Source organism: Podarcis liolepis (assembly GCF_965112155.1).
Source record: "Podarcis liolepis genome assembly, chromosome: 4".
In the NCBI taxonomy this organism is placed as follows: Eukaryota; Metazoa; Chordata; class Lepidosauria; order Squamata; family Lacertidae; genus Podarcis; species Podarcis liolepis.
This window is the reverse complement of record NC_139558.1, coordinates 102,660,337-102,906,356: the sequence shown is the minus strand read 5'-3', so window position 1 is coordinate 102,906,356 and position 246,020 is coordinate 102,660,337. Positions and strand designations below refer to the sequence as shown.

The window sequence follows — 246,020 nt, the reverse complement described above, 5'->3', positions numbered from 1 at the left end:
GGTCATCTAGTCCAGCCCCCTGCAATGCAGGAATCATTTGCCCAACGTGGGGCTTGAACCCACAACCTTGAGATTTAAGAGTCTCGTGCTCTACTGACTGAGCTATATGGCCTTCAGCTGGACGCAACAGGACCTTACGCTTTCATGATGGTTATGCTCTAGCTCCTCAATCAGAAGCGTCACTTACTACCACTTGCTGGGAGAATCATAGTGTGGGAATGTTGAAGGTGGCAGGAGAGGATATATTGATTATTAATATCCTTCCTAACTTGCGCTAGCAAGTTTCATTCCCCCTTTTTTACGGAGTGGAAACTGGTTGCAAACTCATGTGAGTTTCTGAAGTCAATAAGCAATTCAATCTGGCTTGTCCAGATTGAAATGTGTTCTAATATGTTCCTGGTAAGATCCCTTGAATCCCTCCTAAAAGAAGAAAGACACCACAGTCTTACTCATAAGTAACAAAAAGTACAGTGGTACCTCGGGTTACAGACGCTTCAGGTTACAGACTCCGCTGACCCAGAAATATTACCTTGGGTTAAGAACTTTCCTTCAGGATGAGAACAGAAATTGTGCTCTGGCAGCACGGCAGCAGCGGGAGGCCCCATTAGCTAAAGTGGTGCTTCAGGTTAAGAACAGTTTCAGGTTAAGAACGGACCTCCGGAACGAATTAAGTACTTAACCTGAGGTACCGCTGGAGTTTTACTAAGGATCTTTTACTAAGGATCAGGCAGAGCACAGAGTGATCCCTGAAGGCAGGCTTTAGGCTTAAAGTTACAAACATGTACAAACAGGTTTACCCCATATGGGAGATTACCTGGGGGACTGCTTGGCTGGCAGCCAGCAGTTCAGTCCAGGAAGTTCGCAGGATGAAAAGGAAAGAAACTTGCTGAAACGGGGCCAGTCCACTGTCCCTCAGACCTTGTGGGGGGCCGGACTATATTTTGAAGGAAAAAGAATGAACGGATTCCTGTGCCCCCCAAAAATAACCCAGAGATGCAGTTTAAATAAAAGCACACATTCTACTCATGTAAAAACACGCTGATTCCCGGACCATCTGCAGGCCGGATTCAGAAGGCGATTGGGCCAGATCCGGCCTCTAGGCCTTAGTTTGCCTACCCATGGACTAGAGCTTTTGTTAGGTCAGGTAAGGTCAAGCCCACCTACTGGTCACATGTAAGGAAGGATGCCCCAGGCCAGGAGAAACAGGAAGTTCGACTTGCTGGACCAAACTTTCCCTTTGCATGTCCACTCTAGCAAAACAAGGGCTGTTGTACTCCCAGTGGATTACATCCCACACACAGAACTGTAGAGCTGGAAGGCAATATGGCTGGGCGATATATCCATAACAAGTTTCATAATTTTTGACCTGGCATTATATTGCGAATCATGATGTGTTTGCGTGCGCAAAAATCACAATGTGGCAAAAAAACAGCCAGCCAGCCAGCCTCTACATAAAGGTAAAGGGTAAAGGGACCCCTGACCATTAGGTCCAGTCGCAGACAACTCTGGGGTTGTGGCGCTCATCTCTCTCTATTGGCCGAGGGAGCCGGCGTACAGCTTCCGAGTCATGTGGCCAGCAGGACTAAGCCGCTTCTGGCGAACCAGAGCAGTACACGGAAATGCCGTTTACCTTCCCGCCGGAGCGGTACCTATTTATCTACTTGCACTTTGACGTGCTTTCGAACTGCAGGAGCAGGGACCAAGCAACGGGAGCTCACCCCGTTGCGGGGATTCGAACCGCCGACCTTCTGATCGGCAAGCCCTAGGTTCTGCGGTTTAGACCACAGCGCCACCCGCGTCCCTTAGCCTCTACATAGCTCCACCCTTATTTCAGACATCGTGACACATCAGTGTATTCCGATGTTTAGCTGGTGATATATCGCAAGGCTGAAAACCAGATATCAGCCAGCCCTAGAAAGGACCCCAGGGGTCATAAAGTCCAACCCCCTGAAATGTAGGGAGAGAGCTACTTTCCTTCCACATGGTGCCCGGGGGCTTCCCAGAAGAGGCCCTTGTGGCAGAGGCAGACCTAGGGGTTTCAAATTTCTGCACCACCATTTGCCTAGCCAAAACTCGGCACCTCCCCACCTCTCTTGCTTCATTCTGAATAATACTCACAGCATCCCCTGCGGCGCCCCCTAGGCTCCATGCCCAGTGTGACGGAACCAGTCACGCTCCCCTAAATCCTCCTTTTACTGATGGAAATGGGGACGCTGAACCAGATAGACCCCCTTGGGTCTCATCCAGCGCTCTGGTTGTTGGCACAGTCCAGCGGCCCGCAGTTTTCAGAGGAGTCGCTCTGCCAGTCTGCTGGGCCTTACGGCGTCCTGAAGACTTCCTGCTATAATTGTCACCTAGCCTCTGCAGTGAGTGCCAAAAGACTGGATTTTTGTGGAGTGCCGAACGACCACCAAGCTGATGCTGTACACCTGAGATTCCAGGTTGATTGTGCACATTCGGAAACGAAAGTTTCCTTTGGTTTCGCGGATGGCACAGTTTGCTTTCACCAGCCGGCGAGGCCTTTGTGCCCCTTTCTTCCAGACGACTGCAGTCTAAAACAGGCTGATGAGCAAAACCCAAACTCACCTTGACCTGCCGTGTCTCTGCTGCCCTAACACACACACACACACACACACACACAACCCCTTAGGTTGGCTGTGCAGGGCGGATCTTTTGCCAGAGGTTCATTTGCAACCTCCGAGGCTGCTCCTTCCACCTGATGTCACCTACGACCGGCTGGCCGGCTGCTTTTTTTTCCACTCTAGGTAAGGAAAATCCATCGGTGGCTGTCAAAGAAAAGACAGTCTGAGTTGCACAGGGCAGAGTTTACACGCACTGGACCTTCCACAGGCAAAAAGGGTTCCTCTGGATTTCCTCATCTGCCTTCTCCTCGCTGACTCGCGCAGCCATGCTCTCCGGGTGACTTAAAGCCCTCCTTCCAGCCGCTTCCGAGATTCGCCACCTCCCACCCCCCAGGTTCACCTTGGCGAGGGTGAAGATGCCTCCGAATCCTTGGACGGGCACCTTCCTCCTGTCTGCCTCTTTGCTGGGTCTCCTCTTGGCGCCAGGTAAGACTTTCAAAAGGCTTTGCACCTCTCCTTTATGGTGCCTTGATTTCTTCTTTGCTTCTTATTAGCGGAAAGGGGCCGCGCAAATGCGGTGCAAGGAAATTATTTTGCTTTCCCTCTCTCTCTGACGCTTGCTCGAAGGACTTTTGCTCGTAAGCAAAAGGCTGCTCCCTCCTGGAATTTTGCAAGCCTTCAGTCAAGCAGCTGCCCCCCTGTCCCCCCCTCCCGGGCCAGCTGCAGATTCTAAGGTTTTGCATTTGACCTCCCACCTGGGAGAGAATTCTACCTGCTCCTCCTCAGGACCCGTGCGTTTGTCTTTGCCATTCGTTTCATACTTGGGAAAAGAGTTGTTTTCACGGCGGGGAGGTTTGTCCTAACAGCTCCATAGAAACTTGGCCCCGGAGAGTCTGCGTCCTGGAGCTGCCATCAGCTAAATTGCAATTCAATCGCCCTCTTGCGAGGAAATGCAGGCCAGGCTGCGCTTTGGAAATGCAGCTGGTTAGGGACTGGAAATGTGTGTGTCTTGATCTGTAAGCGAACCTTGCAAGATGTCAATAGACGCGCCTGCCAGGGAAATGGGACACCCGTCATTAAACTTTCAAACCGAGGAAAGGACGGATCTTGCAACATCCCCTGCCTGTTAGGAGCTTAAAAAACGGAGGAAGAGACAGGTGCTGACAGGGGAGAGCCGGTGGGGTCCAGGTAATGAAGGTGGCTCCATCTGGCGAAGAGAGAGAAGGTCTGGGTTCAAATCCTACCTTCGCTAAGGAGCCTTGGGCAAATTTAGCTGCAATTTCTGTATTGCAGGGAGTTGGACTAGATGACTCCTGCGTCCCCCCCAATGCTACCTTTCAATGATTCTAAATCACTCTCCCAGCCTCGGTTTCCCTGCTTGTAAAATGGATAGAGAGGCGTAACTGTCCTTTTAAAAGTGGCACGATGGGCACTTTAGGCTAGCTCCACTGTGTTGGAAGGAGGCAGAGCATGCCTTCTGTGGGTGAGAGGCAGCGGGGTGTAGTGGTTAGAGTGTTGGACTAGGCCCTGGGTTCAAATCCCCACACTGGGCCACAAACCTCTCTGGGTGTGACCCTGGGCCAGCCCCTCTCCCTCTCAGCCTAGTCTACCTCTCAGGGTCATTGCTGGGGTTAAACGAGGACAGGGAGAAAACCATGTTCACCACCTTGAATTCCTGGGAGGAAGAGGTGGAATATAAATGATAATAATAATAATAATAATAATAATAATAATAATAATAATAATACTGACTGCTGACTGGGGCTACTTCTGGCTACCCTTGGCTGACCTCTTGGCTGCAGCACAGGAAGGAAGACAGCCTCTCTGCACATGTTGTGGAACGAACGCCGTGTTCACAGGGCTTCCATGTGGGGAGTCTGTCTTTGCACCAATGTGCAGTGCCTTAACCCTGCAAGGCACCGTGGAGGGGCGCTTGCAACTGCTCAGAAGAATCCCCTCGGACAAACGGCCCTTTCGGACCCTCTCCTCTGCGGGATTCTGCCCGGGGACAGGGCTGCGAATGTGACCCCCGTGCTTGGTGAGCGGAAGAAATCCAGAGCAGGTGGCCTGCGGAGGCTTGCCGCACTGGGCCTGAGTGTGTGGAGGGTGTGTATGTGTGTCCCCATTGGCCCTGGAGAGGGACAAGACCCTAGCGATCCCAAACCCCCCTCCCTCCAATGGCAAGCCTGTGTCCGACTCTGGAGGGCTGCCCCATGGAAGATGGAGCCAGTTTGTTTTCTGATGGACTCAAAGAAAGGAGATCCTGGCTAAACACCAAGAAGAACTTTCTGGTGGCAAGAGCTGTTCCACAGTGCAATGGACTCCCTTGGAAGGTGGCAGGCTCTCCTTCCTTGGGGGTTTTTAAGCAGAGGATGGGGGGGGATTTGTCACATGAAAATTGTCCATGGGGAGAGGACCATTTTTCTCCCTTTCTTGTAGCGTAGAACTCGTGGGTGTCCAATGAAGCTCAACATGGGAAGATTCAGGACCGATAAAAAGCAAGTCCTTCTTCCGGCAGCACAGAGTTAATCTGTGGAACTCCCTCCTGTTGCAGGAATTTATGTATAGGTTGGGGGGTTGCCCCTCCAGCAGATATCATGCACATGCAGCCCACTACCAAAACCAGCACCATCTTTTGTGATTTGTCCCCACAAAACACTTCATCACAGTTTCTTCCTATCTATTCAAAGGGCCTTTGCTGCACAATACCAAATGTAAGAATTCACTGATCAATGTATCCATGTACTGGCTCACTGGGAAAACTTCAGAAATGCATATAGACATGTGAGCTCAGCTACTCAGCAGCCCCTCTGCCTGAGGGATAATTCCTGGCATCCTGATACCTGAGTGCCGGGCAGGTGGCCATTCCAGAAATAACAAACCCAGATGAAGACAAAAGGGTGTGATGAACTTGGCTGGGAAACAGGGAAATGTAAATATCTCTTTTGTTACACTTGATGGGTGTTTGGTGGAGGGCAAGGGGAACCATGGGGCAGGGTCCAGGATGCTCAGATCACTGCCACCAGACCTCCCCTTTCATGATGTAACCATGATGTATGACTGATGTAGTTTGGGGGTGTGTAATATGGGGATTAAAGGTAAAGGGACCCCTGACCATTAGGTCCAGTCGCGGCCGACTCTGGGGTTGCGGCGCTCATCTTGCTTTATTGGCAGAGGGAGCTGGCATACAGCTTCCGGGTCATGTGGCCGGCATGACTAAGCCGCTTCTGGCGAACCAGAGCAGCACACAGAAATGCCGTTTACCTTCCCGCCAGAGTGGTACCTATTTATCTACTTGCACTTTGACGTGCTTTCAAACTGCTAGGTGGGCAGGAGCAGGGACCGAGCGACAGGAGCTCACCCCGTCACGGGGATTCGAACCGCGACCTTCTGATCGGCAAGCCCTAGGCTCTGTGGTTTAACCCACAGCACCACCCGCATCCCTAACATGGGGATTAGCAGCTAATAAAAGATTGGGGGCTCTTTTGTTCGGGGCTTCCATCTTGTTCCACCTGGTGGCAGGTGGGAGTCCTGTTGCGACAGTCTTCAATCAAGACCAAGCCTACTGGCTGCTGTTTTGCTCTGGTATTCCTGCCTGGTGTCCTTGTTTTTTTGTCCAAGGGAGCCCTCAGATTTCTCTGTTAACACTCCCACAGGAGGCAGCGATGGCCATCAACGGAGAGGCAGCTTTTGGCACCCCCACCCCCAAAACCACAGTCCAAAAGAATTTACTGTGCTGTGAAATATGCTTCCAGCAGGGATGTAGCAAGCACCGTCCCTTTCAAGTTCATCAGTTTTGTTGAGTGAAATAATTGAAATAGCTCAGTTGGGATAGCTCAGCTGGTAGAGCAGGAGACTCTTAAGCTCAGGGTTGGGGGTTCGAGCCCCAGGTTGGGCATGTTGGAGGGGTTGGACTAAATGATCCTTGTGCAAATTTAACATATAGAATAAGAGAACAAGGAAAATGTACGTTTAAAGAAGAATGGGAAACGTTCACTGAATATATGGGTGGAAATTGTGTTTATTTAAAAGCGCTGGTAGCACTAAGATAAATTCAACAGTATAAATATGTTTTGATGGATGTAACAATGGATTACTGAATGGTTTAGTTCATCTAATATATGCAGGGATGTGTGGTATGCAAAATGAACCCCCAAAAGAGAAGATGGGAAGTCATTGATTTAAGGTTGTTTAAATTAATATTTTGAAATGTAATTAGAAAAGTTAATAAAAATTATATATTAGGACTACAGGTGAAACTCAAAAAATTAGAATATTGTGGAAACGTTCATTTATTTCAGTAATTCAACCTAAAAAGTGAAACTAATATATGAGATAGACTCATGTCATGCAAAGCGAGATCTGCTTCTACTTCTCAGAGGTCCAGTCTTGCTCTATTTGAAATCCTTGTTTTGCTGATTTCATATAATATTCTAATTTTCTGAGATTGTTAATTTGGGGTTTTCATCAGCTGCACGCCGTGATCATTACAATTATAACAAATCAAAGCTTGACATATCTCACTTTGCATGTCTTGAGTCTATCTCATATATTAGTTTCACCTTTTAAGTTGAATTACTGAAATAAATGAACTTTTCCATGATATTCTAATTTTCTGAGTTTCACCCGTAGATGACCCTTGTTGTCCCTTCCAACTCTACGAATCTGTGAAATAGTTTTAACTGGATTTTCAACACATGTGCAACTAAATTGCTGCTGCTTTGAAGTTTATTGTCTTCCTATCTTCCTTAGTGGGTTGTGCAAGCTGTCATTCTGCTTTTCATAGGGTAGAGAAGGGGGCACAGGCATTTATGGAACCGAGGTTTTGGTGGCCTTTAAATATTTTGGAAACAGCTGACACGGACCTTTCCTTTGTTCTCTCTCTCCCCCCTCCACCCTGCCCCACAACTTGGCCTCCTTTTCCCCCAGGCTGCTCAGGGGCTCAGGGCAAGTTTGCCTATAAGCTGCTCAACGACCTGTTTGCCAACTACTCCAACGCGCTGCGTCCGGCAGAAGATACTGACCGAGCTCTCAATGTCACGCTGCAGGTCACCCTGTCCCAGATCATCGACATGGTGAGTCCTTTGGTGCTTGGAGGGCAGGTGGAAGAGGCTTCAAATGCAGCCGAGGGTCAGAGCACTCTTGTCGGAAGAGGCTGGACGGCTATGGATAGATCCACTGTGTCTTGCGCCCCATTGCATGGGGTTTTGGTCTTGGTTGGCTAGGCCAGGGCCCTGTTTTGCCGAAGTGCTTTGAGTTCTCTTTTCCCAACTGGAGACTTTCATTCGCTATTTGCTTAAAGGGGAAAGGGACCCCCGGCCATTAGGTCCAGTCATGGATGACTCTGGGGTTGCGGCACTCATCTTGCTTTTTGATCATCTAATAAGTCTTCATGCAATCTCCATCTAAATGAAATATGACTTTCTTTTTGCATTTCAGGGAGGTAAGCAAATGACTGGGATGTGGATGGCTCTGTGGGTTAAACCACAGTGCCTAGGACTTGCCGATCAGAAGGTCGGCGGTTCGAATCCCCGCAAGGGGGTGAGCTCCCGTTGCTCGGTCCCAGTTCCTGCCAACTACCAGTTCAAAAGCACATCAAAGTTCAAGCAGATAAGCAGGTACCACTCTGGCGGGAAGGTAAACGGCGTTTCCGTGCGCTTCTCTGGTTCACCAGAAACGGCTTAGTCATGCTGGCCACATGACCTGGAAGCTGTACGCCAGCTCCCTCGGCCAATAAAGCAAGGTGAGCGCCACAACCCCAGAGTCGTTGGCGACTGGACCTAATGGTCAGGGGTCCCTTTACCTTTACTTTTAACATACAATGAGCATAACATACAACAATACAAACAACCAAATAAAAGACTTCCTTTATCCTGTATCTGACCTCCTTATTTACTTCCTATAAATGTTTCCTTTATGAATAATTATTAAGAATTTTCTAATTATAACTTAAATATCCACAAAGTCTCCTGAAGACATTAATCGAAACAAGTCCAGGTATGTATTTTAGGGCACTGTTTTGTGAAGTGTTCCCTGCATTTCCCCCCTGCTTTTTGAAGCTCTTGTCTGGTGTGATCTCTCATCGCCTCTGTTAATCTAGCCAGTTCAATATACCGTACTCAATAACAGTTTGTCTTGCCATTCCTTTTCTGTTGGCACAGTTTCTTTTTTCCAGTTTTTAGCAATTAGGATTAGAAACCACTTTCTAACAGGCTGGGCAATGGCACTTGGTCTATTCCTTCCTCGCCTCTAAAGAAAAAAAAGGAGGTATTGCAAAGGGTGTGTGTGTGTGTGTGTGTGTGTGTGTGTGTGTGTCAAAGCCGATTTCCCCCAGATTCCCCATCCGATGCCCCGCTCTGCAAGAAAAGCAGAGCATAAGGTGTGCTCCTTGCACCCTGTATCTGAGGTTGTTTTCCCTCTTGCCTTGCAGGATGAGAGGAATCAAATCTTGACGGCTTACCTGTGGATCCGGCAGGTGTGGGTGGACGCCTACCTGAGCTGGGAGAAGGAGGCTTACGATGGCATTGACACCATACGGATCCCAAGCAGCTACGTCTGGAGGCCGGACATCGTTCTGTATAACAAGTAGGTTTCACAGTGGCGCTACAGCCCTTCCCTTTAAAAGATGTTCTGCGAAGGTGTTTTTTGATGAACCAAGTGGAAGACTATGAGTCACGGGAGCAGGGAGAGAAAGTGTCTGGATTCAGCAGTGCTTTAAGTTTGTTTTTGGTTTTTAGTCTGCTAATGTTCTTCATATTGTTTTGTGGATTATGGGTCCTGTGACGCTCCGCAAATTTTATAAAATGGCTTCTTGTGGTTATGCTATTTAATCCATTTTATAAGTTGTTTTGCTAATGATTTATAGAAGGTGGTTATTTTATTGTTGATTTGTTCATTATTTTATTTATGTTGCAAGTGGCGCTGTGGTCTAAACCACTGAGCCTCTTGGGCTTGCCGATCAGAAGTTCAGCGGTTCGAATCCCCACGACGGGGTGAGCTCCCGTTGCTCGGTCCCTGCTCATGCCAACCTAGCAGTTTGAAAGCACGTCAGAGTGCAAGTAGATAAATAGGTACTGCTCCAGCAGGAAGGTAAACGGCATTTCTGTGCACTGCTCTGGTTCGCCAGAAGCGGCTTAGTCATGCTGGCCACATGACCCGGAAGCTGTACGCTGGCTCCCTCGGCCAGTAAAGCGAGATGAGTGCCGTAACCCCAGAGTCGTCTGCGACTGGACTTAACGGTCAGGGGTCCCTTTACCTTTACCTTTACTAAGTTACTATTTATTGTTTTTATATCATTTGTATTAAGTCCTAAACGATATTTCAAAGCATTTATCATTATACAGTTTTTTTAACATACAAAGTTTCTTATTGACTTTCCACCCCTCTTTTCCCTATGTTTGTTTTCTACACCTTTTTATTAGCTGTTTTACAACACATAAATTTTGATTATCTAAACCCCGCGACCATTATTTTTATAATTATTATAGTTCTAAAATAGTTATTAATAGTAGTTATTATTTATTGTATGTAAGCCGCTTTATGACTCACATGAGTGAAAAGCAGGGTAGGATTATAGTACAGTGGTACCCTGGTTTTTGAACGTCTCGAAAGACAGACATTTCGGTTTTCGAACACCGAAAACCCAGAAGTAATTGCTTCGGTTTTCGAATGCTTTTCGGAAGTCAAACGTGCCACACGGCTTCTGTATTGAGTTTTCTGGAAGTAAATGCTTCCGGAAGTAATTGCTTTGGTTTTCAGAAGTCCAACGTCTTCCGGAATGGATTACGTTCGAAAACCGAGATACCAGTGTAAATGAAATGAAATGGATGTTCTCCTGAAAACAGAGAGCTGCTTTCCTGACTTGGCACTGATGCTTCATCGGAAACTGCAACTATTGCAGAATGCGGAAGCTAGACTGGTGACTGGGAGTGGCCACCGAGACCCCGTAACACCGGTCCTGAAAGACCTTTATTGGCTCCCAGCACGTTTCCGAGCACAATTCAAAGTGTTGGTGCTGACCTTTAAAGCTCTAAACGGCCTCAGTCCTGTATGCCTGAAGGAGCGTCTCCATCCCATCGTCTAGCCCAGACATGAGGTCCGGCTCCGAGGGCCTTCTGGCGGTTCCCTCCCTGCAAGAAGTGAGGTTACAGGGAGCCAGGCAGAGGGCCTTCTCGGTAGTGGCGCCTGCCCTGTGGAACACCCTCCCATCAGATGTCAAGAAAATAAACAACTATCTGACTTTAAAAAGACATCTGAAGGCAGCCCTGTTTAGGGAAGTTTTTAATGTTTAATGCTGCCAGGCCTACCTCACAGGGGTGTTGTGGGGATTAGATGGGGGGGGCAGTAGAACCATGTAAGTCACTTCAAGCTTCAGGGAGAAAAAGCCGGGATATGAATGCAATAAGCAAGCAATTCTTCGGCGCTCACATTAGGGGAACTGTGTGCCAGACATGTAAACAAGGAATCTTTGCAGGACAGGATTTCCCTCCTGCTTAACCATGGGGGTGGGTGGACAAAATCTGGGCCTCGCAATGGGAAAACTTGGAGGCGCCATGTTGCATGTTTTTGGTGAGGAGGAAGAGAAGTGGTAGAAATTTGGATCAGGAGAGCTGGAATGTGGGGAATTACCATGTTTTTCCGTCTATAAGACGCCCCCCATGTATAAGACACCCCCTATTTTGTGTTTTTAATACAGTGGTATCTCGGGTTACATACGTTTCAGGTTACATACTCTGCTAACCCAGAAATAGTGCTTCAGGTTAAGAACTTTGCTTCAGGATGAGAACAGAAGTGGTGCTCCAGCGGCGCGGCGGCAGCAGGAGGCCCCATTAGCTAAAGTGGTGCTTCAGGTTAAGAACAGTTTCAGGTTAAGAACAGACCTCCGGAACGAATTAAGTACTTAACCCGAGGTACCACTGTATTCTGTTGGGAGCCTCCCAGAGTGGCTGGGGAAACCCAGCCAGATGGGTGGAGTATAAATAATAACAATAATAATTATTTCTCTCCTTTCCCCTCCTGCAGCGCCGATGACCAGTTCACGGGCTCGATGGAGACCAACGTGGTGATCCACTCGGACGGCCAGATCATGTGGGACTCTCCGGCCATCACCAAGAGCTCCTGCAAGGTGGACGTCTCCTACTTCCCCTTTGACGGCCAGCAGTGCCGACTGACCTTTGGCTCCTGGACCTACAACGGCAACCAGATTGACATCCTGAACAAACAGGAGACGGGGGACCTGACGGACTTTGTGGAGAACGTGGAGTGGGAAGTTCTGGGGATGCCAGCCAAGCGCAGCGTGGTCACCTACGGGTGTTGCTCGGAGCCCTACCCGGACGTCACCTACACGCTGCACCTCAAGAGGAGAGCTTCCTTCTACATCTTCAACCTGCTTCTCCCCTGTATCATGATCTCTTTCCTGGCCCCGCTGGGCTTCTACCTCCCGGCCGACTCGGGGGAGAAGGTGTCCCTGGGGGTGACCGTCCTCCTGGCACTGACCGTCTTCCAGCTGCTGGTGGCCGAGAGCATGCCCCCCTCGGAGAACGTGCCCCTCATCGGTGAGTAGTCCCTGGGGGGAGAAGGTGAGGATTGCGGCGTCTCTGGGCCCAGCCCAGAAACAAGGAAACTGAAAAAAGGGATATTGCGTGTTTGGGGTTGACATCTGCAGGATCTGATCTCTTTCCGCAGGGCCTGGAAGACAGAGTTGTTCCGCCTGGCCTTTGGATTGGAATCAACTTGATTCCCTCCCCCTCTTTCCCTTTCTCCTTCTCTGATGGAACTCCTATTTGGGGACTTACCTGGCTTTTTTCTGGCCCACGTAGGACTGGTCTGGATAGTTGGCCTTGGTGAAGATTTGACGTTTTCATCCCCAAAAAAGTTTTTGATTTGAGCTTCTACTGAAATGAGGCTGCATTTTAATGTTGTATTTTAATTTTGTTTTTAAGTTGTATTTTAATGAATTGTTTTTATACCTGGTGTTAGCCGCCCTGAGCCTGGTCTTGGCTGGGGAGGGCAGGTTTTTTTTAAAAAAATTTAATAATTTTTTAAAATTTAATAAATTTACAGTGGTACCTTGGGTTATATACGCTTCAGGTTACATACGCTTCAGGTTACAGATGCTTCAGGTTACAGACACTTCAGGTTACAGACTCCGCTTAACCCAGAAATAGTACCTCGGGTTAAGAACTTTGCTTCAGGATGAGAACAGAAATCGTGCTCTGGTGGCGCAGCAGCAGCAGCAGGAGGCCACGTTAGCTAAAGTGGTGCTTCAGGTTAAGAAAAGTTTCAGGTTAAGAACGGACCTCCGGAACGAATTAAGTACTTAACCCGAGGTACCACTGTAATAGTTTTTAAAATTTTAATATTTTTTAAAATAATAATAATAATAATAATAATAATAATAATAATAATAATTATATTTGATGTTTTATTGTGTTTTTAATATTCAGTTGGGAGGTGCCCAGAGTGGCTGGGGAAACCCAGCAGGATGGGTGGGGTATAAATAAATAAATAAATAAATAAATAAATAAATAAATAAATAAATAAATAAATTAATAATAATAATAATAATAATATATTAATAATACCTGCGAAGGTCTCCTGTTGCCTTCCCCAGCCTGGTGCTCCCTCTATTTCAGGCTCCTGGCGGGGACTGATGGGAGTTGTAGTCCAGCCCCCCGGATTGGTGTGATGGCCGCTCTCAGGTGCTAAAGGAGCGTCTCCTCTTGTTCGTCCGCCCCCCGCTCCCCGACCCCTCCACTTGCAGGCAAATACTACATCGCCACCATGACCATGATCACGGCCTCGACCGCCTTGACCATCTTCATCATGAACATCCACCACTGCGGCCCTGGAGCCAAACCCGTCCCCAGGTGGGCCAAAAAGCTCATCCTGCAATACATGGCCCGCATCTTCTTCGTCTACGAAGTGGGGGAGAGCTGCAAGAGCCCCCGGCCGGACCCGGAGCCCGCCCCCAAAGCCCGCGTGGCCAATGGCGGGGGCCCCACGCGGGGGGTGGGCAGGGGGAGATCCCCCGGTGAGGAAGCGCCGCCCCGCCGGTCTCCTTCGCAGGGGCCCAGCAGCCCCTCGGAGCAGCCCGGCTGGGGCGAGGGCAGCCAGTACGTGGACCTGGAGGGCGGGGAGGGCGAGTCTGCGGATCAGGCCCCCTGCGCCAAGAGCCGCTGCCTCTGCCACCACCACAGCATCCTCAGGAACGTGGAGTACATTGCCAACTGCTTCCGGGACCAGAAGGCGGCTTCCAGGCGGACCGGGGAGTGGAAGAAGATCGCCAAGGTGATGGACCGCTTCTTCATGTGGGTCTTCTTCGCCATGGTATTCATCATGAGCGTCCTCATCATGGGCCAAGCCATCTGAGATGCCCCAGAGGAGCAGGAAGCATGCCAGCAGAGCCTCCTTCCTGCTCCTCAGCCGGGTGCTGCGATATCATCACCACCACCATCATTTTTTGGAAGGAGAACTTGCCCTGCAAAAAGTGGGTCACGCAGGGCTGGCAGACGGTGCTGGCAGAAGGTCCAATCTGCTGGCAGGACTAGGGCATTTCTGATGGGCACCCAGGGAAGTGTGAGCTGGACAGGTGAGCCCCAAGACCCCTTGGGATGCCATAGGTGGTGCTGGGGTGCAGCTCTTGGACCATGGGGGTGGGCAACAGCATGTCCAGGGGCTCTGGGGGTCCCTTCCAACTCTACAGTTCTGTGTCGAGCCAGGAATTGGATACTACGGACATGGCCGCTGCTTCTGCATCCACCACCACACCCATCTAGCGGATGAGCGATATAGTCTTTGGCTGCTGCACACAAACAGCTGCCCCACAACCCTTCATTCATCTCAGTATTGTCTACACTGACGGGCAGCAGCTGGCCAGGGTTTCAGGCAAGGGAGTCTTTTCCAACCCTCTCTGGAAGACGCCTTTGGGGAATGAATGTGGGACCTTCTACACGCGAGGCCTCCTGGTCTACGGCTCTGTCCACACTGCATCTTAATGTGGATTATGAACCCCTCGTGCTTCCTTTAATTCCTCCTTGGACGCAAGCAGCAGTCTCTTCCGTCTACTGCCATTGCACACTTTCTCCTCTCAGAATCCCGAGGTTCCCTATTGCTTTGAAAATCCAAACAGGAGAGCGCCATTAATGGCATTGGTGCATTTGTGATTATGCAAACACTTGCACTGTAGGGGGTTGGTCTAGATGACCCTTCGCCCCTTCCAGCCCTATAATTCTGTTGTTGTTGTTGTTTAGTCATTTAGTCGTGTCTGACTCTTCGTGACCCCCTGGACCAGAGCACGCCAGGCACTCCTGTCTTCCACTGCCTCCTGCAGTTTGGTCAGATTCATGTTTGTAGCTTCGAGAACACTCTCCCACCATCTCATCCTCTGTCGTCCCCTTCTCCTTGGGCCCTCCATCTTTCCCAACATCAGGGTCTTTTCCAGGGAGTCTTCTCTTCTCATGAGGTGGCCAAAGTATTGGAGCCTCAGCTTCAGGATCTGTCCTTCCAGTGAGCACTCAGGGCTGATTTCCTTAAGAATGGAGAGGTTTGATCTTCTTGCAGTCCATGGGACTCTCAAGAGTCTCCTCCAGCACCAGAATTCAAAAGCACCTATAATTCTAGGATGATGCAAATGCAGAGTTTTAGTGCCCAGGGCAGCACTGAGTTCGGCCTTCTGCAAATCCCATTTAACAGCCCTGCTCCCACTCCAAAACCAACCAGCCAACCAACCCAACAAGCCCTAACGTGTTTCTAGCCCTCCTGGAGACCAGCTTGATGAAGCCGGGCTGATGCAGGACACAAAGGCTTCTGTGTTTGTGGAACAGAAGCAGAATGCCCTGAGGTCGAGGGTCAGCTGTCCTGCCTCCTGCATGGCTTTGGGCCCTTCCTCCGTGGCCAGCAGAACAGAACATGTACAGCTATATCCAAAACCATATTGGTTGTAACAACAACAACAACAACAACAACAACAACAACAACAACAACAACAACAACAACTTATTATTTATACCCTGCCCATCTGGCTGGGTTCCCCAGAGAGAGCCAGTGTGGTGCAGTGGTTAAGAGCGGTGGACTCGTAATCTTGGGAACCGGGTTCGCATCTCCGCTCCTCCACATGCAGCTGCTGGGTGACCTTGGGCCAGTCACACTTCTTAGAAGTCTCTCAGCCCCACTCACCTCACAGAGTGTTTGTTGTGGGGGAGGAAGGGAAAGGAGAATGTTAGCCGCTTTGAGACTCCTTCGGGTAGTGAGAAAGCGGGATATCAAATCCAAATTCCTCCTCCTCCTCCTCCTCCTCCTCCTCCTCCTCTTCTTCTTCTTCTTCTTCTTCTTCTTCCCCAGTCACTCTGGGCGGCTCCCAACATAATATTAAATACACAATAAAACATCAAACATTGAAAACCTCCCTAAACAGGGCTTCCCTCAGATGTCTTCTAAAAGCCAGATAGTTGTTTATTTCCTTGACATCTGATGGGAGGGCGTTCCACCGGGTGGGCGCCGCCACCAAGAAGGCCCTCTGCCTGTTGTCAAGTGATTTACCTAAGTCATGCCGACCAGAGATTTCAGCTTCAGAATCTGGCTCCCCACCCCCCACACCTTCGTGCAGAATCCACAAGGAGTTCATTCCCTCCTTTAGCAATACTGAGGGGAGTGTGGATCTTTGCTTAAGCACAATAGGGAGAAACTGGCAGGTGTAAAGAAGCCCCAAAGCTTTCAGAAGTTCAAAATGATTTAGGGACAAAAAACCTTGGCATTGAAAGTAACATAGTTGTTGTTTAGTCGTTTAGTCGTCTCCGACTCTTCGTGACCCCCTGGACCAGAGCACACCAGGCACTCCTGTCTTCCACTGCCTCCCGCAGTTTGGTCAAACTCATGCTGGTAGCTTTGAGAACACTGTCCAACCATCTCGTCCTCTGTCGTTCCCTTCTCCTTGTGCCCTCCATCTTTCCCAACATCAGGGTCTTTTCCAGGGAGTCTTCTCTTCTCATGAGGTGGCCAAAGTCTTGGAGCCTCAGCTTCAGGATCTGTCCTTCCAGTGAGCACTCAGGGCTGATTTCCTTCAGAATGGAGAGGTTTGATCTTCTTGCAGTCCATGGGACTCTCAAGAGTCTCTTCCAGCACCAGAATTCAAAAGCATCCATTCTTCGGCGATCAGCCTTCTTTGTGGTCCTGCTCTCACTTCCATACATCACTACTGGGAAAACCAGAGCTTTAACTATATGGACCTTTGTTGGCAAGGTGATGTCTCTGCTTTTTAAGAGTGCTTTAAATGTGTGCATGTTTCCCAAGGGGACTTTCTTCTCTGTCCTTCTTGTCACATTTCATCGCTTGCCCGAATCCTGAAATGCCAATTATCACTCTCGCTTTGGTTACGCTTGCTTGCTTCGACCTTGTGCAACCCGCCGACGAGATCTTAATTTGGGGATAGACTTGCTCGTTTGCAGGCTTGAGAGCACCCCACCTTCAAGCCAAATGTTCGGGTGTGTTTCCGCGACTTTTTTCTTGTGCTACATTTTCAACCGTCCTCTTCATTCCTCCCCAAACTTCCAAGGCAATCTCAGTCTAGACGAGGTCGGGCGCCAGAATCCCTGTGCTTGAACAAGTCTCTGGCGGGCCAAGGAAGCTCACAGCTGACCCCACTGGCCCCTGGGAGAAGCCAATCCCATGCACGTTCCTCCAATGGTGCAAAAAATGGACAATGTGCCTTTGCAGTGGGAAAGGACACTATCCTGTAGATTCTGAGCTTTGGTTCGAATGAGCTGGGCAAGGGGTAAAATGAATTAGTTCGGAAGCCCGTGGATTTTAATAAAGGTCAAAGCCATCAGGGGAGTCAGCACTGTGGGGGGGGCAGCTGTGGGAGGGGGGCCACAGACCCTTTTGCTTCGTTGATCCACTGATCCTGAAACGGGATGAGGGTGTTCTCAGCTTCCTTCCCCCTGAGACATCTTCGTGCTCCACCTGCAGATTCTCAACAGGGAACTCGAAACAGATGTGGAAATGATAATAAAGTCCTCAAAAAGCCAACCGTTTCTCTGCGTCTGCAAGGTTCTCTGTGGGGTTGTCTTGTCTTTTTGCCCATCTTCTGCCCCAGTGGCTTCCTTTTTCTTTTATTATATTTTATTTAACATAATTATTACAAGATACAAGCAAAATACATGCAAATACATACGTACATATATTTTTCAGATAGGCACACATATATTTAAAAAAGAAAAAAGAAAGAAAAAAGAAAAAGAAGAAATAAGAAGAAAAATTGGAAGAATTTCTTCCAAATTTATTCTACAAATATCTCAATGATAAGATTTCATTGACTGACTTCCATCGCTTACACTGCTCTTCCCATATACATTTTAAGCGAATTTGTATCTCTTATTCCGTATTTTCCCTATACAATCTCATACAAATATTCTAATCAATAAGTTTTCTAAATCTTTCATAAATCTATTACACTTAATCCTTGTCTACAGAAATATAAATATAAATGCCCCAGTGGCTTTCAAAGGGGTTTTGGGGGGGCTGGACTGCATGACCTTTGCGATCCCTTCCAACTCTGTAGTTCTGTGATTTAGCTCTGCTGCGCTGGGACCTGGCTAGCTACAAACGAACGGAGCAGAACCACGGGGCTGGATCTGCAATCCACACTGAGAGGCAGCGTGGTGCAGCGGTTAGAGATCAGGGTTCGAATCCCCAACTCAGCCACAAAGCTCATTGGCTGAGCCTGGGGGCCAGTCACTGGCTCTCAGCCAGACCTATCGTACAGGGGTGTTGTGGCGATTAGATGGGGGTAGGTGAACACGGTAGAACCATGTAAGTCACTTCAAGCTTCAGGGAGAAAAAGCTGGGATATAAATGCGATAAGCAAGCAATTCTTCGGTGCTCACATTAGGGGAACTGTGTGCCAGACATGTAAACAAGGAATCTTTGCAGGACAGGATTTTCCTCCTGCTAAACCATGTGGGGTGGGGTGGGGGACAAAATCTGGGCCTCGCAATGGGAAAACTTGGAGGCGCCATGTTGCATATTTGTGGGGAGGGGGAAGAGAAGTGGTAGAAATTTGGATCGGGAGAGCTGGAATGTGGGGAATTACCGTGTTTTTCCTCTAAAAGACGCCCCCATGTATAAGACGCCCCCAAATTTTGGACACTACTTTTTAGGGGGGGAAACCTAGTCTTATACATGGAAAAATGTGGCTTTCTGTTTATTTTTTCATCCCAATTACAGTGGTACCTTGGTTCTCAAACGCCTTGGTACTCAAACAACTTGGAACCCAAACACTGCAAACCCGGAAGTAAGTGTTCCTGCTTGCGAACTTTTTTCGGAAGCTGAACATGCTCTGTTTTGAGTGTTACACTTCAGATTTGAGTGCCACACTTTCGTTTTGAGTGTTCCGCTGAGGTCTGTCTGTTTTTGCTATTTATTTTTTGTTTTTGTTTTTGCAGCTCTTTTTGTTTTTGTGACTGTGTGGAACCCAGTTCAGCTACTGATTGATTGATTGATTGAGTGACTGCGATGCATTGTTGATTGCTTTCCTTTTATGCATCAATGGTCTCGTTAGATAGTAAAATTCATGTTAAAGCGCTGTTTTAGGGGTTGTTTTTAAAAGTCTGGAATGGATTAATCCATTTTGCATTACTTTTTATGGGGAAGCGTGCCTTGGTTTTGGAATGCTTTGGTTTTGGAACGGACTTCCAGAACAGATTAAGTTTGAGAACCAAGGTCCCACTGTAGTTGAAGGGTGATAACCTCCATCTGGGGTTTATGAGAAGTTGGGGGGCAGTACTTCTGGTGGGGGACACATCGTGCTCCTTCTCTGGTAGTTTGTATGCCTTTGGTCCCCATCTTCCTGCACTCCGATCTCACCTGTGGCTCCTGTCAGCAGGTGACAGTGGCCACACCCTGCGAAACGGCTTCCACTGGCCAGCTAAACCAGGCAAAGATAGCTAATGGGACTCAAACTTCCTCTGAATGCTGTCGATGGAGCAGGCAAGACCAAGAGTGGGTCCCGTGGTCAAGACGGTGGTTTCTGCATGTTCTGTAGAGGGAAGTGAGGGGCAGATAGGACTGGGATAAGCTGGGAAGGGAGTCCATAGGAGAAGGAAAACCCTGATCCTGAACCTTGCAGGACATCTGTAGGAATGATCGCTGGGTTGTGGAGCACACTCCCGCCCACGGGCAGCCTCAGCTGTCTGCACGCGTGACCTTGGGGTGCGAGGCACACTCCCCCTCACAGATAAAGCCACAGCCGTCTGAACATCTTGCCCTCTGTCTAACCTTTTGCGGTCTCAGTAGTCTGCTGTGCCCTGTCTGTGCCCTTTGTCTCTGAGACCTTTGTCTCCTTCGTCATACATTGTGCAAGGGGAAAATGACGCGGTGGAAACAGGTACCAAAATAACTATGTACCACCCCATGATCTCGGGATTGGAAGATGTGTAAAGGTCACAGCCCAAAATGTATCAGCCGGGGTTTGCATATTGTGCCAATAAAAGGAGCCTCTGCATAGCTAGCCGGCAGCTTGCTTGCAGCTTGCCTGTGCACAGCTCACCTGCATTACCAACTCCTGCCTCATACCCTTCACTTCACATCTTCGGAAGAAGATAAGGCTAAGGAGTAAAACCCAAAACAAATCTGGACTGCAGTCCCCTAAGATTCTTGGATGGCGCCTTCTACACCTCCTTCCGGCAACTCCTGCAGCCCAGCTGGTGCCAAACGTCTTGCTCTGCTTTTCCTTTGGACCACATCAGTGAGGCTGAGGGGGGGGGGTTGTCACCTGAGCAGCCCAGGGCACAGTGCTCAGGTCACTTCAGTGCTGCTAACGCAGCAAAAACACTGTGGGAGACAGGCACAACAGGCACCATAACTGTTATAAGAAAAACTGCTCCTTTCCCCTTATGGGGTACCCAAGAGCCCATATAGAGTCCTTATGTAGGTTCTCCATCGGTTGGAGAAAATAACAAAGGCCAACCAGAGAATATTGAGAAGCAAAGCAGCTAGTAAGCCTGATCTTTATTGAACTGTTGCAACAGGGTGCTCACACACACACACCCAAACACAGGAGGGAGGAGGGACCCAGAACAAAGGCGTGCAAGCCCTTATATAGACTTTTGCAGTTGCTCAAGACCCCCCCCCCCAATACATCATACATCACAGAAGGGGCGGTCTACTGCAGAAATCCTGTCTGGCAGGAAACCTGTTAGTGGGTTTACCTGGACAGCCTAGCCATTCTTTTGGGATGATAAATACTTAATTCCTACAGGCTCTCCCTATTCATACCCAAATGTGCCCTTAAGGTAGGATTTGTGAGTACAGAGACAATGGGGGTGGGGTGGGCTTTTCCCATTTCCATCCAAATTGCAGGGGAATATTTGAGGTCACTGAAAGAGTCAAAATGACTTTAGGATAAGGTTACCAAGTTTTTTTCCAATTACCGTATTTTTCGCTCTATAACACGCACCTGACCATAACACGCATGTAGTTTTTAGAGGAGGAAAATCCATAGGCATGCTACCTGTAGGCATTCCCTCCATAACACGCACAGACATTTCCCCTTACTTTCTAGGAGGAAAAAAGTGAGTGTTATGGTGCAAAAAATATGGTAATCCGGGGACACTTTTCAACTTCAATGGATTTTGTATAGGGACTGATTTGTAAATCTGGGGACGTCTGGTAACCTTACTTTAGGACTGTTTTCCTGTACTGTTTCAGACATGTGTTTTATATATTTATGTATGTGTTTGCCTGGTACATTTATGAACATATGATTTACATATATAGGAGACCTTAGAATTCCTATAGCAATAACCTTCTAACAGTCTGACTACAAAGGTGAACTCCGCCATTTTCTCCTAAGACAGAGAGATGCCAACAGGAAAATACATCTCCGGTCCTTACAGGAGAAGCCCTCTAATTCTTTTCACTGTGCCCGCAGTGGAGAGCAGCCCACAGCTGATGGGGTAGGGAGAAAACCCACACGTGATGCTTATCTTAGCATGCAGGTGGTCCCTGAGTCCTGTTTGCAGGTTTCCCACCGGGGCATCTGCTTGGCCACTGTGAGAACAGGACGCTGGACTGCCTCCTCCAGACGACTCTTCTTCGGCTCCCTGGTGCTTCCAAAATATTCCCAGATCTTTGAGAGGCTGAAAATGGGAAACTCAGTCATGGGGTATGCACGCAATGCAAGCTTTTTTTCTGTCTGTCGGACCACTCAGGGGAGCGAAAGATCTGAAAAGACCTTCAGGCAGAATCTGACTCATCATCCTTGCCTTGTTTCTGCTAAGTGCTGCAACTGACAGGAAGCATTGAAGAATCCCGAAATGTCAGCATCCACCTCCTTAACACGCACCTCCCTCCTGAAGGACTTTCTGTGCAGATATTTGTGAGCATGGGTTGTTTTCCTTATGGAAAGTGCAGTGTCATCTTCCAGAATATGTATCTGTAGCTGGACCATAAAGAAGGCTGATCGCCAAAGAATTGGTGCTTTTGAATTCTGGTGCTGAAGGAGACTTTTGAGAGTCCCATGGACTGCAAGAAGATCAAACCTCTCAATTCTGAAGGAAATCAGCCCTGAGTGCTCACTGGAAGGACAGATCCTGAAGCTGAGGCTCCAATACTTTGGCCACCTCAGGAGAAGAGAAGACTCCCTGGGAAAGACCTTATGCTGGGAAAGATGGAGGGCACAAGGAAAAGGGGATGACAGAGGACGAGATGGTGGGACAGTGTTCTCGAAGCTACCAGAATGAGTTTGACCAAACTGCAGGAGGCAGTGGAAAACAGGAGTGCCTGGCGTGCTCTGGTCCATGGGGTCACGAAGAGTCGGACACGACTAAATAACTAAACAACAACAATAAGCTGTTCATAGACTTCTACAGTAGAACGGTTTATGAGAAAGATAAAACATAGCATCAACTTTCCAAACATCTGGATAGTTTTGTCTAAACAAAAATGTTTTTAACAAGTGCTGAAAAACATTCTGTGAAAGAGCTTTCCTGATATCAATAGGCAGGGAGTTCCAGAGTTCAGGTGCCGCCACACTAAAAGGTTGAGCTCTTACAGATATGAAATGGGCATTATGTGGCACTTGTAGCAATGCCAGTCCACAGATTGAAGTGGGTGCATATGGGGTGGCGCTGTGGTCTAAACCACTGAACCTCTTGGGCTTGCTGTTCATAAGGTCGGCAGTTCGAATCCCCGCGACGGGATGAGCTCCCATTGCTCTGTCCCAGCTCCTGCCAACGTAGCGGTTCGAAAGCATGCCAGCACAAATAGATAAATAGGTACTGCTAAATGGCATTTCTGTGACCATTCTGGCTTCCATCACATTGCCCCATTGCACCAGAAGCGGTTTAGTCCTGCTGGCCACATGACCCGGAAAGCTGTCTGTGGACAAATGTCGGCTACCTTGGCCTGAAAGCGAGATGAGCGCCACAACCCCATAGTCGTCTTTGACTAGACTTAACCAGCCAGGGGTCCTTTACCTTTTTTTACCCTTATATGGGGTGGAATAATCACTATTTTGTGGGTTTCCCTAACGGTGCCCAAATGAACGGCACTTGTGGCATGTCCTGGTCGTGAAAGCAAGCAATTGCTTTCCCTCTCTGCTCCTTGTCCCTCTTGCCTGCCTGACCTGGAGGCTGCCCTCCGCATCCTCTCCCCTGCCTGGGTCCCTCCTTTTCCATCCTAATGGCCTTTTCCACTCGGCTGCCTTGCAGGCGCCGTAATCTCAGGCGACAGGACCGTCCTCAAGGACCTTGGAGGCAGCTGTGCATAAAGAGTGATTTGTCAAGAGGCAGCCGGGATCTTTCCAGGCCTTAGCATGAGCCTAGCTGCTCTCACTCAAGCCCCAAAGACTATCCATGGTTCGGTGGCAGGGGGCACGCTGTGATAAGAATTTTAAGGTCTTGGATATATTTAAAATGTTCATAAATGTACCAACCAAGCAGGTACACAGATCAGCACAGGAAGACCGACCTGAAATCATTTTTGATTCCCAAACTGACCCAATGTTTTCTCTGCAAGGAGGGAGGGGGTCAGGGAGCCTTCCCATTGTCTCAGGAATTGAGTAATCAGTGTGACAGACTATCAGGATAGGCAATCAGGAAAGGCAATCAGATAACCTGCAGACAGAGAAAACAACAACACCTTTTCTGTGATGTAGATATGATGTCACTACTGGGTTTTCCCAGTAGTGATGTATGGAAGTGAGAGCTGGACCATAAAGAAGGCTGATCGCGAAGTTCCACCATCCAAAGTACAGTGGTGCCTCACAAGACGAAAAGAATCCGTTCTGTGAGTCTCTTTGTCTAGCGTTTTTTTTGTCTTGCGAAGCAAGCCCATTGACGGATTAGCGGATTAGCACTATTAGCGCTATTAGCGGCTTTTAGCGGCTTATCTGCTGATCGGATCAGCTGATAAGCGGCTTAGCGGCTTAGGAAAGGGGGGGGAGGAAAAAAAACCAGCAGGAACTCGCAAGACATTGTCGTCTTGCGAAGCAAGCCCATAGGAAATTCGTTTTGCGAAGCACCTCCAAAACGGAAAACTCTTTCGTCTAGCGAGTTTTCCGTCTTGCGAGGCATTCGTCTTGCGGGGCACCACTGTACAATGGAACTTCCTTTGCATGTCTGGCCCCTTGGCTGGCCTGGTGATGGGATTAGGCTTTCTTTGGCCAACAATCAGCTCAGCAATTGTCTCCTCTGGGAACTTCCTGGGGTAGGAGGTGTGTATACATGTCTCCATGCTTGGGGAGGTGGCAGGGAAAAGAGTCGTTTTTCCAAGGGCAAAATAGTGTTGAAATGGAGGAAACTGGCAAAGGAGTTGATTTTATATGATTGTTAAAGCTAGGTAACTTCCCTGAGCTGTCAAGTCGAAAGGACACATTCAGGCATAATATTTGTAACATTTAACAACTTTAAAGATGTGCCCCCCCCCCCGTAATCTCCGTAACACTAACGAAGCAGGACATGAGCACAACCGATGCCTCCTGCCACGGTTCTTTTCCAGCAAGTGGCATCCAGAAACATGCCAGGAATGGGCACATTTAGCCATCACTGTGATTCGTAGCCTGGGCTGCCACATCCTCCATAAATGTGTCCTGTTCCCCTTCCGAAATTTCCTAAGCTGGTCAGGCATCCTGCAGCATCTTCCCAGCCCCATGGATGCTCCTGTCCTTGTCAGTCCTCTGGTGCTGCTACTTCTGCCCCAAAGAACACGAGACATTTTTTTATCCTTTTGGACAGTGGCATGCATTATTCAGTGCTGCTGAAGGGGCAGGGGGAGGGCAGGGAGGAAGGATCAGCCAGCTGGAAACATCCTTTGCTGGTAAGATACAGCTTGGGGCGGGGGAACAATCTAAGGCTGTGGGAAAGGGCACTGCAGATGCCAAGAAGGGCAGTGGCAGCACGAAGATGGTGTGTGCATTGACCTCAAGTGGGCTGACTGGGTCTGGAAACCAAGCCTGATGAGGAACGGTTGAAGGAGTTCAATACATACCTGTACATTTAAAGCACATCACCCCCCTCCACAAAAGGAATTCCAGGAACTATAGTTTACACTCTGAAGAGCTATAATTTGCAGGATCCTTAGAAAACAACAGTTCCCAGCATTCTTTTGTAGTAGTATGAGTTTGGGGTGTTAAACTGTGTACCAGACCCTTCTAATCCCTGGATCTAGCAAGTGGTATCAATAAACTAATCAAGCCTGGTTACTCTCCTGGTGAGGTGGTGGAGGATTGAGGGCCTCAGTGTGAGAGGGCAAATGGGTGGCACCCCCTCCATCAACAAAAAATGCCGGGACAAAGAGCAGAGTTTGGCCGTGATTTGACCTGGAAATAAAGCAGCAAACTGGGGAGAGAGCCAGAGCTACATTGGAAGAGCAATGTTTGGTTTCTGTTTGAATCCAAGACTGTGGCTCTGGGAGGACCAAGACCCTCTAGGGCTGCTAATGCTGTGAACCCTTCCGTCCCAGGCCCAGGTTGTAAATATGTGTAAGTAAACCATATTCCCTAAAGACACCGCAATCTCTGCTGTGCCTCGTTCCCAAAGGAAACATGAATCCTCCATATGCATCTGGAACCTCTGGAATCTCGCCAGGCTTGGTGACTGGGGTGGCAACAGGATTCCTTTGATGTCTGGAGTGTGTGCAGCCCTGCGACAACTAAATTGGCTCATCCTGGCCTCTTTGTGGGTTGTAATCCACTGGAGCAGTCAAGTACAACTGTCAGAGCTGCTCCCAGATCCTAGCTCACAGAGGATCACGCTAGCCAGCGATCATTAAGTAAAAGTCTTTATTGAGTTACAGTTTCCATTCTCACGCTGCTGCGTGCAACTCTACGTCTTATGCGTTAGATCGGCGAAGCTCCGTCTGAGTCTCCGCCCCTTGTACACCAACTTAATATCCTAGCCCTGCTCCACCTTTTCCGCCTGACTGTTCTCCTCTGGGTCCCTCTGCCCCCCGGGGTCTCTTCCTTCCGGGATTCTTCTTCTGACGCCGACCCCCCGGACCCTCCTGTCTCCTTGCGCCGGGCTTTAGGACCTGGCTCCCTTTCCGGGCTGCCTACTGCGTCACTTTCCTGTGCATTTGAACTTGGCACGCGCGCCCAACCTTCCACTTTCCGTCTGACCGTTTCTTCGCTCCCCGATGGAGGTGTGGCCACTCCTGACTCGTGCCCTCCCCCCTGTTGTGAGCTGCCAGCGCTTGATCCCTGGCGCCCTTCCTCTTCCCTGCTCTCTGGCGGTGACGCTGGTCCCGATTTCCAACTGCTCCCCTCTGAGTCCCCTCTGGCTCTATCTTCCTGGGGTGTCCCCCTAGGCTCCCCCCTTGCCCTGGCCACTGGTGCTCCTTTCTGTGAATCTTCTGATTCGCTGGAAAGACTCGGAGATCTCGGGTCGTCGTCATCACTCATCTTTTCTTCTGCCTCCTCCCCCTCGCTCTCTGTTTCCTCCCTTGCCCTTGCCTCTGCTCCTGAACCCCTGACAACAACATTTTCTGTTTGCCTAGAGTGAACATGCAGGGGAATGTTGGTCCAGCCAGTCGAACTTCCTGTTACACCCAACTGGAGCATCCTTCCTTTGCATGTGACTAGTAGTTGCATGTGACTAGTAGGTGAGCGTGACCTTTCCAGACCTGGTAAAAAGCCAAGTCAGGTAGCTACCTCCCTTCTTTTTAGACCTGCCTGCTTCACCTGGACTGCACTGCTGGCTCTCTTAGCCAGCAGTCCCTAGGTTATCTCCCATATGGGGTAAACCTATTTGTACATATTTGTAACCTTAAGCCTAAAGCCTGCCTTCAGGGATCAATCACACTGTGCTCTGCCTGATCGTGAGTGAAACTTTTTGTTACTTATAAGAGTTTTGTGTCTTTATTCTTTTAGGAGGGATCAAAGGGGTCTTACCAGGAATAACAGAACACATCTCAATCTGGGCAAGCCAGATCGAATTGCCTATTGCCTTAAGAGACTCACACGAGTCTGCAGCCAGCTTCCTGGTGTGTAATAGGGGAATGCAGTCTGCAGTATAAAGAAACTTGTTAGCGCGAGTTAGGAAGGATACTATTAATCAATATATCCTCTCCTGTTACCCACAACATTCCCACACTCTTTTCTCTTGTCCTACTGGCCTCCCGAGCCTGGCGGCTCCCATTTTAACTTTGTCACTTTCCTCCTGCATTTGTCGCCACCGTTCGCAGTCTCCCAACAGTTTTAGTCCAGCTGCTGAACCAGGTTCCGCCAACCTGCAAAACTCCGCCAAATGGTGACCCTCCCAGGGCAGGTGGGAAAGGCCTGCCAGGCAGGGAGCAGGTCCTGCAGGACTCCCAGCAAGAAAACCTGGGAGGTGAGTCTTGGGCAAAGAAGGGACAAGGGAGTTCCCTGTTTCCAAGGTGTGGGGCTTACCTGCTCTTTGATCGGGCCACAGGTAGGCCAACTCTGGCCGAGCGATGACATTCTGCAGAGGATGTTTCCCAAGGGGACTTTCTTCTCTGTCCTTCTTGTCACATTTCATCGCTTGCCCGAATCCTGAAATGCCAATTATCACTCTCGCTTTGGTTACGCTTGCTTGCTTCGACCTTGTGCAACCCGCCGACGAGATCTTAATTTGGGGATAGACTTGCTCGTTTGCAGGCTTGAGAGCACCCCACCTTCAAGCCAAATGTTCGGGTGTGTTTCCGCGACTTTTTTCTTGTGCTACATTTTCAACCGTCCTCTTCATTCCTCCCCAAACTTCCAAGGCAATCTCAGTCTAGACGAGGTCGGGTGCCAGAATCCCTGAGCTTGAACAAGTCTCTGGCGGGCCAAGGAAGCTCACAGCTGACCCCACTGGCCCCGGGGAGAAGCCGATCCCATGCACGTTCCTTCAATGGTGCAAAAAATGGACAAAGCGCCTTTGCAGTGGGAAAGGACACTACCGTGTGGATTCTGAGCTTTGGTTCGAATGAGCTGGGCAAGGGGTAAAAGGAATTAGTTCGGAAGCCCGTGGATTTTAATAAAGGTCAAAGCCATCAGGTGAGTCAGCCGGGGGGGCAGCTGTGGGAGGGGGGCCACAGACCCTTTTGCTTCGTTGATCCACTGATCCTGAAATGGGACGAGGGTGTTCTCAGCTTCCTTCCCCCTGAGACACCTTCGTGCTCCACCGGCAATTCTCAACAGGGAACTCGAAACAGATGTGGAAATGATAATAAAGTCCTCAAAAAGCCAACCGTTTCTCTGCGTCTGCAAGGTTCTCTGTGGGGTTGTCTTGTCTTTTTGCCCATCTTCTGCCCCAGTGGCTTCCTTTTTTCTTTTATTATATTTTATTTAACATAATTATTACAAGATACAAGCAAAATACATACAAATACATACGTACATATATTTTTCAGATAGGCACACATATATTTAAAAAAGAAAAAAGGAATAAAAAAGAAAAAAGAAATAAGAAGAAAAATTGGAAGAATTTCTTCCAAATTTATTCTACAAATATCTCAATGATAAGATTTCATTGATTGACTTCCATCGCTTACACTGAACTTCCCATATACATTTTAAGCGAATTTGTATCTGTTATTCCGTATTTTCCCTATACAATCTCATACAAATATTCTAATCAATAAGTTTTCTAAATCTTTCATAAATCTATTCTAAACACAACTAATACCTTACACTTAATCCTTGTCTACAGAAATATAAATATAAATGCCCCAGTGGCTTTCAAAGGGGTTTTGGGGGGGCTGGACTGCATGACCTTTGCGATCCCTTCCAACTCTGTAGTTCTGTGATTTAGCTCTGCTGCGCTGGGACCTGGCTAGCTACAAACGAACGGAGCAGAACCACGGGGCTGGATCTGCAATCCACACTGAGAGGCAGTGTGGTGCAGCGGTTAGAGATCAGGGTTCGAATCCCCAACTCAGCCACGAAGCTCATTGGCTGAGCCTGGGGGCCAACTCCTGCCTCATACCCTTCACTTCACATCTTCGGAAGAAGATAAGGCTAAGGAATAAAACCCAACACAAATCTGGACTGCAGTCCCCTAAGATTGTTGGATGGCGCCTTCTACACCTCCTTCTGGCAACTCCTGCAGCCCAGCTGCTGCCAAACGTCTTGCTCTGCTCTTCCTTTGGACCACATCAGTGAGGCTGAGAGGGGGGGGGGTCTTGTCACCTGAGCAGCCCAGGGCACAGTGCTCAGGTCACTTCAGTGCTGCTAACGCAGCAAAAACACTGTGGGAGACAGGCACAACAGGCACCATAACTGTTATAAGAAAAACTGCTCCTTTCCCCTTATGGGGTACCCAAGAGCCCATATAGAGTCCTTATGTAGGTTCTCCATCGGTTGGAGAAAATAACAGAGGCCAACCAGAGAATATTGAGAAGCAAAGCAGCTAGTAAGCCTGATCTTTATTGAACTGTTGCAACAGGGTGCTCCCCTCACACACCCAAACGCAGGAGGGAGGAGGGACCCAGAACAAAGGTGTGCAAGCCCTTATATAGACTTTTGAAATTGCTCAAGACCAGTGTTTCCCAACCTTTTTTGGGCAAAGGCACACTTGTTTCATGAAAAAAATCTCGAGGCACACCACCATTACAGCCCCGTGACGTCAGCGTGCAGCGTCACGCCGGGAGGGACATGAATTGCTAGCAAATTACATAATCACTTCCTTGAGGGCTGGCTCATCTTCTCAGAAGGCAGAACCCCATTAATTAACAGCACAGACTCACACCATAGCCAAGACGAGGGGGGAAAACCTCAGTCATGCACAGTCATGCACATGTGGGGGCTAAATGAGGACGAAGACCGGGCAGAGAGCAGGGTTCAAATCACCCCACCTGGCCAGGACAATCCCTGGGTGCTCCCTTGGGCCACTCGCCTGACCCACCTCGCAGGGCTGTTGTTGCGAGGATAACACGGGGAGAACCACGCACGCCCCCGGGAGCTCCTTGGAGGAGAAAGCGGGCGATGAATGCAATGCACGAAATATATGAGAGGCGACCAGGTTTTGCAGGTGAGGGGCCCCCGCCAGCCTCCGCTTCCAACACCCGGCGCAACGATGCCGAAGTTTCCCCCCGGGCTCGGCTCGGGGAGCAGCGCTGCTCCCCCCCGGCTCCCCTTCGCCCTCCCGGCTCTCTCTGCTGCCCACTGGGGACCCCCCTCACCTGCCAAGTCCGGAGCGCCGGTGGAAGTTGCATGCATGCATGCAGGGCGCCGCGTTGCCATTGCATTGCACTGCACTCCATGCAACGCCTGCACGCATGCATTGCCTTGCACGCACGCCAAGGGGTCTCCCCGCGGTCTGATGCGTCCCCTCCGGCGCGGATGCAGCATTGCAAAAATAACCCCCCCCCGACGCAGCCCTACCTGGGGGGCAGCCTCCGCCTCCGCCGCTCCGCCTCTGCGGGGATCCCCGGGCTCCATCCTGCCGCCCGATCTCCGCAGGGGCGCAGGCAGGCTGCGCGGGGTCTGCGCGGAAGAGCCCCTGGCCGCCCAGCCGCCGCCGCTGCGCTCATTCCATGGCCGGGAGAAGAGCGCTTCAAACAAAACGCCCGGCCCGCCAGGCCACACTGGGAAACGTAGTTTGCGCACCCCGCGCGGGCGCGGAGCCCAAGGGCGAGGGGACTATGGATCCTGGCAGCCCCCGCGCCGGGGATGGAGGGGGAGAGGCCGGGTGCAGGGATGGAGGGACGGGTGGGCGAGCGAGTGGCAGCCGCCAAGCCTTGGCCGAGAGCCAGGAAGGGCCTCCCTGGAGGAGGAGGAGGAGGGAGGCGCAGAGCAGGAGGGAGGGAGGGAACCCCAGGGGTCATCTAGTGACGGCGCCCCAATCAAAAATTTGACTTAAAAAAAAATATTTCGAATTTTTTAATTTTTCCCGCGGCACACCAGGCAACATCTCGCGGCACACTAGTGTGCCGCGGAACAGTGGTTGGGAAACACTGCTCAAGACCACCCCCCAATACATCATACATAAATCACAGAAGGGGCGGTCTACTGCAGAAATCCTGTCTGGCAGGAAACCTGTTAGTGGGTTTACCTGGACAGCCTAGCCATTCTTTTGTGATGATAAATACTTAATTCCTACAGGCTCTCCCTATTCATACCCAAATGTGCCCTTAAGGTAGGATTTGTGAGTACAGAGACAATGGGGGTGGGGTGGGCTTTTCCCATTTCCATCCAAATTGCAGGGGAATATTTGAGGTCACTGAAAGAGTCAAAATGACTTTAGGATAAGGTTACCAGGTTTTTTTCCAGTTAATCCGGGGACACTTTTCAACTTCAATGGATTTTGTATGGGGACTGATTTGTAAATCTGGGGACGTCTGGTAACCTTACTTTAGGACTGTTTTCCTGTATTGTTTCAGACATGTGTTTTATATATTTATGTATGTGTTTGCCTGGTACATTTATGAACATATGATTTACATATATATGAGACCTTAGAATTCCTATAGCAATAACCTTCTAACAGTCTGGCTTCCCCCTACAAAGGTGAACTCCGCCATTTTCTCCTAAGACAGAGAGATGCCAACAGGAAAATACGTCTCCGGTCCTTACAGGAGAAGCCCTCACTGTGCCCGCAGTGGAGAGCAGCCCACAGCTGATGGGGTAGGGAGAAAACCGACACGTGATGCTTATCTTAGCATGCATGTGGTCCCTGAGTCCTGTTTACAGTTTTCCCACCGGGGCATCTGGATGGCCAATGTGAGAACAGGCTGCTGGGCTGCCTCCTCCAGACGACTCTTCTTCGGCTCCCTGGTGCTTCCAAAATATTCCCAGATCTTTGAGAGGCTGAACATGGGAAACTCAGTCATGGGGCATGCACGCAATGCAAGCTTTTTTCTGTCTGTCGGACCACTCAGGGGAGCGAAAGATCTGAAAAGACCTTCAGGCAGAATCTGACTCATCATCCTTGCCTTGTTTCTGCTAAGTGCTGCAACTGACAGGAAGCATTGAAGAATCCCGAAATGTCAGCATCCACCTCCTTAACACGCACCTCCCTCCTGAAGGCCTTTCTGTGCAGATATTTGTGAGCATGGGTTGTTTTCCTTATGGAAAGTGCAGTGTCATCTTCCAGAATAATGTATCTGTAGCTGGACCATAAAGAAGGCTGATCGCCAAAGAATTGGTGCTTTTGAATTCTGGTGCTGAAGGAGACTCTTGAGAGTCCCATGGACTGCAAGAAGATCCAACCTCTCCATTCTGAAGGAAATCAGCCCTGAGTGCTCACTGGAAGGACAGATCGTGAAGCTGAGGCTCCAAGACTTTGGCCACCTCAGGAGAAGAGAAGACTCCCTGGGAAAGACGCTGATGCTGGGAAAGATGGAGGGCACAAGGAGAAGGGGACAACAGAGGACGAGATGGTGGGACAGTGTTCTCGAAGCTACCAGAATGAGTTTGACCAAACTGCGGGAGGCAGTGGAAAACAGGAGTGCCTGGTGTGCTCTGGTCCATGGGGTCACAAAGAGTCGGACACGACTAAATGACTAAACAACAACAATAAGCTGTTCATAGACTTCTACAGTAGAACGGTTTATGAGAAAGATAAAACATAGCATCAACTTTCCAAACATCTGGATAGTTTTGTCTAAACAAAAATGTTTTTAACAAGTGCCGAAAAACATTCTGTGAAAGAGCTTTCCTGATATCAATAGGCAAGGAGTTCCAGAGTTCAGGTGCCGCCACACTAAAAGGTTGAGCTCTTACAGATATGAAATGGGCATTATGTGGCACTTGTAGCAATGCCAGTCCACAGATTGAAGTGGGTGCATATGGGGTGGCGCTGTGGTCTAAACCACTGAACCTCTTGGGCTTGCTGTTCATAAGGTCGGCAGTTCGAATCCCTGCGACGGGATGAGCTCCCATTGCTCTGTCCCAGCTCCTGCCAACGTAGCAGTTCGAAAGCATGCCAGCACAAATAGATAAATAGGTACTGCTAAATGGCATTTCTGTGACCATTCTGGCTTCCATCACATTGCCCCATTGCACCAGAAGCGGTTTAGTCCTGCTGGCCACATGACCCGGAAAGCTGTCTGTGGACAAATGTCGGCTACCTTGGCCTGAAAGCGAGATGAGAGCCACAACCCCATAGTCGTCTTTGACTAGACTTAACGAGCCAGGGGTCCTTTACCTTTTTTACCCTTATATGGGGTGGAATAATCACTATTTTGTGGGTTTCCCTAACAGTGCCCAAATGAACGGCACTTGTGGCATGTCCTGGTAGTGAAAGCAAGCAATTGCTTTCCCTCTCTGCTCCTTGTCCCTCTTGCCTGCCTGACCTGGAGGCTGCCCTCCGCATCCTCTCCCCTGCCTGGGTCCCTCCTTTTCCATCCTAATGGCTTTTTCCACTCGGCTGCCTTGCAGGCGCCGTAATCTCAGGCGACAGGACCGTCCTCAAGGACCTTGGAGGCAGCTGTGCATAAAGAGTGATTTGTCAAGAGGCAGCCGGGATCTTTCCAGGCCTTAGCATGAGCCTAGCTGCTCTCACTCAAGCCCCAAAGACTATCCATGGTTCGGTGCAGGGGGCATGCTGTGATAAGAATTTTAAGGTCTTGGATATATTTAAAATGTTCTTAAATGTACCAACCAAGCAGGTACACAGATCAGCACAGGAAGACCGACCTGAAATCATTTTTGATTCCAAAACTGACCCAATGTTTTCTCTGCAAGGAGGGAGGGGGTCAGGGAGCCTTCCCATTGTCTCAGGAATAGTAATCAGCATTTTAATGCGTGACAGACTATCAGGATAGGCAATCAGGAAAGGCAATCAGATAACCTGCAGACAGAAAAAACAACAACACCTTTTCTGTGATGTAGATATGATGTCACTACTGGGTTTTCCCAGTAGCGATGTATGGAAGTGAGAGCTGGACCATAAAGAAGGCCGATCGCGAAGTTCCACCATCCAAAGTACAGTGGTGCCTCGCAAGACGAAAAGAATCCGTTCTGTGATTCTCTTCGTCTAGCGGTTTTTTCGTCTTGCGAAGCAAGCCCATTGACGGATTAGCGGATTAGCACTATTAGCGGCTTTTAGCGGCTTATCTGCTGATCGGATCAGCTGATAAGCGGCTTAGCAGCTTAGAAAAAGGGGGGGGAGGGGAAAAAACCCAGCAGGAACTCGCAAGACATTGTCGTCTTGCGAAGCAAGCCCATAGGAAATTCGTTTTGTGAAGCACCTCCAAAATGGAAAACTCTTTCGTCTAGCGAGTTTTCCGTCTTGCGAGGCATTCGTCTTGCGGGGCACCACTGTACAATGGAACTTCCTTTGCATGTCTGGCTCCTTGGCTGGTCTGGTGATGGGATTAGGCTTTCTTTGGCCAACAATCAGCTCAGCAATTGTCCCCTCTGGGAACTTCCTGGGGAAGGATACATGTCTCCATGCTTGGGGAGGTGGCAGGGAAAAGAGTCGTTTTTCCAAGGGCAAAATAGTGTTGAAATGGAGGAAACTGGCAAAGGAGTTGATTTTATATGATTGTTAAAGCTAGGTAACTTCCCTGAGCTGTCAAGTCGAAAGGACACATTCAGGCATAATATTTGTAACATTTAACAACTTTAAAGATGTGCCCCCCCCCGGTAATCTCCGTAACACTAACGAAGCAGGACATGAGCACAACCGATGCCTCCTGCCACGGTTCTTTTCCAGCAAGTGGCATCCAGAAACATGCCAGGAATGGGCACATTTAGCCATCACTGTGATTCGTAGCCTGGGCTGCCACATCCTCCATAAATGTGTCCTGTTCCCCTTCCGAAATTTCCTAAGCTGGTCAGGCATCCTGCCGCATCTTCCCAGCCCCATGGGTGCTCCTGTCCTTGTCAGTCCTCTGGTGCTGCCACTTCTGCCCCAAAAAACACGAGACATTTTTTATCCTTTTGGACAGTGGCATGCATTATTCAGTGCTGCTGAAGGGGCAGGGGGAGGGCAGGGAGGAAGGATCAGCCAGGTGGAAACATCCTTTGCTGGTAAGATACAGCTTGGGGCGGGGGAACAATCTAAGGCTGTGGGAAAGGGCACTGCAGATGCCAAGAAGGGCAGTGGCAGCATGAAGATGGTGTGTGCATTGACCTCAAGTGGGCTGACTGGGTCTGGAAACCAAGCCTGATGAGGAACGGTTGAAGGAGTTCAATACACACCTGTACATTTAAAGCACATCGCCCCCCTCCACAAAAGGAATTCCAGGAACTATAGTTTGCACTCTGAAGAGCTATAATTTGCAGGATCCTTAGAAAACAACAGTTCCCAGCATTCTTTTGTAGTAGTATGGGTTTGGGGTGTTAAACTGTGTACCAGACCCTTCTAATCCCTGGATCCAGCAAGTGGTATCAATAATCTAGTAATAATCAATAATCAAGTAATCAAGCCTGGTTACTCTCCTGGTGAGGTGGTGGAGGATTGAGGGCCTCAGTGTGAGAGGGCAAATGGGTGGCACCCCCTCCATCAACAGAAAATGCCGGGACAAAGAGCAGAGTTTGGCCGTGATTTGACCTGGAAATAAAGCAGCAAACTGGGGAGAGAGCCAGAGCTACATTGGAAGAGCAACGTTTGGTTTCTGTTTGAATCCAAGACTGTGGCTCTGGGAGGACCAAGACTCTCTAGGGCTGCTAATGCTGTGAACCCTTCCATCCCAGGCCCAGGTTGTAAATATGTGTAAGTAAACCATATTCCCTAAAGACACCGCAATCTCTGCTGTGCCTCGTTCCCAAAGGAAACATGAATCCTCCATAAGCATCTGGAACCTCTGGAATCTCGCCAGGCTTGGTGACTGGGGTGGCAACAGGATTCCTTTGATGTCTGGAGTGTGTGCAGCCCTGCGACAACTAAATTGGCTCATCCTGGCCTCTTTGTGGGTTATAATCCACTGGAGCAGTCAAGTACAACATTTCCTGTTTGCCTAGAGTGAACATGCATGGGGAATGTTGGTCCAGCCAGTCGAACTTCCTCTTACACCTGGCTGGAGCATCCGTCCTTTGCATGTGACTAGTAGTTGCATGTGACTAGTAGGTGAGCGTGACCTTTCCAGACCTGGTAAAAAGCCAAGTCAGGTAGCTACCTCCCTTCTTTTTAGACCTGCCTGCTTCACCTGGACTGCACTGCTGGCTCTCTTAGCCAGCAGTCCCTGGGTTATCTCCCATATGGGGTAAACCTATTTGTACATATTTGTAACCTTAAGCCTAAAGCCTGCCTTCAGGGATCAATCACACTGTGCTCTGCCTGATCGTGAGTGAAACTTTTTGTTACTTATGAATAAGAGTTTTGTGTCTTTATTCTTTTAGGAGGGATCAAAGGGGTCTTACCAGGAATAATAGAACACATCTCAATCTGGGCAAGCCAGATCGAATTGCCTATTGCCTTAAGAGACTCACACGAGTCTGCAGCCAGCTTCCTGGTGTGTAATAGGGGAATGCAGTCTGCAGTATAAAGAAACTTGTTAGCGTGAGTTAGGAAGGATACTATTAATCAATATATCCTCTCCTGTTACCCACAACATTCCCACACTCTTTTCTCTTGTCCTACTGGCCTCCCGAGCCTGGCGGCTCCCATTTTAACTTTGTCACTTTCCTCCTGCATTTGTCGCCACCGTTCGCAGTCTCCCAACAGTTTTAGTCCAGCTGCTGAACCAGGTTCCGCCAACCTGCAAAACTCCGCCAAATGGTGACCCTCCCAGGGCAGGTGGGAAAGGCCTGCCAGGCAGGGAGCAGGTCCTGCAGGACTCCCAGCAAGAAAACCTGGGAGGTAAGTCTTGGGCAAAGAAGGGACAAGGGAGTTCCCTGTTTCCAAGGTGTGGGGCTTACCTGCTCTTTGATCGGGCCACTGGTAGGCCAACTCTGGCCGAGCGATGACATTCTGCAGAGGAAAGAAAAATCTGGGTCAGATGACACTATGAAACCCACCTTGGATGGGTGCAAGAGAGCACAGAAGCAGCGCCAAGCCAGGAAGGACGGGTCTCCCTCTGTCTGGGGCCCAATCCCTTGCCCCAGAAGACCTCCCTTTGCCCCACAGCCTCCTGGGCAGAGGTGGAGGGGCAGCAGCAGGAAAGGGGGCAGGAAAAGCCTCTGGCCTCATCCTGGCACCCAGGAACATGCACTGCATCATCTGCGTTAAACATCACTCAGGGATGTGCTCTTGGGGGGGTGTGTGTGGAAGCAACCAGAAAAATGAATAGAAGAAGGCGAGTGTGATGGCTTGTGAATGCTCTCCGCAAGAAATGCCTCTGCTCACTCAGAGATACATATATACATCCTTTATTTTACATATGTACAAGCAGCACACATAATTATGCGTCCGAATCCTGTGAGTCAGATTCTCGGAGTGACTTACGTCCGCACCTTTTCCAGCAGAAGAGGCGAGGCATTCTCATTTGATGTCTCTGCCCCCTCCTCTTTAACCCTCTCCTTTCTGGGGCAGATGGAACTGGCACTGCCTCGTTATCCGTGCCAGAGCTTCCTGTGCGGCGTTGAGGCTCTGCTCCAACATCTGAGAGCCTTCCCTCCTCCTGAGTTTCCCTCCTTTCCTCCACTGTCACTTCCTGCCCCCCTTCCTCTGCTTATCTCTCCTCCTCCCCTGCGTTCTCCGTCAGTACCATGACATCACCCCCCCCTTCTAAGACCCCCCTCATCCGTGTCACTCTCGCTTTCTTCTGAGGATTGAAAACCGAATAAGTCTTCTTCTTCCTCATCAGTTTGCTCAAATATTTCTCTTAATTGCCAATTGTGGGGTCTAGGTTTATGGGGGTATCGTGTATGGAAATCCCTTTGCAATTCCAGCGCGTGAATGGGTAACAGGTATTCCTTATCTCCTTGCAACAGTTTCACCAATTCTCTCCATTCCACCTCCAATTTGCTTCATTGGTAAAGGACTTGGAAACCGCTTGGTCCCTGCCATAATGCCCTGAGGGAGGGATCACGTACACACAGGAAAGAACTTATTGATGCCAAATCACTGGCCAAGCTCTTTCCTCCAGGCCTGCCCAGGTGGCAGACTATGCAAAACAAGGTCCTATTGTTTTCTTGTTGTAGGTGCTTAGAATGTGCTTCTCAATGCATATCCTGTATTTGCATGTTCCCCCCCACATACCCCATATGTTAATAATGTATAACCCTCCCCTTTTCTGATGTAGTGATGATGTAGTAGTGATGTAGTGATGATGTTTTTCAAACTGTAGCTTGGGAGATGGTGGGAAGTTATAAAAGTCCTTGTCACCCCATCCTCAGGGTTCAATCTCCTTTTGAACCTGTTGCACAATAAACTCAGATCTTCAGCAATTTGCTCCAGTTGGTGGCTGGACTCCTTTGTTCTGCAGGGACCCACGGGCTCTGCCCGATGAGCTAGGTGGCTGAGCAGACTCACACCTAGATTTCCCGTAACATTTGGTGCCCAACCAACGTGGGGCTTGCGGTTCTCCTGTATGGCTTGTTAAAGTCGGAACTTAAGAGGTTAAGTTGTTCCCATGATGCCTCAACATTCTGACGTCAGCTTTGGAAGCTGGGAGGAGTTTTTCTGTCTGTTCCTCTCGGTTTTCGAGGGAGAAGGACGCAGTTTGTCATGGCTGCGAGAAGTCCTGGAGTTTTCTGAGAAATGATGCAATAAACAACTGTAAATGGACAATCTGGTGCTCTGTGTATTTGTCGGAAGCTACGTGACAGCTTTGCCGCTGTGTTTTACTCTGCTAGGCGTGACTGAACGGAGCAGAATGCGCAGCTGATGGGAAGCGCACCGGACCGCTGTAAAGAGCTAAGTTGGATCGTAAACCAATTAGCAGGTCACGCCCTACTCAATAAATCCACAGGTTATGGAGCCTTAATTACCGCTTGTAAAGCTGTCGCTGGAGGCTGCCGGAATGCTTTGAAGTCTGCGTTCTGGGGCAGTGGAGCTGACGGAAGCAGAGGCCTGTATCTGAGGCAAGCAAGCTGGCTGAAAGACGCTGTGCTGAATGCTGCGGTGCTGAGAGCAACAGGTAATCGTTTCTCCACGGAGAGGAGCCGGAAGAGCTGGTGATCTGTGAGTACAGCTTGGGGCACCTTGGGAGAACGGCAGACCATGGCAGAAGGCCACGATTCATATTCCGTCCCTTTCGAAAAATTGGACGGCAAAAATTGGCAAGAATACAGCAGGAGGCTGAAGGCATGGCTGGTGGCGAAGGGTCTTTGGGAGGCCGTGCAGGGACCCCCACTTCCTACACCAGGGGCTCAGGCTACAGCAGCTGAGATAGCAGATGCCCGTAGTTCTCAGAGGAGGAACCAGAGGGCCCTGGGTGCAATCGTGCTTAGCCTGGATGGCTCGCAGTTGCCTTTGGTTGAGGGACTGGAGAATGCATGTGACGCCTATCAAGCGTTGGAACGGGTGCACCACAGAACCACGGCTGGGGCAAAGATCCACACCACCAGACGCTTGTTTGAGATGAAGTTACGTCCTGGGGATAGCATCAGGAAGCATGTAACTGATATGCTGGCCGTGTTTAACCAGCTACGACTGTTACAAATCAACTTTCCAGAGGAGCAGAAAGTGTACATTTTGCTCAGCTCTCTGGACAAGAGTTATGACAATCTGTGTCTAACTCTGGAGTCTATGGATCCGCAACAGCTGACGCTGAATTACGTGGCGGGACGCTTGCAGGACGAAGAAGAAAAATGCCAGAAAGAGGGCAGGGCTGGCACCGGGAGCTCTGGGTGTAAGGGCGGAGCCAAGCCAGCGGAATGCATGGTCCAGGCTTTTTCTGTTCGTCGGTGCTACGTTTGTAATTCCACGGAACATCTGCATCATAATTGCCCCCCACCGGAGCAAGGAGGCAAGGCAGGATGTTGTCAAGGTCAACTCCCATGGGAACCAGCCGGGTTTCCATGGCAACCAGCCTGGAAGAACAGCCAGGCGTGGGACTGAGTCAGGTGGACGTGACAAACATCATGAGGAGACTTATCAAATAACAGCCAGTCTGGCATTGTTTGAGTACAGCTGTGAGAAAGGCTCTGAGTTTTGTTTTGTGATAGACTCTGCGGCTAATCACAATTTGATTCCAGAGACCCCTGCTGTCGAGATGTGGAATTGCAGGGCAGTTCCGGTCGGAAAAACTGTACTTTTTGCAAATGGACAGAAACGAAATGTAACTAACGTTGCAAATGTTTCTAATTCTGTTTTGCAGGAGCAGCTGGAGTGTTGTACCGTCCCAGGGATACATCACTGTCTTTTGTCTGTGCCTTATTTGTTAAAAAAGGGGTTTAAGGTTTGTTTTGAGGATGCTGTCTGCACAATCTCCAAAGGAGGGAGGATACTTGCCAAGGTTAAAAAGGGGCAAAATGATCTCTTCATTCTTAAAACGTCTCTGGAGGGTGAGGGGAAGGTTGAGAAAGCACAAGCACTGCGTGCTACAGTTCCCACTCATGTGTCATGTGCCCATGTTTGGCATGCTAGGACAGCTCATGGTTCTTTAGAAGAACTACAGACGCTGCCTGAGGTCGCCAAAGGTTGTCACATTGTAGAATGTGGATGTGCCATAGATTGTGAAGCATGCAGACAGGCAAAGGTAAAGGGGTGCAGTTACCCAAAGGTGGAGAGGGTGGCCACAAAACCCTTTGAACTGGTTCACATAGATCTGTTGGGTCCCGTAAAGGAACCAAGTCTGGGAGGGGCCAGGTTTCTGCTGACGATGCAGGATAGCTTTACGCAGAATACCTGGACTCATGGGCTCAAATCCAAGGAAGATGCAGCTCAGCTGATCAAAGGTTGGATTGAGGAGGTGGAACTAAGGTTCTCCACCAAGGTGCAAGCAGTCACCAGTGACAGAGGTGCTCAGTTTACAGGATCTGCGTTGCAGAAGTTCTTTCGCAAGAAAGGGATCCGTCACACAGTGACTTCACCCAATCAGAGGGGGGTGGCAGAGCTTCGATGTGAGGCTCTGGTTAAAACTGCAAAGGTGTTGCTGGAAGATTCTGGGTTGCCACCAAGGTTTTGGCTGGAGGCAATCAGGTATGTGGGCTTCACCTGGAATTGTACCTACAATTCAATGGTAGGTGACACACCATTTGGTTTGTTGCATGGCAGGAAACCCCAGATTCATTTTCTGCGCACGTTTGGTTCACATGCATCTGTGCCGGTGCCTAAGGTTTTGCAAGGGCCAGATGGATCCAAGTTCTGGAAAATGATCTTCTGTGGGTATGAGCCAGCAGCGCGTGCATGGAGGTTTGCGTTCCCATCAGGTGATCAGAGTAAGGTGCTGATCAGCAAACACGCTGAGTTCTACGAACAGGATGAAAGGTCAAAGACTCCTGTCAAGCGTGATGTTCTATCAGAATGTCTTTCTGATTCAGAACAGGAAGGTTCTGAGGAGGAGGAAGGAGAGACTGATGACGATCAGGTCACTGACCAAGGTCTGGAACAGGGTGGGGTATCTCCACAAGGTGTTAAAAGAGAGGTCAAGAGTGAGCCTAGTTCTCCAGTGAGTGTAATGGAGAGGATTCAAAGACGTTTTAAGTCAGAGGGGGAATCCCGTGATGCTGAGGACACACCTGCTGGTGGTGGTGAGTCAGGGGAAGCATCTGAGTTTGTGCCCAGGCGATCCAGTCGCACAACGAAGGGTATTCCACCTGAAAGGTATCAGGCCACAGGTGCGTGGGTAAGTTTTGCACAGTGTGAATCTGAGAGTTATGTGGATGTTCCACAGGTCTTGTCTTGTCAGAATGTGATGCAAGAGGGGGTGTTAAAGTCGGAACTTAAGAGGTTAAGTTGTTCCCATGATGCCTCAACATTCTGACGTCAGCTTTGGAAGCTGGGAGGAGTTTTTCTGTCTGTTCCTCTCGGTTTTCGAGGGAGAAGGACGCAGTTTGTCATGGCTGCGAGAAGTCCTGGAGTTTTCTGAGAAATGATGCAATAAACAACTGTAAATGGACAATCTGGTGCTCTGTGTATTTGTCGGAAGCTACGTGACAGCTTTGCCGCTGTGTTTTACTCTGCTAGGCGTGACTGAACGGAGCAGAATGCGCAGCTGATGGGAAGCGCGCCGGACCGCTGTAAAGAGCTAAGTTGGATCGTAAACCAATTAGCAGGTCACGCCCTACTCAATAAATCCACATGGCTGACTGGGCCCCCCAAAATCTTCAGCCAGCATGGGCCCTTTTGCCTGGGAAAATCCTTTTGGCCCCCCGGGCATCTTCAGGGGTAGTAATCAGCTAGCCTTGAGGGGCCCAGGCAGGGAGCAAGGGAAGATCCAGCTGGCTTATTCATCAATCCTGGAATCACAACAGAAGACATGTGAGTATAGGTTAAAATCCAGTGCACTGGTGGGAAGGGAGTGGTGATCTCCTGGCAACTGAATTCTCTGCTCTCTTACCTATCATTCTTCCTTACCTTTCTCTTGGTCTAGATTGTGAGAAAGACCTTGGACCACTGCTCAACTCGAGAAGGGAGTTCTGAGCTTAATCTCTTTATCTTAAAACCTCCAGCGAGCTGCACCAATTGAGAGCCCGAAAGTAAGACAGAGAGGACCAGCTTAAAAACCCACCTCACTGCAATGGGCATCTCATTGAAAGCAAGGGGTTGGAGCTCTTTTTCTGAACTTCCAGCCAGCCACCCCATTAGGAACCTGAAAATAAGACAAAGAGGACCAGCTCAAAAACCCACCTCTCTGCAAACAGGTGCCCTATTGAAAGCAAGGGACTGGAAGGGACCGTCTTTCTATCCTTACCCCAGCCGCACCAGTCGAGTCACGTAACACGTGTATTGTGTGTGAGCCCACTTCTGAAAACAAGGGGGGTATTCCAGATCAAAAAACTGGCATCACACTGCTCTGGCATCCAGTAGGGTCCCTTTCTTAAGTTTGCAATGATAGGTAGGTGTTATGTACTGAGTTGAATAGGATCCAAACTGAAGCAGTCTGATTGGTCCTAGAACAATAGGATCCAAAAGGCAGCCGTCTGATTGGTCCTAGAACAATAGGATTCAGAATGCAGCAGTCTGATTGGTCCTAGAACAATGCAGCAGTATGATTGGTTGGCAGGAACCACCCAATCATGCTCCAGATATAAGTGAATCCACAACCTGATTGGCTTACAGTAGAATTCCAGAATTAGCCAATCATGTGCAGCCCATTGTGTAAATAATGTATATAAAGCAGATACTTTGAGGGGACATTCATTCATTCCTCCTCACCACTATGAGCTGAATAAAGAGCATGAAATCACTTTGCGACTCTGAGTATATTTCACTGGCGACGAAGGTGGGATTCCGCTGAGCTGACTGCCACACACAGCACCGCAGCACCGCCACCTGCCGCACCGCTGCCTCGCACCGTGTATCCAGGCTTCAGCTCCAGGACACAAGGAAATTGGGACAGTATACGGGCCCCCTCATTGCTCTACAGCTTGACCCCGCAGTACGACTGGTCAGGCTCAAGGCCCGCCGGGTCCCGTTCGCCCTGAAACGCCGTATAGACGAGGAATTGGACCGGCTTGTGGAGCAAGGAGTGCTGGAGCCGGTGCCTAATGCCCCCTGGAAAACCCCAATCGTCACACCCGTCAAGCCTAATGGTTCGGTCCGCATCTGCGCAGACTACAAATGTACCATAAACAAGGCCCTCACGGCTCATGCATACCCAGTGCCAGTGGTCAGCCATGGCCTGGCCACCCTGGCTGGGTCGAAAATTTTTGGCAAGCTGGACTTGGCCCAAGCATATCAACAGCTGCCAGTAGATGAGGCCACAGCAGGGGCACAGACGATTGTGACGCACAGAGGAGCGTTCAGGGTAAAGCGGCTGCAATTCGGTGTCAGCGTGGCACCAGGCATATTCCAGAATCTAATGGACTCGCTCCTTAAAGGGATTCCTGGCATCACCCCCTTCTTCAATGATGTGTTGATTGCCGGGCCCACACCAGAGGAGTTTGAGGACCGCCTTCGCACCGTTTCCAGACTGCGGGACTCAAGGTGAAGCGGGAAAAATGTCTACTAGGAGTGCCTCAGGTGGACTTTCTGGGATTTATGGTGGACGCAGAAGGGGTCCACCCGACTGGGGACAAGGTACGGGCCATTTGTGATGCCCCAGCGCCCAAGAGCAAGACTGAACTTCAGGCCTTCTTGGGACTATTAAACTTTTACCATTCCTTCCTTCCCCACAAGGCGGCGGTAGCGGAGCCCCTACACAGACTCCTGGACAAGCGGGCCCCTTGGGTGTGGGGCCAGCGCCAGGAGGCTGCATTCCAGGCAGTCAAGGACTTGCTTGTCTCAAACTCGGTCTTGGCACACTTCGATGAGAGGCTGCCGGTGGTGCTAGCATGCGACGCCTCGCCCTATGGCATTGGCGCTGTCCTGGGGCACCAACTCCCGGATGGAAGAGAGGTACCGGTAGCATACTTTTCCCAGACACTCAACGCAACCGAGCGGAACTACTCGCAAATAGACAAGGAGGGTCTGGCAATCGTGAAGGGAGTAAAAAAATTCCATGATTTCTTGTATGGGCGGCCCTTCACTGTGGTGACTGACCACAAGCCGTTGCTTGGCTTGTTTGCCCCCGAAAAGCAGACCCCCCAAGTGCTGTCTCCTCGCATCCTCAGGTGGTCAATTTTCCTTGCCAGCTACCAGTATGCACTGATTCACCGCCCGGGGAAGGCAATGGGCCATCCGGACGCCCTCAGCAGGCTACCACTACCGGAAACAGGCCCCGACCCAGCACCTGCACAAGAGGTTATGAGCCTGGAGCTGCTTCCCGACCGCCCCATTCAGGCACAAGAAGTTGCACACCATTCCAAGAAAGATAGGGTCATCTCCCGGGTCCTGGACTGGGTGTGGAGGGGATGGCCCAGCAGCAGCCCTGGGCCAGAATTCACTGGCTACACAACCCGCAAACATGAACTGTCGGCCCACAAGGGGTGCCTGTTATGGGGAAGCAGGGTCGTTGTTCCCCAGCCCCTCCGCAAAAGGGTCCGCACAGCCCTACACGAGACACACCCAGGGGTAGTAAGAATGAAGGCCCTGGCCAGGAGTTATGTGTGGTGGCCGGGGATTGACGGAGAGATAGAGGCCTGGGTCAAACACTGCCAGGCCTGCCAAGAATCCCGCCCAGATCCCCCAAGGGCCCCAGTCCAGTCCTGGGAGTCCACCCGAGCACCATGGTCACGCTTGCATGTGGACTTCGCTGGCCCCTTTCAGGGGAAAACATTCTTCATAGTGGTGGACTCCTACACCAAATGGCTGGAAGTCGCACTGGTACCATCCACTTCTACATCCGCAGCCATCCGGGTACTACACAGGCTGTTTGCAACCCACGGGCTCCCTGACACTCTCGTCTCAGACAATGGGACTGCATTTATGTCAGGAGAATTCCAAACCTTCACAGCGCAGAATGGTTGAAGTGCCGATCAAACTTCAGTTTTGCGCTCTATTAATTCCAATTAGCAGTACTGGGGATGGTTCAGATTCTGGGGCAGTGATTTTGGCCAGCAGAGGGTGTCACAGGGCCAGCCTACTTTCCCTTTAAAGGAAACTTGGGTCTCCAGCTGTTTTTGGACTACAACTCCCATCATCCCTAACTAGCAGGACCAATGGGAAGGGATGATGGGAACTGTAGTCCAGGAGCTGCTGGGGACCCAAGTTTGGGAAAGCCTGCTTCAAAGCAACTTTTCCATTTTGCCCACAAAGATGGGACCTGTCCATGTTTGTATCTTTTTGTACGTTGTTTTTCCTCATGACTTTTGTGCGTTTATTTTTTATTTTTTAAGAGGGCAAATTGAAAGCGAAATTGTATGGCAAGTTGCAGAAGAATAAAAGGTTGTGTTTGAAAAAACCCCACCAGAAACTGGGGGGTGGCATCCTTAAATATTTTATTGGGGGTGGGGCAAAGGCCCCTAGGCCTTTAAGAGTTGGTGCCTATTCCCTACACCCACAGGTCTCAGGAATGTTACAACACAAAAACACAAAACACCACGTTAAAAGTGCATTAGATGTCAATCAACCAAAGGCCTGCTTATAAAGGTGTGGATTTAAAGGTAAAGGTAAAGGGACCCCTGACCATTAGGTCCAGTCGTGACCGACTCTGGGGTTGCAAAGCTCATCTCACTTTATGAGATGTACAGCTTCCGGGTCATGTGGCCAGCAGCGCATGGAAACACCGTTTACCTTCCTGCCGGAGCGGTACCTATTTATCTACTTGCACTTTGGTGTGCTTTCGAACTGCTAGGTTGGCAGGAGCAGAGACCAAGTTACGGGAGCTCACCCCGTCACAGGTATTTGAACTGCCAACCTTCTGATCGGCAAGTCCTAGGCTCTATGGTTTAACCCTTTGCCCGGGTCCTAAAGCTGTATAATGGTTTTGCCGACCTTTGTATGGATTCTTTGATGGGAAGTTAGTTTGCTGCTCTGATTGAAGCTCTTTCCACATTCCACACACTGATAGAGATTCTCCCCTGTATGAATTCTTTGATGGAAAGTGATACTGTGGCTGTGACTGAAGCTCTTTCCACATTCAAAGGACTGATAGGGTTTTCCCCTGTATAATTTTTTTTTTAAAAAAATATTTTTTATTAAACAATTTCAGCATAACAATTTATCCACCCTCATAATCAATTACATTATTTCCCCCTCCCCCCCAACCCTCCCTCTCCCACCCACCATGGACTTCCCTCAGCTCCCCTCCCTGATTTCTTTGCATATATTGTTTTCTGCATGTTATAAAATTGTACATATCCTTGCCTTATCTATCATGTGTTCAACTAATAAATTTATGGATGTTTATTGAAAACCTGCCAAGGACTCCAGTTTATTTTGATGTCTTTTTAGATAGTTTGTAAAAAGTTCCCATTCTTCCTTGAAGTCACAGTTGTCCTTTTCAAACAGTTTATATGTCAATTTAGGCAATTCCACATAGGTCATCAATTTTTCTTGCCACTGTTCTTTCATTGGGATTTCCTCATTCTTCCATCCTTCTGTGAACAAGACTCTCGCCACTGTTTTAGCATACATAAATAAATTCTTTCTTTTCCTTGGCAGGTCTTGTCCTCCAATCCCTAACAAGAATATTTCTGGGTTTTTTTACATATGTCAATTTGAACATATTTTTCAATTCATTATATATCATTTCCCACAATTTTAAAACTTCTCTACATTCCCACCACATGTGATTATAAGTCCCTTCTTTTTCTTTATATTTCCAACATATATTTGACCCAGTTTTATACATTTTTGCTATCAGTACTGGTGTAATATACGAACTATACATCATTTTCATATAGTTTTCTTTCAAAAGAGAACAGTCTGTAAATTTCAAATCTACTTTCCACAATTTTTCCCAGTCCTCAAATTGTATGTTATGTCCTATATCTGGTGCCCATTTGATCATGACCGATTTTTCCCTCCTCATCTTTTGTTTCCTGTTCTAGCAAAATATTATACACTTTCTTCAGCTGCTTCACTTCTTCTATAACTCCCTTTTGAAATCTAGAAAATGTATAACTAAATGCTTTCTTATTATCTTCCTCATAGATTCCACGTAATTGTTTGTAGTGTAACCAACTCTGCAAATCTTTTATTTCCTCATAGTCTTTTAATTTCCATTTCGTTTCTTGATTCTTCAGCTAATCTCTGTATGTATGCCACATCCCTTTCTCTCTCTCCTGTATGAATTCTTTGATGGGAAGTGAGAGAGGAACTCTTAATGAAGCTCTTTCCACATTCCACACACTGATAGGGTTTCTCCCCTGTATGAATTCTTTGATGGAAAGTGAGAGAGGAGCTCTGACTGAAGCTCTTTCCACATTCCACACACTGATATGGTTTCTCCCCTGTATGAATTCTCTGATGCTTAGTGAGATCGGAGCTTTTTCTAAAGCTCTTTCCACATTCCCCACACTGATAGGGTTTCTCCCCTGTATGAATTCTTTGATGGGAAGTGAGAGAGGAGCTATCAGTGAAGCTCTTTCCACATTCCACGCACTGATAGGGTTTCTCCCCAGTATGAATTCTTTGATGGAAAGTAAGAGAGGAGCTCTGACTGAAGCTCTTTCCACATTCCACACACTGATAGGGTTTCTCCCCTGTATGAATTCTTTGATGGGAAGTGAGAGAGGAGCTATCAGTGAACCTCTTTCCACATTGCATGCACTGATAGGGTTTCTCCCCTGTATGAATTCTTTGATGGAAAGCAAGACTGTGGCTGTAAATGAAGCTCTTTCCACATTCCACACACTGATAGGGTTTCTCCCCTGTATGAACTTTTTGATGGGAAGTGAGTTTGGAATTATCAGTGAAGCTCTTTCCACATATCACACACTTATAGGGTTTCTCACCTTTATGAATTCTCTGATGCTTAGTGAGATCGGAGCTTTTTCTGAAGCTTTTTCCACATTCCCCACACTGATAGGGTTTCTCCCCTGTATGAATTCTTTGATGGGAAGTGAGAGAGGAGCTATCAGTGAAGCTCTTTCCACATTCCACACACTGATATGGTTTCTCCCCTGTATGAATTCTTTGATGGAAAGTGAGAGAGGAGCTCTGATTGAAGCTCTTTCCACATTCCCCACACTGATAGGGTTTCTCCCCTGTATGAATTCTCTGATGCTTGGTGAGATCAGAGCTCATCCTGAAGCTCTTTCCACATTCCCCACACTGATATGGTTTCTCCCCTGTATGAATTCTTTGATGTGAAGTGAGAGAGGAGTTATGAGTGTAGCTCTTTCCACATTCCACACACTGATAGGGTTTCTCCCCTGTATGAATTCTGTGATGGGAAGTGAGGGAGGAGCTATCTGTAAAGCTCTTTCCACATTCCATGCACTGATAGGGTTTCTCCCCTTTGTGAATTCTTTGATGGGAAGTGAGATGGGCACTCTGACTGAAGGTCTTTCCACATTCCACACACTGATAGGGTTTCTCCCCTGTATGAATTCTGTGATGGGAAGTGAGATCAGAGCTCTTCCTAAAGCTCTTTCCACATTCCACACACTGATAGGGTTTCTCCCCTGTATGAATTGTTTGATGGAAAGTGAGACTGTGGCTGTGACTGAAGCTCTTTCCACATTCCACACACTGATAGGGTTTCTCCCCTGTATGAACTCTTTGATGGGAAGTGAGTTTAGAACTATCAGTGAAGCTTTTTCCACAATCCACACACTTATAGGGTTTCTCCCCTGTATGAATTCTTTGATGGGAAATAAGATGGGAGCTCTGACTGAAGCTTTTTCCACATTCCACACACTGATAGGGTTTCTCCCCTGTATGAATTCTTTGGTGGGTGGTGAGATCGGAGCTCCTCCTGAATCTCTTTCCACATTCCACACACTGATAGGGCTTCTCCCCTGTATGAATTATTTGATCGGAAGTGAGATTGGAACTCTGAGGGAAGCTCTTTCCACATTCCATGCACTGATAGAGTTTCTTTCCAATGAAATTTTGTTCATGGGAAGTGGATTGGGAGCTCTGACTGCAGCTTTCTCCATACTCCAAATTTTTATGTGGCTTCTCCTCTCTGGGGATTTTGTTGTGGTCACCTTTGTTCTCGATTTCCAATTCATCACAATCTGCAATGGAAACAAAAATGGATTAGAGCCTCAGGAACAAATGGAGAAGAACTGAAGGTAATTGGGTGTGTGTTCATTACCTGTGTTGTTTGTTTATTATAAGATTCTGATGAGGTGTTGAATTTTGCTTTATTTGATATACAGTAGTGGTCAAAATTGTGGAAGCCTTTTAGAAAAAAGTGTATTTCAGAGGTTTGATGGCTCAAAACACCACTTCTTTTGGTTACAGATAGGTAGCCGTGTTGGTCTGCCATAGTCAAAATAAAAAAATTCCTTCCAGTAGCACCTTAAAGACCAACTAAGTTAGTTCTTGGTATGAGCTTTCGTGTGCATGCACACTTCTTCAGATGTTTCAGTGTATCTGAAGAAGTGTGCACTTCTTTGGGGATATCATAAAGTTATATATCAATGGAAAGATAATTTAATCAAGAAAGCAATCCAACAAAGTTTCTTCAATTACCTGTATTTTATCAAACGTTATAGCCAAATAACCAGAAAAAGGAGGCACCACTTGCTTAGGCTGACATTTTCAGTGTGTTATGTGATTGCTATCAAGTTAGTTGGTTTTTTGTGTTCTTTCATTTAGTGAGGTTGTAAAACATAATAAAATTATAGAAATGGCACAAAGCGTTGACTGGTCACCCAGAAAGCAATGTAAGATTGTACTATTAAGTGAACAAGGCTACAGTTATGAAGAAATTAGATGAAAAGATTAGGAAAAACTTAACCAAAGCTGGCCTTTCTGTATTTTTGAAGAGGTATAAGGATACTCAGTCACTAGAAAATCAGACTGGTTAAGGCAGGAAAGGGTCACAAAGGCAAGTGACGATCGAAGAATGGAGAGACTGTCCCTACATGACAGAAGAAAATCATCTGGGTGTATACAAGATGACATGGCGCAATGTAATGTGAAGTTAAGTGCAAGGACTGGTCTAAATGTTAGAATTATAAGGAAAAAGCCATTGTAATCTCTTAAGCAAAAGTTGAAAAGATTAAACCCGTGTTAACTGGACAGTGGAACAATGGGACAGTGTTATTTGGAGCGATGAGACCCAAATCTCCTTGTTTGGTAGTGATGGCATGAAACATGCAAGGAGAAGAATCAGAGAACATTTACATCCTACTTGCATTACACCGACCGTGAAACACCCAGAAACAGTAGATCCTTGACTTACGTACGGCTCTACTTTTGTACCATTCCAGTTATGACCTTCATTTGGTGCTTCGACTTATGAACTTTCCTCTAGAGACAGAGGTCTTGCCAGCAGCCCGGAGCTCGCCCAGCCGGCTGCAGGGCAGTGATGGAGCCTTTGCCGCTGGGGAGAGGCCTTCAGTTTACTGGAACTCTCCCCGCCAGCTGCAGAGCAGCACTGAGGCCTCTGCTGCCGGGGAGAGGGCCCCATCCCACCCTCGAATCTGTGGAAGAGGTGCTGCCTGCAAGAGGCATAGCAGGGCGCACTGCAGCCCCAAACCCTGCCGAGGAACCAACCTGAGGAAGTCTAGAGAAGAACCTGGCCTGGCAAGAAAAAAGCATGACCCTGGCCAAAGTGAATCAGCTCTTTACTGACCGTTGCTCTACCACCAGCTTATAGCCAGATAAGCCCACCCATCCACAGTGCACGTAAGGGGGAAAAAAGTTTATTTTTTTCATCAACAATGCTGTCTTATTTATTTTATTGTACAGTACACTGATTATTGCCTTCATTTTATGGATCTATGGTCTTGTTAGAGAGTAAAATCCATGTTAAATTGCTGTTTTGGGGCTGTTATTCATTGTCTAGAATGGATCAATTCACTTTTCCATTACTTTCTCTTGAAAAGGGTGCCTCTACTTATGTACGTTTCTAGTTATGATCGGACCTCCGGAATGGATTATGGTTGTAAGTTAAGCTTCCACTGTAGTGTGATGATCTGGGGTTGTATGGCAGCAAAAGTGTGGGCAGAATTTGAATCATTAATAGGAATGTAAATGCCCCCAAATATATAAATGAAATACTTGAGCCCAAACTGAAGCGTTCCACAAGTGATCTTTTCCCAGATACTGAAGCATTTCTATATATATTTATACAAATCTTTCTTTCTTTCTTTCCTCTTTCAACAGGATTCAGCTCCATGTCGTTGCTGTGTGCAAAAGCTGCTTTAAAGATAATCCTATTGCACTGCTGGAATGGCTTGGGAATAGCCCAAACATTAACCCAATCAGAAATCTATGGCGCCAACTGTGGTGTTTGTACTGAGCCCCCAGTCACCTCACGGACTATTGACCCGTACTCCACTAATCCGCTGCCACCAACCAGTTGGCCAGTTAAAGCAAAATGGAATCCAGCATAGATGGGAATTTCCAGAAGGATTTCCTTCTATTACAAAGACAAGAGGTTCAAACTAAGTAGCCTTCAGGATCTGGAAAAATTCTCCAGAAGATATGATAAAGAGTTGGGAAAAGTGGAGAAGGTAAGACCAGGACAAGACCAGTCTGAAGAGGAGAAAGGGAGAGGGGAAGAAGAGGAAGAGGAAGAGGAGGATAATAATAACAAGGACCCCCAAGTTTGATAGTAGACTTAAACAAACCAGAAAAAGGCTCTGAAAATACTTTCATGGAATGTGAATGGACTTAAAAATAAAAATAGAAGGCAGGCACAAAATCAAACCTGTCTTGATTAAACGGAATTTAGATATAACCTGTTTACAGGAAACACATGTCGCAAGGAAACATAAGAGGATTTTAAGAACTAAAAGATTGGGGAAAGACTTTATTGCCTCAGACACAAACAAGAAAAGAGGGGTTGTATTGTATATAAAGGAGAAATATGACCCAAAATTATTTTATAAAGATGAGGAGGGGAAAGTGCTGATACTGCAAATTACGTTCCAGGGGGGAAAGGTAATCATGTGGGAATCTACGCACCTAATGACAAAAAAGCCGACTTTTATTCGAAGCTCAATGAAACATTATCAGAATTTTTGGATCAGAGAGTGATAGTAATGGGGGATTTCAACAGTGTGGTTATTCCAGATTTGGATAGATCAACGAAAAGGTGAGACACAAATGAAGGGAAACTACCAAAAACATACAGTGGTGCCCCGCAAGACGAACGCCTCGCAAGACGGAAAACCCGCTAGACGAAAGGGTTTTCCGTTTTGGAGGCGCTTCGCAAGACGAAGTTCCCTATGGGCTTGCTTCGCAAGAAGAAAGCCCATATGGAAATCTCCGGGACAGCGGGGAAGCGCAGCGCGTCTTCCCCACTGTCCTCGGACCTCCTCCGAAGCCGGGCGGCGGGGCGGGAACACCTTTGGAGGTATTAAACAAGAATTTGAGAGAAGTGTCAGAAATCAGAGGTATTAAGGTGGGATCGAAAGTGTTTAAAGTAAAAGCGTTTGCTGATGATTTAGTTTTAACATTAGAAGACCCAAAGAACAGTGTACAGTGTACAAAAAGCCCTAGAGAGAATGGAGGAATTTGGAAAAGTTGCGGGATTCAAACTCAATAGAAATAAGACCAAAATGCTTTTAAAAAATATGAATAAAGAAGAGACAGAGGAATTGCAACACAGGACAGGAATTATGGTGGTTAAGAAAGTGAAATACCTTGGAATTTGGTTGACAACAGGGGAAAAAATTGTATAAAGATAATTATGAAACCACATGGAGAGAGATTAAGAAGGATTTAGAAATTTGGAACAGTTTGAAATTATCCTTTTTGGGCAGAATATCGGTGATTAAGATGAACGTTTTACCTAGAATGTTATTCTTATTCCAAACAATTCCATTGATTAAAAGGACAGGACAATGTAGAGAATGGCAAAAAATAGTGTCAAGATTTGTCTGGCAGGGAAAGAAGCCGAGGATCAAAATGAAAATGTTGATACATGAAAAAGAAAGAGGTGGATTTGCCTTACCAGGTATGAATCTCTATTATGAAGCATCCTGTCTCATATTGTTAAAGGAATGGATAACATTGGAAAATACGGACCTATTGGATTTAGAAGGTCATGACAACAGGTACGGGTGGCACTCGTACCTGCGGTATGATATTTTTTAAACCACGTGATCAGAAGGTCAATTTATGAAGTATGGGAAAGAAACAAATATTTATTGGAAAGGAAAACTCCATGGTGGATATCGCCAATAGCGGTACTGACAGTTAAAAAAGTAAATATGGAAGGAAGGTGAGCCACCTATGAGGAAATTATTAGAAAAATGGAACAAGGGTTAAAACTTAAACCATAAGAGTAAAGAGAGGGCATGTTTACAGGTTGGTTGCAATACCATCAGGTGAATGATATATTGAGTGAGGATAAAAGGAAAGCCGGGTTTAAGGATAAAAAAATCAAGATTTCAGTTAGAATTAGAGGAAGGCAGAGGTAGAATACTATCTAAGATATATGATTTGTTATTAGAATGGTTTCAAAAGTTGAAGAGGTGAAAGAAGCAATGATAAAATGGGATATAGATTTTAGGCATACTATTGAACTGGATGCATGGCTAAAATTATGGAACAAAAGTATGAAATTCACGGCGTGTACGGCTTTAAAAGAAAATTTAATGAAGATGATATATAGGTGGCATTTAACACCAGTAAAACTGGCGAAAATGTATAGGATGAGGGATAAGAAATGCTGGAAATGTAAAAAGGTGGATGGAGACTTCTATCATATGTGGTGGACTTGTGATAAAGTCAAGAATTTTTAGGAGTTGATCTATAATGAACTTAAGAAAGTACTTAAATATACCTTTCCCAAAAAACCAGAGGCTTTTTTGTTGGGTTTGATGGGGAAGGAGGTTAAGAAAACAGACGAAAGGCTATTTAAGTACGCCACAGCTGCGGCAAGGAATATATTGGCCCCAAACTGGAAATTACAATAAGTTCCCACCATTGTGGAGTAGCAGACGAAAATGATGAACTACACGGAATTAGCCAAACTGACTGGCAGGATTCGGGATCAGGACGATCAGAGATTTCAGGAAAGTTGGAGTAAATGTACTGTGTACTTAAAGGATAATTGTAAAAAATTTAAAAACCCTGGCAGGATTGAAATAACTCCTACAATGTATAAGACAGATACAAGGTTACAAATTAAAATACGCGACTGGAGAAAATAAGGGATACCTGCTGAAGGGAAGGAGGGAAGTCACAAGCTTGGCAGAGCTAAAAGTATATATGTGATTTAATGTATTGTAAAATGACGGTGTAAAGAAAACAATAAAAATTGATTGGTAAAAAAAAAAAAAAAGTTAATGTTCTTTTTATATGGGATCAGATTATAATTATTTATGTTTCATGTTTATATATATGTTGGAAGCCACCCAGAATGGCTGGAGGAACCCAGCCAGATGGGCAGGGTAGAAATAAAAAATTATTATTATTACTACAGTGGTACCTCCATTTAAGAACAGTCCTCTTCCGGAAAATGTTAAGTTTATTATTATTGTTGTTGTTGTTATGGGATGAATTTTGTTTGGCCCAGTCATGGCATCCCCTCCATCTCCAATGTCAGTCGTCTCTTTGGTCAATCCAAGACTGACAGGAGCAAAAACAGAAAACCTGAAGCTATTTATCTTTCTGAAGCTGACATTGAATATGGCCTGGGCAGTTCAGACCAGCCCAATCGTGGTAGAAAAAGGAATAATTTGAAGAAGATTGTTCAAAGAAAAAACTGTAATTTACTGTTTATTGTGGGGGTGTTAGGTTCCCAGGTGTTGCAGGGGGCGCTGTTGAGCTCTGTGAAAATATATGAGGTTGGTCACATAGAGGTATTTTTTGTATTTCCAGGCAGATATGACGATCACACAGGGAGCCTTACCAAGAGAGGCCACGATCCCACGATTCTCCTGCATGACGTCCTTATGCAGAGCTCTCTGGTCAGGATCCAGCAACGCCCACTCCTCGTCCGTGAAACGAACAGCGACATCTTCAAAGCACACTGGACCCTAAAAGAAAAAGGGAAAAGTCCTCCTCTGAGACAGCAGAAATATGATCTGCTCCACAATGCTCTGTTGTTTCCTTCCTGTTAATTGCGGTGTTGTTTCAATAGGATTGCTTTGCTGCACATTTTATTTATGGATGCTTATTTTATTCTGCATTTCAATTATGGGTATTCGTCTTTGTCCAAATAGGTGGTACTCCACCTTGTGTTTTCAGGCCACTATTTGTTCTCATTTGTCCCCTGCTTAGAAACAAATTTTTGCATTCAGTTATCAATCTAGAAATAAAATAAGCCTCTTTTGGTCTTGGATGATCTAGCAGAGATTCCTGCACTGCAGGGGGTCTCCTGGGTCTGAGAGACAAGCAGGGAGGGTGGCTTCTGGCAAAAGGAGAGGGAGCCCCCGGTGGTTCCTCCTTCTCTAGACTCACCTCAGCCTCTCGACCTTCCTCTCCCACTCGCCTCCTTCCTCTTCTGCCTCTGATTCTGCACTGCATTCTGCCACAGAGTCTCCCAGCTCACTAAGCCCTGTTTCCCCTTCAGCTTCTGACACCTCCTCTTCCCAGTCTTTTCCCTCTTCTTCCTCTGACCGCTCATCCTTCCTCCACCTCCACTCCTTCGGCTCTGAGCCATCTTCCCTTCCTGGTTCCCCGGCTGCTTCCTCCCACCATTCCTCTGTGCCCAACCAGTCCATGACATTGCTCCATCCCTCGGCCTCTGTCCCCACAAGGCAGCTTCCCCTGACCTGATCTGGTTCCACAGCCGCTGCTTCCCTTCTGCCCCCATGAAAAGGCGGATCAGGAGGTCTTGCCGGCATCCTTCTGCCACCTGCAAGAGAAAAAAGGTAAGCAGGATGCCAGGAGTGCCTGCTTCTCTCACAGGTGAAACAGGGTGTCAGAGCTGCTTGAAGATCCTAGCTCACAGAGGATCACGCTAGCCAGCGGTCATTAAGTAAAAGTCTTTATTGAATTACAGTTTCCATTCTCACGCTGCTGCGCGCAACTCTACGCCTAGTAGCTAGGTCGGCGAAGCTCCGTCTGAGTCTCCGCCCTGTGTGCACCAACTTAATATCCTAGCCTTGCTCCACCTTTTCCTCCTGACTGTCCTCCTCTGGGTCCCTCTACCCCCCGGGGCTTCTTCCTTCCGGGATTCTTCTGACGCTGACCCAGACCCTCCTGCCTCCTTGCGCCGGGCTTTAGGACCTGGCTCTCTTTCGGGGCTGCTTACTGCGCCGCCTTCCTCTGCATTTGAACTTGGCGCGCGCGCCCAACCTTCCACTTTCCTCTCAACCGTTTCTTCGCTCCCCGATGGAGGTGTGGCCATCCCCGACTCATGTCCTCCCTCCTGTGGAGGTGTGGCCACTCCTGACTCATGTCCTCCCTCCTGTGGTGAGCTGCCAGCGCTTCCCCCCTGGCTCCCTTCCTCTTCCCTGCTTCCTGGCGGTGACGCTGGTCCCGATTTCCAGCTGCTCCCCCCTGAGTCCTCTCTGGCTCTGTCTTCCTGGGGTGCCCCCCTAGACTCCCCCCTTGCCCTCGCCACTGGTGCTCCTTTCTGTGAATCCTCTGATTCACTGGAAAGACTAGGAGATCTCGGGTCGTCGTCGTCACTCATCTTTTCTTCTGCCTCCTCCCCTTCGCTCTCTGTTTCCTCCCTTGCCCGTGCTTCTGCTCCTAAACCCCTGACATCCATCCCCCCCTCGAAGCCCCCCATTCCCCCCTCCCCTCCTTCCGGTGCTGGAGCTGGGGGCTGCTGTTGCAAAGGGACGAACGTCGGGTATCGGTCGCTTCCCGTGGCAGGCCTCCATCTGAAGTCTCCCGGGTCTTCCTCCCCGCTCTCGTCGACGACAGTCACCTCCGCTTCCATCTCTGTGCCGCCGTGCTCGAAACCAGGGTCGTCCCCGAAAACGTCCATGTCCGTCTCTCCCTCACTTCCTCCTGTCGGTGTTGCTCGTCCTGGGCCTTCCAGCCACCGTCTGCGCCACTGCTCCTCTGGCCTATCGTCCCACCAATACGAGGGTTCTGATGCAGATCCCGAGGGTGACCCCTCCGGGGAACGGACGTCTTGTGTCGGGTCCTCGTCCGAGTCGAACCCCCGGAAAGTGCTGGCCGAAAGTGTGGGCGTGAAAAGCCAGTCGTCAAAATATTCTGCTGGCATAGGTCTATGGGGAAAGAGGGCATGAAACTCGTCTTTGAGGAGAGGTTCGTCCAAGGCGTAGCCCGGCACCCAGCTGTTCGCACTGGCCGGGGTGCCCTCCTTGGCGAGAAAGTATTCTACCCCCTCTTCCCCCCATCTGGAGTCCAAAATCTCAGTGACTTCGTTGATGCGCTCCTTCTGTGCCACTTCCGCGTGCCCTGTTCTGTCTCTGACCGGACTCGGCGCTGTTCCGGGTTCCTGGAACCTGTGCGGTGCCTTGTAGGGAGTGAGCACCGATCTGTGGAATACCGGATGCATTCTGGAACCCTCCGGAAGTGCCAGTCTGAAAGCTACCGGGTTGACCTGCTCTTCGACTTGGTAGGGCCCCAGTTGCTTATGCCCTAGTTTCTTCTTGGCCAACGACCTGGCCGGCACTGCGTGGGCTGCTAACCAAACCCAGTCTCCCACGTGGAGCTCTTCTCCAACCCTTCTGTGCTTGTCTGCTTGTACCTTGTATGCGTGCTTGGCCAGCTCCAGGTGGCGCCTCAGCTGATCGTGGACCTCCTGCAGCTCCGACGCGAACGCATCTGCTGTCTGCGGCTCCCCCTCCCCCATTCTTTCCAGTCCCGGGAAGGTTCTGGGGTGCCTCCCGTTGTTGGCGAAGAACGGCGTGACCCCCGTGGACATGTGCTTCGTGTTGTTGTAGGCGAACTCGGCAAGCGGTAGGTAATCCACCCACGTCGCAGGCTGTTGATTTGCATAACATCTCAGGTACTGCTGCATGATGGCATTGACCCGCTCCGCTTGCCCGTTGGTCTGCGGGTGTCTCGCCGACGCCAGGTTGATCTTGACGTTCAGGAAGCCCATCAGCTTCTGCCAGAAATTCGAGATGAACTGCCGCCCCCGGTCGGACAGAATAGACCGTGGCAGACCATGAACCTTGAACACGTGGTCTATGAACAGTTTGGCGGTTTGCTCCGCCGTGGCCACCTTCGCACACGGAATGAAATGCGCCATCTTGGAAAACAGGTCCACCACCACCAGCACTGCCGTCTTGCCCCTTGAGCTGGGCAGATCCGTGACAAAGTCCAGAGCCACACTTTCCCAAGGTTCGACCGGAGTTTGCAGCGGTTCCAACAGTCCGGCCGGCGGTTTGTGCACTGGTTTGGCCCTCTGGCAGGTGTTGCACCTCGCCACGTAGTCTGCGACCTCCCCTCTCATTCCAGGCCACCAGAAATCCCTGGCTACTAATTCCACCGTCTTCTCCTTGCCAAAGTGCCCGGCCGTGGGCGCGTCGTGCAGCTGCTGCAGCACCTTGGCTCGAAGTTCGTCTCCCGGCACGTAGATGGCCCCTTTTCGGATGAGCAATCCATCTCGTAGCCGGAAACCGTCGGCCGCTGCCTTGCCCCTTTGCACCTCTGCCATCTTTGCTTGTGCGAAGGAGTCCTCCTGCAACGCACGTCGCACCGCCTCTAGGTCCACGGTCGCCGCGGCGCACGCCCACACTGCTGGTGCGAAGATGTGCATGGCGGCCGCTGGCGTTGCGTCCTCCAGATACTGTGGCTTACGGGAGAGAGCGTCTGCCATGATGTTGGTGTCCCCCGGGACATACTCTATTCGGAAGTCGAAGTTTGCAAAGAACTCAGCCCAACGTATCTGCCTCTGGTTCAGGAACTGTGCCGTGCGCCAGTGCTCTAGATTCTTGTGGTCCGTGCAAACCTGCACCGTGTGCTTGGCGCCGATCAGAAAGTGCCTCCACGCCTTGAACGCTGCGTGAATGGCCAGCAACTCCCTGTCCCAGATGGTGTAGTTCTGTTCGGACTTGCTGAGCTTCCTGGAGTAAAACGCTCCCGGTCGCCACACCCCCTGCGGGTCTTTCTGCAACAGGACCGCCCCCACGGCTCTGTCCGAGGCGTCTGTCTCCACCCTCATCGGCTTGCTGGGGTTGACATGAAGCAGCTGCTCTTCCGACGCGAAGAGACGCTTGAGTGCCTGAAAGGACTGCTCCGCCTGCGCTGTCCAAACGAACTTCTTCTTCTTGGAGCTAAGCGTGTCAGTGATGGCCGCTGTCTGCATCGCGAAGCCCTTGATAAACTTGCGATAGAAGTTCGCAAAGCCGACAAACCGTTGGACCTCCTTCCGGTTGCGCGGACTCTTCCAATCCAACACCGCTCGAACCTTGGCGCTGTCCATGGCGAGCCCCTTGTCAGACAGCTTGTAGCCCAGAAAATCCACCTCCGGCACGTCAAATTGGCACTTCTCCAGCTTGGCGTAGAGCCTATGTTGCTTTAGCCTGCTCAGCACTTCCTTGACGTGTCCGTCATGCTCCTGCTGCGACTCCGAAAAGATCAGGATGTCATCTAAGAAACAGACGCACGTCTTGTAGAGAAGTCCCGCCAACACGTGATGCATAAACGCTTGAAAAACGTGGGAGCCATTTTGCAATCCAAAAGGCATAACTCTATATTCGTAGGTCCCCAGTGGCGTGAACATGGCTGTCTTCCACTCATCTCCTTCCCGCATGCGAATGAGGTTGTACGCCCCCCGCAGGTCCAACTTGGTGAACACTCTGCCCTTCCGTACCTTTGCGAGGAGGTCGTCAATACGGGGCATGGGGAAGTCCGATGGCCTAGTCAGACTGTTCAAAATCCTGTAATCCACTACCAGTCTTTTCTGGGGCGTGTCCCGCTTCTTAACAAAGAATACGGGACTGCCCCCCACTGCCCTCGACTCCCGGATGAAGCCGCGTTGCAAATTATGGTCAATGAACTCTTTGAGTTCCTGCAGTTCGTCCTCTGACATGGAATACAGTTTCCCTTTAGGCAGCGCCGCCCCCGGCAGCAGGTCAATTTTGCAGTCATATGGTCTGTGAGGGGGTAGCCTGTCTGCCTCCTTCTCGCAGAAAACTTCCAAAAATTCAGCGTACTTGTGTGGAATCGCTTGCAGCGTGCCTAGCAGCAGCTGTGACTCCTCTTCCTCTCCTTCCTGCCTGGGCACGATGCAGTGTTCAGCACAAAAGGAAGAGCCGAAGGTCAGCTGCCTCTGGTACCAAGCCATCGCTGGGCTGTGCTTGTCCAGCCAACTCATGCCCAATACAATGGGCGTGTCAGATAGTCGAGTGACGTTGAAGCTGATGATTTCTCTGTGATTCCCAAGTCGCATCACCATTGGTGGCGTCTGCTTCACCACTTGCCCCCCGAGCAGCTCCCTGCCATCCACCGTGACAACCTGCAGGGGCAGTGTGGCCGGCAGCAACTGCACAGCGTGCCTGTCGACAAAGTCCTGCCCTATAAAGTCCGCATTGCTGCCTGAGTCAATGGTGATTGGCACGTCCATGGTGATTCCATTGGGCAGTTGGAGAGACGCTGTGAGCCTCACTACTGGTTTGGGCGGGAGGGGGTTCACGGGCTGTAAAATCGCTGGGGACTGCGTCACTAACACGTCTGGCTGGGCCCCAGTGCCTCTTCCTCCAGCCAGACAGCCTCGTTTCCCTGCTGTGGTCCTCCTTGCTGTGTTGCTGCAGTCACCATTGCTGAGGCTGCAGTGAGCTTGTGGGGCCTCTGGGGACACTCTTTCGCCATATGCCCTGGCTCCTCACAGACGTAACACTTCCTGTTCCCTCTAGGAGGCTTCGCTTTCACTGCTGCTGGTGCTAGGGCTCTGGTTGCTGACTGAGCCCTTGCACCTCCCACCTCCATAGGTTCGGCTCCTCCTCCTGGCGGAGGCGTGGATTGCGCCCGCGCTGCTTCCCTGGGAAAGAAGGAGGGGCCCCCGGCTGGTTCGCGCCCTCCACGCCCTTCGTCCCTGTTCCACGGACGTCCTTCCAGCCTCACCCCCACTGCCAGTGCCCTCTGAACGACCTCCTGGGTGGTTCGGGGTCTCTCCCCCCTGGCGATCTCATCTTTAATCGAGTTATGCAGCCCCTCCCAAAAGAGGTCTCTTACAGGAGCCGAATCTCTGTCCCATTCCAGGGCACTGACCAAGGCGAAAAAGCGGGCATGGTACTGCCTGACGCTGGCCCTCCCTTGTCTCAGCCCATGCACCTCCTTCCGTGCAAGATCCACGTCAATACTTGATAAAAAACACCCATCCATTGCTTTAATAAAGGCATCTGCATTCTGTAGCGCCGGATCCTTATCTCTCCATAAATTGCGTAGCCATGCTCTCGCATCCCCATGCAGATGGGACATGATGAACCCCACTCTCTCTTGTTCATCTCTAAAGTCTTTATGCAGCAGTTGCAGTGCGCACAGTACGTCGGCTCTAAAGTTGGGATACTGTTGCAGGTTCCCATCGAAGTGAGAGACCAGCCCGCCTGTCCGTCTCGCCAACCCAATGCCCTCCTGCCGGGGTGTCTGCTTTGTCAGCACGTCTAACCTGACCTGGAGATCCCTGCAGGCTGCGGCTGCTTCCTCCTCCCTCTTCCTGGATGCTAGAGCCTCGGCGTTCAGTTGTGCCACCGCGTTTCTGAGTTCCTCTATCTGCTGCTCAGCCGTCATGTCGTCTGCCGTTCGTGAGCTTGCTAGTAGGCACCTGTGTCTCTCCCCTCCTCGAGGCTGTAGATGCCCACAAGTAGAGACGGAGCTTACTGTCAGAGCTGCTTGAAGATCCTAGCTCACAGAGGATCACGCTAGCCAGCGGTCATTAAGTAAAAGTCTTTATTGAATTACAGTTTCCATTCTCACGCTGCTGCGCGCAACTCTACGCCTAGTAGCTAGGTCGGCGAAGCTCCGTCTGAGTCTCCGCCCTGTGTGCACCAACTTAATATCCTAGCCTTGCTCCACCTTTTCCTCCTGACTGTCCTCCTCTGGGTCCCTCTACCCCCCGGGGCTTCTTCCTTCCGGGATTCTTCCGACGCTGACCCAGACCCTCCTGCCTCCTTGCGCCGGGCTTTAGGACCTGGCTCTCTTTCGGGGCTGCTTACTGCGCCGCCTTCCTCTGCATTTGAACTTGGCGCGCGCGCCCAACCTTCCACTTTCCTCTCAACCGTTTCTTCGCTCCCCGATGGAGGTGTGGCCATCCCCGACTCATGTCCTCCCTCCTGTGGAGGTGTGGCCACTCCTGACTCATGTCCTCCCTCCTGTGGTGAGCTGCCAGCGCTTCCCCCCTGGCTCCCTTCCTCTTCCCTGCTTCCTGGCGGTGACGCTGGTCCCGATTTCCAGCTGCTCCCCCCTGAGTCCTCTCTGGCTCTGTCTTCCTGGGGTGCCCCCCTAGACTCCCCCCTTGCCCTCGCCACTGGTGCTCCTTTCTGTGAATCCTCTGATTCACTGGAAAGACTAGGAGATCTCGGGTCGTCGTCGTCACTCATCTTTTCTTCTGCCTCCTCCCCTTCGCTCTCTGTTTCCTCCCTTGCCCGTGCTTCTGCTCCTAAACCCCTGACACAGGGCATCTCTAACTACAGGTGGGCCTTTGAGAAAGACTTACCTACTGAGAGTATTTGGACGTTTGTGACCATTTCATATGTTTGTTTGTGCAGAAATACATCTCCCCTCCTCTGGACCCTTGTTCCCAACTGTCTCCCCCCAAAACAAGATGAAAAGAACCCTCAGATGAGTTGGAAAACCAAGAGAATGAGACCAGTGGAGAAAAACCACCTTCCTCCTTACGCAGTGACCTCTCTCTGGTGTCCAACGGAGGCCTCTCTGCCTCACAGGAATCCAGGTCCATTTCTGCAAAGAGATCCTTTCCCTGAAAAAGAAACAAGGATTCAAAACAGAGAATGGGGAGAAATACTAGAAAGAGAATGACAAAGACTTGAAGGGTGCGAGATCTCATTCCACGGATGCTTTCCCGATGGGCCATCAGCAGACCATTATGGGATGTTCTCCGTCCTCTTTGGAGCCCCTTGGGAGTATCCAGAGGAAAGTCTCTCTCACCTGCTTTCTCTCCTCTGCCTGACTCAGGAGGAAACCTTCGGCCAGGGCCACCGCCTGGGAACTGGTCTCCGCTCCGCAGTCCCTCACCCAGCTCTCCATCTCCAGGGGAAGGACAGCCAGGAACTGCTCCAAGATCACCAGGTCCAGCATCTCAGCTTTCGTGTGCCTTTCTGGCTTCAGCCACAGATGGTCAAGGTGGTAGAGTCGGCTGCAAACCTCTCGGGGTCCTTTGGCCTCCTGGCAGCAGAACTGTCTCACCTGCTGGCTCTGCACCTCTGAGCGGAGGGTGTCCTCCTCACCCAGGATCTTCTGCACAGAGTTTTGCCAGAATCCCCCACTGCTCCCAGTTTGGTTGGCATGGCCTCTTCCTGTTCCAGGGCCAGCTGAGTCTTGCTCATCCATCTGTGCTCTCAGGAAGCCTCTGAGAGATCAGAAGGAACCCTTTGGTCTTCTGCCAAGTTCTGTCCGTCTAAATGAGAAGCTCTAGCAAATCCTACAAAGCAAATACATTGTTCTGTTACAGAATTTCTAGGACAGGAGGGGAAATGGTTCCCTGAGCAAGCATGGATGAGTCCTGCTCGGAACCAGGGCTGGACTGCACCAGATCCCAGACCATGAGCTATCTTTCTGAAAAGAAAGAGGAGGAAGAGGAGAAGAAATAAGTTTCTAGGCTTCAAGCAATGCAGAATGTGGAGGCAACGGAAGGGATTTCTGTCAGATTAATCAACCTGGTTTCTGCTGCCTTCCAGTCAATGAATGAAGTCAGAACCGAATGACAAGGGAGTCATTTGTATCTTGTGATAAATGGATGCTTTTCTCTAGTGGGGGTCCTCACCTGGGGGTCCTCTGGAGTTGCTCCCCCCACCCCCACCCCACCCCCACCCCACCCCCACTCCCTGCTTCTGTCTCCTTTTCTGCAATCTCTGCCGCTGTCCAGACAGATTCGTGGGGTGAGAGCTCTTTTTCTTTGCCCTGAGGGCCAGGAATGTATCTGGCCAACCCCCTGAGGGCCAGGTGGGTGGGGCCAAAGACATCTCCCTTGATTTTTTGTTGTTCTGTTAAATAGCTTAACACAAACTGGTTTGCAATGCAGCAGCCAGCCTCTTTATTCCTGGCCTCTCTTTCCTACTTTTCCTTCCTTCCTGCCCGTTGTTTTTTTTTTTTGTGGGGGGAGGGGGCTAGTCCATCTCCTCGTTCAGCTTTGGAAAACCATTTGCACATGTTTCCTCTGTTGTGCAATGACGCTGAGTGACGTCACACAGAGTTAAAGTCCCAGGGACTCCTTTGTTTAAAGAAGGGAGATTTCGTGGGAGTCAGGGATCCTCTGATCTGCAGGAAGGAGAGCGTGGCAGACCTGGCCCCTCCCTGGCAGGACCCTCTCCTCCCTGATTTGGGGTCCCCCCTGCAGGAGCAGATCAGCCCCCCCCCGCCTCCTCCCCTGCTGCAGCCCTGGGACCCCCCCCCCACCGTCTCCCCACTGCACCCTCTGGGGGGAGAGAGAGGAGACTCACCAGATGCAGCCCTTGCAGCAGAGACACCAAAGCAAGGAAAGGACTGGGGAAGGAGGGGCCTTGGCTCTGGAGGACCAGCCCCCCTCGCTTCCTGTCCTCTCTAGGAAGGCAGCTCACTTCCCTTTAACCCTTGCCAAGCCGAGTCCCTCCAGCTCAGCCCTCTCTCGCTTGGCAGATTCTCAGATTCGTATTATTTTTTATGCATTTAGGGGGGCATCTGCCAATGCCCAGATATCCTTTTGGGGGTGAAACCAGAGGAAGAGCTTGCAGGGAAAAGGGCTTTGCAGGAGGCAAGGAAGCTCCTCCTAGAATTCAGGAGTGGAGAGATAGGAGGGGATCCCAGGGTCATCTAGTCCAACCCCCAGCAATGCAGGAATCTCAGCTAAAGCATCCATGGCAGATGGCCATCCGATCTCTGCTTAGAAACCTCCAAGGAAGGAGAGTCCACCACCTCCCAAGGGAGACCTTTCCCCTGCCCAACTGCTCTTAGATGTCCCTCAAGGCAGCGGGTCCTGTGTTCTAGCCCTGCTGAAACCATTGCACTGGCTGTCAAGGAGGAACCATGCGAGGTTCAAAAGAAATAAATCCTATTTTCATCATAAATGAGTAATACGTTCTTATGCACGCTTATGCACACAACAAAAGTATGTCATTTCCCTTTCCAGAAATAATAATTACTATTGATCAGGTGAGTGTTCTCTTTCAAAAGCGGCTGGTGGAATCTCCACGCTTGCTAATAGCATAACATTGAAAGGCTAGTGAAATATGGGGAGCCCTAGAGCATCTGCTTGGCATGCAGAATGTCCCAGGGTCAACCCCTGACATCTCCTGCAAGGGCTGGGCGAAATCCCTGCCTGAAACTCTGGGGAGCTGCTGCCAGTCAGTGTAGACCAGGGGTCCTCAAACTATGTCCTGCGGGATGAATCCTGCCCTCCAGGGTCGTGAATCTGGCCTGCACAGCCATTTCAGAACCCGCCAAGTGTCCGAGGCTGAAAGCATCTCGCCGCCCACTCAGTCATTCCTCGCGCAGCACTGAAGTAAACGCCACTGGTGTTGTGGCAGCTCTACCAATGAAAGACCAGGGGGTTTCACCTGGGGACGGGGAAGTGTTGTCTTTTGGCTTGAAGAGTGAAGTTCAGATTGGTGGAGGAAGGCAGACTTGGGTCGATTTGGTTTCGTTACTTAGAAGTTTACTTTAAAGGTGGGAGAAGGAATTTAATCCTATTTCTGTAAGGGGCACAGGGGTCTTTCCACTCATGTGGTTTACATGCTCTGAAAGTTGGGATCCATTTTGTTATTTAAATTTTAAAAGGGTGGAGTGTTACCAGATATTGACCATCTTGTTAGCCTGGGGCAGGGGTCAGCAACCTTTTTCAGCCGTGAGTCAGTCCACTGTCCCTCAGACCATGTGTGTGTGGGGGGGTCAGACTATATTTTGTTGGGGGGGGTGAACCAATTCATATACCCCACAAATAATCCAGAGATGCATTTTAAATAAAAGGACACATTCTACTCATGTAAAAACTGATTCCCGAATCATCTGCAGGCCAGATTGAGAAGACGATTGGGCCACATCCCGTCCCCAGGCCTTAGTTTGCTTACCCCTGGCCTGGTGAGCCACATTCTGGTTGAAGGAAGCCAGGATTAGTCTGGGTGTCCCTCCCCTGCAGTAGGACTTGGAATCCAGGAGAAAACTCTTGGAATAGCCTTTCCAGGTGCTCAGGGACGGACTCACCTGTCCCCATGTCCTTCTCTTTGCAGATGTGCTGTGGTTGCACATCTCTCCCCCAGAGGTGAGTATTGGGGAGAACCATAGCAGGGACTCAGACCTGCCCTCCTTGCCTCCCACTCTCGGATGTGGAGAAGCCCTCCCTTTGTGAGGAACTGACAGACTTGACTTTTGCCTTTCAGCTTCTGGATGAAGATCAGCTGCTGGAGTCCCAAGTTGCGGGTGGCATTGGCTCAGGAAAACCAGGTCTTGACCCACACCGTTCATCAGCTAAGCAATGCAGCTACAGTGCTTCAGCAGCGTTTGGACGCCTTACCAGCTCCTGGTGCCGACGCCCCAGCTTCTGGCAAGTATCCAGTGGCCCTACCAGAGAAATTCATTAGGTCCCCGGCCAGCTTTCCCATGTTTCTTGCCGAAGCCAAGCTGTATATTCAGGGGTGAGCCCGGAATTTCCCTGATGACTGCACCAAGGTGCACTTCCTGATCAGCTTGCTGAAGGACCGGGTGGCCAAGTGGGCATTGCCGCTGCTCCGGCAAGACTCTCCCTTGCTGACAGACTATACAGGGTTTTGCAACCATCTGGAAACCGCGTTCGGCAACCCTTAGAAGGGGAGTCAAGCCAATCGGGCAATTCAGTGGTTGAAACAGGACAAGTCCACAGTGGCCACCTACGCCACAGAATTTTGGTTGTTGGCACAGGACTTGTTCTGGAATGACTGCAGTCTTCAGGACCAGTATCTCGAGAGGCTTTCAGATGAGATACTGGACCAGCTGGCCATGATGGATCGCCCCGCCACGCTGGATACCCTCATTCAACAGAGCCTGCTGATAGACGATCGGTTGGAGGACCGTCGCCAGGCTCCGGGCCGCCAGCACTCCCAGCTCCCAGCTCCAGTCCTTCCCAGCAGTTTCACGGTCACAGCCAAGTCGCTGGAGGAGCCAATGCAGCTTGGGGGAGCGCGGCCTCGCCTCTCCCCCTTGGAGAAGACTCGAAGTCTGGAGGGGAACATGTGTCTCTACTGCGGCGGGAGTGGACACTATGCCCAATCCTGTCCCGAGAAAACGCCGGCCACAGGGAAATGGCCAACCCCAGTAGCCGATGGCCCAGGCTACCTGGGGTCCCAGACATCGCATGATGGGCCCTCACCAGTGGAATTGCAACACCTCATGGTTCTGGTGGGTCTATACCCCCTCTGGCGGGCCCTGGATTCTCACCTACGCTCTGGTAGATTCAGGGGCAACCCGCTCCTATATGGACTCTGCCTTCACCGCCCATCATCAGGCGCCACTCCAGGACAAGCCAGAACCGGGACAGGTGGAGGAAATTGATGGACGGCTCCTGCGCTCGGGTGCCATTACTCAGGAGACTCAGCCCTTGGTCCTGTGTCACCAGCAGCACCGGGAGGTCGCACCTTGGACATTGCCACCATGCCCCGGTTTCCCCTGGTGCTAGGGATGGACTGGCTGGAGTCTCACAATGTTCAGATCGACTGGGTCAATCAGACTGTGCGCTTCCCAGACCTGTGTCCCCATGCTCGGTCTGAGATGCTAGTGGCTGCCCCCACGGGGGAAGCTGTGTCAACGCTCCCCGCTGTTTACCAGGACTACCAAGAAGTGTTTGAGGAACAGGGGCAGACCAGCTGCCGCCTCATTGGTCTTTTGACTGCGCCATAGACCTCCAGCCCAGAGTGACCCTGCCTGTGAGCCGCCTGTACTGTCTTACGGAGCCAGAGCGCTAAGCCTTGTAGGACTTCCGTTGCAAGAACCTGGAATGCTGGTTCATTTGGCCCTCTACCTCGCCCACCGCCGCTCCAGTACTCTTCATTAAGAAGTGTGGGGAGCTTCGTCCCTGCCATGATTACCAGGCCCTGGATAAGATTACCATCCCAGACCTGTATCCCTTGCCCCTTATTGCAGAGTTGCTGGAGAGGGTGCAAGGGGCGCAGATGTTCACCAGTCTGCACCTTCGGGGAGCCTACAATTTGATTCGGATCCAAGCCGGGGATGAGTGGAAGACAGCATTTGGGACACGGTATGGGGAGTTTGAATACCTGGTAATGCCTTTCGGGTTGTGCAATGCGCCTGCCGTGTTCCAACGGTATATCAACCACGTGTTCCAGGACTTGCTAGACAAGTACATGGTGGTGTACTTAGATGACATTCTGATTTACTCCCACGACCCAACTTGCCACCAGGGTCATGTCCGATCCATGTTGCAGTGCTTGCGAGAGCAACGCCTGTATGCTAAGCTCAGCAAGTGAAAGTTCCACAAGCGGTCAGTGGACTTCCTCGGTCACCAACTCTCCACCTGATGGGGTGCAGATGGATCCCGGGAAGGTGGCAGCAGTTCAGGAGTGGGCGGCACCCCGGAAGCGCAAGGACCTACAGCGGTTCCTGGGGTTCGCCAACTATTACTGGACCTCCATTGTGGACTATGTTCATCGCGCCACCCCACTGACCCGACTGCTGTGCCCCAAGACACCGTTCTCCTGGGACAAGGAGGCAGAGGTGGCGTTTCAGGGGTTGAAAGCCTGTCTCCAGAGGGCGCCGCTTTTACAGCATCCTAATCCCTCTCGTCCCTTCATGGTGGAGACCGACGCCTCCAGTACGGCTCTCGGTGCCGTCTTGTCCCAGTAGCACGGTCCTGATGCGGGGCTGTTACTCTGCGCCTACTATTCCTGCCAGCTTCTTCTGGCAGAGTGTAACTATACCGTGTGGGAGCGGGAACTACTGGCCATCAAGGTGGCCTTTGAGGTCTGGGGCCATCATCTTGAGGGGGCAAGACACCTGGTGGATGTGAGAACTGACCACCGGAACCTGGAGTACCTCCAGACTGGGTTGACCACTTGCCATTGGAGGAGTTAGCTTACAACAATGCGGTGAACACCTCCACCCAGCAGACCCTGTTCCAGGCCACTTACGGTTACCATTTGCATTTGTTCCCGGACATGCTGCCAGCATCTGCAGTCCCCATGGTGACTGATTGGCTCCAGGAGCTCCAGTCTCAGCACCAACTATTGATGGAGCAACTGCACCACGCCAAGGATGCCTACAAGGCCCAGGCCGACCGCCGTCACCAAGTGGGACCGGAACTCCACATCGGCGAGCCATGGGGCTATATAAATTCTAATTGGACTCCGTTGGAATTGGGCAAGTGTATCCGGGCTGCAATTAGCTTTTTGGTCCCTTAGGATGGCGCGTTGGAAGATGGCCGACAATAACATCTCTCTGACCCACACGAGGTAATTTAGGGGCTGCTATGGGAAGTAGGCAGCCTTCCCTTCCCCCCAGGATGTGGTGGGATCCTGTCTTGCCAGCGGTGTTCACAATGCACCCCCTGATCCGAGAGATGGGGGTGCCGTACACTTGGCATGAGCCCTCGGTGAAGTCAGCTCTTCCTGATGCCGATTCCAATTAGCGCGTGCTGGTTGCTTCAGCTCGGAATTATAATTGGAAACAGATGATTGGAAATGAGGCTGAAGCAAAAATATCAAGCAAAGCTCGACGATACGGCTGCTGAGTAATGGATCTCTGCGACCGGGAGCGACAGACGGATACGTAAATCTTTTGATGTGTCACCACCAAGAGACTGTATGTTTGGAATGAAGGGGGGGGTGGAGGAAAAACTCTTTTTTCTTCTTTATATGATGTGACAAAAATAACCCTCCACACCAGAAAGAAAAAAGATTGTCGCGTTTTTTAAGAATCATAAGCAGGATTCTAAGAACTGTGGGGGAATGTGGAATACAAAAGGAGAGAAGATTGGTGAACGGTGAGGAATTTTTATGACGCAGTTAAAAAATGGCGTCTCTCCAAGACAGGCTGCCGGAGAAAGAAAGACGGGGGGGGGGGGAGAGAGAATCAGGAATGTTGGAAAGAGAAGGAGTGATGGAATTGAAAGTTTGACCTGACAGAGCCCCCTGATCTACTTGATTTATTTGGCTAGCCTGGAAAAATAAAGGACAAACCGAAGATTAATTTCGTTTACGGAAGTGTCGAACAGAGGCTGTCCTGGGCTGATATAGCTTCTGAAGAGAACCCACACAGAGACGCCAGCTTTCAGTCTGCTTGTGAGAATCATCAGAGATCGCAAAGAAAGGAATGTACGACTACAACAAGATGGAGAAAAAAGTAATAAAGGACTATCCAGATTGAAGTGGATAGAACTGATTAATTAATGCAGTAAAATAAGTGATGTCTGGACTTATCCGGAATTTTGGACTCGTGCGGAGCTTGATATATGCGTACCTTCAAAAATTTAAAATTTGGCTGTATGATTTGGAACCAATGTGTTACCGGAAAAATCCGAGGGCTCCCTTAGACAAAAAGCAAAGACACCAACCAGAGTAAATTGAAGCAAATCAGCAGCCTGTAGGCTTGGTCTTTATTGAAGAAAGACTGTCGCAACAGGGTGCTCCCCTCACTAGTAGGTGAGAGGAAAGACCCAGAAAAATAGTGTGCAAGGTCTTATAAAAACTTTTGAAATTCCCCTCCTCTAGGTCAAGCCCACCCCCAGAAACATCATACATACATCACAGAAGGGGTGTAACCCAAGACCACCCCTCAGATACATCACACCTACATCACAGAAAGGAGGGGTTGAGGGAGGAGTTGTGGTGGTAACCTGAGTGTCCTGTCACCTGGCTGGTTCTTCCTTTCCCCCTGCCCATGAGTCACTTCCAGGAGACAAAGGGGAGTTGGCAGTTTCCTGCCCCCAGAGGCAAGATCTGATCATTGTCCTTTGTTTCAGTCCATGCTGAATCCACTCCCATATGCAAGTTCTTTGTGATCTTGATTGTCTTCTGTCTGGGATCATCAGGGTTGGCATAGCAACTGGGCAGGGCTCCTGTGGATGTGCTGGTATGGTGAAGGGATTATGGCTGACCAGAACCAAGCCACCCCCCTTTGATAGTCCTTGTCATATGGAGTAAAATAAAAATGGAACAGTGCAAATCTGATGTATGGTTGATTTTTCTATGAATTTATAACAGAAATGTGGCGTATGTAGTGTGTGAGTGTGAGTGTGTGTGTGTGTGTGTGTGTGTGTGTGTGTGTGAAGTTTGTACAAACAGAATGATTGAGGTGGGGGGGTTCCTGCTACAAATGTGATTTGAATAATGTGATGTGATCGCCCTGTTAATAAAAATTATTTTTTTAAAAAAAGATAACAGAGAGGGGGGGATTTTTGGCTTCAACTGCCAAAGGGTTTTCCCCCTCTTTTTGCTTGCTTGCTGGAAATAGGGTAAAGGCCGGTGGTGATTTCTTATGCACAGATATGGAAAAGCAGAACTAATCTTTACATGGACCTAGGAAGGGTTGTGCCCATGCTCATTGGTTTGATTTTGCTGCAGTATATGAATATGTAATTGTCAGAGCTGCCTCAGGTCCCAGCTCACAGAGGACCAACGCCAGTATCTCTTTATATACAAAAGTCTTTATTAAAGTTCATAATTAGTTTAACAACCGAGGCGTGCAGCTCTACATCTGAATCCCTAGACCGCCGAAGCTCCGTCTGAGTCCCCTCCCCCTGTACACCAGTTCAAGACTCTCGCCTTGCTCCACCTTTTCCTCTGTTCCTTTCTCCTCTGGGTCCTCCTGCCCGCCGGGGTCTCACCCTTCCTGGACTCTTCGGACGCGGATTCCTCTGACTCCTCCCCCTGCTTCCGGCGGGCTTTGGGACCTGGTTCCCAATCCGGATTTTCTGCTGTCCCGCGCTCCTGCACATTTGAACTTGGCGCGCGCGCCCAGCCTCCCACTCTCCTCCTAACGGCTACACTGCTCCTGTCACTGCTTCCCCCTTCGGGGATGCCAGCTGGGCTCGACTCCTCCTCCCTGCTTGCCGGAGGAGACGCTGACTCTGACCTATGGGACTCTTCCCCCCCACTACGCTCTGGTGGGGAAGCTGGCCCTGATTTCCAGCTACTGCTTTGGGAGTCTCCGCTGGCCCCCTGCTTCTGGCGTGTTCCCCCTGGGACCCCCCTTGCCCTGGCCATCGGCAGCCCCTTCTGGGAATCTTCTGATTCACTGGAGAGGCTTATGGAATCTCTCGGGTCGCTGTCATTCTGCCCTCCGCTGCCCTCAGATTCTTCCCCTTCGCTCTCCATTTCCTCTCTCCCCTGCGCCTCTGCTCCTGAGCCCCTGACAGTAATGTTTAATGCTGTTTGGAATAAGCTATATAAACCCAAAGCCCCCAGGGCTCATTGCCCAGTCACTGGAAACCATTCTACTGGGTCTTTATTGCTCAGCAATAAATTTTTACTTTCTTTTTCTCTATTTCTGTGTCTGTTGATTCTGTGTCTGTTGAGCATATCTTGAATGGGTAACAGGTATTCCTTATCTCCTTGCAACAGTTTCACTGATTCTCTCCATCCCACCTCCAATCTGCTTCATTGGTAAAGGACTTGGAAACTGCTTGGTCCCTGCCATAATCCCCCGAGGGAGGGATCACGTACAGACAGAAAAGAACTTATTGATGCCAAATCACTGGCCAAGCTCTTTCCTCCAGGCCTGCCCGGGTGGCAGACTATGCAAACCAAGGTCCTATTGTTTTCTTGTTGTAGGTGCTTTGAATGTGCTTTTCAATGCATATCCTGTATTTGCATGTTCCCCCCCCCCACATACCCCATATGTTAATCATGTATAACCCTCCCCTTTTCTGATGTAGTGATGATGTTTTTCAAACTGTAGCTTGGGAGATGGTGGGAAGTTATAAAAGTCCTTGTCACCCGATCCTCAGGGTTCAATCTCCTTTTGAACCTGTTGCGCAATAAACTCAGATCTTCAGCAATTTGCTCCGGTTGGTGGCTGGACTCCTTCTTTGTTCTGCAGGGACCCACGGGCTCTGCCCGATGAGCTAGGTGGCTGAGCAGACTCTCACCTAGATTTCCCGTAACATTTGGTGCCCAACCAACGTGGGGCTTGCGGTTCTCCTGTATGGCTGACTGGGGCCCCCAAAATCTTCAGCCAGCATGGGCCCCTTTGCCTGGGAAAATCCTTTTGGACCCCCGGCCATCTTCAGGGGTAGTAATCAGCTAGCCTTGAGGGGCCCAGCCAGGGAGCAAGGAAAGATCCAGCTGGCTTATTCATCAATCCTGGAATCACAACAGAAGATGTGTGAGTATAGGTTAAAATCCAGTGCACTGGTGGGAAAGGAGTGGTGATCTCCTGGCAACTGAATTCTCTGCTCTCTTATCTATCATTCTTCCTTACCTTTCTCTTGGTCTAGATTGTGAGAAAGACCTTGGACCACTGCTGAACTCGAGAAGGGAGTTCTGAGCTCTATCTCTTTATCTTAAAACCTCCAGCCAGCTGCACCAATTGAGAGCCCAAAAGTAAGACAGAGAGGACCAGCTTAAAAACCCACCTCACCGCAATGGGCTTCTCATTGAAAGCAAGGGGTTGGAGCTCTTTTTCTGAACTTCCAGCCAGCCACCCCATTAGGAACCTGAAAAAAAGACAGAGAGGACCGGCTCAAAAACCCACCTCTCTGCAAACAGGTGTCCTATTGAAAGCAAGGGACTGGAAGGGACCGTCTTTCTATCCTTACCCCAGCCGCACCAGTCGAGTCACGTAACACGTGTATTGGGTGTGAGCCTGCTTCTGAAAGCAAGGGGGGTGTTCCAGATCAAAAAACTCTATCCAGGGGTCGCCTGAGCTGGCATCACACTGCTCTGGCATCCAGTAGGGTCCCTTTCTTAAGTTTGCAATGATAGGTAGGGGAGCTCTGGGGGAAAAACCAGATAGCTCAGTACTCGGGAGAAACCTTGTGATATTGTTAGCTAATGGAGGATAGAAGAAACAGTAGGAAAAACCCTTATATACCTTAATTGAAACCCTTACCTACCCCTCTTTCTGTTGGAAATTCAAGCCCTTCTCATGAGAAGCTGGCAGCAGTCCAGGCACCCGGCTTGATTCCCTGTTGACCTCCCTGGCTGCATTCCCCAGCAGACGCAGGCAAGGTCTCAATCGGCGATTCTTCTCAAACGTGAGAAGAACACACCCCTCTTTCCTGCCTCCCCCAGGCAGGGGAAAGAGATAGACAGAAATGTATTTACATGCTTTTATTTCTGTCTTTGCAGTGTTACAAAAAACATGACTGCTCTCTTCAAATTCCAGCAGTGTTGTGACTAAAACTTCCTGTACATCCTGTACAGCTCATATTACACTGTGAGGTAATTCCGGTGCTGCGCACTGTGAAATGACTGCCCCTCTGTTCCCACAGCAGTCCCAACATTCCCATCATGTTTACACTTCAAGCTAGGACTTTGCAGCTGCATTGCTTCATTATCGTAACACTTTCCCCTTTTTCTATCTTAGACACACGTGAATTAAGAAATGGGTACCCAAGCTTCAAAACATGAGCGGGCTCCCTCTAGGAGGAAGGCTTCACAGAAGCCATCCCAATCCCAGAGGGACCCTGACTCCCCTCTTGAATTTGTACTAACATACTGGAAATCAATACCAGGACATAGACTACTGTCCTACTACTTCCTACATTTGGCTTTTAGCACAAGGACCCAAGCCTCACACCCAAAAACATGGAAGAAATGTACCTTCAATTTCTTACCATAGAACAAAAAAGAGGGTGTGTCACCTACAACGGAGTTGTAAGAACGATTCAGAGTGAAGTTCCCTGTTTTCCAAGCTTCCACCCAGAAGCGTTGTGGTAAGCCTGAATCAAAAAGCATTTCCTCCACCGCTTCCTGGAGCGTTCTGTTCTGCCTTTCTGCCACCCCATTCTCCTGTGGTGAGTGCGAAATTGTCAGCCTGTGACGTATCCCTTTCTGGCGAAAGTAATTCTGCAACGCAGACCCAGTGAACTCCCCACCACGGCCTGATTGAAAACTGCAGACCCTCAGTGAGAACTGGAGTTCCACTGTGGGGACCCACTCCCTCAGCATTGTGGCAGCCTCCCCTTTCCTTCAGAGGTATCACTCAGCTGTTTCTAGAGTAGTCATCTATCAGAGTCAAAGCATATTTAGACCCACCCAGACTTGCAACGGACATAGGGCCACAGATGTCTGCATGAACCAACTCAAAAGGTTTTGGGGTTATCCTGTCAGACCTTTTGTTAGAGGGGCTTTTTCCTCTGGTGGCAGATGACAGAAACTATGACACCACAAGACCAGTGTAAAACCAAATGAAATGTTTTATTACAAAACAACAAACAACAAAGCTTCTGGGTGTTTTTCCTTGCAGGCAAATTCAAACTGCCACGCCCTAGATGGTGTGATGTGGCATCCCTGTCAGTTCCCTTGGGACCTTTTCTTGCCTTCCCACACCAGGCCGTTCCCCTAATCTGGTTGCCCGGGGCAATGGCCTTGGAGGCATACTGAGCAGTTTCCTTGGGGCAATGTTTACACAGATGGGTCTCTGAGCCACAACGATAACAACGGCGTGTAACAACGGCATGTAGCAAAGTCCTTCACGGTGTCCTCTTTCACTGCCCCCCCACTCTTGGAAGCAGGACAGCTTCGGCCGGCTCACCCCCGTCTGCCAACATTCTCCCTCATTTCATAGTCAACCTGAGACAAACTGGAACGTTAACTGGGCTGGGGCATTGCTTCAAGAGTTAAGCACAAGTTCTCATACCTCTTGTCTAAAGGAGCTCAGAAGAATTTAGACTTTTAACTCCTCTGGAAAAACCACATTCAGCTGATATAATTTATTGAACACAGCTAGCATCTTTGTAATGCGTTCACAGATGCTGTCGCCAGGCCGTGGTTTCATCTCAAAAAGGCTTCTGGTGACCTGGATCTTGGCTCCCACTGTGGTTCGGTGGTGAACCCACTCCAGCGCCTGCCAAATCACCTGGGCATTCTCTAACCCTTCAACGTGGGGTAACTGTGAGGTGTCTATGCTCAGCACTAGCAATCCCATTGCTTTCTGGTCTTTCCTCAGCTCAGCAGCAGCTGCCACTATCGCAGGTGCAGCTGCACTGGCCGCTGCTGGGACCAGAGGAGCTTGAGTGCAGGCCCATAGACCCGTGGCTGTAAGCCAGGCCTTAGCTCTTCGGGACCATTCCTCCCATTTCTACCCATCAAGTCTCTCAAATGTGACAGCGTAGGACTCCTGGACTTCTTCCCCTGGGGCTAGCTTACTCATGCCTCACACTGCAGTAGCTCCTGCAGTAGCTCCTTCCCCAGCAAGTTCCACTACCCTCAGGCAGGTCCTCCAGCTGGACTTGCTTCACACACAGGCACAACCACGCAGCTGACTCCATAACCTGTGAGATTTAATGTCCGGCACACTTCCACTGCGACTCAGTGCTTTTCCCGGTGTCTAGCAGAGTTTGCGAACATCGGTGTGGCCTGTGTGGAGAAAGCTCAGGCATGCAGAAAAAGACTCCGTACGCAGCTTCTTTCTAATCTAAGAAGCTTTATCGTACAGCGGCAAAATAAATCAGCAATACGGGAGAAAGAGCTGACATGCTGTCTCTCCCCTGCACAGCAAAACAGAAAGTAAAGTATTTCACATAACAAAGCGTACAAATCCCCTATGTGAACACACCCCCAGCGACAGGACATAACTTCCTGAGCTATTAACCCTATAAGCTCTGGGTCTCCTCACACCCCCTTTTGTCCTGTATCACTGGGGTGAATGTAAGCACTACCACTTACCCCAAACCGAACCCTTCACAAAACTCCCCGTTTTTGGAAGCTCAAATGTTTAGTGAATCCATCTGCCAGATTCTTCTGGCTCAGACAGTACTTCAGCTTCACTAAGCTGTCTGAACACTCTGACATACATTTTGGAAACATATGTCCAAATGTCTGGTTCTGAACTTAAACAGAAAGTAAAGTAGTTCACATAACAAAGTGTACAAACCTCATATGTGAACACCCCCCCCCCCAGCGACAGGATGTAACTTCCCAAGCTATTAACCCTCTAAGCTCTGGGTCTCCTACAGTATGATGTATCTAGGGGGTGGTTTTGGGCTACACCCCTTCTGTGATGTACCTCATTCAGCCCACATTTTACCAGCTTCCTCATATAAATATCACAGAGGACTTTTCAAAAGCTTTATTGAAACAAAGTTTGTAACTCCATTCCCCCCCAAAAAAGGAGAACGTTAGAGGAGAGGTTTCAGATGGAGACAGGTTTAACATTGGTTAAAAAAGTGAAATGCCTGGGGGTAAATATGACTGCTAAGAATTTAAATTTATTTAAAGATAACTATGAGAAATGCTGGTTAGAGGTGAAAAAGGATCTTGAAATATGGTCAAATTTGAAGCTTTCCTTGCTTGGTCGAATTGCTGTTATAAAAATGAATGTATTGCCAAGAATGCTGTTTTTGTTTCAGTCACTGCAAATTTTGGACAAAATTAACTGTTTCAAGAAGTGGCAGAGTGACATATCTAGATTTGTCTGGCAGGGCAAGAAGCCCAGAATAAAATTTAAGACATTAACTGATGCAAAGGATAGAGGTGGATTTGCCCTGCCAGACCTTAAACTCTACTATGAATCAGCAGCATTTTGCTGGCTGAAAGAATGGCTGCTTCTTGAGAACACAGACATTTTGAATTTAGAAGGTTTTGATAATGTTTTTGGGTGGCATGCATATTTGTGGTATGACAAGGTTAAAGCACATAAGGCAATTAAAACCCATATTGTCAGAAGAGCATTGTTTAATGTCTGGACAAGATATAAAGACTTACTTGAAAATAAAACCCCAAGGTGGCTGTCACCTATGGAAGCGAAGGCTCTGAAAAAACTCAATATGGAGCCAATTGGCCAAAATATTGGGAGATTCTGGAACAGGAGGGTGATAAATTGAAATTGCAGAGTTTTGAGAAGCTTAAGGATAAAGTGCGAGACTGACTTTATAATTTTTAAATAAGGGAGGCTTACAATTTGGATAAAAAAATTGGCTTCCAGGCAGAAAAATCAAAATTGGAAACAGAGCTACTAGAACCCAAAACTAAGATACTATCAAGAATGTATAACTTGCTGTTGAAATGGAATACTGAGGATGAAACGGTAAAATCTGTTATGATAAAATGGGCACAAGATGTTGGACATAACATTATGTTTGCTGACTGGGAACAGTTGTGGACCACAGGTATGAAATTCACGGCATGTAATGCCTTAAGAGAGAATATTATGAAAATGATGTACAGGTGGTACATGACACCAGTCAAGCTTGCAAAAATCTATCATCTGCCCGATAATAAATGTTGGAAATGTAAAGAGACTGAAGGTACATTCTTTCACCTTTGGTGGACGTGCCCAAAGATTAAGGCTTTCTGGGAGATGATCTATAATGAAATGAAAAAGGTATTTAAATATACCTTTCTGAAGAAACCAGAGGCCTTTCTCCTGGGCATGGTCGGCCAATTGGTGCCAAAGAAGGATAGAACTTTCTTTACGTATGCTACAGCAGCAGCAAGAATACTCATCGCAAAGTATTGGAAGACACAAGACCTACCCACCTTGGAAGAATGGCAGATGAAAGTAATGGACTATATGGAATTGGCGGAAATGAATGGCAGAATCCGAGACCAGGGAGAGGAGTTGGTGGAAGAAGACTGGAAGAAATTTAAAGACTATTTACAGAAACACTATAAAATTATTGAATGTTAATGATGTTGAAATGAAATGAAGAGGTTTTAGCAATAAGGCAAAGGAATATGTAAAAATGGATTGATATTAGATGAAAATTTGAAGTTATAATATGTGAAGATAAAGAAATTAAGGGTAAATTAAGAGGGTATGGATTTGCTGAACTAATTATTAAATGGAATACAAAAAAGGGAGGTGTGAGGAAGTCATGAAAATAAGTAAATGAGTGGTAAGATAATAGAAAGAGGGATTTAGTTTTAACTACTTTTACTTTTCTTTGCTATTTTTATCTTGTACTTTCTGTATTATTTTTTTTACTATTTTTGTAATTTTTTTTCTTGTTGGAAAATTTAATAAATATCATTTCTTTTAAAAAAGGAGAAAAGGAGAGATTTCTCTCGCTTGTCTTGTTTTTGAGAAAGACATGCTTTCATCCTGTATGTCTGTAATGTAAAATTTTCAGATGAAGGGCAAATAATTTTTAAAAAGCATAAATGAGGATCTTGGCAAGCTGGAACATGTGCAAAGGAATGTGATTTATGTCTTTATTTAATTTGTAAACCACCTAAACCCAGTGGTGCCGACTTGAATAAAATATTGGTGGGGGGCCAGGTAAGTCCTGCCTTGCACTATCAATCACATGATGCATGCACACCATTTGAATGGCAATGCCTATAATGGCAGCAACTTTTTAAAAAAGTAATATTTTGCGCCCGTAGTTCAATTTCTCAGCAGCTCCCCTTGCCCCGGAGAACACTTTTAGCATTTCATCTCTTCTACCTGTGGCATTGTTCAGCAGTGGGGAAAGTGACCTCTTCACACCGGATGTCCATTTGGTATGGCCCTTTCCAGGTTTTTTCTTGCTCATTGTGTTTGTCTTTCATTTGTTCTCCTGTGTGTGTTGCCAGTAGAAGCCACAATTCTGTGGGTACTCTAGGTGGTGCAGAAAGCACCTAGAAGCTCCCTAGAGGTTGAAGTGCCGATCAAACTTCAGTTTTGTGCTCTATAAATTCCAATTAGGAGTACTGGGGGTGGTTCAGATTCTGGGGCAGTGCTTTTGGCCAGCAGAGGGTGTCACAGGGCCAGCCTACTTTCCCTTTAAAGCAAACTTGGGTCTCCAGCTGCTTTTGGACTACAACTCCCATCATCCCTAGCTAGCAGGACCAATGGGGAGGGATGATGGGAACCGTAGTCCGGGAGTTGCTGGGGAGCCAAGTTTGGGAAAGCCTACTTTAAAGCAACTTTTGTGTTTGGCCTGCAAAGATGGGACCTGTCCACATTTGTATTTTCTTGCATTTTGTTTTTCTCATGACCTTTGTGCAGTTTATAAAAATTTCTTAAAAGGGCAAATTGAAAGTGAAATTGTATGGCAAGCAGTGGAAGAAAAAAAGGTTGCATTTCAAAAAAAAAAACACAAAGAAAACCTGGGGGTGGCCTCCTCCAATATTTAAAAGGGGGGGACAAAGACCCCTTGGCATTTAGGAGTTGGCCGTATTCCCTACACCCACACGTCTCAGAATGCTTAGAACATAAAAACACAACATAATAACACAAAACATCACGTTAAAATGAAAATAGAATCATAGAATCATAGAATCATAGAGTTGGAAGAGACCACAAGGGCCATCAAGTCCAACCCCCTGCCAAGCAGGAAACACCATCAGAGCACTCCTGACATATGGTTGTCAAGCCTCTGCTTAAAGACCTCCAAAGTAGGAGACTCCACCACACTCCTTGGCAGCAAATTCCACTGTCGAACAGCTCTCACTGTCAGGAAGTTCTTCCTAATGTTTAGGTGGAATCTTCTTTCTTGTAGTTTGGATCCATTGCTCCGTGTCCGCTTCTCTGGAGCAGCAGAAAACAACCTTTCTCCCTCCTCTATGTGACATCCTTTTATATATTTGAACATGGCTATCATATCACCCCTTAACCTCCTCTTCTCCAGGCTAAACATGCCCAGCTCCCTTAGCCGGTCCTCATAAGGCATCGTTTCCAGGCCTTTGACCATTTTGGTTGCCCTCCTCTGGACACGTTCCAGTTTGTCGGTGTCCTTCTTGAATTGTGGTGCCCAGAACTGGTATTAGATGTTAATCCAGAAATAGTATTAGATGTTAATAAGAAAAAGGCCTGGTTAAAAAGGCGTGGATTAGCCTGGCTCCTAAAGCTGTATAATGGTTTTTCCGACCTTTGTATGGATTCTTTGATGGGAAGTGAGTTTAGAGCTAACAGTGAAGCTCTTTCCACATTCCACACACTGATAAGGTTTCTCCCGTGTATGAATTCTGTGATGGGAAGTGAGAGCGGACCTCTGATGGAAGCTCTTTCCACATTCCACACACTGATAGGGTTTCTCCCCTGTATGAATTCTTTGATGGGAAGTGAAATTGGAGCTCCTATTGAAGCTCTTTCCACATTCCACACACTGATAGGGTTTCTCCCCTGTATGAATTCTGTGATGGTAAGTGAGATCGGAGCTCTGACGGAAGCTCTTTCCACATTCCACACACTGATAGGGTTTCTCCCCTGTATGAATTCTTTGATGGGAAGTGAGATTGGAGCTCTGAGTGAAGCTCTTTCCACATTCCACACACTGATAGGGTTTCTCCCCTGTATGAATTCTTTGATGGGAAGTGAGATTGGAGCTCTGAGTGAAGCTCTTTCCACATTCCACACACTGATAGGGTTTCTCCCCTGTATGAATTCTGTGATGGTAAGTGAGAGAGGAGCTATCAGTGAAGCTCTTTCCACATTCCACACACTGATAGGGTTTCTCCTCTTTATGAATTTTTTGATGGGAAGTGAGATGGAACCTCTGACTGAAGCTCTTTCCACATTCCACACACTGATAGGGTTTCTCCCCTGTATGAATTTTTTGATGGGAAGTGAGAGCAGAGCTCTGACGGAAGCTCTTTCCACATTCCACACACTGATAGGGTTTCTCCCCTTTATGAATTCTGTGATGGTAAGTGAGATGGGCACTATTCCTGCAGCTCTTTCCACATTCCACACACTGATAGGGTTTCTCCCCTTTATGAATTCTCTGGTGCTTAGTGAGAAGGACACTCTGACTGAAGCTCTTTCCACATTCCACACACTGATAGGGTTTCTCCCCTGTATGAATTCTGTGATGGGAAGTGAGAGAGGAGCTCATCCTGAAGCTCTTTCCGCATTCCACACACTGATAGGGTTTCTCCCCCGTATGAATTCTGTGGTGGGAAGTGAGAGAGGAGCTCATCCTGAAGCTCTTTCCACATTCCACACACTGATAGGGTTTCTCCCCTTTATGAATTCTCTGGTGCTTAGTGAGAAGGACACTCTGACTGAAGCTCTTTCCACATTCCACACACTGATAGGGTTTCTCCCCTGTATGAATTCTGTGATGGGAAGTGAGAGAGGAGCTCATCCTGAAGCTCTTTCCGCATTCCACACACTGATAGGGTTTCTCCCCCGTATGAATTCTGTGGTGGGAAGTGAGAGAGGAGCTCATCCTGAAGCTCTTTCCACATTCCACACACTGATAGGGTTTCTCCCCTGTATGAATTCTGTGATGAGAAGCAAGAGAAGAGCTATGAGTGAAGCTCTTTCCACATTCCACACACTGATAGGGGTTCTCCCCTGTATGAATTCCATGATGGGAAGTGAGATGGGAGCTGTGACTGAAGCTCTTTCCACATTCCATGCACTGATACGGTTGCTCCCCTGTATGAATTCTGTGATGGGAAGTGAGAGAGGAGCTTTTCCTGAAGCTCTTACCACATTCCACACACTGATAGGGTTTCTCCCCTGTATGAATTCTGTGATGAGAAGCGAGAGAAGAGCTATGAGTGAAGCTCTTTCCACATTCCACACACTGATAGGGTTTCTCCCCTGTATGAATTCTGTGATGAGAAGCGAGAGAAGAGCTATGAGTGAAGCTCTTTCCACATTCCACACACTGATAGGGTTTCTCACCTGTATGAATTCTTTGATGGGAAGTGAGATGGGAGCTGTGACTGAAGCTCTTTCCACATTCCATGCACTGATAGGGTGTCTCCCCTGTATGAATTCTGTGATGGGAAGTGAGAGACGAGCTTTTTTTGAAGCTCTTTCCACATTCCACACACTGATAGGGTTTCTCCCCTGTATGAATTCTTTGATGGGAAGTGAGATTGGAGCTATGAGTGAAGCTCTTTCCACATTCCACACACTGATAGGGTTTCTCCCCTGTATGAATTCTTTGATGGTAAGTGAGAATGGAGCTCTTCCTGAAGCTCTTTCCACATTCCATGCACTGATAGACTTTCTTTCCAATGATATTTTGTTGATGGGAAGTAGAATGGGAGCTCTGACTACAGCTTTCTCCACACTCCAAATTTTTGTGTGGCTTCTCCTCTCTGGGGATTTTGTCGTGGTCACCTTTGTTCTCGATTTCCAATTCATCACCATCTGAAATGGAAACAAAAAGGGATTAGAGCCTCAGGAACAAATGGAGAAGATCTGAAGGGAGTTGGGTGTGTGTTCATTACCTGTGTTGTTTGTCATTAACCAACATATTTATTATGAGATTCTGATGTGTTGTTGAATGTTGCTTTGTTTGATATAAAGTAGTGGTCAAAATTGTGGAAGACTTTTGGGAAAAAGTGTAGTTCTTCTTTTGGAGTAATATTATAAATTTATATATCAATGGAAAGATGATTTCATCAAGAATGCAATCAAGAATGCAATCCAACAAAGTTTGTTCAATTACCTATATTTTATCAAACCTTATAGCCAAATAACCAGAAAAAGGAAACACAACTTGCTTAGGTTGACTTTTGTCAGTGTCTTATGTGATTGCTATCAAGTTGGTAATTTAGTGAGGTTGAAAAACATAATCAAATTAAAGAAATGGCTCAAAGAGTTGACTGGTCACCCAGAAAGTGATGTAAAATTGTACTATTAAGTGAACAAGGCTACAGTTATGAATAAATTAGATGAAAAATTGGGAAAAACTAAACCAAAGCTGGCAACTGAAGAATGGAGAGACTGTGCCTACAAGACAGAAGAAAATCATCTGGGTGTATACAAGATGACATGGCGCAATGTAATGTGAAGTTGAGTGCAAGTCTGGTCTAAATGTTAGAATTCTAAGGAAAAAACCATTGTTATCTCTCCAACAAAGGTGGAAAAGATGAAACCCATGTTAACTGTACAGCGGAACAATGGGACAGTGTTATTTGGAGCGATGAAACCCAAATCTCCTTGCTTGGTAGTGATGGCATGAAATACGCGAGGAGAAGAATCAGAGAAGATTTACATCCTACTTGCATTACACCGACTGTGAAACACCCAGACAGTGTGATGATCTGGGGTTGTATGGCAGCAAAAGGTGTGGGCAGAATTTGCGTCATTAATGGGAATATAAATGCGGGAAAATGCATAAACGAAATACATGAGCCCAAACTGAAGTGTTCCGCAGGTGATCTTTTCCCAGATACTGAACCATTTATATATATATATATATGTGTGTGTGTGTGTGTGTGTGTGTGTGTGTGTATATATATATATATATGCAGGTTTTGGTGTCTTCGGGTGTCTTCCCGTGTAAGAGTTGGGGTGTCTAGGCGACGTTTCGACGAGGTCTCACTCGTCATCTTCAGGCTGGTGCTTACGGCTTCTTGTTACTGGAACAGAGCAGGATCTCAGTGTTTGAGTTCCTATAAATACTGTTGAGGGGGTGTGGTGTATTCTGGGCAGAGAGGAAGTTCCCAGGATAGTGTGACTTTTCTTCTTTTGTTCCTTAATTACTTGAGGGATATCTTGAGTGATTTCTTGAGTGATATTCTGAGTACCACTTAGGAGGGTCATTAAGAGTGGATTAGTTGCTAAAGCTTTCGTGTCTTGACCTCTTGAACTTGTGAAGAGTTTTTCTGAGAAGATGGCTGTACTGCACTTAATTGTGCTCTGGCTTGGCTTCGTGTATAGGGGCGAGCTGTGGTTTTGTGCCCTGTGCCAGTCAGATCTGTGTAGGGATTGCAGGGGGGTGTAGCATCCGGAGGTGCCACTATGGTTTGGCTACTGGATGGTGTCTGTAATTTATCTGTGGAGAGGGTCTGGGTTTGGGTCTGGTGTGGTTGATTGGTGATGGTGTTCTGTGTGCCTCTGGTTCTGGTGTCGGTTTTTGTGGGGAGGGCTAATTTCCAGATGTCTGGCAGGCGGGACGTGTCGTCACGCTTGTTCATGTTGTGAGGGTGTTTCTCTATCTCGATGGCTTCCATGATTATTCTCTTGTGGTGATGTTCCATGTTAAAGAGCAATTTGGAATCTGCAAAATTAATTTCGTGTCCTGTTTCTTTCATGTGTTGGAAAAGAGAGGAAGTTTTTTCTTCTTTTTTGACGGCATTCTTGTGTTCTGCGATACGTGCATTTATTCGTCTGTTTGTTTGTCCAATGTACGTGGCTGGGCAGACTTTGCAGGGTATTTCATAGACCCCTTGGTTTTCCAACTGGATTTTATCTTTGGGGTTTCTGAGGATATTGGCTATTTTTTGGTTGGTGCAAAAGGCTGTTTTGATATTGTGTTTATGGAGGATTTTGCTAATTTTATCTGTAGTGCCCTTGATATAAGGAAGGAGGGCCATGCCATTGTTTTCTTCTGTGTCTTGGTTTTTGGGGGGTGTTTCTTTTTGGATTAGCTTCGTAACCCTGTTTTGCTGGTATCCATTGGCGATTAACACATTTGAGAGATTCTGTAACTCAGTTGTCAAGTGGTCTTTGTCAGCCAGGCGTTTGGTTCTGGAGATGAGAGTCTTGGCTACGGAGTTTATTTGTGCAGGGTGGTGGTGTGATTGTGCATGTAAGTAGCGGTTGGTGTGTGTTTTTTTCCGGTAGATGGTGTGTCCTAGGGAGCCATCAGGTTTTTTGTAGATTAGGACGTCAAGGAAGGGAAGTTGGTTGTTGGCTTCTATTTCCATAGTGAATTGTATTTTGGGGTGTAGGCTGTTGAGATGTGTGAGGAAGCTATCTAGTTTTTCTTTCCCGTGTGGCCAAATTACAAAGGTGTCGTCAACATATCTGAGCCAGAGTTTGGGTTTGTGTTCTGACTTGTCTAAAGCATTGGTTTCAAAGTGTTCCATGTACAGATTTGCGATGACCGGTGAGAGGGGTGATCCCATAGGTGCTCCTTCTATCTGTTTGTATCTTTGTCCATTGTGGATGAAGTACGTGTTGGTTAGGCAGTGGTTGGTCAGGTCCAGGATGTATTCGGGGGGATTGTATTTGTTTTGGATGGCTGTCAAGGCTTCATTAATGGGCACTTGTGTGAAGAGAGATACAACATCGAAGCTCACAAGTAGGTCATCGGGATGTAGGTTTTGCTTCTTTATTGTTTCTATGAACTGGAAGGAGTTAGTAACGTGTGAAGCGATGGATTCTGCATAGGGCTGAAGTTGCTTAGCGAGAAATTTAGCGAGATTTTGTAGAGGTGAGCCTATGGAGCTGACTATTGGTCTGAGTGGTGTTCCTTCTTTGTGTATCTTGGGGAGACCGTAGAGTTTGGGGCATCTGGATGATTTTTCTCTGGGGATGATTCTTAGCTGGATTTCTTCACTGATAGGAGAGGCTTTTATTTTGGATTTGGTGGTTTTTTCCAGATAGGTGGTGGGATCTGTTTTTATAGGTTGGTAGGTAGGGTCTTGGAGTAGATTTGATAGTTTTGCTTGGTAGTCCGATGTGTTCATCACAACAGTGGCATTACCTTTGTCTGCTGGGAGAATGATTATGTTGTTGTCTTTCCTCAGGTTGGTGAGTGCTTTCTGTTCTTCTTTGTGTAAATTGCTTTTGGGTGGTTTGCTGGAGCAGAGGATGTTGGTGACTTCAAGTCTGATTTTATTGGCTTCATCTGGGTTGATTTTGGTTAGGCTAGCTTCGACTCCGCATATGATGTTTTCCGTGGGGATGCGTCTCGGGGCGACTGCAAAGTTGAAACCTTTGGAGAGTACTTTGGTTTCAGTTGAGGTGAGGATCCTGTCTGATATGTTATGTACTGTTTGTTTCATGGGTTGTTGTGGAGGGTGGCTGGGCTTCTGGCGTTTCTCTAGTTTGTGGAGTTTGTTGGTGTGTCTGTCTGTCTTATGTGAGGTCTCAGTTTCAGCTCTCCAGACGGCTAGTTGTTTGCATTTGTCCCAGAGTGCAGGGTGGATTTTGTTACAGAGTTTGAGGTGAAGAGTGAGCAGATCTTTGTTGGTTTGGTTTAGTAGGTATCTTTTCTTATGTATTTCGTTTCTGATTAGGGATAGTTCAGTTCGTTTCAGGATCCTTTCGGTAGCTGGGGTTTTAGAGTGGAATTTCAGTTGGAAGCATGTGGGAATTAAGTTGTTGTCTCGGCAGTTGCGTAGGAACAAGAGATCACATAAGATGGTGGCTCTTCGGATTTCTAGTTTCTCGTAGGTTCTTGTCAGCTGGAAGGTTTCCTCCCCGTAGAGGTGAGATATTTGCTTTCGTAGATTTTCACGGGTACAGGAATGCAGGTTTTGGTGTCTTCGGGTGTCTTCCCGTGTAAGAGTTGGGGTGTCTAGGCGACGTTTCGACGAGGTCTCACTCGTCATCTTCAGGCTGGTGCTTACGGCTTCTTGTTACTGGAACAGAGCAGGATCTCAGTGTTTGAGTTCCTATAAATACTGTTGAGGGGGTGTGGTGTATTCTGGGCAGAGAGGAAGTTCCCAGGATAGTGTGACTTTTCTTCTTTTGTTCCTTAATTACTTGAGGGATATCTTGAGTGATTTCTTGAGTGATATTCTGAGTACCACTTAGGAGGGTCATTAAGAGTGGATTAGTTGCTAAAGCTTTCGTGTCTTGACCTCTTGAACTTGTGAAGAGTTTTTCTGAGAAGATGGCTGTACTGCACTTAATTGTGCTCTGGCTTGGCTTCGTGTATAGGGGCGAGCTGTGGTTTTGTGCCCTGTGCCAGTCAGATCTGTGTAGGGATTGCAGGGGGGTGTAGCATCCGGAGGTGCCACTATGGTTTGGCTACTGGATGGTGTCTGTAATTTATCTGTGGAGAGGGTCTGGGTTTGGGTCTGGTGTGGTTGATTGGTGATGGTGTTCTGTGTGCCTCTGGTTCTGGTGTCGGTTTTTGTGGGGAGGGCTAATTTCCAGATGTCTGGCAGGCGGGACGTGTCGTCACGCTTGTTCATGTTGTGAGGGTGTTTCTCTATCTCGATGGCTTCCATGATTATTCTCTTGTGGTGATGTTCCATGTTAAAGAGCAATTTGGAATCTGCAAAATTAATTTCGTGTCCTGTTTCTTTCATGTGTTGGAAAAGAGAGGAAGTTTTTTCTTCTTTTTTGACGGCATTCTTGTGTTCTGCGATACGTGCATTTATTCGTCTGTTTGTTTGTCCAATGTACGTGGCTGGGCAGACTTTGCAGGGTATTTCATAGACCCCTTGGTTTTCCAACTGGATTTTATCTTTGGGGTTTCTGAGGATATTGGCTATTTTTTGGTTGGTGCAAAAGGCTGTTTTGATATTGTGTTTATGGAGGATTTTGCTAATTTTATCTGTAGTGCCCTTGATATAAGGAAGGAGGGCCATGCCATTGTTTTCTTCTGTGTCTTGGTTTTTGGGGGGTGTTTCTTTTTGGATTAGCTTCGTAACCCTGTTTTGCTGGTATCCATTGGCGATTAACACATTTGAGAGATTCTGTAACTCAGTTGTCAAGTGGTCTTTGTCAGCCAGGCGTTTGGTTCTGGAGATGAGAGTCTTGGCTACGGAGTTTATTTGTGCAGGGTGGTGGTGTGATTGTGCATGTAAGTAGCGGTTGGTGTGTGTTTTTTTCCGGTAGATGGTGTGTCCTAGGGAGCCATCAGGTTTTTTGTAGATTAGGACGTCAAGGAAGGGAAGTTGGTTGTTGGCTTCTATTTCCATAGTGAATTGTATTTTGGGGTGTAGGCTGTTGAGATGTGTGAGGAAGCTATCTAGTTTTTCTTTCCCGTGTGGCCAAATTACAAAGGTGTCGTCAACATATCTGAGCCAGAGTTTGGGTTTGTGTTCTGACTTGTCTAAAGCATTGGTTTCAAAGTGTTCCATGTACAGATTTGCGATGACCGGTGAGAGGGGTGATCCCATAGGTGCTCCTTCTATCTGTTTGTATCTTTGTCCATTGTGGATGAAGTACGTGTTGGTTAGGCAGTGGTTGGTCAGGTCCAGGATGTATTCGGGGGGATTGTATTTGTTTTGGATGGCTGTCAAGGCTTCATTAATGGGCACTTGTGTGAAGAGAGATACAACATCGAAGCTCACAAGTAGGTCATCGGGATGTAGGTTTTGCTTCTTTATTGTTTCTATGAACTGGAAGGAGTTAGTAACGTGTGAAGCGATGGATTCTGCATAGGGCTGAAGTTGCTTAGCGAGAAATTTAGCGAGATTTTGTAGAGGTGAGCCTATGGAGCTGACTATTGGTCTGAGTGGTGTTCCTTCTTTGTGTATCTTGGGGAGACCGTAGAGTTTGGGGCATCTGGATGATTTTTCTCTGGGGATGATTCTTAGCTGGATTTCTTCACTGATAGGAGAGGCTTTTATTTTGGATTTGGTGGTTTTTTCCAGATAGGTGGTGGGATCTGTTTTTATAGGTTGGTAGGTAGGGTCTTGGAGTAGATTTGATAGTTTTGCTTGGTAGTCCGATGTGTTCATCACAACAGTGGCATTACCTTTGTCTGCTGGGAGAATGATTATGTTGTTGTCTTTCCTCAGGTTGGTGAGTGCTTTCTGTTCTTCTTTGTGTAAATTGCTTTTGGGTGGTTTGCTGGAGCAGAGGATGTTGGTGACTTCAAGTCTGATTTTATTGGCTTCATCTGGGTTGATTTTGGTTAGGCTAGCTTCGACTCCGCATATGATGTTTTCCGTGGGGATGCGTCTCGGGGCGACTGCAAAGTTGAAACCTTTGGAGAGTACTTTGGTTTCAGTTGAGGTGAGGATCCTGTCTGATATGTTATGTACTGTTTGTTTCATGGGTTGTTGTGGAGGGTGGCTGGGCTTCTGGCGAACTCAAACACTGAGATCCTGCTCTGTTCCAGTAACAAGAAGCCGTAAGCACCAGCCTGAAGATGACGAGTGAGACCTCGTCGAAACGTCGCCTAGACACCCCAACTCTTACACGGGAAGACACCCGAAGACACCAAAACCTGCATTCCTGTACCCGTGAAAATCTACGAAAGCAAATATCTCACCTCTACGGGGAGGAAACCTTCCAGCTGACAAGAACCTACGAGAAACTAGAAATCCGAAGAGCCACCATCTTATGTGATCTCTTGTTCCTACGCAACTGCCGAGACAACAACTTAATTCCCACATGCTTCCAACTGAAATTCCACTCTAAAACCCCAGCTACCGAAAGGATCCTGAAACGAACTGAACTATCCCTAATCAGAAACGAAATACATAAGAAAAGATACCTACTAAACCAAACCAACAAAGATCTGCTCACTCTTCACCTCAAACTCTGTAACAAAATCCACCCTGCACTCTGGGACAAATGCAAACAACTAGCCGTCTGGAGAGCTGAAACTGAGACCTCACATAAGACAGACAGACACACCAACAAACTCCACAAACTAGAGAAACGCCAGAAGCCCAGCCACCCTCCACAACAACCCATGAAACAAACAGTACATAACATATCAGACAGGATCCTCACCTCAACTGAAACCAAAGTACTCTCCAAAGGTTTCAACTTTGCAGTCGCCCCGAGACGCATCCCCACGGAAAACATCATATGCGGAGTCGAAGCTAGCCTAACCAAAATCAACCCAGATGAAGCCAATAAAATCAGACTTGAAGTCACCAACATCCTCTGCTCCAGCAAACCACCCAAAAGCAATTTACACAAAGAAGAACAGAAAGCACTCACCAACCTGAGGAAAGACAACAACATAATCATTCTCCCAGCAGACAAAGGTAATGCCACTGTTGTGATGAACACATCGGACTACCAAGCAAAACTATCAAATCTACTCCAAGACCCTACCTACCAACCTATAAAAACAGATCCCACCACCTATCTGGAAAAAACCACCAAATCCAAAATAAAAGCCTCTCCTATCAGTGAAGAAATCCAGCTAAGAATCATCCCCAGAGAAAAATCATCCAGATGCCCCAAACTCTACGGTCTCCCCAAGATACACAAAGAAGGAACACCACTCAGACCAATAGTCAGCTCCATAGGCTCACCTCTACAAAATCTCGCTAAATTTCTCGCTAAGCAACTTCAGCCCTATGCAGAATCCATCGCTTCACACGTTACTAACTCCTTCCAGTTCATAGAAACAATAAAGAAGCAAAACCTACATCCCGATGACCTACTTGTGAGCTTCGATGTTGTATCTCTCTTCACACAAGTGCCCATTAATGAAGCCTTGACAGCCATCCAAAACAAATACAATCCCCCCGAATACATCCTGGACCTGACCAACCACTGCCTAACCAACACGTACTTCATCCACAATGGACAAAGATACAAACAGATAGAAGGAGCACCTATGGGATCACCCCTCTCACCGGTCATCGCAAATCTGTACATGGAACACTTTGAAACCAATGCTTTAGACAAGTCAGAACACAAACCCAAACTCTGGCTCAGATATGTTGACGACACCTTTGTAATTTGGCCACACGGGAAAGAAAAACTAGATAGCTTCCTCACACATCTCAACAGCCTACACCCCAAAATACAATTCACTATGGAAATAGAAGCCAACAACCAACTTCCCTTCCTTGACGTCCTAATCTACAAAAAACCTGATGGCTCCCTAGGACACACCATCTACCGGAAAAAAACACACACCAACCGCTACTTACATGCACAATCACACCACCACCCTGCACAAATAAACTCCGTAGCCAAGACTCTCATCTCCAGAACCAAACGCCTGGCTGACAAAGACCACTTGACAACTGAGTTACAGAATCTCTCAAATGTGTTAATCGCCAATGGATACCAGCAAAACAGGGTTACGAAGCTAATCCAAAAAGAAACACCCCCCAAAAACCAAGACACAGAAGAAAACAATGGCATGGCCCTCCTTCCTTATATCAAGGGCACTACAGATAAAATTAGCAAAATCCTCCATAAACACAATATCAAAACAGCCTTTTGCACCAACCAAAAAATAGCCAATATCCTCAGAAACCCCAAAGATAAAATCCAGTTGGAAAACCAAGGGGTCTATGAAATACCCTGCAAAGTCTGCCCAGCCACGTACATTGGACAAACAAACAGACGAATAAATGCACGTATCGCAGAACACAAGAATGCCGTCAAAAAAGAAGAAAAAACTTCCTCTCTTTTCCAACACATGAAAGAAACAGGACACGAAATTAAACCCAAACCCAGACCCTCTCCACAGATAAATTACAGACACCATCCAGTAGCCAAACCATAGTGGCACCTCCGGATGCTGCACCCCCCTGCAATCCCTACACAGATCTGGCTGGCACAGGGCACAAAACCACAGCTCGCCCCTATACACGAAGCCAAGCCAGAGCACAACTAAGTGCAGTACAGCCATCTTCTCAGAAAAACTCTTCACAAGCTCAAGAGGTCAAGACACGAAAGCTTTAGCAACTAATCCACACTTAATGACCCACCTAAGTGGTACTCAGAATATCACTCAAGAAATCACTCAAGATATCCCTCAAGTAATTAAGGAACAAAAGAAGAAAAGGCACACTAACCTGGGAACTTCCTCTCTGCCCAGAACGTTGGAGGCTATACACCACACCCCCTCAACAGTATTTATAGGAACTCAAACACTGAGATCCTGCTCTGTTCCAGTAACAAGAAGCCGAAAGCACCAGCCTGAAGATGACGAGTGAGACCTCGTCGAAACGTCGCCTAGACACCCCAACTCTTACACGGGAAGACACCCGAAGACACCAAAACCTGCATATATATATATATATATATATATATATATATATTTGCTTTCGTAGATTTTCACGGGTACAGGAATGCAGGTTTTGGTGTCTTCGGGTGTCTTCCCGTGTAAGAGTTGGGGTGTCTAGGCGACGTTTCGACGAGGTCTCACTCGTCATCTTCAGGCTGGTGCTTACGGCTTCTTGTTACTGGAACAGAGCAGGATCTCAGTGTTTGAGTTCCTATAAATACTGTTGAGGGGGTGTGGTGTATTCTGGGCAGAGAGGAAGTTCCCAGGATAGTGTGACTTTTCTTCTTTTGTTCCTTAATTACTTGAGGGATATCTTGAGTGATTTCTTGAGTGATATTCTGAGTACCACTTAGGAGGGTCATTAAGAGTGGATTAGTTGCTAAAGCTTTCGTGTCTTGACCTCTTGAACTTGTGAAGAGTTTTTCTGAGAAGATGGCTGTACTGCACTTAGTTGTGCTCTGGCTTGGCTTCGTGTATAGGGGCGAGCTGTGGTTTTGTGCCCTGTGCCAGCCAGATCTGTGTAGGGATTGCAGGGGGGTGCAGCATCCGGAGGTGCCACTATGGTTTGGCTACTGGATGGTGTCTGTAATTTATCTGTGGAGAGGGTCTGGGTTTGGGTCTGGTGTGGTTGATTGGTGATGGCGTTCTGTGTGCCTCTGGTTCTGGTGTCTGTTTTTGTGGGGAGGGCTAATTTCCAGATGTCTGGCAGGCGGGACGTGTCGTCACGCTTGTTCATGTTGTGAGGGTGTTTCTCTATCTCGATGGCTTCCATGATTATTCTCTTGTGGTGATGTTCCATGTTAAAGAGCAATTTGGAATCTGCAAAATTAATTTCGTGTCCTGTTTCTTTCATGTGTTGGAAAAGAGAGGAAGTTTTTTCTTCTTTTTTGACGGCATTCTTGTGTTCTGCGATACGTGCATTTATTCGTCTGTTTGTTTGTCCAATGTACGTGGCTGGGCAGACTTTACACGAAGCCAAGCCAGAGCACAACTAAGTGCAGTACAGCCATCTTCTCAGAAAAACTCTTCACAAGCTCAAGAGGTCAAGACACGAAAGCTTTAGCAACTAATCCACACTTAATGACCCACCTAAGTGGTACTCAGAATATCACTCAAGAAATCACTCAAGATATCCCTCAAGTAATTAAGGAACAAAAGAAGAAAAGGCACACTAACCTGGAAACTTCCTCTCTGCCCAGAACGTTGGAGGCTATACACCACACCCCCTCAACAGTATTTATAGGAACTCAAACACTGAGATCCTGCTCTGTTCCAGTAACAAGAAGCCGAAAGCACCAGCCTGAAGATGACGAGTGAGACCTCGTCGAAACGTCGCCTAGACACCCCAACTCTTACACGGGAAGACACCCGAAGACACCAAAACCTGCATTCCTGTACCCGTGAAAATCTACGAAAGCAAATATATATATATATATATATTCTGCAGGTTTTGGTGTCTTCGGGTGTCTTCCCGTGTAAGAGTTGGGGTGTCTAGGCGACGTTTCGACGAGGTCTCACTCGTCATCTTCAGGCTGGTGCTTTCGGCTTCTTGTTACTGGAACAGAGCAGGATCTCAGTGTTTGAGTTCCTATAAATACTGTTGAGGGGGTGTGGTGTGTGGCCTCCAACGTTCTGGGCAGAGAGGAAGTCCCAGGTTAGTGTGCCTTTTCTTCTTTTGTTCCTTAATTACTTGAGGGATATCCTGAGTGATTTCTTGAGTGATATTCTGAGTACCACTTAGGTGGGTCATTAAGTGTGGATTAGTTGCTAAAGCTTTCGTGTCTTGACCTCTTGAGCTTGTGAAGAGTTTTTCTGAGAAGATGGCTGTACTGCACTTAGTTGTGCTCTGGCTTGGCTTCGTGTATAGGGGCGAGCTGTGGTTTTGTGCCCTGTGCCCGCCAGATCTGTGTCGGGACTGCAGGGGGGTGCAGCATCTGGAGGTGCCACCATGGTCTGGCTACTGGATGGTGTCTGCAATTTATCTGTGGAGAGGGTCTGGGTTTGGGTCTGGTGTGGTTGATTGGTGATGGCGTTCTGTGTGCCTCTGGTTCTGGTGTCGGTTTTTGTGGGGAGGGCTAATTTCCAGATGTCTGGCAGGCGGGACGTGTCGTCACGCTTGTTCATGTTGTGAGGGTGTTTCTCTATCTCGATGGCTTCCATGATTATTCTCTTGTGGTGATGTTCCATGTTAAAGAGCAATTTGGAATCTGCAAAATTAATTTCGTGTCCTGTTTCTTTCATGTGTTGGAAAAGAGAGGAAGTTTTTTCTTCTTTTTTGACGGCATTCTTGTGTTCTGCGATACGTGCATTTATTCGTCTGTTTGTTTGTCCAATGTACGTGGCTGGGCAGACTTTGCAGGGTATTTCATAGACCCCTTGGTTTTCCAACTGGATTTTATCTTTGGGGTTTCTGAGGATATTGGCTATTTTTTGGTTGGTGCAAAAGGCTGTTTTGATATTGTGTTTATGGAGGATTTTGCTAATTTTATCTGTAGTGCCCTTGATATAAGGAAGGAGGGCCATGCCGTTGTTTTCTTCTGTGTCTTGGTTTTTGGGGGGTGTTTCTTTTTGGATTAGCTTCGTAACCTTATTTTGCTGGTATCCATTGGCGATTAACACATTTGAGAGATTCTGTAACTCAGTTGTCAAGTGGTCTTTGTCAGCCAGGCGTTTGGTTCTGGAGATGAGAGTCTTGGCTACGGAGTTTATTTGTGCAGGGTGGTGGTGTGATTGTGCATGTAAGTAGCGGTTGGTGTGTGTTTTTTTCCGGTAGATGGTGTGTCCTAGGGAGCCATCAGGTTTTTTGTAGATTAGGACGTCAAGGAAGGGAAGTTGGTTGTTGGCTTCTATTTCCATAGTGAATTGTATTTTGGGGTGTAGGCTGTTGAGATGTGTGAGGAAGCTATCTAGTTTTTCTTTCCCGTGTGGCCAAATTACAAAGGTGTCGTCAACATATCTGAGCCAAAGTTTGGGTTTGTGTTCTGACTTGTCTAAAGCATTGGTTTCAAAGTGTTCCATGTACAAATTTGCGATGACCGGTGAGAGGGGTGATCCCATAGGTGCTCCTTCTATCTGTTTGTATCTTTGTCCGTTGTGGATGAAGTACGTGTTGGTTAGGCAGTGGTTGGTCAGGTCCAGGATGTATTCGGGGGGAATTGTATTTGTTTTGAATGGCTGTCAAGGCTTCATTAATAAACTTTGGCTCAGATATGTTGACGACACCTTTGTAATTTGGCCACACGGGAAAGAAAAACTAGATAGCTTCCTCACACATCTCAACAGCCTACACCCCAAAATACAATTCACTATGGAAATAGAAGCCAACAACCAACTTCCCTTCCTTGACGTCCTAATCTACAAAAAACCTGATGGCTCCCTAGGACACACCATCTACCGGAAAAAAACACACACCAACCGCTACTTACATGCACAATCACACCACCACCCTGCACAAATAAACTCCGTAGCCAAGACTCTCATCTCCAGAACCAAACGCCTGGCTGACAAAGACCACTTGACAACTGAGTTACAGAATCTCTCAAATGTGTTAATCGCCAATGGATACCAGCAAAATAAGGTTACGAAGCTAATCCAAAAAGAAACACCCCCCAAAAACCAAGACACAGAAGAAAACAACGGCATGGCCCTCCTTCCTTATATCAAGGGCACTACAGATAAAATTAGCAAAATCCTCCATAAACACAATATCAAAACAGCCTTTTGCACCAACCAAAAAATAGCCAATATCCTCAGAAACCCCAAAGATAAAATCCAGTTGGAAAACCAAGGGGTCTATGAAATACCCTGCAAAGTCTGCCCAGCCACGTACATTGGACAAACAAACAGACGAATAAATGCACGTATCGCAGAACACAAGAATGCCGTCAAAAAAGAAGAAAAAACTTCCTCTCTTTTCCAACACATGAAAGAAACAGGACACGAAATTAATTTTGCAGATTCCAAATTGCTCTTTAACATGGAACATCACCACAAGAGAATAATCATGGAAGCCATCGAGATAGAGAAACACCCTCACAACATGAACAAGCGTGACGACACGTCCCGCCTGCCAGACATCTGGAAATTAGCCCTCCCCACAAAAACCGACACCAGAACCAGAGGCACACAGAACGCCATCACCAATCAACCACACCAGACCCAAACCCAGACCCTCTCCACAGATAAATTGCAGACACCATCCAGTAGCCAGACCATGGTGGCACCTCCAGATGCTGCACCCCCCTGCAGTCCCGACACAGATCTGGCGGGCACAGGGCACAAAACCACAGCTCGCCCCTATACACGAAGCCAAGCCAGAGCACAACTAAGTGCAGTACAGCCATCTTCTCAGAAAAACTCTTCACAAGCTCAAGAGGTCAAGACACGAAAGCTTTAGCAACTAATCCACACTTAATGACCCACCTAAGTGGTACTCAGAATATCACTCAAGAAATCACTCAGGATATCCCTCAAGTAATTAAGGAACAAAAGAAGAAAAGGCACACTAACCTGGGACTTCCTCTCTGCCCAGAACGTTGGAGGCCACACACCACACCCCCTCAACAGTATTTATAGGAACTCAAACACTGAGATCCTGCTCTGTTCCAGTAACAAGAAGCCGAAAGCACCAGCCTGAAGATGACGAGTGAGACCTCGTCGAAACGTCGCCTAGACACCCCAACTCTTACACGGGAAGACACCCGAAGACACCAAAACCTGCATTCCTATACCCGTGAAAATCTACGAAAGCATATATATATTCTATTTCAACAGGATTCAGCTCCATGTCATGTTGCTGCTATGTGCAAAAGGTGCTTTCAAGATAATGATATATCACTGCTGGAATGGCCTGGGAATAGCCCACACTTCAACCCAATCAGAAATATATGGAGCCGACTAAAGAAACTTGTTATACAGAAGCAACCCAGCAATAAAGCTCTATTAACAGAGGCAATAATTCAGTCTTGGTTTCCCATTATTACAGCTGCAGAACTAAAGACTTGGTTCACTTCAAGTGAAGGCGTTGTAAGGCCGTAATTAAAGCTAAAGGTTACCAATGGTTACCAAAGGTTTCACGTTTTCACTTTATGACTGCTGTTCCAATAAATACTCCTTCATAAAAGTCATTGCATTACTTTCTTCATTAAATTATCTTTCCATTGCTATATAATTTTATGGTATTACTCCACACAAAAGTGGTGTTATGAGCCACCAAACCTCAGAAATACACCTTTCAAAATAGGTTTCCACAATTTTGGCCACTAGTAGAAGTTGTTCATTTTAAAGTTAATGTTCTTTATATATGGGATCAGATTATGTTTCATGATTATATGTGTGTTGGAAGCCGCCCAGAGTGGCTGGGGCAACCCAGCCGGATAGGCAGGGTAGAAATAAAAAATATTATTATTACTAAAGTGGTACCTTGATTTAAGAACCGTCCTCTTCTGGAAAAGATTAAGTTTGTAAACCGAGGTACCACTGTATCATCATCATCATCATCATCATCATCATCATGACTGCTGCTGTTGCTGCTTGCGTGAGTGCTGGGAAGACCGCTCCCTCTCCTGCCAACTCCATCTGGCCAAGGGGGCGGGGCCTGCACTCACTGCCACAGCTTGAGGGCCTCCATCAAGGCCTCCGGGACACGGCTGCTGTTGCTGCTGCTCGCGTGAGTGCTGGGAGGACCGCTCCCTCTCCAACCAACTTCATCTGGCCTAGGGGGTGGAGCCTGCACTCATCGCCACAGCTTAAGAGGCCTCCGGAACATTACTGCTGCTGCTGCTCTGGTGAGTGCTGGGAGGACCGCTCCCTCTCCTGCCAACTCCATCTGGCCTAGGGGGCAGGGCCTGCACTCACCACAGCATAAGAGGCCTGAGAGAGGCCTCCGGGACACTGCTGCTGCTGCTGCTTGTGTGAGTGCTGGGAAGACCGCTCCCTCTCCTGACAACACCATCTGGCCTAGGGGGCGGATCCTGCACTCACAGCCACAGCATAAGAGGCCTGAGAGAGGCCTCCGGGACACTGCTGCTGCTGCTGCTTGTGTGAGTGCTGGGAAGACCGCTCCCTCTCCTGCCAACACCATCTGGCCTAGGGGGCGGATCCTGCACTCACAGCCACAGCATAAGAGGCCTGAGAGAGGCCTCCAGGACACGGCTGCTGTTGCTGCCTGCGTGAGTGTTGGGAGGACCGCTCCCTCTCCTGCCAACTCCATCTGGCCTAGGGGGCAGGGCCTGCACTCACCACAGCATAAGAGGCCTGAGAGAGGCCTCCGGGACACTGCTGCTGCTGCTGCTTGTGTGAGTGCTGGGAAGACCGCTCCCTCTCCTGACAACACCATCTGGCCTAGGGGGCGGGTCCTGCACTCACAGCCACAGCATAAGAGGCCTGAGAGAGGCCTCCGGGACACTGCTGCTGCTGCTGCTTGTGTGAGTGCTGGGAAGACCGCTCCCTCTCCTGCCAACACCATCTGGCCTAGGGGGCGGATCCTGCACTCACAGCCACAGCATAAGAGGCCTGAGAGAGGCCTCCAGGACACGGCTGCTGTTGCTGCCTGCGTGAGTGTTGGGAGGACCGCTCCCTCTCCTGCCAACTCCATCTGGCCTAGGGGGCAGGGCCTGCACTCACCACAGCATAAGAGGCCTGAGAGAGGCCTCCGGGACACTGCTGCTGCTGCTGCTTGTGTGAGTGCTGGGAAGACCGCTCCCTCTCCTGACAACACCATCTGGCCTAGGGGGCGGATCCTGCACTCACAGCCACAGCATAAGAGGCCTGAGAGAGGCCTCCGGGACACTGCTGCTGCTGCTGCTTGTGTGAGTGCTGGGAAGACCGCTCCCTCTCCTGCCAACACCATCTGGCCTAGGGGGCGGATCCTGCACTCACAGCCACAGCATAAGAGGCCTGAGAGAGGCCTCCAGGACACGGCTGCTGTTGCTGCCTGCGTGAGTGTTGGGAGGACCGCTCCCTCTCCTGCCAACTCCATCTGGCCTAGGGGGCAGGGCCTGCACTCACCACAGCATAAGAGGCCTGAGAGAGGCCTCCGGGACACTGCTGCTGCTGCTGCTTGTGTGAGTGCTGGGAAGACCGCTCCCTCTCCTGACAACACCATCTGGCCTAGGGGGCGGATCCTGCACTCACAGCCACAGCATAAGAGGCCTGAGAGAGGCCTCCGGGACACTGCTGCTGCTGCTGCTTGTGTGAGTGCTGGGAAGACCGCTCCCTCTCCTGCCAACACCATCTGGCCTAGGGGGCGGATCCTGCACTCACAGCCACAGCATAAGAGGCCTGAGAGAGGCCTCCAGGACACGGCTGCTGTTGCTGCCTGCGTGAGTGTTGGGAGGACCACTCCCTCTCCTGCCAACTCCATCTGGCCTAGGGGGCAGGGCCTGCACTCACCACAGCATAAGAGGCCTGAGAGAGGCCTCCGGGACATTACTGCTGCTGCTGCTTGTGTGAGTGCTGGGAAGACCGCTCCCTCTCCTGCCAACACCATCTGGCCTAGGGGGCGGATCCTGCACTCACAGCCACAGCATAAGAGGCCTGAGAGAGGCCTCCGGGACACTGCTGCTGCTGCTGCTTGTGTGAGTGCTGGGAAGACCGCTCCCTCTCCTGCCAACACCATCTGGCCTAGGGGGCGGATCCTGCACTCACAGCCACAGCATAAGAGGCCTGAGAGAGGCCTCCAGGACACGGCTGCTGTTGCTGCCTGCGTGAGTGTTGGGAGGACCGCTCCCTCTCCTGCCAACTCCATCTGGCCTAGGGGGCAGGGCCTGCACTCACCACAGCATAAGAGGCCTGAGAGAGGCCTCCGGGACACTGCTGCTGCTGCTGCTTGTGTGAGTGCTGGGAAGACCGCTCCCTCTCCTGACAACACCATCTGGCCTAGGGGGCGGATCCTGCACTCACAGCCACAGCATAAGAGGCCTGAGAGAGGCCTCCGGGACACTGCTGCTGCTGCTGCTTGTGTGAGTGCTGGGAAGACCGCTCCCTCTCCTGCCAACACCATCTGGCCTAGGGGGCGGATCCTGCACTCACAGCCACAGCATAAGAGGCCTGAGAGAGGCCTCCAGGACACGGCTGCTGTTGCTGCCTGCGTGAGTGTTGGGAGGACCACTCCCTCTCCTGCCAACTCCATCTGGCCTAGGGGGCAGGGCCTGCACTCACCACAGCATAAGAGGCCTGAGAGAGGCCTCCGGGACATTACTGCTGCTGCTGCTTGTGTGAGTGCTGGGAAGACCGCTCCCTCTCCTGCCAACACCATCTGGCCTAGGGGGCGGATCCTGCACTCACAGCCACAGCATAAGAGGCCTGAGAGAGGCCTCCGGGACACTGCTGCTGCTGCTGCTTGTGTGAGTGCTGGGAAGACCGCTCCCTCTCCTGACAACACCATCTGGCCTAGGGGGCGGATCCTGCACTCACAGCCACAACATAAGAGGCCTGAGAGAGGCCTCCAGGACACGGCTGCTGTTGCTGCCTGCGTGAGTGTTGGGAGGACCGCTCCCTCTCCTGCCAACTCCATCTGGCCTAGGGGGCAGGGCCTGCACTCACCACAGCATAAGAGGCCTGAGAGAGGCCTCCGGGACATTACTGCTGCTGCTGCTTGTGTGAGTGCTGGGAAGACCGCTCCCTCTCCTGCCAACACCATCTGGCCTAGGGGGCAGATCCTGCACTCACAGCCACAACATAAGAGGCCTGAGAGAGGCCTCCAGGACACGGCTGCTGTTGCTGCCTGCGTGAGTGTTGGGAGGACCGCTCCCTCTCCTGCCAACTCCATCTGGCCTAGGGGGCAGGGCCTGCACTCACCACAGCATAAGAGGCCTGAGAGAGGCCTCCGGGACATTACTGCTGCTGCTGCTTGTGTGAGTGCTGGGAAGACCGCTCCCTCTCCTGCCAACACCATCTGGTCTAGGGGGCGGATCCTGCACTCACAGCCACAGCATAAGAGGCCTGAGAGAGGCCTCCAGGACACGGCTGCTGTTGCTGCCTGCGTGAGTGTTGGGAGGACCGCTCCCTCTCCTGCCAACTCCATCTGGCCTAGGGGGCAGGGCCTGCACTCACCACAGCATAAGAGGCCTGAGAGAGGCCTCCGGGACATTACTGCTGCTGCTGCTTGTGTGAGTGCTGGGAAGACCGCTCCCTCTCCTGACAACACCATCTGGCCTAGGGGGCGGATCCTGCACTCACAGCCACAGCATAAGAGGCCTGAGAGAGGCCTCCGGGACACTGCTGCTGCTGCTGCTTGTGTGAGTGCTGGGAAGACCGCTCCCTCTCCTGCCAACACCATCTGGCCTAGGGGGCAGATCCTGCACTCACAGCCACAACATAAGAGGCCTGAGAGAGGCCTCCAGGACACGGCTGCTGTTGCTGCCTGCGTGAGTGTTGGGAGGACCGCTCCCTCTCCTGCCAACTCCATCTGGCCTAGGGGGCAGGGCCTGCACTCACCACAGCATAAGAGGCCTGAGAGAGGCCTCCGGGACATTACTGCTGCTGCTGCTTGTGTGAGTGCTGGGAAGACCGCTCCCTCTCCTGCCAACACCATCTGGCCTAGGGGGCGGATCCTGCACTCACAGCCACAGCATAAGAGGCCTGAGAGAGGCCTCCAGGACACGGCTGCTGTTGCTGCCTGCGTGAGTGTTGGGAGGACCGCTCCCTCTCCTGCCAACTCCATCTGGCCTAGGGGGCAGGGCCTGCACTCACCACAGCATAAGAGGCCTGAGAGAGGCCTCCGGGACATTACTGCTGCTGCTGCTTGTGTGAGTGCTGGGAAGACCGCTCCCTCTCCTGCCAACACCATCTGGCCTAGGGGGCGGATCCTGCACTCACAGCCACAGCATAAGAGGCCTGAGAGAGGCCTCCGGGACACTGCTGCTGCTGCTGCTTGTGTGAGTGCTGGGAAGACCGCTCCCTCTCCTGACAACACCATCTGGCCTAGGGGGCGGATCCTGCACTCACAGCCACAACATAAGAGGCCTGAGAGAGGCCTCCAGGACACGGCTGCTGTTGCTGCCTGCGTGAGTGTTGGGAGGACCGCTCCCTCTCCTGCCAACTCCATCTGGCCTAGGGGGCAGGGCCTGCACTCACCACAGCATAAGAGGCCTGAGAGAGGCCTCCGGGACATTACTGCTGCTGCTGCTTGTGTGAGTGCTGGGAAGACCGCTCCCTCTCCTGCCAACACCATCTGGCCTAGGGGGCAGATCCTGCACTCACAGCCACAACATAAGAGGCCTGAGAGAGGCCTCCAGGACACGGCTGCTGTTGCTGCCTGCGTGAGTGTTGGGAGGACCGCTCCCTCTCCTGCCAACTCCATCTGGCCTAGGGGGCAGGGCCTGCACTCACCACAGCATAAGAGGCCTGAGAGAGGCCTCCGGGACATTACTGCTGCTGCTGCTTGTGTGAGTGCTGGGAAGACCGCTCCCTCTCCTGCCAACACCATCTGGCCTAGGGGGCGGATCCTGCACTCACAGCCACAGCATAAGAGGCCTGAGAGAGGCCTCCAGGACACGGCTGCTGTTGCTGCCTGCGTGAGTGTTGGGAGGACCGCTCCCTCTCCTGCCAACTCCATCTGGCCTAGGGGGCAGGGCCTGCACTCACCACAGCATAAGAGGCCTGAGAGAGGCCTCCGGGACATTACTGCTGCTGCTGCTTGTGTGAGTGCTGGGAAGACCGCTCCCTCTCCTGACAACACCATCTGGCCTAGGGGGCGGATCCTGCACTCACAGCCACAGCATAAGAGGCCTGAGAGAGGCCTCCGGGACACTGCTGCTGCTGCTGCTTGTGTGAGTGCTGGGAAGACCGCTCCCTCTCCTGCCAACACCATCTGGCCTAGGGGGCAGATCCTGCACTCACAGCCACAACATAAGAGGCCTGAGAGAGGCCTCCAGGACACGGCTGCTGTTGCTGCCTGCGTGAGTGTTGGGAGGACCGCTCCCTCTCCTGCCAACTCCATCTGGCCTAGGGGGCAGGGCCTGCACTCACCACAGCATAAGAGGCCTGAGAGAGGCCTCCGGGACATTACTGCTGCTGCTGCTTGTGTGAGTGCTGGGAAGACCGCTCCCTCTCCTGCCAACACCATCTGGCCTAGGGGGCGGATCCTGCACTCACAGCCACAGCATAAGAGGCCTGAGAGAGGCCTCCAGGACACGGCTGCTGTTGCTGCCTGCGTGAGTGTTGGGAGGACCGCTCCCTCTCCTGCCAACTCCATCTGGCCTAGGGGGCAGGGCCTGCACTCACCACAGCATAAGAGGCCTGAGAGAGGCCTCCGGGACATTACTGCTGCTGCTGCTTGTGTGAGTGCTGGGAAGACCGCTCCCTCTCCTGACAACACCATCTGGCCTAGGGGGCGGATCCTGCACTCACAGCCACAGCATAAGAGGCCTGAGAGAGGCCTCCGGGACACTGCTGCTGCTGCTGCTTGTGTGAGTGCTGGGAAGACCGCTCCCTCTCCTGCCAACACCATCTGGCCTAGGGGGCGGATCCTGCACTCACAGCCACAGCATAAGAGGCCTGAGAGAGGCCTCCAGGACACGGCTGCTGTTGCTGCCTGCGTGAGTGTTGGGAAGACCGCTCCCTCTCCTGACAACACCATCTGGCCTAGGGGGCGGATCCTGCACTCACAGCCACAGCATAAGAGGCCTGAGAGAGGCCTCCGGGACACTGCTGCTGCTGCTGCTTGTGTGAGTGCTGGGAAGACCGCTCCCTCTCCTGCCAACACCATCTGGCCTAGGGGGCGGATCCTGCACTCACAGCCACAGCATAAGAGGCCTGAGAGAGGCCTCCAGGACACGGCTGCTGCTGCTGCCTGCGTGAGTGTTGGGAGGACCGCTCCCTCTCCTGCCAACTCCATCTGGCCTAGGGGGTGGAGCCTGCACTTACCACTACAGTTTAGAGGCCTGAGCAGCTACCTGCAGCAAGGGACAAAATGGTTTTAAATGTTTTAAGCGCTTTTAATTTGCAGCACTTTAAATGGTGGTTGTTGTTTTTTATAATATTATATTATTTCATTATTTTATTTTTGCTTGGGGTGGGATAAGCATTTAGTCAGGGTGGGGAGTAGTTTAATTTGAGCGCTATTGTTTCTTGCTTTGGTTTTATTATTATCATTATTGTTGTTGTTGTTGTTTGTTGTTGTTGTTATTATTCTGTTAAGTTATTATATAGTTTGTATTTTGCTTTGTAAGGGGAAGGATCATGGCTGCCTGGGAGTGGGCCTCAGCCAATAGATTGGCTGGGGCAGGTTCCAAAGGGGGGGATGTATTAGGACACCCAATCTCAGTGATCATGGGCAGGAGGAGGAGTTATGCTAAGACCAGACCATGTCATTACCAAGGAGGCAGGTTTAGTCGTTGTTGGAGGACTATCCCTGCCTCCAGGTCTGGTCCTGACCGGAAGGATACAGTAATCAGCAAGGGATACCCACATGACCTGAAAGTGTTGCTGTGCAATGCCAGGTCAATGATGAATAAAACCTCTGCCATCCACGACCTGATTGTGGATGGCGGATTTGACCTGGCATGTGTGACAGAGACCTGGTTGGATGAAGCAGATGGGCCTGTCCTTGCCGCTGCTTGCCCACCAGGTTTCTCTTACGCACAGCAACCCAGGTCATGTGGGCGGGGAGGGGGGGTTGCAGTGAGTTTTAGGAAGTCATTAGTCTGCACCAGGCGTCCTATTGGGAAGACCCAGTTTTCTGAGTGCATGTTCTGGAAGTTGGGCAATAGGGGCAGTACAGGATTCCTACTGGTACACCGACCTCCCCGCTGCACCAAGGATTCCCTGCCCGAGCTGCTTCAGGTCGCGGCGGATGTTCTCCTGGAGACACCTAGTTTGGTTGTCCTAGGGGATTTTAACATCCATGCCGACACGACCTTACAAGGGGCCGCTCGGGACTTCGTGGAAAGCATGGCCTCCATGGGGCTGTCCCTGAATAAGTTTGGCCCAACTCATAGCCGCGGACATGCCTTAGACTTGGTGTTTACCTCTACGGGTGTTGGTGATCTGACATTAACTAAAAGCGAAACAAAAGAAGTGCCATGGTCAGATCACTTCCTGGTGCAACTGGACTTCTCCGCAACCCTTCCCCTCTACAGGGAGGTGGGACTTATTCGGATGGTCTGCCCCCACCACTGAATGGATCCAATTGGCTTCCAGAGAGTGGTAGGGGATGTTTTATCCCAAGTTAATGGCCTTTCAGCAGATTCCCTGGTGGCACGCTGGAATGCAGAGTTAACCAGGGCTATGGACTGTCTGGCTCCAAAGCGCTCTCTCCGATTGCATGGAGCCCGGACAGCCCCGTGGTTTCCCCCGGAGCTGAGGGTGATGAAACAATCGATGAGACGGCTAGAGCCCCGGTGGCGGAAAACTCATTGTGAATCAGACCGGACACGGGCTAGAGCTCAACGCCGAGCCTACCAAGTGGCAATGGCGACGGCGAAGAGGGTCTTCTTCGCCGCCTCCATTGCATCTGCAGAAAACAGCAGAAGGAGACTTTTTCAGGTGGTTCGGAATCTATCGGAACCACCTGCACCACCGGGGCCTGGTAGGGACCCCAAGATCTCCTGCAATGCTTTTGCAAAGTTTTTTGCAGATAAAGTCGCTCAGATTCAGAAGGAGGTAGACTCCACCGTGGGAGCAGGGCCAGGGCGGAAGAGTGCTAGAGTTCTGTCTGGTCCTGTTACATAGGATCAATTCCAATCTGTTACCTCCAAGGATGTGGACAGGCTGCTTGGACAGGTGAAACCGACCACCTGTCTCCTTGATCCTTGCCCATCCTGGCTTATAAAAGCTAGCCGGGAAGGGCTGGGCGATGGGTTCTGCGGGGTGGTGAATGCTTCCCTCTGTGAAGGAGCCTTCCCAGACCCGCTGAAAGAGGCGGTCATTAAACCACTTCTTAAAAAAACATTTTTAGACCCGGCCAATTTGGCCAACTATTGCCCAGTCTCAAATTAACCATTCTTGGGCAAGGTGATTGAGCGGGTGGTTGCTGAACAACTCCAAGCATGCCTGGAGGAAGCGGACCATTTGGATCCCTTCCAATCGGGATTCAGGCCTCACCATGGGACTGAAACTGCCTTGGTCGCGCTGGTTGATGATCTCCGGTGGGCTGGGGACAAAGGTGAGAGCTGTTTCCTAGTTCTGCTGGATCTCTCAGCGGCCTTTGACACCATCGACCATAACATCCTTCTGGACCGTCTAGAGGGGCTGGGAGCTGGGGGCACTGTCATACAGTGGTTCCGCTCCTTCCTCCTGGGCCATGTCCAGAAAGTGGTGGTGGGGGATGAGTGTTCAGACCCCTGGGCTCTCACTTGTGGGGTGCCTCAGGGTTCCATCCTCTCCCCCATGCTTTTTAATATCTATATGAAGCCGCTGGGAGAGATCATCAGGGGGTTTGGGCTGGGTGTTCATCAGTATGCAGATGACACCCAGCTCTACCTCTCCTTTAAATCAGAACCAGTGAAGGCGGTGAAGGTCCTGTGTGAGTGCCTGGAGGCGGTTGGAGGATGGATGGCGGCTAACAGATTGAGGTTGAATCCTGACAAGACAGAAGTACTGTTTTTGGGGGACAGGAGGCGGGCAGGTGTGGAGGATTCCCTGGTCTTGAATGGGGCAACTGTGCTCCTGAAGAACCAGGTGCGCAGCCTGGGAGTCATTTTGGACTCACAGCTGTCCATGGAGGTGCAGGTTAACTCTGTGTCCAGGGCAGCTGTCTTCCAGCTCCATCTGGTACGCAGGCTAAGACCCTACCTGCCCGCGAACTGTCTCGCCAGAGTGGTGCATGCTCTAGTTATCTCATGCTTGGACTACTGCAACGCGCTCTACGTGGGGCTACCTTTGAAGGTGACCCGGAAACTGCAATTAATCCAGAATGCGGCAGCTAGACTGGTGACTGGGAGTGGCCGCCGGGACCACATAACACCAGTTCTGAGAGATCTGCATTGGCTCCCAGTACGTTTCTGAGCACGATTCAACGTGTTGGTGCTGATCTTTAAAGCCCTAAACAGCCTCGGTCCAGTATACCTGAAGGAGCGTCTCCACCCCCATCGTTCAGCCCGGACACTGAGATCCAGCGCCGAGGGCCTTCTGGCGGTTCCCTCATTGCGAGAAGTGAGGCTACAGGGAACCAAACAGAGGGCCTTCTTGGTAGTGGCGCCCGCCCTGTGGAACGCCCTCCCATCAGATGTCAAAGAGATAAACAATTACCTGACATTCAGAAGACATCTTAAGACAGCCCTGTTCAGGGAAGTTTTTAATGTGTGATATTTTAGTGTATTTTTGGTTTCTATGGAAGCCGCCCAGAGTGGCTGGGGAAACTCAGCCAGATGGGCGGGGTATAAATAATAAATTATTATTATTATTATCCAATGTCAGTCGTCTCTTTGGTCAACCCAAGACTGACAGGAGCAAAAACAAAAACAGAAAACCTGAAGCTACTTATCTTTCCTAACAATTCTGAAGCTGACATTTAAGATGGCCTGGGCAGTTGAAAGCAGCCCAATCGTGGTAGAAAAAGGATTAATTTGAGGAAGATTGTTCAAAGAAAAAACTGTAAGTTACTGTTTATTGTGGGGGTGTTAGGTTCCCAGGTGTTATAGGGGCCACTATTGAGCTCTGTGAAAATATATGAGGTTGGTCCATAGACGTATTTTTTGAATTTCCAGGCAGATATGACGATCCCACAGGGAACCTTACCAAGAGAGGCCACGATCCCACAATTCTCCTCCATGACGTCCTTATGCAAAGCTCTCTGGTCAGGATCCAGCAACGCCCACTCCTCGTCCGTGAAACGAACAGCAACATCTTCAAAGCACACTGGACCCTAAAAGAAAAAGGGAAATGTCCTCCTCTGAGACAGCAGAAATATGATCTGCTACACAATGCTCTGTTGTTTCCTTCCTGTAAATTGCAGTGTTGTTTAAATAGGATTGCTTTGCTGCACATTTTATTTATGGATGCTTATTTTATTCTGCATTTTAATTATGGGTATTTGTCTTTGTGCAAATAGGTGGTACTCCACCTTGTGTTTTCCAAGTCATTCTGCCTACCCAAACATTATAGTTTCCTCAATGGACGGATCCACTTTCTCCTCTCCTCGTGAGCTATTCTGGGAAGGTTCCCTCCCAATGCCCTAGAGCCAAATTCAAGGGGTTCAGGGGGGCATGGAGAGGAGGAAGGGGAGGAATGGGGGACAGGCTGGTTAGGTGAACCCAGGCCACTATTTGTTCTTGTTTGTCAACTGCTTAGAAAACAATTTTAGCATTCAGTGATGAATAGACAATTAAAATAAGCCTATTTTCGTCTCCTGACTCTGAGAGACAAGCAGGGAAGGCGGCTTCTGGCAAAAGGAGAGGGAGCCACCGGTGGCTCCTCCTTCTTCTGACTCACCTCTGCCTCTCGACCTCCCTCCTCCCACTCGCCTCCTTCCTCTTCTGCCTCTGATTCTGTGCTGCATTCTGCCACAGAATCTCCCAGCTCACTAAGCCCTGTTTCCCCTTCAGCTTCTGACACCTCCTCTTCCCAGAATTCTCCCTCTTCTCTCTCTGACAGCCCAACCTTCCTCCACCTCCACTCCTTCGGCTCTGAGCCATCTTCCCTTCCTGGTTCCCTGGCTGCATCCTCCCACCATTCCTCTGTGCCCAACCAGTCCATGACATTCCTCCATCCCTCAGCCTCTGTCCCCACAAGGCAGCTTCCCCTGACCTGATCTGGTTCCAGAGCTGCTGCTTCCCTTCTGCCCCCATGAAAAGGCGGATCAGGAGGTCTTGCTGGCATCCTTCTGCCACCTGCAAGAGAAAAAAGGTAAGCAGGACGCCAGGAGTGCCTGCTTCTCTCACAGGTGAAACAGGGCATCTCTAACTACAGATGGGCCTTTGAGAAGGACTTACCTGCTGAGAGTATTTGGACGTTTGTGCCCATTTCGTATCTTTGTTGTGAAAAAATACATCTCCCCTCTTCTGGACCCTTGTTCCCAACTGTCTCCCCCCAAAACAAGATGAAAAGAACCCTCAGATGAGTTGGGAAACCAACAGAATGAGACCAAACAGAGAAAAGCTACCTTCCTCCTTACCCAGTGGCCTCTCTCTGGTGTCCAACGGAGGCCTCTCTGCCTCACAGGAATCCAGGTCCATTTCTGCAAAGAGATCCTTTCCCTGAGAAAGAAACAAGGATTCAAAACCGAGAATGGGGAGAAATACTAGAAAGAGAATGGCAAGACTTGAAGGGTGTTAGATCTCATTCCATGGATGCATTTCCCAGAAAAAGGATGGGCCATCAGCAGACCATTATGGGATGTTCTCTGTCCTGTTTGGAGCCCCTTGGGAGTATCCAGAGGAAAGTCTCTCTCACCTGTTTATTCTGTTCCTGCTTTCTCTCCTCTGCCTGACTCAGGAGAAAACCTTCAGCCAGGGCCACCGCCTGGGAACTGGTCTCCGCTCCACAGTCCCTCACCCAGCTCTCCATCTCCAGGGGAAGGACAGCCAGGAACTGCTCCAAGATCACCAGGTCCAGCATCTCAGCTTTCGTGTGCCTTTCTGGCTTCAGCCACTGATGGTCAAGGTGGTAGAGTCGGCTGCAAACCTCTCGGGGTCCTTTGGCCTCCTGGCAGCAGAACTGCCTCAACTGCTGGCTCTGCACCTCTGAGCGGAGGGTGTCCTCCTCACCCAGGATCTTCTGCACAGAGTTTTCCCAGAATCCCCCACTGCTCCCAGTTTGGTTGGCATGGCCTCTTCCTGCTCTAGGGCCAGCTGAGTCTCGCTCATCCATCTGTGCTCTGAGGAAGCCTCTGAGAGATCAGAAGAAACCCTTTGGTCTTCTGCGAAGTTCTGTCCGTCTAAATGAGAAGCTCTAGCAAATCCTACAAAGCAAATACATTGTTCTGTTACAAAATTTGTAGGACAGGGGGGAAAATGGTTCCCTGAGCAAGCATGGATGAGTCTTGCTGGGAACCAGGGCTGGACTGCACCACATCCCAGACCATGAGATATCTTTCTGAAAAGAAAGAGGAGGAGGAAGAGGAGAAGAAATAAGTCTCTAGCCTTCAAGCAATGCAGAATGTGGAGGCAACGGAAGGGATTTCTGTCAGATTAATCAACCTGGTTTCTGCTGCCTTCCAGTCAATGCATGAAGTCAGAACCGACTGATAAGGGAGTCATTTGTATCTTGTGATAAATGGATGCTTTTCTCTAGTGGGGGTCCTGACCTGGGGGTCCTCGGGAGTTGCTCCCCACCCCACCCCCACCCCACCTCCACTCCCTGCTTCTGTCTCCTTTTCTGCAATCTCTGCCGCTGTCCAGACAGATTCGTGGGGTGAGGTCTCTTTTTCTGTCTTCCGAGGGCCAGGAATGTATCTGGCCAACCCCCTGAGGGCCAAGTGGGCGGGGCCAAAGACATCTCCCCTGATTTTTTTGTTGTTCTATTAGATAGTCCACCTCCTCCTCCAGCTTTGCAAAACCATTTGCACGTTTCCTCTGTTGTGCAATGACGCTGAGCGATGTCACACAGAGTTAAAGTCCCAGGGACTCCTTTGTTTTAAAAAGGGAGATTTCGTGGGAGTCAGGGATCCTCTGCTCTGCAGGAAGGAGAGCGTGGCAGACCTGGCCCCTCCCTGGCAGGACCCTCTCCTCCCTGATTTGGGGTCCCACCCCCCACATGAGCAGATCCGGCCCTCCAAGCACCCCCCCTGCTGCAGCCCTGGGACCCCCCCCCCGTCTCCCCACTGCACCCTCTGGGGGGGAGAGAGGAGACTCACCAGATCCCAGGAGGGGCTGCGATTCGGCCCTTGAAGGAGAGACCCCAAAGCAAGGAAAGGACTGGGGAGGGAGGGGCCTTGGCTCTGGAGGACCTGGGCCCCCCCTGCTTCCTGGCCTCTCTAGGAAGGCAGCTCAGTTCCCTTTAACCCTTGCAGAGCTGCTTCCACTCAACTCATCTAAGAGCAGTTGGGCAGGGAAAGGTCTCCCTTGGGAGGTGGGGGACTCTCCTTCCTTGGAGGTTTCTAAGCAGAGATCGGACGGCTATCTGCCATGGATGCTTTAGCTGAGATTCCTGCCTTGCTGGGGTTGGACTAGATGACCCTGGGATCCCCTCCTATCTCTCCACTCCTGAATTCTAGGAGGAGCTTCCTTGCCTCCTGCAAAGCCCTTTTCCCTGCAAGCTCTTCCTCTGGTTTCTGGACAAGGGAGGGAAATGCTCAGAGTCCAGCCAAGAGCCTCACCCCCAAAAGGATATCTGGGCATTGGCGTAGCCGGGGGGGGGGGGGAGCAGCTGCCCCCTAAATGCATACAAAATAATAAGAATCTGAGAGAGGGCTGAGCGAGGGAGGACTCGGCTTGGCAAGGGTTAAAGGGAACAGAACTGCCTTCCTAGAGAGGACAGGAAGCAAGGGGGGGCAGGTCCTCCAGAGCCAAGGCCCCTCCCTCCCCAGTCCTTTCCTTGCTTTGGGGTCTCTCCTGCAAGGGCCGAATCGCAGCCCCCTCCCGGGATCTGGTGAGTCCATAGCTGTCAACTTTCAGATTTGAAAATAAGGGATCAGCAGCCTCACCTATCTACCAATCCGGGATAGGAGCAGGAAGCAGCGGGAAACGGCGCTGGAATAAGGTAATTTCCCGCAAAAAAAGGGAAGGTTGACAGCTAAGGGTGGGTCTCCTCTCTCCCCCCCAGAGGGTGCAGTGGGGAGACGGGGGTCCTCCTCATGTGGGGGGGACCCCAAGTCAGGGAGGAGAGGGTCCTGCCAGGGAGGGGCCAGGTCTGCCACGCTCTCCTTCCTGCAGATCAGAGGATCCCAAACTCATTTCACCCTCTGCCCCCCCTTCAGAAAAGATCTCTCTTCTTTAAACAAAGAAGTCCCTGGGACTTTAACTCTGTGTGACATCGCTCAGCCTCATTGCACAACAGAGGAAACATGTGCAAATGGTTTTCCAAAGCTGGACGGGGAGGTGGACTAGCCCCCCCCCCCACAAAAAAAACAACGGGGAGGGAGGAAGGAAAAGTAGGAAAGAGAGGCCAGGAATAAAGAGAGGGATCCCAGGCCATAGTCTGCCTGCTGCATTGGGGACCAGTTTCCCAGTCAGACAGCTCCCCATGGAGGCCACTGCAGCCATTCCCTCGCACCCAGAGCATGGCATCCCAGGACCACATCCTATTCCCAAAGGGATTGTTGCTGGCAAAGCAGGCCGAAATAGGCGCTGCTACTCACTGAGCCTCCAGGGACCTTTCCATCAGTGGCTGTATGTGCATTGTTAATAATAATAATAATAATAATAATAATAATAATAATAATAAAAGAATAAAAAATTACCCTCCTAAATTTCAAGGGAGATGTCTTTGGCCCTGCCCACTTGGCCCTCAGGGGGTTGGCCAGATACATACCTGGCCCTCAGAGCAAAGAAAAAGGGACCCCGCCCCAGAAGTCTATTCTGAGAGTGGCAGAGAGTCCAAGTGCAAGAAAAGGAGACAGAAGCAGCGGAGTGGGCGTAGGTGTGGGGGGCAACTCCTGAGGACCCCCACTAGAACCAAGCATCCATTTTTCACAAGATAGAAACGACTCCTTTGTCAGTAGGTTCCGATGTCATCAATTGACTGGAGGGATGGAGAAACGAGATTGATTCATCTCTCAGAAATCCCTTCAGTTGCCTCCACATTTTGCATTGCTAGAAGGCTAGAGATTTGTTTCTTCTCTTTCAAAAAGATAGCTCATGGTCTGGGATCTGGTGCAGTCCAGCCCTGGTTCCCAGCAAGACTCATCCATGCTTGCTCAGGGAACCATTTCCCCCCTGTCCTACAAATTCTGTAACAGAACAATGTATTTGCTTTGTAGGATTTGGTAGAGCTTCTCATTTAGACGGACAGAACTTGGCAGAAGACCAAAGGGTTCCTTCCGATCTCTCAGAGGCTTCCTGAGAGCACAGATGGATGAGCAAGACTCAGCTGGCCCTGGAACAGGAAGAGGCCATGCCAACCAAACTGGGAGCAGTGGGGGTTTCTGGGAAAACCCAGTGCAGAAGATCCTGGGTGAGGAGGACACCCTCCGCTCAGAGGTGCAGAGCCAGCAGCTGAGGCAGTTCTGCTGCCAGGAGGCCAAAGGACCCCGAGAGGTTTGCAGCCGACTCTACCACCTTGACCATCAGTGGCTGAAGCCAGAAAGGCACACGAAAGCTGAGATGCTGGACCTGGTGATCTTGGAGCAGTTCCTGGCTGTCCTTCCCCTGGAGATGGAGAGCTGGGTGAGGGACTGCGGAGCGGAGACCAGTTCCCAGGCAGTGGCCCTGGCTGAAGGTTTCCTCCTGAGTCAGGCAGAGGACAGAAAGCAGGTGAGAGAGACTTTCCTCTGGATACTCCCAAGGGGCTCCAAACAGGACAGAGAACATCCCATAATGGTCTGCTGATGGCCCATCCTTTTTCTGGGAAAGCATCCATGGAATGAGATCTCACATCCTTCAAGTCTTGCCATTCTCTTTCTAGTATTTCTCACCATTCTCTGTTTTGAATCCTTGTTTTTTTCCAGGGAAAGGATCTCTTTGCAGAAATGGACCTGGATTCCTGTGAGGCAGAGAGGCCTCCATTGGACACCAGAGAGAGGCCACTGGGTAAGGAGGAAGGTGGCTTTTCTCTGTTTGGTCTCATTCTGTTGGTTTCCCAACTCATCTGAGGGTTCTTTTCATCTTGTTTTGGGGGGAGACAGTTGGGAACAAGGGTCCAGAGGAGGGGAGATGTATTTCTGCACAACAAACATATGAAATGGGCACAAACCTCCAAATACTCTCAGTAGGTAAGTCCTTCTCAAAGGCCCATCTGTAGTTAGAGATGCCCTGTTTCACCTGTGAGAGAAGCAGGCACTCCTGGCGTCCTGCTTACCTTTTTTTCTCTTGCAGGTGGCAGAAGGATGCCGGCAAGACCTCCTGATCCGCCTTTTCATGGGGGCAAAAGGGAAGCAGCGGCTGTGGAACCAGATCAGGTCAGGGGAAGCTGCCTTGTGGGGACAGAGGCCGAGGGATGGAGCAATCTCATGGACTGGTTAGGCACAGAGGAGTGGTGGGAGGAAGCAGCCGGGGAACCAGGAAGGGAAGATGGCTCAGAGCCGAAGGAGTGGAGGTGGAGGAAGGATGAGCGGTCAGAGGGGCAAAAGGGAGAAGCCTGGGAAGAGGAGGTGTCAGAAGCTGAAGGGGCAACAGGGCTTAGTGAGCTGGGAGACTCTGTGGCAGAATGCAGTGCAGAATCAGAGGCAGAAGAGGAAGGAGGCGAGTGGGAGAGGAATGTTGAGAGGCTGAGGTGAGTCAGGAGAAGGAGGAGCCACCGGTGGCTCCCTCTCCTTTTGCCAGAAGCCACCCTCCCTGCTTGTCTCTGAGAGCCAGGAGACCCCCTGCATTGCAGGAATCTCTGCTAGATGGTCATTCAAAATAGGCTTATTTTATTTCTAGACTGATCACTGAAAGCAAAAATTTGTTTCTAAGCAGTGGACAAATGAGAACAAATAGTGGCCTGAAAACACAAGGTGGAGTACCACCTATTTGCACAAAGACGAATACCCATAATTAAAATGCAGAATAAAATAAGCATCCATAAATAAAATGTGCAGCAAAGCAATCCTATTGAAACAACACCACAATTTACAGGAAGGAAACAACAGAGCATTGTGGAGCAGATCATATTACTGCTGTCTCAGAGGAGGACTTTTCCCTTTTTCTTTTAGGGTCCAGTGTGCTTTGAAGATGTTGCTGTTCGTTTCACGGACGAGGAGTGGGCGTTGCTGGATCCTGACCAGAGAGCTCTGCATAAGGACGTCATGGAGGAGAATCGTGGGATCGTGGCCTCTCTTGGTAAGGCTCCCTGTGGGATCGTCATATCTGCCTGGAAATACAAAAAATACCTCTATGTGACCAATCTCATATATTTTCACAGAGCTCAACAGGGACCCCTATAACAGCTGGGAACCTAACACCCCCACAATAAACAGTAAATTACAGGGGGGTTTTTGAACAATTTTCTTCAAATTATTCCTTTTTCTACCATGATTGGGCTGGTCTGAACCGCCCAGGCCATATTCAATGTCAGCTTCAGAAAGATAAGTAGCACCAGGTTTTCTGTTTTTGCTCCTGTCAGTCTTGGATTGACCAAAGAGACGACTGACATTGGAGATGGAGGGGATGCCATGACTGGGCCAAACAAAATTCATCCCAGAGAAGAAGAGCTAGACTTATTGAATTTCAGGTAGAAGTTGCATTGGTGAAGATGATGATGATGATGATACAGTGGTACCTCAGTTTACAAACTTAATAATAATAATAGTAATAATAATAATATTAACAACAACAACAACAACAACAACAATAATAATAATACAACAATAATAATACAACAACAACAACAACAATAATAAGAAACTTAAAATTTTCCGGAAGAGGACTGTTCTTAAATGGAGGTACCACTGTAGTAATAATAATAATTTTTTATTTCTACCCTGCCCATCTGGCTGGGTTCCTCCAGCCATTCTGGGCGGCTTCCAACATATATATAAACATGAAACATAAATAATTATAATCTGATCCCATATAAAAAGAACATTAACTTTATTTTTATTTTTTTACCAATCAATTTTTATTGTTTTCTTTACACAGTCATTTTACAATACATTAAATCACATATATACTTTTAGCTCTGCCGAGCTTGCGACTTCCCTCCTTCCCTTCAGCAGGTATCCCTTATTTTCTCCAGTCGCATATTTTAATTTTTAACCTTGTATCTGTCTTATACATTGTAGGAGTTATTTCAATCCTGCCAGGGTTTTTAAATTTTTTACAATTATCCTTTAGGTACACAGTACATTTACTCCAACTTTCCTGAAATCTCTGATCTTCCTGATCCCGAATCCTGCCAGTCAGTTTGGCTAATTCCGTGTAGGTCATCATTTTCGTCTGCTACTCCACAATGGTGCGAACTTATTGTAATTTCCAGTTTGGGGCCAATATATTCCTTGCCGCAGCTGTGGCATACATAAATAGCCTTTGGTCTGTTTTCTTAACCTCCTTCCCCTTCAAACCCAACAAAAAAGCCTCTAGTTTTTTGGGAAAGGTATATTTAAGTACTTTCTTAAGTTCATTATAGATCAACTCCCAAAAATTCTTTACTTTATCACAAGTCCACCACATATGATAGAAGTCTCCATCCACCTTTTTTCATTTCCAGCATTTCTTATCCCTCATCCTATACATTTTCACCAATTTTACTGGTGTCAAATACCACCTATATATCATCCTCATTAAATTTTCTTTTAAAGCCGTACACGCCGTGAATTTCATACTTTTGTTCCGTAATTTTAGCCATGCATCCAGTTCAATAGTATGCCTAAAATCTATATCCCATTTTATCATTGCTTCTTTCACCTCTTCAACTTTTGAAACCATTCTAATAACAAATCATATATCTTAGATAGTATTCTACCTCTGCCTTCCTCTAATTCTAACTGAAATCTTGATTTTTTTATCCTTAAACCCGGCTTTCCTTTTATCCTCACTCAATATATCATTCACCTGATGGTATTGCAACCAACCTGTAAACATGCCCTCTCTTTACTCTTATGATTTAAGTTTTAACCCTTGTTCCATTTTTCTAATAATTTCCTCATAGGTGGCTCACCTTCCTTCCATATTTACTTTTTTAACTGTCAGTACCTCTATTGGTGATATCCACCATGGGGTTTTCCTTTCCAATAAATATTTGTTTCTTTCCCATACTTCATAAATTGACCTTCTGATCACATGGATTAAAAAACCTTTATGAACTTTTACCTTATCATACCACAGGTACGAGTGCCACCCCTACCTGTTGTCATGACCTTCTAAATCCAATAGGTCCGTATTTTCCAGTGTTATCCATTCCTTTAACAATACGAGACAGGATAATAGAGATTCATACCTGGTAAGGCAAATCCACCTCTTTCTTTTTCATCTATCAACATTTTCATTTTGATCCTCGGCTTCTTTCCCTGCCAGACAAATCTTGGCACTATTTTTTTGCCATTCTCTACATTGTCCTGTCCCTTTAATCAATGGAAATGTTTGGAATAAGAATAACATTCTAGGTAAAACGTTCATCTTAATCACCGATATTCTGCCCAAAAAGGATAATTTCAAACTGTTCCAAATTTCTAAATCCTTCTTAATCTCTCTCCATATGGTTTCATAATTATCTTTATACAATTTTCCCCCTGTTATCAACCAAATTCCAAGGTATCGTATTTTTTGCCCTATAGGACCCACTTTTTACCCTCCAAAAATGAAGGGGAAATCTGTGTGCGTCCTATGGGGTGAATGCAGGCTTTCGCTGAAGCTTGGAGAGCGAGAGGGGTCGGTGAGATGACTGGGGGCTCCATACGAACGCCACAGTTGGCGCCATAGATTTCTGATTGGGTTAATGTTTGGGCTATTCCCAAGCCATTCCAGCAGTGCAATACGATTATCTTTAAAGCACCTTTTGCACACAGCATGGAACATTCATGGAACTGAATCCTGTTGAAATAGGAAAGAAAGAAAGAAAGAAAGAAAGAAAGAAAGAAAGAAAGAAAGAAAGAAAGATTTGTATAAATAGAGACTTCCGGGTTAGCGCCATCGGCAATGGCGGAATTCCTCTGACTGGGAGGAATTTGCTTCGTGAAAATTTGGATCTGGCCGCCACGGCGAAGGCGGAGACCCACTATAAATCACAGGCAAGTGAAGCCTGTGAACGTGGGATTCGGCTGGCACCTTTTGCGCCTCCCTTACTCACGGGGAGACCCGGTTTGGGGGATCCGGAGCGACGCAGGGTGAGCGGCGCTGTGCTTCGAACCGACTGCTTTCTTCACGGAGCGAAGCTGTTGCCGGAGAGCGTTGACTTTTTCCTGTGGACAATTTGACTTTAAAGCAACTACCCGTGAGTAGAGTGAATAATTGGACTTTTAAAACGTTTTAATTTGGCATCGAACGGGGGAGGTTCAAAACAGGAAGTCCGCCTTCCCCTTTTGTAAATAGACTGAAGCAAAGAGGCTGCAAGCTAAAGTCTTGGAAAGCCTACTCTAAAGGACTAAATTTCCATCAGTAAAAAACATCTAACCCCCTTGGAAGCAGGAGAAGAGGGGGGAAGTGTTGGATCGTATATGCCTGCAGGAGAGAGTGAAGGAAGTTAGAACATCACCGCTCCGAACCTGGAAGCGGGCTGCCACTAAGATTGAGGATTGACGTGCTTTGAAATGTTTATTCACTGCAAATAGAACGTTCTTTGACAGTTTGCCAAATAAGAGAGATACATTGTTTTGACTGTCTCCGTCTGATTTTAAAAAGTAACTGTAGTGGTTGGGAGTTACTCGTGCGTAATCCTGCTCCGTTTGAGCTTCGGATTGCCTGGTTAAACCCTCCGGACTACGCAGCCCATTTTAGCGTGGCTGCTCTTAGTCACTCGTAGAATCTGTCTGTGGGCGTTTCTTAAAGCGTTGCCAACATAAGAGTTGTTTGACGCCCAATCTTCTCCTCCTCTCACTGCGCGGGAGTCTCCTGCGCAGGGTGGGCGTGGGCAGTGGGGTGCTGGGGCTCTCCTCGCTAATTTCCAATGAAGAGTCCTGGAGCCCCTGCACCTCCCTGTCCTGTTGCTCTCCCTGATCCCTGGTGTTACACTCATTCTCTTCCCCTTCTTCCCGGCTGAGTCTCCCTCTGGTGCTTGGACCTTCCCCTGCAGAATCAGAGACCCTCTCCTTCTCCCGTGCCTCTGATGGCAGTTCCCTGACATCCACCTCCCTCCCAGGGCCCCCTTCACTCCCCCTCCGACCTGGGGGCTCTACTGCCACCTCTTCTCTGGTCGGCGAGCCAAGGAAACCCCTGAAAGAGCTGTCCTCCTCGTCTGTGGATGTGAACACCTCTGCCCACCTGCCACGGTTCCCACCCAAGGAATAATCCTCCCAATCCGATTCTTCTTCGGATTCTGAAAACCCTTTGAAACTTTCTTCCTCCTCTGTGGTGCCGAACTGTTCTTCCCAGAACCGTTCTAAGGGCTTGGGTTTATCTGGGAATCGTCGGTGGAACTCTTCCACCATGTACTCATTGCCAACTGCCTCTGCGGGCACCCACGTGTTTTCCGACCAGGGCTCTCCTTCCCACGCCACCAAGTACTGCACCTGCCGCCCTCGCCACCTTGAGTCCACTATCTCTGCGGCCGCGCTGTGGTGTTCCCTCTCTTCTACCTGTGGTTGTGGCAAGACTTCTACCTCCCGCCCCTCGAATTCCCGCCCCTCTCTGTGTGGTGAGAGCAAGGACCTATGGAACACCGGATGTATTTTCATGTTGTTGGGCAACCTGAGCTTGAATGCCACTGGGTTTATCTGTTGTATGACTTCAAACGGGCCCAGTCTTCTGGGCTGCAACTTCTTGCACCCTCTCTTAAAGGGTAACCCTTGAGTGGACAACCACACGCGATCCCCCACTCTAATGGTTTCCCCTTCCCTGCGGTGTTTATCTGCTTGTTTCTTGTAACTGGCTTTGGCCCTTTCTAGGTTAGTCTTGAGCTGCTGATGTAACGCTTCCATTTCTTCCACAAACTGTTCAGCTGCAGGCACACTCCAGCTCTGTTCCTCATTACCCGGGAATGCCCTGGGATGACACCCATAATTGGCTAAGAAGGGGCTCATACCGGTGGACACATGTTCAGCATTATTGTACGCAAATTCTGCTAGCGCCAGTTTTTCTACCCAATCATTTTGCCTTTCGCTGACGTAGCAGCGTAAGTATTGCTGTAGTACACTGTTTGCCCTTTCCGCCTGCCCATTGGTTTCGGGGTGTCTCGCTGTCGAGAAGCTGACCTCGACTTGCAGTAGGCTCATGAGCTTCCTCCAGAACCGGGAAGTAAATTGCTTTCCGCGGTCCGATAAAACCCTCAAGGGGGCGCCATGCAGCCTAAAAATGTGTTCTACAAACAACCTTTCCGTTTCTTCCGCCGTCACGGCATGGGAACAGGCGATAAAGTGGCACATTTTGGTTAGCAAGTCGACCACTACCATGACTGCTGTTTTACCCCTCGATTTGGGCAAATCCGTCATGAAATCAATTGACACCACCTCCCAGGGTTTGTTTGGCGTGGGTAGGGGTTCCAGCAAACCTGCTGGCCTCGTGCGTTCCCCTTTGGCCCTCTGGCAGCGATCACACCCCCTTACATATTCACGTACATCTTCCCTCACCCGTGGCCACCAAAATTCTCGGGTCACCAGCATCATGGTTTTGTGTTGCCCAAAGTGCCCCGCTGTGGGGGTGTCATGAGTACCCTTCTCCTTAGAGCCTCCCCCGGTACATACATCGCCCCCCGGTAGTACAACACCCCGTCCTTCTCTTCAAACCCCTCTGGTGCTCCCCTCCCCGCTTGAAGTTCCCTGATTTTTGTCCGGGCCAATTCATCGTCCCAAGTGAGTCCTGCCAGTTCTCTCTTGCCCACTAGAGTACCCCCCCACACCCATCGGTCCTCCTTTATGACGTGGCGGGTCTCCGGCGGCCCCTCTCCTTCGAAGTACTCTGGTTTCCGTGAGAGAGCGTCTGCTCTCACGTTTTGCTCGCCGGGCACATACTGGATTTCAAAAGAAAACTTGGAAAACTCCTGCGCCCAGCGGATCTGTCTCTGGTTGAGCACCCGTGCTGTCCTCCAATATTCCAAGTTCTTATGATCTGTGCAGACCTGGATCTTATGCTGCGCCCCTATCAGCAAATGGCGCCACCGACGAAAGGCGGCGTAAATGGCTAGCAGTTCTCGGTCGTACACGGTGTAGTTTTGTTCCGACTTGCTCAGCTTCCTCGAGAAAAAGGCGCACGGTTTCCATTCTTGCTTGTTCAGTCCTGGCTGCAACAGAACCGCCCCTATGGCTCTGTCTGACGCGTCGGTCTCCACCCTCATTGGTTTCTCCAAATCCACATGTAGTAATTGTTCCTCCGACGCGAATGCCTTCTTCAATTTTTCAAAGGATTGCTGGGCTGCCTCTGTCCACACGAACTTCCTTTTACTACTGAGACAGTCCGTGATTGGGGCCGTCATGTGCGCAAAGTTTTTGATGAACTTCCGGTAGAAATTTCCAAAACCCATGAACCTCTGGACATCCTTTCGTGTCTTTGGGGTTTTCCACTCCAATACTGTTTGCACCTTGCTTGGGTCCATTGCTAAGCCTTTATCAGATAACTTGTACCCCAGGAACTCCACCTCTCGGGCATGAAACTGACATTTCTCTAGCTTGACCCACAACTGGTGTTTCTGCAAACGTTGTAGCACTTCCCTGACATCTCTCACATGTTGTTCCTCATTTTCCGAATAAATCAAGACGTCGTCGAGGAATGCCACACAGTTCTTGTAAAGCAGAGACCCCAACACGTGGTGCATAAAAGCTTGAAAACAGGCGGAGCCTGACTGTACTCCGAAAGGCATAACGAGATATTCAAAAGCTCCCAGGGGTGTGAACATGGTGGTCTTCCATTCATCCCCCTCTCTCATCCTGATCAAGTTGTAAGCCTTTGTCAGAATGTCATCAATTCTGGGCATCAGGAAAGTTACAGGTTCTGACACCAAATTTACGCCCCTGTAATCCACTACAAGCCTCGGTTTATCAGTGTCCTTTTTGTCCACGAAAAATACTGGACTGCCCCCCACTGCCTTGGACTCTCTTATAAACCCTCTCTTTAGGTTCTTGTCGATAAAGTCCCGTAGCTCCTTCATCTCTCTGTCAGACATGGCATACAGCTTACCCACCGGCAGCTGCGCCCCAGGGAGCAAATTGATCTGGCAATCGAACGGCCTGTGGGGGGGCAGTCTATCTGCCTCCCTTTCACTGAAAACCTCTTTCAGATCAGCATATTGCGGTGGCACCTCCCCTTTACCCTCCACTGCAGTGCTTGCCACTCTGGCTACGCTCATCCTTGGCGTTTCCCCTCCTAGGCAGTGCTGCAGGCAGTAGTCAGACCCAAAGCTGACGGTCCTCTGATGCCACGCCACCACCGGATCATGCTGTGCTAGCCAACTCATCCCCAATATTATTGGGGGGGCCCGCTAATGAGGCAACATGGAAAGCGATTGTCTCTGAGTGCCTAGACACTCTCATTCTCATCGGTGGGGTTTGGTGGGTAACTTCCCCCCCAATCAGCTCCCTCCCATCAATGGTGGTGACTTGCAGAGGTGCATCCAAAGGTAGTAGGTGAAGCTGATGCTCTAAGGCAAAGTCCCTGCTAAAAAAATTGCATGAGCTTCCTGAGTCCAGCATACCTTGAACCTTCACTGGGTGCCCATTTGGGAGCTCAAGCACCACCTCAATGGCAATCGCTGCTCTTGGGGAATCTGGTTTGGGCACATTCATTGGTTGTTGGCTCGGCTGCTGTGCCCGCTGATTGGCAGCCAAGCGCTTCCGTTTCCCTGCTCCGGGGTCTGGGGTTCCTCCTCCTCTCCCCTCACTGTCCCCACCATTGCTTGCCAGCCCTTTCTTTGTGGGCAGACTCTAGCAAAATGTCCTGGCTTTTGGCAAAGGAAACATTTCTTGGTCGTTTTTAGATCCTTTCCCTCCCTTTTGTGACTCTCTCTGGCGTTTGAAACTTCCTGGGCGCGCGCACTGCCTATTTCCATTGGCTCCGCCGGCGGGGAAGGCTGCCTAGGTATTCTAGGAATGCGGTAGTCATGACAACGCTGCTCTCTCCCTTCCCGCCTCTCTTGAGCCCGCGCTTCCTGTCGTACTCCTATCGCAAGGGCTGCCTTGGTCAGCTGGTCCATAGACTGTGGGCGGGGTGCGCGCAAAAGTTCATCCTTGACCGTTGGAGAAAGTCCCTCCTCAAATAGCATCTGAATGGGTTCTGCGTCCAGCTGCCACCCCAAACGATGAACAATCATGGCAAAACGTGACCAATAGTCTCTAACTGACCCTTCTCCCTGCTTACAGTTTAGCAGTTCCCGTTTGGTCACACTCTGCTGCACATCGCTACTGAACATAGCGTCCATCGCCTGAAAGAATTTCGATAGATCCTCCATGGCGTCATTCTGCGTCGCCATAAGCGGCTGAATCCACTCTCGCGCCCCGTCCTCCAAGTGCCCCACAATATAAGCAACTCGGGCTGCGTCATTTTCAAAATCATTTTTCTACAGCTTCAAGGCATATTCTATTTCTGTTCTAAATGCCCCATAATCTTGAGGCTTTCCCCCAAACTTGTGCACCAGTCCCGGTACCTTCCTCGCTAGGGGGGTGGGTTTCCCCTGAGCATCCAACGCCCGTCGTTCGTCCAGCCTCGCCGTCAGCATGGCTATGTGCTCTTCCAAATCGCGGTTTCTCTCCTCCAGCGATTGGCCTCCAGCCGCCCCTCCCGTGGCTCCAGCTCCTCCGGTCGTACTCATGATGCCCCCTTCTGCTTGTTGTGCACAAATAACCTTCAGGGACAGACAGATTGCTGTAGTGGTTGGGAGTTACTCGTGCGTAATCCTGCTCCGTTTGAGCTTCGGATTGACTGGTTAAACCCTCCGGACTACGCAGCCCATTTTAGCGTGGCTGCTCTTAGTCACTCGTAGAATCTGTCTGTGGGCGTTTCTTAAAGCATTGCCAACATAAGAGTTGTTTGACGCCCGATCTTCTCCTCCTCTCACTGCGCGGGAGTCTCCTGCGCAGGGTGGGCGTGGGCAGTGGGGTGCTGGGGCTCTCCTCGCTAATTTCCAATGAAGAGTCCTGGAGCCCCTGCACCTCCCTGTCCTGTTGCTCTCCCTGATCCCTGGTGTTACACTCTTCTCTTCCCCTTCTTCCCGGCTGAGTCTCCCTCTGGTGCTTGGACCTTCCCCTGCAGAATCAGAGACCCTCTCCTTCTCCCGTGCCTCTGATGGCAGTTCCCTGACAGTAACTGAAAACTCAAACTAACTAACTTTAATGCTTGAACTGCATCTTACTGCTTGAACTGCATTTAAAAGGGGACATTACGGACTGTTACAAATTGCAACTGTTTCCCTCTAGAGGAAGTTTTTGAAACTGTCACAGGAGCTGGATTAGGTAATTCCCAGCTGTAAGATAAAAACTGTGTGACTGTGGAACTGACCTTGAATTCTTTAAGTGTTATGGCAGATGGAAAGGGAAAGATAGACCAGTCAATCCCAGAAAAAACAACAAGGTCTGGGAAGTCTTGGCAGCAACCTAGGAGAGCCTCAACATCAGGTCCCCCTGCTTCCTCAGTGGCTGCATCAGTACATTCTAAAACAAGAGGAATGTCAACAGAAGAGGCATTAGCGGCTGCATTGGGTAAGATTAATGACGCATTGGAACATCTTAACAAGAAAGCAGACGCGACAAATGCGAAAGTGGATGCTGCAACTATTAAAATTGATTTAAATACAGAAAGTATAAATAATTTGGGACAAAAGGTGAATACTAATACAGAAACCATTCAGAAATTGATACAGGAATCTACTTTGATCCGACAGACCGCACAGGAAGCCAGGGAAAAAGTTGCTGTTGTAGAAGATAAAGTAACACAACTGGAGGCAGAGAGGGTCCCAGATCTACAGAGGCAACTTGGTGACCATAAGCTGACGCTTTCTATGATTGAGCTCAAAGAAAAACAGACAAATTTGAGGATTAGAGCTGTACCTGAACTGGAGAAGGACAGTTTGATAGAATTTCTCACGCATGAAAAATGAAACTATGAAAAACGTTGGATTGAAGTGAAAAAGGACTTAGAAATATGGTCAAATTTGAAGTTATCATTGCTAGGTCGAATTGCTGCGATAAAAATGAATGTATTGCCAAGGATGTTGTTTTTGTTTCAAAATCTGCAAATTATAGACAAGATGGACTGTTTCAAGAAGTGGTAGAGAAATATTTCCTGATTTGTCTGGCAGGGCAAGAAGCCTCGAATAAAATTTAAGATATTAACTGATGCTGGATTTGCCCTGCCAGACTTTAAACTTTACTATGAATCAGCTGCTTTTTGCTGGCTGAGAGAATGGCTGCTTCTTGAAAACACTGATGTGTTGGACTTAGAAGGTTTCAAGAATGTATTTGGTTGGCATGCATATCTGTGGTATGATAAGGTAAAAGCACATAAAGCGTTTACAAACCAAAAGGGGAAAAGAGAGGACCCAAATAATTATCGCCCAGTCAGTCTGACATCAATACCAGGGAAGATTCTGGAGCAGATCATTAAGCAAACAGTCTGTGAGCACCTAGAAAGGAATGCTGTGATCACCAATAGTCAGCATGGATTTCTGAAAAATAAGTCATGTCAGACTAACCTGATCTCGGTTTTTGACAGAATTACAAGCCTGGTAGATGAAGGGAACGCAGTAAATGTACCCTACCTTGATTTCAGCAAGGCATTTGACCAGGTGGCCCATGATATTCTTGTAAAGAAGCTGGTAAAATGCGGTCTTGACTATGCTACCACTCAGTGGATTTGTAACTGGCTGACTGACCGAACCCAAAGGGTGCTCATCAATGGTTCCTCTTCATCCTGGAGAAGAGTGACTAGTGGGGTGCCACAGGGTTCTGTCTTGGGCCCGGTCTTATTCAACATCTTTATCAACGACTTGGATGATGGACTCAAGGGCATCCTGATCAAATTTGCAGATGACACCAAACTGGGAGGGGTGGCTAACACCCCAGAGGACAGGATCACACTTCAAAACGACCTTGACAGATTAGAGAACTGGGCCAAAACAAACAAGATGAACTTTAACAGGGAGAAATGTAAAGTATTGCACTTGGGCAAAAAAAAATGAGAGGCACAAATACAAGATGGGGGACACCTGGCTTGAGAGCAGTACATGTGAAAAGGATCTAGGAGTCTTGGTTGACCACAAACTTGACATGAGCCAACAGTGTGACGCGGCAGCTAAAAAAGCCAATGCAATTCTGGGCTGCATCAATAGGAGTATAGCATCTAGATCAAGGGAAGTAATAGTGCCACTGTATTCTGCTCTGGTCAGACCTCACCTGGAGTACTGTGTCCAGTTCTGGGCACCACAGTTCAAGAAGGACACTGACAAACTGGAACGTGTCCAGAGGAGGGCAACCAAAATGGTCAAAGGCCTGGAAACGATGCCTTATGAGGAACGGCTAAGGGAGCTGGGCATGTTTAGCCTGGAGAAGAGGAGGTTAAGGGGTGATATGATAGCCATGTTCAAATATATAAAAGGATGTCACATAGAGGAGGGAGAAAGGTTGTTTTCTGCTGCTCCAGAGAAGCAGACACGGAGCAATGGAGCCAAACTACAAGAAAGAAGATTCCACCTAAACATTAGGAAGAACTTCCTGACAGTAAGAGCTGTTCGACAGTGGAATTTGCTGCCAAGGAGTGTGGTGGAGTCTCCTTTTTTGGAGGTCTTTAAGCAGAGGCTTGACAACCATATGTCAGGAGTGCTCTGATGGTGTTTCCTGCTTGGCAGGGGGTTGGACTCGATGGCCCTTGTGGTCTCTTCCAACTCTATGATTCTATGATTCTATAATCTGCTAGAAAATAAAACCCCAAGATGGTTGTCACCAATGGAAGCGAAGGCACAGAAAAAACTCAATATGGAGGCCAAATGGCCGAAATATTGGGAAATTTTGGAACAAGATGGAGACAGAGTAAAACTGCAGAGTTTTGAAAAATTAAAAAACAAAGTGCGAGATTGGCTCCATTATTATCAAATAATGGAGGCATATAATTTGGATACAAAAGTTGGCTTCCAGGTGGAAAAATCAAAATTGGAAACAGAATTGTTAGATCCCAAAATTAGGAATTTGTCAAGAATGTAGAACTTGCTGTTGAAATGGAACACTCAGGATGAAATGGTGAAATCAGTTATGATTAAATGGGCACAAGATGTTGGACATAACATTATGATGGCTGACTGGGAACAGTTATGGACCACAGGTATGAATTTTACGGCATGCAATGCCCTAAGAGAGAATTTAATGAAAATGATTTACAGGTGGTACATGACACCAGTCAAGCTTGCAAAAATTTACCATTTGCCCGAAAATAAATGTTGGAAATGTAATGAGATTGAAGGTACATTCTTTCACCTCTAGTGGACATGCCCAAGGATTAAGACATTCTGGGAGATGATTTATAATGAAATGAAAAAGGTATTTAAATATACCTTTCTGAAGAATCCAGAGGCCTTTCTCCTGGGCATAGTTGGCCAATTGGTGCCAAAGAAGGACAGAACTTTATGTATGCAACAACAGCAGCAAGAATACTCATTGCGAAGTATTGGAAGACACAAGATTTACCCACCCGGGAAGAATGGCAGATGAAGTTGATGGACTATATGGAATTGGCGGAAATGACTGGCAGAATCCGAGACCAGGGAGAAGAGTTGGTGGAAGAAGATTGGAAAAAATTTAAAGATTATTTACAGAAATATTGTAAAATTAATGAGATTTAGAAAAATGGTGGAATGAAGTTATAGGGCTTTGGCAGAAATGTTATAAGGAACTAGGTACAGATAGATTGTTAATGTATTAAAGGGAAAAAACAAGGTTAGAATATGTTAAGATTAATTACAGGACAGAAAACAGAGGAAGGTGGGAAGGAATTGCTGAAACAGTTAATTGAAGTGGAATACAAAAAGGGAGGCGTGAGGAAGTCAATGAAACAAGTGAATGAAGGTTAAGATTGGAAATATTGGATGTGTGTTTAATTGTTTTTGTTTTGTTTTGTTAACTCAATGTTTTATGTAGTGTTTTTGTTTTTGTATTATATTGATTTGTTTAATTCCTTTTTTTCTTTCTCTTTTTGTAATCTTTAAACTCTTAATAAATATTACTTTAAAAAAAAAAGATTTGTATAAATATATATAGAAATGCTTCAGTATCTGGGAAAAGATCACTTGTGGAACGCTTCAGTTTGGGCTCAACATTCCCATTAATGACGCAAATTCTGCCCACACCTTTTGCTGCCATACAACCCCAGATCATCACACTGTCTGGGTGTTTCACAGTCGGTGTAATGCAAGTAGGATGTAAATCTTCTCTGATTCTTCTCCTCTTGCCCAGTTAAAGAAACTTGCGTATTTCATGCCATCACTACCAAGCAAGGTAGTGTCCAATTGTTCCGCTGTCCAGTTAACATGGGTTTAATCTTTTCAACTTTTGCTTGAGCGATTACAATGGCTTTTTCCTTAGAATTCTAACATTTAGATCAGTCCTTGCACTCAACTTCCCATTACATTGCGCCATGTCATCTTTTATACACCCAGAAGATTTTCTTCTGTCATGTAGGCACAGTCTCTCCACTCGTCCATCATCACTTGCCTTTGTGCACCTTTTCCTGCCTTTACCAGTCAGATTTTGTAGTGACTGAGTCTCCTTATACCCCTTCAAAAATATAGAAAGTCCAGCTTTTTGTTTTGTTTTCCCCAATCTTTCATCTAATTTCTTCATAACTGTAGCTTTGTTCACTTAATATTAGAATCTTACATCACTTTCTGGGTGACCAGTCAACTCTTTGTGCCATTTCTATAATTTTATTATGTTTTACAACCTCACTAAATGAAAGAACACAAAAAACCAAACAACTTGATAGCAATCACATAACACACTGAAAAAAGTCAACCTAAGCAAGTTGTGCTTCCTTTTTTGGTTATTGGCTATAACGTTTGATAAAATACAGGTAATTGAACAAACTTTGTTGGATTACATTCTTGATTAAATTATCTTTCCATTGATATATAATTATATGACATTACTCCAAAAGAAGTGGTGTTTTGAGTCGTCAAACCTCTGAAATACACTTTTTTCCGGAAGTCGTCCACAATTTTGACCACGACTGTACAGTGGTACCCCGCAAGACGAATGCCTCACAAGACGGAAAACCCGCAAGACGAAAGGGTTTTCTGTTTTGGAGGCGCTTCGCAAGACGAATTTCCCTATGGGCTTGCATCGCAAGACGAAAGCCCATAGGGAAATGCTGGCGGTCGGGAGCAAAGACTTTCGCCCACAGCCGGCCTTCAGAAGAGGACCTCTTCTGAAGGCCGGCGGGGGGCAAAAGTCTTTGCTCCCCCCCCCCGCCTGCCTTCCCCCCGCCTGCCCCGGGCGATCTTAAAATGCTGGCGGGCGGGAGCCAAGCGTTCGCTGCCGACCCCCAGCATTTTAAAATCTCCCCGTGTCCCGGGGAAATTTTAAAATGCTGGGGGTCGGGAGCGAAGCGTTCGCTGCCGACCCCCAGCATTTTAAAATCTCCCCGTGTCCCGGGGAAATTTTAAAATGCTGGGGGTCGGGAGCGAAGCGTTCGCTGCCGACCCCCAGCATTTTAAAATCTCCCCCTGTCCCGGGGAGATTTTAAAATGCTGGGGGTCGGCAGCGAACGCTTCGCTCCCGACCCCCAGCATTTTAAAACGCTGTTCCGAAGCGGGGGGGCGGGAACACCTGCCCCAGCCGCCCCACTTCGGAACGCTGTTCCGAAGGGAGGGGGCGGAAACACCTGCCCCAGCCGCCGGGCTTCGTAGCGCTGCTGCGAAGCCGGGCGGGGGGGGCGGGAACACCTGCCCCAGCCACCCCGCTTCGGAACGCTGCTCCGAAGCCGGGCGGGGGGGCGGGAACACCTGCCCCAGCCGCCGGGCTTCGTAGCGCTGCTGCGAAGCCGGGCGGGGGGGGGCGGGAACACCTTTTGAAGGCGGGCGGGGGGCGAAAGTCTTTGTCCCCCCTGCCTGCCTTCCCAGGGGCTTTTAAATCGCCCCGGACAGCGGAGAAGTCCTCCGCTGTCCCGGGGCGATTTTAAAATGCCACCCGCCAGCATTTTAAGATCGCCCGGACTGCGGAGAAGTCCTCCGCTGTCCCAGGTTTTTTCAAAATGCTGGGGGTGGGAAGAAAAGCCCTTGTTCCCCCCCCCCAGCCTTCAGAAGAGGTCCGGGGACAGACTGTCCCCGGACCTGGTCTGAAGGCGGTTTCCCTAGGAACGCATTAATTGATTTTCAATGCATTCCTATGGGAAACCATGCATCGCAAGACGAAAAAACCGCAAGACGAAGAGACTTGCGGAATGAATTAATTTCGTCTTGCGAGGCACCACTGTATAACAAAGCAACATTCAACAACTCATCAGAATCTCATAATAAACAAACAACACAGGTAATGAACACACACCCAACTCCCTTCAGATCTTCTCCATTTGTTCCTGAGGCTCTAATCCCTTTTTGTTTCCATTGCAGATGGTGATGAATTGAAAATCGAGAACAAAGGTGACAACGACAAAATCCTCAGAGAGGAGAAGCCATGTGAAAATTTGGAGTGTGGGGAAACTTTCAGTCAGAGCTCCTTTTCGACTTCCTATCAACAAAATCTCCTTGGAAAGAAACTATATCAATGCATGGAATGTGGAAAGAGCTTCAGTCAGAGCTCCTCTCTCACTTCCCATCAAAGAATTCATACAGGGGAGAAACCTTTTCAGTGCTTTGAATGTGGAAAGAGCTTCATTCACAGCCACAGTCTCACTTCCCATCACAGAATTCATACAGGGGAGAGACCTTTTCAGTGCTTTGAATGTGGAAAGAACTTTAGTCACAGCCACAGTCTCACTTACCATCAAAGAACTCATACAGGGGAGAAACCTTATCAGTGTGTGGAATGTGGGAAAAGCTTAACTCATAGCTCCTCTCTCACTTCCCATCAAAGAATTCATACAGGGGAGAAACCCTATCAGTGTGTGGAATGTGGAAAGAGCTTCACTCATAGCTTCTCTCTCACTTCCCATCAAAGAATTCATACAGGGGAGAAACCCTATCAGTGTGTGGAATGTGGAAAGAGCTTCACTCACAGCCACAGTCTCACTTCCCATCAAATAATTCATACAGGGAAGAAACCCTATCAGTGTGTGGAATGTGGAAAGAGCTTCACTCACAGCCACAGTCTCACTTCCCATCAAAGAATTCATACAGGGGAGAAACCCTATCAATGTGTGGAATGTGGAAAGAGCTTCAGTCAGCATGCCCATCTCACTAAGCATCAGAGAATTCATACAGGGGAGAAACCCTATCAGTGTGTGGAATGTGGAAAGAGCTTCAGGCAGAGCGCCAATCTCACTTTCCATCAAAAAATTCATACAGGGGAGAAACCTTTTCAGTGCTTTGAATGTGGAAAGAGCTTTAGTCGCAGCCACAGTCTCACTTCCCATCAAAGAATTCATACAGGGGAGAAACCCTATCAGTGTGTGGAATGTGGAAAGAGCTTCAGTCAGAGTGCCCATCTCACTAAGCATCAGAGAATTCATACAGGGGAGAAACCCTATCAGTGCTTTGAATGTGGAAAGAGCTTCAGCCAGAGTGCCCTTCTCACTAAGCATCAGAGAATTCATACAGGGGAGAAACCCTATCAGTGTGTGGAATGTGGAAAGAGCTTCAGTCAGAGTGCCCATCTCACTAAGCATCAGAGAATTCATACAGGGGAGAAACCCTATCAGTGCTTTGAATGTGGAAAGAGCTTCAGTCAGAGTGCCCTTCTCACTAAGCATCAGAGAATTCATACAGGGGAGAAACCCTATCAGTGTGTGAAATGTGGAAAGAGCTTCAGGAAGAGCTCCAATCTCACTAAGCATCAGAGAATTCATACAGGGGAGAAATCCTATCAGTGTGTGGAATGTGGAAAGAGCTTCAATCAGAGGTCCTCTCACTTCCCATCAAAGAATTCATACAGGGGAGAAACGCTATCAGTGTGTGGAATGTGGAAAGAGCTTCAATCAGAGGTCCTCTCTCACTTCCCATCAAAGAATTCATACAGGGGAGAAACCCTACCAGTGTGTGGAATGTGGAAAGAGCTTCAGTCAGAGTGCCCATCTCACTAAGCATCAGAGAATTCATACAGGGGAGAAACCCTATCAGTGTGTGGAATGTGGAAAGAGCTTCAATCAGAGGTCCTCTCTCACTTCCCATCAAAGAATGCATACAGGGGAGAAACCCTATCAGTGTGTGGAATGTGGAAAGAGCTTCAGTCGGAGTGCCCATCTCACTAAGCATCAGAGAATTCATACAGGGGAGAAACCCTATCAGTGTGTGGAATTTGGAAAGAGCTTCAGTCAGAGTGTCCTTCTCACTAAGCATCAGAGAATTCATATAGGGGAGTAACCCTATCAGTGTGTGGAATGTGGAAAGTGCTTCAGTGAAAGCTCCTCTCTTTGTTTTCCCATCAGAGAATTCATACAGGTTAGAGAGAAAAAGGCGACGTGGCCTACATACATAGATTTGCTGAAGGGAAATGGTAATTAAAAGAATATGAGGAAATAAAAGATCATTTGCAGAGTTGGTTACACTACAGACAATTACATGAGCTGTACAAGGAAGATAATAAGAAAAGGTTTAGTTATACATTTTCTAGATTTCAACAGGAAATTATAGAAGAAGTGCAGGTGCTGAAGAAAGTGTATAGTATTTTCATAGAATCATAGAGTTGGAAGAGACCACAAGGGCCATCGAGTCCAACCCCCTGCCAAGCAGGAAACACCATCAGAGCACTCCTGACATATGGTTGTCAAGCCTCTGCTTAAAGACCTCCAAAGAAGGAGACGCCACCACACTCCTTGGTAGCAAATTCCACTGTCAAACAGCTCTTACTGTCAGGAAGTTCTTCCTAATGTTTAGGTGGAATCTTCTTTCTTCTAGTTAGGATCCATTGCTCCGTGTCCGCTTCTCTGGAGCAGCAGAAAACAACCTTTCTCCCTCCTCTATGTGACATCCTTTTATATATTTGAACATGGCTATCATATCACCCCTTAACCTCCTCTTCTCCAAGCTAAACATGCCCAGCTCCCTTAGCCGTTCCTCATAAGGCATCGTTTCCAGGCCTTTGACCATTTTGGTTGCCCTCCTCTGGACACGTTCCAGTTTGTCAGTGTCCTTCTTGAACTGTGGTGCCCAGAACTGGACACAGTACTCCAGGTGAGGTCTGACCAGAGCAGAATACAGTGGCGCTATTACTTCCCTTGATCTAGATGCTATACTCCTATTGATGCAGCCCAGAATTGCATTGGCTTTTTTAGCTGCCGCGTCACACTGTTGGCTCATGTCAAGTTTGTGGTCAACCAAGACTCCTAGATCCTTTTCACATGTACTGCTCTCAAGCCAGGTGTCCCCCATCTTGTATTTGTGCCTCTCATTTTTTTTGCCCAAGTGCAATACTTTACATTTCTCCCTGTTAAAATTCATCTTTGTTTTGGCCCAGTTCTCTAATCTGTCAAGGTCGTTTTGAAGTGTGATCCTGTCCTCTGGGGTGTTAGCCACCCCTCCCAGTTTGGTGTCATCTGCAAATTTGATCAGGATGCCCTTGAGTCCATCATCCAAGTCGTTGATAAAGATGTTGAATAAGACCGGGCCCAAGACAGAACCCTGTGGCACCCCACTAGTCACTCTTCTCCAGGATGAAGAGGAACCATTGATGAGCACCCTTTGGGTTCGGTCAGTCAGCCAGTTACAAATCCACTGAGTGGTAGCATAGTCAATTCCGCATTTTACCAGCTTCTTTACAAGAATATCATGGGGCACCTTGTCAAATGCCTTGCTGAAATCAAGGTAGGCTACATCCACTGCGTTCCCTTCATCTACCAGGCTTGTAATTCTGTCAAAAAACCGAGATCAGGTTAGTCTGACATGACTTATTTTTCAGAAATCCATGCTGACTATTGGTGATCACAGTATTCCTTTCTAGGTGCTCACAGACTGTTTGCTTAATGATCTGCTCCAGAATCTTCCCTGGTATTGATGTCAGACTGACTGGGCGGTAATTATTTGGGTCCTCTCTTTTCCCCTTTTTGAAAATAGGGACAACATTTGCCCTCCTCCAGTCTGCCGGGACTTCACCTCCTCTCCAGGAATTCTCAAAGATGACTGCCAGTGGTTCTGAGATCACATCTGCTCTTCTTTTAATACTCTTGGATGCAGTTCATCTGGCCCTGGAGACTTGAATACAGCTAAACTGGCCAAGTATTCTTGTACCATCTCCTTAGTTATTCTGGGCTGTGTTTCCTTATATCTTGTCCAGACATTCAACAATGCTTTTCTAACAATATGGTTTGTAAACACTTTATGTGCTTTTACCTTATCATACCACAGATATGCATGCCAACCAAATACATTGTTGAAACCTTCTAAGTCCAACACATCAGTGTTTTCATCATTTGCTTCAAATTCTTCAGGTCGGGCATTGTTTTCTTTATCGGAGAAGACTGAGGCAAAGAAGGCATTGAGGAGTTCAGCCCTTTCTGTGTCCCCTGTTTGCATTTCACCATCTTCTCCTCTGAGTGACCCCACTGTTTCTTTGTTCTTCCTTTTGCTACAAACATACCCATAAAAGCCTTTTTTGTTGCTTTTAACCTCTCTAGCAAGCCTGAGTTCATCCTGTGCTTTAGCTTTTCTGACTTTGTGTCTACACGTGCTGGCTATTTGTTTGAATTCCTCTTTGGTGGTTTCCCCCCTTTTCCATTTTTTGTACACATCCTTTTTTAATCTTAACTCAGTTAAAAGTTCTTTAGATAGCCACCCTGGCTTCTTTAAGCACCTTCTATGTTTCCGTCTCATTGGTATTGCCTGACGTTGTGCTTTTACTATCTCCCTCTTAACAAACTCCCAGCCATCATGAACTCCCTTTCCTTTTAGTATTACTGTCCATGGGATCTCACCCAGCACTTCCCTAAGTTTTATGAAGTCGGCTTTCTTAAAGTCAAGAAATTGAGTCCTAGTATGCTTGGCTGCTCCTTTCCGCTGTATAGTAAACTTCAGAAGAGCATGATCACTCGCGCCTAATGATCCTTCCACTTCTACCCCACTAACCAGGTCATCAACATTGGTTAGGACCAGATCTAAAATGGCTGTTCCTCTTGTTGCTTCTCCCACTTTCTGGACAATGAAGTTGTCTGCAAGGCCAGTGAGGAATCTGTTTGATCTTATGCTCTTGGCTGAGTTTGACATCCAGCAAATATCTGGGTAATTGAAGTCCCCCATTACTACTATCTCCCTTCCTTTTGCATGCTTGGCCATCTGTTCCAGGAAGGCATCATCTATGTGCTCCGTTTGGCTTGGGGATCTATAGTAAACTCCCACAATGAGGTCACTGTTATTCTTCTCTCCCTTAATTTTGACCCAAATGCTCTCACTTTGGCTTTGAGGTTCTAAATCTTGGATCTCTTCACAGGTATACACATCCCTGACATATAACGCCACTCTTCCTCCTTTCTTGTCTGGTCTGTTTCTCTGAAATAGATTGTATCCCTCCATTATTACATTCCAATCGTGAGACTTATCCCACCAGGTTTCAGTGATGCCTATTATGTCATATTTAGTTTGCTGTACCAAGAGCTCAAGCTCATCTTGTTTATTTCCCATGCTTTGTGCATTAGTGTACAGACATTGAAGCCCATTAATCATTCCCCCGTGTCTCTTATTTAAGGATTTTTTCCTCCCACCACTAGGTCTGCGTGCTGTTTGCTCCATTTGGTCTATGACATTTGGATGATCATCTTCATCAATTGATAGACTCCTACCTTAAGGAGCACTGTCTCCCTCCCCCACATTAGTCAGTTTAAAGCCCTCCTGATGAGGTTTCTGAGATTTTTGGCAAAAACATTCCTCCTAACCGTTGTGAGGTGCAGCCCATCGCTTGCCAGAAGTCCATCTTCAAGAAACTGCAGTCTGTGATCTAAGAATCCAAACCGTTCCTGTTTACACCATTTGTGAAGCCAGCTATTCACTTCCACTATTTTCCCCTCTCTCCCTGGGCCACGTCGTTCAACTGGGAGGACAGGGAAAAATTTTGCTAGAATGGGGAACAAAAGATGAGGTCGAATCGGTCATGATCAAATGAACACAAAATATAGGACATAACATACAATTTGAGGACTGGGAAAAATTGTGGAAAGTAAATTTGAAATTTACAGACTGTTATCTTTTGAAAGAAAACTACAGTGGTACCTCAGTTTACATACGCTTCAGGTTGCATACACTTCAGGGTACAGACTCCAGTAACCCAGAAATAGTACCTCAGGTTAAGAACTTTGCTTCAGGATCAGAACAGAAATTACGCTGAGGCGGCAGCAGGAGGCCCCATTAGCTAAAGTGGTGCTTCAGGTTAAGAACAGTTTCAGATTAAGAACGGATCTCTGGAATGAATTAAGTACTTAACCCGAGGTACCACTGTAGTTGGAAAATGTATAGATGGTATATTACACCAGTACAGAAAGCAAAAATATATAAAACCGAGTCAAACATATGATGGAAATGTAAAGAAAAAGAAGAGACTTTTAATCATAGCTGGTGGAAATGTAGAGAAGTTTAAAAATTGTGGGAAATGATATATAATGAATTGAAAAAAAATGTTCAAATTGACATTTGTAAAAAAAACCAGAAGCTGAATTCAGTGCATTGTCAGAGCTTTGTAGGGAACTAGAGTTATAAAGTGTTTGGTCCAAGAGATCTGTGTAGAGTGTTGCTTGCCCATCACCATTTGGGAAGACAATCAACCCTGTTTGAAGTTAGCAGAGTCTGGACAGTTTATGTCCAGAACCAAACATTTGGACATACGTTTCCAAAATGCATGTCAGAGTGTTCAGACAGGCTTAGTGAAGCTGAAGTACTGTCCGAGCCAGAAGAATCTGGCAATGGGTTCACTAAACCTTTGAGCTTCCAAAAACGGGGAGTTCTGTGAAGGGTTGGGTTTGGGGTAAGTGGTATTGCTTACATTCCCCCCAGCAGTACAGGATGAGAGGGGGTGTGAGGAGACCCAGAGCTTATAGGGTTAATAGCTCGGGAAGTTATATCCTGTCGCTGGGGGTGTGTTCACATACGGGGTTTGTACACTTTGTAATGTGAAATACTTTACTTTCTGTTTTGCTTTGAAGGGGAGAGACAGCATGTCAGCTCTTTCTCCCGGACTGCTGATTTATTTTGCCGCTGTACAATAAAGCTTCTTAGATTAGAAAGAAGCTGCGTACGGAGTCTTTCTCTGCATGCCTGAGCTTTCTCCACACAGGCCACATCGCTGTTCGCAAACTCTGCTAGATGACGGGGGGGGGGAGCACTGGTCACAGTGGAAGTTTGTTGTTTTTACCCTTTCTGCCAGGTTACCTGTTAATGGTCACTTGACTGGATGACCTGGGGAGGCTGGCCATTCTCTTGTAATGATAATACTTCATTCCTGAGCCAGGTCACAGGCTCACCCTATTCACACCTTAAATGTGCCCTTAAGGCAGGATTTGTGAGGACAGAGACAATGGGGAGGTTTCTAAATTTCCTTTGACCTTGTAGAGAAATATTTGAGGTGAGTGAAAGAGTCAAAACGGCTTTAGGACTTTTCTTCTGGGGACTTGATAGGAAGTCAAAACTGAAGAAAAGATTTTGTAAGATAAAAGGGGGAAAATATTTATTTTCATTATTATCACTATTTATTTTATTGTATTTTTTGTGTTTCTGCGGGAGTGTGTTTTGTATGGAATGTTTGGGAGGAAATAAGACAGTAAATAACAAATAACAAACAAAATATTGATGTATGTAATTTTTATTTCTCAATTATATTTTGTGGTAGTATGGTTGTAATGTTTTTTGTAACATAAAATCATTCAATAAAAATTATTTAAAAACAAACAAACAAATCGGTCAAAATGAATAAATATCAGCAGTAAGTATTGGAGATGCAGACAAAACGAGGGAGCCTTATTCCACATGTGAACATGTCCCCAAAGGGAAAATAAAATAAAATAAATGCTATTTATTTTAAAGAAAACCAAAGCTTTCCTATTTAACATTCTAACGATAAGCATCCCAAATGAAAATAAAAGAGTGTTTCTTTACACAACCACAACGGGTAGGATGTTAATAGCAAAATACTGGAAAATGAGTTAACATCAACAAGGTGAGTGGCAATTAAAGTTGTGCTAGTACCTTAAACTAGCCACAATGCCAAAACTTCCAAGAGACTGAGATCTATTCCCAGTAATAAAAATCCTGCCAGTGATCTACCCATTGCCTTGGAGTTCCCTAACCTATTGGTATTGGGGGACTTCAACATCCATGCTGATGCCACTCTCTCCTCACAGGCTCTGGACCTGGTGTCTTCCATGGCAACACTAGGGCTCTCCCAGTTTGTTTCAGGCCCCACACATCAAGCAGGCCACACGCTGGATTTGATCTTTGGCGTTGGTACAGATGTGGTCATGTCTCCTTCGATGAAGGTGCCATGGTCTGATCACTACTCTCTGAAAGCCAGGATTGATTTTCCACCCCCACCCTGCTTAGGTGGCGAGCCAATTTGGGCTTGCCCGCAGAGGCTGATTGACCCTGATAGATTCCGTCAGGCCTTGCGGGACCTTGCTCCCCCTGGCGACTCATTGACTGAGCTTGTTGAGGGCTGGAATATCCAGCTCCTAGCAGCCATCAATGAGATCGCACCTAGGCGCCCTCTGCGACCCCACAGAAACCGGGCTCCCTGGTTTACCTAGGAGCTTCGGAAAATGAAGCGGGACCTCAGATGGCTAGAGCGAGTATGGCGGGATGCCCGTGACGGAGCCTCAAGAACATCTTATAGGGTTTTTATGAAAACCTACGAGATGGCAGTGAAGGCCGCTAAGAAGTCCTACTTCTCGGCCTCCATTGCCTCCGCTAGCTCTCGCCTGGCGCAATTATTTAGTATAATTAGGTCTTTAACGTCCCCTGAAGGACAGCCAAATTTAAATAACAATCTGACACACAGCTGTGAGGCATTTGCGAGCTTTTTTGCAGAGAAGGTCCTGTTGCTCCGCCATGACCTCCCTGCCAATTTGGATACAATAAAGGAACTGGAGGCCCCTCGACTGTCCTCAGGTCCAGTATTGGACCACTTTGACTGGATATCCCCAGCCGATGTGGACAGACTCCTCCGAGCTGGAAAGCCCACCACCTGTCCTCTTGACCTGTGCCCGTCTTGGCTAATTAGAGCGTGTCCAGACGAGGTGCGGGCCCCCCTGGGGGATATCATCAATTTGTCCCTTGGCACCGGGATATTCCCAGGGGAACTGAAGGAGGCAGTGGTGCGCCTGCTCTTAAAGAAAACATCATTAGATCCCTTAGATCTATCCAATTACTGCCCGGTTTCGAATCTTCCATTCCTGGGTAAGGTGATTGAGAGAGGGGAGGGGCCACTAGGGGCGCATCAGAAGATGGCTGACAATAACATCTCTCCAACCCACACGAGGTAATTTGGAGGCTGTGATGGAAGTAAATAGCCTCCCTACCCCCCCAGGATTGTGGGGGGACTGCCCTTGCCTGCTGTGCCCTATACCACCCCTGAATTTGAGGGGATGGGGGCACTAGGTACAATGCCCTCCTGTGGGATTTCGGTGCTCCTGGACGCCGTCTCTGATCCGCACCACTAGCTGCAAGAACTTCAAAAGAAACAATTTGGATGAAGCGAATGCACATATTTCAAGGAAGAAGGGGGAGTAAAAAACTGCTAACAGAAGAGATCTCTGATAAAACAAGACGAGTCGGAGGAACAAGTATAAATCATGAGAAGATACGCCAAGACTCGGTATGGCAAAGGGACTGATGAGGGGGGGGGGAACCTTCCTTTCTTTTATGTGATTAAACAAGAATCCCCCCCCCCCACAAGTCAGAAATGTCGTGTTAAGGACTTAAGCTGTGGATTTAAGACTGTGAGGAGATAAACTTTTGAACCAAAGCATGTTTTAAGAAGAGCGTGGAATGTATAAGGGCTTTGGAATGACGCAGTTAAAAATGCCGTTGCCATATTGGGAAGTTCTGTCGGAGGACTTAAGTCTGAGAGGAGAAATAGAGAAATAGAGCTGTTTTTTTATTGTGGGTGAAACTCCTCAGTGGGACTTAAGAATGACAGTTCTGTAATTAATGATGGAAAGAGCGCTGTTATCTATGAAGGCGATGATATATGGAAACCATCTCGATTTGAGGATTGGAAGAACAGAAAAATTCACATAGGATTATTATTGGTGTTTATTGGCTTAAGAAGACTATCAGAAGAGATCATAAAGAAAAAAGAGAAAATATATGAACAAGATGTGATGCAGAAACAGCAAGATAAGACTGGATAGAATTATGAACTTTGTTTGGACTGATTTGGACATTAACGCAGTAGCAAGAAGATGATCAGAATCCCCCTTTGGATTCACCTGATCAATTTTAATAGTAACAACAACAACAACAACAACAACAACAACAACAACAACAACAACAACAACAATTTTTACCCCACCCATCTGGCTGGGTTTCCCAGCCACTCTGGGCGGCTTCCAATAAAATATTAAAATACAATATTCCATCAAATATTCAAAGCTTCCCTAAACATAATAACAACAACCATCCATTTTCAGTCCTTTGAATTAGCAATTAAGCATTTCTGGAAAGGGAAATGACACACTTTTGTATATTAGTATGAAAAGCATGCATAAGAAATTATTACTCATTTAATTTATTACTCATTATTACTCATTTTGGCAGGGGAAAGGTCTCCCTTGGGAGATGGTGGACTCTCCTTCCTTGGAGGTTTCTGAGCAGAGATCGGACGGCCATCTGCCATGGATGCTTTAGCTGAGATTCCTGCATTGCTGGGGGTTGTAATAATAATAATAATAATAATAATAATAATAATAATAATAATAATAATAATAATTATATTATTTATACCCCACCCATCTGGCTGGGTTTCCCCACCCACTCTGGGCGGCTTCCGATAAAACACTAAAATACAATAACCTATTAAACAGGGCTGCCTGTTTAGGGAACTAGACCCGGCCCCCTCTTGCTTCGGGTTGGACTAGATGACCCTGGGATCCCCTCCTATCTCTCCACTCCTGAATTCTAGGAGGAGCTTCCTTGCCTCCTGCAAAGCCCTTTTCCCTGCAAGCTCTTCCTCTGGTTTCTGGCCAAGGGAGGGAGATGCTCAGAGTCCAGCCAAGAGCCTCACCCCCAAAAGGGTATCTGGGCATTGGCGTAGCCGGGGGGGGGGAGCTGCCCCCCCGAAATCCATTAAAAATTATAAGAATCTGAGAGAGGGCTGAGCGAGGGAGGACTCGGCTTGGCAAGGGTTAAAGGGAACTGAGCTGCCTTCCTAGAGAGGACAGGAAACAAGGGGGGGCCAGGTCCTCCAGAGCCAAGGCCCCTCCCTCCCCAGTCCTTTCCTTGCTTTGGTGTCTCTCCTGCAAGTTCCGAATCGCAGCCCCCTCCCGGGATCTGGTGAGTCCATAGCTGCCAACTTTCAGATTTGAAAATAAGGGATCAGCAGCCTTGAAAATAAGGGATCAGCAGCCTCACCTATCTACCAATCCGGGATAGCAGCAGGAAGCAGCGGGAAACGGCGCTGGAATAAGGGAATTTCCCGCAAAAAAAGGGAAGGTTGACAGGTAAGGGTGAGTCTCCTCTCTCTCCCCCCAGAGGGTGCAGTGGGGAGACGGGGGTCCTCCTCATGTGGGGGGGGGGCCAAGTCAGGGAGGAGAGGGTCCTGCCAGGGAGGGGCCAGGTCTGCCACGCTCTCCTTCAGATCAGAGGATCCCTGACTCCCACGAAATCTCCCTTTTTAAAACGAAGGAGTCCCTGGGACTTTAACTCTGTGTGACATCGCTCAGCGTCATTGCACAACAAAGGAAACATGTGCAAATGGTTTTCCAAAGCTGGAGGAGGAGGTGGATTAGCCCCCCCCCCAAAAAAGCAACGGGGAGGAAGGAAGGAAAAGTAGGAGGGAGAGGCCAGGACTAAAGAGAGGGATCCCAGGCCATAGTCTGGCTGCTGCATTGCAAACCAGTTTGTTTTAAGCTATCTAACAGAACAACAAAAAATCAAGGGAGATGTCTTTGGCCCCACCCACTTGGCCCTCAGGGGGTTGGCCAGATACATTCCTGGCCCTCAGAAGAGAGAAAAAGAGACCTCACCCACGAATCTGTCTGGACAGCGGCAGAGATTGCAGAAAAGGAGACAGGAGTGGGGGTGGGGGGAGCAACTCCAGAGGACCCCCAGGTGAGGACCCCCACTAGAGAAAAGCATCCATTTATCACAAGATACAAATGACTCCCTTGTCATTCGGTTCTGACTTCTTGCATTGACTGGAAGGCAGCAGAAACCAGGTTGATTAATCTCACAGAAATCCCTTCTGTTGCCTCCACATTCTGCATTGCTAGAAGGCTAGAGACTTATTTCTTCTCCTCTTCCTCCACCTCTTCCTCTTTCTTTTCAAAAAGATATCTCATGGTCTGGGATGTGGTGCAGTCCAACCCAGGTTTGCAGCAAGACTCAGGGAACCATTCCCCCCCCCCCGTCCCCGTCCTACAAATTCTGTAACAGAACAATGTATTTGCTTTGTAGGATTTGCTAGAGCTTCTCATTTAGACGGGCAGAACTTGGCAGAAGACCAAAGGGTTCCTTCCGATCTCTCAGAGGCTTCCTGAGAGCACAGATGGATGAGCAAGACTCAGCTGGCCCTGGAACAGGAAGAGGCCATGCCAGCCAAACTGGGAGCAGGGAGGGATTCTGGGAAAACCCAGTGCAGAAGATCCTTTGTGAGGAGGACACCCTCCGCTCAGAGGTGCAGAGTCGGCAGGTGAGGCAGTTCTGCTGCCAGGAGGCCAAAGGACCCCGAGAGGTTTGCAGCCGACTCTACCACCTTGACCATCAGTGGCTGAAGCCAGAAAGGCACACGAAAGCTGAGATGCTGGACCTGGTGATCTTGGAGCAGTTCCTGGCTGTCCTTCCCCCGGAGATGGAGAGCTGGGTGAGGGACTGCGGAGCGGAGACCAGTTCCCAGGCGGTGGCCCTGGCTGAAGGTTTCCTCCTGAGTCAGGCAGAGGAGAGGAAGCAGGTGAGAGAGACTTTCCTCTGGATACTCCCAAGGGGCTCCCAACAGGACAGAGAACATCCCATAATGGTCTGCTGATGGCCCATCCTTTTTCTGGAAAGGCATCCATGGAATGAGATCTCGCACCCTTCAAGTCTTTGTCATTCTCTTTCTAGTATTTCTCCCCATTCTCTGTTTTGAATCCTTGTTTCTTTCTCAGGGAAAGGATCTCTTTGCAGAAATGGACCTGGATTCCTGTGAGGCAGAGAGGCCTCCGTTGGACACCAGAGAGAGGACACTGGGTAAGGAGGAAGGTGGTTTTTCTCCACTGGTCTCATTCTCTTGGTTTTCCAATTCATCTGAGGGTTCTTTTCATCTTCTTTTGGGGGGAGACAGTTGGGAACAAGGGTCCAGAAGAGGGGAGATGTATTTCTGCACAACTAACATATTAAATGGGCACAAACATTCAAATGCTCTCAGCAGGTAAATCTTTCTCAAAGGCCGATCTGTAGTTAGAGATGCCCTGTTTCACCTGTGAGAGAAGCAGGCACTCCTGGCGTCCTGTTTACCTTTTTTCTCGTGCAGGTGACAGAAGGATGCCGGCAAGACCTCCTGATCTGTCTTTTTATGGGGGCAGAAGGGAAGCAGCGGCTGTGGAACCAGATCAGGTCAGGGGAAGCTGCCTTGTGGGGACAGAGGCCGAGGGATGGAGCAATGTCATGGACTGGTTGGGCACAGAGGAATGGTGGGAGGAAACAGCCGGGGAACCAGGAAGGGAAGATGGCTCAGAGCCGAAGGAGTGGAGGTGGAGGAAGGATGAGCGGTCAGAGGGAGAAGAGGGAGAAGCCTGGGAAGAGGAGGTGTCAGAAGCTGAAGGGGAAATAGGGCTTAGTGAGCTGGGAGACTCTGTGGCAGAATGCAGTGCAGAATCAGAGGCAGAAGAGGAAGGAGGCGAGTGGGAGAGGAAGGTCGATAGGCTGAGGTGAGTCAGGAGAAGGAGGAGCCACCGGTGGCTCCCTCTCCTTTTGCCAGAAGCCACCCTCCCTGCTTGTCTCTCAGAGCCAGGAGACCCCCTGCATTGCAGGAATCTCTGCTAGATCATCCAAGACAAATGGCCATTCAAAATAGGCTTATTTTATTTCTAGATTGATCACTGAATGCTAAAATTGATTTCTAAGCAGTGGACAAATGAGAACAAATAGCGGCCTGGATTCACCTAACCAGCCCCATCGGCTGCAAAATGGGGCCTGCCTCCCATTCCTCCCCCTCCCCATTCGTCCATGAACCCCTCGAATTTGGCTCTAGTTCTTAGGAGGGAACAGCTCAGGAGGAGAGGAGAAAGTGGATCTTTCCATTGGGGAAACTGGAATGCTTGCCTAGGCAGAATGACTTGAATAACACAAGGTGGAGTACCACCTATTTGCACAAAAACGAATACCCATAATTTAAACTTAGAATAAAATAAGCATCCATAAATAAAATGTGCAGCAAAGCAATCCTATTGAAACAACACCGCAATTTACAGGAAGGAAACAACAGAGCATTGTGGAGCAGATCATATTTCTGCTGTCTCAGAGGAGGACATTTCCCTTTTTCTTTTAGGGTCCAGTGTGCTTTGAAGATGTCGCTGTTCATTTCACGGACGAGGAGTGGGCGTTGCTGGATCCTGACCAGAGAGCTCTGCATAAGGACGTCATGGAGGAGAATCGTGGGATCGTGGCCTCTCTTGGTAAGGCTCCCTGTGGGATCGTCATATCTGCCTGGAAATACAAAAAATACCTCTATGGACCAACCTCATATATTTCACAGAGCTCAACCGTGGCCCCTATAACATCCGGGAACCTAACACCCCCACAATAAAGAGTAACTAACAGTTTTCTCTTTGAACAATCTTCCTCAAATTATTCCTTTTTCTACCACGATTGGGCTGGTCTAAACTGCCCAGGCCATCTTAAATGTCAGCTTCAGAATTGTTAGGAAAGATAGTAGCTTCAGGTTTTCTGTTTTTGTTTTTGCTCCTGTCACTCTTGGGTTGACCAAAGAGATGACTGACATTGGAGATGGAGGGGATGCCATGACTGGGCCAAACAAAATTCATCCCAGAGAAGAAGAGCTAGACTTATTGAATTTCAGGTAGAAGTAGCAGTGGTGATGATGATGATGATGTTGATGATACAGTGGTACCTCGGTTTACAAACTTTCCGGAACAGGACTGTTCTTAAATCAAGGTACCACTGTAGTAATAATAATAATTTATATTTATACCCTGCCCATCTGCCCAGCCACTCTGGGCAGCTTCCAACACACATATAAACATGAAACATAAATAATAATAATAATCTGATCCCATATATAAAAAACATTAACTTTAAAATGAACAACTTATACTATTGGCCAAAATTGTGGAAACCTATTTTGAAAGGTGTATTTCTGAGGTTTGATGGCTCATAACACCACTTTTGTGTGGAGTAATACCATAAAATTATATAGCAATCGAAAGATAATTTAATGAAGAATATAATGCAATGAATTTTATGAAGGAGTATTTATTGGAACAGCAGTCATAAAGAAAAAACGTGAAACCTTTGGTAACCATTGGTAACCTTTAGCTTTAATTACGGCCTTACAATGCCTTCCCATGAAGTGAACCAAGTTTTTAGTTCTGCAGCTGTAATAATGGGAAACCAAGACTGAATTATTGCCTCTGTTAATTGGGCTTTATTGCTGGGTTGCTTCTGACTAACAAGTTTCTTTAGTCGGCTCCAAAGATTTCTGATTGGGTTAAAGTGTGGGCTATTCAGCATGGACTAAAGTGTGGGCTATTCAGGTTGCCATCAGTATGCTGATGACACCCAACTCTATCTGTTGATGGATGGCCATCCAGACACACTGACCAGATGTTTGGAAGCTGTGGCTGGATGCTTACGTGGGAGCCGGTTGAAGCTAAATCCTTCGAAGTCAGAGGTCCTGTGGCTGGGACGGGACGATATGGGATTGGGGGGGGGCAACTCCCATCTCTTGTGGGGGTGCAATTAGTGCCAGCACCATCCGTTAAGAGTTTGGGTGTAATCTTCTACACCTCCCTTTCCATGGAGGTGCAGATTGCAGCTATAACAAAGGCGGCATTTTTTCATCTCCGCCAAGCTAAGCAGTTGGCTCCTTATCTCTCTCGCCCTGACCTAGCCACTGTGATCCACGCGACGGTCACCTCCAGACTGGATTATTGTAACTCGCTCTACGTGGGGCTGCCTTTGAGACTGACCCTGAAACTCCAGCGGGTGCAGAATGCCACAGCGACACTCCTTACGGGGTCTTCGCTGCGAGATCACATTCATCCGGTGCTATACCAGCTGCACTGGCTCCCAGTGGAGTACAGGATCAGGTTTAAGCTGCTGGTTTTAACCTTTAAAGCCCTATACGGCCTAGGACCCTCGTACCTACGGGACCGCCTCTCACATAAGTATCAATGGTTGCCAAAACAGGAGGTTTTCAAAGAATATCTGAAAAATAAATATAGTAGTTTAAATTCTGTCGCAGCATTCGAGGAACTTCAGTAATAGTTGCAAGGTAGATATAAGAAATTAGATTTATTAAGAATAAGTTTAATTATGATAAAAGTGTATATTGGCAATAAGTAATATGAATTTGAAATATGGAATAGACGGGAGGTTGGGTCTTTAGTGTTAAGACCAATAGATGTTTATTGTTTGCTAAGAAAATTATGTGTCTATGGTTATTTTTGTAATTTGTGTGTAATTTGGTATTTGTGTTTTTTTTCTTTTTTCTTGTTGTATAAATAAAAAACTTTATTTTTTTTAAAAAGGACACTACCTTGCTTGGTAGTGATGGCATGAAATACGCGAGTTTCTTTAATCGGAGAAGAGGAGAAGAATCAGAGAAGATTTACATCCTACTTGCATTACACCGACTGTGAAACACCCAGACAGTGTGATGATCTGGGGTTGTATGGCAGCAAAAGGTGTGGGCAGAATTTGCGTCATTAATGGGAATATAAATGCGGGAAAATGCATAAACGAAATACGTGAGCCCAAACTGAAGTGTTCCGCAGGTGATATTTTCCCAGATACCGAAGCATTTATATATTTTCAGCAGGATTCAGCTCTATGTCATGTTGCTGCTGTGTGCAAAAGGTACATTCAAGATAATGATATTTCACTGCTGGAATGGCCTGGGAATAATAATAATAATAATAATAATAATAATAATAATAATAATAATTTTTATTTCTATCCTGCCCTCCCCAGCCGAAGCCGGGCTCAGGGCAGCTAACAACAATAAAACAGTACAACAGTACAACACAACACTCTAAAATCATTCATTATAAAATTAATTCAAATCAAACCAATGGCAACCATTGGGCCAGAGCTCCGTGAAGATTGCCGAAGGAGGGAGTCAGGCTGTGCCCTGGCCAAAGGCCTGGTGGAACAGCTCTGTCTTGCAGGCCCTGCGGAAAGATGTCAAGTCCTGCAGGGCCCTAGTCTCTTGTGACAGAGTGTTCCACCAGATCGAAGCCACAGCCAAAAAAGCCCTGGCTCTAGTTGAAGCCAGCCTAACCTCTCTGTGGCCTGGGACCCTCAAGATGTTTTTATTTGAAGACCGTAAGTGTCAGAGTTGCTCCCCGATCCTAGCTCACAGAGGATCACGCTAGCCAGCGATCATTAAGTAAAAGTCTTTATTGAGTTACAGTTTCCATTCTCAAGCTGCTGCGTGCAACTCTACGTCTTATGGTTAGATCGGCGAAGCTCCGTCTGAGTCTCCGCCCCTTGTGCACCAACTTAATATCCTAGCCCTGCTCCACCTTTTCCGCCTGACTGTTCTCCTCTGGGTCCCTCTGCCCCCCGGGGTCTCTTCCCTCCGGGATTCCTCTGACGCCGACCCCCCGGACCCTCCTGTCTCCTTGCGCCGGGCTTTAGGACCTGGCTCCCTCTCCGGGCTGCCTACTGCGTCACCTTCCTGTGCATTTGAACTTGGCGCGTGCGCCCAACCTTCCACTTTCCGTCTGACCGTTTCTTCGCTCCCCGATGGAGGTGTGGCCACTCCTGACTCGTGCCCTCCCTCCTGTTGTGAGCTGCCAGCGCTTGATCCCTGGCGCCCTTCCTCTTCCCTGCTCTCTGGCGGTGACGCTGGTCCCGATTTCCAACTGCTCCCCTCTGAGTCCCCTCTGGCTCTATCTTCCTGGGGTGTCCCCCTAGGCTCCCCCCTTGCCCTGGCCACTGGTGCTCCTTTCTGTGAATCTTCTGATTCACTGGAAAGACTCGGAGATCTCGGGTCGTCGTCATCACTCATCTTTTCTTTTGCCTCCTCCCCCTCGCTCTCTGTTTCCTCCCTTGCCCTTGCCTCTGCTCCTGAACCCCTGACATCCATCCCCCCCTCGAAGCCCCCTCTTCCCCCCTCCCCTCCTTCCGGTGCGGGAGCTGGGTGCTGCTGTGTCAGGGGGACGAATGTCGGATACAGTTCGCTTCCCGTGGCGGGCCTCCATCTGAAGTCTTCCGGTTCTTCCTCCCTGCTCTCGTCGACGACGGTCACCTCCGCTTCCATCTCTGTGCCGCCGTGCTCGAAACCCAGGTCGTCCCCGAAAACGTCCATGTCCGTCTCTCCCTCGCTTCCTTCTGGAGACGTTGCTCGTCCTGGACCCTCCATCCACTTTCTGCGGAACTGCTCCTCTGGTCGATCATCCCACCAATACGAGGGTTCTGAAGCAGATCCCGAGGGTGACCCCTCCGGGGAACGGGCGTCTCGTGTCGGTTCCTCGTCCGAGTCGAACCCCCGGAACGTGCTGGCTGAAAGCGTGGGCGTGAAAAGCCAGTCGTCGAAAAAGTCTGCTGGCATTGGCCTATGTGGGAAGAGGGCATGAAACTCTTCTTTGAGCAGAGGTTCGTCTAAAGCGTAGCCCGGCACCCAGCTGTTGGCACTGGCCGGGGTGCCCTCCTTGGCGAGAAGGTATTCTACCCCCTCTTCCCCCCATCTGGAGTCCAAAATCTCCGTGACTTCGTTGATGCTCTCCTCCTGTGCCACTCCCGCTTGCCCGGTTCTCTCTCTGAACGGACTCGGTGCCGTTCCTGGTTCCTGAAACCTGTGAGGTGCCTTGTAGGGAGTGAGCACCGATCTGTGGAACACCGGATGCATCCTGGAACCCTCCGGAAGTGCCAGCCTGAAAGCCACCGGGTTGACCTGCTCTTCGACTTGGTAGGGCCCCAGTTGCTTATGCCCTAGTTTCTTCTTCGCCAACGACCTGGCCGGCACTGCGTGGGCTGCTAACCAGACCCAGTCTCCCACATGGATCTCTTCGCCAACCCTTCTGTGTTTGTCCGCTTGTACCTTGTATGCGTGTTTGGCCAGCTCCAGGTGCCGCCGCAGCTGATCTTGGACCTCCTGCAACTCCGACGCGAACGCATCTGCTGTCTGCGGCTCCCCCTCCCCCATTCTTTCCAGTCCCGGGAAGGTTCTGGGGTGCCTCCCGTTGTTGGCGAAGAACGGCGTGACCCCCGTGGACACGTGCTTCGTTTTGTTGTAGGCGAACTCGGCGAGAGGCAGGTAATCCACCCACGTCGCAGGCTGTTGATTCGCATAACATCTCAGGTACTGCTGCATGATGGCATTGACCCGCTCCGCTTGCCCGTTGGTCTGCGGGTGTCTAGCCGACGCCAGGTTGATCTTGACGTTCAGGAAGCCCATCAGCTTCTGCCAGAAATTCGAGATGAACTGTCGCCCTCGGTCGGACAGAATAGACCGCGGCAGACCGTGAACCTTGAACACGTGGTCTATGAACAGTTTGGCGGTTTGTTCCGCCGTGGCCACCTTAGCACACGGAATGAAATGTGCCATCTTGGAGAACAAGTCCACCACCACCAGCACGGCCGTCTTGCCCCTCGAGCTGGGCAGATCCGTGACAAAGTCCAGGGCCACTCTCTCCCATGGTTCGACCGGAGTTTGCAGCGGTTCCAACAGTCCGGCCGGCGGTCTGTGCACTGGTTTGGCCCTCTGGCAGGTGTCACACCTCGCCACGTAGTCCGCGACTTCCCCTCTCATTCCGGGCCACCAGAAGTCTCTGGCGACTAATTCCACCGTCTTCTCCTTGCCAAAGTGCCCGGCAGTGGGCGCGTCGTGCAGCTGCTGCAGTACCTTGGCGCGAAGTTCGTCTCCCGGCACGTAGATGGCCCCTTTACGGATGAGCAATCCATCTCGCAGCTGGAACTCGTCGGTCGCTGCCGTGCCCCTTTGCACCTCTGCCATCTTTGCTTGCGCGAAGGAGTCATCCTGCAACGCTCGTCGCACCGCCTCCAGGTCAACTGTTGCCGCAGCGCACGCCCACACTGTTGGTGCGAAGATGTGCATGGCGGCCGCTGGCGTTGCTTCCTCCAGATACTGTGGCTTACGGGAGAGAGCATCCGCCATGATGTTGGTGTCCCCCGGGACATACTCTATTCGGAAGTCGAAGTTCGCAAAGAACTCAGCCCAACGTATCTGCCTCTGGTTCAGGAACTGTGCCGTGCGCCAGTGCTCCAGATTCTTGTGGTCCGTGCAGACCTGCACCGTGTGCTTGGCGCCGATCAGGAAGTGCCTCCACGCTTTGAACGCTGCATGAATGGCCAGCAACTCCCTGTCCCAGATGGTGTAGTTCTGTTCGGACTTGCTGAGCTTCCTGGAGTAAAACGCTCCCGGCCGCAAAACCCCCTGCGGGTCTTTCTGCAGCAGGACTGCTCCCACGGCTCTGTCCGAAGCGTCTGTCTCCACCCTCATCGGCCTGCTGGGGTCGACATGAAGCAGCTGCTCTTCCGACGCGAAGAGACGCTTGAGTGCCTGAAAGGACTGCTCCGCCTGCTCTGTCCAGATGAACTTCTTTTTCTTGGAGCTGAGCGTGTCCGTGATGGCCGCTGTCTGCATAGCAAAGCCTTTGATAAACTTGCGATAGAAGTTCGCGAAGCCGACAAACCGTTGGACCTCCTTCCGGTTGCGTGGGCTTTTCCAATCCAACACCGCTCGAACCTTGGCGCTGTCCATGGCGAGCCCCTTGTCAGACAACTTGTAGCCCAGAAAATCCACCTCCGTCATGTCGAATTGGCACTTCTCCAGCTTGGCGTAAAGCCTATGCTGCTGTAGCCTGCTCAGCACTTCCTTGACGTGTCTGTCATGCTCCTGCTGCGATTCCGAAAAGATCAGGATGTCATCCAAGAAACAGACGCACGTCTTGTAGAGGAGCCCCGCCAACACGTGATGCATGAACGCTTGAAAAACGTGGGAGCCATTTTGCAATCCAAAAGGCATAACTCTATATTCGTATGTGCCCAGGGGCGTGAACATGGCTGTCTTCCACTCATCTCCTTCCCGCATGCGAATGAGGTTGTACGCCCCTCGCAGGTCCAACTTGGTGAACACGCTGCCCTTCCGTACCTTTGCGAGGAGGTCGTCGATTCGGGGCATGGGGAAGTCCGATGGCTTGGTCACACTGTTTAAGATGCGATAGTCCACTACAAGTCTTTTTTGGGGCGTGTCCCGCTTCTTAACAAAGAATACAGGACTGCCCCCCGCTGCCTTGGACTCTCGGATGAAACCGCGCTCCAAATTATGATCTATGAACTCTTTGAGTTCCTGCAGTTCGTCCTCAGACATGGAATACAGCTTCCCTTTGGGCAGCGCCGCCCCCGGCAGCAGGTCAATTTTGCAGTCATATGGTCTGTGGGGGGGTAGCCTGTCTGCCTCCTTCTCGCAGAAAACCTCCAAAAATTCTGCGTACTTGTGGGGAACCGCTTGCAGCGTGCCTAGCTGCAGCTGTGACTCCTCTTCCTCTCCTTCCTGCCGGGGCACGATGCAGTGTTCAGCACAAAAGGAAGAGCCGAAGGTCAGCTGCCTCTGGTACCAAGCCAGCGTTGGGCTGTGCTTGTCCAGCCAACTCATGCCCAATACAATGGGCGTGTCCGATAGTTGAGTGACGTTGAAGCTGATGATTTCCCTGTGATTCCCAAGTCGCATCACCATTGGTGGCGTCTGCTTCACCACTTGCCCCCCTAGCAGCTCCCTGCCATCCACCGTGACAACCTGCAGGGGCAGCGTGGCCGGCAGCAACTGTATAGCGTGCCGGTCGACAAAGTCCTGCCCTATAAAGTCCGCATTGCTTCCTGAGTCAATGGTGATTGGCACGTCCATGGTGATTCCATTGGGCAGCTGGAGCGATGCGGTGAGCCTCACTACTGGTTTGGGCGGGAGGGGGTCCATGGGCTGTAAAATCTCTGGGGACTGCTTCACTGACACGTCTGGCTGGGCCCCAGTGCCTCTTCCTCCAGCCAGACTCCGTCGTTTCCCTGCTGTGGTTCTCCTTGCTGCGTTGCTGCACTTACCATTGCTGAGGCTGCAGTGTGCTTGTGGAGCCTCCGGGGACACTCTTTCGCCATATGCTCTGGATCCTCGCAGATGTAACACTTCCTGTTCCCTCTAGGAGGCTTCGCTTTCACTGTTGCCGGTGCTAGGGCTCTGGCTGCTGACTGAGCCCTTGCACTTCCAACCTCCATAGGTTCCGCCCCTCCTCCTGGCGGAGGCGTGGATTGCGCACGCGCTGCTTCTCTGGGAAGGAAGGAGGAGCCCCTGGCTGGTTCGCGCCCTCCACGCCCTTCGTCCCTGCTCCACGGACGTTCTTCCAGCCGCACCCCCACCGCCAGCGCTCTCTGAACGATCTCCTGCGTGGTCCGGGGTCTCTCCCCCCTCGCAATTTCATCTTTAACCGAGCCGTGCAATCCCTCCCAAAACAGGTCTCTTACAGGAGCCGAATCTCTGTCCCATTCCAGGGCACTGACCAAAGCGAAAAAGCGGGCATGGTACTGCCTTACGCTGGCCCTCCCTTGCTTCAGTCCATGTATCTGCTGCCGAGCAAGATCCACGTCAATGCTTGATAAAAAGCACCCATCCATCGCTTTAATAAAGGCATCCGCATTTTGGAGCGCCGGATCATTATCCCTCCACAAATTGCGCAGCCATGCTTTAGCATCTCCATGCAAATGGGACATGATGAATCCCACTTTCTCTTGCTCATCTCTAAAGTCTTTATTCAGCAGTTGCAGTGCACACATTACATCTGCTCTAAAGTTGGGGTACTGTTGCAGATTCCCATCGAAGTGAGAGACCAGACCGCCTGTTCGTCTCCCCAACCCAATCCCCTCCGGTTTGGGTGTCAGTTGCCCTTGCTTCGTAAGCACTTCCAACCTGACCTGGAGATCCCTGTAGGCGGCAGCTGCGTCCTCCTCTCTCTTCCTGGATGCAAGAGCCTCGGCATTCAGTCGTGACACTGCTTCTCTGAGTTCCGCTATCTGCTGTTCAGCCGTCATGTTGTCTGCCGTTCGTGAGCTCGCTAGTAGGCACCCGCTTTCTCTCCTCTCCGTGAGGCCGTAGATGCCCACAACAGAAGAGACGGAGCTTACTGTCAGAGTTGCTCCCCGATCCTAGCTCACAGAGGATCACGCTAGCCAGCGATCATTAAGTAAAAGTCTTTATTGAGTTACAGTTTCCATTCTCAAGCTGCTGCGTGCAACTCTACGTCTTATGGTTAGATCGGCGAAGCTCCGTCTGAGTCTCCGCCCCTTGTGCACCAACTTAATATCCTAGCCCTGCTCCACCTTTTCCGCCTGACTGTTCTCCTCTGGGTCCCTCTGCCCCCCGGGGTCTCTTCCCTCCGGGATTCCTCTGACGCCGACCCCCCGGACCCTCCTGTCTCCTTGCGCCGGGCTTTAGGACCTGGCTCCCTCTCCGGGCTGCCTACTGCGTCACCTTCCTGTGCATTTGAACTTGGCGCGTGCGCCCAACCTTCCACTTTCCGTCTGACCGTTTCTTCGCTCCCCGATGGAGGTGTGGCCACTCCTGACTCGTGCCCTCCCTCCTGTTGTGAGCTGCCAGCGCTTGATCCCTGGCGCCCTTCCTCTTCCCTGCTCTCTGGCGGTGACGCTGGTCCCGATTTCCAACTGCTCCCCTCTGAGTCCCCTCTGGCTCTATCTTCCTGGGGTGTCCCCCTAGGCTCCCCCCTTGCCCTGGCCACTGGTGCTCCTTTCTGTGAATCTTCTGATTCACTGGAAAGACTCGGAGATCTCGGGTCGTCGTCATCACTCATCTTTTCTTTTGCCTCCTCCCCCTCGCTCTCTGTTTCCTCCCTTGCCCTTGCCTCTGCTCCTGAACCCCTGACAGTAAGTTTTTCCTGTTTTGATTTCTTCTTTATTTTTTCTGATAAACCATCTGATAAACCATCTAATTCGGCATATTCTGTCAGCTTTTGGATCCAATCTTGTATAGAGGGGATTTCATTACTCTGCCATTTTGCTGCAATCAAAACTATTGTTGCCGCCGTCACATATAAAAAGATACCCTTTCTCTTTTGTGGAATATGCAAATCTGTTATTCCCAGGAGGTAGGCCTCTGTTTTTTTATTGAAAGAGATCTTTAGCATTTTTTGCAGTTCTGCATGTATACTCTCCCAGAATACCTGTATTTTCCTACATATCCACCACATATGGTAGAATGTTCCTGAGTCTCTGCATCTCCAGCAATTACTTGACACATTTTTATACATTTTGGAAAGTTTCCATGGTGTTAGATACCACCGATGTTGCATTTTTTGAAAGTTCTCTCTAATAGTGTAACAGTTTGTGAATTTCCAATTGATCTTCCATAAATTTTCCCTTTGGGCATGGTTATGGAATGGCCAAAATCCTGGGACCACCTCACCATTGCCACTGTTACCTCCTCCTCCTTGACTGTCCAGTCAAGGAGGAGTCGATAAGTTTTGGAAAGAGTTTTTCTTTTAGAATTTACAAGATCAGATTCGAATCGGGACATTTCTGTTGAGAACCCCTTTTGTTTGTCAGATTTAAATTTTCCAAATAACTGATGGTATTGGAACCAGTCTGAAATGTGTTCTCTTATTTCCTCAAAGTTTTTTAATTTTATTTGGTTATCTTCATTTTTTAGAAGTATTGTATATGTTGGCCAGCTTTCCTGGGTATTTTTCCGTTTTACTGCTATGGCTTCTATTGGAGAAGTCTACCACGGGACTTTAGGCTCCATCAGGTCTTTATATTTTTCCCATACAGCAAAGAGTGACTTTCTTATTATATGGTTGGTAAAATTTTTATGAATTTTCGCTTTTCCATATATCAGGTAGGCGTGCCATCCCCAACGATTGTCAAAACTTTCCAGGTCCAGGAGGTCCGGATCCTGCAACGTGCACCAATCCTTTTAGCCAGGTGAAACAGGCTGCCTCGTAGTAAAGTTTTAGGTCGGGTAGGGAAAAGCCTCCTCTCTTTTATGTCTATTAAGATCAGGTGTTTAATCCTAGGTTTCTTCCCTTCTCACAGGAATTTGGAAATTTCTCTTTGCCATATCTTGAGACAACCTGTCAAGTAAGGTAGTGTCCCATTGTTCCGCTGTCCAGTTAACATGGGTTTAATCTTTTCAACCTTTGCTTGAGAGATAACAAAGGCTTTTTCCTTAGAATTCTAACATTTAGACCAGTCCTTGCACTCAACTTCCCATTACATTGTGCCATGTCATCTTGTATACACCAAGATGATTTTCTTGTCATGTAGGCACAGTCTCTCCACTTGTCCATCGTCACTTGCCTTTGTACACATTCCCTGCCTTAACAAGTCTGATTTTGTAGTGACTGAGTCTCCTTATACCTCTTCAAAAATATAGAAAGGCCAACTTTGGTTAAGTATTCCCCAATCTCTCTTCTAATTTCTCCATAACTGTAGCCTTCTTCACTTAATAGTACACTCTTACTCACTTTCTGGGGACCAGTCAACTCTTTGTGCCATTTCTATAATTTTATTATGTTTTACACCCTCACTAAATGAAAGAACACACAAAACCAACCAACTTGATAGCAATCACATAACACACTGACAAAAGTCAACCTAAGCAAGCTGTGCTTTCTTTTTCTGGTTATTTGGCTATACTTTTGATAGAATACGGGTAATTGAACAAACTTTGTTGGATTGCAATCTCGATTGCATTCTTGATTGAATTATCTTTCCACTAATATATAATTTTATGACATTACTCCAAATGAAGTGGTGTTAGGAGCCATCAAACCTCTGAAATACACTTTTTTCCAAAAGTCTTCCACAATTTTGACCACTACTGTATATCAAACAAAGCAACATTCAACAACTCATCAGAATTTCATAATAAATATGTTGGTTAATGACAAAAAATACAGGTAATGAACACATACCCAACTCCCTTCAGTTCTTTTCCATTTGTTCCTGAGGCTCTAATCCCTTTTTGTCTCCATTGCAGATTGTGATGAATTGGAAATTGAGAGCAAAGGTGACAACGAAAAATTCCCCAGAGAGGAGAAGCCACACAAAAATTTGGAGTGTGGAGAAAGCTGCAGTCAGAGCTCCCATTCCACTTCCCATCAACAAAATGTCATTGGAAAGAAACTCTATCAGTGCATGGAATGTGGAAAGCGCTTCTGTCAGAGCTCCCATCTCATTTCCCATCAAAGAATTCATACAGGGGAGAAACCCTATCAGTGCGTAGAATGTGGAAAGAGCTTCACTTGTAGCTCCTCTCTCACTTATCATCAAAGAATTCATACAGGGGAGAAACCCTATCAGTGTGTGGAATGTGGAAAGAGCTTCACTGGTAGCTCCTCTCTCACTTATCATCAAAGAATTCATACAGGGGAGAAGCCCTATCAGTGTGTGGAATGTGGAAAGAGCTTCACCTGTAGCTCCTCTCTCACTTCCCATCAAAGAATTCATACAGGGGAGAAGCCCTATCAGTGTGTGGAATGTGGAAAGAGCTTCACTGATAGCTCCTCTCTCACTTCCCATCACAGAATTCATACAGGGGAGAAACCCTATCAGTGTGTGGAATGTGGAAAGAGCTTCAGGCAGAGAGTCAGTCTCACTTCCCATCAAAGAATTCACACATGGGAAAAACCCTATCAGTGCGTAGAATGTGGAAAGAGCTTCAGTCAGAGCTCAGATCTCACTAAGCATCAAAGAATTCATACAAGGGAGAAACCCTATCAGTGTGTGGAATGTGGAAAGAGCTTCACTGATAGCTCCAATCTCACTTCCCATCAAAGAATTCACACAGGGGAAAAACCCTATCAGTGCGTAGAATGTGGAAAGAGCTTCAGTCAGAGCTCCCATCTCACTTCCCACCAAAGAATTCATACAGGGGAGAAGCCCTATCAGTGTGTGGAATGTGGAAAGAGCTTCAATAGGAGCTCCAATTTCACTTCCCATCAAAGAATTCATACAGGGGAGAAACCCTATCAGTGTGTGGAATGTGGAAAGAGCTTCACTCAGAGCTCCGCTCTCACTTCCCATCACAGAATTCATACAGGGGAGAAACCCTATCAGTGTGTGGAATGTGGAAAGAGCTTCACTGTTAGCTCTAAACTCACTTCCCATCAAAGAATCCATACGAAGGTCAGAAAAACCAGTATACAGCTTTAGGAGCCAGGCAAATCCACACCTTTTTAACCAGGCCTTTTTCTTATTGACATCTAATACTATTTTAACATGTGATGTTTTGTTTTATTATGTTGTGTTTTTATGTTCTAAGCATTCTGAGACGTGTGGGTGTAGGGAATACGGCCAACTCTTAAATGCCAAGGGGTCTTTGTCCCCTCTATTAAATATTGGAGGAGGCCACCCCCCAGGTTTTCTTTGTGTGTTTTTTTTCAAATGCAACCTTTTTTTCTTCCGCTACTTGCCATACAATTTCGCTTTCAATTTGCCCTTTTAAGAAATTTTTATAAACCGCACAAATGTCATGAGAAAAACAAAATACAAGAAAATACAAATGTGGACAGGTCCCATCTTTGCGGGCGAAACACAAAAGTTGCTTTAAAGGAGGCTTTCCCAATCTTGGGTCCCCAGCAGCTCCCGGACTATCTGAACAGGAAGTAGAAGGTGCCATTCAAAACATGCAATTGGGCAAATCTCCAGGACCGGATGGGCTGACTTCTAGATACTATAGATCTTTGAAAGAGTGGTTATTGCAACCTTTCAAGGAAGTCTGCAATGAAATATTGGAAGGGAAAAGGGCACCAGAGTCGTGGAAAGAGGCGTATATTACACTCATACCGAAAACAGAGACTGAAAAGACTCAGCTGAAGAACTACCTCCCTATATCGTTACTTAACGTGGATTACAAAATTTTTGCTGATATTTTGGCCAAGAGATTGAAAAAAGTATTGATGGAAGAGATTCATAAAGACCGAGCGGGCTTTCTCCTGGGAAGATACTTGTCTGATAATTTGAGGAATATAATTGATATTTTGGAAAAATTAGAAGTGAATATAAACACTAAAGCAGTCTTGATATTTGTGGACGCAGAGAAAGCCTTTGACAACATCTCTTGGAGTTTTATGAAGAAGAACCTACATGGGATGGGGGTAGGCCAAGGTTTTGAAAATTGTATAGGTGCAATATACTCTGAACAAATGGCTAAATTAATTGTAAATAATGTGGTTACGGAAGAATTTAAGATAGAAAAAGGGACACGACAGGGGTGCCCAATCTCCCCACTGCTTTTTATATCGGTCCTGGAGGTTCTGCTAAACATGATTAGAAGGTATACAGGTCGGAGCCAAACAGTACAAACTGAGAGCATTTGCAGATGACTTAGTATTGACGTTACAGGAGCCAGAATCTAGTACTAAAAGGGTTTTAGAATTAATTCAAGAATTTGGTCAAGTGGCAGGTTTTAAATTGAATAAGTTAAAAACCAAGGTTTTAGAGAAAAATTTAACACCGATTGAAAGAGATAGGTTTCAGAATGAGACAGGATTGACTGTGGTAAAGAAAGTGAAATATCTGGGGATTAATATGACAGCCAAAAATGGGAACCTATTTAAAGATAATTATGAAAAATGTTGGACGGAAGTGAAAAAAGATTTAGAAATCTGGTCAAATTTGAAGCTTTCACTGTTGGGTCGCATTGCTGTGATAAAAATGAATGTATTGCCGAGAATGCTGTTTTTGTTTCAGACATTGCAAATTGTGGACAAGATGGACTGTTTTAAGAAGTGGCAGAGAGATATTTCTAGATTTGTCTGGCAGGGCAAGAAGCCCAGAATAAAATTTAAGATACTAACTGATGCAAAGGAAAGGGGTGGATTTGCCTGCCTGCCAGACCTTAAACTTTACTATGAATCAGCAGCTTTCTGCTGGTTGAAAGAATGGCTACTTCTTGAAAATGCAGACATTTTGGATTTAGAAGGTTTTAACAACGTATTTGGATGGCATGCATATTTATGGTATGATAAGGTTAAGGCACATAAAGCATTCAAAAATCATATTGTCAGGAAAGCATTGCTTAATGTCTGGATATGATATAAGGATTTATTGGAAAATAAAACTCCAAGGTGGCTGTCACCAATGGAAGCAAAAGCTCTGAAAAGGCTCAATATGGAGGCCAAATGGCCGACTTATTGGGAAATTTTGGAACAAGAAGGAGACAAATTGACATTGCAGAGCTTTGAAAAATTAAAAAACAAAGTGAGAGATTGGCTTCATTACTATCAGATAATGGAGGCATACAATTTGGATAAGAAAATTGGCTTCCAGGTGGAAAAGTCAAAATTAGAAACAGAACTGTTAGAACCCAAAACTAAGAACTTGTCAAGAATGTATAACTTGCTGTTGAAATGGAATACTCAGGATGAAACGGTGAAATCTGCTATGATTAAATGGGCACAAGATGTTGGACATAATATTATGTTTGCTGACTGGGAGCAGTTATGGACCACAGGTATGAAGTTTACGGCATGTAATGCCTTAAGAGAGAATATAATGAAAATGATATACAGGTGGTACATGACCCCAGTCAAGCTTGCAAAAATCTATCATTTGCCCGAAAATAAATGTTGGAAATGTAAAGAAACTGAAGGTACATTCTTTCACCTCTGGTGGACGTGCCCAAGGATTAAGGCTTTATGGGAAATGATATATAATGAATTGAAAAAGGTATTTAAGTATACCTTCTTGAAGAAACCAGAGGCCTTTCTCCTGGGCATAGTTGGCCAATTGGTGCCAAAGAAGGATAGAACTTTCTTTATGTATGCTACAACAGCAGCAAGAATTCTCATTGCAAAGTATTGGAAGACACAAGATCTACCCACTCTGGAAGAATGGCAGATGAAGGTGATAGACTATATGGAATTGGCAGAAATGACTGGCAGAATCCGGGACCAGGAAGAAGAGTCGGTGGAAGAAGATTGGAAGAAATTTAAAGATTAGCTACAGAAATATTGTAAAATTAATGAATGTTAGAATGATGTTGGATAGAAATTAAGTGGTTTCTAGCTGTAATGCTTTAAGAGAATATGAAAAAAGGCTTATAAATGGGTAAAAGCTTAATGGCAAGGATTTGCTGAACTAATAAATCTAAGTGCAATACAAAAAAGGGAGGTATGAGGAGGTCCGGGGAAATAAGCTTAAGGAAAATGAGAAACGGAAAATTAATGTGTTTTTAACTTTTTATTTTGTACTTTTCTTTTTCTTTTTCCATTTTTACTGTAATATGTTAAAAAATCTCAATAAATATCTTATAAAAAATAAAATAAAGGAGGATTTCCCAAACTTGGGTCCCCAGCAGCTCCCGGACTACAGTTTCCATCATCCCTCCCCATTGGTTCTGCTAGCTAGGGATGATGGGAGTTGTAGTCCAAAACCAGCTGGAGACCCAAGTTTGCTTTAAAGGGAAAGTAGACTGGCCCTTTGGCACCCTCTGCTGGACAAAAGCACTGCCCCAGAATCTGAACCACCCCCAGTACTCCTAATTGGAATTAATAGAGCGCAAAATTGAAGTTTGATCGGCACTTCTACCTCTAGGGAGCTTCTGGGCGCTTTCTGCACCACCTAGAGTACCCACAGAATTGTGGCTTCTACTGGCAACACACACAGGAGAACAAATGAAAGAGAAACACAATGAGCAGGAAAAAATACTGGAAAGGGCCATACCAAATGGACATCCAGTGTGAAGAGGTCACTTTCCCCACTGCTGAACAATTCCACAGGTAGAGGAGATGGAATGCTAGAAGTGTTCTGCGGGGCAAGGGGAGCTGCTGAGAAATTGAACTACGGGCTCAAAATGTTACTTTTTTAAAAAGTTGCTGCCTTTATAGACATTGCCATTCCAATGGCATGCATGCATCCTGTGATTGATAGTGCAAGGCGGGACTTACCTGGCCCTCCACCAATATTTTATTCAAGTTGGCACCACTGGGTTGGGTGGTTTACAGATTAAATAAATACATAAATCACCTACCTTTGCAAATATTCCAGCTTGTCTATATCCTCATTTATTCTTTTTTAAAATTTATTTGCCCTTCATCTGAAGATTTTACAATATAAACATACAGGATGAAAGCATGGCTTTCTCAAAAACAAGACAAGCCAGAGAAATCTCTTCTTTTCTTTTTTTGGAGGGAGTTACAAACTTTGTTGATCAGTGGACTGCTGTGGAAATAGTGTTTTTCGATTTCAGTAAGGACTTTTGTAGGTTCTCTATCGGTAGGAGAAAATAACAGAGACCAACCAGAGAATATTGAGAAGCAAAGCAGCTAGTAAGCCTCTTCTTTATTAACTGTTGCAACAGGGCTCTCCACCCACACGCAGGAGAGAGGAGGAGGACCCCGAGCAATGCATGAAAGCCCTTAATAGAGACATTTTTAATTGCTGCCCTGGAGTCCAAGACCACGCCCAGAAACATCATACATACATCACAGAAAAGGCAGTCTACAACAGAAATCTGAGTGCATTGTTTTTACCTTGTCTGCCAGGTTACCTGTTAATGGTCACTTGACTAGATTACCTGGGGAGGCTGGCCATTCTCTTGTAATGATAATACTTCATTCCTGAGCCAGGTCACAGGCTCACCCTATTCACACCTTAAATGTGCCCTTAAGGCAGGATTTGTGAGGACAGAGACAATGGGGAGGTTTCTGCATTTCCTTCGACCTTGTAGAGAAATATTTGAGGTGACTGAAAGAGTCAAAACAGCTTTAGGACTTTTCCTGTGGGTTTTGGACATGTGGTTTATATCTTTATATATGTGTTTGCTTGGTACATTTAGATGTCTCTCTCTCTCTCTCTCTATATATATATATCTCTCTCTATATATAACCTAAAAATTCTTATAACAATTCCCCCCTTGGGGGATATAATTTTTTTCTAAAAAATTGTTGCCCCACAAATAATAACCTGGTATGTTGTAAATGGATGCCTTCGTGTAAATCTTAAGAGACTTGCATGTCAGGCCTCTAAAGGCTATTTGCAAGTGTAGCAGTGCACATAGCTGGACATAGGATATCATATGAAAAATAACACATGTTGCATTTTGTTCCTAAATTACTTGTGGCATTCTAGCACTTTGGGATAAACATTCTCAATAGTGGTCTATGCTTTACAATTAGCGGGAAGGTCAAATAATGAGTGAAAAATGCAGTTTGTTTTGTTTCTGCCTTTTGTGTGTGTTCCCAGGTGTCAAAGCTAGCTCTTCTCTGGTCTCACACCTCCATCATATCACAGCAGCAACAATCCCTGGTGAATCCCCGTAGGGCTTTCATATTGACCATGTCACCTTGTAGTGGCACAGGTTTGGGCATTTCTTGAGAGAGATGTCTTTGCCTTGGCCTTTCTATGGGATTTTTATTATTATAGGCTCTGGTCTTCCACTCTAGGAAAGTTGCTCAGTTGTTCCTAAGGGACCAAAAAGCTAATTGCAGCCTGGATACAATTGCCCATTCAAACGGAGTCCAGTTAGAATTTATATAGCCCCATGGCCTGGACCTTGTACGCATCCTTAGCCTGGCACAGTTGCTCCTGTGATGGCCTGGGAATCTGATTCAGAGGTTGAACCGGAGGAATCCCAGCCTGCACAGGAGTCCCCGCCTCCAGGGCCGGTTGAGCCGGGGCAGGGCCTTGAATCTGAAGGGCCCGCACCTGTGCCGGATCCTCAGGAGCAGACACCAGATGAATCCACTCTGGCTCCGGGGGTGATTGAGGACCCATTGCCTGCAGGTGCTCCTCTCCCAGCCCTGTCAGGGGAAGGTGAGGCTGCCTCTGGGTCCAGTAACCCTCCAGCCTCTCCTGAGCTGCAGAGGCTGAGGGCAGAGAGGTGGAGGGAACTAAGTTCTATCAGGAGGAGTGCTTGCCTTAAGACCAGGAGAGGCGAGTCACCTGTGGGCCGGGACCGCCCTAGGCCCCAGAGGAGATAAAGGCCAGTCAGCCCAGTCTCAGGTTGTTCCAACGTCGTTGGAAACCTGTTTCTGCTAACACCCAGACCTGTTCTTCCAGAGTTTCTGACCACCTCTGGCTTCTTGCTTTGGACCCCGCTTCGCCTTTGGTGGACAGTCTCCAGTCCCTCGACCCAGGACCGGACTCTGACCACGCCTCACAGTAACACCCCCCCCCCGGGACCAGCACAGTTTGCTCCCACCACACCCGCACCCCCCCTTCGTTGGGGTGCATTCGGGAAGAGCCAGAAGCCATGGCCAACCAGGCAGCTGCGTTGGTGGCATTGGCCCAGGAGAACCAGGCCTTGACTCACACCGTTCAGCAGCTAAGCAATGCGGTTACGGCGCTTCAGCAGCAGTTAGACGCCTTACTGGCTCCTGGGGCCAACGCCCCAGTTTCTGGCAAGTACCCAGTGGCCCTGCCAGAGAAATTTGATGGGTCCCCGGCCAGCTTTCCCATGTTCCTCACCCAGGCCAAGCTGTATATTCAGGGGCGAACCCGGAATTTTCCTGACGAACGCACCAAGGTGCACTTCTTGATCAGCTTGCTGAAGGACCAGGTGGCCAAGTGGGCTTTGCCATTGCTCCGGCAAGACTCTCCTTTGCTGACAGACTATGTAACCACTTGGAGACTGCGTTTGGCAACCCTATGAAGGGGAGCCAAGCCAATCGGGCGATTCGTCGGTTGAGACAGGACAAGTACACAGCCACCACCTACGCCACAGAATTTCAGCTGTTGGTGCAGGACTTGTCCTGGAATGACTCTGCACTGTGGAACCAGTATCTTGAGGGGCTTTCGGATGAGATACTGGACCAGCTGGCCACGATGGATCGCCCCACCACGCTGGACGCCCTCATTCAGCGGAGCCTGCAGATAGACAATCGGTTGGAGGACTGTTGTAAGGCCCGGGACCACCAGCACTCCCAGCTTCCAGTCTTTACCAGCAGGTCCACGACCATAACCGAGTTGCCGGAGGAGCCTATGCAGCTCGGGGCAGCACGGCCTCACCTCTCCCCCACGGAGAAGACGCGGCGGCGGGAGGGGAACCTGTGTCTCTACTGCAGCAGAAGCAGACACCACGCCCAATCCTGTCCTGAGAAGGTGCTGGCCGCAGGGAAACCACCAACCCCAGTAGCCGAAGGCCCTGCTACCTGGGGTCCCAAACAGCACATGATGGGCCCGCACCAGTGGAATTGCAACACCTCATGGTCCTGGTGCATCTATACCCTCCTGGTGTGCCCTGGATTCTCACCCATGCTCTGGTAGATTCGGGGCAACCCTCTCCTATATGGACTCTGCCTTCGCCACCCATCATCAGGTGCCACTCCAGGACAAGCCAGAACCGGTACAGGTGGAGGCAATTGACAGACGGCTCCTGCGCTTGGGTGCCATTACTCAGGAGACTCAGCCCTTGGTCTTGTGTCACCAGTAGTACCGGGAGGTGCGCACCTTGGACATTGCCACCATGCCCCGGTTTCCCCTGGTGCTCGGGATGGAATCTCACAATCTTCAGATCGACTGGGTCAATCAGACTGTGCTCTTCCCAGACCCGTGTCCCCATGCTCGGTCTGAGATGCTAGCAGTCACCCCCACGGGGGAAGCTGCATCAATGCTCCCCGCTGTTTACCAGGACTACCAAGAAGTGTTTGAGGAACAGGGGGCAGACCAGCTGCCACCTCACTGATCTTTCGACTGCGGCATAGACCGCCAGCCAGGGGTGCCACTGCCTGTGAGCTGCCTATACTCTCTTACGGAGCCAGAGCACTAAGCCTTGTAGGACTTCCGTCGCAAGTGTTGGAAAACTAGCCCCTTCGGGAGAGGCTTGCCTCTCCCCCTGCTCCCGGGACTTGTTTACCGGTGATCTTCCTCTGGCTGGCATCCCAGACAGACCAGGGAGATCTTGATAGGCGACATCTCCCAGCGTGGAAGATGCACACCCCCTTCTCCCCTTCCACAGGGGAAAGAAGAATAGTCAGAAAGTCCTTTTACATCTTGTTTATTTCTGACTTTACAGCTCTACAAAAAAAAATGTCCGATCAGTTCAAACTTCTCCAAGTGACTCAGACTTCCTTTACAAACGCAACAGGAAGGTCTCATATTACACATGGAACAAAGCTTTGTGTATCCTGTGAACTGCCTGGAAGATTCTTTCCCAGGACTAGCCACATCATGTGATGTAAACAAGCTGGCAGTTTGCAGCTGCGTTGTACTCATATCGTAACAGCAAGAACCTGGAGCGCGGGTTCATTGGGCCCTCTACCACGCCCACCAACGCTCTAGTACTCTTTGTTAAGAAGTGTGGGGAGCTTCGTCCCTGCCATGATTACCAGGCACTGAATAAGATTACCATCCTGTGTGCGAGTACTTGAAGCTCGCAAAGCTGACAGATGCAATAAGGGGTAAACCTAAAAAAATGGTGAAAGAAGAATGGGAATGTTTAAATAATTATTTAGGGGACAAGGGTTCTGCAAGAAATATCTGGCTATTTTTAGAAGGATGCCGCATAGAGAAATGTTCCCCGATACCAAGATGAGGGATTCCTTTGGAATGCAGATAGAGATAATTGACAAGAATAATGATCTGTTGTGAGCTTGACGGAAGTGTACAATAGATGAGCCTTCCTGCTTTGGCTCATCTTCCTTTTTCTTTTTCTTTTTTTCTTTTTTTCTTTTTTCTTTTCTTTTATCTTTTCCATAGTTGCTTATGTTCTGTGTCATGTACTTTGATATTTTTTGTAGTTTTTTAAGTTTTTTCCCCATTACTATTAAGGAATTTTCCTTTGTAATTTTGGTTGCCTATATTTATATGTACCTGTTTATAGCAAAATAAAAGTTTAAAAAAAAAAGATTACCACCCCGGATCAGTATCCCTTTCCCTTTTATTGCGGAGTTGCTGGAGCGGGTGCAAGGGGCGCAGATGTTCACCAAGCTGGACCTTCAAGGGGCCTACAATTTGATTCGGATCCGAGCCGGGGATGAGTGGAAGACAGCATTTGGGACACGGTATGGGCAGTTTGAATACCTGGTAATGCCTTTCGGGTTGTGCAATGCGCCTGCCGTGTTCCAACGGTACATCAACCACATGTTCCAGGACTTGCTAGACAAGTACGTGGTGGTGTACTTAGATGACATTCTGATTTACTCCCACGACACAACTTGCCACGAGGGTCATGTCCGGTCCATGTTGCAGCGCTTGCGAGATCCTCAGGATCAGGCACCAGGTGAATCTACTCTGGTTCTGGAGGGGATTGAGGACACATTGTCTACAGGTGCGCCTCTCCCAGCCCTGTCAGGGGAAGGCGAGTCTCCCCCTGGGTCCAGTAACCCTCCAGCCTCTCCTGAGCTGCAGAGGCTCGGGGCAGAGAGGCGGAGGGAACTGGTTTCTCCCAGGAGGAGTGCTCGCCTTAAGGCCAGAAAAGGCGGGTCACCTGAGGGCCGGGACTGCCCCTGGCCTCCGGTTCAGCCTCTGAATCAGATTCCCAGGCCATCACAGGAGCAACTGTGCCAGGCCAAGGATGTGTACAAGGTCCAGCTATGTGCACTGCTACATCTGCAAACAGCTTTAAGAGGCCTGACATGCAAGTCTCTTAAGATTTACATGAAGGCATCCATTTACAACATACCAGGTTATTATTTGTGAGGCAGCAATTATTTAGAAAAAAATTATATCCCCAAAGGGGGGAATTGTTATAAGAATTTTTAGGTTAGAGAGAGAGAGATCTAAATGTACCAAGCCAACACATATATAAATATATAAACCACATGTCCAAAACCCACAGGAAAAGTCCTAAAGCCGTTTTGACTCTCAGTCACCTCAAATATTTCTCTACAAGGTCGAAGGAAATGCAGAAACCTCCCCATTGTCTCTGTCCTCACAAATCCTGCCTTAAGGGCACATTTAAGGTGTGAATAGGGTGAGCCTGTGACCTGGCTCAGGAATGAAGTATTATCATTACAAAAGAATAGCCAGCCTTCCCAGGTAATCTAGTCAAGTGGCCATTAACAGGTAACCTGGCAGACAAGGTAAAAACAACACTCAGATTTTCTGTGATGTAGGTATGATGTTTCTGTTGGAAAACTTGCCCCCTCGGGTGAGGGTGGCCTCTCTCCCTGCTCCCGGGGCCTGTTTACCGGTGATCCTCTCTGGCTGACATCCCGGACAGTCCAGGATGATCTTGATAGGCGACATCCCCCGGAATGGAAGATGCGCACCCCCTTTGCATACCAGCAGGAGAAAGAAGATAGTCAGAAAGGCTTTTTACATCTTGTTTATTTCTGACTGTACATCTCCACAAAAAACATGTCCGATCAGTTCAGTCTCCTCCGAGCAAGTGACACAGACTTCCTTCACATACGCAACAGGAAGGTCTCATATTACACTGAGAACAAAGCCTTGTGAATCCCCTGAACTGCCTGGAAGATTCTTTCCCAGGACTAGCCATATCATATGATGTAAACACTGAGCTGCCTGTTTACAGCTGCATTGTACTCATATCCTGACAGTTTCTGGGGGTGGTCTTGAACTCCAGGTTGGGCAATTAAAAATGTCTATATAAGGGCTTGCACACATGGCTCGGGGTCCTCCTCCTCTGTCCTGCCTGTGGGTGGAGAACCCTGTTGCAACAGTTAATAAAGAACAGGCTTACTAGCTGCTTTGCTTCTCAATATTCTCTGGTTGGTCTCAGTTATTTTCTCCTACCAATAGAGAACCTACAAAAGAGCTGTATATGGGCCCTTGGGTACCCCATAAGGAAAAAGCAGCAGGTTTTCCCCCTTATATCACCTGCAATCATATGTGGTGTGTTAGCAATTCACTCCACCCGTTGCTGGATATGTGGCTAGTATGTCACATGCCCCTGTTTACTTTCCTAGGCTTGGGAAGTGTAAGAACGGAAGTCGGTCTTATCTCTTTCGCTCTGTTGTGCTTTTGCACTGTTCTTTGCCTCCCTGTCAGTTGCTGAAGAAGAGAGAGGATGCCATCATGATCCATTTCGTGTCATCTGCAAATGTGATGAGCATCCCCTCATATCCTTCAACCATGTCATTTATCAAGACGTTGAACAACAACGGGTCCAGGACAGAACCCTGCAGCACCCCTCTGGTCACTTTTCCCCAGGATGAGGAGGAACCATGAAGGAGTCCTCTTTGGGTTTGGTCAGTCAAATCCACCTAACAGTTACCTCATTCAGTCTCATTTTGAAGGCGAAGGGGTAGATTTAAGAGACCAAATTCCCAAGGGCATAAAACCTCTTCAGTCAGTTTAAAATCCTCTTTCCCAGTTTGATGTCCTAAGACATATACCTCATTCAGCCCACATTTTACCAGCTTCCTCACATAAGTATCACAGAGGACTCTGTCAAAAGCCTTACTGAAATCGAGATGCACTATTTCCACAGCAGGCCCCTGATCAACAAAGTTTGTAACTCCATCCAAAAAAGGAAAAGAAGAAAAGGAGAGATTTCTCTGGCTTGTCTTGTTTTCTTTTCTTTTTTTTGAGAATGCCATGCTTTCATCCTGTATGTTTATATTGTAAAATCTTCAGATGAAGGGCAAATAAATTTTAAAAAAGAATAAATGAGGATATAGACAAGCTGGAATATTTGCAAAGGTAGGTGATTTATGTATTTATTTAATTTGGAAACAACCCAACCCAGTGGTGCCGACTTGAATAAAATATTGGTGGAGGGCCAGGTAAGTCCCGCCTTGCACTATCAATCACATGATGCATGCACACCATTTGAATGGCAATGTCTATAATGGCAGCGACTGTTTAAAAAAGTAATATTTTGCGCCCGTAGTTCAATTTCTCAGCAGCTCCCCTTGCCCCGGAGAACACTTCTAGCATTCCATCTCCTCTACCTGTGGCATTGTTCAGCAGTGGGAAAAGTGACCTCTTCACACCGGATGTCCATTTGGTATGGCCCTTTCCAGGTTTTTTTCCTGCTCATTGTGTTTCTCTTTCATTTGTTCTCCTGTGTGTGTTGCCAGTAGAAGCCACAATTCTGTGGGTACTCTAGGTGGCGCAGAAAGCGCCCAGAAGCTCCCTAGAGGTTGAAGTGCCGATCAAACTTCAGTTTTGCGCTCTATAAATTCCAATTAGGAGTACTGGAGGTGGTTCAGATTCTGGGGCAGTGCTTTTGTCCAGCAGAGGGTGCCAAAGGGCCAGTCTACTTTCCCTTTAAAGCAAACTTGGGTCTCCAGCTGGTTTTGGACTACAACTCCCATCATCCCTAGCTAGCAGAACCAATGGGGAGGGATGATGGAAACTGTAGTCTGGGAGCTGCTGGGGACCCAAGTTTGGGAAATCCTCTATTTTATTTTTTATAAGATATTTATTGAGATTTTTTAACATATTACAGTAAAAATGGAAAAAGAAAAGTACAAAATAAAAAGTTAAAAACACATTAATTTTCCGTTTCTTATTTTCCTTAAGCTTATTTCCCCGGACCTCCTCATACCTCCCTTTTTTGTATTCCACTTAGATTTATTAGTTCAGCAAATCCTTGCCATTAAGCTTTTACCCATTTATAAGCCTTTTTTCATATTCTCTTAAAGCATTACAGCTAGAAACCACTTAATTTCTATCCAACATCATTCTAACATTCATTAATTTTACAATATTTCTGTAGCTAATCTTTAAATTTCTTCCAATCTTCTTCCACCGACTCTTCTTCCTGGTCCCGGATTCTGCCAGTCATTTCTGCCAATTCCATATAGTCTATCACCTTCATCTGCCATTCTTCCAAAGTGGGTAGATCTTGTGTCTTCCAATACTTTGCAATGAGAATTCTTGCTGCTGTTGTAGCATACATAAAGAAAGTTCTATCCTTCTTTGGCACCAATTGGCCGACTATGCCCAGGAGAAAGGCCTCTGGTTTCTTCAAGAAGGTATACTTAAATACCTTTTTCAATTCATTATATATCATTTCCCATAAAGCCTTAATCCTTGGGCACGTCCACCAAAGGTGAAAGAATGTACCTTCAGTTTCTTTACATTTCCAACATTTATTGTCGGGCAAATGATAGATTTTTGCAAGCTTGACTGGGGTCATGTACCACCTGTATATCATTTTCATAATATTCTCTCTTAGGGCATTACATGCCGTAAACTTCATACCTGTGGTCCATAACTGCTCCCAGTCAGCAAACATAATATTATGTCCAACATCTTGTGCCCATTTAATCATAGCAGATTTCACCGTTTCATCCTGAGTATTCCATTTCAACAGCAAGTTATACATTCTTGACAAATTCTTAGTTTTGGGTTCTAACAATTCTGTTTCTAATTTTGATTTTTCCACCTGGAAGCCAATTTTTTTGTCCAAATTGTAAACCTCTCTTATTTGATAGTAATGAAGCCAATCTCGCACTCTGTCTTTTAATTTCTCAAAACTCTGCAATTTCAATTTATCTCCTTCTTGCTCCAAAATCTCCCAATATATAAGTTCTTAGTTTTGGGTTCTAACAGTTCTGTTTCTAATTTTGACTTTTCCACCTGGAAGCCAATTTTCTTATCCAAATTGTATGCCTCCATTATCTGATAGTAATGAAGCCAATCTCTCACTTTGTTTTTTAATTTTTCAAAGCTCTGCAATTTCAATTTGTCTCCTTCTTGTTCCAAAATTTCCCAATAAGTCGGCCATTTGGCCTCCATATTGAGCCTTTTCAGAGCTTTTGCTTCCATTGGTGACAGCCACCTTGGAGTTTTATTTTCCAATAAATCCTTATATCATATCCAGACATTAAACAATGCTTTCCTGACAATATGATTTTTGAATGCTTTATGTGCCTTAACCTTATCATACCATAAATATGCATGCCATCCAAATACGTTGTTAAAACCTTCTAAATCCAAAATGTCTGTATTTTCAAGAAGTAGCCATTCTTTCAACCAGCAGAAAGCTGCTGATTCATAGTAAAGTTTAAGGTCTGGCAGGGCAAATCCACCCCTTTCCTTTGCATCAGTTAGTATCTTAAATTTTATTCTGGGCTTCTTGCCCTGCCAGACAAATCTAGAAATATCTCTCTGCCACTTCTTAAAACAGTCCATCTTGTCCACAATTTGCAATGTCTGAAACAAAAACAGCATTCTCGGCAATACATTCATTTTTATCACAGCAATGCGACCCAACAGTGAAAGCTTCAAATTTGACCAGATTTCTAAATCTTTTTTCACTTCCGTCCAACATTTTTCATAATTATCTTTAAATAGGTTCCCATTTTTGGCTGTCATATTAATCCCCAGATATTTCACTTTCTTTACCACAGTCAATCCTGTCTCATTCTGAAACCTATCTCTTTCAATCGGTGTTAAATTTTTCTCTAAAACCTTGGTTTTTAACTTATTCAATTTAAAACCTGCCACTTGACCAAATTCTTGAATTAATTCTAAAACCCTTTTAGTACTAGATTCTGGCTCCTGTAACGTCAATACTAAGTCATCTGCAAATGCTCTCAGTTTGTACTGTTTGGCTCCGACCTGTATACCTTCTAATCATGTTTAGCAGAACCTCCAGGACCGATATAAAAAGCAGTGGGGAGATTGGGCACCCCTGTCGTGTCCCTTTTTCTATCTTAAATTCTTCCGTAACCACATTATTTACAATTAATTTAGCCATTTGTTCAGAGTATATTGCACCTATACAATTTTCAAAACCTTGGCCTACCCCCATCCCATGTAGGTTCTTCTTCATAAAACTCCAAGAGATGTTGTCAAAGGCTTTCTCCGTGTCCACAAATATCAAGACTGCTTTAGTGTTTATATTCACTTCTAATTTTTCCAAAATATCAATTATATTCCTCAAATTATCAGACAAGTATCTTCCCAGGAGAAAGCCCGCTCGGTCTTTATGAATCTCTTCCATCAATACTTTTTTCAATCTCTTGGCCAAAATATCAGCAAAAATTTTGTAATCTGCGTTAAGTAACGATATAGGGCGGTAGTTCTTCAGCTGAGTCTTTTCAGTCTCTGTTTTCGGTATGAGTGTAATATACGCCTCTTTCCACGACTCTGGTGCCCTTTTCCCTTCCAATATTTCATTGCAGACTTCCTTGAAAGGTTGCAATAACCACTCTTTCAAAGATCTATAGTATCTAGAAGTCAACCCATCCGGTCCTGGAGATTTGCCCAATTGCATGTTTTGAATGGCACCTTCTACTTCCTGTTCAGATAGTCCGGGAGCTGCTGGGGACCCAAGATTGGGAAAGCCTCCTTTAAAGCAACTTTTGTGTTTGGCCCGCAAAGATGGGACCTGTCCACATTTGTATTTTCTTGTATTTTGTTTTTCTCATGACCTTTGTGCGGTTTATAAAAATTTCTTAAAAGGGCAAATTGAAAGCGAAATTGTATGGCAAGTAGCGGAAGAAAAAAAGGTTGCATTTGAAAAAAAACACACAAAGAAAACCTGGGGGGTGGCCTCCTCCAATATTTAATAGAGGGGACAAAAACCCCTTGGCATTTAAGAGTTGGCCGTATTCCCTACACCCACACGTCTCAGAATGTTTAGAACATAAAAACACAACATAATAAAACAAAACATCACATGTTAAAATAGTATTAGATGTCAATAAGAAAAGGGCCTGGTTAAAAAGGTGTGGATTTGCCTGGCTCCTAAAGCTGTATACTGGTTTTTCTGACCTTCGTATGGATTCTTTGATGGGAAGTGAGTTTAGAGCTAACAGTGAAGCTCTTTCCACATTCCACACACTGATAGGGTTTCTCCCCTGTATGAGTTCTTTGATGGGAAGTGAGATGGGAGTTATGAGTGAAGCTCTTTCCACATTCCACACACTGATAGGGTTTCTCCCCTGTATGAATTCTGTGATGGGAAGTGAGAGCGGAGCTCTGACGGAAGCTCTTTCCACATTCCACACACTGATAGGGTTTCTCCCCTGTATGAATTCTTTGATGGGAAGTGAAATTGGAGCTCCTATTGAAGCTCTTTCCACATTCCACACACTGATAGGGCTTCTCCCCTGTATGAATTCTGTGATGGTAAGTGAGATCGGAGCTCTGACGGAAGCTCTTTCCACATTCCACACACTGATAGGGTTTTTCCCCTGTATGAATTCTGTGATGGTAAGTGAGAGAGGAGCTATCAGTGAAGCTCTTTCCACATTCCATGCACTGATAGGGTTTCTCCCCTGTATGAATTCTTTGATGGGAAGTGAGACTGACTCTCTGCCTGAAGCTCTTTCCACATTCCACACACTGATAGGGTTTCTCCCCTGTATGAATTCTGTGATGGGAAGTGAGAGAGGAGCTATCAGTGAAGCTCTTTCCACATTCCACACACTGATATGGTTTCTCCCCTGTATGAATTCTGTGATGGGAAGTGAGAGAGGAGCTATCAGTGAAGCTCTTTCCACATTCCACACACTGATAGGGTTTCTCCCCTGTATGAATTCTTTGATGGGAAGTGAGATAGGAGCTATGAGTGAAGCTCTTTCCACATTCCACACACTGATAGGGCTTCTCCCCTTTATGAATTCTGTGATGGAAAGTGAGATGGGCACTCTTCCTGAAGCTCTTTCCACATTCCACACACTGATAGGGTTTCTCCCCTGTATGAATTTTTTGATGGGAAGCGAGAGCGGAGCTCTGACGGAAGCTCTTTCCACATTCCACACACTGATAGGGTTTCTCCCCTGTATGAATTCTTTGGTGGGAAGTGAGAGAGGAGCTCTTCCTGAAGCTCTTTCCACATTCCACACACTGATAGGGTTTCTCCCCTGTATGAATTCTTTGATGGGAAGTGAGATGGGCACTCTTCCTGAAGCTCTTTCCACATTCCACACACTGATAGGGTTTCTCCCCTGTATGAATTCTGTGATGGAAAGTGAGAGAGGAGCTCATCCTGAAGCTCTTTCCACATTCCACACACTGATAGGGTTTCTCCCCTGTATGAATTCTGTGATGGGAAGTGAGAGAGGAGCTCTTCCTGAAGCTCTTTCCACATTCCACACACTGATAGGGTTTCTCCCCTGTATGAATTTTGTGATGAGAAGTGAGAGAAGAGCTATGAGTGAAGCTCTTTCCACATTCCACACACTGATAGGGTTTCTCCCCTGTATGAATTCTTTGATGGGAAGTGAGATGGGAGCCATGACTGAAGCTCTTTCCACATTCCATGCACTGATACGATTGCTCCCCTGTATGAATTCTGTGATGGGAAGTGAGAGAGGAGCTTTTCCTGAAGCTCTTACCACATTCCACACACTGATAGGGTTTCTCCCCTGTATGAATTGTGTGATGGGAAGTGAGAGAGGAGCTTTTCCTGAAGCTCTTACCACATTCCACACACTGATAGGGTGTCTCCCCTGTATGAATTCTGTGATGGGAAGTGAGATAGGAGCTTTTTCTGAAGCTCTTTCCACATTCCACACACTGATAGGGTTTCTCCCCTGTATGAATTCTGTGATGGGAAATGAGAGAGGAAGTATCTGTGAAGCTCTTACCACATTTCACACACTGATAGGGTTTCTCCCCTGTATGAATTCTTTGATGGGAAGTGAGACTGACTCTCTGCCTGAAGCTCTTTCCACATTCCACACACTGATAGGGTTTCTCCCCTGTATGAATTCTTTGATGGGAAGTGAGATTGGATCTGTGACTGAAGCTCTTTCCACATTCCATGCACTGATATGGTTTCTCCCCTGTATGAATTCTGTGATGGGAAGTGAGAGAGGAGCTATCAGTGAAGCGCTTTCCACATTCCACACACTGATAGGGTTTCTCCCCTGTATGAATTCTTTGATGGGAAGTGAGATAGGAGCTATGAGTGAAGCTCTTTCCACATTCCACACACTGATAGGGTGTCTCCCCTGTATGAATTTTTTGATGGTAAGTGAGAGAGGAGCTCTTCCTGAAGCTCTTTCCACATTCCATGCACTGATAGACTTTCTTTCCAATGGTATTTTGTTGATGGGAAGTGGAATGGGAGCTCTGAGTACAGCTTTCTCCACACTCCAAATTTTTTTGTGGCTTCTCCTCTCTGGGGATTTTGTCGTGGTCACCTTCGTTCTCGATTTCTGAATCATCACAATCTGCATTGGAGACAAAAAGGGATTAGAGCCTCAGGAACAAATGGAGAAGATCTGAAGGGAGTTGGGTGTGTGTTCATTACATGTGTTGTTTGTCATTAACCAACATATGTATTATGAGATTCTGATGAGTTGTTGAATGTTGCTTTGTTTGATATAAAGTAGTGGTCAAAATTGTGGAAGACTTTTGGAAAAAAGTGTAGTTCTTCTTTTGGAGTAATATTATAAATTTATATATCAATGGAAAGATAATTTGATCAAGAATGCAATCAACAATGCAATCAAAGTTTGTTCATATTCTATCAAACCTTAAAGCCAAATAACCAGAAAAAAGAAACACAACTTGCTTAGGTTGACTTTTGTCAGTGTCTTATGTGATTGCTATCAAGTTGGTAATTTAGTGAGGTTGAAAAACATAATCAAATTAAAGAAATGGCTCAAAGAGTTGACTGGTCACCCAGAAAGTGATGTAAAATTGTACTATTAAGTGAACAAGGCTACAGTTATGAATAAATTAGATGAAAAATTGGGAAAAACTAAACCAAAGCTGGCAATTGAAAAATGGAGAGACTGTGCCTACATGACAGAAGAAAATCATCTGGGTGTATACAAAACGATATGGTGCAATGTAATGGGAAGTTGAGTGCAAGTCTGGTCTAAATGTTAGAATTCTAAGGAAAAAACCATTGTTATCTCTCCAACAAAGGTTGAAAAGATGAAACCCATGTTAACTGGACAGTGGAACAATGGGACAGTGTTATTTGGAGCGATGAAACCCAAATCTCCTTGCTTGGTAGTGATGGCATGAAATACGCGAGGAGAAGAATCAGATAACATTTACATCCTACTTGCGTTACACTGACCATGAAACACCCAGACAGTGTGATGATCTGGGGTTGTATGGCAGCAAAAGGTGCTGTGTGCAAAAGGTGCTTTCAAGATAATGATATTTCACTGCTGGAATGGCCTGGGAATAGCCCACACTTCAACGCAATCAGAAATCTATGGAGCCGACTAAAGAAACTTGTTATACAGAAGCAACCCAGCAATAAAGCTCTATTAACAGAGGCAATAATTCAGTCTTGGTTTCCCATTATTACAGCTGCAGAACTAAAAACTTGGTTCACTTCAAGTGAAGGCGTTGTAAGGCCGTAATTAAAGCTAAAGGTTACCAATGGTTACCAAAGGTTTCACGTTGTTGTTTTTTAAATTGATTTTTATTTGTTTTGCTACATCAAACATTAAAACAAACGAAAAAAACACATCACACATACAGACAAAAAAGAAATACATAAAAAAAAGAATAATAATAAAGAAAACAAAAGAAAAAACATGTCCTAACATAAGATACCAACAAATTAGGTTACATTTACTAAATAACAAACACTAATTGACTTCCCTTCATCTCGGTTTCAGAATTTATTATATGATTTTTTATCTGCAGTTTCTTTTCCTTAAAAAACTCTTTATATCACAGGTGTTACGTCATACCTACTGTAATTTTTAGATTTTTTACCTCTGTTTCCATGTATGTCATAAATTTATTCCATTCTTTGTTAAACTTTGATTTCTTATTTTCTGTCTCATTTTTGCCAATTCTAAGTAATCAAATAGTTTGGATTGCCACTCGTTTATAGTTGGGATTTTTGATGTCTTCCAATTCTGCGCTATTAGAGTTCTAGCAGCCACTGTCGCGTACTGAAAGAGTGTTTGATCTTCCTTTTTGATTTCCTCTCCAATTATCCCCAGCAAAAAGGCTTCGGGGTTTTTTATAAAGGTATATTTAAAGATTTTTTTTAGTTCATTATAAATAGATTCCCAGAATTTTTTGATAGGCTCACACAACCACCACATATGATAAAAATCACCCTCCTTGATCTTACACTTCCAACATAATTTATCACCAGTTTTATATATATTTTCCAATTTTACGGGCGTTACGTACCACCTGTACATCATTTTATACATATTTTCCCTGAGTGTTGTGCATGCCGAGAATCTCATACCTTTGTTCCATAATGCCTTCCATTTGTCAAACTCTATATTATTCACATTATTACAGCTGCGGAACTAAAAACTTGGTTCACTTCATGGGAAGGCGTTGTAAGGCCGTAATTAAAGCTAAAGGTTACCAATGGTTACCAAAGGTTTCACGTTTTTTCTTTATGACTGCTGTTCCAATAAATACTCCATCATAAAAGTCATTGCATTACTTTCTTCATTAAATTATTTTTCCATTGCTATATAATTTTATGGTATTACTCCCCACAAAAGTGGTGTTATGAGCCACCAAACCTCAGAAATACACCTTTCAAAATAGGTTTCCACAATTTTGGCCACTAGTAGAAGTTGTTCATTTTAAAGTTAATGTTCTTTATATATGGGATCAGATTATGTTTCATGATTATATGTGTGTTGGAAGCCGCCCAGAGTGGCTGGGGCAACCCAGCCGGATAGGCAGGGTAGAAATAAAAATTATTATTATTACTAAAGTGGTACCTTGATTTAAGAACCGTCCTCTTCTGGAAAAGATTAAGTTTGTAAACCGAGGTACCACTGTATCATCATCATGACTGCTGCTGTTGCTGCTTGTGTGAGTGTTGGGAGGACCGCTCCCTCTCCTGCCAACACCATCTGGCCTAGGGGGCGGGGCCTGCACTACCACTACAGTTTAGAGGCCTGAGCAGCTACCTGCAGCAAGGGACAAAATGGTTTTAAATGTTTTAAGCGCTTTTAATTTGCAGCACTTTAAATGGTGGTTGTTTTTTATAATATTATATTATTTCATTATTTTATTTTTGCTTGGGGTGGGATAAGCATTTAGTCAGGGTGGGGAGTAGTTTAATTTGAGCGCTATTGTTTCTTGCTTTGGTTTTTTTTGTTATTATTATTATTCTGTTAAGTTATTATATAGTTTGTATTTTGCTTTTTAAGGGGTAGGGTCATGGCTGCCTGGGAATGGGCCTCAGCCAATAGATTGGGTGGGGCAGGTTCCACGGGGGGGGGGGATGTATTGGGACACCCAATCTCAGTGATCACGGGCAGGAGGAGGAGTTATGCTAAGACCAGACCATGTCATTACCAAGGAGGCAGGTTTAGTCGTTGTCTGAGGACTATCCCTGCCTCCAGGTCTGGTCCTGACCGGAAGGATACAGTAATCAGCAAGGGATACCCACATGACCTGAATGTGTTGCTGTGCAATGCCAGGTCAATGATGAATAAAACCTCTGCCATCCATGACCTGATTGTGGATGGCGGATTTGACCTGGCATGTGTGACAGAGACCTGGTTGGATGAAGCAGATGGGCCTGTCCTTGCCGCTGCTTGCCCACCAGGGTTCTCTTACGCACAGCAACCCAGGTCACGTGGGCGGGGAGGGGGGGTTGCAGTGATTTTTAGGAAGTCATTAGTCTGCACCAGGCGTCCTATTGGGAAGACCCAGTTTTCTGAGTGCATGTTCTGGAAGTTGGGCAATAGGGGCAGTACAGGATTCCTACTGGTGTACCAACCTCCCCGCTGCACCAGGGATTCCCTGCCCGAGCTGCTTCAGGTTGTGGCGGATATGCTCCTGGAGACACCTAGCTTGGTTGTCCTGGGGGATTTTAACATACATGCCGACACGACCTTACAAGGGGCCGCTCGGGATTTTGTGGAAAGCGTGGCCTCCATGGGGCTGTCCCTGAATAAGTTTGGCCCAACTCATAGCCGCGGACATGCCTTAGACTTGGTGTTTACCTCTACGGGTGTTGGTGATCTGACATTAACTAAAAGCGAAACAAAAGAAGTGCCATGGTCAGATCACTTCCTGGTGCAACTGGACTTCTCCGCAACCCTTCCCCTCTACAGGGAGGTGGGACTGATTCGGATGGTCTGCCCCCACCACTGAATGGATCCAATTGGCTTCCAGAGAGTGGTAGGGGATGTTTTATCCCATGTTGAAGGCCTTTCAGCTGATTCCCTGGTGGCACGCTGGAATGCGGAGTTAGAATCATAGAATCATAGAATTGGAAGAGACCACAAGGGCCATCGAGTCCAACCCCCTGCCAAGCAGGAAACACCATCAGAGCACTCCTGACATATGGTTGTCAAGCCTCTGCTTAAAGACCTCCAAAGAAGGAGACGCCACCACACTCCTTGGCAGCAAATTCCACCGTCGAACAGCTCTTACTGTCAGGAAGTTCTTCCTAATGTTTAGGTGGAATCTTCTTTCTTCTAGTTTGGATCCATTGCTCCGTGTCTGCTTCTCTGGAGCAGCAGAAAACAACCTTTCTCCCTCCTCTATGTGACATCCTTTTATATATTTGAACATGGCTATCATATCACCCCTTAACCTCCTCTTCTCTAGGCTAAACAAGCCCAGCTCCCTTAGCCGTTCCTCATAAGGCATCGTTTCCAGGCCTTTGACAATTTTGGTTGCCCTCCTCTGGACACGTTCCAGTTTGTCAGTGTCCTTCTTGAACTGTGGTGCCCAGAACTGGACACAGTACTCAAGGTGAGGAGCAGAATACAGTGGCACTATTACTTCCCTTGATCTAGATGCTATACTCCTATTGATGCAGCCCAGAATTGCATTGGCTTTTTTAGCTGCCACGTCACACTGTTGGCTCATGTCAAGTTTGTGGTCAACCAGGGCTATGGACTGTCTGGCTCCGAAGCGCTCTCTCCGATTGCATGGAGCCCAGACAGGCCCGTGGTTTCCCCTGGAGCTGAGGGTGATGAAACAATCGATGAGACGGCTAGATCGCCGATGGCGGAAAACTCATTCTGAATCAGACCGGACACGGGCTAGAGGTCAACGCCGAGCCTACCAAGTGGCAATGGCGACGGTGAAGAGGGTCTTCTTCGCCGCCTCCATTGCATCTGCAGAAAACAGCAGGAGACTTTTTCAGGTGGTTCGGAATCTATCAGAACCACCTGCACCACTGGGGCCTGATAGGGACCCCAAGATCTCCTGCAATGCTTTTGCAAAGTTTTTTGCAGATAAAGTCGCTCAGATTCAAAAGGAGGTAGACTCCACCGTGGGAGCAGGGCCAGGGCGGGAGAGTGCTAGAGTTCTGTCTGGTCCTGTTACATGGGATCAATTCCAATCTGTTACCTCCGAGGATGTGGACAGGCTGCTTGGACAGGTGAAACCGACCACCTGTCTCCTTGATCTTTTCCCATCTTGGCTTATAAAAGCTAGCCGGGAAGGGCTGAGCGATGGGCTCTGCGGGGTGGTGAATGCTTCCCTCTGTGAGGGAGCCTTCCCAGACCCGCTGAAAGAGGCGGTCCTTAAACCGCTTCTTAAAAAAACATCTTTAGACCCGGCCAATTTGGCCAACTATCGCCCAGTCTCAAATCTACCATTCTTGGGCAAGGTGATTGAGTGAGTGGTTGCTGAACAACTCCAAGCATGCCTGGAGGAAGCGGACCATTTGGATCCCTTCTAATCGGGATTCAGGCCTCATCATGGGACTGAAACTGCCTTGGTCGCACTGGTTGATGATCTCCGGTGGGCTAGGGACAAAGATGAGAGCTGTTTCCTAGTTCTGCTGGATCTCTCAGCGGCCTTTGACACCATCAACCATAACATCCTTCTGGACCGTCTTGAGAGGCTGGGAGATGGGGGCACTGTCATACAGTGGTTCCGCTCCTTCCTCCTGGGCCGTGTCCAAAAAGTGGTGGGGGGGGATGAGTGTTCAGACTCCTGGGCTCTCACTTGTGGGGTGCCTCAGGGTTCCGTCCTCTCCCCCATGCTTTTTAATATCTATATGAAGCCGCTGGGAAAGATCATCAGGGGGTTTGGGCTGGGTGTTCATCAGTATGCAGATGATACCTAGCTCTACCTCTCTTTCAAATCGGAACCAGTGAAGGCGGTGAAATTTCTGTGTGAGTGTCTAGAGGCGGTTGGAGAATGGATGGCGGCTAACAGATTGAGGTTGAATCCTGACAAGACAGAAGTACTGTTTTTGGGGGACAGGGAGCGGGTTGGTGTGGGGGATTCCCTGGTCTTGAATGGGGTAACTGTGCCCCTGAAGGACCAGGTGCGCAGCCTGGGAGTCATTTTGGACTCACAGCTGTCCATGGAGGTGCAGGTTAACTCTGTGTCCAAGATGCTCAGAGGCTGGCCGTGGGGGGAAAGCCCTTTGCAGCTGTCTACCAGCTCCACCTGGTACGCAGGCTAAGACCCTACCTGCCCGCGAACTGTCTCACCAGAGTGGTGCATGCTCTAGTTATCTCACGCTTGGACTAGTGCAACACGCTCTACGTGGGGCTACCTTTGAAGGTGACCCGGAAACTGCAATTAATCCAGAATACGGCAGCTAGACTGGTGACTGGGAGTGGCCGCCAGGACCACATAACACCAGTTCTGAGAGATCTGCATTGGCTCCCAGTACGTTTCCGAGCACGATTCAAAGTGTTGGTGCTGAACTTTAAAGCCCTAAACAGCCTCGGTCCAGTATACCTGAAGGAGCGTCTCCACCCCCATCGTTCAGCCCGGACACTGAGATCCAGCGCCGAGGGACTTCTGGCGGTTCCCTCATTGCGAGAAGTGAGGCTACAGGGAACCAAACAGAGGGCCTTCTTGGTAGTGGCGCCCGCCCTGTGGAACGATTGCGTTAATTGTTTAACGGGCTGCGGGACTGTCCCCCTTTCTTGTAAACTGGTTTAATTTTTATTAAGCGGCGCGTACGGGTGTTCTTCGGTTATTGAGGGAATTCCCTCTCCTGGTTGCCTAGGTTACATGGAGTAAACCACGTGGTTCCTCGGCTACGGGGATTATCGGCGCCATCTTGGGAGAGGCTAAGAGACTCCACCCCTAGCTTAAGACATCTTAAGGCAGCCCTGTTCAGGGAAGTTTTTAATGTGTGATATTTTAGTGTATTTTTGGTTTCTATGGAAGCCGTCCAGAGTGGCTGGGGAAACTCAGCCAGATGGGCGGGGTATAAATAAATTATTGTTATTATTATTATTATTATTATTATCATCATCATCATCATCACCACTGCTACTTCTACCTGAAATTCAATAAGTCTAGCTCTTCTTCTCTGGGATGAATTTTGTTTGGCCCAGTCATGGCATCCCCTCCATCTCCAATGTCAGTCGTCTCTTTGGTCAACCCAAGACTGACAGGAGCAAAAACAAAAACAGAAAACCTGAAGCTACTTATCTTTCCTAACAATTCTGAAGCTGACATTTAAGATGGCCTGGGCAGTTTAGACCAGCCCAATCGTGGTAGAAAAAGGAATAATTTGAGGAAGATTGTTCAAAGAAAAAACTACCGTATTTTTCGCACCATAGGGCACACCGGACCATAGGGCGCACCCAGTTTTTAGGGGGGGAATTCAAGAAAAAAAATCTTTTTTCCCCCCGCAGCCCCAAAGAGCAGCGTACAGGCTGCACACAACCTCTCCCTGCCGGAGGGGTTGCGTGCAGCTATGGATCAAGCCAAGGCAGCGAGCGGGATGGGTCCCGCTCGCTGTTTTGGCTTCCCCTAGCCCCGTGCAGCCTCTCCCTCCCAGGAGAGGCTGCGTGGGGCTAAAGAATCCATAGCCCCGTGCAGCCTCTCCTTGGCAGAGGGGTTGCGCGCAGCTATGGAGGAAGCCAAGGCAGCGAGCGGGATGGGTCCCGCTCGCTGTTTTGGCTTCCCCTAGCCCCGTGCAGCCTCTCCCTCCCAGGAGAGGCTGCGTGGGGCTAAAGAATCCATAGCCCCGTGCAGCCTCTCCTTGGCAGAGGGGTTGCGCGCAGCTATGGAGGAAGCCAAGGCAGCGAGCGGGATGGGTCCCGCTCGCTGTTTTGGCTTCCCCTAGCCCCGTGCAGCCTCTCCCTCCCAGGAGAGGCTGCGTGGGGCTAAAGAATCCATAGCCCCGTGCAGCCTCTCCTTGGCAGAGGGGTTGCGCGCAGCTATGGAGGAAGCCAAGGCAGCGAGCGGGATGGGTCCCGCTCGCTGTTTTGGCTTCCCCTAGCCCCGTGCAGCCTCTCCCTCTCGGGAGAGGCTGCGTGGGGCTAAAGAATCCATAGCCCCGTGCAGCCTCTCCTTGGCGGAGGGGCTGCACAGGGCTTTCCTGGCTTTCCTGGGAGGCGGGGGGATTCCCCCACCTCCCGCAAAACCAGCAGAAGCCGCGCGCTTTTTAAAAGGGCTGCACGGCTTCTCCTGGCTGGCCTTCTAACCAAGTCGGGGGACAGCGGCAAAGGCGCGCTGCGCCCCTGCCGCTGTCCCCCGAGTTTGCGGGGCTGGCGACGGGGAGGAGCAGGCTTCTCCCCCCGCCAGCCTTCTAGCCAAGTCGGGGGACAGCGGCAAAGGCGCGCTGCGCCCCTGCCGCTGTCCCCCGAGTTTGCGGGGCTGGCGACGGGGAGGAGCAGGCTTCTCCCCCCGCCAGCCTTCTATCCAAGTCGGGGGACAGCGGCAAAGGCGCGCTGCGCCCCTGCCGCTGTCCCCCGAGTTTGCGGGGCTGGCGACGGGGAGGAGCAGGCTTCTCCCCCCGCCAGCCTTCTAGCCAAGCCGGGGGACAGCGGCAAAGGCGCGCTGCGCCCCTGCCGCTGTCCCCCGAGTTTGCGGGGCTGGCGACGGGGAGGAGCAGGCTTCTCCCCCCGCCAGCCTTCTAGCCAAGCCGGGGGACAGCGGCAAAGGCGCGCTGCGCCCCTGCCGCTGTCCCCCGAGTTTGCGGGGCTGGCGACGGGGAGGAGCAGGCTTCTCCCCCCGCCAGCCTTCTAACCAAGTCGGGGGACAGCGGGAAGGGCGCGCTGCGCCTCTCCCGCTGCCCCCCCACTTGTGGGGCTGGCGGTGGGGCTCTCCTGAAGCCTGGAGAGCGAGAGGGGTCGGTGCGCACCGACCCCCCTCGCTCTCCAGGCTTCAGCGAAAGCCTGCATTCGCACCATAGGACGCACACACATTTCCCCTTCATTTTTGGAGGGGAAAAAGTGCGTCCTATAGTGCGAAAAATACGGTAAGTTACTCTTTATTGCGTGGGTGTTGGGTTCCCAGGTGTTATAGGGGGCGCTGTTGAGCTCTGGGAAAATATATAAGGTTGGTCCATAGAGGTATTTTTTGAATTTCCAGGCAGATACAACGATCCCACAGGGAGCCTTACCAAGAGAGGCCACAATCCCACGATTCTCCTCCATAATGTCCTTATGCATCGCTCTCTGGTCAGGATCCAGCAACGCCCACTCCTCGTCCGTGAAATAAACAGCGACATCTTCAAAGCACACTGGACCCTAAAAGAAAAAGGGAAATGTCCTCCTCTGAGACAGCAGAAATATGATCTGCTCCAGAATGCTCTGTGGTTTGCTTCCTGTTAATTGCAGTGTTGTTTCAATAGGATTGCTTTGCATTTTAATTATGGGTGCTTATTTTATTCTGTGTTTTAATTATGGGTATTTGTCTTTGTGCAAATAGGTGGTACTCCACCTTGTGTTTTCCAAGTCATTCTGCCTACCCAAACATTCTAGTTTCCTCAATGGACGGATCCACTTTCTCCTCTCCTCATGAGCTATTCCCTCCCAATGCCCTAGAGCCAAATTCAAGGGGTTCAGGGGGGCGTGGAGAGGAGGAAGGGGAGGAATGGGGGGCAGGCCCCATTTTTCATCTGATGGGGCTGGTTGGGTGAACCCAGGCCACTATTTGTTCACGTTTTTCCACTGCTTAGAAAACAGTTTTAGCATTCAGTGATTAATTAAAATAAGCCTATTTCCGTCTCCTGGCTCTGAGAGACAAGCAGGGAGGGTGGCTTCTGGCAGAAGGAGAGGGAGCCCCCGGTGGCTCCTCCTTCTCCTGACTCACCTCAGCCTATCGACCTTCCTCTCCCACTGGCCTCCTTCCTCTTCTGCCTCCGATTCTGCACTGCATTCTGCCACAGAATCTCCCAGCTCACTAAGCCCTGTTACCCCTTCAGCTTCTGACACCTCCTCTTCCCAGGCTTCTTCCTCTTGCCCCTCTGACCGCTCATCCTTCCTCCACCTCCACTCCTTCGGCTCTGAGCCATCTTCCCTTCCTGGTTCCCCGGCTGCTTCCTCCCACCATTCCTCTGTGCCTAACCAGTCCATGAGATTGCTCCATCCCTCGGCCTCTGTCCCCACAAGGCAGCTTCCCCTGACCTGATCTGGTTCCACAGCCGCTGCTTCCCTTCTGCCCCCATGAAAAGGTGGATCAGGAGGTCTTGCTGGGATCATTCTGTCACCTGCAAGAGAAAAAAGGTAAGAAGGACGCCAGGAGTGCCTGGTTCTTTCACAGGTGAAACAGGGCACCTCTAACTACAGATGGGCCTTTGAGAAAGACTTACCTGCTGAGAGTATTTGGACGTTTGTGCCCATTTCGTATGTTTGTTGTGAAAAAATACATCTCCCCTCTTCTGGACCCTTGTTCCCAACTGTCTCCCCCCAAACAAGATGAAAAGAACCCTCAAATGAGTTGGAAAACCAACAGAATGAGACCAAACAGAGAAAAACCACCTTCCTGCTTACCCAGTGGCCTCTCTCTGGTGTCCAACGGAGGCCTCTCTGCCTCACAGGAATCCAGGTCCATTTCTGCAAAGAGATCCTTTCCCTGAGAAAGAAACAAGGATTCAAAACAGAGAATGGGGAGAAATACTAGAAAGAGAATGACAAGGACTTGAAGGGTGCGAGATCTCATTCCATGGATGCTTTCCCAGAAAAAGGATGGGCCATCAGCAGACCATTATGGGATGTTCTCTGTCCTGTTTGGAGCCCCTTGGGAGTATCCAGAGGAAAGTCTCTCTCACCTGCTTCCTCTCCTCTGCCTGACTCAGGAGGAAACCTTCGGCCAGGGCCACCGCCTGGGAACTGGTCTCCGCTCCACAGTCCCTCACCCAGCTCTCCATCTCTAGGGGAAGGACAGCCAGGAACTGCTCCAAGATCACCAGGTCCAGCATCTCAGCTTTCGTGTGCCTTTCTGGCTTCAGCCACTGATGGTCAAGGTGGTAGAGTCGGCTGCAAACCTCTCGGGGTCCTTTGGCCTCCTGGCAGCAGAACTGCCTCACCTGCTGGCTCTGCACCTCTGAGGGGAGGGTGTCCTCCTCACCCAGGATCTTCTGCACAGAGTTTTCCCAGAATCCCCCACTGCTCCCAGTTTGGCTGGCATGGCCTCTTCCTGTTCCAGGGCCAGCTGAGTCTTGCTCATCCATTTGTGCTCTCAGGAAGCCTCTGAGAGATCGGAAGGAACCCTTTGGTCTTCTGCCAAGTTCTGCCCGTCTAAATGAGAAGCTGCAGCAAATCCTACAAAGCAAATACATTGTTCTGTTACAGAATCTGTAGGACAGGGGGGGAAATGGTTCCCTGAGCAAGTGTGGATGAGTCTTGCTGGGAACCAGGGCTGGACTGCACCACATCCCAGACCATGAGATATCTTTCTGAAAAGAAAGAGGAGGAGGAAGAGGAGAAGAAATAAGTCTCTAGCCTTCAAGCAATGCAGAATGTGGAGGCAACTGAAGGGATTTCTGTGAGATTAATCAACCTGGTTTCTGCTGCCTTCCAGTCAATGCATGAAGTCAGAACCGAATGACAAGGGAGTCATTTGTATCTCGTGATAAATGGATGTTTGGCTCTAGTGGGGGTCCTCACCCCGGGGGTCCTCAGGTGCTCCCCCCACCCTACTCCCCTGCTTCTGTCTCCTTTTCTTGCACTTGGACTCTCTGCCCCTCTCAAGACAGACTCCTGGGGTGGGGTCCCTTTTTCTTTGCTCTTAGGGCCAGGTATGTATCTGGAAAACCCCAGAGAGCCAAGTGGACGGGGCCAAATACATCTCACTTGAAATTCAGGTGGGCAATTTATTACTATTATTCTGTTAGACAGCTTAACACACAGCCATTGATGCCAAGGTCCCTGGAGGCTCAGTGAGTAGCAGCGCCCATTTCCGGCTGCTTTGCCAGCCACAATCCCTTTGGGAGAGAGAGGATGTGGTCCTGGGATGCCATGCTCTGGGTGCGAGGGGATTGCTGCAGTGGCCTCCGTGGGGAGCTGCCCTGGGAGACACTGGGAAACTGGTCCCCAATGCAGCAGCCAGACTCTGGGCTGGGATCCCTCTCTTTATTCCTGGCCTTTCTCTCCCACCTTAAATTCCTTCCTCCCTGTGGGGTTTTTTTTGGGGGGGGCTAGTCCACCTTCTTCTCCAGCTTTGGAAAACCATTTGCAGATGTTTCCTCCGTTGTGCAATGATGCTGAGCGACGTCACACAGTTAAAGTCGCTGCGACTCCTTTGTTTAAAGAAGGGAGATTTCGTGGGAGTCAGGGATCCTCTGCTCTGCAGGAAGGCGAGCGCTGCAGACCTGGCCCCTCCCTGGCAGGACCCTCTCCTCCCTGACTTGGGGTCCCCCCCACATGAGCAGATCCGGGGGGCCCCCGGCCTCCTCCCCTGCTGCAGCCCTGGGAACCCCCGTCTCCCCACTGCACCCTCTGGGGGGGGGGGGAGAGGAGACTCACCAGATCCCAGGAGGGGGCTGCGATTCGGCCCTTGCAGGAGAGACCCCAAAGCAACACCCCCCCCTCCTTGCAGGAAAGGACTGGGAGGGAGGGGCCTTGGCTCTGGAGGACCTGGCCCCCCCTCGCTTCCTGGCCTCTCTAGGAAGGCAGCTCAGTTCCCTTTAACCCTTGCCAAGCCGAGTCCCTCCAGCTCAGCCCTCTCTCGCTTGGCAGAACCTCAGATTCGTATTATTTTTTTATGCATTTAGGAGGGCAGCTGCCAATGCCCAGATATCCTTTTGGGGGTGAAACCAGAGGAAGAGCTTGCAGGGAAAAGGGCTTTGCAGGAGGCAAGGAAGCTCCTCCTAGAATTCAGGAGGGGAGAGATAGGATGGGATCCCAGGGTCATCTAGTCCAACCCGAAGCAATGCAGGAATCTCAGCTAAAGCATCCATGGCAGATGGCCGTCCGATCTCTGCTTAGAAACCTCCAAGGAAGGAGAGTCCACCACCTCCCAAGGGAGACCTTTCCTCTGCCCAACTGCTTTTAGATGTCCCTCAAGGCAGCGGGTCCTGAGTTCTAGCCCTGCTGAAACCATTGCACTGGCTGCCAAGGAGGAACCCAGCAAAGTTCAAAAGAAATAAATCCTATTCTCATCATAAATGAGTAATACGTTCTTATGCACGCTTATGCACGCAACAAAAGTATGTCATTTCCCTTTCCAGAAATAATAATTACTATTGATCAGGTGAGTGTTCTCTTTCAAAAGCGGCTGGTGGAATCTCCACGGTTGCTAATAGCATAATGTTGAAAGTGCAAGGAAATATGGGGAGCCCTAGAGTATCTGCTTGGCATACAGAATTTCCCAGGGTCAACCCCTGACATCTCCTTCAAGGGCTGGATGAAATCCCTGCCTGAAACTCTGGGGAGCTGCTGCCAGTCAGTGTAGACCAGGGGTCCTCAAACTATGTCCTGCGGGATGAATCCTGCCCTCCAGGGTCATGAATCTGGCCTGCACGGCCATTTCAGAACCCGCCAAGTGTCCGAGGCTGAAAGCATCTCGCTGCCTGCTCAGTCAGTCCCCATGCCGAGCTGATGTAAAAGCCACTGGTGTGGTGGCAGCCCTACCTATGACAGGCCAGGGGGTTTCACCTGGGGACGGGGAAGTGTTGTCTTTTGGCTTGAAGAGTGAAGTTCAGGTTGGTGGAGGAAGGCAGACTTGGGTCGATTCGGTTTCACTATGTAGACATTTACTTTAAAGGTGGGAGAAGGAAGTATAGTCCTGTTAAGTTGTGGGTGAACATATCAGACAACACAGCGATTCTTCAAACAGCTCTTCTTTATTCAGATGCCAGAACTGAACTGAACTGAGGAGCTCAGTCAGCCTGCTTATATAGAGCTCCAGAACAACATAACTGTTGCAACTTTCTAAAACTATCCAACCACTGGACGTCACTTTCGATCCTTCATTTGCATAACTATCTACAGTATCCCCCTGCTGGCCCAGGGTGAGAACTTCAGTACATAACAAGTCCTATTTCTGTGAGTGGAGCAGCGGTCTTTCCACTCATGTGGTTTACATGCTCTGAAAGTTGGGATCCATTTTGTTATTTAAATTTTAAAAGGGTGGAGTGGAACCGGATACTGACCATCTTGTTAGCCTGGGGCAGGGGGCAGCAGCCTTTTTCAGCCGTGAGGCGGTCCACCGTCCCTCAGACCATGTGGGGGGCCAGACTATATTTGGGGGGGGGGATGAACAAATTCCTATACCCCACAAATAACCAAGAGAGGCATTTTAAATAAAAGGACACATTCTACTCATCTAAAAACATGCTGATTCCAGAATCATCTGCAGGCCAGATTGAGAAGCCAATTGGGCCACATCCGGCCCCCAGGCCTTAGCTTGCCTACCCCTGGCCTGGGGAGCCACATTCTGGTTGAAGGAGGCCAGGACTAGCTCCCAAGGCCTGGGATGTCCCTCCTCCCCTGCAGTAGGAGTTGGAATCCAGGAGAAAACTCTTGGAATAGCCTTGCCAGGTGCTCAGGGACGGAGTCACCTGTCCCCATGTCCTTCTCTTTGCAGATGTGCTGCAGTTGCACATCCCTCCCCCAGGGGTGAGTATTGGGGAGAACCAGAGCTGGGACTCAGACCTGACCTCCTTGGCCCCCACTCTGCACTCTCGGATGTGGAGAAGCCCTCCCTTTGTGAGGAACTGACAGCCTGACTTTTGCCTTTCAGCTGCTGGAGGAAGATCAGCTGTACCTGCCGGAGGTGATTCAGAACTTCCAGGCAGCTCAGCTCAGGGGGCTCTGAACCCAGAACTGCTCCAAGCAGGAGACAGCCAAAGCCATCCTGGTGAGTAGTGGGTGGTGTGGGAGACCCCCATGGGGAAGTGGGGGAGGGAGGGGCTTTGGGGACGGGGTTGTCCGTCTGCCAGAGAGGAGGACCCTACTGGCTTAGATTCACGTATCCTGTTTGAAAGGGGAATCATCTGAGGGACTTCCTGTGAAAATCTGGGTCAGGAATGCTGTTCCTGGAATGGACAAACACACAAGACGTAACCGGCTGTGCATTCACATAAACAATTTCTGAAGTAAAATGCTTTAGCTGAGATTCCTGCATTGCTGGGGTTGGACTAGATGACCCTGGGATCCCCTCCTATCTCTCCACTCCTGAATTCAAGGAGGAGCTTCCTTGCCTCCTGCAAAGCCCTTTTCCCTGCAAGCTCTTCCTCTGGTTTCTGGCCAAGGGAGGGAGATGCTCAGAGTCCAGCCAAGAGCCTCGCGCTCCAAAAGGATATCTGGGCATTGGCAGCTGCCCCCTAAATGCATACAAAATAATAAGAATCTGAGAGAGGGCGGAGCGAGGGAGGACTCGGCTTGGCAAGGGTTAAAGGGAACTGAGCTGCCTTCCTAGAGAGGACAGGAAGCAAGGGGGGCCAGGTCCTCCAGAGCCAAGGCCCCTCCCTCCCCAGTCCTTTCCTTGCTTTGGTGTCTCTCCTGCAAGGGCTGCCTCGCTGTCCCCTCCTGGGATCTGGTGAGTCTCCTCTCTCTCTGGGATCTGGTGAGTCTCCTCTCTCTCTGGGATCTGGTGAGTCCATAGCTGTCAACTTTCAGATTGGAAAATAAGGGATCAGCAGCCTCACCTATCTCCCAATCCGGGATAGCAGCGGGAAGCAGCGGGAAACGGCGCTGGAATAAGGGAATTTCCCGCAAAAAAGGGAAGGTTGACAGCTAAGGGTGGGTCTCCTCTCTCCCCCCCAGAGGGTGCAGTGGGGAGACGGGGGGTCCTGCTCATGTGGGGGGGACCCCAAGTCAGGGAGGAGAGGGTCCTGCCAGGGAGGGGCCAGGTCTGCCACGCTCTCCTTCCTGCAGATCAGAGGATCCCAAACTCATTTGCCCCCCCCTTCAGAAAAGATCTCCCTTCTTTATACAAAGGAGTCCCTGAGACTTTAACTCTGTGTGACATCGCTCAGCGTCATTGCACAACAGAGGAAACATGTGCAAATGGTTTTCCAAAGCTGGAGGAGGAGGTGGACTAGCCCCCTCCCCCCCAAAAAAAAAAACAACGGGCAGGAAGGAAGGAAAAGTAGGAAAGAGAGGCCAGGAATAAAGAGAGGGATCCAAGGCCATAGTCTGGCTGCTGCATTGCAAACCAGTTTGTGTTAAGCTATCTAATAGAACAACAAAAAAATCAAGGGAGATGTCTTTGGCCCCGCCCACTTGGCCCTCAGGGGTTTGGCCAGATACATTCCTGGCCCTCAAAAGAGAAAAAAAGAGCTCTCACCCTAATAATCTGTCTGGAGAGTGGCAGATATTGCAGAAAAGGTGACAGAAGCAGGGGAGTGGGGGTGGGGTGAGCAACCCATGAGGACCCCCGGGGTGAGGACCCCACTAGAGAAAAGCATCCATTTATCACAAGATACAAATGACTCCCTTGTCATTCGGTTCTGACTTCATGCATAGACTGGAAGGCAGCAGAAACCAGGTTGATTAATCTCACAGAAATCCCTTCAGTTGCCTCCACATTTTGCGTGGCTAGAAGGCTAGAGACTTATTTCTTCTCCTCTTCTTTCTTTTCAGAAAGATAGCTCATGGTCTGGGATCTGGTGCAGTCAAACCCTGGTTCCCAGCAAGACTCATCCATGCTTGCTCAGGGAACCATTTCCCCCCTGTCCTACAAATTCTGTAACAGAACAATGTATTTGCTTTGTAGGATTTGCTAGAGCTTCTCATTTAGACGGGCAGAACTTGGCAGAAGACCAAAGGGTTCCTTCCGATCTCTCAGAGGCTTCCTGAGAGCACAGATGGATGAGCAAGACTCAGCTGGCCCTGGAACAGGAAGAGGCCATGCCAACCAAACTGGGAGCAGTGGGGGGTTCTGGGAAAACCCGGTGCAGAAGATCCTGGGTGAGGAGGACACCCTCTGCTCAGAGGTGCAGAGCCAGCAGTTGAGGCAGTTCTGCTGCCAGGAGGCCAAAGGACCCCGAGAGGTTTGCAGCCGACTCTACCACCTTGACCATCAGTGGCTGAAGCCAGAAAGGCACACGAAAGCTGAGATGCTGGACCTGGTGATCTTGGAGCAGTTCCTGGCTGTCCTTCCCCCGGAGATGGAGAGCTGGGTGAGGGACTGTGGAGCGGAGACCAGTTCCCAGGCGGTGGCCCTGGCCGAAGGTTTCCTCCTGAGTCAGGCAGAGGAGAGAAAGCAGGTGAGAGAGACTTTCCTCTGGATACTCCCAAGGGGCTCCAAACAGGACAGAGAACATCCCATAATGGTCTGCTGATGGCCCATCCTTTTTCTGGGAAAGCATCCATGGAATGAGATCTCGCACCCTTCAAGTCTTTGTCTTTCTCTTTCTAGTATTTCTCCCCATTCTCTGTTTTGAATCCTTGTTTCTTTCTCAGGGAAAGGATCTCTTTGCAGAAATGGACCTGGATTCCTGTGAGGCAGAGAGGCCTCCGTTGGACACCAGAGAGAGGCCACTGGGTAAGGAGAAAGGTGGTTTTTCTCCTTTTGGTCTCATTCTGTTTGTTTTCCAACTTGTCTGAGGGTTCTTTTCATCTTGTTTTGGGGGGAGACAGTTGGGAACAAGGGTCCAGAGGAGGGGAGATGTATTTCTGCACGAACAAACATATGAAATGGGCACAAAACGTCCAAATGCTATCAGCAGGTAAAGCTTTCTCAAAGGCCCATCTGTAGTTAGAGATGCCCTGTTTCACCTGTGAGAGAAGCAGGCACTCCTGGCGTCCTGCTTACTTTTTTCTCTTGCAGGTGGCAGAATGATGCCGGCAAGACCTCCTGATCCGCCTTTTCATGGGGGCAGAAGGGAAGCAGCGGCTGTGGAACCAGATCAGGTCAGGGGAAGCTGCCTTGTGGGAACAGAGGCCGAGGGATGGAGCAATCTCATGGACTGGTTGGGCACAGAGGAATGTTGGGAGGAAGCAGCTGGGGAACCAGGAAGGGAAGACGGCTCAGAGCCCAAGAAGTGGAGGTAGAAGAAGGTTGGGCGGTCAAAGGGAGAAGCCTGGGAAGAGGAGATGTCAGAAGCTGAAGGGGAAACAGGGCTTAGTGAGCTGGGAGACTTTGTGGCAGAATGCAGTGCAGAATCAGAGGCAGAAGAGGAAGGAGGTGAGTGGGAGAGGAAGGTCAAGAGGCAGAGGTGAGTCAGGAGAAGGAGGAGCCACCGGTGGCTCCCTCTCCTTTTGCCAGAAGCCACCCTCCCTGCTTGTCTCTCAGAGCCAGGAGACCCCCTGCAGTGCAGGAATCTCTGCTAGATAATCCAAGACCAAAAGAGGCTTATTATATTTCTAGATTGATAACTGAATGCAAAAATAGGTTTCTAAGCAGTGGACAAATGAGAACAAATAGCGGCCTGGATTCGCCTAACCTGCCCCATCGGCTGCAAAATGGGGCCTGCCCCCCCATTCCTCCCCCTCTCCATGTCCCCATTGAATCCTATTGAATTGAAACAACTGCCCTGTGTGAGTGCTTGAGGGCCCCGCTCCTGCCACTCACCACCTGGCCCAGGGCGGGGCCTGAAGCCTCATAAGGACTGCTTGTGCCCAGGAGGACTCCCCTGCATGAGTGCTTGAGGGCCCCGCTCCTGCTTCTCACCACCTGGCCCAGGGTGGGGCCTGACAGGCCTCATAAGGACGGTTGTTGCTGCTGCTGCTGGCCAGGAGGACTCGGAGCGGCGCAATGTTCTTTTTAAAATGTTTTTTTTAAATTTTCTTTTTTCCCTTTTGATTACTTTTGGGGGGGGGTGGATGTTTGGTTGGGTTCGGGAATTTGTTTGATTTTAATAAACAAAATTCCTTCCAGTAGCACCTTAAAGACCAACTAAATTAGTTCTTGGTATGAGCTTTCGTGTGCATGCATACTTCTTCAGATACACTGAAACAGAAGTTGCCAGATCCTTCTATATAGTGAGAAGGTGGGGAGGGGTATTACTCAGAAGGGTGGTGGGAATGGGAGATTGGCAGATAGCTGAGATGAGCCTGTTGACGACTCTTAACGACTGCAATAGGTCTTACAGGAAAAGGCAAGGGGCGAGAAGGTGAAAAATGGCTTAGTCATGTATAATGAGATAAGAATCCAATGTCTTTGTTCAAACCAGGTCTCTCCATGGTTTTAAGTTTGGTAATGAGTTGCAATTCAGCAGCTTCTCTTTCCAGTCTATTTCTGAAATTCCTTTGTAGTAAAACAGCTGCTTTGAGATCTTGTATAGAATGTCCTGGGAGATTGAAGTGTTCTCTTACTGGTTTCTCTGTCTTGTGATTCTTGATGTCAGATTTATGTCCGTTTATTCTTTGGCGTAAGGTTTGGCCTGTTTGTCCAATATAGAGTGCTGAAGGACACTGTTGGCATTTGATGGCATACACAATGTTAGACGATGAGCAATTAAATAGTCCCGAGATGGTATGTGTGATGTTGTTGGGGCCAGTAATGGTGTTGTCCGGGTGTATGTGGCAGCAAAGTTGGCATCTGGGTTTATTGCAGGCTCTGGTGCCAGTGTCCGTGTTAAGTCTGGTTGTAGTATTATTGTGGGTTAGGAGCTGTTTAAGATTGGGTGGCTGTCTGTAGGCAATGAAAGGTCTTCCTCCCAGAGCTTGAGAAAGAGAACTGTCATTGTCCAGGAGAGGTTGTAGATCTCTGATGGTGCGTTGTACTGTTTTAACTTGGGAGCTGTATGTGATGTGTTCTGTTATTTTCTTTTTTGGGTCTGTCTTGCAGCAAGTTCTCTCTGGGTATCAGTCTGGCTCTGTTGATCTGTTGTCTAACTTCATCTGCTGGGTATTTTAGTTCTAAAAAGGTTTGCTGTAGATCTCTTAGATGAGAGTCTCTGTCTGTAGAATTGGAACAGATGCGGCTGTAAGGTAGTGCCTGGCTATATACAATGGACTGTTTGGTATGTTTGGGATGGTAGCTAGAGGCATGTAGATATGTTTGTCGGCCAGTAGGTTTACGGTATAAGGTGGTGTCTATGTGCCCATCCTGTATTTTTATAGTAGTGTCCAAAAAATGTATTTCTTGCATAGATTGATTCATTGTTAGGTTGATTGTGGGGTGAAAATCATTAAATTTCTGGTGAAAGGTGTCCAGGGTCTGTTGACCATGTGTCCAGATGATAAAAATATTGTCAATGTATCGCAGGTACAAGAGAGGTTTGAGTGGGTAAGAGTTTAGGAAACGTTGTTCTAAATCTGCCATGAAGATGTTGGCATACTGTGGGGCCATGCGGGTGCCCATTGCTGTGCCGCTGATCTGAAGGAACAGGTCATCACCGAATTTGAAGTTGTTGTGGGTAAGGACAAATTGGCAGAGTTTGGTGGCAATGTCCGCTGTGGTTTTACCTGAAATGGTGTTCCTTATAGCTTGTAAACCATCGTTGTGTGGGATGTTGGTATATAGAGATTCCACATCCATAGTAGCTAGTATAGTATTGTTGGGAAGATTATTTAAAGATTGTATTTTCCTCAGTAATACCCCTCCCCACCTTCTCACTATATAGAAGGATCTGGCAACTTCTGTTTCAGTGTATCTGAAGAAGTGTGCATGCACACGAAAGCTCATACCAAGAACTAACTTAGTTGGTCTTTAAGGTGCTACTGGAAGGAATTTTTTTATTTTGATTTTAATGTGTTTGTAATTTTTACAGTTTTTTGTTTGTATTGTTTTATTGTGGGTTCTTTCTTTTTATTAAGGGTTTTATTTTGTTCTTAAGGGGGGTGGTCAGGGCTGCCGGGGAGTGGGTCCCAGCCCACAAAACAGCTGGGGCATGTTGCACGGGGGGGATGCACTGGGACAACTGATCTCAGTGATCACGGGTAGGCGGAGGAGTTACGCTAAGACCAGACCATGTCATTACAGAGGAGGCAGGTTTAGTCGTTGTTGGAGGACTATCCCTGCCTCCGGGTCTGGTCCTGACTGGACGGATACTAGAATCAGCAAGGGATACCCACATGACCTGAAGGTGCTGCTGTGCAATGCCAGGTCAATGATTCATAAAACCAATGCTATCCATGACTTGATCATGGATGGAGGACTTGACCTGGCATGTGTAACAGAGACTTGGTTGGATGAAGCAGATGGGCCTGTCCTTGCCGCTGCTTGTCCACCAGGTTTCTCTTACACACAGAAACCCAGGCCTTGTGGGCTGGGATGGGGGGTTGCAGTGCCATGGTCACATCACTTCCTGGTGCAACTGGATTTCTCCGCGACCCTTCCCCTCTGCATGGAGGTGGGACCGATTCAGATGGTCCGCCCCCGCCACTTAATGGCTCCAAATGGTTTCCAGAGAGCGGTAGGGGATGCTTTATCCCATGTTGATGGCCTTTCAGCTGATTCCCTGGTGGCCCGCTGGAATGTGGAGTTAACCAGGGCGATTGACTGTTTGGCTATTGACTGTTTGGCTCCGAAGCGCCCTCTCCGATTGCATGGAGCCCGGACAGCCCTGTGGTTTTCCACGGATCTGAGGGGAATGAAACAATCGCTGAGACGGCTAGAGCACCGGTGATGGGTAACTCATTCTGAAGCTGACCGGACACGGGTTAGAGCTCAATGTCAAGTGGCAGTAGCGACGGCAAAGAAGACTTTCTTTGCCACCTCTATTGCATCTGCAATAGACTGGTGACTGGGAGCGACCGCCCAGACCATATAATACTGGTCTTGAAAGACCTATACTGGCTCCCAGAACGTTTCTGAGCACAATTCAAAGTGTTTCTGCTGACCTTGAAAGCCCTAAACGGCCTCGGTCCAGTATACCTGAAGGAGCGTCTCCACCCCCATCGTTCTTCCCAGACACTGAGATCCATTGCTGAGGGCCTTCTGGCGGTTCCCTCGCTGCGAGAAGCCAAGTTACAGGGAAGCAGGCAGAGGGCCTTCTCGGTAGTGGCACCCGCCCTGTGGCACGCCCTCCCACCAGATGTCAAAGAGAAAAATAACTACCAAACTTTTAGAAGACATCTAAAGGCAGCCCTGTTTAGGGACACTTTTAATGTTTAAGAGATTATTGTATTTTAGAGTTTTTTGGAAGCCGCCCAGAGTGGCTGGGGAAACCCAGCCAGATGGGCGGGGTATAAATAATAAATTATTATTATTATTATTATTATTATTATTATTATTATTATTCAGGAAGGAAACAACAGAGCATTGTGTAGCAGATCATATTTCTGCTGTCTCAGAGGAGGACATTTCCCTTTTTCTTTCAGGGCCCAGTGTGCTTTGAAGATGTCGCTGTTTGTTTCACGGACGAGGAGTGGGCGTTGCTGGATCCTGACCAGAGAGCTCTGCATAAGGACGTCATGGAGGAGAATCGTGGGATCATGGCCTCTCTTGGTAAGGCTCTCTGTGGGATCGTCATATCTGCCTGGAAATACCTCTATGTGACCAACTTCATATATTTTCACAGAATTCAACAGCCCCCCCCATAACACCTGGGAACCTAACACCCCCACAATAAAGAGTAACTTACAGTTTTTTCTTTGAACAATCTTCTTCAAAATATTCCTTTTTCTACCACGATTGGGCTGGTGTGAACTTCCCAGGCCATCTTCAGTGTCAGCTTCAACCTTCCACAATTTTGACCACTGCTCTATATCAGGCAAAACAACATTCAACAACTCTTCAGAATCTAATAATAAATACGTTGGTAATGAACACACACCCAACTCGTTTCATTTCTTCTCCATTTCTTCCTTCCAATCCCTTTTTGTCTCCATTGCAGATTCTGATGAATTGGAAATTGAGAGCAAAAGTGACCACGATCAAATCCCCAGGGAGGAGAAGCCACGTAAAAATTTGGAGTGTGGAGAAAGCTGCAGTCAGAGCTTCCATTCCACTTCCCATCAACAAAATCTCATTGGAAAGAAACTCTATCAGTGCATGGAATGTGGAAAAAGCTTCAGGAAGAGCTCCGATCTCACTTCCCATCAAAGAATTCATACAGGGGAAAAACCATATCAGTGTGTGGAATGTGGAAAGAGCTTCAGGAAGAGCTCCCATCTCACTTCCCATCAAAGAATTCATACAGGGGAGAAACCCTATCAGTGTGTGGAATGTGGAAAGAGCTTCACAGATAGTTCCTCTCTCATTTCCCATAAAAGAATTCATACAGGGGAGAAACCCTATCAGTGTGTGGAATGTGGAAAGAGCTTCACTCAGAGCTCCTCTCTCACTTTCCATCAAAGAATTCATACAGGGGAGAAACCCTATCAGTGTGTGGTATGTGGAAAGAACTTCAGGAAGAGTTCCAATCTCACTAAGCATCAGAGAATTCATACAGGGGAGAAACCCTATCAGTGTGTCAAATGTGGAAAGAGCTTCACTGAAAGCTCCTCTCTCACTTCCCATCAAAGAATTCATACAGGGGAGAAACCCTATCAGTGTGTGGAATGTGGAAAGAGCTTCACTCACAACCACAGTCTCACTTTCCATCAAACAATTCATACAGGGGAGAAACCCTATCAGTGCGTGGAATGTGGAAAGAGCTTCAGGAAGAGCTCCTCTCTTACTTCCCATAAAAGAATTCATACAGGGGAGAAACCCTATCAGTGTGTGGTATGTGGAAAGAGCTTTTCTCACAACCACAGTCTCACTTTCCATCAAACAATTCATACAGGGGAGAAACCCTATCAGTGTGTGGAATGTGGACAGAACTTCAGGAAGAGCTCCTCCCTTACTTCCCATCAAAGAATTCATACAGGGGAAAAACCCTATCAGTGCGTGGAATGTGGAAAGAGCTTCAGAAATAGCTCCTCTCTCACTTCCCATCAAAGAATTCATACAGGGGAGAAACCCTATCAGTGTGCGGAATGTGGAAAGAGCTTCACATGTAGCTCCTCTCTCGCTTCCCATCACAGAATTCATACAGGGGAGAAACCCTATCAGTGTGTGGAATGTGGAAAGAGCTTCAGTCAGAACCAAAATCTCACTTCCCATCAAAGAATTCATACAGGGGAGAAACCCTATCAGTGTGTGGAATGTGGAAGGAGCTTCAGTCAGAGTGCCAATCTTACTTCCCATCAAAGAATCCATACAATGGCCGGAAAAACCATTATACAGCTTTAGGAGCCAGGCAAATTTGCACCTTTTTAACCAGGCTTTTGGCTGATTGACATCTAATGCCCTTTTAATATGCGGTGGTTTTTTTGTTTATTTTTTTTTTATGTTGTAACCATCCTGAGACCTGTGGGTGTAGGGAATAGGTGCCATCTCTTAAAGGCCTAGTGGTCTTTGCCCCCCCTCCCATAAAATATTTAAGGATGCCACCCCCCAGTTTTTGGTGTGTTTTTTTCAAACACAACCTTTTATTCTTCTGCAACTTGCCATACAATTTCTCTTTCAATTTGCCCTCTTAAAAAATAATAAAAATAATTGCAGAAAGGTCATGAGGAAAACAAAATACAAGAAGATACAAACATGGACAGGTCCCATCTTTGTGGGCAAAATAGAAAAGTTGCTTTGAAGGAGGCTTTCCCACACTTGGGTCCACAGCAGCTCCTGGACCACAGTTCCCATCATCCCTTCCCACTGGTCCTGCTAAGTAGGGATGATGGGAGTTCTAGTCCAAAAACAGCTGGAGCCCCAAGTTGCCCTTAAAGGGAAAGTAGACTGGCTTTGTGATACCCTCTGCTGGCCAAAAGCACTGCCCCAGAATCTGAACCACCCCCAGTACTCCTAATTGGAATTTATAGAGCACAAAACTGAAGTTTGATCGGCACTTCAACCTCTAGGGAGCTTCTAGGTGCTTTCTGCACCACCTAGAGTACCCACAGAATTGTGGCTTCTACTGGTAACCCACATATAGGAAAACAAATGAAAGACAAACACAGGGGGCAGAAAAACCTGGAAAGGGCCATACCAAATGGACATTCGGTGTGAAGAGGTCACTTTCCCCACTGCTGAGCAATGCCACAGGTAGAGGAGATTAAATGCTAGAAGTGTTTCTGGGGCAAGGGGAGCTGCTGGGAAATTGAACTACAGGCTCAAAATATTACTTTTTTAAAAAGTTGCTGCCATTATAGGCATTGCCATTCAAATGGCGTGCATGCTGTGAAACACAAGAGCAGAGTGAACATGTTTTCACATGGGGAGGGATGTTTGTCCAGCCAGCAGGTCAACTTCCTGTTTCCTTCTGGGCTGGGACAGACTTCCTCTGCATGTAACTGGAGGTGGGTGTGGCCTCACCTGTACAGGTAATGACAAAAGCACAGGGCAGGGCAGCCATCTCTCTCTCTCTTTCACCACATGCATCGAAGACACAACATCTACTAAGCCAGAGATGCCCTCTTGGCTTCTAGCCAAGAGAGGAAAAAGGGACTGTCTTCTTAAACGATAGACTCCAAGTGTATGTTACTTCATTAAGCTAAGTCTGCCTTCTGGGATCTGATTGTGAACAGAATGTGAGTAAACTCTTTTTATATTTTTGTAAAAGACTGTGTCGTCTCTTCTATTTTATGAGGGAATAAGGGGAAAATACCAGAACAGTTATTATAGAGGCTTTAGTGAGCCTGAGCAAACGCAGACGCTGCAAATTTTAAATAAAAGGGAATGTTACTCTGCTGATACTGTGGAAGTTGTTAACACAAGTTGGATAAGGATATACTCAGACAATATATCCTTTCCTGCATCCCTGAACATTCCCACACATACATCATATGATGGATTGTGCAAGGTAGGACTTACCTGGCCCTCCACCAATATTTTATCCAAGTCAGCACCACTGGGTCATGTAGTTTCCAAATTACAGTGGTGCCCCGCAAGACAAATGCCTCACAAGACGGAAAACCCGCTAGACGAAAGGGTTTTCCGTTTTTGAGTTGCTTCCCAGGACGAATTTCCCTATGGGCTTGCTTCGCAAGACGAAAATGTCTTGCGAGTCTTGAGATTTTTTTCCGCCTCCCCCCCCCCTTTTGCTAAGCTGCTAATAGCCTTTTAGCAGCTAAGCCGCTAAGCCTTTAATAGCCGCGAAACCGCTAATAGCGCTAATCCGCTAATAGGGTTGCTTCGCAAGACGAAAAAACCGCTAGACGAAGACACTCGCGGAACGGATTAATTTCGTCTTGCGAGGCACCACTGTAAAGACATAAATCTCCTTCCTTTGCACAAGTTCCAGCTTGTCAATATCCTCATTTATGCTTTTTAAAATTTATTTGCCCTTCATCTGAAGTTTTTACAATATAAACATACAGGATGAAAGCATAGCTTTCTCAAAAACAAGACAAGCTAGAGAAATCTCTTCTTCTCTTTTTTTGGATGGAGTTACAAACTTTGTTGATCAGGGGCCTGCTGTGGAAATAGTGCATCTCGATTTCAGTAAGGCTTTTGACAGAGTCCTCTGTGATATTTATGTGAGGAAGCTGGTAAAGTGTGACTGAATGAGGTAACTGTTAGTTGGATTTGACTGACCAAACCCAAAGAGGACTCCTTCATGGGTCCTCCTCATCCTGGGGAAAAGTGACAAGAGGGGTGCTGCAGGGTTCTGTCCTGGGCCCGTTGTTGTTCAACGTCTTGATAAATGACATGGATGAAGGAACTGAGGGGATGCTCATCACATTTGCAGACAACACCGAACAGATCGTAATGGTGCCCTCTCTCTTCTTCAGCAACAGACAGGGAGACAAAGAACAGTGCAAAAGCACAGCAGAGCGAAAGAGATAAGACTGACATCCGTTCTTACACTTTCCAAGCCTAGGAAAGTAAACAGGGGCATGTGACATACTAGCCACATATCCAGCAACGGGAGGAGTGAATTGCTAACTCACCACACATGATTGCAGGTGAGCTAAGTAAAAGAGTACCCTTTTCCTTATGGGGTACCCAAGAGCCCATATACAGTCCTTTTATAGGTTCTCTATTGGTAGGAGAAAATAACAGAGACCAACCAAAGAATATTGAGAAGCAAAGCAGCTAGTAAGCCTGTTCTTTATTAACTGTTGCAACAGGGTGCTCCCCCACACGCAGGAGAGAGGAGGAGGACCCCGAACCCTGCATGCAAGCCCTTATATAGACATTTTTAATTGCCCGCCCTGGACTCCAAGACCACCCCTAGAAACATCATACATACATCATAGAAGGGGTGTAGCCCAAGGACACCCCCCCAGATACATCATACCTACATCACAGAAAAGGCTGTCAGCCCCCTCCCTGTCAGTCTATGTCTTTGCAAAGAGATAGCTGTGGCCACTCTGGTGGCTTTTGTTGTTGTTGCTGCAGGTAATAAATAGTCTTGTGGTCACAAGGAATTGGGCTGAGAGTTTTCCATCACTGGGTCTGCGTTGACATCTGTAGAAAGGATATCCTGTAAGCGGGAGGGTGGGGCAGGACTGTTGGGACTTAAAGAGACAGTTATAAAGGGAAGAGATAAACGCCAAAAAGGAGAGAATCTCCTTCCGTTTTCTTGGGAAGCTGCAAACAATAAAAATCTTGGCGAGTTAAGCATTTTATTCATTTCAATATTATTATCCCATTTCCATATAATTACTACTGTTATCATATGCTAAAATTACAAAAAAGTAAAAATATAAAAGGAAAACAAAAGTAAAAAAGCAAGATTACCAGTTAAACAATTTTTTCCAGATAAAAAATAAATGGACTTGACAGAACAACAGTGAATTTTTTTTAAAAAATATATTATTAAATAATACAAAGATATTATCAAAACGAAACAGATTGTTACTGGACTGGAACCTTAAGGACCAGGAGGTGAAGGAGGTGATGGTGAAATGGACACGATTGTGGATATCCAATGAAGATGAAAAATGAGGGAAATTATGGGAAAAGACTTAAAATTCACCACATGCTATCTGATTTTTAGATGGTACCTGACCCCATCCAAATCTGTCAAAATAAATAAATATCAGCAATAAATGTTGGAGATGCAGACAAAACGAGGGAACCTTATTCCACATGTGAACATGTCCCCAAAGGGAAAATAAAATAAAATAAATGCTATTTATTTTAAAGAAAACCAAAGCTTTCCTATTTAACATTCTAACAATAAGCATCCCAAATGAAAATAAAAGAGAGTTTCTTTACACGACAATAGCGGATAGGATGTTAATAGCAAAATACTGGAAAATGAGTTAACATCAACAAGATGAGTGGCAATTAAAGTTGTGCTGGTACCTTGAACTAGCCACAATGCCAGAACTTCCAAGAGACTGAGATCTACTCCCAGTAATAAAAATCCTGCCAGTGATCTACCCATTGTCTCTGCCCAGAGTTCTTGAGCTTTTCTCAGGGAGCAGTGACCAGAGTTGTGGATCGACCACAATCGTGCTATAAAAGTACATACCATATATGAAGTATCCAGATAATGGAACTTATAACATAGTGGTTTCTGCAGTGAACAACAACTCTTACAATGTATATAGACAGGCGCAGCATTGATTTTAGTTACAGGTGACAGCAATCTGCAGCTGTAAGGTTTTCTTCTTAAAGTGAGCCTTTTAAAACAACAAATGTAAAACAAACTTTATCCATACACAGGTTTGTTAATTTGTTAAAATACCGTATTTTTCGCTCTATAACACGCACCTGACCATAACACGCACATCGTTTTTAGAGGAGGAAAACAAGGGAAAAAATATTCTGAATGAAACAGTGGACGTATCATTTTTGTGCTTCATGCTGTGGCCACAGACATGTGATCTGATGGTGAATTTGGGGTGACCCAATGCAAAAATCCTGAGAATCCCTGTGGATCCATGCTTTGTAACCACGTTTTTGCACCATTGCAGCCCCAGGCAACAGTGGGTGCGTGATTTTTTTTGGGGGGGACAGGCTGTAGCCATGGACATGCTATGTGATCTGATGCTGAATTTGGGGTGACCCAATGCAAAGATCCCGAGGATCCATGTGGATCCATGCTTTTTAACCAGGTTTTTGCACCATTGCAGGCCCAGGCAACAGTGGGTGTGTGATTTTTGGGGGGCAGGCTGTAGCCATGGACATGCTATGTGATCTGATGCTGAATTTGGGGTGACCCAATGCAAAGATCCTGAGGATCCATGTGGATCCATGCTTTGTAACCACATTTTAAGTGGGGAGGGAAGGAAAAACACAGAAGGCTAAGAATGCAGGAGAGGGCTATAACGTGAGGAAAGGAAGGCAAAAGTTTCCCCCCACCCACCCACACAAGCCAGCCAGCGTGTGCTCTCTCTCTCTCTCTCTCCCTCTTTAAATGGAAGAAAGCATATTTGAATGCTGTGTGTCTCCAAAAACAAAAAGCAGGAAGTCAAATCAGAATTTTAAGCCGAACCTGTAATCTCTCTTCCCTTCACAAACATTGTTCCCTCCGGAGCAGGGAGAGGATAGAAGGGCGGACGCTCTGCTTTCCCTCTCTACTTGCCTGGAGGGGAGGGGCTTTCCCTGCTCTTTGTTCCGTTTGAGCAAACACAGCAAGGAAACAGAGAGGGTGGGCAGTAAGACCCTGAGGCAGAATGCAGGAAAGCTGCCACTTCCTCTTTTCAGGTTTCCCTTCTCCCTGAAGCGCGGTTTCATTTTTGCCTCATTTTTCGGCTCCAGGGAGCACACATTCGCTCCATAACACGCACAGACATTTCCCCTTCCTTTTTAGGAGAAAAAATCTGTGTGTTATAGAGCGAAAAATACGGTATGTTGAATTATGACATTATATTCATTTACATTACTTAGAATATGTACAACGGATGAAGCCCATGATATTGTGATAATGTCGCAGGATATTGTGATAATGCCCAATCATTCAGTTTGTACAAACTTCACACACTCACACTCACGCACTACATACGCTACGCTTCTGTTATAAATTCAGAGAAAATCAACCATACATCAGATTCCCACTGTTCCACTTTTATTTTACTCCATGAAGGAAGGACTACAAAATGGGGAAGGTTTGAAAGAGGGCAGCCATAATCCCTTGAGCATACCAGCACATACACAGGAGCCCTGCCCAGTTGCTATGCCAACCCTGATGGTTCTAGACAGAAGACCATCAAGATCACAAACAACTTGCATATGGGAGGGGATTCAGCATGGTCTGGAACAAAGGACAATAATCAGCTCTACCTGACATTCAGAAGACATCTTAAGGCAGCCCTGTTTTTAATGTGTGACATTTTTGTGTATTTTTTGTTGCTGTGGAAGCCGCTTAGAGCGGCTGGGGAAACCCAGCCAGATGGGCGGGGTACAAATGAATTTATTATTATTATTATTATTATTATTTAAACGCCCCCAGTGTGGTGGCAGTTCTACCAATGAAAGGCCAGGGGTTTTGCCCGGGGACGGGGAAGGGTTGTCTTTTGGCTTGAAGAGTGAAGTTGAGTTCGGAGTTAACCACGCAGCTAACCAATTATTTTAGGAAGGCAAGTCCAATACCAACTGCCCAAACTTTGGCACGCAAAAAGCCCTAGAAGCCAACCGTAATTGCTAAATTGGAATTCACGGCACCTAGCACTTTAACTCAATTGATTTAAATTAACTTACTCTGGGTCACACCAATTACCGGTAAATTCACGACTGTAGGAAACCTTAGCTTTAAATTAACTCCCTTTGCATGAGAAAGAATTAAAGTAAGGAATGGACGGCAGAAAAACCTAACCCTCAGCAACAAAAAACCAATTAAATCCCTCCTGATCACGACTAAATTCCTAGCACTTTTGTAACTCCACAGAGAAAGAGCCCTTAAAACAACCCCCTGAGCAGCCGTGTGGCAAGCAAGCACCCCCCCCCCCACTGGGACAGCAGTTGAACCAAAAAATTGCGCTTGCCAGAACCTAATTAAGTCAAATGCCGTATGCTGAAACTCCGCCCTTGTCCTTATGTTCTTATAATTAAAGCGCAATGAGAAATTGAAGCCGATAAGCTAGGGGTGGAGTCTATTAGCCTCTCCCAAGATGGCGCCGATAATTCCCATAGCCGAGGAACCACGTGGTTTACTCCATGTAACCTAGGCAACCGGGAGAGGGAATTCCCTCAATAACCGAAGAACACCCGTACACGCCGCTTAATAAAATGTAAACCAGTTTACAAGAAATGGGGACAGTCCCACAGCCCGTTAAACAATTAACGCAATCGTTCCACAGGGCGGGGGCCACTACCAAGAAGGCCCTCTGCCTGGTTCCCTGTAGCTTTGCTTCTCGCAATGAGGGAACTGCCTAAAGGCCCTTGGAGCTGGACCTCAGTGTCGGGCAGAACAATGGGGGTGGTGAAGCTCTTTTGGTTATGCTGGGCCGAGGCCGTTTAGGGCTTTAAAGGTCAACACCAACACTTTGAATTGTGCTCGGAAACGTAGTGGAAGCCAATGTAGGTCTTTCAAGACCGGTGTTATACCTCAGCATGGCACAGGGACTGACTGAGCGGGTGGCGAGATGCTTTCAGCCTCGAACACTTGGCGGGTTCTGAAATGGTCGTGCAGGCCAGATTCACGACCCTGGCGGGCTGGATTCGGCCCGCGGGACATAGTTTGAGGACCCCTGGTCTACACTGACTGGCAGCAGCTCCCCAGAGTCAGGCAGGGATTTCGTCCAGCCCTTGCAGGAGATGTCAGGGGTTGACCCTGGGACATTCTGCATGCCAAGCAGGTGCTCTAGGGCTCCCCATATTTCCCTGCACTTTCAACATTATGCTATTAGCAACCGTGGAGATTCCACCTCCCTCTTTGAAAGGAGAAAACTCACCTGGTCAATAGTAATACTGATTATTATTATTATTATTATTATTATTTATACCCCACCCATCTGGCTGGGTTCCCCAGCCACTCTGGGCGGCTTCCAACAAAATATTAAAATACAATAGTCCATCAAATATTAAAAGCTTCCCTAAACATAATAACAACAACCATCCATTTTCAGTCCATTGAATTAGCAATTGAGCATTTCTGGAAAGGGAAATGGCATACTTTTGTGGCGTGCATAAGTGTGCATAAGAAAGTATTACTCATTTATGATGAGAATAGGATTTATTTCTTTTGAACTTCGCTGGGTTCCTCCTTGGCAGCCAATGCAATGGTTTCAGCAGGGCTAGAACTCAGGACCCGCTGCCTTGAGGGACACCTAAGAGCAGTTGGGCAGGGAAAGGTCTCCCTTGGGAGGTGGTGGACTCTCCTTCCTTGGAGGTTTCCAAGCAGAGATCGGACGGCCATCTGCCATGGATGCTTTAGCTGAGATTCCTGCATTGCTGGGGGTTGGACTAGATGACCCCGGGATCCCCTCCTATCTCTCCACTCCTGAATTCAAGGAGGAGCTTCCTTGCCTCCTGCAAAGCCCTTTTCCCTGCAAGCTCTTCCTCTGGTTTCTGGCCAAGGGAGGGAGATGCTCAGAGTCCAGCCAAGAGCCTCGCGCTCCAAAAGGATATCTGGGCATAGGCGTAGCTAAATAACAAACAATAAGAATCTGAGGTTCTGCCAAGCGAGAGAGGGCTGAGCTGGAGGGACTCGGCTTGGCAAGGGTTAAAGGGAACCGAGCTGCCTTCCTAGAGAGGCCAGGAAGCAAGGGGGGGCCAGGTCCTCCAGAGCCAAGGCCCCTCCCTCCCCAGTCCTTTCCTGCTTCGGTGTCTCTGCTGCAAGGGCTGCATCAGGTGAGTCTCCTCTCTCTCCCCCCCGAGGGTGCAGTGGGGAGACGGGGGGGGGGGGTCCCAGGGCTGCAGCAGGGGAGGGTGCCTGGGGGGCCTGCCCCCCTCCTGGGATCTGGTGAGTCTCCTCTCTCTCTGGGATCTGGTGAGTCTCCTCTCTCTCTCTCTGGGATCTGGTGGGGGTCTCAGGGCTGCAGGGGGTGGGGGGGACCCCAAGTCAGGGAGGAGAGGGTCCTGCCAGGGAGGGGCCAGGTCTGCCACGCTCTCCTTCCTGCAGATCAGAGGATCCCAAACTCAGTTGGCCCTCCGCCACCCCCCGTTCAGAAATGATCTCCCTTCTTTAAACAAAGGAGTCCCTAGGACTTTAACTCTGTGTGATGTCGCTCAGCCTCATTGCACAACAGAGGAAACATCTGCAAATGGTTTTCCAAAACCAGACGAGGAGATGGACTAGTCCCCCCCCCCCAAAAAAAAACAGCGGGGAGGAAGGAAGGAAAAGTAGGAAAGAGAGACCAGGAATAAAGAGAGGCATCCCAGGCCATAGTCTGGCTGCTGCATTGCAAACCAGTTTGTGTTAAGCTATCTAATAGAACAACAACAAAAAATCAAGGGGAATGTCTTTGGCCCCGCCCATTTGGCCCTCAGGGGGTTGGCCAGATACATTCCTGGCCCTCAGAAGAGAGAAAAAGAGACCTCACCCCACAAATCTGTCTGGACAGCGGCAGATATTGCAGAAAAGGAGACAGAAGCAGGGAGTGGAGGTGGGGTGGGGGTGGGGAGCAACTCCCAAGGACCCCCAGCTCAGGACCCCTACTAGAGAAAAGCATCCATTTATCACAAGATAGAAATGACTCCCTTATCAGTCGGTTCAGACTTCATGCATTGACTGGAAGGCAGCAGAAACCAGGTTGATTAATCTGACAGAAATCCCTTCAGTTGCCTCCACATTCTGCATTGCTTGAAGGCTAGAGACTTATTTCTTCTCCTCTTCCTCCTCTTTCTTTTCAGAAAGATAGCTCATGGTCTGGGATCTGGTGCAGTCCAGCCCTGGTTTCCAGCAAGACTCATCCATGCTTGCTCAGGGAACCATTTCCCCTCTGTCCTACAAATTCTGTAACAGAACAATGTATTTGCTTTGTAGGATTTGCTAGAGCTTCTCATTTAGACGGGCAGAACTTGGCAGAAGACCAAAGGGTTCCTTCTGATCTCTCAGAGGCTTCCTGAGAGCACAGATGGATGAGCAAGACTCAGCTGGCCCTGGAACAGGAAGAGGCCATGCCAACCAAACTGGGAGCAGTGGGGGGTTCTGGGAAAACTCTGTGCAGAAGATCCTGGGTGAGGAGGACACCCTCCCCTCAGAGGTGCAGAGCCAGCAGTTGAGGCAGTTCTGCTGCCAGGAGGCCAAAGGACCGCGAGAGGTTTGCAGCCGACTCTACCACCTTGACCATCAGTGGCTGAAGCCAGAAAGGCACACGAAAGCTGAGATGCTGGACCTGGTGATCTTGGAGCAGTTCCTGGCTGTCCTTCCCCTGGAGATGGAGAGCTGGGTGAGGGACTGCAGAGCGGAGACCAGTTCCCAGGCGGTGGCCCTGGCCGAAGGTTTCCTCCTGAGCCAGGCAGAGGAGAGGAAGCAGGTGAGAGAGACTTTCCTCTGGATACTCCCAAGGGGCTCCAAACAGGACAGAAAACATCCCATAATGGTCTGCTGATGGCCCATTCTTTTTCTGGGAAGGCATCCATGGAATGAGATCTCACACCCTTCAAGTCTTTGTCATTCTCTTTCTAGTATTTCTCACCATTCTCTGTTTTGAATCCTTGTTTCTTTCTCAGGGAAAGGATCTCTTTGCAGAAATGGACCTGGATTCCTGTGAGGCAGAGAGACCTCCGTTGGACACCAGAGAGAGGCCACTGGGTAAGGAGGAAGGTGGTTTTTCTCTGTCTGGTCTCATTCCGTTGGTTTTCCAACTCATCTGAGGGTTCTTTTCATCTTGTTTTGGGGAGACAGTTGGGAACAAGGGTCCAGAAGAGGGGAGATGTATTTCTGCACAAACAAACATATGAAATGGGCACAAACGTCCAAATACTCTCAGTAGGTAAAGCTCTCTCAAAGGCCCATCTGTAGTTAGAGATGCCCTGTTTCACCTGTGAAAGAACCAGGCACTCCTGGCGTCCTGCTTACCTTTTTTCTCTTGCAGGTGGCGGAAGGATGCCGGCAAGACCTCCTGATCCGCCTTTTAATGGGGGCAGAAGGGAAGCAGCGGCTCTGGAACCAGATCAGGTCAGGGGAAGCTGCCCTGTGGGGACAGAGGCCAAGGGATGGAGCAATATCATGGACTGGTTGCACACAGAGGAATGGTGGGAGGAAGCAGCTGGGGAACCAGGAAGGGAAGATGGCTCAGAGCCGAAGGAGTGGAGGTGGAGGAAGGATGGGTGGTCAGAGGGAGAAGAGGGAGAAGCCTGGGAAGAGGAGGTGTCAGAAGCTTTAGGGGTTACAGGGCTTAGTGAGCTGGGAGACTCTGTGGCAGAATGCAGTGCAGAATCAGAGACAGAAGAGGAAGGAGGTGAGTGGGAGAGGAAGGTCGAAAGGCTGAGGTGAGTCAGGAGAAAGAGGAGCCACTGGTTGCTCCCTCTCCTTTTGCCAGAAGCCACCCTCCCTGCTTGTCTCTCAGAGCCAGGAGACCCCCTGCATTGCAGGAATCTCTGCTAGATCATCCAAGACAGATGGCCATTCAGAATAGGCTTATTTTATTTCTAGATTGATCACTGAATACTAAAATTGTTTTCTAAGCAGTGGAGAAATGAGAACAGAAGGCGGCCTGGATTCGCCTAACCCATCGGCTGCAAAATGGGCCCTGCCTCCCATTCCTCCCCCTCCCCATTCCTCCATGAATCCCTTGAATTTGGCTCTAGGGCATTGGGAGGGAACTCCCCAGAAGAGCTCAGGAGGAGAGGAGAACGTGGATCCTTCTATTGGGGAAACTGGAATGCTTGCCTAGGCAGAATGACTTGAAAAACACAAGGTGGAGTACAACTTATTTGCACAAAAACGAATACCCATAATTTAAACTTAGAATAAAATAAGCATCCATAAATAAAATGTGCAGCAAAGCAATCCTATTGAAACAACACCGCAATTTAGAGGAAGGAAACAACAGCATTGTGGAGTAGATCATATTTCTGCTGTCTCAGAGGACATTTCCCTTTTCCTTTTAGGGTCCAGTGTGCTTTGAAGATGTCGCTGTTTGTTTCACGGACGAGGAGTGGGCGTTGCTGGATCCTGACAAAAGAGCTCTGCATAAGGACGTCATGGAGGAGAATCGTGGGATCGTGGCCTCTCTTGGTAAGGCTCCCTGTGGGATCGTCATATCTGCCTGGAAATTCAAAAAATACGTCTATGGACCAACCTCATATATTTTCACAGAGCTCAACAGCGCCCCCTGCAACACCTGGGAACCTAACACCCCCACAATAAAGAGTAACTTACAGTTTTTTCTTTGAACAATCTTCCTCAAATTATTCCTTTTTCTACCACGATTGGGCTGGTCTCAACTGCCCAGGCTATCTTAAATGTCAGCTTCAGAATTGTTAGGAAAGATAAGTAGCTTCAGGTTTTCTGTTTTTGTTTTTGCTCCTGTCAGTCTTGGGTTGACGAAAGAGACGACTGACATTGGAGATGGAGGGGATGCCATGACTGGGCCAAACAAAATTCATCCCAGAGAAGAGATAGGCTTATTGAATTTCAGGTAGAAGTAGCAGTGGTGGTGATGAGGATGATGATGATACAGTGGTACCTCGGTTTACAAACTTAATCTTTTCCGGAACAGGACTGTTCTTAAATCAAGGTACCACTGTAGTAATAATAATAATTTTTGTTTATACCCTGCCCATCTGGCTGGGTTGCCCCAGCCACTCTGGGCGGCTTCCAACACGCATATAAGAATGAAACATAAACAATAATAATCTGATTCCATAAAAAAAATATTAACTTTAAAATGAACTCCTAGTGGCCGAAATTGTGGAAACCTTTTGTGAAAAGTGTATTTCTGAGGTTTGATGGCTCATAACACCACTTTTGTGTGGAGTAATACCATAAAATTATATAGCAACGGAAAGATAATGAAGGATGTAATGCAATGAATTTTATGAAGGAGTATTTATTAGAACAGCAGTCATAAAGTGAAAACGTGAAACCTTTGGTAACCATTGGTAACCTTTAGCTTTAATTACGGCCTTACAACGCCTTCCCATGAAGTGAACCAAGTTTTTAGTTCTGCAGCTGTAATAATGTGAAACCAAGACTGAATTATTGCCTCTGTTAATTGGGCTTTATTGCTGGGTTGCTTCTGAATAACAAATTTCTTTAGTCGGCTCCAAAGATTTCTGATTGGGTTAAAGTGTGGGCTATTCCCAGGCCATTCCAGCAGTGAAATATCATTATCTTGAAAGCACCTTTTGCACACAGCAGCAACACGACATAGAGCTGAATCCTGTTGAAAATATATAAATGCTTCGGTATCTGGGAAAATATCACCTGCGGAACACTTCAGTTTGGGCTCACATATTTCGTTTATGCATTTTTCCGCATTTATATTCCCATTAATGACGCAAATTCTGCCCACACTTTTTGCTGCCATACAACCCCAGATTATCACACTGTCTGGGTGTTTCACGGTCAGTGTAATGCAAGTAGGATGTAAATCTCCTCTGATTCTTCTCCAATTAAAGAAACTTGCGTATTTCGTACCATCACTACCATGTAAGGTAGCGTCCCATTGTTCCACTGTCCAGTTAACATAGGCTTAATCTTTTCAACATATGCTTGAGAGATAACAATGGCTTTTTCCTTAGAATTCTAACATTTAGACCAGTCCTTGCACTCAACTTCCCATTACATTGCGCCATGTCATCTTGTATACACCCAGATTATTTTCTTCTGTCTTGTAGGCAAAGTCTCTCCACTCGTCCATCGTCACTTGCCTTTGTACACCTTTCCCTGCCTTAACAAGTCTGATTTTGTAGTGACTAAGTCTCCTTATACCTCTTCAAAAATATAGAAAGGCCAACTTTGGTTAAGTTTTCCCCAATCTCTCTTCTACTAATTTCTTCATAACTGTAGCCTTGTTCACTTAATAGTACAATCTTACATCACTTTCTGGGGACCATTCAACTCTTTGTGCCATTTCTATAATTTTATTATGTTTTACACCCTCACTAAATGAAAGAACACAAAAAACCAACCTACTTCATAGCAATCACATAACACACTGACAAAAGTCAACTTAAGCAAGTTGTGCTTCCTTTTTCTGGTTATTTGGCTATAACATTTGATTAAATACAGGTAATTGAACAAACTTTGTTGGATTGCATTCTTGATCAAATTATCTTTCCATTGATATATAATTTTATGACATTACTCCAAAGGAAGTGGTGTTACAAGCCATCAAACCTCTGAAATACACATTTTTCCAAAAATCGTCCACAATTTTCACCCCTACTTTATATAAACAAAGCAACATTCAACAGCTCATCCGAATCTCATATTAAACAAACAACACAGGTAATGAACACACATGCAACTCCCTTCAGTTCTTCTCCATTTGTTCCTGAGGCTCTAATCCCTTTTTGTCTCCGATGCAGATTGTGATGAATTGGAAATTGTGGACAAAGGTGACCACGAAAAAATCCCCAGAGAGGAGAAACCACAAAAAAAATTGGAGCATGGAGAAAGCTGCAGTCAGAGCTCCAATTCCACTTCCCATCAGCAAAATCTCATTGGAAAGATACTCTATCAGTGCATGGAATGTGGAAAGAGCTTCAGGAATAGCTCCAATCTCAGTTCCCATCAAAGAATTCATACAAGGGAGAAACCCTATCAGTGTGTGGAATGTGGAAAGAGCTTCAGGAAGAGCTCCGATCTCACTTCCCATCAGATAATTCATACAGGGGAGAAACCCTCTCAGTGCGTGGAATGTGGAAAGAGCTTCAGGAAGAGCTCCAATCTCACTTCCCATCAAAGAATCCATACAAGGGAGAAACGCTATCAGTGTGTGGAACGTGGAAAGAGCTTCACTGATAGCTCCTCTCTCACTTCCCATCACAGAATTCATACAGGGGAGAAACCCTATCAGTGTGTGGAATGTGGAAAGAGCTTCACTGTTAGCTCCTCTCTCACTTCCCATTACAGAATTCATACAGGGGAGAAACTCTATCAGTGCATGGAATGTGGAAAGAGCTTCAGTCAGAGCTCCCATCTCACTTCCCATCACAGAATTCATACAGGGGAGAAACCCTACCAGTGTGTGGAATGTGGAAAGAGCTTCAGTCAGAGCTCCCATCTCACTTCCCATCAAAGAATACATACAGGGGAGAAACCCTATCAGTGCGTGGAATGTGGAAAGAGCTTCATTAAAAACTCTGATCTCACTTCCCATCAAAGAATTCATACAGGGGAGAAACCCTATCAGTGCGTGGAATGTGGAAAGAGCTTCACTGATAGCTCCAGTTTCACTAGGCATCAGAGACTTCACACAGGGGAGAAACCCTATCAGTGCTTGGAATGTGGAAAGAGCTTCAGGAATAGCTCCAATCTCACTTCCCATCACAGAATTCATACAGGGGAGAAACCCTATCAGTGTGTGGAATGTGGAAAGAGCTTCACTGTTAGCTCCTCTCTCACTTCCCATCACAGAATTCATACAGGGGAGAAACTCTATCAGTGCATGGAATGTGGAAAGAGCTTCAGGAATAGCTCCAATCTCACTTCCCATCACAGAATTCATACAGGGGAGAAACCCTATCAGTGTGTGGAATGTGGAAAGAGCTTCAGTCAGAGCTCCCATCTCACTTCCCATCAAAGAATGCATACAGGGGAGAAACCCTATCAGTGCGTGGAATGTGGAAAGAGCTTCATTAAAAACTCCGATCTCACTTCCCATCAAAGAATTCATACAGGGGAGAAACGCTATCAGTGTGTGGAATGTGGAAAGAGCTTCACTGATAGCTCCTCTCTCACTTCCCATCACAGAATTCATACAGGGGAGAAACCCTATCAGTGTGTGGAATGTGGAAAGAGCTTCACTGTTAGCTCCTCTCTCACTTCCCATCACAGAATTCATACAGGGGAGAAACTCTATCAGTGCATGGAATGTGGAAAGAGCTTCAGGAATAGCTCCAATCTCACTTCCCATCACAGAATTCATACAGGGGAGAAACCCTATCAGTGTGTGGAATGTGGAAAGAGCTTCAGTCAGAGCTCCCATCTCACTTCCCATCAAAGAATACATACAGGGGAGAAACCCTATCAGTGCGTGGAATGTGGAAAGAGCTTCATTAAAAACTCCAATCTCACTTCCCATCAAAGAATTCATACAGGGGAGAAACCCTATCAGTGCGTGGAATGTGGAAAGAGCTTCACTGATAGCTCCAGTTTTACTAGGCATCAGAGACTTCACACAGGGGAGAAACCCTATCAGTGCTTGGAATGTGGAAAGAGCTTCAGTCAGAGCTCCAATCTCACTTCCCATCACAGAATTCATACAGGGGAGAAACCCTATTAGTGTGTGGAATGTGGGAAGAGCTTCACTGTTAACTCTAAACTCACTTCCCATCAAAGAATCCGTACAAAGGTCGGCAAAACCATTATACAGCTTTAGGAGCCAGGCAAATCCACACCTTTTTAACCAGGCCTTTTTCTTATTGACATCTAATGCTATTTTAACATGTGATGTTTTGTGTTTTTATGTTCTAAGCATCCCGAGACGTGTGGGTGTAGGGAATACAGCCACTCTTAAATTCCTAGGGGTCTTTGCCCCCCCATATAATATTTGAGGAGGCCATGCCCTAGGTTTTCTTTGTGTTTTTTTCAAATGCAACCTTTTATTCTTCCACTACTTGCCATACAATTTCGCTTTCAATTTGCCCTTTTAAGACATTTTAAAAACTGCACAAAGGTCATGAGAAAAACAAAATACAAGAAAATACAAATGTGGACAGGTCCCAACGCAAAAGTTGCTTTAAAGGAGGCTTTCCCAAACTTGGGTCCTCTGCAGCTCCTGGGACTTCAGTTTCCATCATCCCTCCCCATTGGTCCGGCTAGCTAGGGATGATGGGAGGTGTAGTCCAAAACCAGCTTTCTGCACCACCTAGAGTACCCACAGAATTTTGGCTTCTATTGGCAACACACATAGGAGAACAAATGAAAGACAAACTTGGAAAGGGCCATACCAAATGGACATCTGGTGTGAAGAGGTCACTATCCCCACTGCTGAACAATGCCACAGGTAGAGGAGATGGAGTGCTAGAAGTGTTCTCTGGGGCAAGGGGAGCTGCTGGGAAATTGAGCTACGGGCTCAAAATACTACTTTTTTAAAAAGTCGCTGCCATTATAGACCTTGCCATTCAAATGGTGTGCATGCATCATGTGATTGATAGTGCAAGGTGGCCCTTACCTGGCCCCACACCAATATTTTATTTAAGTTGGCACCACTGGGTCGGGCGGTTTACAAATTAAATAAATACATAAATCGCCTCCCTTTGCACATGTTCCAGCTTGTCTATATCCTCATTTATCCTTTTTAAAATTTATCTGAAGATTTTACAAAATAAACATACAGGATGAAAGCATGGCTTTCTCAAAAACAAGCCAAGCCAGAGAAATCTCTCCCTTTCTTTTCTTTTTTTGGATGGAGTTATAAACTTTGTTGATCAGTGGACTGCTGTGGAAATTGTGTATTTTGATTTCAGTAAGGCTTTTGACAAAGTCCTCTGATATTTATGTGAGGATGCTGGTAAAATGAGACTGAATGAGGTAACTGTTAGGTGGATTTGACGGACCAAACCCAAAGAGGACTCCTTCATGGATCCTCCTCATCCTGGGGAAAAGTGACCAGAGGGGTGCTGCAGGGTTCTGTCCTGGGCCCGCTGTTGTTCAACGTCTTGATAAGTGACTTGGATGAAGGAAATGAGGGGATGCTCATCACATTTGCGCACGACACCAAACGGATCATAATTGCACCCTCTTCTTCAACAACAGACAGGGAGACAAAGAACAGTGCAAAAGCACAGCAGAGCGGAAGAGATAAGACTGACTTCCGTTCTTACACTTCCCAATCCTAGGAAAGTAAACGGGCATGTGACATACTAGCCACATATCCAGCAACGGGAGGAGTGAATTGCTAACTCACCACACATGATTGCAGGTGAGCTAAGTAAAAGAGTACCCTTTTCCTTATGGGGTACCCAAGAGCCCATATACAGTCCTTTTGTACGTTCTCTATCGGTAGGAGAAAATAACAGACCAACCAGAGAATATTAAGAAGCAAAGCAGCTAGTAAGCCTGTTCTTTATTAACTGTTGCAACAGGGTGCTCCCCCACACGCAAGAGAGAGGAGGAGGACCCCGAGCCCTGCATGCAAGCCCTTATATAGATATTTTTAATTGCCCGCCCTGGAGTCCAAGACCACCCCCAGAAACATCATACAGTGGTGCCCTGCAAGACGAACGCCTCGCGAGACGAAAAACTCGCAAGACGAAAGGTTTTTTCGTTTTCGAGTTGCTTCGCAAGACAAATTTCCCTATGGGCTTGCTTCGCAAAACAAAGCTTGCCCTGCAAGCTCCGGGGACAGCAGGGAAACGCAGCGCGTCTTCCCCGCTGTCCCCGGACCTCTTTTGAAGCAAGGGGCGGCGGGGAGAAGATCGCTTCTCCCCGTTGCCAGCCCCGCAATCTCCGCCAGAAGAAGCTGGCAGGAATAGTAGGCGCAGAGTAACAGCAGCGCATCAGGTCCGTGCTGCTGGGACAAGACGGCACCGAGAGCCGTACTGGAGGCGTCGGTCTCCACCACGAAGGGACGAGAGGGATTAGGATGAGATTTCACCCCTCTCATATCCAAGAATCTGCTGATGTTCTCTGCTGATTCTCCAGAGAGGAGGGGCGGTTTCTGCTCTCTACTTATTCCGCTCCAGCCTAACATCAAAGTGTCAGTCAGTATCCGAGAGAGAGAGACTGAGTGTTAGAGAGAGATCGTGTGTATAGATAAGGTTGCTGCTAAGAGCAGCTGTAGGCACAATGGGCCAGGGATTTTGGTCATAATATACAATTTGAGGATTGGGAAAAATTATGGAAAGAAAACTTAAAATTCACTGCATGTACGGCGTTAAAGGAAAATGTGATGAAAATGTTCTATAGATGGTATATAACACCAGTAAAATTGGCAAAAATGTTTAAGATGTCTAATAAGTGTTGGAAATGTAAAGAAAAAGAAGGAACATTTTACCATATGTGGTGGGATTGTAAGAAAGTTAAAAGTTTCTGGGAGATGATAAATAACAAGTTGAAAAAGATGTTAAAGTATACATTTGTAAAGAAACTAGAAGCTTTTCTTTTAGGGATTACAGGAAACGAGATAAGAAGAAAAGACTGCAAACTCTTTCAATATGCTGTTACAGCTGCAAGGATTCTACTGGCCCAGAAATGGAAACAAGAGAAAATACCGACGATAGAAGATTGGAGATCGAAACTGACGGAGTATGCAGAATTGGACAAGCTAACTGGGAAAATCAGATATCTTAAAGACCAAAAGTTCATTGAAGACGGGGGGAAATTGGTAGAATATCTGAAAAATATATGCAATGTGCAAACAACGTTAGTGGGATTTAAAGAAGCATTGTGAAATTTAAGAGGTATTGTCAAAAACAATAGATGTCGGAGGGAAGACTAAAGACAATACTAAAGGAGAAGGAATGCGTAATTAAGAGGTACAGATGGATGATTGTCAGAGAAGCTGAAGGAAGTCCAAAAAAAGAGAATTTGTTTGTTAAAAATTGGACAAAATTGTATATTTGTGTTGTAAAATAATAAAAATTATTATATATATATATATATATATATGCAGGTTTTGGTGTCTTCGGGTGTCTTCCCGTGTAAGAGTTGGGGTACCCGTGAAAATCTACGAAAACAAATATATATATATATATATATATATATATGCAGGTTTTGGTGTCCTCGGGTGTCTTCCCGTGTAAAAGTTGGGGTGTCTAGGCGACGTTTCGACGAGGTCTCACTCGTCATCTTCAGGCTGGTGCTTTCGGCTTCTTGTTACTGGAACAGAGCGGGATCTCAGTGTTTGAGTTCCTATAAATACTGTAGAGGGGTGTGGTGTATTGCCTCAAAAGTTCTGGGCAGAGGGGAAGTTCCCAGGCTAGTGTTCTTTTCTTCTTTTCTTCTAGCCTGGGAACTTCCCCTCTGCCCAGAACTTTTGAGGCAATACACCACACCCCTCTACAGTATTTATAGGAACTCAAACACTGAGATCCCGCTCTGTTCCAGTAACAAGAAGCCGAAAGCACCAGCCTGAAGATGACGAGTGAGACCTCGTCGAAACGTCGCCTAGACACCCCAACTTTTACACGGGAAGACACCCGAGGACACCAAAACCTGCATTCCTGTACCCGTGAAAATCTACGAAAACATATATATATATATATATATATATATAAAATATATTATATATTATATATAATATATATATATATATAAAGAGCAGCTGTAGACACTCAGTGCAGTTCAGCATTTTCATTTAGACCTCATTTAGCTCTGTATATAGTTGTGTATTATAGTTGTAGATAGAATAAAGAAGATATTCTACAGAGCTGCTCTCTGAGTCGTTTATGCTCTGCTATACTCTGCTGTGCAACGACTGTCTTCTAGAAGTGAATCCGGTGCTCACAACTCTAAGCTGTGAGTCCACAGCACTTTGACCAGTTCCTTTTCAGAAGGTGGTCTCTGGAGTGCTACCCCAGCTCGCCTGGCCCAGTCGGGGCTGAAGTGGATGAGTCCAGTTGGTGGCACTGGCTCAAGGGCGATGCTGACATAGGATGCTGAAAAGCGGTGCCCTCTGGAGGCAGGCTTTCAACCCCTGAAACGCCACCTCTGCCACCTTGTCCCAGGAGAATGGTGTCTTGGGGCACAGCAGTCGGGTTAGTGGGGTGGCGGGATGAGCATAGTCCACAATGAAGGTCCAGTAATAGTTGGCGAACCCCAGGAACCGCTGTAGGTCCTTGCGGTTCTGGGGTGCTGCCCATTCCCGAACTGCTGCCACCTTCCCGGGATCCATGTGCACCCCATCAGGGAAGAGCTGTTGACCAAGGAAGTCCACTGACCACTGGTGGAACTTTCACTTGCTGAGCTTAGCATACAGGCGTTGCTCCCACAAGCGCTGCAACATGGACCAGACATGACCCTCGTGGCGAGCTGGGTCGTGGGAGTAAATCAGAATGTCATCTAGGTACACCACCACGTACTTGTCTAGCAAGTCCTGGAACACGTGGTTGATGTACCGTTGGAACAGGGAAGGTGCATTGCACAAACCGAAAGGAATTACCAGGTATTTGAACTGCCCATACTGGGTCCCAAATGCTGTCTTCCACTCATCCCCGGCTCGGATCCAAATCAAATTGTAGGCCCCCTGAAGGTCCATCTTGGTGAACATCTGCGCCCATTGTACCCGCACCAGCAACTCTGCAATAAGGGGCAAGGGATACCAGGCTGGGATGGTAATCTTATTTACGGCCTGGTAATCATGGCAGGGACAAAGCTCCCCACACTTCTTAATGAAGAGAACTGGGGGGGCAGTGGGCGTGGTAGAGCGCCGAATGAACCCGCGCTCCAGGTTCTTGCGAAGGAAGTCCTGCAAGGCTTAGTGCTCTGGCTCCATAAGAGAGTATAGGCAGCTCACAGGCAGGGGCACCCCGGGCTGGAGGTCTATGCTGCAGTCGAAAGACCAATGAGGTGGGAGCTGGTCTGCCCCCTGTTCCTCAAACACTTCTTGGTAGTCCTGGTAAAAAGTGGGGAGCGCTTACACAGCTTCCCCTGTGGGGGCAGCTGCTAGCATCTCGGACCGAGCATGGGGACACGGGTCTGGGAAGTGCACAGTCTGATTGACCCAGTCGATCTGAACATTGTGAGATTCCAGCCAGTCCATCCCGAGCACCAGGGGAAACCGGGGCATGGTGGAAATGTCCAAGGTGCGCACCTCCCGGTGCTGCTGGTGACACAGGACCAAGGGCTGAGTCTCCTGAGTAACGGCCCCGGAGTGCAGAAGCCGTCCGTCAATTGCCTCCACCCGTACCGGTTCTGGCTTGTCCTGGTGTGGCACCTGATGACAGGTGGCAAAGGCAGAGTCCATATAGGAGCGGGTTGCCCCTGAATCTACCAGAGTGTGGGTGAGAATCCAGGGCCCACCAGGGGAATATAGACGCACCAGAACTATGAGGTGTTGCAATTCCACCGGTGAGGGCCCATCATGTGATGTTTGGGACCCCAGGTAGCCTGGGCCATCGGCTACTGGGGTTGGCCATTTCCCTGTGGCCGGCGTTTTCTCAGGACAAGATTGGGCATAGTGTCCACTCCCGCCGCAGTAGAGACACAGGTTCCCCTCCAGACGCCGAGTCTTCTCCAAGGGGGAGAGGCGAGGCCGCGCTGCCCCAAGCTGCATTGGCTCCTCCAGTGACTTGGCTGTGGCCGTGGGACTGCTGGGAAGGACGGGAGCCAGGAGTGCTGGCGGCCCTGAGCCTGGCGACGGTCCTCCAACCGATCGTCTATCTGCAGCCTCCATTGAATGAGGGTGTCCAGTGTGGTGGGGCGATCCATCATGGCCAGCTGGTCCAGTATCTCATCCGAAAGCCCCTCGAGATACTGGTCCTGAAGGTTGCAGTCATTCCAGGACAAGTCCTGTGCCAACAGTCGAAATTCTGTGGCGTAGGCGGCCACTGTGGACTTGTCCTGTTTCAACCGCCGAATCGCCCGATTGGCTTGACTCCCCTTCTGAGGGTTGCTGAACGCGGTTTCGAGATGGGTGCAAAATGCTGTATAGTCTGTCAGCAAGGGAGAGTTTTGCCGGAGCAGCGGCAATGCCCACTTGGCTACCCGGTCCTTCAGCAAGCTGATCAGGAACTGCACCTTGGTGCTGTCATCGGGGAAATTCCGGGCTCGCCCCTGAATATACAGCTTGGCTTGGGCAAGAAACATGGGAAAGCTGGCCAGGGACCCATTGAATTTCTCTGGCAGGGCCACTGGGTACTTGCCAGAAGCTGGGGCGTCAGCTCCAGGAGTTGGTAACGTGTCCAAACGCTGCTGAAGCGCTGTAACTGCATTGCTTAGGTGCTGAACGGTGTGGGTCAAAACCTGGTTTTCATGAGCCAATGCCACCAGTGCAGCCGCCTGGTCAGCCATGGCTTCTGGTTCCTCCCGAACGCACCCGAACGAAGGGGGAGTGCGGATGTGGCGGGAGCAAACTGTGCTGGTCCTGTGGGTTACCCGAGAGGCTAGATCCAAGTCCGGTCCGTGGTGAAAGATGCAACGTGGAGACAGTCCGTAGTAGCTGAAGCTGGGTGCAGGGCAGGGAGTTGGGTGAAGTCAGGAACAGGCTTGCAAGCAGGGAGCCAGGGCGGGTCAGGAGCTCAGGCAGGAACTAGCAACCATCAATGTTGCTTCTGCAACTTGGAACTGGGGCTGGCCGGCTTTTATCCTCCATGAGGCATAGGGCGGCCCCGATCCTCTGGTGACTCGCCTCTCTAACCCTCACCCTCTGCAGCTCAGGAGAGGCTGGATCTTCCTGCAGCAGCTGAAAGGCAAAAGTCAGGCTGTCAGTTCCTCACAAAGGGAGGGCTTCTCCACATCCGAGAGGGCAGAGTGGGGGGCAAGGAGGGCAGGTCTGGGTCCCTGCTCCAGTTCTCACCCCTGGGGGAGAGATGTGCAACCACAGCACATCTGCAAAGAGAAGGACATGGGGACAGGTGAGTCCATCCCTGAGCACCTGGCAAGAGTTTTCTCCTGGATTCCAAGCCCTATTGCAGGGGAGGAGGGACATCCCAGGCCTTGGGGGCTAATCCTGGCCTCCTTCAACCAGAATGTGGCTCCCCAGGCCAGGGGTAGGCAAACTAAGGCCTGGGGATGGGATGTGGCTCAATCGTCTTCTCAATCCAGCCCATGGATGATTCGGGAATCAGCATGTTTTTACATGAGTAGAATGTGTCCTTTTATTTAAAATGCATCTCTGGGTTATTTGTGGGGTATAGGAATTCGTTCATTCCCCCCCATATGGTTCACCCCCCCAAAAAAATATAGTCTGGCCCCCCCACATGGTCTGAGGGACGGTGGACTGACTCATGGCTGAAAAAGGTTGCTGACCCCAGGCTAACAAGATGGTCAATATCTGGTTCCACTCCACCCTTTTAAAATTTAAATAACAAAATGGATCCCAACTTTCACAGCATGTAAACCACATGAGTGGAAAGACCCCTGTGCCACTTACAGAAATAGGATTAAATTCCTTCTCCCACCTTTAAAGTAAACCTCTAAGTAACGAAACCAAATCGACCCAAGTCTGCCTTCCTCCACCAATCTGAACTTCACTCTTCAAGCCAAAAGACAACACTTCCCCGTCCCCAGGTGAAACCCCCTGGCCTGTCATAGGTAGGGCTGCCACCACACCAGTGGCTTTTACATCAGCTCGGCATGGGGACTGACTGAGCAGGCAGCGAGATGCTTTCAGCCTCAGACACTTGGCGGGTTCTGAAATGGCCGTGCAGGCCAGATTCACTACCCTGGCGGGCTGGATTTGGCCCAGGGAACATAGTTTGAGGACCCCTGGCCTACACTGACTGGCAGCTCCCCAGAATTTCAGGCAGGGATTTCATCCAGCCCTTGCAGGAGATGTCAGGGGTTGACCCTGAGACATTCTGCATGCCAAGCAGATGCTCCAGGGCTCCCCATATTTCCCTGCACTTTCAACGTTATGCTATTAGCAACCGTGGAGATTCCACCTGCCTCTTTGAAAGGAGAACACTCACCTGATCAATAGTAATAGTAGTAGTACTACTACTAATAATAACAATAATAATTTATACCCCACCCATCTGGCTGGGTTTCCCAGCCACTCTGGCCGGCTTCCAGCAAAATATTAAAATACAATTGTCCATCAAATATTCAAAGCTTCCCTAAACATAATAATAACAACCATCCATTTTCAGTCCATTGAATTAGCAATTAAGCATTTCTGGAAAGGGAAATGGCATAATTTTGTATATTAGTATGAAAAGCATGCATAAGAAATTATTACTCATTTACTCATTTAATTTATTACTCATTATTACTCATTTTGGCAGGGGAAAGGTCTCCTTTGGGAGGTGGGGGACTCTCCTTCCTTGGAGGTTTCTCAGGAGAGGTCGGACGGCCATCTGCCATGGATGCTTTAGCGGAGATTCCTGCCTTGCTGGGGGTTGGACTAGATGACCCTGGGATCCCCTCCTATCTCTCCACTCCTGAATTCAAGGAGGAGCTTCCTTGCCTCCTGCAAAGCCCTTTTCCCTGCAAGCTCTTCCTCTGGTTTCTGGCCAAGGGAGGGAGATGCTCAGAGTCCAGCCAAGAGCCTCGCGCTCCAAAAGGATATCTGGGCATTGGCGTAGCCGGGGGGGGGAGCAGCTGCCCCCCTAAATCCATAAAAAGTAATAGAAATCTGAGGTTCTGCCAAGCGAGAGAGGGCTGAGCTGGAGGGACTCGGCTTGGCAAGGGTTAAAGAGAAGTGAGCTGCCTTCCTAGAGAGGCCAGGAAGCAAGAGGGGGGCCAGGTCCTCCAGAGCCAAGGCCCCTCCCTTCCCAGTCCTTCCCTTGCTTTGGGGTCTCTCCTGCAAGGGCTGCATCAGGTGAGTCTCCTCTCTCCCCCCCCCCCCGAGGGTGCAGTGGGGAGACGGGGGGGGGGGTCCCAGGGCTGCAGGAGGGGAGGGGGCCTGGGGGGCCTGATCCGGGAGGGGCCAGGTCTGCCACGCTCTCCTTCCTGGAGATCAGAGGATCCCAAACTCAGTTGGCCTTTTAGAAGAAAATGACTCCCCCGAAATCTCCCTTCTTTAAACAAAGGAGTCCCTGGGACTTTAACTCTGTGTGACATCACTCAGCCTCATTGCACAACAGAGGAAACATGTGCAAATGGTTTTCCAAAGCTGGAGGAGGAGGTGGACTAGCCCCCCCCCCACACAAAAAAAAAACAGCGGGGAGGAAGGAAGGAAAAGTAGGAAAGAGAGGCCAGGGATAAAGAGAGGGATCCCAGCCCAGAGTCTGGCTGCTGCATTGGGGACCAGTTTCCCAGTGTCTCCCAGGGCAGCTCCCCACGGAGGCCACTGCAGCAATCCCCTCGCACCCAGAGCAGGGCATCCCAGGACCACATCCTCTCTCTCCCAAAGGGATTGTTGCTGGCAAAGCAGCCGGAAATGGGCGCTGCGACTCACTGAGCCTCCAGGGACCTTGGCATCAATGGCTGTGTGTGTGTGTGTGTGTGTGTGTGTGTGTTAAGCTATCTAACAGATTAATACTACTACTACTACTACTAATAAATTACACACCTAAATTAAAAGGAGATGTCTTTGGCCCTGCCCATACCTGGCCCTCAGAGCAAAGAAAAAGGGACCCCACCCCAGGAGTATGTCTGGAGAGCGGCAGAGAGTCCAAGTGCACGAAAAAGAGACAGAAGCAGGGGAGTGGGGTGGGGTGGGGGGAACAACTCCAGAGGACACCCCCCCTGTGAGGACCCCCACTAGAGCCAAACATCCATTTATCATGAGATACAAATGACTCCCTTGTCATTCGGTTCTGACTTCATGCATTGACTGGAAGGCAGCAGAAACCAGGTTGATTAATCTGACAGAAATCCCTTCTGTTGCCTCCACATTCTGCATTGCTTGAAGGCTAGAGACTTATTTCTTCTCCTCTTCCTCCTCCTCTTTCTTTTCAGAAAGATAGCTCATGGTCTGGGATGCGGCGCACTTCAGCCCTGGTTTCCAGCAAGACTCATCCACACTTGCTCAGGGAACCATTTCCCCTCCTGTCCTACAGATTCTGTAACAGAACAATGTATTTGCTTTGTAGGATTTGCTAGAGCTTCTCATTTAGACGGACAGAACTTGTCAGAAGACCAAAGGGTTCCTTCCGATCTCTCAGAGGCTTCCTGAGAGCACAGATGGGTGAGCAAGACTCAGCTGGCCCTGGAACAGGAAGAGGCCATGCCAGCCAAACTGGGAGCAGTGGGGGATTCTGGGAAAACCCAGTGCAGAAGATCCTGGGTGAGGAGGACACCCTCCGCTCAGAGGTGCAGAGCCAGCAGTTGAGGCAGTTCTGCTGCCAGGAGGCCAAAGGACCCCGAGAGGTTTGCAGCCGACTCTACCACCTTGACCGTCAGTGGCTGAAGCCAGAAAGGCACACGAAAGCTGAGATGCTGGACCTGGTGATATTGGAGCAGTTCCTGGCTGTCCTTCCACCGGAGATGGAGAGCTGGGTGAGGGACTGTGGAGCGGAGACCAGTTCCCAGGCGGTGGCCCTGGCCGAAGGTTTCCTCCTGAGTCAGGCAGAGGAGAGGAAGCAGGTGAGAGAGACTTTCCTCTGGATACTCCCAAGGGGCTCCAAACAGGACGGAGAACATCCCATAATGGTCTGCTGATGGCCCATCCATTTTCTGGGAAAGCATCCATGGAATGAGATCTCACACCCTTCAAGTCTTTGTCATTCTCTTTCTAGTATTTCTCGCCATTCTCTGTTTTGAATCCTTGTTTCTTTTTCAGGGAAAGGATCTCTTTGCAGAAATGGACCTGGATTCCTGTGAGGCAGAGAGGCCTCCGTTGGACACCAGAGAGAGGCCACTGGGTAAGGAGGAAGGTGGTTTCTCTCCACTGGTCTCATTCTGTTGGTTTTCCAACTCATCTGAGGGTTCTTTTCATCTTCTTTTGGGGGGAGACAGTTGGGAACAAGGGTCCAGAGGAGGGGAGATGTATTTTTTCACAACAAACATATGAAATGGGCACAAACCTCCAAATACTCTCAGTAGGTAAGTCTTTCTCAAAGGCCCATCTGTAGTTAGAGATGCCCTGTTTCACCTGTGAGAGAAGCAGGCACTCCTAGCATCCTGCTTACCTTTTTTCTCTTGCAGGTGGCAGAAGGATGCCGGCAAGACCTCCTGATCCGCCTTTTCATGGGGGCAGAAGGGAAGCAGCGGCTGTGGAACCAGATCAGGTCAGGGGAAGCTGCCTTGTGGGGACAGAGGCCGAGGGATGGAGCAATCTCATGGACTGGTTGGGCACAGAGGAGTGGTGGGAGGAAGCAGCCAGGGAACCAGGAAAGGAAGACGGCTCAGAGCCGAAGGAGTGGAGGTGGAGGAAGGATGAGCAGTCAGAGGGAGAAGAGGGAGAAGCCTGGGAAGAGGAGGTGTCAGAAGCTGAAGGGGAAACAGGGCTTAGTGAGCTGGGAGACTCTGTGGCAGAATGCAGTGCAGAATCAGAGGCAGAAGAGGAAGGAGGCGAGTGGGAGAGGAAGGTCGAGAGGCTGAGTTGAGTCAGGATAAGGAGGAGCCACCGGGGGCTCCCTCTCCTTTTGCCAGAAGCCGCCCTCCCTGCTTGTCTCTCAGAGCCAGGAGACCAAAATAGGCTTATTTTAATTGTAGATTGGTCACTGAATGCTAAAATTGTTTTCTAAGCAGTGGACAAATGAGAACAAATAGTGGCCTGGATTCACCTAACCAGCCCCATCGGATGGAAAATGGGGCCTGCCCAGCAATCCTCCCCCTCCCCCTCTCCATGCTCACCTGAACCCCTTGAATTTGGCTTTACGGCATTGGGAGGGAATCTTCCCAGAACAGCTCAAGAGGAGAGGAGTAATTTTATCCTTCCATCAGGCAAACTGGAAGCAACAGAGCATTGTGTAGCAGATCATATTTCTGCTGTTTCAGAGGAGGACATTTCCCTTTTTCTTTTAGGGTCCAGTGTGCTTTGAAGATGTCGCTGTTCATTTCACGGACGAGGAGTGGGAGTTGCTGGATCCTGACCAGAGAGCTCTGCATAAGGACGTCATGGAGGAGAATTGTGGGATCATGGCCTCTCTTGGTAAGGCTCTCTGTGGGATCGTCATATCTGCCTGGAAATTCAAAATATACCTCAATGTGACCAACCTCACATATTTTCACAGAGCTCAACAGCGGCCCCTATGACACCTGAGAACCTAACACCCCCACAATAAAGAGTAACTTACAGTTTTTTCTTTGAACAATCTTCCTCAAATTATTCCTTTTTCTACCACGATTGGGCTGGTCTCAACTGCCCAGGCCATCTTAAATGTCAGCTTCAGAATTGTTAGGAAAAATAAGTAGCTTCAGGTTTTCTGTTTTTGTTTTTGCTCCTGTCAGTCTTGGGTTGACCAAAGAGACGACTGACATTGGAGATGGAGGGGATGCCATGACTGGGCCAAACAAAATTCATCCCAGAGAAGAAGAGCTAGACTTATTGAATTTCAGGTAGAAGTTGCATTGGTGAAGATGATGATGATGATGATACAGTGGTACCTCAGTTTACAAACTTTCCGGAACAGGACTGTTCTTAAATCAAGGTACCACTGTAGTAATAATAATAATAATTTATATTTATACCCTGCCCATCTGGCTGCGTTCCCCCAGCCACTCTGGGCGGCTTCCAACACACATATAAAAATGAAACATAAATAATAATAATAATCTGATCCCATATATAAAGAACATTAACTTTAAAATTAACAACTTATACTAGAGGCCAAACTTGTATAAATCTTTTGTGAAACGTGTATTTCTGAGGTTTGATGTCTCATAACACCACTTTTGTGTGGAGTAATCCCATAAAATTATATAGCAATGGAAAGATAATTTAATGAAGAATGTAATGCCATGACTTTTATGAAGGAGTATTTATTAGAACAGCAGTCATAAAGAAAAAACGTGAAATCTTTGGTAACCATTGATAACCTTTAGCTTTAATTACGGCCTTACAACGCCTTCACTTGAAGTGAACCAAGTTTTTAGTTCTGCAGCTGTAATAATGGGAAACCAAGACTGAATTATTGCCTCTGCTAATTGGGCTTTATTGCTGGGTTGCTTCTGAATAACAAGTTTCTTTAGTCGGCTCCAAAGATTTCTGATTGGGTTAAAGTGTGGGCTATTCAGTTTGCCATCAGTATGCTGATGACACCCAACTCTATCTGTTGATGGATGGCCATCCTGACTCGGCCCCAGATACACTGACCAGATGTTTGGAAGCTGTGGGTGGATGGTTACGTGGGAGCCGGTTGACGCTAAATCCTTCGAAGACAGAGGTCCTGTGGCTGGGACAGGACGATATGGGATTGGGGGGGCAACTCTCATCTCTTGTGGGGGCGTAATTAGTGCCAGCACCGTCTGTTAAGAGTTTGGGTGTAATCTTCGACACCTCCCTTTCTATGGAGGCGCAGATTGCAGCTATAACAAAGGCGGCATTTTTCCATCTTTGCCAAGCTAAGCAGTTGGCTCCTTATCTCTCTCGCCCTGACCTAGCCACTGTGATCCACGCAACGGTCACCTCCAGACTGGATTATTGTAACTCGCTCTACGTGGGGCTGCCCTTGAGACTGACCCAGAAACTCCAGCGGGTGTAGAATGCTGCAGTGAGACTCCTTACGGGGTCCTCGCTGTGAGATCACATTCACCCGGTGCTATACCAGCTGCACTGGCTCCCGGTGGAGTACAGGATCAGGTTTAAGGTGCTGGTTTTAACCTTTAAAGCCCTATACGGCCTAGGACCCTCATACCTACGGGACCGCCTCTCCTGGTATGTCCCACAGAGAAACTTACGGTCTTCAAATAAAAACATCTTGAGGGTCCCAGGCCACAGAGAGGTTAGGCTGGCTTCAAATAGAGCCAGGCTTTTTCGGCTGTGGCTCCAATCTGGTGGAACACTCTGTCACAAGAGACTAGGGCCCTGCAGGACTTGACATCTTTCCCCAGGGCCTGCAAGACAGAGCTGTTCCATCAGGCCTTTGGCCAGGGCGCAACCTGACTCCCTCCTTCGGCAATCTTCACGGAGCTCTGGCCCAATGGTTGCCATTGGTTTGTGTAATGGGTATGAGTTACTCGTGCGTAAACTGGTGCCTCTCTAGGCTAATTTGCCTTGTTAAACCTTTCTGACTACACAGCCCCTTCTCATCGTGGCTGCCTCAATCGCTGGCAGAATCCGTCAGTGGGCATTTCTTGAACCTCTTCCAATATAAAAGTTGTTTGACACCCAGTCTCCTCCTCCTCTCACTGCACGGAAGCCTTCTGCGCAAGGAGGGCATGGGCAGCGGAGGACCTGGGCTCTCCTCACTGATGTCCAGTGAAGAGTCCTGGAGCACTCTCTCCGATTCCCCCATCTGCCCCCCTCTATCCCTGGTGTTGCGCTGATTAGCTTCCCCCTCTACTGGGCTGTTTCTCCTCCTGCTGCTGGGTCCTTCACCTCCCCTTCGCTTCTCGCTCTGATGTCAGTTCCCTGACAGTTTGATTTGAATTAATTTTATAATGAATGATTTTAGAGTGTTGTGTTGTACTGTTGTACTGTTTTATTGTTGCTAGGTGCCCTGAGCCCGGCTTCGGCTGGGGAGGGCGGGATATAAATAAAAATTATTATTATTATTATTATTATTATTATTATTATTCCCAGGCCATTCCAGCAGTAAAATATCTTTATCTTGAATGTACCTTTTGCACACAGCAGCAACATGACATAGAGCTGAATCCTGCTGAAAATATATAAATGCTTTGGTATCTGGGAAAAGATCACCTGCGGAACACTTCAGTTTGGGCTCACGTATTTCGTTTATGCATTTTCCCGCATTTATATTGTGGGGAGAATCAGAACTTACAGGGTTAAACAGTTCTGAGTGACGTCTCACACTCTGAGACACATTGCAACAGATTTCTACTGCTGCGACGACTCTGCTACTGGAAGCTGACGGAGAGCTATCCACGGGAGTCCAGTGGGGCGCAGGGAAATGTGCCGGACTCCATCCAAAAGCCACATATATTCCCATTAATGACGCAAATTCTGCCCACACCTTTTGCTGCCATACAACCCCAGATCATCACACTGGGTGTTTCACGGTCAGTGTAATGCAAGTAGGATGTAAATCTTCTCTGATTCTTCTCCTCTTCTCCGATTAAAGAAACTCGCGTATTTCATGCCATCACTACCAAGCAAGGTAGTGTCCTTTTTAAAAAAAAATAAAGTTTTTTATTTATACAACAAGAAAAAAAAACCCAACACAAATACCAAATTACACACAAATTACAAAAATAACCATAGTTACCTAATTTTCTTAGCAAACAATAAAACATCTGTCAGCGCTGCCTCAGGTCCTAGCTCACAGAGGACCAACGCCAGTTGCTCTTTATAAACAAAAGTCTTTATTGTGGTTCATTGTTGGTTTGACATCCGTGGCGCGCAGCGCTACGTCTGAGTCCTTAGACCGGCGAAGCTCCGTCTGACTCCTCCCCGCCCATACGCCAGTTCAAGACCCGAGCTTTGCTCCACCTTTCCCTCTCCTCCTTCTGCTCCTTTCTCCTCCGGGTCCTCCTGCCCTCTGGGGTTCCCTCCTTCCTACTCTCTTCGGAGGCGGATTCTTCTGACTCCCCCCCACCCTTCCGGCGGGCTTTAGGACCTGGCTCCCAATCCGGGTTTTCTGCTGGCCCGCGCGCCTCCACATTTGAACTTTGCGCGCGCGCCCAGCTGCCTACTTTCCTCCTAACGGCTACACTGCTCCCCCCACTGCTTTCTCCTTCAGGGAGGCTGGCCGGACCTGCTCTTCCCTCCGCCCCTCCACTCTCTGGCGGAGGCGTGGTCAGTCCAGCCTCACTCTCTCCTCCTGCAGGAGGCTCTTGTTTTAACCCTTGGGATTCTTCCCCCCCGCTACGCTCTGGTGGGGAAGCTACCCCTGATTTCCAGCTGCCGCTTGGAGACTTCCCACTGGCCCCCCTTGCCCTGCCTTTGGGGGCCCCTTTCTGGGAATCCTCTGATTCGCTGGAGAGACTCATGGAATCTCTCTGATCACTGGCATACCCTCCTGAACTCCCCTCAGATTGTTCCCCTTCGCTCTCCATCTCCTCCTTCCCCTGTGGCTCAGTCCCTGAGCCCATGACAACATCTATTGGTCTTAACACTATAGACCCAACCTCCCGTCTATTCCATATTTCAAATTCATATTACTTATTGCCAATACACACTTTTACCATAATTAAACTTATTCTTAATAAATCTAATTTCTTATATCTACCTTGCAACTATTACTGAAGTTCCTCAAATGCTGCGACAGAATTTAAACTACTATATTTATTTTTCAGATATTCTTTGAAAACCTCCCATTTTGAAACAAATTCCTGTTTTGATTTATTCTTTATTTTTTCTGATAAACCATCTAATTTGGCATATTCTGTCAGCTTTTGGATCCAATCTTGTATAGAAGGGATTTCATTACTCTTCCATTTTGCTGCGATCAAAACTCTTGCTGCCACCGTCGCATATAAAAAGATACCCTTCCTCTTTTGTGGAAAATCCAAATCTGTTATTCCCAGGAGGCAGGCCTCTGGTTTTTTTATTGAAAGAGATCTTTAGCATTTTTTGCAGTTCTGCATGCATACTCTCCCAGAATACCTGTATTTTCCTACATATCCACTACATATGGTAGAATGTTCCTGAGTCTCCGCATCTCCAACAATTACTTGATACATTTTTATACATTTTTGAAAGTTTCCATGGTGTTAGATACCATCGATATTGCATTTTTTGAAAGTTCTCTCTAATCGTGTAACAGTTTGTGAATTTCCAATTGATCTTCCATAAATTTTCCCATTGGGCCATGGTTATTGAATGGCCAATATCCTGGGACCACCTCACCATTGCCACTGTTACCTCCTCCTCCTTGACTGTCCAGTCAAGGAGGAGTTGATAAGTTTTGGAAAGAGTTTTTCTTTTAGAATTTACAAGATCAGATTCGAATCGGGACATTTCTGTTGAGAACCCCTTTTGTTTGTCAGATTTAAATTTTTCAAATAACGGATGGTATTGGAACCAGTCTGACATGTGTTCTCTTATTTCCTCAAAGTTTTTTAATTTTATTTGGTTATCTTCATTTTTTAGAAGTATTTTATATGTTGGCCAGCTTTCCTGAGTATTTTTCCATTTTACTGCTATGGCTTCTATTGGAGAAGTCTACCACGGGGCTTTAGGCTCCATCAGGTCTTTATATTTTTCCCATACAGCAAAGAGTGACTTTCTTATTATATGGTTGGTAAAATTTTTATGAATTTTCGCTTTTCCATATATCAGGTAGGCATGCCATCCCCAACGATTGTCAAAACCTTCCAGGTCCTGGAGGTCTGGATCCTGCAACGTGTACCAATCCTTTTAGCCAGGTGAAACAGGCTGCCTCGTAGTAAATTTTTAGGTCGGGTAGGGAAAAGCCTCCTCTCTCTTTTATGTCTATTAAGATCAGGTGTTTAATCCTAGGTTTCTTCCCTTCCCACAGGAATTTGGAAATTTCTCTTTGCCATATCTTGAGACAACCTGTCAAGTAAGGTAGTGTCCCATTGTTCCGCTGTCCAGTTAACATGGGTTTAATCTTTTCAACCTTTGCTTGAGAGATAACAATGGCTTTTTCCTTAGAATTCTAACATTTAGACCAGTCCTTGCACTCAACTTCCCATTACATTGTGCCATGTCGTCTTGTATACACCCAGATGATTTTCTTCTGTCATGTAGGCACAGTCTCTCCACTCGTCCATCGTCACTTGCCTTTGTACACATTCCCTGCCTTAATAAGTCTGATTTTGTAGTGACTGAGTCTCCTTATACCTCTTCAAAAATATAGAAAGGCCAACTTTGGTTAAGTTTTCCCCAATCTCTCTTCTAATTTCTCCATAACTGTAGCCTTCTTCGCTTAATAGTACACTCTTACTCACTTTCTGGGGACCAGTCAACTCTTTGTGCCATTTCTATAATTTTATTATGTTTTACACCCTCACTAAATGAAAGAACACATAAAACCAACCAACTTGATAGCAATCACATAACACACTGACAAAAGTCAACCTAAGCAAGTTGTGCTTTCTTTTTCTGGTTATTTGGCTATACTTTTGATAGAATACGGGTAATTGAACAAACTCTGTTGGATTGCAATCTTGATTGCATTCTTGATCGAATTATCTTTCCACTGATATATAGTTTTATGACATTACTCCAAATGAAGTGGTGTTATGAGCCAGCAAACCTCTGAAATACACTTTTTTCCAAAAGTCTTCCACAATTTTGACGACTACTGTATATCAAACAAAGCAACATTCAACAACTCATCAGAATCTCATAATAAATATGTTGGTTAATGACAAAAAATACAGGTAATGAACACACACCCAACTCCCTTCAGTTCTTTTCCATTTGTTCCTGAGGCTTTAATCCCTTTTTGTCTCCATTGCAGATTGTAATGAATTGGAAATTGAGAGCAAAGGTGACAACGAAAAATTCCCCAGAGAGGAGAAGCCACGTAAAAATTTGGAGTGTGGAGAAAGCTGCAGTCAGAGCTCCCATTCCACTTCCCATCAACAAAAGCTCATTGAAAAGAAACTCTATCAGTGCATGGATTGTGGAAAGAGCTTCACTCATAGCTCCTCTCTCACTTATCATCAAAGAATTCATACAGGGGAGAAACCCTATCAGTGTGTGGAATGTGGAAAGGGCTTCAGTCACAGTCAGAATCTCACTTCCCATCAAAGAATTCACAGAGGAGAAAAACCCTATCAGTGTGCGGAATGTGGAAAGAGCTTCAGTCAGAGCTCCAATCTCACTAAGCATCAAAGAATTCATACAGGGGAGAAACCCTATCAGTGTGTGGAATGTGGAAAGAGCTTCAGTCAGAGCTCCGATCTCACTAAGCATCAAAGAATTCATACAGGGGAGAAACCCTATCAGTGTGTGGAATGTGGAAAGAGGTTCACTGATAGCTCCAATCTCACTTCCCATCAAAGAATGCACACAGGGGAAAAACCCTATCAGTGTGTGGAATGTGGAAAGAGCTTCACTCACAGCCACAGTCTCACTTCCCATCAAAGAATTCATACAGGGGAGAAAACCTATCAGTGTGCGGAATGTGGAAAGAGCTTCAGTCAGAGCTCTTCTCTCACTTCTCATCAAAGAATTCATAGAAGGGAGAAACCCTATCAGTGTGTGGAATGTGGAAAGACCTTGACATGTAGCTCCACTCTCACTTCCCATCAAAGAATTCATACAGGGGAGAAACCCTATCAGTGTGTGGAATGTGGAAAGAGCTTCACTCACAGCCACAGTCTCACTTCCCATCAAAGAATTCATACAGGGGAGAAACCCTATCATTGTGTGGAATGTGGAAAGAGTTTCAGGAAGAGGTCCGATCTCACTTACCATCACAGAATTCATACAGGGGAGAAACCCTATCAGTGTGTGGAATGTGGAAAGAGCTTCAGTCAGAGCTCCTCTCTCACTTCCCATCACAGAATTCATACAGGGGAGAAGCCCTATCAGTGTGTGGAATGTGGAAAGAGCTTCACATGTAGCTCCTCTCTCACTTCCCATCAAAGAATTCATACAGGGGAGAAGCCCTATCAGTGTGTGGAATGTGGAAAGAGCTTCACTCATAGCTACTCTCTAACTTCCCATCAAAAAGTTCATACAGGGGAGAAACCCTATCAGTGTGTGGAATGTGGAAAGAGCTTCACTCATAGCTCCCATCTCACTTCCCATCAAAGAATTCATACAGGGGAGAAACCCTATCAGTGTGTGGAATGTGGAAAGAGCTTCAGTCAGAATGCCCATCTCACTTCCCATCAAAGAATTCATACAGTGGAGAAACCCTATCAGTGAATGGAATGTGGAAAGAGCTTCACTGTTAGCTCTAAACTCACTTCCCACCAAAGAATCCATACAAAGGTCGGAAAAACCATTATATAGCTTTAGGAGCCAGGCAAATCCGCACCTTTTTAACCAGGCCTTTTTCTTATTGACATCTAATGCTATTTTAACATGTGAAGTTTTGTTTTAATGTTGTGTTTTTATGTTCTAAGCATTTTGAGATGTGTGGGTGTAGGGAATACAGCCACTCTTAAATTCCTAGGGGTCTTTGCCCCCCCTATAAAATATTTGAGGAGGCCACCCCCCTGGTTTTCTTTGTGTTTTTTTCAAATGCAACCTTTTATTCTTCTGCTACTTGCCATACAATTTCGCTTTCAATTTGCCCTTTTAAGATTTTTTTTAAAAACCACACAAAGGTCATGAGGAAAACAAAATACAAGAAAATACAAATGTGGACAGGTCCCAATGCAAAAGTTGCTTTAAAGGAGGCTTTCCCAAACTTGGGTCCCCAGCAGTTCCCGGACTACAGTTCCCATCGTCTCTCCCCATTGATCCTGCTAACTAGAGATGATGGGAGTTGTAGTCCAAAAACAGTTGGAGACCCAAATTTGCTTTAAAGGGAAAGTAGACTGGCTTTGTGATACCCTCTGCTGGCCAAAAGCACTGCCCCAGAATCTGAACCACCCCCAGTACTCCTAATTGGAATTTATAGAGCGCAAAACTGAAGTTTGATCGGCACTTCAACCTCTAGGGAGCTTCTAGGTGCTTTCTGTGCCACCTAGAGTACCCACAGACTTGTGGCTTTACTGGCAACACACACAGGAGAACAAATGAAAGAGAAACACAGTGAGCAGGACAAAACCTGGAAAGGGCCATACCAAATGGACATCCGGTTCCCCACTGCTGAACAATTCCACAGGTAGAGGAAATGGAATGCTAGAAGTGTTCTTTGGGGCAAGGGCAGCTGCTGAGAAATTGAACTATAGGCACAAAATATTACTTTTTTAAAAAGTCCCTGCCATTATAGACATTGCCATTCAAATGGTGTGCATGCATCATGTGATTGATTGTGCAAGGCGGAACTTACCTGGCCCTCCACCAATATTTTATTCAAGTCGGCACCACTGGGTCGGGTGGTTTACAGATTAAATAAATACATAAATCGCCTACCTTTGCAAATATTCCAGCTTGTCTATATCCTCATTTATTCTTCTTTAAAATGTATTTGCCCTTCATCTGAAGATTTTACAATATAAGCATACAGGATGAAAGCATGGCTTTCTCAAAAACAAGACAAGCCAGAGAAATCTCTTCTTTTCTTTTTTTGGATGGAGTTACAAACTTTGTTGATCAGGGGCCTGCTGTGGAAATAGTGCATCTCGATTTCAGTAAGGCTTTGGACAGAGTCCTCTGTGAGATTTATGTGAGGAAGCTGGTAAAATGAGGCTGAATGAGGTAACAGTTATGTGGATTTGACTGACCGAACCCAAAGAGGACTCCTTCATGGTTCCTCCTCATCCTGGGGAAAAGTGACCAGAGGGGTGCTGCAGGGTTCTGTTCTGGGCCCATTGTTGTTCAATGTCTTGATAAGTGACTTGGATGAAGGAACTGAGGGGATGCTCATCACATTTGCAGACGACACCAAACGGATGGCATCCTCTCTCTTCTTCAGCAACAGACAGGGAGACAAAGAACAGTGCAAAAGCACAGCAGAACGGAAGAGATAAGACTAACTTCCGTTCTTTCAATTTCCAAGCCTAGGAAAGTAAAAAGGGGCATGTGACATACTAGCCACATATCCAGCAACGGGAGGAGTGAATTGCTAACCCACTACACATGATTGCAGGTGATATAAGGAAAAAACCTGCTCCTTTTTCCTTATGGGGTACCCAAGGGCCCATATACAGCCCTTTTGTAGGTTCTCTATTGGTAGGAGAAAATAGCAGAGACCAACAGGAGAATATTGAGAAGCAAAGCAGCTAGTAAGCCTCTTCTTTATTAACTGTTGCAACAGGGTTCTTCCCCACACGCAGGAGAGGAGGAGGACGCCGAGCCGTGCATGCAAGGCCTTATATAGACATTTTTAATTGCCCGCCCTGGAGTCCAAGACCACACCCAGAAACATCATACATACATCACAGAAAAGGCAATCTACAACAGAAATCTGAGTGCATTGTTTTTACCTCGAGAAATATTTGAGGTGACTAAAAGAGTGAAAGAGTCAAAATGGCTTTAGGACTTTTCCTGTGGGTTTTGGACATGTGGTTTATATATTAATATATGTGTTTGCTTGTTACGTGTATATATATATATATATATATATATATATATATATATATATATATATATATAATATCACCTAAAAATTCTTATAACAATTCCCCCCTTTGAGGATATAATTTTGTAGCCTTATTGGAGTTCACTGATTGGGTCTGCGTCGCTCCGGGACAGGAGGAAGGAAGTCAAATGACGCCGAGGTTGGTTCAAAGAAAGAGTTTATTCTGCTCTCTGGATAGCAGAAGGCACTTGCGTGGTGAGTCCACAGCAAGTCCAAAGAAATAAGAAGTTTCATGCAGTATTTATATCCTCCAGACACCCTCTCCCCCTTCCCCAGCCACGTCAGCTTGTACACGCAGGTTGACAACACAGATGTTCCTGCTCCGGCACTCTTAACCATAAAAGGGATTTCCTTCCTGCACTCCTGACCATAAAAGAGTATTCCTGTTCCTACTCCTATCTTGGAGCCAGAGGTCACCATCTCTGGGAACATGCTTCTGGCGTTTTTCCTGGACATCGGTCTGCGCATATTTTGTGGTCAGCACATAAGATAAAGTACTGGCGTGTTTTCTCTGTTTTCCTAGAGAGCCAGGGTCATCCCTAGCCATGACTGATAAAGGAGAGAGCTTGTTTATGCAGCCGTGTCCTTGTTATGCTTTTTGCTCAACAGCTCAAGTTTTACGCATTTTAGAGTGCTCTCTTTTGAAAGACCAAAAAAAAGGGGGGGTGAGTCAGTTTTAAATTTACTGCACTGAAACCCATTCCTTCAATTTTTTTCTAAAAAATTGTTGCCCCACAAAAAATAACCTGGTATGTTGCAAATGGATGCCTTCGTGTAAATCTTAAGAGACTTGCATGTCAGGCCTCTTAAGGTTATTTGCAGGTGTAGCAGTGCACATAGCTGGACATAGGATATCACATAAAAAATAACACATATTGCATTTTGTTACTAAATTACTTGTGGCATTCTAGCACTTTGGGAGAAACATTCTCCATAGTGGTCTATGCTTTACACTTAGCAGGAAGGTCAAATAATGAGTGAAAAATGCAGTTTGTTTTGTTTCTGCCTTTTTTGTGTGTTCCCAGGTGTCAAAGCTAGCTCTCCTGTGATCTCACACCTTCATCATATTACAGCAGCAACAATCCCTGGTGAATCCCCGTAGGGCTTTCATATTGACCATGTCACCTTGTAGTGGCACAGGTTTGGGCATTGCTTGAGAGAGATGTCTGTGCCTTGGCCTTTCTATGGGATTTTTTATTATTATTATAGGCTCTGGTCTTCCACCCTAGGGAAGTTGCTCAGTTGTTCCTAAGGGACCAAAAAGCTAATTGCAGCCTGGATACAATTGCCCAATTCAAACGGAGTCCAATTAGAATTTATATAGCTCCATGGTTTGCTGACGCGGAGTTCTGACCCCACCTGGCGGTGGCGGTCAGCCTGGGCCTTGTACACATCCTTGGCCTGGTGCAGTTGCTCCATCAATAGTTGGTGCTGAGACTGGAGCTCCTGGAGCCAATCTGTCACCGTGGGGACCGCAGATGCTGGCAGCACATCCAGGACTAAACGCGGATGGTAACCGTAAGTGGCCTGGAACAGGGTCTGCTGGGTGGAGGCGTTCACCGCATGGTTGTAAGCGAACTCCTCTGTCAGGGAACTGACCTCGGAGCAGAGAGGAGAGGCAAGGCTCCCAGATTCTGCCGGAGAGGGGACAAGTAAGGGAAGAGCGAGAATGTCCTCTGGGGAAAGAAATTCAGGTGACACCAGGAAGAAAGGAGAGGTAGAGAGCACTTCGGAGGGGAGGCTCCGAGACTCTTCCAGTGAAGTCAGTGAGCAGAGTGGAGGACCACCGCTGGGCACGCCCACTCTGCGCAGGAGGCTTCCACGCAGGGAGGCGCGCAGAAGGTTGTCCGTTAAGGAACTTTTATGTTGGAGGAAATTTAAGCGCCGCCCACTGACGGATTCTAGCAGTGACTGAGCCAGCCGTGCAAGAGGGCTGCTCAGCCAGGGGGAAAACGCAACCATCCCAATCAGTTGGGAACAGCTGGAGGTTTACACACAAGCAACCCCAAATCCCATGATAGCAATCCGTCAGTCTTTTACGTTGCTTGTGTGCAAGAGGAGAGGGGCACAGTCATGAGTCAGACCGGAGGAGCTGGCGCAGGAAAGGGGGCCAAAGGCGGACAGAGTCTGGAGGAGAGAAACCGAGACTTGGAACAGCAACTGGCTCTACTAGCGGCGCGGCTGGATGAAAGGAGGACCCATGACGCCCAGGGGAAGTTTACCCCCATCGCAAGAAAGGTACCGGGACTCGTGCAGAAGTTTGGGGGCAACCCCAGAGATTACAACGCTTTTAAGACAGAGGTGCAGTACGCGCTGGATCTGCAGCTTGATGACTTTGCCGATGATGGGGGGAGAGTTGCTTTCGTGGTGGGGCACCTCGAAGGGCGGGCGAGAGACTGGGTTCGACCCTTAATGGCGGCGGAGAACGCGGCTTTGAAGGACTTAAGAAAGTTTTTTAGCGCCATGGACCACATGTTCTCGAGCGACGTGGAACAAAGTGTGACGCGCAAAGAACTGATGGGGTGCAAACAAGGGAACCAGTCAGTGAGAGAGTACTGGTCGAGATTTGCGATGTTGATTCATAAACTTGGGTGGGATCTGAGTTCCGAGCCAGTTCAAATGCTTTTTGAGGAGGGGTTATCCCCTTGGGTGAGAGACGAACTTGCCCGCTCACCCCGCCCGGAGTCGATGGACCAGCTGACCAAGTTGGCGCTCGCTGTAGGAGTCCGACAAGAGACGTGCGCTCTGGAAAGGTGGGAAGGGCGAGCAGAGCGTTGGCAGGACTACCGCATTCCAGACGTGCCAGCGTCAACGGTGCCTCCCCCGGAGCCAATGGTGATCGGAGGAGCGCACGCGCGAGAGGTTTCAAACTCCAGCGAGGTGCGTAAGAAGGAGGGGAGACAAGTAAGAAGTGTTTCCTATGCCAGCAGCCGGGGCATTTTGCCAGAGTATGTCCCCAGAAGAAGGCGTGGCAAGGAATGGTGGGGGCAGTAGGGAGTGAGGAGGAGAGGAAGGAGCCGGTGGGAAACGGGAGTGCTTGGCTGCAGGAAGGCGGGCACAGCAGCCAGGCGAGCAACCAGTAGAAGTGCCCAAACCAGACCCTCCCCGAGCAGCCATTGCCTTAGAGGTGGTGCTAGAGCTCCCAAACGGACACCCCATCAAGGTGAAGGCGCTGCTGGATTCTGGCAGCTCTTGCAACTTTTTTAGCAAGGAGTTTGCGCTAGAACACCAACTACAGGTTGTGCCTTTACAACAGCCCCCGCAAGTAACTACTATTGATGGGAGAGAACTCTTGGGAGGGGAAGTGACCCACCAGACCCCACCCATGAAAATGACAGTTTCCAGTCCAGTTCTCTTCTTTGTGGACAAGCGGGACTCCAAGGAGCCCAGGCTGGTCGTAGACTTCAGGGCCTTGAACAAAGTGTCGGAACCAGTGACCTTCCCAATGCCCAGAATCGATGACATTTTAACCAGGGTAAGGAAGGGGAAGATTTTTACCAAGCTGGACCTTCGAGGGGCGTACAACTTGATAAGGATGAGGGAGGGGGATGAATGGAAAACCACCATGTTCACCCCTCTGGGAGCCTTTGAGTACTTAGTTATGCCCTTCGGACTACAATCAGGCTCCGCCACATTTCAAAGCTTCATGCACCATGTGCTGGGGTCTCTGCTTTACAAGAATTGTGTAGCGTTCCTGGACGACGTCCTAATCTACTCAGAAAGCGAGGAGCAGCATGTAAAGGACGTCAGGGAAGTGCTGAAAAGGCTGCAGGAGCATCAGCTGTGGGTCAAACTGGAGAAGTGCCAATTCCACGCGCGAGAGGTGGAGTTCCTTGGTTATCGGTTGTCGGACAAGGGTTTGGCCATGGACCCGGGGAAGGTGCAAGCAGTGCTAGAATGGAAGCCTCCCAAGAACCGGAAGGACGTGCAGAGGTTCTTGGGGTTTGCAAATTTCTACAGGAAGTTCATCAAGAACTTCGCCCATCTAACGGCACACATCACAGATTGTCTCAGCAGCAAGAAGAAGTTCCAATGGACGGAGGAGGCCCAGCGGTCCTTCGAAAAGCTGAAGAGGGCTTTCACTTCGGAAGAGCAGCTGCTACATGTGGATTTGAGTAAGCCAATGCGGCTGGAGACTGACGCGTCAGATAGAGCTATAGGAAGCATATTGCTCCAGCCTGGCGAGGGGGGGGTGGAAGCCGTGTGCCTTCTTTTCCAGGAAGCTGAACCAGTCAGAGCAAAACTACACGGTGTATGATCGGGAACTGCTAGCTATTCACAAGGCCTTTCGACGCTGGCGACATTTTCTTATAGGTGCGCAGCACTAGATCTGTTAGTATCTCAGCTCACAGTCAGAGGTAAACTGGCCTGCCCCGGGCAATTGAGTGAGATACTTTGTTTACCTTCCGTCTGCTACTCCCGGCAGGCTAGGTCGTAAACCGGCGATTCTCCTCATTAGATGTGAGGAGAACACACCCTCTGCTTCTCTCTCCTTGCTTTCCCCCCCAGGGAGGGGAAATGAGACAGACAGGAGTCCTATTTACATGTTTTATTCCTGTCATTCAGCAGTACATAGAAATGCGACTGCTCCCTTCAGACTCCATCAGAAGAGTCACAACTCCGCCCCTGTACTTCCAGCACAGGTCAGATGACACTCTGAGCTAACATCCGGTGCTCAGTACATAGAATAGACTGCCCCTTTTCCCCAGCAGTACAGCTCCAGACAACAACATCCTGTTTTGCTTTCCAGCCACCTGCAGCTGGCTTTTGCATTGGTGCTTTTTCCTGACAAGATCCAGGTATGCACAGACCATAAGAACCTGGAATATTGGAGAACGGCGAGAGTTCTGAACCAAAGGCAGGTGCGGTGGGCACAGGAGTTTTCCAAGTTTAATTTTGAAATTAGGTATGTGCCGGGAAAGGAAAACGTCCGAGCCGACGCCCTCTCCCGCAAACCTGAGTACGCAGAAGGGGAGGGAGGGCCAGAAGCACGTTATGTCATACCTGAGGACCGATGGGTGTGGGGGGGAGTGTTAGTAGGAAAGCAAGAGCTGGCCGGTTTGACGAGGGAAGACCAGTATGCACAAACCAAGATGAGGGAAATCAGAAGTCAGGAGGAAGATCAAGGGGATTTTGAAGTGAAAGATGGGGCATTGTACTATAAGGGTGCCTTGTACATACCTGAGGGGGATTTGAGGGGGAGGATACTCAAACAATTACCGTATTTTTCGCTCTATAACACGCACCTGACCATAACACGCACATCGTTTTTAGAGGAGGAAAACAAGGGAAAAAACATTCTGAATGAAACAGTGGATGTATCATTTTTGTGCTTCATGCTGTGGCCACAGACATGTGATCTGATGGTGAATTTGGGGTGACCCAATGCAAAGATCCTGAGGATCCATGTGGATCCATGCTTTGTAACCACGTTTTTGCACCATTGCAGCCCCAAGCAACAGTGGGTGTGTGATTTTTGGGGGGCAGGCTGTAGCCATGGACATGCTATGTGATCTGATGGTGAATTTGGGGTGACCCAATGCAAAGATCCTGAGGATCCATGTGGATCCATGCTTTGTAACCACGTTTTTGCACCATTGCAGGCCCAGGCAACAGTGGGTGTGTGATTTTTGGGGGGCAGGCTGTAGCCATGGACATGCTATGTGATCTGATGCTGAATTTGGGGTGACCCAATGCAAAGATCCTGAGGATCCATGTGGATCCATGCTTTTTAACCACGTTTTTGCACCATTGCAGCCCCAGGCAACAGTGGGTGTGTGATTTTGGGGGGGCAGGCTGTAGCCATGGACATGCTATGTGATCTGATGGTGAATTTGGGGTGACCCAATGCAAAGATCCTGAGGATCCATGTGGATCTATGCTTTGTAACCACATTTTAAGTGGGGAGGGAAGGAAAAACAAAGAACGGAGAAGGGGTGTGCAGAGAAGCAGCTGGCTAAAAATGCAGGAGAGGAATTTAACGGGAGGGAGGAAAGAAAGGCAAAAGTTTCCCCCCACCCAAGCACCCAAACCAGCCAGCACTCTCTCTCTCTCTCCCACCTGCATGTTGCCTGCTAGTCCCTAGACGCAGCACCGGAGCACAGAGAGGAATTAGAATGAACGACTCTCCTTTCCCCTCTGCTTGCCTGGAGGGGAGGGGCTTTCCCTGCTCTTTGTTCCGTTGAGCAAACACAGCAACGAAACAGAGGAGGGTGGGCAGTAAGACCCTGAGGCAGAATGCAGGAAAGCAGCCACTTCCTCTTTTCAGGTTTCCCTTCTCCGTGACTTGCGATTTGATTTTTGTCTAATTTTTTTGCTCCAGGGACCACACATTCGCTCCATAACACGCACAGACATTTCCCCTTCCTTTTTAGGAGAAAAAAATCTGCGTGTTATAGAGGGAAAAATACGGTACATGACAAGCCCACGGCGGGACATTTTGGACAACACAAGACAATGTTACTGGTCACCAGGCAGTTCTGGTGGCCACGGGTGAGGGAGGATGTGAGAGAATACGTACGGGGGTGCCAGCGCTGGCAGAGAGCCAAAGGGGAGAGGGCAGCACCTGCGGGATTACTAGAGCCCTTACCCACACCAGAGAGACCATGGGAAGTGGTATCAATTGATTTCATGACTGATTTACCCAAGGCCAAGGGTAAAACGGAAGTTATAGTGGTGGTGGACTTAATGACCAAAATGTGCCATTTTATTGCATGCTCGCATGCGGCGTCGGCAGAAGACACCGCAAAACTGTTTGTAGAGCATGTTTTCAGGTTGCATGGCGCCCCCTTGAGGATTTTATCCGACAGAGGCCGGCAATTTACTTCCAGATTCTGGAGGAAGCTGATGAATCTGCTTGACGTCGAAGTGAGCTTCTCAACAGCCAGACATCCAGAGACCAATGGGCAGGCAGAGAGAGCCAATAGCATATTACAACAATACCTTCGCTGTTACGTCAACGAGAGGGAGACTGATTGGGTGGACAAATTAGCGCTGGCTGAGTTTGCGTACAATAACGCTGAACATGTGTCAATGGGGATGAGTCCGTTTATGGCGAATTACGGATGTCACCCCAGGGCTTTCCCCGGGGAAGGGGAGGGAAGGTGGAGTGTTCCTGCGGCTGAACAATTTGTGGAAGAAATGCAGGTGTTACACCAACAGCTTAGGATCAACCTAGAAAGGGCAAAGGAAGAGTATAAGAAGCAGGCAGATAAACACCGCAGAGAAGGGGAAAACATAAGAGTGGGGGACCAGGTGTGGTTGTCTACCAAGGGGTTACCGTTCAAAGGAGGGTGTAAGAAACTACGGCCAAAGAGACTGGGACCG

At 48.1% G+C, this 246,020-nt stretch overlaps 7 protein-coding genes and 1 long non-coding RNA gene across 12 annotated transcripts; 5 read left to right on the top strand and 3 right to left on the bottom strand.

Annotated features, from left to right (window-relative positions):
- Positions 1–2,998: 2,998 nt before the first annotated feature.
- CHRNA10 (cholinergic receptor nicotinic alpha 10 subunit) lies at positions 2,999–14,408 on the top strand (the record flags this gene model as incomplete). The annotated part of the gene is made up of 5 exons (XM_083500607.1): positions 2,999–3,068; positions 7,512–7,657; positions 9,013–9,167; positions 11,604–12,136; positions 13,345–14,408. 5 exons carry the CDS (start codon positions 2,999–3,001, stop codon positions 13,950–13,952), a joined length of 1,512 nt encoding a protein of 503 aa, XP_083356733.1. The 3' UTR covers positions 13,953–14,408.
- A 32,959-nt stretch (positions 14,409–47,367) lies between these two features.
- LOC310705065 (uncharacterized protein) lies at positions 47,368–224,463 on the bottom strand. 2 transcript variants are annotated; one of them, XM_083499404.1, is made up of 6 exons: positions 224,158–224,463; positions 63,452–63,944; positions 63,182–63,263; positions 56,188–56,270; positions 55,323–55,449; positions 47,368–49,521 (listed from the first exon to the last, which is right to left on the bottom strand). In XM_083499404.1, the coding sequence occupies exons 2-6, from the start codon at positions 63,851–63,853 to the stop codon at positions 47,540–47,542; spliced, it is 2,676 nt and encodes an 891-aa protein (XP_083355530.1). In that variant the 5' UTR covers positions 63,854–63,944; positions 224,158–224,463; the 3' UTR covers positions 47,368–47,539. The 2 variants fall into 2 exon arrangements, with proteins under 2 accessions (XP_083355530.1, XP_083355531.1); XM_083499405.1 differs by lacking the exons at positions 56,188–56,270; positions 63,182–63,263; positions 63,452–63,944; positions 224,158–224,463 and adding an exon at positions 108,180–108,810 and having other exon boundaries at positions 55,323–55,988.
- On the bottom strand, positions 75,822–111,355 carry LOC310705039 (uncharacterized protein). Of its 3 annotated transcripts, XM_083499327.1 has the most exons (6): positions 110,487–111,355; positions 110,209–110,290; positions 110,027–110,113; positions 109,842–109,924; positions 108,834–108,960; positions 75,822–83,677 (listed from the first exon to the last, which is right to left on the bottom strand). In XM_083499327.1, exons 1-6 carry the CDS (start codon positions 110,901–110,903, stop codon positions 81,411–81,413), a joined length of 3,063 nt encoding a protein of 1,020 aa, XP_083355453.1. In that variant the 5' UTR covers positions 110,904–111,355; the 3' UTR covers positions 75,822–81,410. The 3 variants fall into 3 exon arrangements, with proteins under 3 accessions (XP_083355453.1, XP_083355454.1, XP_083355455.1); XM_083499328.1 differs by lacking the exon at positions 110,027–110,113 and having other exon boundaries at positions 110,197–110,290; positions 110,487–111,354; XM_083499329.1 differs by lacking the exon at positions 110,027–110,113 and having other exon boundaries at positions 110,487–111,354.
- On the top strand, positions 112,417–138,031 carry LOC310705082 (uncharacterized protein). Its single transcript, XM_083499456.1, has 7 exons — positions 112,417–112,772; positions 113,953–114,445; positions 114,640–114,721; positions 115,007–115,089; positions 115,825–115,951; positions 131,280–132,726; positions 132,809–138,031. Exons 2-7 carry the CDS (start codon positions 114,044–114,046, stop codon positions 133,185–133,187), a joined length of 2,520 nt encoding a protein of 839 aa, XP_083355582.1. The 5' UTR covers positions 112,417–112,772; positions 113,953–114,043; the 3' UTR covers positions 133,188–138,031.
- On the top strand, positions 142,181–160,033 carry LOC310705150 (uncharacterized protein). The gene is made up of 6 exons (XM_083499648.1): positions 142,181–142,462; positions 143,412–143,904; positions 144,101–144,182; positions 144,466–144,548; positions 145,483–145,609; positions 157,180–160,033. The coding sequence occupies exons 2-6, from the start codon at positions 143,503–143,505 to the stop codon at positions 158,352–158,354; spliced, it is 1,869 nt and encodes a 622-aa protein (XP_083355774.1). The 5' UTR covers positions 142,181–142,462; positions 143,412–143,502; the 3' UTR covers positions 158,355–160,033.
- On the top strand, positions 167,676–173,547 carry LOC310705428. The gene is made up of 2 exons (XR_014525270.1): positions 167,676–170,438; positions 173,341–173,547. It is a non-coding gene; the product is annotated as an uncharacterized lncRNA (long non-coding RNA).
- On the bottom strand, positions 173,606–188,700 carry LOC310705036 (uncharacterized protein). Its single transcript, XM_083499322.1, has 6 exons — positions 188,603–188,700; positions 186,907–187,399; positions 186,629–186,710; positions 186,263–186,345; positions 185,257–185,383; positions 173,606–176,188 (listed from the first exon to the last, which is right to left on the bottom strand). The coding sequence occupies exons 2-6, from the start codon at positions 187,306–187,308 to the stop codon at positions 173,754–173,756; spliced, it is 3,129 nt and encodes a 1,042-aa protein (XP_083355448.1). The 5' UTR covers positions 187,309–187,399; positions 188,603–188,700; the 3' UTR covers positions 173,606–173,753.
- Positions 191,444–216,321, top strand: LOC310705071 (uncharacterized protein). Of its 2 annotated transcripts, none has more exons than XM_083499417.1 (6): positions 191,444–191,618; positions 192,798–193,290; positions 193,487–193,568; positions 193,854–193,936; positions 198,293–198,419; positions 214,272–216,321. In XM_083499417.1, the coding sequence occupies exons 2-6, from the start codon at positions 192,889–192,891 to the stop codon at positions 216,188–216,190; spliced, it is 2,613 nt and encodes an 870-aa protein (XP_083355543.1). In that variant the 5' UTR covers positions 191,444–191,618; positions 192,798–192,888; the 3' UTR covers positions 216,191–216,321. The 2 variants fall into 2 exon arrangements, with proteins under 2 accessions (XP_083355543.1, XP_083355544.1); XM_083499418.1 differs by having other exon boundaries at positions 191,444–191,672.
- Positions 224,464–246,020: the final 21,557 nt, after the last annotated feature.

Excerpts from the sequence above, each read along its gene's own strand:
- LOC310705039 (XM_083499327.1), bottom strand. The coding sequence starts at position 110,903 with ATGGATGAGCGAGACTCAGCTGGCCCTAGAGCAGGAAGAGGCCATGCC. Across the intron at positions 109,925-110,026 it reads CGTCCAAATACTCTCAGCAG|GTGGCAGAAGGATGCCAGCA; the intron begins GTAAGTCCTTCT and ends TTTCTCTTGCAG. Across the intron at positions 108,961-109,841 it reads CAGCTCTGGAACCAGATCAG|GGTCCAGTGTGCTTTGAAGA; the intron begins GTCAGGGGAAGC and ends TTTTTCTTTTAG.
- LOC310705036 (XM_083499322.1), bottom strand. The coding sequence starts at position 187,308 with ATGGATGAGCAAGACTCAGCTGGCCCTGGAACAGGAAGAGGCCATGCC. Across the intron at positions 186,711-186,906 it reads AGGCAGAGGAGAGGAAGCAG|GGAAAGGATCTCTTTGCAGA; the intron begins GTGAGAGAGACT and ends TTTCTTTCTCAG. Across the intron at positions 186,346-186,628 it reads CACCAGAGAGAGGCCACTGG|GTGACAGAATGATCCCAGCA; the intron begins GTAAGCAGGAAG and ends TTTCTCTTGCAG.
- LOC310705071 (XM_083499417.1), top strand. The coding sequence starts at position 192,889 with ATGGATGAGCAAGACTCAGCTGGCCCTGGAACAGGAAGAGGCCATGCC. Across the intron at positions 193,569-193,853 it reads CACCAGAGAGAGGCCACTGG|GTGGCAGAATGATGCCGGCA; the intron begins GTAAGGAGAAAG and ends TTTCTCTTGCAG. Across the intron at positions 193,937-198,292 it reads CGGCTGTGGAACCAGATCAG|GGCCCAGTGTGCTTTGAAGA; the intron begins GTCAGGGGAAGC and ends TTTTTCTTTCAG.
- LOC310705065 (XM_083499404.1), bottom strand. The coding sequence starts at position 63,853 with ATGGATGAGCAAGACTCAGCTGGCCCTGGAACAGGAAGAGGCCATGCC. Across the intron at positions 63,264-63,451 it reads AGGCAGAGGAGAGAAAGCAG|GGAAAGGATCTCTTTGCAGA; the intron begins GTGAGAGAGACT and ends TTTCTTTTTCAG. Across the intron at positions 55,450-56,187 it reads CGGCTGTGGAACCAGATCAG|GGTCCAGTGTGCTTTGAAGA; the intron begins GTCAGGGGAAGC and ends TTTTTCTTTTAG.
- LOC310705150 (XM_083499648.1), top strand. The coding sequence starts at position 143,503 with ATGGATGAGCAAGACTCAGCTGGCCCTGGAACAGGAAGAGGCCATGCC. Across the intron at positions 144,183-144,465 it reads CACCAGAGAGAGGACACTGG|GTGACAGAAGGATGCCGGCA; the intron begins GTAAGGAGGAAG and ends TTTCTCGTGCAG. Across the intron at positions 144,549-145,482 it reads CGGCTGTGGAACCAGATCAG|GGTCCAGTGTGCTTTGAAGA; the intron begins GTCAGGGGAAGC and ends TTTTTCTTTTAG.
- LOC310705082 (XM_083499456.1), top strand. The coding sequence starts at position 114,044 with ATGGATGAGCAAGACTCAGCTGGCCCTGGAACAGGAAGAGGCCATGCC. Across the intron at positions 114,446-114,639 it reads AGGCAGAGGACAGAAAGCAG|GGAAAGGATCTCTTTGCAGA; the intron begins GTGAGAGAGACT and ends GTTTTTTTCCAG. Across the intron at positions 115,952-131,279 it reads TGGGATCGTGGCCTCTCTTG|ATGGTGATGAATTGAAAATC; the intron begins GTAAGGCTCCCT and ends TTTCCATTGCAG.